The following is a 212,358-nucleotide window of genomic DNA, read 5'->3' on the forward strand; positions in this document are numbered from 1 at the left end:
AAGTTAGGTCTTAGTGGAAGGAAAGATACAGTCAATGAGCAGTGTTATCCATCTTTTCAATAGCAGTTCTCTTAGTCTTGTCAGTAAGAGGGCTAGGATGTGCTTAGTTGGTGTAGTGTTTGCTTAGGATACATGAAGTACTGGGTTCAGTCCCTCTCTATAGGAGATGGTTGTACACCTATAGAGAGTTTGAGGCCAGTTTGGGTCACATGAGATTCTACCTTCAAAAAGAAAGAAATGTATATAGTTCTTTTGTAAAATCTTGCTCCCATATAAGCATTGATCTATTGCACTAACAATAACCATATTTTAAGCTTTGAAATAATTCATTATGAGTTATCATTAATCAAAAACATAAATTTTAAAATACCTTCTTTACTCTCCAAATTTAATTTTCATTTGTTCAGATCTCTTAGTACACAAATGTTGTAACAGTTGGGAAATGTTGTGCCTGAACATCCACAGTCCATATCCTAAAGAAATCTAGCTAATTTCCATTTGCTCGAGTTAATAACATAATTCGGCCCCACAGTGAGAGGGACATGTGTAGTATCTTTTCTGCTAAGGTGGAATCACATGAGTACCACATGTCTTCGGTTTTCTGTTCATTAAACCATGTAAGAATAATTGGACCTTTGTTGTTTTAGATTAATATTTTTAATTGGGGGAGGGTGACTTGGGAAAGATGTGTGCAAGAGCCAGTGGAGGCCAGAAGAAAGCATCAGGTCCCCCGCGGATGGAGTTAGAGCTGCCCTGTGTGGAACTTGGGTTCTCTGCAAGAGTAGCCAGCTTTCCTCTTCAGCCCCAAGTATCTGGACTCATATTGTGAAGAGGTTTTTTTTTTTTTTTTTTAACCTTTAGATAGCAATCAACCTGATTCAGCTTTGTATTTAACAGTGAAACATATGTGATATCCCAGAAAATGGGATCCTGAGACTGGAAAAAATATAAGTTGGAAGCTATCCTGGGCTATACAATGCAACCTTGTTTCAAAAAACAAAACAAGCGTATGCCAAACAAAGTAGAATGGGAAGCCAGGCTGTTATCTAGCATACTCAAGACTACATTCAGTCCCTAGTACGGGTGAATGAATGAATGAATGAATACATAAATGCATAAATAAAGTGGGATATCTCAATCTATAAAAATTATTTTATTATGTTCTGTTTTCCTTTTTATAAATTAAGGGGTTTTCTATCCAATAAAATTGACTTTGTTAATTACAGTGCTGTCAGAATTAAAAGCGATCCAACCCTTTTTTTTTTTTTTTTTTTTTTTTTGGTTTTTGAGACAGTGTCTTTCTCCATAGCACTGTGTGTCCTGAAACCCTGGAACTCACTATTGTAAACCAGGCCGTCCTTGAACTCACAGAAATCTGCCTGCCTCCGCCTCCTGGGTGCTGGGATTAAAAGTATGCACCATTGTGCCTGGCGCGTTTTTTTTTTCTTTCTTTCTTTATTTTTTTTGGTCAACCCAATTTTATTATGTTTATTTAGAAAGAGGTTTCAGAACTTACTCTTTTAATCTGATTTGAATATCCTGTGATCCTTTTCCCCATTTTCTCTTTTGGTAGGAGGAAGGCTACTCTCAACACATCTCACATAATTTTTTACTTTTGTAATATTTAAGTGATTGATGTATGCTTTTCATTGAATATTTGTCCAACTTTGACACAATAATGTTCTAAGTTTTTTAATACTGTACAGCTCTGAGAAACCTAGAAAACATGAAATAATTTGCTCAGAACTAACTCACTTGCTGATAACACAACTAGCTTCTTCCCTTCCTGTCACTTAGAATTATCAGTCCTATGTTTAGTGTCCTGTTTATAAAACGAAAGAACCCAAACGTTCCAAACATCTTTCCTTTTAAGTCATTAGTTATGCTGTGGAAAGTATACTGGTTACTTTAAAACATCTTTTCAAGCCAGGTGTAGTGGTGCACACCTTTACTCCCCACACTTGGGAGGCAGAAGCAGGCAAATCTCTGTGAGTTCTGGGCCAGCCTGGTCTCCAGAGTGAGTTTCAGGACAGCGAGAATTACACAAAGAAACCTGTCTTCAAAAAAAAACAGGAAAAAGACAACTTTTCATCAGTCTGATTTATGTTACCATTTTGAGTAAAAAAAAAAAAAACAGAACCCTAAATTCTCTATTTAATGTTATAAAATATGAATATAGGTAGATTCTTCCAGTTACACTAAAGTAATAGAACAGGGACCTTGGTTTGAGAAATGAGAGCCCTGAACCTAATTATGGCTTGTATATGAAGTTTGAAAAAGGGGGGGGTGTCTGTAAATGCTTATGACTTATATGTGTATATAAATTTAAATATGTATATGTGTATATTTCTCACTCCGTGTGTATATATATATATATATAGTATATATACACATACTTAAAACTAGACATAGCAATATTTGCTTTTTGTGTCTCTTCAGTATTTTTCTGTTATAATTTTAGTAATGTACTGCAAGGTTAAGTCTGAATGTAGTATGTAAAAGAAAATAGAAATTGAAAAAGTAAATGGCAATTAAGACAAGTAAACCCATTGTAAAGAGTAGAGTGAGTATTGGAGCACAAAGGAGCCTAATTAACAAATATTTAGGCCAAGAGACATACTCAGAGAATATCTTATTAAATGTTATAGTCAACAAATACTACGTCATTATTACACATTTATCTGATAAAAGACTAGGCCAAAACTAATTTCTAATTGACTTTTGATGGGTATTAACTAAGCATATAATCTGTATGTTATTTGGAGGGAAAGCATTTCTTTTTATAATTATTAAGAAGTTATTACTAAGTCTGACATGTGAATTTAGGATGTTAAACTTTGGTTTGATGAGATGAGAAAGAAAATTATGATGGCTAAAAATGATCACCAGCTTCCCAACAAGTATCTGTATCATACATTATATAGTTTACAAACCATTGTCTTAATATCCTTCTGAATTATAATTGTACCACCACAAAATGTCCGAATGAAGACAAAAGCGAACTTTTAAAACCATTCAAAGTACGCCTTTATGTATCTGAGGCTTTACCACAGGCTCACAGGCAGATGTTTAGGTCCGAAGATGAAATTGTAGGTGTCCATTGTCTCAAATATCTCACCTATAGGGCTATTAAAACCTGAATTGTATCTACTTGGAACTTAATTAAATATTGTGAGAACAAACTAGTGAGTAAAAGACAACCTTAATACATGCTGAGGACATGAGCACAGGGATGTCTGCTCAGACTGAACTGACAGTGGTGAGCTCAGCAGCTGTGTTGTCAAAGCAGTGGCGAGAAACCTACTTTTGTTCTTGTACTGTGTCTTCTGTCTGTAGTCTGTTCTATTAGAGACAGGCATCTTAATGTTGTCTGCCCTCCTCATCAGTCTAGGTTGTTTATATCCACTACAAAATTTCCAGCGTTTTGATATTAAATAACTCTTCCTTTCCTCTTACGCTGCACTCGAGCATTTCCTGTTGGCATACCAGTGTCATGAGTCAAAATCTGGAAATAGCTTATTCCTAGGTCGGCCAACAACACTGAAGCTGGCTTTTGGTTTTTGTGCTGGGAATTGAGCTTAGGGCCTCATGCACTCCAGGGCAAGTGCTCTACCATTGAACTCCATGCCAGCAAATCAAGACATCTTGAATACAAACATGTTTGAAACTATGTTCTCGTTAATAAAATTAAACACTTTCCTGTTTAATGAGATTGTCTTACCCTTTGAGGGGTTGTCTCTTAAAACAAAAACCTGTAGATTGCTCCTAGTTTTTCCCACCATTGCAAATACCCAAAAAGAAGAGAAGGGGGTGCTCTCTCTGGCACTCACACGCTCTCTCTCTCTCCCCCTCCCTCCCTCTCCAGAAACTGAGAAGTCAGAGGCATCTAAAAGACAGTGGGGAAAGGTGATTTTTAGAAAAGGGAGGCTCTAGAGATGCTGGATGCTGCAGTAATATTAATTGTACTGTGAGTTTTTTTTTTTTTAATCTTGACTTTTTTTTTTTTTCTTAAATTTGCCTTGTAAAGGTTTCTTCTTGTGCTGGTGAGTTTACACCCGGAACTCTCCCATCTGCAACATGAATTTAGTAATCATGTTGGAGACCAAAAGTGCTGAGGCTTGTTGACTGCTAACCCTGATTACTGCCAGAGAATCGACTCATAAAAGCGTGTGCTGTTTTTGGTTTTGCCTTGTTTCAAAGGATATACATGTTTTAATAGTGTAAAAAGTTTGTGCATTTGGGGCCAGAGAACCTAGCTCCAGTAGCAGAACAGGTGACTAAATTACAAAAGACCCTGCCTGGCTTAAGTTCAGGGTGAGTCAGTCTGTGTCTCTCGCTGTCTGTCTCTCTCTTTAACACACACACACATGCGCACAAGTTTCTACTGATGACATTTGCTTGCTTACGTCAATCAGAAGAAAGCAACACTGAAATAGAGAAGCCTGCATTCAACTGTAAGGAAATAGGTACCTTTTTTTTTCTTTCCTGAGTAAAAAAATCAGAAAGCCAGGATAGTATCACACACCCATAATCCCAACACCAGGCTGAGACAGCAGGACTACAAGTTTTACATCAGATGAGGCAACATAGAAAATTCAAAGCCTGTCTGTCTCAAAAAAAAAAAATTCATGAGTACAAAAAATATACAGTGTTTTAAATATGTTCTATGTAAGTGTTTAATGAGTGAATTTCTAAGTGTCCTAACATCTCCTAGCTTCTTGTAATGTGCATAAAGTAGATTGTAGACCAAGTCAGTACCACCTGCCGTGTGTGGCAGTTTTAACTTGAAGGTAACTCACACCTGTAATTCTAGCACGGGGAAGGCTGGGCTAAGAGGACTTAGCGCAAGGATCAGACCATCCGTGGCTACACGGGGAGATTCTGTCGGGTGTTTCAGCGCTGCAGTACTCACACACGGCGATGCACAGCACAGGTGTAGAAAATGAAGAAAACCGCCAGAAAACAGGCAGTCAGCTTACAAGTCAACTAAGTCAGCTAAGGAGCAGCGGCTAAAGGGTTTAACAGGTGAAAAGTTTTGTGTCATCATTTTTGGCCTTGGAAAAATCAAAACTCCATATTGTGAGCTTTTGATATACTCTTCCCAACGCAAATGGTCAGTGCTTTGTCAACTGGTTAACTAAATCATTTTATAAATCATTTAATATCTTCAGGCATTTCTCCCTTTTATACTTTTTAAATTGATTATCATCAAACAGAAACTGATAATAAATGCCTAACTTATTCTCAAACAAAATTAGTAAACATCATAGCCTTATATTATTTAAATCTACTTATATCTCAGTATCTCATGAAGGTCACCTTTTGTTTCTGCCTTGTAGCTTTAAAGTCATGTTTGACTGTCTTTCACTTCAAAGATAGAGTTAGGACCAAAGAATTTGGTTTTCTTCATGGTTCCCTGCTCTTAATTTGCTTGGAAGATGAATGTGACCAATTTTTTCTTTCTGAAGCAAACATTTGCTTTTCCAGACTGTGACTAGGCGATGGAAACGCTGGGAGTATGTACTGCTTCTCCTGCACTGTACTAAAGTACTTATCTAACTTAAAGGATTATGCCGATTTATCGGAAATTTTCTAATCAAACTAAAGGACTTCTTTTAAATGTATGTGTCTGTGTTGGTTTGTTGTTACCATTTTTGATTTCTGGAGTTAGCGATAATGGAGATCCAACCTAAGACCTTGCAGATGAGATTTGAGACAGGTTCTCCCTTTTTTGCCTTGGCTGGCCTGGAACTCACGGAGATCCACCTGCCTCGCCTCCTGAGTTGCTGGGATTAAAGGTGTGTGCTCCACAACCCCTGACATCAGTTGCAATTCTTCTGAGTCAGACTCACACTTAGTGACACCTTTCCTGCTAAAAGGTCACAGTGCTCACCTCGTGTTTTAAAACTTTGATAACCAGGCAACAGAATCACAACAGTATTGCCAATTTCTAAACAACTTATGAAATTATTACTGTGATCCAAGTACAGATGAGCACGTGATGTGTGTGTGTGTTTGTTTTGTTGAGTTCTACAAAGACTCATGGGTTACGGATAATTTTTCAGTATGCTCTAAGTAACGGTTTAGTGCAAATATAGGAAATGACTGCACCCGGATGCTGAGCAGTGGTCTGGCACCTCATTTTCATTACTTTTTAAAATAGCTTTAGTTACTCACAATTCAAATCCACTAAAATACTGTCATCCCTAATGACATCCCTACTGTCATTTATAGATTCTGTAATTCGTACTATTTTGTACTCTGAAAAATAATTTCGAGATTTGTTGGAGTTCTCTTTGAGAGCTGCCTACCATTTTTTACTATTTTATTTTGTCATGGGTAGCAAAATTCAAACATGCTTAATAATTTGCCTTATTTAGACTAAGAAATTGAAAATACCAAAAATATAAAGATAGAAAGATATTTGTTTCCCTATGGGTTTTTTTTTTCTTTTTCGGATGAGCTGGAAAACACCTAAGTATATTGAAGCTGGAGTTGTGCCGACCATGGCCCCATGTCTAAGGCCTTGTTCTCAAGTCTCAAGTATTGCTGACTGCTCCTTACATTGTTGCCAGCTTCATGTTTGACACAGTGGGTATTTCCCACCTTGCATCCTAACCATTCTAAAGGTATTATAAGTTATCTTCCCACTCTGGAAGACTATTGAATTTGTGGTAGTTTTATTCTTTGAAACATAATCCAAAAATGATGTCCACTTTAAGCTCTGCATTTCTCACTTCAAGTCATTTCTAACAACATTTTATTACGGTCTTCAAGCATTTTTCCTCCTGTTTACCCAGTTTGCCAGTTTCGTACTTTGTCTTACAACTGGCACGTTTCCCCATTGTTGTAAATGACTTTTTAGAGCTGTCTCCTCCAGTTAGAAATTCTAATTAAAGTCACAACAACAAAGTTCTGAGAAACCATGAGAAGGGTTTTTAATCTTACATTTCCTTTTGGTTCGTTTTGATTTTAATGACTGCCAACTTGTTATATATGAGTGTTTATATATGCATATAGTATATGTATATGAAAAAGTTAAGATTTGGTCAAACTATATTTTCCCATTCAAGTACAAAAAATGTTTTCAAGGCTGCAAAAAGTGTACAGTTGTTAAACAAGTTGTAAATAAAGACTTGTATAAAAATCCAGCTCAGATCTTGTTTTTTATGCTCTGTTACAGGCATTTAACAGCTGTCTGATTTTTACACTTGATTGTGCACTTGGTAGTGTTAAGGGGCAGCCGGACATTAAAGTCTTGGAAGCCATGGAGGGTGAGTCCTTCCTCAAATCAGTCTTAGCCCACATTCCAGGCAGCACTGAAGCAAAGGGAAGCACCACAATTAACACCTTTCCTAAGATTTTACATGAAAGAGGAAAATAGGAGGTATCAGGACTTAAGGGAAAACTATCTCCTCCTACTCAGAAGAATGGGAGCTGCCTTCTGCCCCGCCCCTAAAATTGCGATACACCCCCCCCCCCCCCCACACACACACACATTTAAGGGTTAATCCAAGCCAGGCATGGTGGCACATAACTAATCTCAGCACTCTGATGCAGAAACAGGCAGATCTCTGTGAGATTCCAGGACAACCAGATCTACATAGTAAGTCCCTGTCTCGAAAAAAAAAAAAAAAAAAAAAGCAAACAAAAAGAGTTAATCCAAGTGGGCTCATCAATCATTTGGCCATGAGACCACCCAATATACACCTGAAAACATGTTAAAGCAATTGAAATTGCCTGGCGCAAGTGAGAAGGAAACGGAACACGCAACAAACCCACTTAGGAGTTTATTAGAGGGGGTATATACAGACCTGGAAAGTCAGTGTGCAGGGAGAGAGACGAAGATGGTACATCCAGCTTTTAAAAGCTGCCTAGGTTTGTGGGTTAAAGTCAGGGTCTTTTATTCGATTCCATTGGTCGACTTCTCTGTTTTTATGCCAATACCAAGCTGTTTTCAATACTGTAGCTCTGTAATAGAGTTTGAAGTCAGGGATGGTAATGCCTCCAGACAATCCTTTATTGTATAAGATTGTTTTGGCTATCCTGGGTTTTTTGTTTTTCCATATAAAGTTGATTATTGTCTTCTCCAGATCTGTGAAGAATTTTGATGGGATTTTGATGGGCCTAGGTCTGAAAAAGCATGGGATAAATCCGGACTAGCTGAACATAGCGGACAATGAGGAATACTGAGAACTCAAGAACAATCGCAGTGGGTTTTTGATCCTACTGCACGTACTGGCTTTGGGGGAGCCTAGGCAGTTTGGATGCTCACCTTACTAGACCTGGATAGAGGTGGGCGGTCCTTGGGCTTCCCACAGGGCAGGGAACCCTGATTGCTCTTCGAGCAGATGAGGGAGGGGGACTTGATGGGGGGAAGGGGAGGGAAATGGGAAGCGGTTGCGGGGAGGAGGCAGAAATCCTTAATAAATAAATAAATAAATATATAAATAAATAAAATACAAGTTATAATAAAGTTATCTCATTAAACTTAGAAAACAAACATAAAAAATAAAATAAAAGCTGCCTAGCGCATGCGCGGAGGGGGTTGACGTGACTATATCATACACAGATGACAGGGCTCACGTATGTGCTCAAGGGCTTATCTGAGTCATACGTGGATGATATAATCCTCACCGCACGTAAGACATGCAGGGGCCTTCAACATCCCCCAGGGGCCATTAGACACTTCTGCCTGAGGGCTTGTCTACACCTGCATGACCCCTAGACCCCGGAAGTATCAGCCTTATGTGGCTGCAATCTTTACAGCAATGGAAAGACAAATGTTTCCTTAATGAAAGGATATACTTAAATTTCACCCCAGAAGGCTGTCCCTCGAACATTTTTTTTATTATTTTTATTTATTTATTATCATGTATACAATGTTCTGCCTGCATGCAGAAGAGGGCACTAGATCTCATTACAGATGGTTGTTAGCCATCCTGTGGTTGCTGGGAATTGAACTCAGGACTTCTGGAAGAACAGCCAGTGCTTTTAACCTCTGAGCCATCTCTCCAGCCCCCCCCCCCCCCGCGAACATTTTCTTCCAGATCTTCACGCTAGGCCTGCTACCTATTCTGTTCTAACTCAGAAGTTTTCCTTTTCCTCTTTTTCCAGATACTGGCCAAGGTCCCCAGTGCACTTTCCCTGACAGTAAACACTGTCACCTTCTCAGAAGACTCCTTTCAGTCCCACCCCTGTGTCTGATTGCAGATGTCCACTGCTGAGAGCCTGCTTGCCTTGGACCCAGCCCAGGAGGCATGACCTCCTTCCTCTCAACCATCCCCTTTCTCCCAGCAGCTGCTCACATTTATAGCTTGCCTGCCCTGTTGTTTTTCTCTCACACTTGCAAAATGCTCTCCAGCTTTCTGAATCTTAAAATTCTTTTATCAACAAAACTAAGAACTCACAAAAGGGAACATGTGTTTCCTAGTAAAACTTAGCTTGGGCTGTGTCAAAAGGATGGGGAGTAAGTACTGGAGAGATGCCTTAGTGGTTAAGAGTTTAATTCCCAGCTACCACATGATGGCTCATAACCATCCGTAATGGAATCTGATGAACTCTTCTGACATGCAGATGTACATGCAAACAGAGCACTCATACATTAAAAATTAACTTTAAAAAGTGCAGATGAGGGAGCTGGAGAAGTGGTCCAGGAGTGAAGAGCATGGAGTCCTCTTGCAGAGGACGTGAGTTTGGTTCCCATCACCCATGTCAGATAGGTAATAGCAACCACTTACAACTCCAGTAGCCAGGCAGGAAGTATAGGTGGGACAACCAGACAAGAAGTAGAGGCGGGAAAGGAGAACAGGAGAATTCTGGGAAGGAGGAAGCCCATTTCTCCCTAGTCCTGTCCAGACATCGAAGAAGGAAGATGTGACCTGCCCCGCTGAAAGAGGTACCGAGCCATGTGGCTAACATATACTTGAATAACGGGCTAATATAAGTTATAAGAGTTTCTGTAGTGCCTCCTAGTTTTCAGTGTATAAAGGAATACAAGATGAAAATATTGGCAATCCATTGCTGCATCATAAGTTACCACCAAACTCGCCCACACACAACACAAACACATTTCTTAGCTCACAGTTCTCTGGTGTGTGGTGTTTCTCAAGGCTGCCTTTCAGAGCTGGACTGGAGATCTATTTCCAGGTCTGCTCACATGGCTTCGGGCCCTTAGTGTTACTGGATTCATCAAGTCCTTGCTGTGTAGCCTTTCCACAGTGCAACTCACAAAATGAGTTTATTTCCCTCATAATGAGGCTGTAAGAGATATGCTTGGTAGGGCACAAGGGAAAACATGATGAAACACAGGCTTGTCGACTTGGATGTGACATCCCATGCCTTGTGCTCTATCTGACTGGTCACAGGATCCAGCCCATACTCCAGTCACAGTGAGTACATGAGGATCTGAAGACCAAGAGGCAGGACTCTCAGGAGCACTCTTTAAGGCTGCCTGTTGCAGCTTCGAGAGCAAGCTTGCTGACGTCTTTATGTCTGCCCTGTGCCAGAGGTGCCATTCTGTTCTCACTGATGGATAGAGTTTCTCTTTATCACTGGTTTGTAGCTATTGATTTCCATTTAACATTTTTTATTATAGTTAAGTTCATTCAGATTCAAAGTGTATAGTTTTCCTCTAATTTGGAACAATGTAGTCATTTGTCGTAAGCCACATGTTGGGGTGACATCCAGATGTCCAGCCTTAATGAAATTCATACATTCCAGGGTAGGAGCATGAGGATCAGAAGTATTAAGTGAGATATGAGAGAAATAAAAGACAGAAACCCAGAACAGCACCAGGAGGGAAATTCAGTGAATACTGATCTCCCTGAATTTATTTTTCACATGCTTCTATACTTCACTCCAAAATGGGAAAGGGGAGGCAACAACTTCATCCTGCACATAGCTACTTCCTAGAACCTCCTGCCAATCTCCTTTGAAGGAGCAGGAATAGCAAGGTGGAGCAGATCCACCTCTATACTCAATGCCTACAGTGAAGGCCTAATAGTCCAAAAACCTCAGTTGGGCTGAGAAACTCAGGACAGGAAAGTTGATTTGACTAGTAATACCCATGGCTTCGATCACATACCAACTTCTATTGGGACCTACCACTTTTAGACCCACAGGGTGTGTGTGTATGTGTGTGTGTCTGTGTACAGACCCGCAGATGGAATCTTCCATTCCTAAAGTTCCCTTTTCTGTTCTATAAAACCTCCAAGGCCCCACTGCAACCCTTCATTTTTCTAGTTAAAGGACAATCTGCTTCTAAAGACGTTGTTTTCTTTCTTTTCTTTCTGCTTTGCCTCGACCAATCCTGATTTAAGAACCCTCCCTGGACTAGACTGTGGTCAGGCACTGGATTTTTGCATTGCTGCCAGTGAACCTTGTACCTAATTGGTAGTAAATATTTGTTACTGAATGTAACTATTCTCTATGGCATTTACAAAGGTGCTTCTCTTGCCCCGCACACGCTAACATACATGAGTATTACTCGCACTGAACCCAAACTTAATTTCTAAAGACAAAACCCCTGGGTTAGTACAATTCCGCTTTCCCTCCTGAGCACGAAGCTGGCTTTAGGGATTGTTTCTCTGCAGCTGCCTCTGGCCATCGATGATCGTTCTTCTCTCCCTTCTGGCGAGTGAGAGGGAAGGAACGCAGTCTGAGTGGAGAAATACAATAAAAATCTGATTTATATAAACTCCTAGCATAGGAAAAGGTTTAATGCGTGAAAGAATATAAAGGTCCTTTCAAGGTTAAAGTGGAAGCCTGAAGGGAGGGGACGGGGCTGTCTGTGGACCGTTTGCAGGGTCTAAAGAAGGGAGCGGCGGGGACTGGAGAAGTAGCTCGGTGGTAGAGCACATGCCTGGCATGTGCAAGTCTTTGGGTTCCATCCCGTGTGTTGCAAAGAAACAAAAGAGAAGAATTAAAGAAAAGTTATCCGAAGAAGGAAAAAAAAAAGCAGCTAATTCTTAAAAGCCACCTAAAGGTCTCAGTGAAGACTTGCAGTCGGGAAGGGACCCTGGAACCCGGGCAGCGAGTACAGTAGATAGACTGGCCAGGCCAGGCCTCCCGGCCGGGCCCTCTACCCCACGCCTCTATGGTAAGCCCCTAGGAACCGGAAGTAGGCCACGCCGGGGACGGGGCGGGCACGGAGTGGGCGGGGCCTCCACCACCTCTGCTGCTGCGGACGGAGGCGAGATGGCGGCCACCGAGGGGGTCGGAGAATCCGGGCCGGGCGGCGAGACCGGGCAGTCAGAGCAGCCGCCGCCCCCGCCTCCTCCGCCGCCAGCGCAACAGCCGCAGGAAGAGGAGATGGCGGCCGAGGCCGAGGAGGCGGCGGCGTCTCCTATGGACGACGGGTTTCTGAGCCTGGACTCGCCCACCTATGTCTTGTACAGGTAACGCCCTCCCGCGGGCCGCGGCGCTGGGGGCCCGGGCTCAGCTGCATCGCCGGGGCTGAGATGCGCGCGATGCTGCAGCCGGGCGGACGGGGGCGCCCTCCGGGTGCGGGCAGGCTGCGGCGTCGCTCCCCTGAAGCTCGGGTGCGGTGACCCTTCCGTGATCCCGCAGTGCCGTCCGGATGCCATAGGCGTCCCTCATCGGAAAGGTGCACTTCTGATCGCCGCTGCGGAATAATTTGAATGGAAAGGCTAGGTTGGCTCTTGGGAAACGCTGTCAGGGCTTCCCATGGCTTCTGCTGGCAGGAGAGAACTTTCTTGCCTTTCCCTCGTCTTTGCCACTGCCTGTGTCGATGTCTCCCGTTCTTTCCTGACTCTGTGCCCTAGATCCTTGTGAAAAAGTACTTACTGTCTTCTGTAGTTCTACCTCAGCCCTTTCGATGACTCATTGGCCACGCTTTTATGAATGAGTGAAAGGCATGATGCAGAGGTTTGTGCAGCTGAGCGACTTCAAACTGGTTGTGGGGTTCCATGGCTCTCGGAACTTTTCTCTGATTTGGGAATTATGTTCTTCAGGTGACTGTCTGGTATCTGAAGCACTAAACGGTGGTGTTTTCCATGCCCCTTTCCAGGCTATAGGTTTCATATAGCCGGTCACTCATTTTCCTGTATTCTTACATAAGAAATACGATTTCAAGGTTAACCGTGTGCCCCAAATCTCTTCTGTCAGTAGCTGTTTAGTACAGGGAAGCAGAAAAGAGTGTAAGAGTAAAAAAAAAAGGGGGGGGGGTGAAAGTAAAGGGTGGTCACACTGGGCAGTTCATGGACATCTCCGTGAGTGTCTGTTGTTGAATGCTCACAGCATGCTTTAGTCAGCTTCAAAATAACCTTCAGATATTGACTGGTACTTTCATTTTATATATTAAGAAACGGACATCCGGAGAGATGAAATAAGTCCTTAATGTCACACAGGAAGTTGTAAAGCTAATACTGAAACTTAGGCAGTTTTCAGATTCCAGAGCCTTCGCAGACCTCGCGTGCTAGGCAGCCACCTTCCCGTTACTCCGGGTCCTCTCTCTGCCAGTGTCCACTGGAGCCCCCCCTCTGGGATACAGATAACTAGTGGTACTTAGTTTGATGTGTGTGTGTTGGGACATCACACCTAGGACTTTGCACATGAATTCTACCTCCTGAGATATATCCACAGCCCTACTTTGAGTTTAAAATGTCCTAGTCAAATTCGAATTTTTAAAAATACTAACTCCAGAATCTTACTAAATGAATGCGTGAGACTGGTTGTTAAGTTAAAACTTGGGGTACTTTTTAGAAGACACCATTTTGCCACACCATACATTTGAAATTATTGATTCGTTAATTCTTGTAAAAAGTACATATTTTGTTTTATCTGTATGCCTGGGTGTATGTCTGTGCTCCTGTGCCTGCAAGAGCCCTTGAAGGTCAAAGAAGGGCATCAGATTTCCTGGAACTAGAATTATAATTTCAAGTCTTCATGTGGGTGCTTCGAACCGAACTCAGGCTCTCTGCAAAAGCAACAGGTGATTTTATTTGCTGAGCCATCTCTCCTACCTCTTACCCCCCTTTTCCCCCTTAATTCAAAGATCGCTTCCATTTTGTATTTAAAAGTTTAAAATTTTGTAAAACAAAGTGGCAGAGGTGGGCCTGGAAGAATCCAGTCATTATAGTAAGTTACTAGCTTGAATGAGTGATTGCTGCCATTAAAAATACAACAAGACTAGAATTGCTTTTCTTCTAACACGTTTGAGTATAATTATGGGGAACATGTCTGTTTTCAGGGACAGGGCAGAATGGGCTGATATAGACCCAGTACCACAGAATGACGGCCCTAATCCAGTGGTCCAGATCATCTACAGTGAGAAATGTAAGTTTGTGTTTATTAGGAAAATCTCTGTAAATTAAACTTCTAACAAAGTTGAAATTTACAACCATATAGCAAGAAAAGAGAGAGATTTTTATTTAATGAGAATCTGAATTACTTTTGGTGAGTTAATGTTATTTTCTGTCATTTGTATTAATACTTTGTTGAAGGAATAGAAATATTCTAAGTAATGAATGTTACATTATAATACATAATAGCTATTGTATGGTTGTGCTTTTAATTTGCATTTAGAGCTTAACAAATAAGTTACTGTTTTATTTAAAATAAGCTGTAGTTGTTCAAGTACCAGCATTTTACGATGTATTTTAGCTGTGTGGTGTTGGCCTCAGTTGACATGCATGTGCTGACCTTTTCTTTGACAAAGTAGCCTTTTCTTACCACGAATATGACCTGTTTTGTAAGTGGGAGGTCATGCAAATGTTAATTGTTCTTCTAGGAAAGCGTAAATAGATGAAATGAAATGCTGTTTTTAGAATTTTATGTGTTTTTATGTTCAGATGTGTATGCATTTTTTCCTTCAGTTAATACTTTGTTTTCTAAGATCATTAATTTTTGCAAAAAGCATGTATTTATTTACTTACTGATTATCAAGTTATGGTAAGAAATGTTTGAAAAGGAAGAACAATGTATGGGGGTTGCCGAATATCAAGTATGAAAATGTAGTACCAAACAGTTAACATGCCGTACTGGTATAGAAATCAGAAGTAAGTCATCAGTATATAGGAGGCCTTACTGTGTGATTGAGAAGCGTGTTTCATGCTTTCATCAACGGCTTGATCCTGTTGGCTATGCATTAAGATAGAAGCATAATTATATCACTTCTCATATCTTAATGAACATGTAAATAAAGATGAATTAATGTTCTGAGACAAAAATAAGCTCTATGCAAGTGTAAGAGAGTCAGCTTGGGTGAGAGTGTAGCTCTGTAGAACATTGCCTGGTATATGCAGGGTCCTGGATTTGATCCCCAGAAGACAGCAGGAGACATTGTCAACCCTCTGTAAACAGGATAAGCAAAGAAAATGCTACATACATCTTATTGTGATGTAAGCATTATGAGATTAGATATAAAATACTCGACATTAAGGAAAATTTCAGAGTATATAATTATATGCAAATGTTTTCTGAAATATCTCCCATATTTTTAGAAGAAATAGAAATACACAAAAATGTCTCCCTCACTAGTGATGAGAAATGTAAACCTCCAACATTTTCAGCTTTGTAAGGTTTCTTGGGGACAGGAGGGAGACCGAGTCTCACGTTAGCACTGACTGGCCTAGAACTCACTGTGAAGATCAGGCCTTGAATTCACAGAGATCCACCTTCCTCTGCCTCCTGAGTACTGGGCAGAGGTATTTTCTCAGTTGAAGTTCCTGCTTCCTAGGTGTTTCAAGTTGACAATAAATTAAACCTATCAAAAATTGGAGGGTAAATATACCAAAGTGTAAAACTTCCAGAGTTGCAGAACCAGAGTTAAAAAGCAAGTAACATTATGGGAAAAGATACGTTATAGAAAGCAGGACTGCTAATCAGAATTGGATAAGGAACTCTTAGACAAGAATGAAGAGACAACATTAAAAAATATGAACTGAACAGTTACAGAAAATGAAAATCCATTAGCCATTAAATAAAATCTATTATTATTAAGGACCAAAGATATGAAAAATAAATAATTGCCTATTAGACCTAGGAATAAAGTGGTGTCTAAAGTTGAAGCTGTCTTAGCTCCATCCATTTTAAAGGCACATAGTAGTTCTCAGATGGCTGACATGTTTGGAAAGCAGTGTGATAGAGCTGTAAAAATTAGAAAGTAGTCAAGTCTTATAACTGATACTAAAGCTGTTTTTCTTTTAAGATTTACTTTTATACAGATGACTATTTTGTCTGCATGTGTGTCTGTGCACCATATGCATGCAAGTGTTCATGGAGGCCAGAAGATGGCATAGAAATCCCTAGAACTGGAATTGCAGGTTGTGAGCTATCATGTGGGTGCTGGGAGCCAAACCCAAGTCCTCTGTGGGAGCAGCAGGAACTCTTAACTGCTGAGCTGAGGCTTCAGCCTCCTGAGTGCCACTTTTAATATGTGTTCTGGCCTCGGTCTAGCATATGACGTAAGGGAGGTGCTAAGGAGATGCCATGCAGACAAGAGCAAAGGAAGGACCTGAATTCTTCCTCAGCGCTCATAACCACCTGTAGCTCCAGTTCCAGGGACTCTGGCACCCATGGATACCTGAGTACACAATCATACTAAATGAAAATAAAAATAAGTCTTTTTTAAAAAAAGTTATGTGCCAAGGATTAACAGCAGAGACTTTGGAGCTCAACTACCTGGCTTAAATTCTGGCATGTTCATTTTACTGGATCTCTGTCCATGAACACCATTTAACCTCTCTGTCGTCGACACCCATAGAGAAATGTAAATGAGGACAGTGAAAGCAAGTGATCCAGAGAGTGAATTTCTTACAGACACACGACAGTGTTTGGCTCATAGTCAGCACCAAGAATATCAGTTGTTAAAATATGCACCCATTTTGAATCATCAAGATCAAGGAAACCACCTGTGTATCCCAGAGATAAATAGATTAAAAATAAAGCTTGAACCATATAACCATTAAGAAGACTTAGATCGGTTATAACATGAATTTTACATAAGGTATTTGAGAGATTTAGTTTGGCATTAGCCTATAATACATGTGGTAAGCATGATTAGTCTTCTGGAGCGCATGTATTGTGTCTGTGACATTGAGTATTGTCCGAGTGGCACTCACGGTCATTTGCCTCTGCTGACATGGTACACAGCTGTAACCCTAGCTCCTGGGAAGCAGGAAGATTAGGAGTCAAAGCCGGCCTTAGTTATATAGCAAGTTTAATCTAGCCTGGTATACATGAGACACTATCTCAAAAAATTAATAATATAATATTAAAACAGCCCAGCCTCCCAACTGTTTGACTGTGTTTGCTTCCTGGAATAAATGATGCACATGCAGATAATCCATGTGTGTAAGTACAGTGGTTTAAACCGTGGTCCTTGTGTGTCCTGTCTCCAGTTAGAGATGTTTACGATTACTTCCGAGCTGTTCTGCAGCGCGATGAGAGAAGCGAACGAGCCTTTAAGCTCACCCGGGATGCTATTGAGTTAAACGCAGCCAACTATACAGTGTGGTAAGTAATAGACGTCATTAATATTTATTGCTAGCAGGACTCAGGTTTGAGTCCATGACTCCATTTTTAACTGAATTTTAATTTTCATCAAAATAATAATTCACATATTTGTCTTAAAGTCTGTTGAATGAAAAATAGCAATCTGCCCCATTCTTTTGTGCCACCAGAGTCCCTTTCCATTTTCTTGAATTAACTTCTGTGTACAATATAACACTGTGCTACTGTTTGGTTTTGCATTGTCAACATAATTCTTCCTCTAAAAGTTGCAGAGTTAGCTGTACTTCTTTCTACAACAAATGAGTTATACTTCGTGCTCTCCATGTTTTGTAGTACAATTGCATGTCCTTTAATACATTGCTGAAAGGGGTATTTTTAATTTTTTAACTTACATTTGTGTCTGTGTGTACAGTGCACAGACACATCACAGTGCCCTTTGGGAGTCAGTTCTTTCCACTGTGTGGGTCTCAGGGATTGATCTCAGGTCATCAGGCTTGGTGACACCAGCTGTTTTTGTTTTTTAAGACAAGGATCTAGTATAGTGCAGGTTGGCCATGAGCTCAGTAGGTAGCTGGGGATGATTTGTGATCTACTGTATCTACTCTCAGGTGCTGAAATTCCAGCTACATGCATCCATGCCCAGTTTCATGCATGGTAGGCAAATACACTATATATTGAGCTGTAGAGCCAGAGGAGTAACCAGAGTGAATGCTTGCTGTTTTGCTATAGGCATTTTCGGAGAGTTCTCTTGAGGTCACTTCAGAAGGATTTGCAAGAGGAAATGAACTACATCACTGCAATAATTGAGGAACAGCCCAAAAACTATCAAGTTTGGTAAGAGGAAAGCAGGAAGGATGTATGTCACTCTGCTAATGGCATTTGACACTGGGAGCTGAGATTTCTTTATCATCTTATTTACATTCATACTGTAACCTGCCTCGTAGGATTATAAGTTTCAACCTTAGGAGCAGCACTGCTAGAGTGGGAAAATTATGAAAATTGTTTTCTAGTCAGTATAAAATAACTTTTATATTTGATGCTTTATTCTTTTATCTAAAAATGTTTATTAGTTTTGTGGATACAGAGAAACTAGAAACAGTCTAAAAGTGGGAGCGAATAACAAAACCAGTTATTTTCAGGAGCATCGTGAAAAACACGATGGTCGGGGTTTTCATGGGTGCGTTCTGTAGCAGTATATCCCATGTGAATTCTTGTGGGAGAGCAGAGAACAGCAGCAGAGAGGAGAGAGGAGCTGCTGTGCAGACACCCCTGCAAGGGCACACTCCCAGAGACCTGACTTTCATCGGGGAGTAGGGGTTGTGGGGGTTGAGATAGGTCCTTGTTGTATAACCATGGCTGACCTGAAACTGGGTAAGTGGACCAGGCCGGCCTTGAACTTGTGATGCTCATGAGATTATAGATAGGTATGTACCACTACACCTGGTGATGCATTTTAATTAAGGAAATGATGTGATCAAGTTTGTGCCTTGTAAGCTGTGTTAGTCAGCTTTCTATGCCTGTAACACTTAGGTAATCAGTTTGTAAGGAAAAAAAGCTTTCGCTTGGCCCATGATTTCCAAACTGTGGTTGGCTGGCCTGTTGCTGTTGGGCTGATCTTAAGGCCTGCCTACATTATGGTGGGGGTGGGCATCTGTGGAGAAGGAAGCTGCTTGCTATCGCACCTGAAGCAGAGAGACAAAGGAGCCTGTGTTCAGACATGCCCTGCAAGGACACACTCCCAGTGACCTCACTTCCTTTCACCAAGTCTTGCCTCCTAAAGGTGCCACCATCTCCCAGGAGCTCAACAGGCCGAGGCAAAGCCTTCCTCACACAGGCATTTGGGGAATATTCAAGATCCAAACTACCACAGGTTTATGGTGACAGCAGGGTGGAGGGTGGCCTGTACCAAGTTTACAGTCTTGGAGGCTCAGGCCAGGCCATCAGATGTGGTCCAGCTGTAGGGAGAAAGGATGATAAACTTGGGGAGAAAGTTAGAAAAGTAGCCTGTTTTGACGTTTACGGGAGTGTGGTGGTTTGAATAAGAATGTCCCCTGTAGGCTTATGTGTTTGAACAGAGCTCTTGTTCCCCATTTGGTGGCACTGTTTGGGAAGGTTTAGGAGATGTGGTGTTGGAGGAAGGATGTCTCTGGGTGGACTCTGAGAGGTAAAGATTCACAGCATTTCCAGCGTGCTCTGCTTTGTGCTCAAGCTCTTGGCTTACTGCTCTCGCCGCCAGGCCTGTTGCTGTGCTTCCCCACCGTGATGGTGGTGGGCTCTCATTTCTCTGCTGCCATAGGACCACATAAACCGGTTTTCCCTTCTATAAGCTGCCTTGGTCATGGGTGTTCTGTCACAGCAACAGGAAAAACTAACGTAGCAAGTCACAGAAAGACTGTCTGTGTCTGCTGCTTGACTGCTGCGTGGTGAAGAGTGGCGCTGTCACGGGAGGTGAAGAAGGGCGGGGTCAGTGTTGCACAAGCCGGGTTTGGTCAGCTTAAGGAAAACTAAAAGGAGGTAAAGGGTTTTGGGGTGGGGCCAGTATGAGTGACTGATAGATATGGGGCACTGTCTGCTTCCTGGAAGTGAAACCATGGCTGTGGATGAGGGCGTTCAGGGAGAATGAAAGGAGCAGATGGGCAGAGCACCGATGAATCAAGATCAAGAGACGGGTAGAAGCTGATGGTGGAAGCCAGAGGTAGAGCATGTGCTTCGCATCCTAGCGCCCTGGGTTCAGGCTCCAGTACGTGTTTATGGAGAGGGAAGGATTAGTACCAAGAAAGAAGCTGAGAGCTTGGATAAAAGTTGGGATAAAGATTGGAATGGGGAGCAGTCTTGGGCACAGGTTAGCTGTAGGAGAAACTCTTCATTGCAAATGTAGGAGGTAGCAAGCATGAGCTGCTATCTGGCTCAGCTGGGTAATTTTTTTTGTAATTCAATTTTATCATGAACTAATATGTAACTGACATAAATGTAAAATTTTCAAAGAATTGAAACATAAACGATCTAACAGTAAATAATGCAACAAGATTTTCCAAATCATGCAACTGGGAGTTGCTATAGACATTTCCTTTTGTAGAAAAGCTGAGACAAGCGACTTTACCACTGTACCCTGTGAAACCAGACAGTTGCATGCCTTAGAAATCTGTGTTATAAAATAATTGTTAAGCCAGGCATGGTGATACATGATTGTAACCCCAGTGTTCTGGGGTCAAGCCAGAAGAGGTAGCTACAGGCCAGTGGGTACAGTGAGACTGTCTGAAAAAGCAAAACAAGAACAATCAGAAGGAGGAAGGAACAATTCAAAAGATTCTTTTAAGCCAGAAAAGAGATTAGCTAGAAATTTTAGACCCAGTGTCCACCCTTTCGACATTCCAGCATGGTGTGGTCGTTACAGATGTGTTGGGCTCCATTCGTAGCTATCATGGGAGGTTGGAGATTTCTGCTTTAGACCTTGTTGTAAAGATACTCTGTTAAGATGCTTTTATATAAAAATCAAAAGTAATACAATACAAGTATTTCAGGTATTGTGTTAAGTACATTTAGTTTTCACTAAAGAGAAGTAGGTTCTTGTCTGGATACTGCAGACGCTGTAACATCCGTCACCCAGTGTTAGCAGAACCAGAGCACAGATCCAGCCAGCCGCTGCTGAGCGCCCAGCAGTGTTGGGATACATTTGAAATTGTCCACATTGCTGGCTTTCATACTACATAAGATGAGAATGCAAGTCCTGTACCCTAACTAATTGGTGCTGTAGTTGGGGAATTTTTACTCTGACCCCACGTTGGAATGCCAAAATGTTGTTGGTTGTTTTACTCTTTTGGGGGTCTGCCACGCAGTTCCCAGATAAACACACGCAGAGGCTTTTTTCTTACTTGTGAATGCCTGCCTTAGCTTGGCTTGTTTCTAGCCAGCTTTGCTTAAGTTATCCTGTTTACCTTTTGCCTCTGGGCTCTTTCCTCTTCTTACCTCTGTAACCTTACTTTCATTCTTACTCCGTGGCTGGCTGTGTGACTGGGTGGCTGTGTGACTGGGTGGCTGGCCCCTTCTTTTTTCACTCCTTGATCTCTCTTCTCTCTTCTTCTTCTAGTCATACTCTGCCTGCCAGCCCTCACTATTGGCCATTCAGCTCTCTTTCAGACCATCAGGTGTTTCAGACAGGCAGAGTAACACAGCTTTACAGAGTTAAAACAAGTGCAACATGAAAGAATGCAACAACACATCTTTGCATCCTTAAAACAAATGTTCCACAGCATAGACAAATGTAACACATCTTAAAATCATATTCTATAGCAGGTCCTGTTTTGTATTGTTTTTCTGTGTTTTTCTTTTGTTTTTTGGTTTTTCAAAGCAGGGTTTCTCTGTGTAACAGCTCTGGCTGTCCTGGAACTCACTTTGTAGACTAGGCTGGCCTTGAACGCAAAGGTCCACGTGCTTCTGCTTCCTGAGTGCTGAGATTAAAGGCCACCCTACTCAGTTTCTTCTTTTATTAAGTTCTTATTGCGAAACTCTGATGTAAACTATTCCTCTTTAGATCACAGAATATTAAGGAAATACTGTATTGTTTTGTTCTGAGAAGTCAGTTTTGTAAAACTTACAGAACCCTGGGATAAGAAACTGTTATTAATAGTCAGTGACTGGGAGAGTTTTTTTTTAATATTTTATTTATTTATTTATCTATCTATCTATCTATCTATCTATTTATTTATTATGTATACAGTGTTCTGTCTGCAGGCCAGAAGAGGGCTCCAGACCCCACTACGAATGGTTGTGAGCCACCATATGGTTGCTGGGAATTGAACTCAGGACCTTTGGAAGAGCAGGCAATGCTCTTAACCACTGAGCCATCTCTCCAGCCCCCTGGGAGAGTTTTAATAATAAATCTAGAAGTCTTTCTACCCAGGATGTTCTTTTTCTTTCCCTTTTTTTTTTTTAAATATTGATTTTATCAGCTCTACATTTTTCTCTGGTTCCCTCCCTGCCTCTCCCCTCCCCTACAACGCTCTCCTAAGGTCCCCATGCTCCCAATTTACTCAGGAGATCTTGTCTTTTTCTACATCCCATGTAGATTAGATCTATGTATGTCTCTCTTAGGGTTCTCTTTATTGTCTAGGATTGTGATTTCTAGGCTGGTTTTTTTTTTTTGCTTTATGTTTAAAAACCATTTATGAGTGAGTACATATGATAATATGCCTTTCTGGGTCTGGGTTACCTCGCTCAGTTTGATGTTTTCTAGCTCCATTTGTCTGCAAATTTCAAGATGTAATTCTTTTTCTCTGTTGTATAGTACTCCATTGTATAAATGTACCACATTTTCCTATCCGTTCTTTAGTTGAGGGCATTTAGGTTGTTCCCACTATCTAGGATTTTTTTTATTGATCGTATCTTCCCATTTTCATATATGTGAGATGAATTTTTTAGGTTTTTTTACCCATGTAGTGTAGGTTATTAATTGGGCATTGAACTTTCCTTTTTCATGGCACTCCTCATTAGTATAATAAATACTATAATGTTTTTTTAAAGATTGGTATTATTCCAGTACATGTCACACACATGCAATTTGTAGTGTATAAACCAGAGATCTTTCTAGACTATTCACAGGTATGTGTTTCCACTGTGATTCTGTTTTTTTCCTAGTCATGTGAGGATGAAACCCAGAGCCACACATAGGCAGATGCTCTAGTGTTGAGCCAGCTACCAAGCCTCCCAGTGCATCTTAGAGTCTTAGGTGTGTGTAACTTTAGAGCAAGCAAAACTGAAAATGGAACCCGGTATAAAACACAAGTATTTTTCTAACACAGAAACTGTCTTGTGACAAAGTTGTAACTTGTTCTAGTTATGTATTTTCTGGGGCAGAGGTAAGTAAGTTCTGCCAGACTGGTAGAGGGAAGTCTCCTGTAGGTGACATTTGAACATAGTGATAGCTGACTAGTTTGCAATAGAGTCATTAAACTGGGTGGGCTAGTTTCACATCTCTCGTTATCTATGTGCAGTGCTTCAGAATCCTGCACAAAAGTCCTAGGCTTTGAAAGCTTACTGTCCTTGCAGGTCTGGTTGGAGAGAAGTCATACCTGCTTGTGCACATCTGTCACTGTGCCTCTTGGCTCCCAGTGTGCTGGCATTCTCTGTCACTTAATCTCTTTCTGGCAGTGTTGAGAATTTGTGCTTCTTGAACGCCCAGTGCACCACCTCATGCAGCCTGTAGCTGACGTGCCATTGGGGCTAATCTAAGCTTTCCCCCTTCTTTCTTAGGCACCATCGGAGAGTCTTAGTGGAGTGGCTAAAAGACCCCTCTCAAGAGCTGGAGTTCATTGCCGATATTCTTAATCAGGATGCGAAGAATTACCATGCATGGCAGCATCGACAGTGGGTCATTCAGGTACTGCCTTCCTTAGGGTCTAAGTATGCGTCTGAATGGTGATCTTGACTTTTTGACCTTCCTACCTTTGCTTCCCAAGTGCTGGGATTCTACTACATTCAATTTTATGTGCTAGTGGAATTGAACCCAGTGCTTCATGCATGCCAGGCAGTCTATGAGCTTGGTATACCCCAAGCCCTAGTATTTTTTATTTTTATTGAAAACTGTAATCAGCTAAGTATGATGGTTTCATATTTATAATCCTAGCACTTAAGGAGGCAGAGGCAGGCAGATCTCTGAGTTTTAGGCCACCCTGGTCTACATAGCAAATTTTGTGCCACACTGGGAGACATAGTGTGACCCTGTGTCAAAAACAAAAGCAAATAGAAAAGAAAATTGTAATTACATAAAACTGTGTGTTACACACAAATACACACACACCCATGTCCCCTACCTACCACAACAACTTAAATACAGTATTACGAGTGTCTTTGAAAAGCTACCTTATGCTCTATGTTTTTTACTGATTTCTCAGAGGTTCCGAATGACAGGAGTACAAGAGACCCTTGAGTTACATTGTCGCTTTTAAGTTCCTATAACTATTATAAAGTTTCTTCTCTTTTTACATTCAATATGTGTGGTTTCATGTTTCTTCTATTTTTACATTCAATATGTGTGGTTTCATGTTTTCAACCCAATTTTTAGAAGGCAAGATTAGTTTCAACTATAATAAGAGACAAGTGAAGTCTGAGAACTGGAGAAAATCTGTACATTTTTTATGCTAAATAAAATGGAAAGAGGTATATCCTGTCAGGTGTGATGTCACATGCCTATACTCCCAGCGCATAGGAAATGGGAGCAGGAGGATCAAGAACTCAAGGTCAGCCTGGGCTATGTAAGATCCTATCTCAAAAAGAAAAAGAAGACCATGTCTTCAGTTTGAAAGTGAGACATACACACCCGTGGAAGTCTGTGAGACGGTGGCTGCAGAGAAGGCTCAGTGGTTTGGCGCTCTTGCTGCCCTTGCAAACACCTAAATTTGATTGCCAGCTTCAGTCCACAACTGGTCTGTAACTCCACTCCAGTCCCAGGAGATCTAATGCCCTTTTCTGGCCTTCATACATAATGATACGCAGACATGGATGCAATAAAAACACTCATACACATAAGATTAAAAGTAAAGGAAAACCTATAAGCCAGTGTTTCTCAAGCAATGGTGCTTGGGGACAGTCGGCAGGACTTAGGCGTGCTCACTGTTTATGGCCCACACAAATAGTGCTCACTTCCATCGTTCATCAGCACAGAATTCGTCACCAAATGTTCCCTTAGTTTCTTATTTTCAATGTGACTTTTAAAATCAGGAACAAGCTTACTGAAGTTTTTACTCTTGCTATTGTCCAATAAGAAATAAAAATGCCCTAATCATAAAGTGAAACTTCCATACCATTCTGTGTATTTCTCTACATGTATTTTAAGGTAATTTTATCATGCATTTGCTTTTAAAAATTTGCTTACATATTTTGTTTTTGAGACAAGGATTCAATCTGTAGCCCAAGGTAGCCCCAAATTCTTTTTTTTTTTAAATATTTATTTATTATGTATACAATAGTCTGTCTGTGTGTATGCCTGCAGGCCGGAAGAGGGCACCAGACCTCATTACAGATGGTTGTAAGCCACCATGTGGTTGCTGGGAATTGAACTCAGAACCCTTGGAAGAGCAGACAATGCTCTTAACCTCTGAGCCATCTCTCCAGCCCAAATACCTTAGCCTGCTCTTTTTTTTTTTTTTTTGGTTTTTCGAGACAGGGTTTCTCTGTAGCTTTGGTGCCCGTCCCGGAACTAGCTCTTGTAGACCAGGCTGGCCTCAAACTCCCAGAGATCTGCCTGCCTCTGCCTCCCGAGTGCTGGGATTAAAGGCGTGCGCCACCACCGCCCTAGCCCCAAATTCTTGATCCTCCTGCCTGAGCCTCCTGAATACTGGGATAACAGGTCTGTGCCCCCACCCCTGCTTACGTATGCATTTTATAATGCTGCTTTCTATTCAGTGTTGTGTATTAATACCAAATTGCATTCATTTGTGTGCTTGTAAAGTTACTCAGTCTTTTACTAGTTTGGTTATTATTATTTTTTGCTTGTTTTCCCATCTAAATTTTGATGACTTCTGTTTATTTAGATTGTGACTTTGTGGGATCTGTGCTCAGTTTTTTTTCTTTTGTTTTCAAGACAGTGTCTTACACGTGGCCCGGGTGGCCTTGAACTTACATAGCTGAGAATGAGCTTGAATTTCTAATCCTCCTGCCTCCACTCTCTGAATCCTGGGGTCCCCTTGTCTCCAGGCTTAGCTATTTAACTTTGCTGACGTGTTGCTTGTTTTTGTTTGTTCATGTGGTTATAAATGATAGGACATTTATGAGTGGATTTTTTTTTAACTTTTAGGAATTTCGACTTTGGGATAATGAGCTACAGTATGTAGACCAGCTTCTCAAAGAGGATGTGAGAAATAACTCTGTCTGGAACCAAAGACATTTCGTCATTTCTAATACCACTGGCTACAGTGATCGTGCTGTGTTGGAAAGAGAAGTCCAGTTAGTATCTGCCTTCACTTATTCCTTCATTATTAAAAATGTGTGTGCCGGTCACGTCTCAGGCACTCAGATGCTGCAGAGTCAAGACTTGCCCAGTCCTGCCCTCATGGAGCTCAAATGGGGCAGATTTGGGAAGCAGCACTCAGGGATAAATTTGCATGTAATGCGGTACATCTCTGTGTTGCAGCCCCTTCAATTTCTTGACTCGTTGGTTCTAGAGATTATGAAGTCCAGTTTCATAATGCCAGGAAATTTCATTTGGATCTATTTTCACTAAATTCTTTTTTTTTTAATATTTATTTATTATGTATACAAAATTCTGTCTGTGTGTATGTCTGCAGTCCAGAAGAGGGCACCAGACCCCATTGCAGATGGTTGTGAGCCACCATGTGGTTGCTGGGAATTGAACTCAAGACCTTTGGAAGAGCAGGCAATGCTCTTAACCTCTGAGCCATCTCTCCAGCCCCCTTCACTAAATTCTTGAATTTTAGTTAGTCGTTACTAACCAAATGCCATGTTACTCCATGTTGTGTTTTTGGCTGGCCAAGTGTGGAGTAGCTCTGTCCATTGACTATAGGTGTTGAATGACGCTCCTAGCTTTTGTGGTAAAATCACACAGGCAGGCAAGCAGGCAAGCATATACAAGAGCTGCTGTATGCAAAGCTGTAAGAAGTAGGCACGTGCAGCTGGAGAGAGTTTTATGTCGGTAAACAGTAGTAGTCTCTGCCCTCACACCCTTACTTGTTCATTTTGTTTCAGTGTCTGTTTCACGCTCTGAGCATGCATAGTTGGTGTTTGTTTTAGTTTTGGTTTTTAACATTTTTTTTAGATTTATTTATTTTATTGTATGTGTGTGAGTGTTTTGTCCAAATGTATGTCTCTGTATGATGGATACCTGGTGCCCATGGAGGTCAGAAGAAGGCAGCAGATCCCCTGGAACCTGAGTCCTGGGAGGTTGTGAGGCACTGATCCTCTGCAAGAGTAGCAAGTACTCTTCACCTCTGAGGCAATGCTCCCCAACTGCTTCTTAGAATGGGCCTTGCTTTGTAGCCCAGGCTGGTCTTGAACTTGAGAGTTTCCTGCCTCAGCTTCTTGAGTGCTGGGATTCCGGGTGAGCACCACCACACTCAAGAATCTGATCTTGGCCCAAATAAGTAGTGGGCTCAAGAGAAGATGTCAGGTCCACCCCGTGTTTCTAAAACCGTGTCTGCTTGGTTTTAAAATATTCTTTTAAGCCGGGCGGTGGTGGCGCACGCCTTTAATCCCAGCACTCGGGAGGCAGAGGCAGGCGGATCTCTGTGAGTTCGAGACCAGCCTGGTCTACAAGAGCTAGTTCCAGGACAGGCTCCAAAACCACAGAGAAACCCTGTCTCGAAAAACCAAAAAAAAAAAAAAAAATATTCCTTTAAATATTTAAAATAATATTTTTTTCCTTACAGGTATACTCTGGAAATGATCAAATTAGTACCACACAATGAAAGTGCGTGGAACTACTTGAAAGGGTAAGAGGCTGTTTTTGCTGGTTTTTCGTAAGAGAACCACCAGGCTGCTTATGAGCAACATCATGGAATGTCCTCCATAAGAATGCCAAGGAATTTCCTGGGTTGGTACATCTACTAGTAGGAGCAAAGCATGCTCACGGTCCCTTGGCATTGTGCCCTCTGCTTTCCCCTTTTCATCTCTGGGCACACATCAACAGTTTTTAGAGCAGTACCCAGCAATGCTGATGTGTTGTAATAGTATTTATAACTCTGCTAGTGTTTTGCTGAAGCCTCTAGAGTTTATGTCACAGGATGGAATACACACTCTTGTATATTCCTGCAGGGCAGAATAAACTTGACAAGTTACTTACATGTGTGGCCAGTCTTTCTACTACCAGTGTCCAGTGACAAGTCTTACTCTTAAAATAAGAAGGTTTCCCAGGCCTGGCCCTTCACATGGCCAGAGAGCATGGCACGGCGCCCAGGTACACTTGGAGATGCGCCAGGACTTGTGACCCCTAAATAGCCAAAGGTTTGAAGAACCATCTCAAAAAGAAGTAGGGACATCTCTCCTGCTCTTTCCTTTCTTTTTAACTTTACGAAAGAGTTCTTTTCTACTTTAATTGTGTGTGTCAAGTAGTTTAAGTTATAAATGATTGCTTTAAATCTTTTAAAAATGATCTCATGTCTACCAGGCTGTTCTCAGACTGAGACTATAAAGTGAAGGCGACCTTGAACTTCATGTTCTCTCCCTCCACTTTCCAAATGCTGAGATTGCAGGCATGCATCACCATGCCTCGATTATTTATTGCTGGGATTGAGCTCAGGGCCGTGCATGCTAGGCAAGCCTCTGCCAACTGAACTCCCTCCCCAGTCCCACTTCATTGGATTTGAAATTAATTTTACTCAACTTTAAATCACCATTGACAAGGCCCACATAGCTCACAATTCTTTCTTTTTCCAGCCTCATTTGTTCCTGACAAGTCGTCTTCTTTTGTCTCAGGGCTTTCTTTCTTTTTTCCTATTTGTGTGTGCTCTCTCATCATGGAGTTTTGTTTTGTTTTAGGATTTTGCAGGATCGTGGTCTTTCCAGATACCCTAATCTTTTAAATCAATTGCTTGATTTACAACCAAGTCACAGTTCCCCCTACCTGATCGCCTTTCTTGTGGACATCTATGAAGACATGCTGGAAAACCAGTGTGACAACAAGGAGGACATTCTTAATAAAGCCTTAGAGGTGAGTGTACGCAACAGTGTCCTAGAATGGGCTTTGCCCATTGCCACTGCTCTTGGTGCCACTTTTTATATAGTTTCTTGGGTTGTTCTGTTTGGGGCAGTACCGCGTTGGTAATGTAACCCTTGTGCGGTTTTTGCATGTGACCTGAATACGTTAAATTGCCATATGCCCTTGAGGTTGAGCTAAACATTTACTTGAATCATTTTTATTTTTCATTTTCAGTTATGTGAGATCCTAGCTAAAGAAAAGGACACTATAAGAAAGGAATATTGGAGATATATTGGAAGATCCCTTCAGAGTAAACACAGCCGAGAAAGTGACATGCCAACGAGTGTATAGCAGCGAGAGCGTGTGGACGGAGTGGACGCTGCTTTCTCTCTAAAGGCCTCTAGCGCAGGAGTGTAAACCTAGAGCGGCCATCCCTTGCCTGTGCGCTAAAGTTGTTGCCCAGGTGCTGTTTTTAACAAGAACTAAGTATGATACTCCTGTGTGCTGATGCTGTTCAGACTAGCTCTAAGAAATCAGTTCTTCTAAAGCAAGGTCACTGGAGGGGAGGGTCAAGTCTTCCCATAAAGGAACTGCTGCTTTTGTAGTCTGCCAACATTTAACCCAGCCCCGCAGAATCCGCTCCTCGGGACAGGTGTGTGCGAGGCTGTGCGTGGTGGTGGAGGTGAGCAGGGACTGCGGCTGCCGGGCAGAGCTGCGGGGCCACACTCACTGTAACCAACTAATGCCAAAAGAAAGGGTTTGTAATAAAATCACATGTATCCATAAACAATGCTACAGTCTTTGGTTTGGTTTTTTTTGTTTTTTGGTTTTTTTTTTTGATTTTCGAGACAGGGTTTCATATCAGCTTAGAACCAACAAGGATCCTAGTGCTTTGGAGGCTGAGACAGGAGGATTGCTCTAAGTTTGAGGCCAGCCTGGGCTACATAGAGAGGTTCAGGCCAAATCAAAACATAGAGTGGCCCTCCCCCTTTTTCTGTTTTGTTTTCTTTTTTTTTCTTTTTCAAGATGGTTTCTCTGTGAAACAGTTCTGACTGTCCTGGAACTCACTTTGTAGACCAGGTTGGCCTCGAACTCACTGAGATCCGCCTGCCTCTGCCTCCCCAGTGCTGGAATTAAAGGCATGTGCTACCATGCCTGGTATGGCCCTCAAAAAAGGAAGAAAAATAACAAAAAGAAAGAAACTGAGGAAGAAAATACTGCTATAAAATTTGTGATTGTGAGGAGGGAAATGTGACCTTGTTAAAATGGAACTTGGTCCATTTTGCACTGTAAGCAATCTACTCAAGATAATTTAAACCATGGATTTATTCAGCATAGCCCGCAGTCCCGGCCTCATCTAGAAGTCTATCCCAAACCCGTGCTATACAATAGCCTCAGTTGCTGCTACCGGAACCGGAACTGGGAAACGGCTGTGGGAGGAATGAGAAACCGCAGAGCTGCGTGCCATCCCCAGGACTGTGCCACCTTGTACGATGCACACCTGCTGTGTGACAGCAAACCAAAGGCTCAGTTAACACTTGAGTGGGAAGAACTTGCGTTCTAGGTAGAAATGAACTTTGAAGGCTCTGAAAACACGCTTCTTCGATTGTGTCTCTGCCCTTGGCTGCACCTGCTGCAACGGCATTGGAGCGGCTTGACTACAGGTTGTAGCCATACAGCGTGTTTAGGGCTAGAACACCAACCAAACCACAGCTCAGTTCAGTGCTGCGAAGAGCTTTCTCCACATAAACTGGGAAATAATGTTCCATACAGAAAATACATTGAATTGGTATTATCGTTGTATTTTTCTTACATTTTATACAGTATTTGTGATGTGTAGATCTTCCAAATCTCAAAATACGTTCTTTGCATTTTTCAGTAGCATCATTGTAAAAACAACAAAACACAGCCTAGATGTCAGTTGTGGTGGCTCGTGCCTTTACTGCCAGTATTTAGGAGGCAGAGGCAGGCAGATCTCTATGAGTTCAAGGCCAGCCTGGTCTCCATATTGAGTGCCAAGCCAACCAGGCCACATAGCAAGACTTTGTCCTCGCTCCCCCCACCAAAAAAAAAAAAAAGCCAGCCTAGAGAAATTCTAGACTGTATAAGAGTTCTTATACAGTATAAGAAACTAGAACATAGCCGGGCGGTGGTGGCGCACGCCTTTAATCCCAGCACTCGGGAGGCAGAGGCAGGCGGATCTCTGTGAGTTCGAGACCCGAGACCAGCCTGGTCTACAAGAGCTAGTTCCAGGACAGGGTCCAAAACCACAGAGAAACCCTGTCTCGAAAAACCCCCCAAAAAAGAAACTAGAATATATAAGAGCATTTATTCTCAGAAATTGCCATCAGTGGCCAACATTGTTTTGGGGCTGCTGGTCAGCAAAGCTATTTGGAACTGTGTAAGAGTCAGAATGGGCCAGGCAGCGGTCGGCGGTGGGGCTGAGAATTTCGGACATTTGCTCAGGCTGCTGTTCTGGGGCCCACCCTTTGGCAACTACCGCTTTGCAAAGAGTGTAGATCACGAAGCAACCCTCTGAGATTCCCAGGCCCAGGCTCAACCTTTTTGCTGCGTCCTGGCTCTCACCAGCCTAACCAGGGGCTGGGTGAGAGCGCCTGCGCTGCCGCGGGCGTCCATGGTGCGGCGAGAGGCGGCCACCAGGGGGCCGCCTCGCGCTCGTCTCGGGCCGCTTCCGGCCGCGCAGGCATTGTGGGCCGCGAGCTGGATTTGGTGGATATCAGGTAGGCTCCGGGGAATGGTGGAGCAGGCTGGGGCTCTGCGGGGCCTTTCCGAGCCTGGACCACCTCCCCAACCCAGCCCCAGGGTGGGATGACGCTGCTCTCCCGGGGCTCAGCTGGGCCTTTCCTTGGAGCAGGTGATGCCCTCCAGATGCTTACCGTGCACCCTCCGTCCCTCCGGGTGCTCATCGCGCACCCCACCCCCGGTGATCACCGTGCACCGCCCCACTCTGGGTGATCACCGTGCACCCCTCCGGTTTTTCACCGTACAGCCCCTACGTGTGCTCTCCGCGCACCCCCCTCTGGGTCTCTCTGTGCTCTGGGCGCTGCCACTCAACTGTGTGAACGGAGACTGTCCTCGGTGCTCTCTCTTTCTTACCCCCTCCCTACCCACTTCTCTCCCCACTTCCCTCCTTCTCTATTAAAAAGCAATATATAGACGTTTAGGAATTTTGACGTCCCCACTCTGCCTGTACTAACGAAATAATATCCAGATTATTTAAAATAGTTATTGGAAAGTGAGGTGACACCAACATCTCGAATCATGTAAAATAGTCTTCATATTGGCAGTTCATTTAGTTGCCTTATTTATTTTGTCTAAGCAGCCCCTTCCAGTGACCACACTGGGTTCAAGTCTGCCTAATCCCTGAGCTTTGCAAGACCCTGAGGAAGAACGTGGATTTGAGGCAGCCCTTCCAAGCACATGGTGTCGATCTTGGATGAGCGCATTCACCTTTGAGTCCGTTCCCTTCTCTGGGAAATTACATACCTCAGAATTGTTTTGAGTTTGATATTGTGTGATACTGTGTGAACAGTTGAGTTTAAGGATGGTTACTGTTTTCCTAGGGAGAGTCAGAATGCGAGGATTATAGCTAAAAGGCACAAAATACAGTCCATAAATGCCGCAAGGGCTTGCCAACTAATGAGGGCCGTATTTTCATTTGAAAATATGAATTCTAAGGCCTGGAGAGATTGCTCAGTGGTTAAGAGCACTTGTTTTTGCAGAGGACCCAGGTTCAATTCCCTAATAGCTCACTGCTGCCCTGCCACAAGTCTCTTGTAAAACCCAGGAAAGGGGCTGACAATTTTATGCTCCAAAATCTGTGCACTGGAAAGGGTGTGTGCCTATGTGTGTGTTTCACACGTGACATGGCACGCATGCGGAGGAAAGGGTACAACACGGATGCTGGTCTTGGCCCTCTCCCTTTGTGAGCCAGAATCACTCTGGTGTGCCGTGGGTCAGACTGACTGGCCCAGCGGCTTCCACGGATTCTGTTCACCCATATCACCATAGGACCAATGGGATCACAGGTGTGTCTGGCTTCTCTTGGGTTCTGGGGATTTTAGCTTGGACCCTGGGGATTTCAGCTTGGGTCTGCACACCTTACCCACTGAGCCATCTGCCCAGTCTGTGTGTGTTCTTTTCTTAGGGAGCGCCCTTTCCTTCCTAAAACTATAAGCTCTAGGTGCCATGAAACTTGCATTCACCCAATAGAAACGTCGGATGAGGGGGAGGTTGGGGTGAAAAAGATTTAACACTTGGAAGATGTAATGGTGGTGCTGGTGAAAATGGATGAGAGAAGAAATGGCGGATGGGAGGCGCTAGAGGGCAGGACCCACAGAAAACTGAAGAACAGATTCCTGGGCTTGTGGAAACACAGGAAGACAGCAATGCCTGCCAGATGCCCATGAACACAGAGAAGTGCAGTGTGACTGTCCATTCAGTGTGCCTTGGTCCCTACTCTGTGCCAGGCACTGCAGATGTTAGGGAACCAAACAGAACAGGTCACAAACATCTCGGAGCACAATCTAAGGGCTCACAGATCTCCTAAAGGGTTTCTTTGGGCACCAAGGAATGTTCGGGGGCTGGAGTATAGAACACTGGGGGACTCTGTAGTTTACTTTCCTGGGGTTTACCTTCCCCTTGGTGCAGAAGTCAGACCCAGGGCATTGTCTTGGCATGTGCTAAGCATTGACTCTCCCACCATCTACATCCCAGCCACTCAAGGCATTGTGGGACTATTGAATGTTTGTATTATAGGCAGGATTTGATCTGTCATTTGGAAGGATCACCCTCTATGTCAAGCAGGAATTCTTCCACATACACATAGGGAAATACGTATAAATTTTGTTTCACACCAGGCTGGTTGTAAATGCCCATGGAAGACTTAGACAAGAAGATGGTCTGGTTGGTTTGTCTACACAATGAAACTGTCTGGAGTGGGGGGAATTATTTCACTGATGATGCTCTCGTCAACTGAGAGTAGCAAAGCGGAGTGGATGAATCTCTAAAGCATACTGTGATGGGCTGGCGAGCTGGCTTCGTTGCGATGGGGGCTTGCTGAGTTCAACACTCAGGATCCATAGTGGAAGGAGAGACCTGATTCCTGTACATTGTGCTCTGACCTCCTTCATGCATGCCTTGGCAGGTGTCCTCCCCTCATGGTCAAAGAGATAAAATGTAAGAAATTAAAACAAGAAGATCAATCTGAACTTCAAAGCCGTTAGCTACAGAGTGGCTCTCCAGTATACCAGAAGTGACACAGTGCCTGAGAAGCTGCTTATGGGCAGGGACTTGTGACCACGGAGGACACGGTTTAACTGTGTCCACCAGAGGGCCTCGGATTTTAGCATTCATCCAGACCACCTGGAGAACTTTAAAAGTGGATTTTGTTTCTGATCAGTAGGTCTGAAGTGAGCGCCTAAGAAATGACTTTTCTTCCCAAGTCCCCAGGTTCCCAGCTGGAGAATCCCAGAGAATAACCGTGAGCCTAGTGGCGGCTGGGGACAGAGAGGGCATCGAAGGTACTCCAGTTCTATATGTAATATTTCATTTCTTTCACAAAGGTCAGGCTTGGTGGAGGATCACATGCTGTGCAAGAGCCTGGGCGGGATCCCCAATATACCACCACTCCCCCCAAAAAATGTTATTTTTTTTAAAAAAATGGAATATATTAGGACAACTGTAAATTGACAAAACACTGAATAGATGGTCCTAATCTTACTTATGTTTTCTTTTGGAACATTTCGTTAAAGAAGGAAGATCCTATCTGCTGTGTGGAGAATGGATGGGAAGAGAGAAAGATCATGCAGGAATCAGCTGTAGGAGCGCAGGTAAGAGGCGCTGGCGGCTTGTGCCAGGGCGGAGTCAGGAAAGGACGGTTCATAGGGCTTGGCTGATTCTGAGGTCAGGGGAGGGAGGAACTGAGTCACCCTGGTTTGTGATATGAGTGATAATAGGTTGTGTCTCCACGATAGAGTGGGAGCCCCGAAGAGGAGATGTGCTGGGGAAAAAGGGGTGGGGGGACAACAAGGTCAGCGGTGGACACAGCCCACAGAGCGTTGGGAGACGGATCTAGGCTGCAGTGTAGATGTAGGGATCGCAAGCAGCTTGAGAGCTACCAGAGACACTGCATGAGGGGAGATTAGCTCGGCCTGCAACACCCTCAAAGGAATGGTATCATCTGCTGCCAGTCTTGGCCAGCTACAATCCACTGCCTGAGTCCTGAGCTAATTAAGCACTTTACCAGTGAGCTGTAGTCCCGGCCATTTTTATCTTGGTAAAATATGTTGGGTAAGAGATATTTGTTGAGAAAGCACAGGTTTGTTTTTATACGCCTTAGGGGCTGCTCTATGTACTCTGGCAACTGGGCTGAGTGGCACAGGCAGAGACGATGCACGACATCATTCCACCCCTTTGCACCTCACATCGGTGATGCGGTTATCACTCGATTTTGACATTAACTCCTAGAGAAAAAGCAGTTGCAACCCTCTGTCCTAAGGTCTAAGTTGAGACACAGCTGGTCCCTCTAAAGATTATGAAGAAAGATGAGCTGGAGAGATGGCTCCGTGGGTAGAGGTGCTGGTCATGCAAGCCTGTTGCATCCCCAGGACCCACTTAAAGAGGGAAGAGAGAATCAGCTCCACTGAGTTGTCCCCTGACCTCCGCACACGGGCTGTGGCATGTGCTCGCCCATGCCCACACATCGTACACACAATGATAATTAACGTAAAGTTTCTTTTTAAAGTAAGATGAAAGAGATAATATAACAGGTGCAACAGCCTGGGTAGAAACAGCCGCAGCAGCTCTGTTCAGTCTCTGAAGATGAGCCGAGGGAGAGGCCTGAGGTCGAGATGAGGAAAGACGAACAAATGAATCTGAACACTGCTGGAACTGGCCGGGGAGACCCCAGAGTGTGGGGGGATGGCCTCCAGATGGCCTGTGAATGAAACCAGAGTGATTGCAGTCGGGGTTTCTTGAACACAACCCGGTGATAGCAGGAATGAATACCAGTGCTGAATTCTGTTGTCTAAGCGAAGCTACTGAACTGTCAGTCCTTACGTTTCGGGGTTAGAAGTAGTTGCGTTGCTGTGACAGCCCTTCACCCATGTCCTCATTGGCTTAGAAACAGGAAGGAGAAGTTCCTTATTTGCTGATAGGAACTGTGCAAAAGGAATAGATTTGGGGGACAAGACAAGTTTATTCTTTGAAGTCGAGATATATTTTTTATTTTGTCTGTGTGTGACTGCAGTATTCACATAGGCCAGAAGACACCGTCTGATCTCTTGGGATGGAGTTACAGAGGCTGTGAGCTGCCATGTGGTACCAAGCACAACTCTGAGCGACCCAGGCATGTGGATGGAGACTCAGCTGAGAGAAGGAAGAGACTCCTGAAGGTAGCCCTGTCAAGATTGACTCTGGCTCCCCATGTCTCCAGTCTAATGGCCACTTTGGAACACTTCTGTCCAGCACTTTGAGGGACAAGCATCCTTTGCTCAAGGGTCCATCCCAGGTCTGTCCCCTGCCAGGTCCCTCCGCCATGGCCTTGCAGTGGTCTCTGTTCTGGATTTTTTGGGTCCCTGCTACCTGTGTCTCCTAAGTCATCTCCTCGGAAAATCTTATAGACAGTTAGAATTAAAGGATTATTCTCCAAGTTTGTCAACTCTTATCCCGGATTATCATCAGGGCCTAATTTCTGCACCTCCATCTCCCCACCCCAAAGCTACCTGTGCACCCACTGAAAAGTTAGCTTTGCTTCTTCACTGGGGTATCACTCAGGGATAGGGTGCTCAGCTGGCTTAACCGAGGCCCTGTGTTCAATCCCCCGGGCCACAGAAAAAGCCTAAATATTTTGTTGTTGCTGTGTTAGGGTTCAAGCCCGGGGTCTTGCACATGCTGGAAGCTCCCTGAGCTGTATCACCAGAACACCCTAACCTCGTCTGATTCCTACGCTAAGCCTCTTTGTCTGCCTTCTGTCCCAGTCCCACAATGCACACCTACACTCAGGCCATCCACCTAGTGCAAGCTCCTGTGGGAGAAAAAGACCAGATGTGGTCTGGATGAACCCCCATTTTAGCTTGTAATGAAGACTAGTGTTTATCAGAGCAGCTCACGGTTCGTTTACGCCTTCAAGTGATGCTGATCCTGACCGAACCCCCGAGTGACGGCGACCACCTTCAGCCCACTAGTGGCATCCGAACACTCCCATGAAAATCAGCATAGACTGTGACGCTACTTCCTGTCTCATGTTCTGTTGTAGGAACTGACATGGGACAGCAACATGGAAGCAGGAAAGGTCTCACCCACAGGGAAGTCCCCCGGGGCGTTGGGCTGTTGCTCTCCTTGGCCCTTATGAATGCCGTCCTTTACCTCTGTCTCGACTGGTTTTTCATTTCCCCTCGACCTCCGGAGGACCCGAGTCGCTGTCCTCATGGTTACTTTAGGATGGGACGGATGAAAAACTGTTCGCGCTGGTTGTCCTGCGAGGAGCTGAGGACAGAAGTGAGGCAGCTGAGGCGCGTTGGGGAAGGAGCCGTGAAGAGAGTAAGTGTTCATGTCCCTCTGTCCTCACTGTCAACTCTGGGAGAGCAATTGTTTGGCACCAGGTGCCATGATGCGTGCTGTACCTGGGAGTCCAAGGCAAAAAGATTGCCTGGGGCTGGGCCGTGGTGGCGCACGCCTCTGATCTCAGCACTCGGGAGGCAGAGGCAGGCGGATCTCTGAGTTTGCGGCCAGCCTGATCTACAAGAGCTAGTTCCGGGACAGCCAGAGCTACACAGAGAAACCCTGTCTCGAAAAACCCAACCAAAAAAAAAAAAAGATTGCTTGGGGTGGGGACTTTGAGGCCAACCTGGGCAACATCGTGGAATACTGTCTTATAAACAAACAAAGAAAAAAGTCCCTTGACTGCCTTGTGTCTCGGATCGGGAACTCGGGCGGGCGTAGTGAAATCATCTGGAGAGAGGGAGGCAGGTGTGAAAGAGTGCTATAGGATGGGAGACAGGAACACGTTCAGGAGTCGGGCTGGAGCTTAGCTCAGCTGGAGGAATGCTTGTTTCAAGGCCGAATTCAAGGCCAACCTGTGCTACCGGACACCCTGAGACGAGGTGTCAGGTAGCACAAGTTGGCCTTGAATTCCCTCGAGAGACAGCTGTCTGGACTAACGTAGCAATGCTGAAGCTGAGGAAGTGTCTCTCTGTGTCTCTAGATGTCATCTATATCTAGCCCTAGTCTAATGCTGTTGCCTTTGCATATTTAATAAACTCCCAGATGGTTCTCTCGAGGCCTGTCTCTCCCCGACTCCCAGAACCGTGCAGCCAACTGTGTATTTGTCAGCTCCGCTTGGAGTTCTCTGAGCACGTCAGGACGTCCTGGGTGGGACTCTTGTTTGTTTCTTCCTTCCGAATGGAGTCTTACTGTATAGCCTTCAAATTCATGATCCTCCTGCCTCAGCTTCTTGAGTTTAGGGATTACCAGTATGTGTCACTACAGCTGGCTTGGTGTGGAATGGTTGATCATCTCTTCTGTGGGGCCTGCTGTTCCCCCCTCTGTAGATGGCACCACTTTCCACCCAGGTCCTTGAGCCATACACCTGGGAATCATCTTGGGCCCTCCTACCCCTTCTGTCCGCCAGGAGCAGGCTGTGCTCTTCCACACTGCGGTCCATGGCGACTCTCAGGTTCTGGGTAGCCTTTGGAAGAGTCCGTGGTCTCTGCCTTGGCCCTGCTCTTCCTTCTTCCTTCCTTACCCACCCCAGTTACATGCTCACCCTGCTGAGTGCCGTGTGTCTGTCTTCACAGCTCTGGGATGGCAGAGACGGGACCGTATCTGGTTTGTTTCCGCGTCCTCCGCACCACGCCTGCCTCCTAGGAGGTGTGTGTTCTTCGGCGTGCTTTGGTGGAAGCCTGGGTCTGACGTTCTCCTTGGCCCCGTTTCAGGTCTTTCTGTCCGAGTGGAATGAGCACAAAGTTGCTCTCTCACGGCTCACCAGGCTGGAGATGAAGGACGACTTCCTCCACGGACTGCAGATGCTGAAGTCTCTGCAGAGCCATCACGTGGTCACGCTGCTTGGCTACTGCGAGGAGGACGGCACTATTCTCACCGAGTATCACCCCTTGGGTTCCCTGAGCAACCTGGAAGAAACACTAAACCTTTCGAAGTACCAAGATGTGAACACCTGGCAGCACCGGCTGCAGCTGGCCGTGGAGTATGTCGCCATCATCAACTACCTGCACCAGAGTCCCCTGGGCGTGAGGGTCATGTGTGACTCTAACGACCTGCCCAAAACGCTGTCTCAGTACCTGCTGACAAGCAACTTCAGCATTGTGGCCAATGACCTGGATGCACTGCCCCTGGTGGACCACGCCTCCGGGATCCAGGTGAAGTGTGGCCACAGGGAACTCCACGGGGATTTTGTGGCTCCGGAGCAGCTGTGGCCTTATGGGGGAGACACACCCTTCCGAGATGACTTCATGCCCTCCTATGATGAGAAGATTGACATCTGGAAGATTCCGGATGTCTCCAGTTTCCTTCTGGGGCACGTGGAAGGCAGCGATATGGTTCGATTCCACTTGTTTGATATCCATAAGGCATGTAAGAGCCAGATCCCCGCAGAAAGACCCACGGCTCAGGATGTTCTGGACACTTATCAGAAGGTTTTACATTCGCTTAGAGACTCTGTGATGTCTCAGACAAAGGAGATGCTGTAAGGTCAGGCCGTTAAGTGATGGACTTGACAGCTGAATGGCATCCAAGCTGTTCTACTCTTGGTGATGGAAGTGCTTTCGTGAACCTCGTGATTTGTGGATGCAGGGTCTCCTCCACATCTGCCTGCACATCTGAGTGTGCCCTGCTTTCCCGACAATCCAGATGGAAGTAGCCAAGAGGGAAAACCTTGCTTTACTGTGCTTCCTGGTGAAGATGCAGAGAATTCATGGATCCACACGGTGTTTGAAGGAAGTGGTAAAACGGTAATCATGAAGACACATCGCCTACTCCGGTAACCATGTTTATAGATTGGTAGGAAATGGGAAGAAACATACACTAATTCTTCAGAGAACATTGCTCCTAATTTGAGCAGTCCTGTTGGAAACTGGGGATATAGAGCCCAGTGGTCGGGTGCTTACCTGGTTCTTTGCAAAGCCTCGGATATGATCCGTAGCATACACACACACACACACACACTCACTCACTCAAAGACCGTTTTGGGTGTCCAAAGTGCAGCCCTCGTCAGTGAGGTCCTTGTCAGTGTTGGAGATGACCGTCTGTGAAGGTTCCATGCAGTTTCCTCTCACTGAGCCAAGTACGCTGTGGCAGCATGCACTAGAGAGAGACGGTGAATGGCTAGGACTGACTGCTGGGAACGGCAGGCTGCGGGGACTTCCTTACCTGCCTGGGATGGTGCTGACCTGCGGTTTCTGGGTGAACGTTTCATATCCAGTGTTCCTCTTTCCTAGACAGTGTCGAGCCTCCCCGGGCTTGCACAACTGAACACCTTAAACAAAAACTGTGGCGCCAGGAATGGTGGCGCACACCTGTAATCCTAACGCCTGGGAAACAGATTGGAGAAACTAAGAGTCCAGGCCTGTCATGGGCTATATACCACGATCCCATCTGTCCACGCCCCCACCCCAATAAAAAAGTCTCTCCTGTGGTGCTGGCATCCTTATTTTGGGAGACATGAGAGAGTCGGTGTGTCTTTGTGGCCACTCACGAGGTGTCCCCTGAACCTGAGCAGGCAACAGAGCCACCTGGAGTCACATCTCGGGGCCCACCTTGGAGTCTCTAGCTTCACGGGGCTAGAGGGAAGTCCAAGGGTTTTCATTGTAACTGGTTCACCATGATGCTGCCCCTGGTGTTTCCCTCCTCCTACAGGGACCACCATTCAAAACTCATATCCCCCTTGAGTACCACAGGCCAAAGAAGTAGGCGGCATCGGATCTGATTGTTTTCTGTAGCCTGTGGCTGACAAGGGGGTGAGCTTGCCTAGGGTATCTGAACCGTCTCTGTGAAGCACACAGGTGCTCCATTCACTTTGGGTTTGTTTTACAAAATCTCCACCAAGCCAGATGGTAGTGGTGCATGCCTTTAATCCCAGGACTCGGGAGGCAGAGGCAGGCGGATCTCTGTGAGTTCCAGGACAGACTCCAAAGCTGCAGAGAAACCCTGTCTCAAAAAACATAAAAAACAAACAAACAAACAAAAAACTCCACCAAAACCAACTGGCTTAAAGATATTAACAAGTACTGGCCAGGATGTGGAGTGATTGGACCCCTTACTATCTTGCTAGTGGGAACGTAACGGTGCAAAAGCGCATTGGGGAAACAGGCAGTTCCCACTTTACTGTGCTCAGGGGCAGCTTATAGAGGGCTCTGGCCACGCCCCAGCTCGCGGGATCCTTCAGCTGCAGACTCATCAGAACCCACTCCCCTGCCATCAGGGTCTCGTGCTCAGAACAGCTGCAGGCTGCTCAGAGCAGAGGAAAACAAGTTGTTTACAGGCAATTCAGGATCTGGCGATCTGCAGTCCCCAACAACAGTCCTGGTGAAAAAGTACTACTACAGATGTGGGTGTTGTATGAGGTGGGACTTTCCTTTGGACCGCCTAGCACAAATAATGACATACAAACAAACACTTTTTTTTTTTTTTTTTTTGGTTTTTCGAGACAGCGTTTCTCTGTAGCTTTGGAGCCTGTCCTGGAACTAGCTCTTGTAGACCAGGCTGGCCTCGAACTCACAAAGATCCACCTGCCTCTGCCTCCCGAGTGCTGGGATTAAAGGTGTGAGCCACCACCGCCCGGCTCATGCTGTATATATTTTTTTTTTTTTTTTGGTTTTTCGAGACAGGGTTTCTCTGTGGCTTTGGAGCCTGTCCTGGAACTAGCTCTTGTAGACCAGGCTGGTCTCGAACTCACAGAGATCCGCCTGCCTCTGCCTCCCGAGTGCTGAGATTAAAGGCGTGCGCCACCATCGCCCGGCTGTATATTTTTAAAAGGTTCTAAAACTCTGGGGTAGTGGATTAAGTAGCACAAATAATAAAAAAACCCAGAGGCAGATATTGGGCTTCAACCTGAAGATCAGAAGAACAAAGCAGCCAAGCCATTAGAGAGTTCTTACCGCTATGAAATCTTCATACCGAAAGAGAGTGAGTTCCTGTCTCATCCTGCCTTATATTCCTCTCTGTGCTGGGATTAGAGGTGTGCTCCACCACCACCCAACCTCTATGGCTAACTAGTGTGGCTGCTGGGATTAAAGGTGTGTGCCACCACTGGCCTGTATGACTGACTAGTGTGGCTGCTTTGCATTCTGATCTTCAGGCAATTTATTAAAATACAATGAAATATCAAAATGAGTATATATATATATATATACATACATACATACAGCATGATTTTGTTTTTAAAGATGCAGATGACAAGAATAGGAGAGACCTTACAAAGAAGGAAGCCTGGAGTCATTCTTTACTTCTATATAACAAGGCAAAAGTGTCAGCTTTGTGTGCACATACTTGAATGCAATTATGTTTTCTAAGGTAAGTTTTTATTTTCCTCTGTTACCTAATTTTTCCACGTAAGTTTTATTAAAGACATCTAGCCATTCCACTCTATTGAGATAGTAATTATTAATTCAATGGATTTGTCAAGATTCTTTAGTGATTTGTTTGGGTTTTTTCTTTTCAATATTTTAATTTTTTGGATTTAAAAGTGCTTACCTGCAATTAAGTGTGTGCATGCACACAGTAACCAGGCGTGTGCTTGCACGCAGTGACCAGAAAGATCAGAAAAGGGAATCTGATCCCTGGACTGGAGTTCCAGCCGCTATGAATGGCCATGTGAAGGCTTCCTACAGTCCCTAACTGGGGAACCACCTACTGAGCTCTGTTTAACTCACCTCCCTTCCACACTAGAGGTTGAGGGTTCTGCTCTATCTGGGTAGAGCTTGAGGGTACACAGGGGGAGCTCTGCCAGGGCTGCTATCACCTCACCTTTAATTTCCCCCAGCATTTGGCAGCGTCAAGGAGCGGCAGGGGGCAACCATAAGCAGTAATGCCGTCCTGTATTACAGCCTTGGGGTAACAGCACCCTTAACCCTACAACCAGTCCAGTCTTCTCCAGTAGCATGGGTTAGAGCTCTCAGCTTGGGGTCTGGAGCTCCTGGCCCTGCAAACATGAATGCTCTCTATTTTTCCGGAGCTTCTCTGGCTCCTAAAAACTTTTTTTATGTTTTGTTTTTTGTTGTTGTCGTCGTTTGTTTGTATAACGGCCCTGACCATCCTGGAACTCACGCTGTAGACCAGGCTGGCCTCGAACTCACAAAGATCCTCCCACCTCTGCCTCCCAAACGCTGAGATTAAAGGTGTGCGCCAACACGCCTGGCTAGAATGTGATTCTTTTAATGCAATTGCACGTTTAATGCAACTTTGCATAGCTGGATTTTTAAATGAGTCCATCTGAGAAATTAAATAAATGTAATTGCAAAGCTAAGCGCAGCCTGTTTCCCCTCATCTTATTTAAGACTTTCGCATGTGGCTGTGTGAAGAAGGGCTGAGCATTTCCTCTAGCTGCACAGTGTGATGGCCATTTGGATTGCTCATGCGATTTTGCTATTAGAAGCAATTGTGTTACAAATTGTGCCCTTCCTTTTTCACCTGTGACGGTTTCCCTGGGAATACAGACAGCGGTGTGGATCTGCAGGGTCCTCATCCCTGCGCACCTTTAACGTCCACAGAAGACTGGCAGCAGCCTCTTCACCGTGCCAGAAACAGAAGACCGTTTAGGGGATGTATCCTTCCCTCTATGTAGTGAACGCCTAGAGTTTGTGCGTGTGAGAGGGAAGCTCTTCAGTCTTGTTCATTACGCAGGAATCTTCTACAAGGACAGGGGCACGTTAAAAGGCTAGGGTGTAAGAATTTAGAATGTCGGTCAGGAAAGTGGTGAGGGTGAATAACTGGGGAAGCAAAGACCACTCTTCTGGATGTTTCTCTCCACTGGAAAACACTGCGCAAAGGGTAGAAAACAATCAGGATGCACTCTGCTGTGCTAGGGATAGGCACACACTTTCCCACGGGGCGGGGCGGGGCTTAGGGAGGCAGGAGGCGGGGTCTGTGGCGGCGCAGCCCCGCCTTCCCGAGCAGGACAGCGGCGGTGACGCCATGGAGCGGGCGCAGACGGGCCGGTCGAGCTCGCGCAGGCGCCGGGCGAAGGAGCGCGGCTCAGCAGCGGTGACAGAGGAGCGCAGCTCCCCGAGGGAGGCGGCAGGCGGCATGGGCGCGGGCCCGGCGCTGGTCGCGCTGCTGCTGGCCGGCTCGGTGCTGAGCGCCACGCTACTCGCCCCCGGCCGCCGGGCGGAGCAAGGTGAGCGGCCGCACGGGCTGGGGGCAGCGGGGACCGTGCGTGGGCCTGCCCGGGACGACCTCCGGGGCACAGGACCTGAGCGAGGCGCTGGCTCCTCTCTGGGGTGGGATGCAGTGGGAGCTGCAACCCGGGAGCCCGGCCCGGCCTGGCTTCCCAGGTTCAGTTCGCGGGCGCCCGGGTTGAGTGCTCAGTCTGGCTCCGAGTTCACTATGGGAAGGGGTGGGGGAAAAAAGGAATTCTGGGAGTTCCCTCGACCCCAAGGTTCCAGGGTCCTGCAACACCGTTCCACAAACTCCTTTCGAAGCTAGCTTGGCTCAGGGACTGAGGCAGGTGGACAAACTCCCTTTGCGCATTGTATAAGGTAGGGCCTATCATCCTGCACGGTGTGTCGCCTGCCTCTTCCCCACCGTCCACCCCCTTTTCCGGCTCAGAACTTGGATGTGGCTTCTGTGAGAAACACCCCCCCACACACACCTTCCAAACTTTAAAAATACATTGAAGTAATGCAAAGAAGTACAAAGAAAGATGTAAGAATTCAGGGTTTTAGGCTTGTCGTTGGGAGGAGCGATTTTTAAAAATCATGCTGAGTTTGGAGTCTGGTCAGGGTGTTTGAACTTGTTGTTGCTGTTCTTTTTGAAGCTTCCCAGGCAGTTCTGATGTTCAGCTAGGCCTGAGGGATTCTGTATAGTCCTGACTACCATAGTAACATTGGCAAGAGCTTTGCGAGTCTAGAATCCACAAGGGAAATCGAAGCACCACTCAGGACGAAGAAAAAGAAGTATAGTCGTTCCAACCACCAAGGGATGCTGAAATGATAGAGAAAAGATGAACAGGTGCACAGGGGATTAAACTCGAAAAGGAAGATAGTCAAATATGGTGTGGAGAGATTTGTCTCCAGGTGAACTAACTGGCAGTTCTTCTAAACGACCCAGGTTCGATTCCCAGTATCCATATGACAGCTCACAGCCATATATGACTCAAAGTTTTCAGGGTTCTGATGCTATTTTCTGGCTTTTTGGGGGCACCAGGTACTCGTGTGGTATATATACATGCATGTAGGCAAGGCATCCAAACGCACTTAAAGAAGTTATCAGGAAAAAAAAATGAAAAAAAATACGACAAAGATAAAACAACCAAGCAAACCCAAGGCTACCTGTGTTTAAGAGAGGGATTAAATAAGTATTACAGCCAATCATAGGCTAGGAAAAGTCATGCAGCCAATCACAGGATAGGAAAACAGTCATGCAGCCAATCACAGGATAGGAACACAGTCATGGCATGCATTTGGAGGACCTGTTCAAAGCTCTGTTTTCTATTTATCAGCTGGAAAGTGAGAGAGAAATCCAAAGGCCGATGAAAAACAGAGATCCCCAAGCAGATACACTTCCTTCCTGGAGTGTGATAATCTAGGCTGTAGCTGACTGACCTCCACTTAGACCTGCCAGCTAGCAAGCAGCTTGTGACCTTCAGCCAGCTGGTTGATTTCCCTAGGTCTCACAGTGGTGCCTCCCTGGAGCCCCAGCTCTTTGGGAGACTGAAGCAGAAGGATCCCTGAAGCCCACAGTTCAAGGCCAATCACAGCAATGCAGAGAAACCCCAACTGGGAGGGGGAAGGAGGACACTTAATATATAAGTCTTTTGGGATGTGGCACGTAGTGAGAAAGTCACTGCCAGCCCCACTAAATAGGACTGGAATTTCACAGTACTTTTGAGATTGTATTAAAATCTTTGAAAGACTATTTTGGAGGGGAAACGTCACTCATGAAAGTTCATTCTCTGGGTACTTTGTTTAAAGAATAACATACAAGGCTCAGAATGTCTCAGCACTGAAGTGTGTTGTCAAACCCGACTGCTTGAGTGGGGTCCCTGAAGCCTACATGATGAGGGGAGGAGCCACCCCAGTCCCTAAATGATTATCATCTTTGTGCAACCCTAATGATGTCATCTAGCAAGCCGTGACCTGGACCCCTTATTGAATGTGAAAACGGAGTTTCCGCCCTTCAATCGTCTCCCACACTTGTGACTCCTTCAGATCTGGAGATTCAGAGTCCCCCACCAGAATGAGGAGGTAGAAGAGGTCTAGAATATTAAGAGGCAAAACCTCCTAGGAGCCTTGCCCACCTGCTTATGAGAGCTGGGAGGGAGGGCTGCGACTGCATTTACCTTTTTCTTTTACTGCTCCTGTCAGTGTAAGTGGGACTTGGTTCCATTATTAGGGTCCCAAGAACCTAGGCCTGGCAGCTGCCCTTGGCTTTGCTTGGCCTTGGGTTGGAGGCTGAAGGAGTGGCAACAGCACACAGCTGGTAAGTGCACGTAGGTGTAGCACTTGGGGCCGGTCTTCAGTTTTGCTTCTGGGAGAGCTGGATGATGCCTCTATGTAAGTGCAGCAGTCGGTGCAGGCTGGACTGTTTCTAGACTGCGTAGGCCAAGAGCGTGAGGTCACACTCCGGCTGCCGTTGCTGTGTATCAAGACCTGGTGGTCAGGTTGGGCCCCATGGCTGGATCTTGGCCGTGATATTCTCAATGAAGTCATTGGGCTGGATATGGAGGGTGATGATCTTGTCTGCCATTGCTTTCATACACATCTGTCTGTATCTTGGTGTCTCCTCATATAATGTTTATATGTATGGGTGTCTTGTCGGCATGGATGTCTCTGTACCATGTGCATGCCTGGTACTTGCAGAGGCCAGAAGAGGGTGTCAGATCTCCTGAAACTGCAATTACGGATGGTTGTGTATTGCCATACGGGTGCTGGAAGTCCAACTTGTGTCCTCTGGAAGAGCAGTTAGTGCTCTTAATGGCTGAGCCACCTCTCCAGCCTTTGATGTCTCTTGTTGCCTCCTTGGAGAGGTAGAGCTGCAGTCTGCATTTGTAACAAGTTGCGGAGGCTGAGCTCATAACTAATGTGGTAAAGTCTAGACATGGGAATAATAGACTCTTGGTTCAGATCATTGATTTCATTGGAGAGCTGTGGCCCTGGGCAGGGGCAAAAGCCGTGGGATTTGTTCTTCTGCAAAACAGAAAAGAGCCTAGCTCATGACCTCCGTATTATTCAGTGAGTGTTACCTCCTCAGACAGTCCTCACACCCTGGATGGGAATGGTGCTGACGGGACCTCAGTTGTAGCTGAACCATCTGTGCAAAGGGCCTCTGCGTGTGGCACTGCACACAGGTCACGGGGCATTGGGCTGAAGACTGCACATGTTCCGGCCTGTAGTATTTGTGAAGTACTAATACTGTGTTTGTCTGTCTCCCTCTGGTGCTCTGGGTTTTTGGTTCTTTTGTTTTGTAACTTTTCTTTTCGATCCTTATCAGATGTAGATGAGAAGAGGCCTGTGGAGCTGAAGATGGATCAGGCTCTGCTTCTCATCCACAATGAACTATCGGGAACAAGCCTAACCGTCTACTGGAAATCTGAGTCCTGTTACCAAGTGCGTATCGTCTGCATCCTCTCCATTTGCTTCGGGTCTTGTTTGGTACTCCTTCCAGACACAGTTCTGATGTCTAAGCCCTATTCTTGTTCCCTTCAGATTTACAGGCAAGGAAACAAAAATAGTTTATAGTAAAGAACTAGATGGAATATGATCAAGGGAGAATGTTTGGCAGTGATTGGTGTGCTCTGCTGCCGACACCACCACTGGCTAAGACGATTCTTATCCAGTAATTTCACTTTTGGAAATTTACATTAAGGAAAGAATTTAAAGGAGTAAGAACCTCATGGGTAGATATTTTAAAATAATAAATTTATATGACAAAAATGTAAAGCTACAGTAGAAAATCCTGGAAGACATAAATACCCACGGTGCTTATAGTTGGTGACATATGTGTAGTAAATAGAAATATGTAAAATAGGATCCTGTAAATTGGTTAAATAATATTGAAACAATAGAATGCAAGATTTAAAGTAGGCTGTATTTATTAACTTGTGAAAAGTTTACCTATACATAAAGATGGTTCAATTCCATCATGGCAGTCATTATTTTAATATAAAATGGGCAAATTTTATCTGCATTACTGCAGTTTAAGTTTTTTAAAATACAGGAAGAGTTAGGATTTTTTTTCTCTTGGATATCGTGTCCCCCAACCACTGACAGACTTTGAAGACCCCGAACAGGACGAGAGGTGCAGTTTATGGGAAGGCTCCTACCTAACAGCTCAGGGCCCTGCCAGATGACAGTGGCTCCTAGTCTGAGAATGAGAACACCCTGCATGTGCCTGCTGACTTTGTCTCCACAGTGCACCTTCCAGCCTCTGGCGAACGTCTCTCACAGTGGCAAACCTGCGAAGCCACGCGTTACGGCCGTCTCAGTGAGCACCCAGCACGGGTCCATCCTACAAGTCAATTACACCCAGGGAGAGACTGCAGCTTGCAGGTCCGTACCTGCTCGTTGTGGTCTGATTTGAGTCTGCTTTTCCTTTTTTATTTTTTTCTGCATGGTTTTGCTTTTCTTCTCCTTAAAATATTTTTTTTAATCTTCCTGAATTTATATCGTTCCTTGCTGATGGCATTAGCACAGCCTAGCTCCAGTGGTTCTCAACCTTCCTAACACGGTTCCTCATGTTGTGGTGACCCCCAACCATAAAACTATTTTGTTTCTACTTCATCACTGTAATTTTTCTGCTGTTGTGAGTTGTTTATCAATGTCTGATATGCGGGATACTGATAGTCAACCCCACAGGGTCTGGACGCATGGGCTGAGAACCACTGGTCTAGCTCCTTGTTTCCACGTGTAGCCGTTGGCCTTCATTTTGCCTGCTCTTTTTAGGCTGGAATACAAATTTGGAGAATTTGGAAACTATTCCCTTCTGATCCAGCATGCTTCCCCTGGAGCCAGTGAAGTCGCCTGTGACCTAGTTGTCAACGAGAATCCAGTTGACAGTAACCTTCGTACGTATATGCTTCATTGTTTTCTTAAGTTTGTATTTTCAAAGTTTTCGGTCTCCTTGCATCTGACACTTCATGACGTGGTCATTCATTTAAAACATGGATTATGTATTACCACTACCGTTCATTTGTGGCACAGTTGGAGTTGATTTTTGGTGCTGGGGATTAGAATCAGGACCTCACCCATGCTAAAGCATGTATTCTATACCTCCAATCCCATTTGGTGGCTTTGCTATGTCATAGATACATATGAAGAAAATTATGTGATATAGCTCCGTATTTTGATATCGCTGGGTTTAAGCACATGTGGGAAGAAACTAGAAATAGGGCAGTTAACTTTCTGTTTGGGGGGTTAGGGCATGCATAGTGTTTCCTGGGAGCCTTGACACTGACGGCTCCTGAGGTCCCCTCACAGTAAGGGACATCCTTCATTGTCTCATAGCTCCACGGCAGAGCATCTGTCCCCTGAGCCCTCTCTAGTATTATTGTGTGTGATACTCTTTAAAGAACAACCGGGGACCTTCGTGTCATTAGTAAGTTCTTTTCACAGAGAGCTAAGAGTGACGTTATCTCAAAAGAATGTAGATCCCTTACCAAGGGAGCATTGTGGGCAGCCCACGGAGTTAAAAGAGTAATGAGGCCCAGCGAGATGGCACAGCAGTTAAAGCCCTTGCTACCAAGCCTGAGGATCCAAGTTCAGTCCCCTGGAGCTCACATGGTAGGAGAGACCAGACTCCTGCAAGCTGGCCTCCGACCTCCGCACACGCACAGTGCAGCACACGTATGTACACACTAAAATTAAATGTAAACACAGTTAAAATGTAATAAGTGTTACTGATGAAAAACTAATGTGTAAAAAGTATAAAAACTGCAGGGTTATTATGAAACAAAGAAGAGGAAAATAAGAATAATGCTTAAGTTGCCTTTGGAGTAAGTCACAGGAGCCCTTAATATGGACGGTAACTTAAAGTTGTCTGTTGAGGGTCATTGAGATGGCTCAGCAGGCAATGGTGCTTGTTGCTGAGCCTGGACCTGGAAGCCACTGTGTGCTGTGACACCAGATAGACAGGCTCTTGCCAGCTTAGCGTGTCTCTGTCACACGGTCAGCTGCAGGTGCCTCCTCAGTGTGTATGTATGTCGCGTGGTCAGTTATAGGCGGTGCCTCCTCAGTATGAAAGAGTTGTTGGTAGCTTTGCATGAGACTGTTTGTGAAGAAGTTTTAGGTTTACAGATATGTTACAGAAAGTTTCTGGACACCCTTTATCTAGCTGTGTGTATGTCCTTAAACTGTATAATCATACTATAATTACCCTGTATATAATCATTGGGGCCAGGGACTTAGCATTTACACAGCCCCGATCTATACACGTTTAAACGTCTCAAGTTGTCTTTTTTAACATACATTTGTTTATTTATTCTGTGGTTGGTTCCACAGTCCACGTGTTGTGGAGTCAAAGACAACTTTGGGGCTTTTGTTCTCTTCTTCTTGTTCCTGGGGTTGGAACTCAGGTTGCAGGCGTGGTGGCAAGGGCATTTATTGCTGAGCCATTTCCCCTGGTATCGCTGCTCTCACTCAGGAGCTGGTCTAGGATCCCACGTTGCATTTAATTGTCAAAACTGCCTTGTCAGTGTCCTCTTGGCCTTGCTTTGTCTTTCATGGCCTTGATGGTTTTGAGAACTGGTTGTTTAGTAGACTGACCCTGTTGTGTGGTATGACAGGAGACACACGAGGTCACCAGACCTTCTGCAGGACCCTTGTCTCAAGAACACAGTGAAGTACATAGGGATGAAATGAACAAGGAGAAGGGACTCAATAGATGAAACCTTGCAATACTGTTTTTGTTTTCCTGAAGATAGAACCCAAGTGCTTGAAAATGCAAGGTCAGTGCTCCACCACTGAGCTGCGTCCCCAGCTCCGAGGGAGACGGTCTTTTGATGATAGTAATCAATCATCCAGGAACTGAGTGATGGATGCGCTGTGAGCGTGTCATGTAATGCTCCTGCATGCTTTGTTCTTAATTGTTTGTACAGCGTTTAGCATAGGAGTGTGAGCTTTGCTCATATTTGCTTCCAGCTGTCACTGACAGGGTAATGTGACGCCCCAGCAGCTTTGATACTTATGATGACGTTTTAAGGATAATGTTTTCTTCTTTTATAGCTGTGAGCATTGCATTCCTTGTTGGTCTAGCCCTCATCATCGCGATATCTTTCCTGAGGTTCTTACTGAGGTAAGTTGTTGAGGAGAACATGACCGGGAAACAAAGCCCAGAAATAATATACCCAGAAAGGGTGATTTGGCCCTCCATTGGCTGCTCTTCCACCTCAGGACAGTCACCAAAAGGAGGCACACAATGACTGTTAGTATTTGTTCAGCAAGTGTTTGTGCATCTGCCATGTCTGTTCCAGTCCTGGCATCCGAGCAGACTGTAATGTTGTCTCTGACTGTAGGGCATGCTCACAGGGTGCAAACGGGTCTTTGCCTTTATTCTCCCAACATGGCTGAAGATGGAGATGTTTGAGAAATGTTTAGTTCCTAAAGAATCTCCTGGATTGAGTTTTAGAAGGTTGCCACACTGGTTTCTTCTCCACCCCTCAGCTACATCTTCCTCTACTTCCCATTAGCTCAGGAGTCTGGGGGCCAAAGTCTGCACAAGGGCACCATGTCACGTAGGACCTCAGTGTGGATTCCTTTTCCTATGGGCAGAAGCATCTGCTTGGAGGAGAGGGCATTTGGCCTTCTCTGCCTGGTTAACAGTGATCCTGGCGAGTGAACCAGTAGACCAGACAAAAAAAATAGAGCAAACTCAATAAACCAAACAGGCTGGTTTAATCAAGTTGAAGATTTAATTTACTTTTAAAAAGTAATCTGTATGTGTTTGTATGTGTCTGTCTCTGTGTATCTGTCTATTTTTGTCTCTCTCTCTCTGTGTCTGTGTGTGTGAGAGAGAGAGAGAGACAGAAAGACAGACAGAGAGAGAGAGAGAGAGAGAGAGAGAGAGAGAGACAGACACCACAGAGGCCAGAGGGGTGTGTGCGTGTCCGTCCGTCCATCTGTCCGTGTCCACAGAGACCAGAGGCATTGGATCCCCTGGAGCTGGAGTCAAAGTAGTTGTGAGCCACCCTCTGTAGGTGCTGGGACCCAAACTCAGGTCTTCTTTAAGAACAATATGCATTCTTTATTGCCAAGCCATCTCTCTGCCCTTTAATCAGCTGTAAAGGAAAGTTCTTTCATGTTTTAAGGGAAGAAGAAGAATGATGGTCATGTGACACACACACATGTAACCCCAGCAGTCAGAAGGTAGAGGGGGATTTGGAGTTTGGGTTCAGAGCCAGCCTTGACTCCATAGTGGAACTGGTCTAGGAAGGAAGGACAGACAGCAGGAAGAGAGAGACTGTATTCTCAGATGTTCATCCCTTAGGGTCTTGGGTCTCCTGAAGGACCACAGACTTCATTAGGAAGCTGTGTTCTGTAACGAGTCTTTCTCTGTCCTGCTAGCCAGCTCCCAAATAATGACACGGAGACTTCCGACTTCTTTTTTTTTTTTTTTATTTTTCGAGACAGGGTTTCTCCGTAGCTCTTGTAGACCAGGCTGGCCTCGAACTCACAGAGATCTTCCTGCCTCTGCCTCCTGAGTGCTGGGATTAAAGGTGTGCGCCACCACCGCCCGTCCGACTTCTTACTAATTATGAAAGCTTGGCCTGTAGCATGGGCTTGTTCCTAACTAGCTCTTATAACTTAAATTAGGCCATTTGTATTCATCTATGTTCTATCTCCTGGTATTGTCTCTTTTTCATCTTGTACTTCCTGTTTCCCCTCTGTGTCTTCTGGTGTCTCCTGCCCCTGAATTCTTCCTCCTCTTCCTTTCTCTCCCTGAAACTCCCACCTATACCTCCTGCCTAGCTATTGGCTGAACGCAGCTCAATTGGTCTGTAGACCAGGCTGGTCTCGAACTCACAGAGATCCTCCTGCCTCTGCCTCCTGAGTGCTGGGATTAAAGGCGTGCACCACCATCGCCCGGCTCGCAGCTCAATTGGAAGTATTAAAATATAACCTTAGTTTGGCTGCCTTGAGGGAGCTTATATATTCTGACCTAACTTTGTGAGCTTTTGAAATTGTTTCATCCCATGTCTCGGAAACCTGACCTTATATTGGTAAGAGTCAGTTGCTGCTTAGGCATGACGATTTGATGCAGCAGCTTCCCGGGAGAAAACAGAAGCCTTGCAGTTTCATTTCTTTGGAGCCAGGTGTTGGCTTGTCAGTCTCTGCTGAGATGGACATGCTGTTCGACTGTTGCGGTGTGCTCTCTCTTGGTGCTCTGCGTGTGCCTGGCTCTGTCCCTTTGCTCCATCGTAACAGAGCTGGAATGAGGTTTTTGCAGGGAGGAGCCATTCATCTTGCCATCTTGGCCCTGTGTAATTGGACTAATCTTTACCTCTCCTGCAGAGGGGTGAGCTCAATGCTCTGGCGGAGGGGAGCTAAAGGCCACCCCTTGCTCTGTGGTTTCCCAGCACACCTGTGTAAGTTAAGGACGTTTTACAGGCCAAGAATGATGTCCCCCTTCTCTTGGAGAAGAAACAAAGACAAGTGTCTATTTACTTTTAAGTGTTTCAGCCTCTCTGCTTTGGTGCTTCCTCGAATGTGTCTGTGTTAATGTTTCACACCACAGTAATGCAGGCAGGGCCATGTGGACCGGAAATGGTCCTGGTTTGTAAGAGGTGTTACAAGCGGAAGCACGGGCTATGTGAATAGCACGGGCTATGTGAATTTTATGTGGACCTGGTTTGAACATTTGAAGTGTGAAGAACATCTACCAGCCACCAGACTGAGCAGGCTGTGAAGATAGCAAGGAGCATTGCTGTCATTTGAATTGCAGTGATGGGAAACCTGCATGATGGCACTTGTCACTACCTGACGACCTGACCCAACCCGGTTCCACGTGAATGGAGAGAACCAACTCCGGCAAGCTGACCTCTGACCTCCACACATGGCCCATGCGCATCTCCCCCACATAATAAATAAAGAAAGCAGATTAGACTATGATAATATTGTGGTTGTGTTTAGAGACAGAACAGTGTTTCCCTTTTACAGAGACCTCAGTGTTTCTGGATCAGGCGGTTTCGTGCCCGGGCTTTCTTTACAGTACGGAAAGGCAATGAGTCAGGAGGGGAAGTTAGGGGAAGTAAGATTGCCCACGTGTGGATATTTGAAGCTCAGTGACTCATTGTATTTATCAAAGCATATGGATGGCTTTGTTTGAAAGCAAGCTGAGATATAACTTTTGGGTTCTTTTGGTTTTTTTGGTTTTTCAAGACAGAGTTTCTCAGTGTATCCCTGGCTGTCCAGGACCTCTCTGTGTAGTTTGCCCTGGCCTTGAACTCAGAGATCCATCCTCCTCTACCTCCCAAGTGCTGATATTAAAGGTGTGCAACACCATGCCTGGCAAGATAGTCTGGTTTTTTTTGTTTGTTTGTTTTTTATGTGTGTTTATGTGTGTGTGGCGGGGCATACACATGTGTGGCGGTCAGAGGACATCTCTTGGGAATCAGTTCTTTCCTACCTTATGGGTTCCTGAGATCAAGCTCAGGTTGTCAGCCTTGGTGGCAAACATCTTTACTTAGTGAACTGTCTTGTGAGCTGGAGATCTTTGCAAAGATTTATACCCAAGTAGAGATCTCATCTTAAAGAAAATCAATGAATGTACTTACTCTTTTGTCAACCATGTAGATGGGTTTAATTTGTAAATTAGGTCAACCATACAAATAAAAGAATTGCCAATGGATGCTCTCTCCAGCTTACTCAGTGTGTGTGTGTGTGTGTGTGTGTGTGTGTGTGTGTAGTTACAATCACATGAAGGGTGCTTTTTGCTTTTTATATGTGCTCGCTATTTCTTATGTGTTCTTTTAAGTCATTCCTAATTGAGTGGTCATGGTTGTTGCCATGTGCCTTCTGATTTTCATGGCAGTAAGAAGCCTGGTGTCATGAGATTTTCAGGGCCCTTTGAGTTGTCACCACTTGTTCTTACTGACGAGGCGACCACAGACTCTACTCTGTTTTGCCATTTCTAAAAGAACTTTGATGATGCTTATGGAACTTAAATTTTATTCCAGTAGCTAGTCATTTTGAAAATATTACCATTCAAGAAAGAAAACTAATGGGGGCTTTTTTTTTTTAATACAGTTTGGAAGACTTCAATAATTGCATTTCTAAGGCAATAACTTCTCGAGAAACTGACCGCCTCATCAATTCTGTGAGTTATTCGAGTCTGCATGTGTTGTCTGGGAGGTATTCTGGATTTGAATTTATAATTTCCCTTTCAGTGAGCATCATTGTTCCACCTAATGCATTTCAATTATATTGTGGAAAGTCAGACTGTATGTTCTGAATGTTTTCTCTGTGTGTATGCTACACAGACTCTACCTGCTGCAACATTCCTGGCCAGGACCTGGATTCTTCCTGTCTGTTGGGATTATCAGTGCAGGCCGCATTCCCTGCATGCTTGCTTACATGCTTCCTTTTCTTTCCTTTCTCTCTCTCTCTCCTTCCTCTCTCTCTTTCTTGGAGACAGGCTCACATATAGCTTAAGCTGACCTCTAACTTACTGTGTAGGATATAGCTAAGGATAGCCTTGAACTCCTAATCCCCACTCTTGGCCACCTCCTGAGGGCTGAGATTGCAGGCAGACGTCTTGGTGATGGGGCAGATGTGCTAGAGAAGCGTCTTTCCGGCTGGGACAGTCCTCTCACATCTGTTTTTGTATTTTATTTTATTGCTTATTTGTTAACATATGTGTATGAGAGAGACACACGCGTGTGAGTGTGCGCATGCATTGCTGTGGCCTGCGTGTAGAGCTCAGAAGACAACCTGTGCGAGTAGATTGTCTTCTTCCGCTGTGGGCTCTGTTATGAGGCCTGTGCAGCAGGCACTTCAAGCACAGCCTTCTTGCTAGCCCCCAACTTGTCCTTAATAAAGAGCAGCCTTGTCCTTGTCTTCTGTGGAGGGCCCATACCCTCTCCCCTCTCTTTCTCAGTAAGGGTAGAAATCTGGGCTGCCTTAAGATGTACAATTTTTCATTCAGCAGCCAGCCCTGTTTGAAAATAAATGAGCCAAAACATCAGAATTAAATGTGTAAATGTTGATGGCCATTGTAATGACCAAATATGCTATTATATTTGGACTAATGAATTTTCAGGAACACCTTTGTTTTCATGTCGGTTCTGGACTAACTAAGAACCAGTTCACACCTTATTTTTTTTTTGGTGCTGAGGGCCTGAACACATGGCTCTCCTGACACTGAGTTAACCCTCAGCCCCAGACCCATTTCTTTGTGTCACTGTCAACACGACTACCAGCAAACTCCACAAAGTGGAGAATAAAACCTCGGAATGCCGTCTTTACAAAACCAAATTATTGTCCCAAAGTTATCCTTACGTTTCCACTCTGATTTCTGTGCTGGGATACCACATAATGAAATCTATTCCTGAGCCTTGTTAAGTACCATGTCTTTCTCTCTTTGTTTGGAAGGAGCTAGGATCCCCAAGCAGAGCAGACTCCCTCAGTGATGACTGTCAACCAGAAACACGACGTGTGCCTGCCTCGCCTTACCGTCTCCGATGCGTGGACACGTTTAGGGGGTAAGTGGGACTCATAACGTGGTGGATACGGATGGGTCTATTTCAGATTTTGTAGTTACACACAAGCCCATTTTTAGCTTAAGGTATTTTATGTGTTTACTGGTATGGTGTTGCATTCAGCACCCAGGAGGCTGAGGCAAAAGGACTGCTGAAAATTCAAAGCCAGCCTGGGATAGCTAATAAGACCTTTTATCAAAAAGACAAAAAAATAATATAATGTCTGCATCCTCTCTGTCATGACAAGGGCCAGAGTGTGGGCAAACCACTGGCGTAGCTTGTGCTTGGCTCAGAGGTCATTCCCAGTACCACAAAAATCAAACAAGAAAAGTGAAACAAAAGTCAGGGTCACCGTGAGGTGGAGAGAGAAAAGAGGAGGAACACAGCCAGAACCAGTTTCCACCAGTTTCTGCTAGTATGTTCAGTGGTCTGGGCAAGGGGCTCTGTTTAGGCCACACTGCCAGCTCGGAAGGCACGCCAGCCCATGGCTGCATCTCACCCTTCGCGACTACTCTGCCAGCAGACAGAGTGAGAGGCCATTTACAGGAGTTAATCCTCCCCTTCTACCATGGGGGCTGTGGTCTTTAGGCCTGTAGTGTCTTTACCAGCTGGGCCATATGGTCAGCCCAAGTGTAAATTTTTCTTGAGATACTGTGTTGAAATGTTGGTGGCCGAGCATCCTTGTGTGGCCCCTCATAGTGAGCACCAGATAATTGTATCTTAACCTGTCTACTTGTGCCATCAGCTGCTCTGTAGAGTCGCACTATCATGTGATACCCCTTGTGTGAAAGCGTCTGTCCTTCAGGGGTTGTGTCAACACCGCCCCCCTTTGTTTACCTTATAGGCTAGCCCTCATCCTCATGGTCTTTGTCAACTACGGCGGAGGAAAGTATTGGTACTTCAAGCATTCCAGCTGGAATGGTAAGTTACTGGTCCCCCAGCCTGACCCCCAGAGAGACTGGGGGATGACACAGCATTACCTGTGGGCCTCCCACCCTAGCTTACTCAGGGGCCCTTGAGTTTTGTTCTCCCATGGAGCTAGAGTGATTCTCTGTAAGGAAGCGGAGACTGGATTTTTCTGCTATGAGACAACAGGTCTCCACAGGAAGTAAAAAAGACTTGGTTTTACACGATCATTTTAAGGCTACTGTGTTCTTGGGGACTCTGCCTTCTAAGACTTACATCTTTCTTGGGGTGCAACTTACGAAGACCAGTCTGAGTGGCCCTTGATAATAGCTATAAACCTGGGTGTATAGTTGCTGGAACCAGGAGAATGATGGACTACCTCATCGTTACAGACATGGTTCTTTTTTTTTTTGGTTTTTCGAGACAGGGTTTCTCTGTGGTTTTGGAGCCTGTCCTGGAACTAGCTCTTGTAGACCAGGCTGGTCTCAAACTCACAGAGATCCGCCTGCCTCTGCCTCCCGAGTGCTGGGATTAAAGGCGTGCGCCACCACCGCCCGGCTACAGACATGGTTCTTGAGAACTTTTAGTTGCCTTTATTTTGGCCAGACAGAATATTTTTATTTTGTAAAAATAAATATTTTTTACAATATAATTCTAAAATATAATTGCAAGAATATTTTTTATTCTTTAAAAGTCTGGGGAAGCCTCTAGAAGAGAGTTCATTGTGTTTGACCCAGGTTCCATGTATGGATGGTAGAGTCTGCAGCTGATGCAGCTCGATACTTGGTCCTGCAGTGGCCTCTGGACTTTGCTCAAGTATAAGACAAGATTCATGTGTTTGCAAAGCAGCTCAGCAGGTAAAGGTGCTGGCTGCTAACCTGCGCTCAATCCACAGTGTGGAAAGAGACTCCTGTACATTGTCTCTGACCTCTACACTTGACTCCCCATACATACATAATAAAGTTAACAGAACAATGTAGAACAAGAGTCCCCTCTCCTGTTCATACCTAAGAGCAGCTTCTCTCTTGTGTGACTGAATGGTTTCACTATGTTCCCTGTTGGACATTCTGCTGGGAGACAGGGAGTGGACACTGTCTCCCAGTGGAGGCAGAGAATAGGTTTCGACCAGTACTACTGCACAGACTCGTCCACAGACTCCTAGTGTGAGTGGTTTACAGGGAACCCTCCCAGCCCCGGGTCCAGTGCCTTATGTGGCTCCTGGCTGTCTGTTGTACTTTCTGTGTAAAAATGCAGTGCATACAAGTTTTGGAACTGGGAGGTGTTTTATCCTAGTGTCCTCCTTCTTACGTTTGTTCTCACGTCATTTTGCAGGACTGACTGTGGCCGACCTCGTCTTCCCCTGGTGAGCTGACAGTCTGTTGTGAGGGTTACGTACATTAGTGATTGACTCCAGTCACCCATGATGCCTTACTGATAATGACAGAAAGAGAGAACAGCACCTCCCCTTGGAGTCATTAACCACAACCTCTACCTCCCATTCCATCGTCTCCCAGCTCCTTGTCTGTCTGTTGCTAGGCTGTGTCTGTCCCTGTGCCTGTCTGTGGGTGCTGTGTGTGTCTCCCTAACATAGGGCTCCACTCTGCATTTGTCCAACAGCACAGAGAGCACCAATGGGGAGGGGAGGGGACACTTTACAGAACTCTTTAGTAGAGTTCTACAAGGGATGATGTCACTGGCTCCAGCTGATCCCAGCTGACCCAGACAGTAAGCACCATTGTTTGTCAACCACTGTCCATAACTGGTTGCTTTCAACCTTTATGGCAGATTTTAGGAAGTTGCTCTCAACCTCTGTATTCGCTGCTTTTGGCTATGATATACATACTTTCTCTGGGCCAGAGGCGTGGAAGAGTTGACCATTTAAGATTACAGCTATGCATTGCCTTGGCTGTAAGGTTGAAATCATGGGAGATCCAGAGCAAGTAAGGTTGGCTGTCACACTGTTCTCCTAAAGGTAGAGTAAGTGGACAGGCTGAGTACACAGTAGGACAGCCGTCATAAGTGACTTCAGGCTGTATAATAACCTGGCTGTGAGGGCCAGTGAAAGTTCCAGTCTCTTAGGATGTAAGAAATATTTTATAATATTGCATCACCACTGCCTGTCATCAACTCTTCCACAGATGGTCTCCTGCCCTTTGTCTTTGAAAGGCTGGAGCCCTGTCTGTGACCAGTTCTGGGTCATGAGCCTGCGCTTGTTGTGAAGCCCTAGCTAGCATAAGTTATGTTACTGTGCAGTTCGCATACCTGACATCATGTTTCTGCGTGTGTACTTGAAAGGTGTTGACATTGTGTGTTCGCATGGGGCTGGAGATTTAAACTGAGACCTTGTGTGCGCTCGGTATACCACCGCACCGTAGTCTCAGCCCCAGAGATGAGTGCTTTCATACGAAACACCTTGTTAGAACAGACATTTTCTACTTGATGCTGGACTCCTACCGTAAGTTCTGAATTTATAGGCAGGTTCTATATGTGTAAATCATATTTCTTAAAAATAGGTGTGGTAAACCGGTGTCTGTGAATATGGATGAATAGATAGCAGGAAATGATAGTTGTGACTTAAAACCTAATTTGATAGTAGAGTAGAAACTACTCTACTATCCCCAGTGGATTCTGGTCTTGTCAAGGCGTATTTCCTGTATGATGTGTTTACCCCAGTGCTCTGAGGAACTCTAGTGCTCCGTCACTGGAGACAGTTCCGGGAGAACGGTTCACATGTTGGGACTCTGGCATTTTATGACTATCATAGACTCAAGGTTTGGGGAGAAATGTTCAGTGTTTTGAGAGGATTTGGATAGATCGAGTGTTGTTTGCCCGAGATGTGGTGATGACCTCAGCATACTGTCTGCGCTGCTCCATTACTGCTCTGTGAGACAGCTACATCCTGGAAGGAAAGCCAGGGGCTCTGGGAGGCAGCCAGAGCAAGCCGCCTTTCCCTAGCCCTGAGCCAATAACTAGGAAGAGTATCCCGTTGTTTTGTATTGGCTGCTTTTCTCCTCCATGGGACAGAATACCTCACGGGAGCAGCTTAGAGGAAGAAGTTACCTTATCTCACGGATGTGTGGCAATGGGAGCATGAGGCAGCTTGCTCACACTTGGCAGCAAAACAGGAAGCAGAGTCTGGTGGCAGAAACAGGGGCTGCTCTAGTCCTCCAGCTCCACCCTGCAGCCCTGTGCTGGCCAAGTAGGCCTGGTGTCCAGAGGTCCCGTGATCTCTAAAACACCACCAGATGGCGACCAGCTGAACACATGAGCCTGTGGACATCTCAAATTCAATGTTTTTGGTTTTTTTTTTTTAAAGGAGACTTTACGTGTGTAAAGAAAGGAACAGGAAATCTGTGTGACTCCTACCAAATGGATACAGAGAGAGAGAGAGAGAGAGAGAGAGAGAGAGAGAGAGAGAGAGAGAAGAGAGAGAGAGAGAGAGAATTCTTTCAGGAGAAGGAATGAGTCTCTAAAAGACTCGAATGTTTTGTTTCTGAAGGACTTGGACCGTGTGTTAACGCAAGCCCCTTGGGTCAGTGTTGATAGCTCTCCTCTCTAATAAATGCTTGCAGTGGAAATAGTAAGTGGAAATCCCACTTACTATTAGCCAGCTTTCCTCGTGCAGCAGGACCGGAGATGTTCTGTCAGAAGTCCCTCCAGCAGGGCTGTGCTCGCCCCTACCGTATGATGAGGCTGTTTCAGTCCCTGGCTGCTGCAGACGGTAGCATGTCACCTCTCCTATAAGAAATGAAGGATGCATGTATAAAAAGTGGAAATACCACCTACCTAAAGCCTTTTTTTCTTTGTAGGTTTGTATTTATTATGGGATCTTCAATTTTCTTGTCAATGACTTCTGTCCTACAACGAGGATGTTCCAAATTCAGACTGCTGGGGAAAATCGCATGGAGAAGCTTCCTGCTAATCTGTATAGGAATTATAGTTGTCAACCCCAACTATTGCCTTGGTCCATGTAAGTATCTCTGCCCCTTTGTTTATATAGACTCGAGTTGCACTACGGAAAAGATTTTCTCCCCCCCTCCCCCCTCTCTCTCCAGCATTTGGGATCAAACCCAGGCCCTTTGCACAATGCTAGGCAAGCTTTTTGCCTCTGAGTCCCACGTGTTGTAATCTAATGTAATCCTTCCACCCGGATCCCTCCCGAAGGACTAATTTTTAGAAGAGTGTGTACCACTTGTATATGGCTGAGCACTGTTCCACTTAGCTTGGAAATTTAGTCATGGGCAGCAGCACTGTGACTCTCCGGTTCCTGTGATATAAAGGAAAAGTCAGGCTGAGTGGGACTGAAGTGTTGTTCTGGGTCAAGTATTCAGGGACAGAGGAGCAAACGGCCAGTCACTTTGTTCCTTGAACAGGGAGAATCTGTTCTTCCCTGTGTGCCAGCTGTGCTACTGGGAAAGGGAGTCTTGTCATTGCTTCTGTGACACCAGATGGTGAAGACAGGATGTCAGCCCCTTGCTTTGTACCAGAAGCACACGGGGAAGGCAGCAGTTACTGTCCCAGGGGTTCACCTTGCCTCTGGCAAAGGGGAACAGATACTCACACATCAGCCAAATCCAGCCCCCAGGCAGTAAGGGCCTTTACTGGAAGCCTGGGAACTTAGAGCAGTGATTCTCAATCTTTCCAATGCTGCGACCTCTTAATACAGTTCCTCAGGTTGTGGGGACCCCCAGCCATAGAATTATCTCATTGCTACTTCATAACTGTCATTTTGCTGCTGTTGTGAATCATAATGTAAACATCTGTGCTTTCTGATGGTCTTAGTGACCCCTGTGAAAGGGTTGAGAACCGCTGGCTTAGAGAGAACTCATTTTGGTGGACTCCATGTGAGGGTCTTCCCAACTTCAGGGGACCCTGAGGGTTTGCTCTCGGTTCTTTCCCCGGAATGTAGCCTGTAACCTATAGGTTGTACCGGGGGAACAGTGGTTTGGGTTTGGTCTGTGTGTTTTTAGTGACATAAGTGTTATATCCATATTCCTGATGGGTAAGGGCTGGGAGCTGGATTCAGTGCCACAGGGAGTCCCTGCTTTATCCCCCTACTGAGTGAAGATGGCTGGCTGTTTGTTTACAGAGGGCACCGTGTCCTCAGTCCATGTGTATTTCCGAGCTATGATAATTCACTTACAAGTAATAGAGATATGTCTTCCCTGCTATCTTGGGGTAAGACGTGTTGGGCTAGCTTAGCCTTCGGTGGCTTGTGTCTTTGGCAGTGTCTTGGGATATGGTGCGGATCCCCGGTGTCCTGCAGCGGTTGGGAGTGACGTACTTTGTGGTCGCTGTGTTGGAGATCATCTTCTCGAAGCCTGTCCCTGACAGTTGTACCTTGGTGAGAACCTTGTATGTGTGTGTCGGGGGGAGCCTTGGGGATTATTTATCAGGTGCTGTTCACCTTTTTTGAGTCAGGGTCTCTTATTGGCCTGGAACTCCCTGGGTAGGCTTGGCTTCTTGGCCAGTGAGCCCTAGGCATCCCTCCTTTAAATGGGTTCCTGGGTTAGAACCACGGTCCCCTACTGACTTACCCGCCTTCTCACCCACCAAAATCATTCTTTACACAAAGGGAGAATTCATGGAATGGTTTCCTGGATTTTCTTTTTTTTTTTTTTTATTCTTTTCTGTATCTTTTTAAAATTGATTCTTTGGAAATTACATATCATGTACCCCAATCCCGCTCATTTGGTTTTTCTGGATTTTTATAGTACATATAGTGTACCATTGTACTTTTGCTAATGAAATGCTTTTTTTCTGTTTCCATTAATTGTTTCTTTTTGTTTTTGTTTGTTTGTTTTGAGGCAATGAGACAGGATCTCACTACTATGTAGACCAGGTTGGTTTAGAACTCACAGAGACCCACTGGCCTCTGCCTCCTGAGTGCCGGGATTGAAGATGTGTGCCACTGCTCCGTACACTCTGTTTTTTCTTATTTTCCTGCTGTAGTGCTAGGGATTCAACCTGGGGTCTCACGTGTGCTGGACAAGTGTTCCACCTGAGCTAACCCTCCAGCCCACGGATGTCTAACGTCTTACTGCGATGCTTCAGAGTGCTAGAGCATCTGGCATCATCCAACACAGTAGATAATTTTGGGTTTGGTTTGGTTTTAGATAGGGCCTCATGTAGCCTAGACTGGCCTCAGACTTGCTGTGCTGCTGAAGATAGACTTCATCTCCAGATCTGTCTGCCTCCGCCTCAGGAGCCGCTGTACCCTACGTTACTAGATCAGTTTGTGTGTGCACGCATTCATACGTGTGCTTGTGTGTGCAGACCAGAGAACAACCCTGGGTGCTCGCATGTTCTCTTTTTGACATTGGGACTCTCGCTGGCCTGGGCCTAACCCAGTAGGCGAGGCTTGCTAAACCAGTGAGCTCAGGGCTCTGCGTTAGGATTGCAGGGCCACGCCACACACCAGCCCTTGCTGGACCAGTGAGCTCAGGGCTCTGCGTTAGGATTACAGGACCACGCCACACACCAGCCCTTGCTGGACCAGTGAGCTCAGGGCTCTGCGTTAGGATTACAGGACCACGCCACACACCAGCCCTTGCTGGACCAGTGAGCTCAGGGCTCTGCGTTAGGATTGCAGGACCACGCCACACACCAGCCCTTGCTGGACCAGTGAGCTCAGGGCTCTGCGTTAGGATTACAGGACCACGCCACACACCAGCCCTTGCTGGACCAGTGAGCTCAGGGCTCTGCGTTAGGATTGCAGGGCCATGCCACACACCTTCCCTTTTGCATTTCTTCTGGGCTTGGATTGAGGTCCTCACACTCCAGCTCAACCATCTCCTCAGTCAGATCAGTTTTTAAATTCTACTATAAAGGTCGAAACCCAGTCACTAGCATTTCCCAGGTTCACTCTGGCCTCACGTGGGCTGTTCTTGCCTCACTCAGGAGAGAAGCTGCCTTTCTCTTCAGGACATCACTTCCAGCTGGCCCCAGTGGCTCGTCATTCTGATACTTGAAAGCATTTGGCTGGCTTTGACGTTCTTTTTACCTGTCCCTGGGTGCCCTACGTAAGTGACCCCTTGCCAGGTAATCCCTTTGTGTCTGTGTTCTTGTTTGTGTGTGTACGTGTGTGTGCATGCACATCTGAAGGTTGGAGAACAGGTGTTATTCCACAGTCATCGATCCCCCCCCTTTCTTTTTGAGACATAAAGTTTGCCAAGCAGACTGGCCGATGATCCCCAAGGATCCACCTGTCTCCGCCTCTCCCCGGCTGGTATTACAAGTGTGTGCCATCATGCATGGCTTTCTTTTTTAATAAATTATTTTATGTGTATGAGTGTGTTGCCTGCATGTGTCTCTGCATGTCATGTGTGCACAGTGCCTGAGGAGGCCAGAAGGAAGCATTAGATCCCTGGAATTAGAACCTCCATGTGGATTCTGGGCATCGAACCTGCGTCCTCTGGAAGAGCAACTTGTGCTCTTAACCACTGAGCCATCTCTCCAGCTCCAATGCATGGCTTGGCTGGCTGGCAAGCTTATGTTCTCTCTTCTTTTCTTTTCTTTTCCTTTCCTTTTCTTTCCTCTCCCTTCCTCTCCTCTCCTCTCCTCCCCTCCTCTCCCCTCCACTTCCTTTCCCTCCCCTCCCCATTTGCTTTTTTCTTTTTTTTCTTTCCATGGGTTCTGGGAATCAAACTCAGGCCCTCATGCTTGCAAGGCAAGCACTTTACTGACTGAGCCATGGTAGTTCCTTTCTGTTGAATCAGAGGTAAGGCTCTATAGCATTAAAATTTCTCTGGTCAGAGAAATTCTCTCTCATACTTTCTCCTCTTTCTTTCCATGGAGAGGAGGGTTGAGTTGTCTCAACATCGCCCTGAGTAGAAAGTGCCTTCCAATGATAGGAACCCCTGCTGTCTGTTCACAGGGGTTCAGGGTCAGGGCTGTTGTGGGCCTGTTTGAGCCTGTCCTGCATGGCTAGCTACTGCTCAGTACTATCTCTTCTGTGCTCCTGTCAACTAAGTGTGCTTTTCACTTCCTTAGTGGCTACCTTGGCCCTGGCGGTATTGGGGACTTGGGGAAGTACCCTCGCTGTACTGGAGGAGCAGCTGGCTACATTGACCGCCTACTTCTGGGAGACAATCATCTGTACCAGCACCCCTCCTCCACTGTGCGTGAGCCTTTCCTTTCCTTGGAACCAGAAATTAGGGAAGTAGGAAGAGCGAGCCAGTTGGACACAGACCATCTAAGGACAATGTGGTTATTGTTATTTGGAAAACTGGCTGGCTTCCTGTGGCAGATGTTCTCTGTCTGTTGGTAGGGAAAGGCACTTTGATTGTGGAGAGAGAAGGGGCCACATGAAACAAGTGACATTTTATTCAGCTCTCTAGGTTTCCAGCCCCGGACTCCGAAGGCAGGGACAGGATGTGCGTGGGGCGTGCCCCCTGCTTAGTCCCTGCAAGGAATGCAGCTGAGGGAGCTGCACTGCACTGGGTCTCCTCAGGGTCTGGTTAATCTTCGTGCGGGCACTGAAGTGACAATTGAGAGCTCTTCTGCGCGGGTGAGGGGTGGGCCCCCCATGTTCCTGGTTGGATGTGGATGTGGACCGTCCCCAGCAAAGGAGCGGTTTGGAAAAGCAGACAAGTTCCCACGCTTTCTCTTCTCTTGTTTAACGTTGCTGGAATCAAGCTCAGGACCCAGTACCTTCACCCTGAGGCTCTGATTAGTCAAGGACGAGGTTCTTTACTGAGACCTTTTGGCAATTACTATTTCTAGTAGCTGGGAATGAATCCTCCAGGTCTTACGGTGGTGGAGGATACACTGTACAATTCCAAATTCTAGAATCTCATTTTATATTAAAAATACTAATGTTTTGTTTTAATGGACTTTAATTTTTTTGGAGTGCTAGACATTAAAACACGGGCCTTCTAAATGTTAAGAATACACTCACCCTGGTCCACTCCCCCTTTCCAAATGTGTTATTAAATGTTATTTGCCTGCAAAGAAGGTTGGGAGCTGTTGAAGCGACAGTGGGGTTGGCTGAGACAGAATGAGCATGTGATTCCTGTCCTGTTAGGCATTTGCATTTCGTTAAATGTGGTCCAGCATTCTGCCAGGCTTGCTAATGTGGCCGAGCAGGATTATGGCTTACTTTGCCTATACCTATAAATTGCCCATGAATTTCTGCTGTTAAAGCAAAAAGCAGAGCAACAAGGAAGGAAGGGCTGAAGGGAGGGAGGGAGGAAGGGAGGGAGGGAGGGAGGGAGAGAGGGAGGGAGGGAGCTCAAAGCTTCGGCGACTGAGATGTATTCAGGTTTGTGTTCTGTCTGAGAGTTCTGTTCATTGTTGTGTTCAGAGAGTAACTGCCACCCTCTTGATCTGTTTTGTTAAGGTCCTTTATCACACTGAGGTGGCCTATGACCCGGAAGGAATCTTAGGGACTATCAACTCCATTGTGATGGCATTTTTAGGAGTTCAGGTATTGTTTCTCTCCTCGGGCTTCCCTTTGCTGACTGTGAGGACTGCTGGCAGCGTGACCAGAACCACTTCACTCTAGTGAGGCAGTGGAAGGAGGTCCCCTGCTGCCCTGGTAAATTCTGTTTAGGATCAAGACTGTGTAAACTAGGGTGGGGTAACAGCAATTCAGACAGCTGGCTGAATCCTTACGTTCTGGGAACTAAATTCTTACTGGTTGTGGTTTTATTTTAGCCCAGGAGTTTGTGGATAATGAGTTCCATTGACGGCCACATTCATTCATTCATTCAGTCATTCGTTCGTTCGTTTGTTTGGTTTCTCTGTGTAGCCCCGGCTGCCCTGGCAAGCCTCTAACCTAACTCCTCAGGGATTAGTCTCCCAAGTGCTGGGATTAAAATTGTGTGCCACCAATGCCCAACGATGGCCACATTTCTAATCCCTGCCCTTGGAAGGCTGAGGCAGGAGGACTCAAGTTTGAGAACAGACTGGGTTACCTAGTAAGACCCTGTCACAGATGAAAGCAGACACGTGAATGATTTCCTCCTGGAGTTCTGAGTGTTATGTATGGTCACGTGGGGAGGTCTCCGTGTCACTTGTCCCGTTTGTCCTCACGTGTTTATGTTGTTGTAGCAAAACGCCCGAGGCTGCTAACTCACAGACAGCAGACATTCGTTTCTCAGGCCCAGGTTCAGAGGGCTCACAGGTTTCCTCCTTTCCCGACAATGGCCTGTCTCTCCCAGAGTGCATCCTCTGGAGGGGATGGGCACAGTGTCCACACGTGGTACGCAGAAGGGTGCAGATGCTGGACTTGCCGTCTCAAGCCCTCTGTAATATCCTAACATACATTCCCAAGTGTAGAGCTCCATACTGGTCCAGAGGGACCACCTGCTGGTCCCTTCACCTGGGGATGAGAAGTCCTGTATTCACATTGGAAAGACACGGGCTTCCATCCACAGCCAGCTGTGTGAGAGGCTTCAGAGCATGTGTGTCTGTGCCCAAGTCAAATCTAGTTCCTCTTGGCTTATCTCCTGTGCACCTCTGTGATCATTCAGAGCAGTCTAGTGTCTCTACCCGAAGTTCTTTCTCCCGGCATTGGAGCCTTCTCTGAGGGGAGCAGCCTGGAGGGTGGAAAGGCTGGTGCAGGAGGCCCAGGAGAATGCCGAGTGACGGTAGCTCCAGGTGCCGCACAGCAGAGCTGATGGGTGAGAAAGAAACATGGCCGTACTGTTTTCTCCTCCAGGCAGGAAAAATACTCCTGTATTACAAGGACCAGACGAAAGCCATCCTGATGAGATTTGCTGCCTGGTGCTGCGTCCTTGTAAGTAACCAGCCCTCCTCACCCGGTTGTGTTCTTAAGACTGACATTTATGAAGAGGAAATAAAATGTCGGGCAGCTGCTGGCTCAGCGTGATGGAGAGCATTTCACTTGAAGGGCAGGATTCACAGAATAACATCTTTAAAAAAAAATCAATCTAATTTTCTCCCTGAGTGTGGAACCCAGGGCCTGGTACATGGTCTACCACTAAGGTAAATAAATAAGAGCATTTGCTGTCACTCAAGTGAAGACTGCTGGAGGAAGCATGTAAGGGATGCTCTCCGTGTAGGGATGCTCTACATGGGAAACCTTGCCAGAAAGAAGACTAGGCACAGGGTGAGTTGTAGCTCAGTAGAAGGTAGCATGCATGATGCCCCGAGTCCCATCCTCTATACCCCCTTAGACTGGGTGTGGTGGCATGTGTCTGTAATCCATCATGAGGAGGGAGAGGCTCCAAGACCACCTTGGCTACATAGTGAGTTTGAGGCCAGTCTGGGATGTGTGAGACCCTGTCTCAGAAACAAAAGAGAAAATTTAAAAAGGGACTGGAGAGATGTCTCAGTGGTTAAGAATATTGGCTGCTTTTACAGAGGATGTAGGTTCCATTCCTGGCACCCACATGGCAGCTCATTACTGTCTATAATTCCAGTTCTAGAGGGTCCAACCCCTTACACAGACATATATGCAGGCAAAACACCAATGCACATAGAATGAAAAAAGAAAGAAATGGATATTTAGCTGGGCGGCAGAGGTGCACACCTCTAATCCGAGCACTTGGAAGGCAGAGACAGGAGGATATCTAAGTTTGAAGCCAGTCTGGTCTACAGAACAAGTTCCAGGACAACCAGGACTGCACAGAGAAACCTTCTCTCAGAAAATTAAGAGAGAGAGAAAAAGAGAAAGAGAATAAAAGTGGAAACACCAGGCAAGCGATCGTTTTAAACACAGGAGCCTCCAGTTAAGACCATGATAAGCACCCGGCTGGACATTCTCGCCCTGCTGCCTGTGGAGTCACATTGTCTTAGGAGTCGCTGTGGTTCCTCACTTACTTTCTCAGACTCTGAGAACACTGGAAGGTGGGTTTTGGATAATGTGTTAGTCATTTGGATAATGTGTCAGATGTTCCTTACACATCTTACAGTAGGTTTCCAGTTCAAAGGGCAGAGTAAAAGCTGTGACACCTAGGTCCTTACTGGCGGTTAAGTAGCTAGTGTTTGTCTCCAGTGCACTGTGACTTGAGACTGTAGTACAGATCTCTGACATCTTCTCTTCACAGGGGCTTATTTCTATTGCTTTGACAAAATTGTCTGCAAACGAAGGCTTTATTCCGATAAACAAAAACCTCTGGTAAGCACGGTGGAGGGTGTCTCATTACTGTAAGTCCTCATGTTGACACCGGTGTTCCGGGGTGCGGGCGGCAGCCTTCCTTCACTCATCTCCCTGTAGGTCCATTTCGTACGTCACCACCCTGAGCTGCTTTGCCTTCTTCATCCTGCTCGTCCTGTACCCCGTCGTGGATGTGAAGAGGCTGTGGACAGGAGCCCCGTTCTTTTATCCAGGTGAGTCAGCTGTCTTCCCTCAGCAGACTGGCTCACAGGGGCACTGGGCTTGCTCAGAGCTGAAGCCTTTGTCCTGGGGACACATTTCCAGGAAGCAGGCTGTGCTGCCTCAGCTCACAGGAGACCACTGGTGTGTTCTAGAGCTCCCCGCCTTGTTTTTACATGCATGGGTTTCGAGAGTCAGTGCATAAACTTTGGTTGTTTTCAGGCAGTATGAAATGGTGCAGCACTGGATATGACCCAAGACTTACTGTTTTTAGTAGGAAATAGGATTGTACTTCAAGCACGGGCGCGGGTGCACAGGTGCCAGGTACAACTTGCAGGAGTTAGTCCTTCCCACCATGAGGTTCCTAGGATAGAACTAAGGTCAATCAGGCTTGGTGGCAGATGCCACCTGCTGAGCCAGCTCGATGCTCCTAATTCCTGAGAGTTTAGAAATACCCTTACTTCCCACTTCAGTATCTAAGCTATGCATCGCTTATCCGGGCTAGGGTGATAATGTGAGTCTGTGCTTTATGTTTTCTATTGAATTCATTTCAAGAATTCTATGACTAATCTGGACATGTTCTGATCTCTCTAAGGGATGAATTCTATTCTGGTGTATGTTGGTCACGAGGTGTTTGAGAACTACTTTCCCTTCCGGTGGAAGCTGGAGGATGACCAGTCACACAAAGAGCATCTAATTCAGAACATGGCTGCCACCGCTGTCTGGGTGCTCATTGCCTACGTTCTCTATAAAAAGAAGATCTTCTGGAAAATCTGACAGCACTCCCTGATAGGCTTTGCTGGAGGAGCCCAGAGGCCCTGGGAGAAGGATGGAACTGTCTTTATTAAAGGACTCCTCCCCACAAAAGGGACATACTTACGGAAGCTGTGTCCTGTGTCGAGCTGACTTGCTTAGCCATCAGAAAGCTGCCTGTATGTTTTTACTTATATATTTACATATTTAAAATGTTATGTTCGCCCTTTCCTTCATTTTCTATGAAATTGATATTTTTGGAACGTGCGTGGAGGGGTTTACAATGGACATTTTGCTTCTGTAATGTGCTGGGTTTGACTCAGAGGTAGAATGTTTTCCTAACTTGGACAGTTTGATCTCTGCACCACAGACAAGCAAACCACAACAAGAACACAAGAAAACCCAAAGGACCACTTCTTATTTCCTGAAAACTGCCTTCCCCTGTGTATATGCATGCCAACAAAAATACCACGGTTTCTGTTGTGAGACTTATATAAAGCTTTTTGAATGGACTGTCTCATAATTTTGTCTAATTTTTTTTATAGCATGCACTTTAATGTTTCTAGGAAGCCAAAGTAATTTTCAAGGCTTTGATGAGCCAACAAAATGCATTATCCAAAGTGACCGGCTTCTCCCCCCTCCCCTGCCCGGAAAACACTGAAGCATAGGTAGGTTTATTATTGTTGGTTACTCTTGTTGCACTGTGCCCATCCATCCAGCCTACTATTTACTGCTGTCTATCTGTCTGCCTGTCTGCACTGGCATGTCTCTGGATGGTACTAGGCGTCTCTAGGCGCCAGAGATGTATCCGATGAAGGAAGAGCATCTGCTCTCGCTGTGATCCTCTGAGCTGCCCCTGTGTAAGGTGCAGGGCAGCCGTCTGGCCTGTCAGAGCTTTGGTTCCTCATTCATGGAAGGAAAGGGATGGGCATGCTCCATCAGGTCTCCCCAGTGTTTAGATGTGATAAGCTGGGGTCTCTTGGCAGCTTCTCTGAAATCCTCACTGTAATCTTATAGGAAACCCTGGAAAAGGAATAATAGGGAAACCTATAACTCCATCGGAGTGAATGTTATCAAATGTCCATCCACAGTTTCCGGAGCAGAGGTGATATATGTGGAAGGACAGCCCTTGTGTGCTGTGCATGTCATTCCCTCGTGGGGATTTTTCATGGGTATTGTATAGTAAAGGAGAATCGTGACGGGGTTGTACTTCAGGTCACTCTTCCGTGGTGGCCTGGGGACACGTTTGTGTGGCTTTTAAGTCCCCCCCCCCATTTACTTATGTTCCCAATTAAGAAATACACATTAATCATTGCTAAGTCTCAGTTCTTTCTCAATCTTCCACGTCTGCCTGCTTCATTCTCCCTGTTGCGGCTGCTGTTCGAGTCTAGACGCTTGCCTCCTTATGGGACTCCTTATCCACTGCCATCAGATTCAACTTGAGAACGAAGGAGTTGGATCAGACCACCATCTTGTCCAATCAGTGGGGCCGGAGGCATCATCTCTGGCAGGTACAGTGGTCTTCATTTGATCCCACTCCTCCCATGTCTCCCCACCTCCTTCTCAGCCTTACTTGGCCCTCCCTCCCTCCTGACTGCCATCTTCGGTTCTCCCCACCTGGATTTGATCTGTCATTTCAAATGCCCCATTGTGGAAGCACCACCTCTCACCTCGTTCCCATCCAGAGCTGACACCTTTGGGGTTCTCAAATATTGACATTCATCTCGTGGCATTAGTAGCTTCTGCCTCATGTGATGGTTACTTTCTGGTTACTGTGATATCAGTGGCAAGAATTACATATTCTTCTACATCTGTGTGGTGCCGGATGTACTGCCTTGTGCTTAGCAAGTGCTGAATAAACAGTTATTAATGCTAAACAATGTGATTTGGGTGTTTTTAAAGACTTTACTTTTTAATTGTATGTGTATGGGGTTGCGCACATGAGTGCTGTGCACAGGTGCTGTCTCTGCAGAGGCTACAAGAGGGTATGTGGTACCTATCCAGAAAATTGTCCATTCCTTTTAGATTTTCCAATTTTTTGAGTACAGGTTTTTGAAGTATGAACTAATGATTCTTTAGATTTCCTCAGTGTTTGTGATGTCCCCCTTTTCTTTTCAGACTTTGTTCATTCAGATGTTCTCTCTCTGCTTTTTGATTAGTTTAGATAAGGGTTTGTCTATCTTGTTGATTTCTCAAAGAACCAGCTCTTGGTTTCATTGATTCTTTGTATTGTTTTCTTTGTTTCTATTTTATTGATTTCTGCCTTCAATTTGATTATTTCCTATCATCTACTCCTCCTGGGTGAATCTACTTTAAGGTGTGCTGCTAAGTTGCGAGTGTAAACTTTCTCCACTTTCTTTATGTAGGCCCTTAGTGTTATGAATGTTCCTCTTAGCACTGTTTCATAGTATCCCATAGATTTGGGTACGTTATGGATTCATTTTCATTGAATTCTAGGAAGTCTTTAATTTCTTTATTTCTTCCTTGACCCAGGGGTTATTCAAATGAGCATTGTTCAATTTCCAAGTTTGTAGTCTTCCTGCAATTAGTGTTGTTGTTGAATTCTAACTTTAAGATCCAACAGGATACATTGGGTTATTCCAATTTTTTTTGTAGGTGTTGAGGTTTGCTTTGTTACTGAGTATGTGATCAATTTTAGAAAAGGTTCCATTAGGTGCCGAGAAAAAGGTATATTCTTTTGTCTGGGTGAAATGTTCTGTAGGTATCTGTTAAGTGCCTTTGAGTCATGACATCTGTTAGTTCTCTTATTTCTCTGTCCATTTTTTGTCTGACTGATCTCCCACTATTAGTGTGTGAGGTTTGATGTACGATTTAAGCTTCAGTAATGTTTCTTTTACATATGTGGGTGCTCTTGTATTTGGGGCATGGATGTTCAGGATTAAGACTTCATCTTGAAAGATTTTTTTCTGTGATGAGTATAAAGTGTTCTTCTCCATCTCTTTTGATTGACTTTACTCTGAAGTCTATTTTATTAGATATTAGGATAGCTACACCTGCTTGTTTCTTAGGAACCTTTTCCCAACCCTATACTCTGAGGTAATGTTTGTCTTTTTTGAGGTTGAGGTGTGTTTGTTGTAGGCAGAAGAAGGATCGATCCTGTTTTCATGTCCATTTTCTTAATTTGTGTCTTTTCTATAGGTTAATTGAGTCCACTAAGAGATATTAGTTGCCACTGATTGTTAATTCCTGTTATTTTTCAGTGGTAGTGTTTGTGTTTCCCTTCTTTGGTGTTTGCTGATACGAGATTATCTGTTGTCTGTGTTTTTGTGGGTACAGCTAACTTCCTTGAATTGGGGTTTTCCTTCTAGTGCTTTCTATAAGGCTAGGTTTGTGGATAGGTATTGTTTAAATCTGGTTTTGTCAGGCCATAGTATCTCTTGACAGCAATAGAAACCCTGATTAAGGTGCTGGAGAGATGGCTCAGTGACTTTAAGTACTGCCTGCTCTTCCAGAGGACCTGAATTCAATTCCCAGCACCCACATGGCAGCTCACAACTGTCTGTAACTCTAGCTCCAGAGGATCTGGCATCCTCACACAGACTTATATGCAGGCAAAACACCAAAGCCATAATTTTTTTAAAAAAAAAAAAAGAAATGCTAATTAAAACACCTACCCTAGAGCTCCCCTAAAGGGAAGGCAGGGAAGGCCAGACCAGGTTGAAGAGCTAGCTGTGGGACTCGGCTGAATCTGGTAGATTTTAGAAGATAGTTGGATGAAGAAATCAGGGGTGCTCCAGTGCTAACCCCAGGAGGAGGATGTAGGATTTCTAGTGGGTATGGGCTGGGGTGGGGATGACACAAAGAGTCCTGTGGGTGGATGCAGGTTTATCCTGGTGGAAGCCTAGATGTTGGGTACCTTGCAAGTGGAGGTGATGGAGCTAGGCTGGAGGACCAGATGTGGGACTCTGTGGAAGGCTAGAGGTCCCCTGATAGAAAGTGCTGGTGACCAGACTGTGCCAGGGCCCTGTCTGTGGGACCTGGGTTAGATCCTGCAGGCTGTAGAGAAACAAATGTTGGGGGTGGCGGTAGTCACTAGGCTAGACCTTAGACAAGGATATGGAAAGTCTGGGCATAGAGTGGGGTGGCAGCGATGGAATGAAGGGTCCTGTAAGTCGGGGAACTTAAAGCTGTGTGATCTTGATCTGATTTAGGGGTTGAAACATTGCCTACTTGAAGCTACTGAGCTTCACCCAGGAACATCGTGTCCTAGTTAGTGGTTGTGTTTTGTCAGTTTGATAAGAGCTAGAATGATCCGGAAGATCATTCTCAATTGAGAATATGCTTCCATTATACTGGCCTGCAGGTAAGTCTATGAGGCATTTTCTTGACCAATTATTGGTGTGAGAAGGCAGAACTTAGAGGCACCAGTCACAGAGAGGAAAAAAGCACAAAAGCTATGTCATTAGAACAGGAAAACAGCTTCCATCAAGGGGGCTGGAGGGCTGGAGGTGAGAGTACACCTGGGCTCTGGAGAGGACTTTATTATTTAATTTTTTCATACAATATATTTTGATCATCAACTCCTCCTAGGTACTTCCTACCTCCTTACCCACCCATATTTATTTTCTTTATTTCTCTCTTTCAATAAAACGAAACACAAAAATGAAAATGAAAACAACCAACCCCTCCCCCCCCAAAAAATCCAGTAAGTCAGAAAATGCCAAAACAAAACGAGTGTCTTCCGGACACAACAGGACTGCTTGTCATGGGCTCACAGAGACTGTGGCAGCGCATAGAAGGCCTGCACAGATTTATGTTAGATGGGGTCCCAGGGCTAAGAGAGGGACATGGACATGGGCTCCCAACCCTAACAAAGAAGCTATCTGTAACTGATACCCACTGGCCAAGGGAAAAATCAATGAGACCCCAGTGGAGTCTCACTGGGTATAAGCACACTTCAGGGCAGGCCATACGCCCAGGAGTAGGTGGCCATCACGAAATGGACGGGACTTTGTATAGTCTCCCAGTTTGAAAAGGTTACAATGTCCAGGAACCAGGAGTAGTCTTTCTGAAAGTAACCCATCCCTTCTACCCAGATCAACACAAATTCTGCTGATTCTCTGCTTCAGCGTGATCCCAAAATATTCATAATACTCATTTTAATGAACATCTGCCTTGTCCCAGATCTTATTCATAGGCAAATTGGTTCCGGTTCCTATCAGCATCTATCCATGTGGAGGACTTCTTAATTCAGCTCCAGTGAACCCGTTTATTGCTGGAGGGAAGGAGCGCAATGGACTTTGCTTTGATACCGTTTACCACGTGCATCTTTATTTATCTACCGTCTTATCCGGTGGGATAAGAGGGTCTGTTCCACAGCGGCGTGAGCTTGCTGACTTGGGAACTACTAACAATGGGAACAAAAATAGCACACATCTGTTCTTTTCATTGATCCAAAAAACTGGAAGTGAATAGGTCCAAAGGATAGACTTTGGTGTAGGAATGCTGAGATGATTTCTCTGCCTCTGGGCCGACTTTGGAAACATGCTGTATGCCCAGATGCTTTTCTGGGACCAGTGACATTACGTTTGTAATGTTCTCAAGAATCTGATTTGAAGAAACATTTTTTGTTTTGTAACAGGCAGTGCTAAACGGGATGGCACAAAACACGAGATCTGAGGGCAGCAGGCCGCAGTCATTAGCTGGCCTGGTAATTACAAACCTGTAAGGAGAGCCAAAGACAAATTCTGAGATCGCCATTTGAACAGTGATGCTACAAGCAATGCCCCAAGCAAAGGTGACAGTTCCCCCCCTTTCGTCCTTGGCAGGCAGTAGCAGGAGGGTTCCTAGAGGTCTGTGTCCATCTCTCTACAACTCTCTGGGAACAGCTGCGCTCGTCATTTTAATGAGAGAGACAAGACCATATCTGGGAGAGCTCACCTCTATTGGCTTATCTGACTTCAGGTTTATTTGCTTTCTCTACACACAGACTAACACATTCAGCTAGCACAATTCTGAGCACTGAAGCAAAACTGGGACATGAGATGGGCAAGACAGGACAATGTGCAAGAGCTCCCTCACAGGTGCAAGGCCCTGGGTTCCACCCCTAGAACAGCAAACACACAAGCAAAAGCAGGGCAGTGCTTGACTGGGGAAAAGTTCCTTTGGCCAGAGAGACCACACAGTTTGCTTGCTACAACATACAGAATTTTTTCCCATATAGATTTTTGTCTATCTTAATGTGTATGTCATCTTTTTTTTTTGTTTTGTTTTTTTTTTTTTGGTTTTTCGAGTGGTTTCTCTGTGGTTTTGGAGCCTGTCCTGGAACTAGCTCTTGTAGTAGACTGGGCTGGTCTTGAACTCACAGAGATCTGCCTGCCTCTGCCTCCCAAGTGCTGGGATTAAAGGTGTCATCAAATTTTATACAGAATGCAGCCTGACCAAAGAATACATGCATTTAAAACCTAAATTTCTATTCAGAATAATCTGAAAGAACACTCACAGCCTGGGCCTCCATGCGAAGACTTTTAGGGAAGCAAGACACTTCACCAGATGTCAAGTTCAGAGCAAAGCTCAACAAGTGTGCGTTAATACCTCAGGATTCATGACCAAAATGTAGGCAAGCTGACCTTGTGTGCCTTTCATCTGCCCTCTTCACGACTGTCCCCAAAGGTCTCCCCTTCTTAAATATTCAGGCTTGACCTCCCTTCAGTGGATAATCTACCCATCATCGTTTCCCATGAGTCCTCTGGCCCCGATTGGTTCTAACTAACATTTAGCACGATCCCACATTCCTTTTAAAGGAAAAATACCGTTTCCTTCCTTGAGGATCTCTCAAATATAAGCTGTACAATCTTCCAAAAACCAGATTCTACAGATTTTCCAGACCTGTGGAGGCAGGATTTAGAGCTGGGGGAGACTGGAGCAGGGGACAGATTTTTACAGAGGAACCATTTCTACTTTCTGAAGCTGAACTCAGAGCATCGCTCCTCCCACTGTCCTACAGGTGGGTGTTTTAAAGCCACTTAGCCCTCCCTAGTAAGCTATCAGACCTCCATGTTTATCTAGGTCTTTGGCATGTGGGCAGCGTTTCCTCCTAACTCTAGCTCCATCAGCACTGTCTGTGGCTACAGTGTCTGTGTGGTCTACAGCTGTGTCACCCTGGCCCATTCTCTGATGCCTGCTACCCAAAGATTCCCCATCTCCAAACCGCTTTCCAGGCACATCCTGGATGCTACCACTTACTGTGTCCCATGTTAGAAATCTTAAGTTTGGGAAATCAGTCTCCACCCACCATCCTTTCTCTCCTCTCCCTTCCTCTGACTACATCTCCTCTCTATCAGGATTTCCAGTCCTCCATCGTTCCCTGTATCCATGACAACCCTGCTTTAACACCACCCAGCCGTCAATCTGAATTTTACCTCTTCCCAACTCTGTATCACCCTCCCATCTCCTCTGTCTGCACTAGCTATGGATGCACTAAGAAATTTTCATGCTAAGAGAACACACACACACAACTACTCCTACCTTAGATCATTCATTTATCCCTTCTCTTGTTAATATACTGTTCTTCCTTCTCTCACTTCTTCTGCCCCTTCCTCTCTTTCTCCTTCTCACTCGAGCCCACTATTTTGAGTAATTTTATTTGTCCTCTGCCTGGAATGGGTTTGACCAACCTATTTCTATGCTTCCATGTTTTCACTTCTCCCTGATTACTGTTTTCGTGCCCATGGTGACAGTGCTGGCTTGGAACTGCATGGTTGTGCTGTTAGAGATTTCCCTCCTTTCTTTCCCCTTTCCCCATTGATCCAGATAGATTTTCTCTCTTTCCCACAGCTAGCAGAATGACCTTCTTTTAATAAAATTGGAGTCTGGACACAGTACACTGATGATTTAGGAATACAAACCACAACCAGCTGGGCATCGGTGGCACACGCCTTTAATCCCAGCACTCTGGAGGCAGAGGCAGGTGGATCTCTGAGTTCAAGGTCAGCCTGGTCTACAAGAGCTAGCACCAAAACAACACAGAGAAACCCTGTCACGAAAAACTAAAAAAAAAAAATAAAAAGCCCACAAACCCCCGTGACTAGAAGGAAGCATTCATTAAACATTCCCCAGAGAATCCAGCAGGAAATCAGGGCATCTCTCTGACGTAGCAGCAGCTTCATGGATGGAGGTGGGCCATGAGAGAATTCTTATTTAAAGTCTATGTTTTACTTTTCAGTAGGGACAGAATCTGTAGTCTCCTTACAAGGTCAATGTTCATGGGATTCTGAACACAGTTTCCTGTTGTTTAGACCCAGTCTTCCATATTCTTACGCCATTATCTAGCCCCTACATCCTGCTCCTGGTTTGGAGCTCTGGACTTGGCCTTCATGAGACAAAGTGGCCTTGGTTCTCATACTTAAAAGGTATCTAGTACTTTTCAAATCAGCATACTCCCCTTTTGTGTTCCAGGTTCTGTTTCTTTTCATCCATCACACGGTATAAGCCGACACATAGGATCCCATAATTATCTAAGGAGCCACAGAACAGTTGTCCAAAGGTTTTCCTTGGCTGGGAAGAGAACAGAACAACAGGGATTGCTAAGCACTTTAATCAAAGAGTTGTAAGAACTTGAGTTTTATCTGCCCGCTCTTTGCTGCAGGTGTCTAGAGGCCCTAACCGTCATCCACCTGTGACAGCAGTGAAAGTGGGCAGTATGCGTTGAGGCACACTCAGAGCTGTGATCTTAAGAGCATACTCCTTTGAAGGGGCCATGCTCATATCCACTGGCTTTACAAAAGATGTCTCCTTGTTCACGTGTGTCTTCACCATAACACTGAACAGGTAACTGGATACAGTACCAATCAAAACGAAACATAACGCAAACCCTGAGAAGTAGCTCACTTGTGATCAGGCTGCACGCTACTCTGGTTTCCAAAAGAAGAGATGCCCCTCTGGAAGCTGCCCATGGTGTTATCTTGTGATAGTCTGCCTTTTGTTTGCTCTCTGGTCAAGAAAGTGTCGGCATATTCCACGAACCGGCAACATCCTTAGACCCAGGCCCAGAGTTCTGCTTGACTGCAGCTAGCCTGACCAGAATTCTTTAGCCATTGCAGGTTTTGAGACAATAGTAAGAACCTGGACCATACTCCTTAGCTGGACCCCTGCTGTGACATGGTTGAAATTGCAGTGACCTCAGCTAAGCCTCAGTTTCTTGCTCTGCTAAATGGATTTAGTTACTTAACTCATGTCATCCCTGTATGACTAAACACAAAAGACTGGAAGAGACACAGAGTAGACCCTGGGCTTCAGGGAAAGCTGAGGTCAAGGGGACTGCAAATGACAACAGCCTTACTGCTGCATCATCTCACGATAAGGTGAGGTGCAAGAGAGGCCACGTGTAAGAGAGAAGGGAGGAGGCCAAGCCCATCCTTCTACTGATACCCAACCCCTGCTAGTGACATCTAGTCCATCATACCCCGTCAATCTTTTAATGGCTCCTCCTTCAATACCATTGCATTAGGGACTGAGTTTCCAATACAGGATCCACAGGGGACACCTTCAGACATAATGTTGGGCCTCTCTGATGTTGCTTGCACATTGAGCTGGAGGATGGAGAAAACCACTTTCTTCTCTACCTCTTGAGATTGTTGCAAAGAATAAACACAACAGTGTGCAGACACGTTAGCTGTAACACTGGATCTACTAGTTATTATTCCTGTGCTAAGTCATACATGAACTCAAGCAGCCTAGACCATTGAAACTCAGCGAGTTAATGAAGTAGGAAATACACTATGGTAACAGCAGTATACTCACCTCAATGTCTGATAGAATGGTGTTTTCTAAAGAAAGAAGCCCCAGCTTACACCGTGACCTTCTAGACATGATTGTGGCACTGTCTTCATGTATCCCATAGTACTTGTCCTGAACCAAACACTGTTCCATCTGAGCGCTGATGCCTCCTGTCACTAGCATCTGAAGTAATTCCAGGACATGATGGTTATAGAAGGCCTGGAAAACATAGGCAAGCTATGTGTGAAATCAGAAGGGCCAGCACATGTATGGCAGAGGTGTTGGGACATGGAGATTTAGTAGGTGTCACCATTTGAAATGGGCCTCGTGGCGCAGAACGCGTCTTTTCATTGTTGCTATCAACATGGAGTGCATGTTGGCAGTTTGGGTAGAAAGCTGGTTTAGTCAAAGCAAGGAGAAAACAAGGCAAGTCTAGTTCCTAGGGAGCAGACACTGAAATGTGAGTCATGGGGCTGATATCCCAGAGTCCTCTCCCTCCATAAGTGACCAGAGTAGTGTGTCAAGCCACAATATCCAAAGGATCACCAATGTACCCAACCCCTACCCCAGGCATCTGGAATCTCTGCACCAGCACTGCAAGATCATAACCTTGAAACTGTGAAAAACTGAGAAGGTGAAATAATGCCTGTGAAGTTGCCTTTTTAGAAAATTTAAAAGAGGTCAGAAAGGTGAGCAGTGGCCTCCCACAGGGGGCCTTTTCCTTTTCCTGGGGACTTTGACTCATCTGTACCTACCGTGGCCAGAAGAGAATCCAAGAAGTTGTCTGAAAAGACAGTACCCCTGGCGAAGGAAGTGCTGAGATGCAGCTTAGCTCCTTTGAGTGTCCCGTTCATTCCACCCATTTGCTCAATCAAGTGGATGTTGGAGGGATTCTCTGTAAGACAAGATGAAAAGGCAGGGGGCTGGAGAGATGGCTCAGCGGTTAAGAGCATTGCCTGCTCTTCCAAAGGTCCTGAGTTCAATTCCCAGCAACCACATGGTGGCTCACAACCATCTGTAACGAGATCTGGTGCCCTCTAATGGCCTGCAGGCATACACACAGACAGAATATTGTATACATAATAAATTAATAAATAAATATATATTTTTTTAAAAAAAGATGAAAAGGCAAGGCCAGCATACACAGAAAAATGAGAGCTTGCTGCCTGTATTCCCAAGCTCAGTCCTCTCGGGCACAGCAAGCTCTACCCTTGGGCTTTTCTTCATGTCCCTCCCATGGTTGTTCAATCAGTAAAGTGCTTGCCACACACGCAGGGATTTATGTAAACAAACAAATAAAACAACAGGATGAAAAGATGACTCAGCAGGTCAGAGCACTGGCTGCTCTTCCAGAGGACCTGGGTTCGTTTCCCAGCACCCACATGGTGGCTCACAGTTGTCTGGAATTCCAGTTCCAGGGGATCCCATACCTTCTTTTGGTCTCTGTGAGTACCAGGCATGCATGTGATACGCAGACATGCAGGCAAAGAACACCCATAAACATAAATAAAAATAATAAATAAAACAATGAGAAGCTAGGCATGGACATTCATGCTTATGTCCCAGTACTGAAGGTATAGAGACAGATGGGCCCCTGGAGCTCTCTGGCTAGTCGCATTGGCTCATTTGGTGAGCTACAGGCCAATGAGAGACCCTGTCTCAAAAAACCAAAGTGTGATCCGAAGAGATGGCCCAGTGGGTAGAAGCACTTGTTGTCAACTTAATGACCCAATTTTGATTCCTGGGACCCATGTGGTGAAAGGTGAAAAACACCAATCTGATGGTATCCTCTAGTCTATACACAGATCATCTGTCTGATGGTGTCCTCTGGCCTATACATACACACAGGCTTAAGACTTTGTCTTAATTCTGCTGGGTCATTTAAACCAGAGACCTCAAAATTCCTCCCCACTCTCTCTTAGGTTGTATATGCTCTACCAAAGCCAGACCCAAGGCTCCCATTTTAGCCTGACCCTTTCCAACAAAGAAGAGCAAAGACTGAAGGTCTGGCAGGTGACTAGTTAATGTGACAGTCATTGTCTGTTTCCAGGTCTTTGGATGAACAAACCCCGTGGTCCCTGCCAAGTGACAGAACATACCTCATCTCCTCCCACCACTTTAATTTACCATTTCTTCTAATTATAGACTTAAAATTTTGAGAGTCAGAGATAGTTAAAAGGGAGAAAACAATTAAGCTATACATTCAACTGGCAGCCATCTAGACATCAAGGTTGTTACCAGTGACTGACAGGTGCTGGTTCAGTTTCTTCACACAGGCTTCGATGGATGATGTCACCAATGGATACCCAAATAGCATTGAAAGGTTTCTGGGGCCTATTCTGGTTTCTTAGTCCTCTGACTGTGAATTCTAGAACGACCGTGAGACATCGCCTATGCACCTTAAAAATCTCTCCCTTGAATATTCCACTTATAAGCAACTTACTCAGTTCAGTGAGAATGGGGATCTGCTGGTATCTTCTTTCCTGGTATTTACTGAAGCTGGATGCAGAATTGGCTCCTACAGACAATAAGAGATGATGACAAGAACAATAAAAAGCCAAGTAAAACTTGGCTGTGACCCGATGCTTTAGCTCAGCAATCTTACTTTCTAGTCCATAGCTCAAATTCATTTCTGTATTTTGTAAAAAAGGCTACCATAATCGTCCCCTGGTATCTTCAGGAAGTGGAGTCCCTTAAGAACCAATCCTTGGAAGCTCAAGCCCTTTCTCAGAAAATGCCAGTTATTTGTGTATCACTGATGTACATTCTCACAAACACCTTACCTTACCTCAGATGCCTGATAATACCTAATACCATGAAATGGCTATAATAATGTTTACAGAGCAATGATGATGTCTGTATGTTTTTAGATGTTTTATATAGATGCATTTTCCCTAGAATATCTTCTGTCTGTGGTTGGGGATGAAATGCAGAACCCACAGTAAAGAGGGTTGACTGTATTCAGTTGCTACTCCTTTGAAAGGATGGTACATGGTGTCTGTGTATGCACGTGTGTGTGTGTGTATGTGTGTATGCATGTGACAAAAGTGTCCAAGTAGTAAGGTGTTAGTGTGTAAGTAGCAATACAGCCACATTAATATACTTTTAGAACTTGGAGGAAACCAACTTCTAATGATTGGTGCCGCTGCTTCATGGGTGCTTCTGAAGACCCTGCAGTGGACTTCATGGGTGCTTCTGAAGACCCTGCAGTGGACTTCATGGGTGCTTCTGAAGACCCTGCAGTGGACTTCATGGGTGCTTCTGAAGACCCTGCAGTGGACTTCATGGGTGCTTCTGAAGACCCTGCAGTGGACTTCTGGGTGCTTCTGAAGACCCTGCAGTGGACTTCTGGCCCCTAATATGATCTGCCACCTCAAGATCCTCTAGAGGATATTGCTTGTATCTTTTTCCTGCTCCTCAGAATCGAGTGGTACCCCACTCTGAGAACCCTGCCTCCACCTGGGATACCTTGGGATTCTGTACACAAGAGTTTGATGTGGAGGGAGTGACATTCAGAATCCCGCACTGTCTAGGTTTGCCAACCTGTTCCCCTTGCAGTGTGGCAGAGAAGTAATCAGAGCAAGACTGGAAACCCTCCAGGCTTCCCAAAGACATGTCCAGTAGGCCTGGTGCTCTTATGGATCCTCTGGAAAGTCCACACTTGTGTCCCCACCCCTCAGCCTCCCTGGATGAATGTCTAGGGAATGGGCTGGCTTGGCTTCCTATGTAAGTTCATCAGAATGTCAGGAAGATCTCCCGACCTTATAAAAGGCTCACCAGATATGAGGGGGTAAACTTCCTCAATCTCGGTACTGCTGGCCTTTGTGTGGGGCTGCCCCATGCACTGAAAGCTGTTTGCCAAACAGCATGTGTGACCTTACCAAGAGATGGCAGCATCTCTCCAGTTAAGACAACCAAAACAGTCACCACTGACCTAGGGAAATACAAAGAAGACTGACTGTTCACCATCAATTAGTGCATCACGGGCCAACCTCCAGCCCCAATATAGAACCTAATAACATCAGAGAAAATCAGCATCTTTTTGCTTAATTAATAAAAGATGGAAAAAATATTTGGCTCAGTGTTATGGGCACACTATTGACCTCAGTACTTGGGAGACAGTGGCAGGTGGATTGCTGCGAGTTCAAGGCCATCCTGATCTACATAGTGCATTCTAGGACACATGAGACCCTGTCTCGAAAAAATAGAATTAATTTTTTAAATCTTTCTATCCTATAAAGAAAGTTAAGTTTTAAACAATAACTGAAAAACACCCGTAAGAGTAAAAAAGAATTGATTAATACAACTTGTTATCATAACATAGTAGTTGCTACACTTTCCAATATTAGATTAACAGCAAAAATAATGCCTCTTACATTTCAGTGCCTTTTTCCTTAAAATTGGAAACCAGTGTACATGAATTCAACCTTGAAGATGGATATGGGTTTTCACATGACTTTGAACTCCAGAGGAAATAACTTGGTTATTCCTATCATAATATTGTCACAGTCAGAAAATCTGTGACATCTGTCCCAATCCGTCTTGCTCCTCACAACTCAAATATTTGGGGAGGATTTAATTCTCTCTCCTTATCCCATCCTCCCTAGGCCCTTCCCCTCAGGGGTTGTTCTGACCTGGCACTGAAGGTATCGGGGTAGGGCAGCTGATCCGCAGGGACTGGATGTTGAGGGTGGCCGTGATAGTCTCAGTGTCCACCAGAATCTGGCTGCTCAGTGGCTTGTACGGGGATGCTAAGATTGCACACATGGAACAGTGCTCTATGCTGACCGCATGCAGATCTCCAGTGTAGAGTGCAGATCCCTAGGGGGAGAGTTCCACGTTGTGAAGGGGTCGTCAGATGGACAGGTCTGAGATTGTGGCTCATGGAGCCGGGTCTTTGTGGCTGATGCAGGTTTTGAGCTAAAGACTCTACTGGCTTGACTAACAATTATCAGTTGTCTGATACATTGTCCTGGAAATTGTTAGTGTCTTATTGTGGATTGATGTGACAGATCCCTCTCAGAGAACAAGTTTGGATGAGACAAAGGAGAATGATGGGGAGCAAAAATCCATTTTGACAACTCAAGTAAGAGAAAAGAAAGCAAAAGGTGACCATGTCGATGAAAAAGTCAAAGAAAGGAGGCATCACGGAGCTATAGGTTAATTCTATATCTCTCAGCCTTGCTACTAGGCCATCCCTCCTGTATTCTCATATAGCTAGTAATGTAGCCCCATCTTTAGGATGCTTGGAGTTTGTCCTGGTCAACATTTCTACTGCCATGATGAAGCACCATGATCAAAAGCAACTTGGGGAGGAAAGGGTTTAATTCAGCTTATACTTACACCCTACAGTTCATCACAGAAGGAAGTCAACGTAGTAACTCAAACAGGTAGGAACCTAGAGACAGGAACTGATACAGAGGCCACAGAGGAATGCTTTTTCTGGTAGCCCTGCACCACCCACAGTGACCTAGGCCCTCCCACATAAATTACCAATCAAGAAAATGTACCACAGGTGGGAGCATTTTCTCAATTGAGGTTCCCTCTTCCCAAATGACTCTAGATTGTGTCAGTTGACATCAAACTAGTCAGCACAAATGCTCTCTTGTCAGTTTGATACACAGACACATCATTTTAATCCATAACTTTTTCTTTCTTGTTTATCCCCACAATATCATATTAATGTTAATATCAGAACATAAATAATTTTTGAAGTTCCACAGCATTTAAAAATTCAGTCTTTTAAAAACATCTATAGTTTCTATTAATGTTCAAAGCCTCTTCAAATTATACAAATATCCAAAGTCTCTTAACCATAGGATCCTATAAAATAAAAATAATTTATCCGGGGCTGGAGAGATGGCTCAGTGGTTAAGAGCATTGCCTGCTCTTCCAAAGGTCCTGAGTTCAATTCCCAGCAACCAACATGGTGGCTCTCAACCATCTGTAAAGAGGTCTGGCGCCCTCTTCTGGCCTTCAGGCATACATACAGAATACTGCATACATAATAAATAAATAAATATTTAAAAAAAATAATTTATCCAAGAAGAATCAGGACATAGAATCAAAGCAAAGTAAAACAAATTCAATAGCATATAATTCAGTCTCAGACTTTTGGGATTCAAACACAATTTTCTAGGCTCCAAAGGGCTTGCAATAGTACACATAGCTCATCTCATAAGCTCAGGCCACTCCACTCCATAGCTGCTGCTGTCCTTGGTGGTTGTCCCAGGTAATGGAATTTCCACTCTGAGTCCTGCTGCAACTGGGCTGTATTTTCACCAAAAGACTCTCATAGACTTTCTTCAGGGACTCTACCGCGGCTACATGGAACAAAGCCTCAACTTTATCCCTGACTAATTCAGTCCTGAGTCTTCTGTTTCAACTGAGGCTTCACCTTCACTATTGGCCTCTACTGGCCTCTCATAAAGCCAAGTCTCAGCTACTCTCCATGACTCCTTGATGCCTCCAAACCAGTGTCACAAGGGAGACTCTTACACTTTACAGAGTTCAGGTACTACCATAAGGTACAGACAGCCTTGGCTTCCTGTGCTGAGTCTGAGGAAATCCTCCCAGATTAATGATCCTGGATGATGCTGGTCTCTTCTCAATCACCACTTAATCTCACCTCCATCAAATCAGCATCAATTGTCCTAATAAAGCAAAGGTTTCACCTTAGTGGTTCTAGTCTCTTCTTACTCATAGCCAGTTCTTCAGTACTAATTGACCAGAACCACAGATTCTCAAAGCTCCAAATATTGAACAGCACCGACAGACTCTTTAACAAACTGTTAAATTCCTTCTGAAATTCCACAAGCCTCCATTATCTGAGCTGCTTTGAGCATTATTTTCAAAGTTCAAACAAAAGTTCATTCAGCTGAACACTCAATGGCTTCTCCAGCCCAAAGTTCCAAGGTCCTTCTACAATCTTATCTAAAACATGGCCAGGTCTGTCACAGAAATACCCCCATGAAAGGGTCTAATATTGATCATTCGTGACACTGGCTGGCTGGAGAGTTCTAGGTATCTTCTCTCTTGTTGAGTAGAGTGAAGCAGTGAGGATGAGGGACAGGAACTTCATGGTAGCTTTTTAAAAAACAGCAAATCCAATTTGCTTTTTAGAAAATCAGTGTTTCTCACACACTGCCAGTGTTATTTTATTAGACATTCAAATGCTCTGGTGCATTTCCACAGTGCTTATAATGGAATTTTCATCCACGAATGTGGTGGCACAGCTAGGGGTACAAGCCTATCAAAGTTCAATGTAAATAAAATGTCACCTAGAGTGGCACACAATCACACTGTAGTCTGTCTTAGCCCGTTCTTCTGCCTCTGTAACTGGGAAATTTATGAAGAAAAGAAATTCATTTCCCATAATTCCACAGTCTAGGAAATCCAAGAGAGAAGGGCCACATCTTATGAAGGCCTTCCTACTGCATCTGAGTGGGGTTGGGGGGTGGGGACCCAGCAAGCGTGCACACAGGACAGAGCATGAGGCCACCTTCCCCTTTCATCAGGTCCCACTCCAGAGTGGCCAGCCCTTCTCACAGCTGCAGCATTAACACACGGGAGCAGAGTCCTCATGCCTGGTCACTTCCTCTAGGTCCCACCTCTCAGCACAGTCACAGTGAGAAAGTGCCATTCCAACCACAGGTCCATTGCAATAGGGGAGACAGAGCCTCTCCTCTCCATCTCCTCCCTGTGATGGCCCTGTGTGGCTGTGCGTTCCATTACAATGTGACCAGAAAAGATGAGTAAGGCAGAACCCAAAGGCCCAGCCAGAACCAGCTTAGGTTTAAGTAAGGAAGAAGCAGACTGTAAAACACAGAGAAATTCTCATTATACACAGTCTATAAAATATGCTAGTCTGAACACAAACTCAGGAGCCTTTGTAGGAGGAGGGCCCCCTTGTTTGTCCTGGCTGCCCAGAACTGAAATAACCACACAGAAACTCTATTAATTAAATCACTGCTTGGCCCATAAGCTCTAACTTCTTATTGGATAACTCTTACATCTTAATTTAACCCATTTCTGTATATCACCATGAGGTCATGGCCTACCAGCAAAGTTTCAGCACGACTATCTCTGGCAGCAGATCCATGGCATCTTTCTGACTCTTTCCTTCTCCCAGCATTCAGTTCTGTCTTCCCCACCTACCTAAGTTTTGCCCTATCAACAGGCCAAGACAGTTTCTTTATTCATTAGCCAAGAAAAGCAACACACAGACAGAAGGACCTCCCACACAATTTCCCCTTTTCTGTTTAAACAAAAAGGAAAGCTTTAACTTTAACATAGTAAAATTACATATAACAAACAGTTATTATCAAGCAAGAATTACAGTTACAACATTTATGTCTACTTTATCTTTTATCATAACTATAATAAGATAAGGAATATATAAAGAAAACTATAATGATAAATTCTTCAACTTCATCAAAGACTCCAGAAGGATATAATATTACCTAAGTAAACAGGAAGTGCATTGAAAGCAACTTCCAAAACTCTAGAGTTGACAGAGACATCTCGCTGCCTCGACAGTTACCCAAAGTTCTTCTGTACTGTTGGGGCATCCATCTTCAGCCTACAGGCCCATAATATCCAGCAGATACTATGAAGTAGGAAATTTAAAAGACAGGTCTGCCTATGTTGGCAGTTTGCCTGTCACTTTCTTCTGTATTCTGCAGAATGTCTTGAAGACTCTTTCATGAAGCAGGAACCCCGAAGGATCATCTCACCTTTAAGCAAGTTCAGCAGTCATTTCTCTGTGGATCCTGCATGTCCAGTTCATCTAACAAACTCCATAAGGAGCCTCTTTGATGCCCATCTTCCTCTTGAAGTAGATTGTTACTGTCAGGAGCAGATGTGTTTTATTGTCATGAAAAGTCCTAAATTTTTAAAACATTTAAATGCCATATTCTGAAGGTCTCTGAAAGATTTGAAGAATACTTTTCCATCTGAAATACATCTCTGTACATCTAGAAAATCTAACATGACTATAAGCTTGACTATTATAGATGAGTATCTATTAACTTATATTTCTTAATTATACACTACATTTTAAATAAGCAACTCAAACACAATACCTTAATCAAGATCAGAAATACATATACATATAACATATTTGACCTTAAAATTGTATTAATAAACCAAGATCCATACCAATGCAAATCTCTATAGCATATCTATATCATATCCCCCCTTAAATGTAAACAAACAATTATGAACAATATTTGGGAATACGGGCATAGTTATTCTCTCCAAACTGCTTCCTGCTGCTTATTGGGCAAAGTAATTTTCTTTGTAGGGTGTTTACAGCAACCTTTCAGGCGGTCTTGTTCCATGAAACTACTATATTGGTCTGGAAGCAATCCAAAGGTTCTCATCTTCTGTGGAAACAAAAGAAGGACCTCTTTTCCAAAGCAACTTATCATTAGACTCAAATTTGGAAGTCAAGATACCTTTATGTTGGTTTAACTTAGCAGTTGATACAATGAAATGTCTCTTTATACTTAGTTCATTCACAGTCAAAATATTCAAAGAAAACACAATAATATACATAATCCAGACTCTCTGTGAATTTTCCATCTTTACATGGCTTATTTTTACTCTATTGTTTTTAATATTTATTTTATTATCTTCACTCCTTTAATCTATGACTGTTTGTCTTTGTCAACGCTCTATATTCTTTTTCTTCTCTTTCCCAAGCCTACGTACATTTATCTAACACTGTGAGTCATCTGGATTTGTCTGTAATTATTTTCTGACCAGAAGTGCTTCTTAAAATGCTAAGTGCTTCTTAAAACTTAAGCCATACAATTATTATGGTATATACATACTTGTTGCTTGCTTGTTGGCCCAGTCTAAAACTTAAGCTGCGCAATTACTATGATATATACGGTACTGCCTGCTAGCTCCACACAGTTCACCATGGCCTCCCATACCAAGCCTTAATGTCTGGATTTAAATCCTCCTCTTTCTACTCACCTGTTCTGTGATCTTGGAAAAGCTACCTACTTGGAAACTTACTGTTTCCATACCTAAGGTTTGGCATTTTTATGTTCTACCCCATATTATTATTTAGAGGATTAAATGAAGTAATATAGGCAAACTGTGGCTGGTTTCTGGCACACAGTAGGTACCATGTAACTGCAAACTACAAATATCGTTACTATCACCATAAATACTAGTACTACATCATTATCCTCATGTATTGCTTACAGGAAAAATGTATATCTGGGGAAAGTTCCGGAGAAATCGCCATTCTCTCTGGAAGTATTCCAGAGCCCCGATAAACACAATGTCCTTCAGCTCTTGCCGGGTGTAGTTGCTGGCCCTCAGGGGTATCACAAAGTTCCGAAGCCCGATGAGGGCTGATTGGGCATCTCCAAACACACATGCTATAATGTGGTTCCGAAACACAGGTTTTGACTCGTCAGACCGTTTCTAAGGAGACACATGCCAGACTCAGGTCAGTTTCACAGACAGGTAAGAGTTCTGCAATGAGCCCCACCTCCTTCCCCTCCTGACTTTGTCTCCAGAGCAGTACTTTTATAGGCTAATAAAATCAACTGCTTACACAAAAATGGATCTTACAGGTGCAGCTACAGCATATATATAATGTATATATTTACACATGCACATATATAATACATATGAAGGAAGTTCACACATACACACACGTGGGGTATGCATCTGTGCACTCTTTGCTTTCTAAAGCTTTCTTTCAGTATGAACTGAATCAATTAAAAGTCAGATCAGTATCATTATTCTGATGTGTCAAGTACGGTTGAATATGGCAGGTTCATATGATTACATCTAATAAGTGAACAGATTTGATAAATTCTTTATTAAGTTGAGGAAATTCATTGTGAAGTTAAAACCATGTGCTGCTCCTCTGAGGATCAAGGCTCGGCTCCCAGCTCCCACCTTGAGTGGCTCACAGCTGCCTCCAACTCCATATCTGGGGGAGATCTGATGCCCTCTCCTGGCCCCCAGGAGTACCCATACATATGTGGTAGACACAAGAACACATGTACACAATCTTATTTTAAAACTCCTTTGATACAAACAGAGAACTTGGAGAGGAGGCACCAGAAGACCAATTTTGAATTTTGTCTCTATCTTAGCTGTGTAAATAAACAAGCTGTTTAACTTTCAATTTTTCTGTTTAAATGTTTGAAATAGTAAATCTTTTGTGTGGAAATTGAGTAACACTGAAAGCGTGCTCTCCAACAGGTGTCAATCAACTTCGATTTTTGTTGAGCTCCTAAACTGGGTTTTTGTTTCTTTGTTCAGGGGTGATTTTTGTTGAGCTCCTAAGCTGGCTTTTTGTTTGTTTCTTTGTTCAGGGGTGATTTTTGTTGAGCTCCTAAGCTGGGTTTTTGTTTGTTTCTTTGTTCAGGGGTGATTTTTGTTGAGCTCCTAAACTGGGTTTTTGTTTGTTTCCTTGTTCAGGGGTGATTTCTTGTTTTGTTTTTTGCTTATTTTTAAAAATTATAAAATAATTTTATTATTTTGTGTGCATGGAGTGTATTGCCTCCATGCATGACTGTGCACTACATGTGTACGTTATGCACATAGAGGTCAGGAAAGGGGACTGGATCCCCTGAACTACAGCTACAGACAGTTGTGAGACACTATGTGGGTGTTAGGAATCAAACTTGGGTCCTTTGAGGAGCAGCCAGTGTTCTTAACTACTGAGCCATCTTTTCAGCCCTCAAGTGTGTGCATGTGTGTATGTGTGTGCATATAGGTGTGTGTGTGCATGTGTGTGTGAATTTCTGTGTGTGTTTTGAAATAGGATATCATGGTGTAGCCTTGGCTGACTTAGAACTCATTATATAGACCAAGCTGGCCTCCAATTCACAAAGACCCACCTGTCTTTGTCTCCTATGTGCTGGGGGCTAAAGGTGTGCACCACCACTACACCCCACCCAAAGTCTAAAGTTAGAGGTGTGCACCACTACACCCCACCCAAAGTCTAAAGTTAGAGGTGTGCACCACTACACCCCACCCAAAGTCTAAGGTTAGAGGTGTGCACCACTACACCCCACCCAAAGTCTAAAGTTAGAGGTGTGCACCACTACACCCCACCCAAAGTCTAAAGTTAGAGGTGTGCACCACTACACCCCACCCAAAGTCTAAGGTTAGAGGTGTGCACCACTACACCCCACCCAAAGTCTAAAGTTAGAGGTGTGCACCACTACACCCCACCCAAAGTCTAAAGTTAGAGGTGTGCACCACTACACCCCACCCAAAGTCTAAGGTTAGAGGTGTGCACCACTACACCCCACCCAAAGTCTAAAGTTAGAGGTGTGCACCACTACACCCCACCCAAAGTCTAAAGTTAGAGGTGTGCACCACTACACCCCACCCAAAGTCTAAAGTTAGAGGTGTGCACCACTACACCCCACCCAAAGTTTTGAAAAGTTTAAAGGAAAACACTTGAATGTTGGTAAAGACTGTTACATGTATTTAAATTTCACATGAGTGAGTTCTATAGCCTATGTACATACAAATTAGAATATTTCAAATGGATATATATACTAATAAGAATTAACACCTGATGTGGGAGTGATTTCTTATTAATAAAGAAACTGCCTAGACCCATTTGATAGGCCAACCCTTAGGTAGGCGGAGTAAACAGAACGGAATGCTGGGAGAAAGAAGCTGAGTCAGGGAGTCGCCATGATTCTCCCACTCCAGACAGACGCAGGTTAAGATCATTCCTGGTAAGCAAGCTCGTGGGCTACACAGATTAATAGAAATGGGTTAGATCAATATGTAAAAGCTAGCCAATAAGAAACTGAAACTAATGGGTCAGGCAGTGTTTAAAAGAATACAGTTTCCGTGTAATTATTTCGGGTAAAGCTAGCTGGGTGGCGGGACACAGCCCGCCGCTCCGTATTTCAACAAACACCTGACACATCCACTTATTTGATGAAATCACTACGTACTGGGGAAGACTCTTTCTGCAGGGATTGCCTTCTGCAGGGATATAAAACTACTTTTCTCCAGAGCTGCCTAGAGACTGATATGAATACTAACTAAATTAAATGGTTGTCTGTTTAATCTGATCAGTTTTAACTTGAATAATGAAGCCACTAAGTAAATGTCATGCAACATGCCTAAAGTCTAACAGTTGCTCTGCTGAGATGACCTGAGAAATTAGAAAAATATCCATGGCCGACCACATCTATAAACACAGCTATGGAAACCATTTCCTCCAACCAACTATGGCAAAACCTGTCTCACACTTAAGAGAAATGGTGGTTTGACAGATGCCATTGTTCAAAGTAACGCAAAATGAGTAATCAACTTGTCCCTTCTGCAAGCAGAACCAAGTTCAAAGGCTCTGAATTTTTGAAATCTGGACTTTCCATTCCTGTGGACAAAAATTCAAAACCCGAGCATTATAAAAACCAGAGCACTTTCTAAACTCCATAAAGGACTGAGCACTCAGTCTGAGCCACACACAATCTACAACCCGTATTTTAGGGGAAGTACAAAGACATGTTTGCATGCTTTACAAAACCTTCTCACCCACTGCCCTCCCTGCCTCTCTTCAGTGTGTCCATCTGGGTCCAGCTTTTAAGACCTGCTTCCACTGAAAAAGCTGAAAACACGCTTGACTTCCTACTCAGCAGACATTTACCTAGCATGGGTAGAATTGCCAAAATAGTTGTTTGACAGCTAAGACATCTTCCAGCTGATATGACAGCTCTGAGAAATGAATGATTCTGATCAAGTGAGTGGTCGTGTTTTATAAATATTTGAACATATTCTGTCAGGATACTAGCATTAAACCACAAAGGCAGGGAATAGGAGGAGTGGCATGTATACTAAAATGCTTTTGAAAAAGCAAGAAAATGTTTATAACTATTAAATAGTCACAGATGGGGAAATTACCTGCTCGAGAGCAGGAGGAGGGACAGAACTATCATGTCTACAAGGCTTGCTTAACAGGTGCAGTTTTTAATTAAATATAAATATAGGGAAGTCAAATTTTGACCAATAAATTAGGGGCATTTTTTATTTTAAAACAAAAGAATGCAGAGTCCTTGTACGTATGTTTATCTAGGACCTTTAGATTTGTTACATTTCAGGGAAAGCATTGTTGAAAACAATTATTTCAGAGAAGCTGCTCAGAGAAGGGCCTCATAGGTGAAGTCACCTGCATTTTACACCGCAGCATGCCTTTGTCACATGCCCACGGCTCGTGGCCTGCAATGTGTGTGGCTAATGTAGCTTTCCTTCCAGACTCACGGTTTACTGACAAGCTGCTGCTTCTTGTGACTAGTAGGTCATTCTTCGCCCTTTAAACTGCGTGTTACAGTGTGGTCACCTACCAGAATCACCTTGTCCAAGGGTGTCGATTGGCACCAGTGAAACATTCCACTGCTGTCCAGCAGCTCAGTAGTGTCCTCCACGTTGTCATATGCCCCATTCCTGAGCAGAGAGGGTGGAGAGGCAGTCTGAGAAAGTCCAGGGAACTAGCATAGCAGCACTAGGGCCAAAGCCATAGCTTATTGGCCAGGCTCAGTCATGTGGCTCCTACTAACACTTAGGGAGCTGGGGAATACAGATGTATTTTCAATGAGATATAAGTTAACAACCAAAAATTAGAACTCTTAAAGTACAAAAGTCAATCTTTCCAACTCTGCAAGAGATCTTGGAGACCTTTTCCTTGTGTTTTATGGACGAAAGGCAATAGCTAACAAGTTATAAGGCCTGCACTTAAGGCTTAGTTTGAGGGTCCTCTTGCTCAGAATACCCAAAGCTCCTCTCCTCCATGTCTGGACCAGTGGGATACAGCAAATGAGGAGCAAGGTTGAGGTAGAAGAGAGGCCCCTGCGGAACCTCTGGGCTGTGGACCCTATGCACCGCTGGACCGCCAATCAAGGCTGAATTCAGTGCCCAGAGAGGAGAGGAGAGCTTGATAAGCCATGATTGCAGCACCAGGTGCAGGGGCGGTGGGCATGGGAAGTTGGAAACTGACAGGGGAGTAAAGCTCACCACTCCCATACCCCACCACAACTCTGATGGCCAGGAGGATCATGGGAAGACCAAAGGCAAGTTGGGGAGAAAAGGGTTTACTTGGTTTATACTTTAACATTGGTGTTCATCACTGAAGGAAGTCAGGACAGGAACTCGAACAGGGCAGGATCCCAGAGGCAGGTGCTGCTACAGAGGCCATGTGGGGAGCTGCTTACTGGTTTGCTTCCCATGGTTTGCTCAGTCCACCTTTTTACAGAACCCAGGACCAGAAGCCCAGGGTTAGAACCACCCACCATGGGCTTAGACCTCTGCCATTGATCACTAAATGAGAAAATGCCTTACACCTGGATCTCAAGGAGGCATTTCCTTAGTTGAGGCTCCTTCCTCTGATAACTCTAGTTTTTGTGAAATTGATACACAACACCACCAAGCACACAACACTAAGGAATATGTAGTGAGAATTATACTCGTGTGTTGTTTTCTTGTTATTGTTATACAATTGACTAACACTCCTTTATTCTGCCATAGCCAATGACTGGCAAGTACCGTCTGGTTTTCTATGAGATCCTCTGTAGACTTGATATATATGTGAGTATTCATTGCTCTGCTCTTGACTTCCTTTATGAGCACTCCTTGAGGTTCATCCATTTTCCCCCAAAGGACAGGAATGCCTTCTTTATAAAATGGGAATCTCCAAAGTAAAGGCACACACCTTTATTTTCAGCACTTGGGGGAAGAGGCAGGTGGATCTCTGTGAGTTCAGGGCCTACTTGGTCTATATACTGAGTACCAGGAAAGTCAAAGCTACATAGTGAGACCCTGTCTCAAAAAAACAAAAATCAAAACCAACCAACCAAATAAACAAACAACAACAGCAGCAAAAAAAAAGTGTGCATGTGTTGCAGTGTGGATCTAGAGACACAGGTCCGTTTTCTTCCTCCTTTTACTGTCACCACAGGCCACAGAGCTCGCCTGTTGTGATGAAAGCTGCAGCTGGAAGGAGCATTTTGGAATCATTTGATAGACGAATTTCATTCCCTTTAGCTAGATATTCAGAAATTAGATCACTGGATCACCTGTTGTGGTGGCTTGAAAAAACTGCCCCCAAAGTGTGACTGTAGGGTGGGCTTTAGGTCTCTTTTCTCAAGCTTCACTCAGTGTGACAGGCAGTCAACATCCTGGTAGGGATGTAGCCAGCACTACCTCTGCCTGCATTCCAACATGCTCCCGTCATGATAATGGAGGGAACCTCTGAAACTGTAAGCTGCCACCTCAAGGAAATGTTTCCTTTGTAAGAGTTACCATGGTCATGGTGACTCTTCACAGCAATAAAAAAACCCTAACTAAGACAGATGTATATTTTAATTTTTTTAAAGAAACTCTCATACTGTTTTATATAAAAGTTATACTAGCAAAATACTTGTATAGTTAATACTATTCAATCATTTAAAAATCTGCCACTTTGGTCATATTATATAATCTCTTCATAATAGTTTATGTTCCATTGATAATATATTTACTTTTAGGTGATTACAATTCTCAATCCTTAATGATCTTCCTATATTATTATTCTTACTAAACTGAAATATTGCCTACATATTACAGAGCTGTTTTTATTAAAATTAGGGATGATAAATATTTTAGATTGGTCTGATTTTTTTTAGAATAAACTAAACAAATAATTCTCCACCTTGTTTTCTGGTTAGTAAATTTTTTTCTTTATTCTTGCGACAGAGTCTCATGTAGTCAGGTTAGCCTCACACTCACTGTGTAGACAACAATGACCTTGAATTCCCAACCTTCCCAAGTACTGGGATTACAAGAGAATGACAACGCGTCTAATTTTACGTCCCTAGCCCAGGTTTGTTTGTTTGTTTTGTTTGTTTGTTGTTGGCTTGTTTTCCAGACAGGGTTTCTCTGTGTAACAGTCCTATTGGTCACAAAACTAGCTCTTGTAGACCAGGCTGGCCTCGAACTCACAGAAATCCACCTGTCTCTGCCTTCCGAGTGCTGGGATTAAAGGTGTGTACCACCACTGCCCAGCATGCCAAGTCCAGGTTTTTGCACATGCTAGAGCACTCTACCAACTCAGCCGCATCTTCATCTCCAGGTAGAAATCTTAATACACTGAAGAACTGGAGAGAAAAGAGAGTTGGGGAGGGAGAACTCTTTGGTCCCATTTTGCAGATTAAAAAACTTAGGCAATCTTAGCTAGGCATAGTGGTTTATGCCTTTAACCACAGCACTCAAGAGGCAGAGGCAGGTGGATTTCTAGAGTTTAAGGCCAGCCTGGTCTCCATAAGGAGACCCTGTATCAAAAAACAAAAACAACAATAAGCAAACAAATAAACAAACAAAACCCTTAGGCAATCTCATTAGCAATTTGTTACAAGTATAGGGTTAATAACAAAAAGGCTATTTGGGGCTAGCTAAGAATTAGCTCTTTCATTTATAGAGTACTTCAAAGGTGACCTGAAAGAAATTGGGTGCACAAGGTTATTAGTGCCCCAAAGATCTGAGCAATGGTAGAAAAAAGTATGTGATATGGGGCCAAAGTAGGGATGAATATATTTTGTAAACAGCAATTCCACTGGTCTACAGAGGTTCTGATAAAGCGAATGTTTTAATCTAAGTCAAATTTTTAATGCTGAGTGATGTAAGATGTTGTCGTTCTGTGGTTCTTACCTATTCTCAAGGATGGCAAGAAAGCTCTCCTGTTCTCTTGAAACAGAATCCTGACTTTCTAGATTGCAAGTGGGTTTCTTATTGTTGTCTTTCATCATCACGATGTCTGGCCCTGCAAGTGCACAGCAACCTCAATGAATCACGCATCATCTGTCACCTCCTTCCTAGGGACTTCCCAACCATTTCCACTGACCGAATCATTTCCAGGCTCCTGCCTAGGAAGAATCTGTGAATCCTTAGCAACTGCTAGGTTGAAAAGATGGATTATAGTCTTTGGTTTCCATCTATACCAGTGGTTCTCAAACTTCCTGATGTTGCAACTTTTAACACAGTTCCTCATGTTGTAGTGACCCCCAACTATAAAACCATTTTTTGTTGCTACTTCATAACTAATTTTGCTGCTGTTACAAATCATAAAAATCTGATAAGCAGGATATCTGATATGCAACCCCCAACCCAAAGGTTGAGGACCACTGCCCTAAAGAATCAGACTGACTGCACAGGCTGCAAATGCACCTGGCATGTAAGAGTATCTCTTAGAGTTACTTCTGTGCTTTCTTCTGTGTCTTCCAAGGGGCAGAGACTGGAGTTACACGGGACTGGGAAGCCTAACTACAAACCCTTCAAACCCCATCCTTCCTGTACATTTGGTCAGGTTCCAATTCACCGTTGTCAGGCGTAGTGAGTTTCTATTTGATCTTCCCTTTCAGGGTATTTTTACTAACAATTCAGACTTTTAAAGAATCTGATCTTCCGAGGGTATGTCTCAAATTGCTCGGGAATTTCCACATATAGAAATAACATAAAAACTAATAATTTCCTCTTCTGCAAAAATAAAAAGAAACACACTATTACTTTTAAGAATGTTCATGAGGATAAATGCAAGAATATTTGAAATAAATAGATTAAATAAGCAATATTGAAATGTAAGATGGAGAAAAGTCACACACGAGACATGACCCCTTGCACACATATACTCAGTCACGTCAATCTCCTCCTAAAACACAGTTCAACTTTATTAATTTATGGTACTTATCTTTCTGTCCATTGATCTGTCTATCTGCCTTTCTGGGTTGATAGTGTACAAGTAATAATTTTCTCATATTTTAGGACAGAAATGGTAGAAAGGCTTCATGCTCTCAAGGTAAATTGTTAATATCATGACACAGTTTACTAGGGTTTTCCAGTGGGTACCTTAAGGAAGATTGCTATAAAACAACTGTGGTGTTTTGAATAAGAATGCCCCCCAAATTCATAGATTTGAACGCTTGGTCCCCAGGGAATGACATTATTAGGAGATGTGGCCTTGTTGGATTGGGTGTGATTTTGTTGGAGGAAGTGTGTCATTGGGGGTGGGCTTTGAGGTTTTAGAAGCTCAAGCTATGCCCAGTGTCACTCTTTCTTCCCACTGCCTGACAATCCAGGTGTAGAACTCTTAGGTACTTCTCCAGCACCATGTCTGCCTGCATGCCACCATGCTTCCCACCATGATGATAATAGACTAAGTCTCTGAACTGTAAGCCAGCCCCAGTTAAATGTTTTCTTTTATAAGAATAGAATGATGTTAAAGATGAGCATTTTGTCAAGGAAAAGAGCTCCAGAAAGTTTAAAGTTGAGCAGGGAATCTGCCAGAAAGGCTGTAATGGTTAGCAGCGAGAGACCTCCTGCTCTGCACTGAGACAATAGGAAAGCCTCAAAGATAAGACCCAGCCAACAAAGGCTCTAGCGTATAAGAATGCTAATTCATTTGAAAGGCCAGAGGGTCTAAACCGAGAATGCACCAAGGGATGCCCTGATCTTGGGAAACAACTAGGAACATGTTTCCTCTGGATCAGCATGTAGAAGCTGATGCAACTGTGGTCCTGCATACGGTACTGGTTTTGTAGGCAGGAAAGATGCCAAACTGAGGGAGTCATGAAACCCTGTACTGTGGTTGCAGAGAGTCACTGGGGCCAGGCAATATATCGTGGTCTCAGAGTCCCTGCAAGCATGCCCTGAAAGCCACTATGTGTTTGGGGGCTGCCCAAAATACCCACTTCTATAAGGACTGCTTGGGAATCTCACATGGAGACTTCCTTGAACCCTGTTACATGTTCTCTGAGGTTGTGGTTGTTGTTGTTAAGTGCTTATAAATTATTTTTAGTGTAAGTATTTATAAGTTCTTTCAACTACTGACCAACTGATAAATAATTGCTTTATGTGTTATTTTATGACCTAAGACAGATCTAAATAACAAAACTCATGACCCTTTCATTTATACATCTTCTAAGTTATTGATCACCATTGTTAACATATGCCTAATTTTAAGATATATATATGTGTATGTGTAGACATGTATGTAGATATAAACATTTTAAGATAAATTCTGACCACTAAAAACAAGTTTTGATTGCTAAATATGAGGGTTTTTAAAAGTCTTTATCTTTGCCAAGTTGAGAAAAGATACAATGCAAAAGGTGGGGAACAGGATGAGCATTGGAGAAAAAAAGAGATCAGGATGCTGGAGAGACAGATAGCTCAGTGGTTAAGAGCGCACTCTGCTTTCTCTTCAGGGGATCTGAGTTTGGTTCCCAGCACCCACATTAGGTATCTCACAATTACCTCTAATGCCAGCTCCCAGAGGATCTGACACTCTCTTCTGGCCTCCACAGGCCCCTGCACACACATGGCATATACTCATATAGACACAGACCCGCACACATAAATAAAAGTTAAAATACATCTAAAAATATTAACTTGTTTAAAGATATACAAAGACATCTTAAGATTTACAGATTTGTTTCATTACATTTATAAATACAATTTCTCTTGCATAATGTTTTTGGGACAATACCTTATTTTTATGTTTTCATGTTTAGCATGTTTAACTCATGACCGGGCACCACCTCCTGTGAGCTGGGTCCTCCCACACCAATCAGTAACTGAGACAATGCCCCACAGACCTGCCTATAGGCCGATCTCATGGAGGTATTTCTCAGCAGCCATTCACTCCACTCAGATGATTCTAGTTTGGGTCAAGTTGACATAAATCAGTTAGCACATGGTGTTTCACTTCATATTTAGTTGTTTTGTTGGGAAAAAGGTGTCTCAAGAACTGTGTGAGTAAATATAGGGAAAGATCAGATTGAAAAGGAGATAAAAAGTTTAATCTATGAAATGTATTCCACCAGGAGAGTCACATTTTGAGGTGATAAAGTTTTTGTTTTAAGATACTGGAATTTATTCAAGATTATGAAAGCTCCTGGAAAAGACTAACTTTTTTAGTAGAAGGGACAAACTTATCTGCACATTTAGGGTTAGTCTTCCCTTTCTTGCATTAAAGTGGAAAGAGTTGCTAGTGAGCTATTGAGTTCAACTAGACAAAAGACAGAATTACATTCTCACACCCGCATCAGAATAAACTCGCCACAGTCTACCAGGGAAAAAGTGTTCAACAACTAGTCTGAAGGCAGTAATTTCATGGACAGTCTAGCCGGCAATGACGGGCTGGGTTTTCAGGCTGAAGTTGAGAAAATCGCTGTGTTGTAGGGGAAGAGCAGCGGCGGGCAGTCGGCATAGCTGAGGTGCATTTTGATGATGCTGTTTGCTGGCTGTGGGGCCAATGCTAAATCTCTCTGGAGTTCACTCTCCTGACCTGTAAGGGAGTTGAACTGGGCAACCACAAAGGTGTATTGTTGTCATCCTTGTTTTACAGCTTTAGAAGACCAGTAGTCAGGTCTTGGGTCCCCAGTGGGAAGCACAGGCCTTATCTTGGCCAAGTTCAAATGCTCCTTATCTTCTCAGTGATGGAAGCCTTTTTCCCCTCCTTCGCCAGACCCCCAGGAAATAGGCTAAGGACAGAGAAAATAAGAAATCACCTCGGGCTTGTTGCTGGTTGTTTTTGCAATCACATTGTTCAATTAGCTCGGGAGTATACACATCCTTGTGACAGGTGGAACAGTAAAAGAAGGCCCTGGACAAAGAGAGGAAATCGAGAATGACCTCAGTGACAGCTAACACCAAGGAAACATGCTGCTGCTGCCATCTGTTTCCCATTAGCTTCTATTTGGCCTAGTGTGTCCTCTCCAGAAACGACTTGCAAAGTGCAGTACCTTTTGACAGCTTGAGGGGACTCAGCAATAAAGAACCCCAGGGTGTCCTTACTCAGCTTCACTTGTGCAGAGGGATTTAGTATGAGACTACTGGAAACAGAAGGAGAAAGACAGTAAGTTTCCGCTAATCTCTGTAGCAATATTTGATGTTTCATGCTGACATTAACAAGGGATTCTCTAAGTTGACATATTAATCAAATTAAGTCTATTTTATTTACTGCCTATGCTTAATCTGTTGTGTGATTGCTACTACACAACGCTAAGAGAGGCGGAGAAGTGCTTAACTATTGAGCAGAGGGGAAGTTCCTCCTTTTGGACAGTCATTAACCTGAGATGGATTGACCAATCCACGTGCTTGATGCCTTATTGCCTTAGGCAACCACGACAAAGAGGGCATGACCATACAGTGGACAGCCTTATGGGAAGGCGATGGTGCCCATCCTGGACCACCTGTCTCTACAATGAGCTACATATAATTAGGTCCAGGAGGTAGATCAGTGGGGCAGCACTGGCCCTGCACACACTAGACCCAGGGTTGGGTCTTCAAAAGATAAAGATATTCTAGATAAACATTCTCTGATGGGAATGTAGCTCAGTGCCAGTCTGTCGGAGCAGCTGGGTCTCTGAAACCACAATAAAACAAAAAAGATGAAATTGTCACAGAGGTATAACTAGTTATCAAGGTGAATTCCAATGTTCTTTTTCAATGGCTGATGTGCTCGAAAACTGTCCTAAATTTTTCTCATGGTTTTCCTTGATGCAGCACTGTGCCGGTTACTCTGTCCCTCAGTTTCCCTCCTTGCTCCTGTTATCAGGACGGTGAAGCCCTTGCCTTTCTAATGCCCCTCAGTTCTTTCATTCCAGATAATGTGTTTCTTTCCTTCTTTACAGGCATGGTGGTGCTCACCTTTAATCCCAGTGCTTGGGAGGCAGAGGCAGGTGGATCTCTCTGAGCTCAAGGCCCGCCAGGCCAGGCAAGAAATAGTCTGTCTTACACAATGAAAACAAATAAATAAACAAACAAATTTACGTTTCTTCTGTTCAGTTTGGAATGAAGGTGAATCCTGATTCTGACACATTCTGTTGTCAGTGTAGGTTAGAGTCCACTGGGAGTGTGAGAGAAGCTTTAGGAACAGCTTTTCATGTCTGCCAAGAGGAGCAGAGCGCTGTTTTGGTAGATCTTTACCTAAGACAATGTAGTGCATTTGGTGAATATTTAACTGAAAATATTAATGAGGGGTGTAATTGGTTTTGACTCTCAAAAGGAATAATATGGGTTTGTGGCCCTTAAATATCACCATTAGCAAGCATATGTCTCACATGTCTAGGGACTGTTGAACAGCTCCTTTTGGGGGGAAGAAAGGCTCTCTGAGTTCATGTTAAACATCTACATATCTCTTCTTGACTTTTGTCAAAGGTCAAGTGTAAATATTTAATTATAAAGATACTGTCACAAAACATGTAGGTACTTGGTCTGAACCAAAAATTGAGAAGTAGCACAATAATAACAATAATATACCTGATCATATTTGTAAGAACTTAAAAACTTATTTTGTCTTTTATCTTTTGTTTTTTGTTTTGTTTTGATAGTTTTCTTTCTCTTTCCTTTCTTTCTTTCTTTCTTTCTTTCTTTCTTTCTTTCTTTCTTTCTGAGTTGGGATCTTACTATGCAGCTCAGCCTGGCCTCAAACTATCAGTGATCCTCCTGCCTCAACCTCTCAACCTCTCAGGTGCTTAAGTTACAACATCCAGTGATAGATAGATAAATATAGATAGATAGATAGATAGATAGATAGATAGATAGATATCAATGTTATAATATCTAGTTACAAATTCATGACTTACAAGTGTTTGAGAAATACCAATGGTCTGATAATATCCCCTCTCTCCTTCATCTATCAACAACAGTCAAACTCCCCTCAACAACAAAAAACAAAAAAACCCTTGAACAAATGAACAGCTTCATCAGTACCAACAATTGTGAAATTGGGACTTGTGCTGGATGGCTATCAGCATGAGATGCATCTTCACAAAGCAAAGCCTACGAAGGAAAACAAAGGAGTATTGAGGAGGGAGACAAGTAGGAGGCTGGTCTGCATGAACATAACCAACCCTTTCTGCTCCGCGCTGGGAAGAAAACCAACTACTCAACAGAGAAAGCAGCCCCTAAACATAGATTACACTTGAAATTGAATCCACCCAACATAAAATTTAGCAAGAATGCCAGCTGGGCTAGAGGTGAACTGTAAAGTGCCAGAGCGGTGGTGCTCACCCTGTGGGTTGGGACCCCTTGGGGGGTTGAACATCAAATACCCCACATATCAGCTATTTACATTATAATTCACAACAATAGCAAGTTACAGTTATGAAGTAGCAGCAGAAACAATTTTATGGTTTTGGCTCACCACAACGGGAACTGGACTAAAGAGTCACGGTGTTGGGAAGGTTGAGAACCACTGATCTAGAGGCTCTGAACTAACTGGCTTGTACATCTCAAGAGTTAGTGCCAGAGCCTGCCTACAGCGAGCCCTCCATCAGCAGTGTACGATGAGCGCACTGCGTGGAAGAATGGGGAGGAGGCTTCACTTAACGTACCGGGAAACCGCAGGAAATGTCATCCCAACAAAGTCGTTAGAGAGGCGTTGTGTTAGAATTTTGTTCTTCAAGCTGTTCAAGAAATATTTTTGCCAGGGATATTTAGGGAAAACCTAGAAAATACAATCATACCATATACAGAGTTACATATAGATACATGCATATACATACATTAACATGTACAGTACGTTAATAAGGAAAACTGACCCTATAACATGGTTGCATGGACTGCTAAGTGCCAAATCAGTTTCCACTGCCTGTATCCCAAAGAGAGGAGATACAGCCTAGCGTCCATGTGGAGCAATGTTAAAGGAGGAGCCGAACTCATGTTTTCAGTGGAGTCCAAGATGATGTGCGCCCCTCACCACCCAGCTTCTTCCCAGAAGGCATTGTGAAAGAGCGTTCCTGGAAAGAGCTGTGTCTGTCTGCAAAGGCTGGCTGACTAATTAAACTTCAGCGCCTGTGCAGAGTTTGTGAGACTGCAGCTCCAAAGCCCAATTACAAATTTTCACAGTCCTCCTAAGGAGCCTTGCCTTACCTACCTCTCTCTGATCTAACTTCCTGATAAATAAAGAAGAACCTTTGGACTACATTAACTTAACAAAGTCCTATTCTCCACCAATCAAAGGACTCAGAATGCAATCAGATAGTAGCAGAGGCCTGTAGCTGAGATTTCTCTGCCTGGCTGTAACTGCCGTTCAGATGTATCTACTGATGTAGTTTTTTTGTTGTTGTTGTTTTTTTGGTTTTGGTTTTTGATTTGGTTTTTTGTTTTGTTTTTATGGGTTCTCTTTTTAAAATTTTATTTGTTTATTTCTTTATTTTTTAGGTATGAGTACTGTCTGCATATATCCTGCAGGCCAGAAGAGTGCATCAGATCCCATTATAGATGGCTGTGAGTCACCATGTAGTTGCTGGGAATTGAACTCAAGACCTCTGGAAGAGCAGTCAGTGCTCTTAACCACTGAGCCATCTCTCCAGCCCTCAATGTGTGTGTGTGTGTTTTTAAATGTCATGATTTATGGCTTTCCTTGTTCGATTACTATGAAAACTCCATAAAATCACTTCCATATAGAAACATGGGACTCAGGGTGACTTAAATGTGTGTTCCCAGGCCCTGGTCACTCAAATTTGGCTTCAGAATAAACTATTTTATTCCCTTTGAAGTAAGAGCTACATTTTTACGTTAACAGCACCCAAGTTTCCTTGTCAGAATTAAGAATTATTTTCTCTGGCCTACCGCTAACTTTGGCACAGCAACCTTACTGTTGTTTGAGACACTAACAGTGATACGGGAGGGGACTATGTGGAATCTAAGTTGTCATTCTCTGGATACGAAGGCTTAGGATTGACTTTATCTTACTTCTGGTTGAAAAATCACATCCACAATGAAAAGAATATTGGTGGCTTCTCCTAAGGATGAGAACCCTTTACAGGGTCATGGAAATCCAAGTTGATGTTGATCGGGATTGATAATAATGCAAAACCCAAGACTAGCAGTAGGTCTCTAGAGAAATGAGGAGCGAAAAATGGCCTTTCTCTGGTGCTGCAATGGAACCCAGGACCTTGCACATGCACCACCACCCTGCTCCTAAGCTACACTCCCAGCTCTAGAACGAGCATGCTTAACAAGGCTGAATGCCACCTAGGGGAGGTCGCTGGAAGCTTCTCTTGGGATTTTGTATAAAGCAGCTTCTCATCTCCTCACCTGCTGCCCTGTGAACCCTACAGTACCACCTCCACAGGGTAGGACATAAGCCAGAACCATAGATGAAGATGGAAATTTATAGATTCTCTAGAGCAACTCTTGATATGGAGATAAACTGTGACCTCAGACATTCTCCTCAAACAATTTCATGGTTTGAAAATTGCCCTGCTAAAATGGCCACCTATTTCTAATCATTTGGCACTCTTTCCTACTCCTTTCTTTCATACTGAGACCAAATGAATCTCTTGTCATTCTCAATCTCTCAGATAGCACCCGTCACAAGGAGGGCATGCAGTCATGGATGACTCAAATATAATGGTCTGTCCTGTCCCTTTAAGAGACAAGCTCCGCCCACTCCCACCCCAGCCCAAGGTAAGTGGCTCTTTCTTCTGCTTCCAGCCTGGGCTCTCTCTGCCCTATCTCTGCTGCCTCCTCTCCTCCCCTTCTCTCCCTTCCTTTCTCCCCCTTCCCTTTCCTTCCATAACCCACTGAGCAAACTATACCCACTTTCTCTGCATGGCATCTATCCGTCTTTCACCCACCGTGGCTCCTCATGGGACCAGCTGCCCCATGAAGTCTCTCATCTGCCGCCTCCCACCAACCTAGGACCCACAGAGGCCTCGGGTAGTGGGTTCAGGCTGCCCATTGTGGCCCGCTGCCGCCCCTCAGGGAGGGACCTGCCCTGTTTTATCTAAACCATTACATCAACTACTAAAGAAACTGACCAAGTGTTTCTAGCCTGAATTACTCAGGTTTTGAAAGGATACACATGTGATGGAGATGAGCTCCTTAAAGCTCAGAAAAGACAGCAAGAGGACAAAATGCATTTAGAGGAAAAATCTGAGGATTCACACCATACAGGAATTCTGCTAGAATTTCAGATTTCATTTTTTAATTTTATTTATTTATTTATTTTTTGTTTTTTTCGAGACAGGGTTTCTCTGTGGTTTTGGAGCCGGTCCTGGAACTAGGCTGGTCTTGAACTCACAGAGATTCGCCTGCCTCTGCCTCCCAAGTGCTGGGATTAAAGGCGTGCGCCACCACCGCCCGGCTAGACAACAGTCAAAGAAGGCACAAAATCTGTCACTTTCTCTGCAAAGTCTGAAGTCACAAGTCAACAAGGCCACACACAGTCACCACAACTGACTGTAAGATCCTGGTCAGATTCAGGCTCGTTCCCTACTGCCTTATGCTCACTTCTGTTTATCTCTATATTGCACCATCTTTTCCTCAGAAAGACTTAGCGAAGAGTCGTGTTTCTGCGGGAGTTAGCGCTGTCAACCTGAGCACCTTCCTCTACTCTTGCCTTTCCTTACTAAGACCCTGGAAGAAAGGATGTAAATGAAGCAAATGGGGTCCAAAGAGAGGCCAAGAGGAAAACCAGCATATGCAGTAGAAATGTAGAATGAGAACGAAATCTGTCCCCCATGAAAGACCTGCGGTCTAAGCTGAGAAGTGGTGGGTAGACACCCAATATCAGAGACATGAAGACTGTGACCAGAGGGCTCTGGCTCCTGGTTCCTTAGCTTTTCCACCCCTGCTGGGTACTTCCTGGAAACACCACCAAGAGGCAGCATGGTACCACTATTCGATTGATGACCACTATTTCTGTTACTGAGTGGATCTGCCCTCAAGTAATCAACAAATTAATTAGATTTTAGTTATTATTCATAACATTTCTATTTGGTTAATATAATAATTGCTATACTAATTATTTTATATTTTATTTACATTTAAATATTACTTCTCTGTTAAAACTAAAGGTGTCTATATTTCTACTCTCAATGACTCAAAGTACTTCTGAATTTATGAAAACATTTACATTTACAGCATCCTGGGATGTAGGTAGGAAGCAGAGTTACTTCCTGTTTTGTAGATCAATGTTGCAAATGCTTTAAAAATGACTTCTTCAAGACCAGGGAAACGAAACTCTTCCATACTTCCCTGCCCAAGAGGCACATCCCATTTCTTGGAGACTTCTTGCATTTATTGATTTCCCCCCCTACTTCAGATCCCGCTGTGTGGGACATGGAGTAAGAGCACCACTTTATAGAGTTACCTTTTGGTTCTGCTCAATAAACAGAGTGGTCAGAAAGGTGCACAGGCCTGGCACCAAGCAGCCTTGGGCTATAAATCCAAGCTTTAGCTCTGCAAAGCAGATGATATTGTCACCAGTACTCCAGTTCCAGGCGGGGATTTTTGACAGTAAACCCTATTTCATGGGAAATGAACAATGAAGGCATTAAGAATACTGATAGCACCAGAACCCTTTTCTGGGAGCATGTTCTCCTTATATAGTTGCCTCTTCACTCTTGAAAACAGAGGTGGTTTCAAGGTCAATGACAGAACACAGTCTGCCTTTGAAAGGGTTGGCTAGGGTCGGCTACCTCCATTGTTGCTACTTTCCAAACAAACAAACAAACAAACAAAAAAGCTGAAGTTGTAAAAATGGTTCAGGTCAAATGGCTGAACTCACTAATTCTGCCCTTAGCTTGTGTCCCTAAGTGAGCCACCACTTTAAAAAGACTCCAAATTTCAACCAAATGCACTCAACTGCCACGATACCTTGTTGTGGGACTGAAGGAGCTCAATGATGACTCTGGTATGGGAAGAGTAGTTCTTAATAGAAAGCACCCTGGAAAAAAATCACAATGTGCTCAGTCATGTTGGCTTTGCAATATAATCCAGTTCAGAGTTAAATTTATTTGTGAATAAGTATGGGGGTGGACTCAGCACATTACAAAATTCATTGTTAGCTTGTTTCTTCATTCTATGTTAATAGAGTTATTTTTGAGGTTTATTTATTTTTATTTTATGTATACAAGTGTTCCACTCAAACATATGTGTGTCTACCACAAAGCCAGAAGAAGGTGTGAGAGACCCTGGAACAGGAGTCCCGTGCAAGAGTGATAAGTGAGTGCTCCTAGCTGCTGAGCTACCTCTAGTGCCACTACATTGTTTTCTGAAAAGTACATGACCAATGAAGACACACTGCTCAAGTAACCAAGTAACCAAATCTACTGGAAGGTCAGGTTTTAGTACTCGGAAACAAATTCATTGACAAGGAAGAAAGAAATAGTTTCACATACCTTAGGCTTGCGCCTGGTAGCCTGAAGTAGTTAACAGAATTGTCTCATTTTATAGGTTAAGAGCCTAAAATACATCTTCTGTTCAGTGTAACATACATGATGTAATTTCTTAACTATTCCTTGCTTTGTGTAGTCATCTTCAACCACACATATTCATATTTATTTTGCTCTAGGAAGAGAGCCACCAAAATCATACTTTGAGCTTCAATCAGCACAAGGAAACTTTCTGCTCACAGATACTGCATAGCTAAAGTTGGAGACACTAACTCTTTTCATGCTGAGAATATTTGCCAGAGTGCAAAGACACATCACACTCAGCCATGAGTACTCCTTTCCTAGAACTACCAAAGAGAAATTCCAATAAAAAATATAAATAGGATTTGTAAAATATTCTTTTATACTGTGTGAATATATGTCACTGTGATTGTGTTTATAAAGAAGTTGACTGGCCAACAGCTGGACAGATAGAGGTTAGGTGGGACTTGCAGACAAAAAGAGCATGAAATGGAAGAGGAGGAGTCTCAGAATCACAAGGAGACTCAGAAAGGAGATGAACTTGCCATACTGAGAAAAGGTACCAAGACACATGGTAAAGCATAGATAAGAAATATGAGTTAATTCAAAATGTAAGAGTTAGCTAGTTACAAGCCTGAGCTATCAGCCAAGCATTTATAATTAAGTTTCTGTGTGCTTATTTGGGAACTGGTTGTCAAGAAAGAAAAGTCCAACTACAAGAATTTACAATTGGCATCTTTGTCTTTGAACTGAAAAGGATCTTAGTCATAAGGGCACTATCTAAAGGCCAACCTGGAGTTACAGCTGGGAATGTAGCTCAGCTGGTAGAGTTAACACATCACGTCCTGGGTTTGGTCCTTACCACCATAAAAAGGGGGAGAGGGTGTTCATATGCTTTCTTTTAAAATGTATGTAGCTCTTATCTAGAGGAAACATCAGGGGAAAATATGGAGAAAGTCTTACACAATTAGGATGTCCTATTTTCACTTCCCTTTGCATTAATTATTGTGGAGTGCATGTGGGGAAAGAGCAAGCAGAACCCTGGCATGTGACGAACCTAGTGAATTTAAGATGATGTCTCCCCTCGTTTAGTCCTATATGATAAGCTTTGTTTCTGTGGATAAGAAGATTACCATCATTGAGGCATGCAAGAACAAAAGAGCAACACCAGCTTCTTACCTCATGATGTTTGAATTGTCTTCAGCCTGCAAGTCACTGCACAAGGGGTTGGCTAGAATCAGGCAAGCTTCTGCATACTCCATCTATTCATCAGATTAAACAGCAGCCATCAGGTTAATGACAAGGGAAATACTCTAGCATTCCCTATTTGAAGGTTTTTATAGTTTCATCAAACTATCACCAACAAGAACAGCACACATAGGAAGGAGCCATGAACCAGACATCTTCATATCAAGACCACAGTCCTGAAAATTCTGCCAGGGAACTGAGGGCCTCTTACAGAAATTGAAAGTTGCTTTACATATGGGTACGGTTTCTACTGACGAGCAATAAGACCTTTTTCAGCAACTGCCAATACATTTATCCACCTTAAGGATATCAAACAATGGGAGAGTTGAGGATATAGTTGTCTACAATGAAGAGTCACTCAACATTTGGGTTCCAAATTTTAAAGAGCCAAAAAAATTATTGAAATTACTCCTACAGTAACAAATTATAAGACAGAAAAAGGTTATGCTGAGCCTGTCATTTTCTGCTTAGGAGTCTTTTCTTTAGCTTCATAGACTAGTGGCTCCCAACCTTCCTAATGCTGTGACCCCTTAATACAGTTCCTCATGTTGTGGTGACCCTAATCATAAAATTATCTTCATTACTATTTCATAACTGTAATTTTACTACTATTATGAATAGTAATGTAAATATCTGTTTTCTGATGATCGTAGGCAACCATTGTGTCATTGGACACCCCCGCCAAATGGGTCACAACTCACAAGTTGAGAACCATTGCTGTAAACTTTTTCTTTAAACTTAAATATTCAGGTTTGTTACTTAGATACCAAGAAGTCAGTTTTGATCTAACACCATACTTTACTATTCACTTGGCCATTATTCATTATTTTTATCCTTCATCTTACTGGGGTTTCTACTATTTTTCTTAATGTCTACCTCATCAAAGACATACCAATATTTAACAAGGGAAGTTGATGAGACCCAAGGAACCCATGGTTAAGACCATATTTGGCTATGTAGCCTGCTGGGGGAGAAAAGTCATCAGCAGAAGTCTTACCTAGCTGTGAATACTGCAAGCTACAATAATAACTGGCCTAGCAAACTAGGCCTGTGGGTGTAATAGAGTCATGAATGCTGCAGGAGTGACCAATCTCTGATTAGATTTGGGGCCTGGGAGTAGAAAGAAACTCGGGCCTGGTACTGCTCAGAGGCACTAGGGAAGAATCTACTAATATTACTTTGATAAATGGACATACTATCAAACCACTTTCTAAATATATTATCTCTATACCCATAGATAAGTGTAGTTTCTCATTAGAGAATCTTCTTTATGTAGTGGACAGCAGTCAAAACAGAGACTAACAACAGATCAGAGTGCAGAGACTAAGTGTCTGTTAAATGATTGGCTACAAAGTGGGCATCTGTATCACATCCCTTCCCTCCAAGGTTCAGAGAACATAGCCAAATTGGAAAGATTTTTTGAGCCAAAGGTTGAGAAGTTTGTAGACAAAACAGTATATTCTGGACATGACAGGACTGTTTCACCTACAAACTCACAATAGCTTTGCTTGTCTGCACAAGATCAAGCCAGTCAACATTCCTGCACGGACTCGGAGGGGCACACAAGTCAATAGTTGAAGAGCTATTGACAGTTAACGGCTACTAGTGGAGGGAGTCAGTGTTTCTTATGAGTGCAGTTCCTGGTAGGTTGACCATGCTCCCATAAAGAGTCTCACACCCATATGTATATGGGCAGCACTAACTGGGCTTGGTGGGTTATAAAAAATAAAACAAGAGCAAGAGAAGGACAGAGAAAGAGAGAGACAAAAGAGAGAGTCAGTGAGAGAGAGATATCAAGTTGGGTGGGGGTTATGGGGGGATCCAGAAGGTGCTGGATGGGGAGAGGAGTGAATATAGATAAAACAAGAGGTATGTATACAAAATTCTCAAGGAATAAATAGGGGCTGGAGAGATGGCTCAGCAGTTAAGAGCATTGTGTGCTCTTCTAAAGGACCTGAGTTTGATTCCCAGCAACCACATGGTGGCTCACAAACATCTCTAATGAGGTCTGGTGTTCTCTTCTAGCCTGCAGGCATATATGTAAACAGAATATTGTATCCATAATAAATAAATATTAAAAAAAGGAATAAATAAAATAAAGGGCTGGGGAAGACTGCAACATACACTATGCAAATAAATGTTTTGAACTAAATATTTTTAAAAATAAGACATAAAAGAACACACTTTTATTATCTATCACTTACCAGACCTCTTAAGTAATATAATAAAATCTCATAGAGAATTTGATAGAAGAAAAATTTTAAAGTAGGATAGATGGACATCGAGGTGGATTTGCTATGACTCGAGGAGGATTTAGGAGTCAGTGTTTAAAACTGTGGAAGCTGTATATTCCTCCAGTCGAAGGACTTGGACTACTAGCTTCTGGTACAGCAACACAGCCCATCGTTTTCACTCCCACCTTAGGAAAGGGACAGAAAAAGTTAGATCTTACTGAAACTCGCTTCAGGTCCTCGAACGTCAGAGCGGAGCCACATACAAACGTCGTGTAGGACAAGGAGCACTTCAGTAAGGTCTCCAATTCCAAGGACGGAGGAGCCCTAGACAAAAGAGTTCAGTGGCAAGGACAGAAACCCAGAGCTTGGCTCTGCTTGGTGGCTGTTAGCTGACTTAGTACATTTACTAAATCCCTAATGGCCAGAAGCCATCTGTATTGTTACACATCCACACAGCTAGAGGATGTCGGCACAACTAACCTAATCCACAAATGGGTTTGTAAGTCAGGCCTGAGCAATCCTAGTGACACAGAACCAAAACAATACAGACACCATGAATCAAATAATGCCCTGTAAAAATGAATCACAATGTGATGAGACAATTCCATCACTCCGGGAGATCCAGCACTTCAGGGCTGGAAAGACAGCACAATGGTTAGGAGCACTGACTGCGCTGTGGAGGGCCAGATTTCACTTCCCAGGACCTATGTGAGGTAGCTCACAACCATCTGCAAATTCTAGCACCAGGGGAGTTAATGCCATCCTCTGGCCTCCACAGGCACTTACACTCAAGTGCACATATCCACAAACATGCACATAATTTAAAATAAAATCTTAAACAGAAAAAATAAAGCATTTGCAGACATGATTTAACAAAATGGCTTCGAGATATATGAAGTGAATACAGCCAGAAAGTGAAACTTGACCCTGTCACTGGCATGAGTAATTTCAAGCACACCTGTAAATGCTAACCAGCAAGTATTTTAGTACTTATTAATTTTTTAGCCAACATTAAGAAAACCTCATTTCTTTGAAGATAGCAAAAATATTTAGTAAAAATAAATTTACCCCCCAAAAAACTCATATGGCAAAAAACAATTACAGTGTTGGGATTAAAAGTGTGTGCCACCATGCCTGGCTCAAGGCATTAATTTTAAGTCTTTTAGTAGAAAAAAAGAGGGGGGGCAAGATTAATCTGATTTGGCCGCAAAACTCAACTACACTCTGAAAGAAGAACTAACTGTAATCCTTCAAGAATTATTCAGAAAATACAAAATTGTTTTCCAAATTTAATTTGTGAAGCTAGTATTACACTGATAGCAAAATCACATAAAGACACAACAAAATTATCTCCCTGGTGAAAAGAGAAACAATAATTCTCAATAAAACACCTGCAAACCTAATTCAAGAAGACATTTAAAAAAAAACTTACTCACCATGATCAAGTTGACTTCATTGCAGGGATATAGGAATCATTCAACATATGTAAATCAATTTGCTTACTTCAGTATACCAATAGCTTCAATTGCAGAAATCATATACTTTGACAAAACCCAATATCTTGCATGATAGAAATCCCAGGGAGATTAGGGATTGGGTCAACATATCTCAACATAATAAAAGCTAGACACAACAAGCCTATAGCCAACATCATGCTAATACAAGAGACCTACAGCCAACATCATGATAATTACAGATATGCCCAGAGAAATCAGACAGTGATGCTCACTCTTTCCAGTCCTATCTAAAGACCAAGAAGACAGAAGAGGAACTAAAAGGGATACAATCAGGAAAAGAAGTCAAAGAATCCCAATTGCTGAAGATATTACGGTGTATGTAAGAAATCCTAAAGACCCCACCAGAAAATCCCCAGAAGTGATAAACTCTTTTAGCAACATGGCAGGGCACAAAATTCACACACACACACACACACACACACACACACACACACCACACACCCCATACCACCACCACCACCAACAACAACAACTGAAACAGTAGCCTTTCTATATGTCAATGACAAATATATTAATCAAGGAATCAGAGAAATAACCCCATTTCACAATATCCTCCAAAACAAACAAACAAAGCTGAAATACACCTGACCAAGACCAGGAAAGATTTCTACAAGGACAATTTTAAACCACTGAAGAAGATAATTGAGGAAGAAACTAAAACACAGAAAGAGCTCTCATGGTCATGGATTTGAAGAATGAAGATTTCAACCCTATTGCTGAAGATACCACATACCTGAGTCATGAGACATGGAGAAATCAAGCTGGTCTGACCTGCTAGCTTTCATTGTACTTAAGTGTCCAACTGAGTCACTTAAATATATAAGTAGATATCCAGAAAATATCTGGAAAGATAGACTCCAAACTTTTTGCACCAGTTAGGTCTGGACATGAAGCTACTTTTCTTTTTCTACATTTGACCTTAAAAGAAAGACTGAGAAGTAATTAGTTTTTTCTATCTTGTTTTCTATTGTTTCCTAAAATTTCTATAAATGTTACAAGTGTAATTAATTTCCTTCCATTAAAAACTTACACAACTTGGTGGTGGTGGCACATGCCTTTAATCCCAGTGCTCGGGAGGCAGAGGAAGGAAGATTTCTGTGAGTTTGAGGCCAACCTTGATGTGGGATTCCCCTCAGTATGCTATGTATGTTTAGTTAATGAATAAAGAAGCTGCTTGGGCTTGTTCTGCTGCTGCTGCTTGTTCTGCAGGGCAGACAGAGTAAGGAGAGAATTCCAAGCAAAGATAGAGGAGAAAGTAGGCAGAGTCAGAGAGATGCCATGTAGCTGCCAGAGGAAACTGACGCCCAGAACTTTACTGGGTAAGCTACAACATTGTGGCAATGCACAGATTAATAGAAATGGGTCAATTTAAGATGTTAGGGTTAGCTAGAAATATGTATAAACTATTGGCCAAGCAGTGATTTAATTAATATAGTTTCCGTGTAATTATTTCAGGTCTGGGTGGCTGAGAACAAATGAGCAGTCTCTTCCAACACAACCTGGTCTACAGAGCAAGTTCCAGGACAGGCTCCAAAATTATACAGAAAAATCCTGTCTCAAAACACAAAAAACAAACAACAAAAACAACAAAAAGTACTTACACATACTTCAACTATTAATTTAGAACACACTGTGCCAAATTGATTCACTTACTCTCCAAGGAACACAATATCCCTGTTGATTTCTCCTGACTTATGGCGGAGAAAATTCCTAAGAAAGGCAGTCACACTGTCAACTGTGATGTTTCCACAGACCACGATGAACCTAGGCAGCAAAAAAGGGAAGAGAATCACCTGAGGAACAAAAGGATGGCTCTCCCATGGTATCTGAGGGAATGGACTCCAAGAACCGCACCCCCCCCCGTCAAAATCTATAGATGTTCAATGTCCTCATTTAAAATGTCATAACCGATGCAACCTACACACATACATCCCCTGACCTATTTTAAGTCATCTCTAGGTTACTTGTAAAATATAATGCGATGTAAATGTTATGTGAATAGTTGTCATGGTATGTTGTTCATGGAACAATGGCAAGGAAAACAGTCTATGTAAGCTCAGTAGCGATGTCAAGTTTTTCCATATATTTTCTATCTGAGGCTTCTTGGACCCCCAGAATCCAGGAGATCTGACTGTATCTTCCCGTCAAGCTTATAGAACAGCAATTAGCTTAAGCTTGTTCTCAATAAGTTTTGTCTATGGATCCTTTAGATTTTAGCAATACAAACATGAATGAATCCAAAGCACAAGGGAAACATCCAGTTCTATAGTCCTTTGCCTCATCTCAAAACGTGCATGTCTCCAAAAAAGCTGCATCAATCTAAGATTTCTGGTAAAGCTACCCTTATAGTTACAATTGTCACAGCTATGTATCTCATAGTAGACTTACTATGCTTGCAAAACTCTGCTCTTCACAAGTGTCATTGTTTTGGGCAACTCTCTTCTATTTAGGTTAATATAAATTGATTAAATACTCTTATGAATAGCTCTTATGGGAGTTTGCATCAAGCAGTGAACATCCTGTTTGTATAGCACTCATTCTATCACTATTCTCTTCAGTGAACGAACAACTTTGGCCATGTGTGTCCTCAGGTCTGTAACTAGGGCAGGCAGTGTGTGTCTACAACAAGACATGTGACCAACAGAATGAGTTTATTTTAAGTTTATTTGCACTGGTGTTTCGCCTGTGTTGAGTGTGTAGATCTTGGGGTTATAGACAGGTTTGAGCTGCAATGTGGGTGCTAGGAATTGGACCCGGGTCCTCTGGAAGAGCAGCCAGTGCTCTTAACTACAGAGCCATCTCTCCAGCACCCTGAAATGTCTGAAATTGTAGGAATTATAATGAAGAGCTAATTACTTCTTTCCTTTGACCGCTTCATAGGGCTTGGTGTACTTCTTCCTGCTGGTAAAAAGCTCCACCATTTCTGGGACGCAGTTTGCAAACAGTATCTAAAATAGTAAGAAAAAAGGAAATTCCTCAGGGCTCATTTTTTGACAGGTATTTTCAAATTAGAAGGCTATCAAAGATGTTACGACCCACAGGTTGAGAACCACTGACCTAGCACAAGGCTCGATCAGTGAGCTGCATTTTAAAAGAGAGACTATATTTTCCTGAGGTTTTTAACAGTTAGGATTTTGACTAAAATTAACAAATTGATGCCCAGCTTTCAAAATGATAAGCACAAATATTAGACAACTACTCTACAAATTTGTCCCTTGATAGCCTTTAACTTCGTTCTTATTATGACTTCGCACTGTTTAGATTATTAAAAAACAAAACAAGGGCTGGAGGAATGCCTCTGTGGTTAAGAGCACTGTCTGCTCTTCCAGAGGTCCTGAGTTCAATTCCTAGCAACCACATGGTGGCTCACAACCATCTGTAATGAGATCTGGTGCCCTCTTCTGGCATGTAAGTACACATGCAGGCAGACACTGTATACATAATAAACAAATCAATAAACAAAAACATTTCACATATGACATTGGAGAGCCTAGAGATGATGACTAAATGTGAGAAGGTGGCACTGGTCATGTCAATATAAGAATGGTGGAGTGGAGCACATGGTTGTGGATTGTAAGAGATTAATAAAAGAAATGAGGGTTCCTTTGCCCTTGACACTTTCAAGTCAAATAGTAAAATTCTTTCTCTTTCTCTCTCTCTCTCTCTCTCTCTCTCTCTCTCTCTCTGTTTTTTGAGACAGGGTTTCTGTGTGTATCTTTAAAACCTGTCCTGGAACTCGCTCTGTAGATCAGGCTGGCCTCGAACTCACAGAGCTCCATCTGTCTCTGCCTCCTGAGTGCTGGGATTAAAGGTGTGCACCACCACTGCCAGGCACATAAATACTCTTATCTGGAGTTTACCTGGAACTAATTACTAGTAAAGTAAGTGATTGTCATTTGAGAGAGATGGCACAGAACAAAATCTCAAATGTTCTTCCTCTTCAGGAGAAGATTTTAGTCTGATGGGAAAAAATGGAGGAAGTCGGACTTGTTTAATTCCATGTGGAATCTTCCTCCTTTCACCCTTGGAAACCAAGCAGTTGCATTCCAGGCACCAGGGTAAATAGTTTGGAAAATGTGGGATCTGGGCATTTTCTCATTGCCACATACACTAACTAAAGCAACATTCACTTTCAAGTCTATATTGTTCTCTAACCATTAACTGGATGCTTTATTTTTATACTCAAGAGATACTAAAAGTATTCCTCACCAAACTTCCAAGGGTGAAGAAAACAATGAAAATCCGTCCTAGGGCTGTCTTGGCCACAATATCCCCAAAGCCAACAGTTGACATTGTTGCTGTTACCAGATAAATGGCCTCGAAATATGACATAGACTGTGAGTTCCTGCCATTGAGCCAGGGATCACCAGAATTTTCCACCTGTCCAAAGAGAGATGGCAAAGGAAAGGTCTGTGAATAGAAGAGAAGGAGGAGAAGGCAAACACTGCATCAGTTTCCCCGATTCCATCCAAAGACAAGAGCAAACGATTGTAGCTGCTGAGAGGGCCCTGCCAATTGCAAGTGCTGATCAGCAAGCCTTGTTTCCACAACTAGGATTATCATTAACACCTGATGGGGGCATGTGGCAGGAGCTCAGATTTGAAACGCCCTATGAGGGTTGCTGCCTGCTTCCCTTGAGGCCCAGAACTACATTCTGGAGCCAGGGGTCTCCAGCAATCAACATTCATTTTCATTTTCTAAGAAGATGGGGAAAATCAAGGAAGCTGAGCACAGGTTTTAGTGAGTTTAAGCACATGACCTTACCATTTAAGGAAAAGCAAACTTTTCCAAATAGATCCGAATGAGGTGGCACCAATTTGCTTTTAGTCATGGTGTTTCATCACAGCAATAGAAACCCTAAGACAAGGTGGTACCAGGATAGTTGGGTGTTGCTGTGACAGACCTGACCATGTTGTTTTGGGGACGACTGTGGAAAGGCTTTGGAACTTTGGGTTGGAAAAACCATTGAGTGTTGAGAGCTCAGTGGGATATTCTTTGGGAGTCTGGGAGATAAGAAGGTTGAGAGCAGTGCAGACAATGGAGGCCTGGCTTGTGAAGTTTCGGAGGGAAGCAGAGACTCTACCTGGCCTTTTGTGTGCTGAATCTGTGGTGTCTTGTCAGCTGGGACTGAAGAATTAGTAGTGGTTAACAAGAGTCCAGAGCCACTAAAGTAAACCCTAGGATGGTGGATGCTGGCTAGCTGGAGCTGAGAAATTAGAAGTGATTAAGAGTCCAACATCATTAAGGTGAAATCTTCTGGGAAGTGTATTTCGAGAGTAAGCACACAGAAACTGTGTTCCAGAGGTGGCCAAGGCTGTACCTCGGACTGGCAACCGAACTTGGCAGTGTAAGAGTCACCTAGGTAGTACTGATTTTGAAAGCCTGAAGGGGTCACAGAGAACAGCTTGGGTGTGGCCTGATGAAGACAGCATAGGAGAGCTATTGGCGAAAGAGCAGCCCAATTGCAGCAGAAGACCTAGCATTTTCGAGATGCCAGTCCCATGGGATGACCACCAAGAACAGCAACAGTGGAGTGGAGTCAGAGCTTAGAAGACAACTGTGTGCTGCAGAGGCAAAGCTGGAGCAGTGACCCAAGCCCTTTGGAAGAGTTCAGAAGATCATGAGTGAATCCCAGATAATTGGATGCTAGCTATTTATACTGTTGGAGTTTGGTTTTGCTTTGTTCAGATTGTGGTTGGGCCCTGGTTCTTCTCTGTCAAAGGAGAGAAGTATTTAACTTAATTTTGCTTTTTATAGGATCCCACAGCTGAAAGACTCTGAACTTTTAAAATAGATTTGGGATTTTGAGAGAGTGGATATTTTAAGGAGATTTAAGTTTTAATGTAGTTGAATTTGTGAGGACTATGGCACTTCTAAAGTTATTTACATTTATGTTATATTAACGTCATCTTGGAGATACATGAGAAAGGAAAGGTTCTAATTGAAAAGTGGTGTGTTTGTGTGTCAAGTTAACAATGGATCAGTTGTACTGGCTACTTTTATATCAACTTGACATAAACTAGAGTTATTTGAGAGGAGGGAACCTCAATTGAGAAAATGCCTCTGTATTACTGGGCTGTAGACAAGACTGTAGGGCATTTTTCTCAACTTGTGATCAATGTGGGAGGGCACACCATTATGCGTGGTGCCATTCCCTGGTCTGGTGGTCCTGGATTCTATAAGAAAGCAGACTGGCCAGGCAGTGGTGGTACACGCCTTCAATCCCAGCACTCGAGAGGCAGAGGCAGGCAGATCTCTCTGAGTTTGAGGCCAGCCTGGACTATAAGAGCTAGTTCTAAAATAAATAAATAAATAAACAAATAAATAAATAAATAAATAAGTAAAAAGAGCTAGTTCTAGGATAGGCTCCAAAGCTACAGAGAAATCCAGTCTGAAAAAAAAAAAAAAAAAACAACGAGAGAGAGAGAGAGAGAGAGAGAGAGAGAAAGAAAGAAAGACCGAGCAACTGATTGCAAGCCAGTAAGCAGTACCTCTCCATGGCCTCTGCATCAGCTCCTGCTCCAGGTTCCTGTCCTGCCTTCCTTCAGTGGTGGACAGCAATGTGTAAGCTAAGCTGAACAAACCCTGTCCTCCCCAGCTTGCTTTGGTCCTGCTGTTTTGTCACAGCCATAGAACCCTAAGACAGTAGGTGCACATACCAGCACGCAGCCATCATTTCTCTGGTTGTGACATTTGTTTTTCTTAATCACTCCATTTTCACCATGACTCTCCACTCCCAGCTGCTTAGTTTTCCCACTCCCTCTGTGGTTTGGTTTTTTTTAATCGGCACACATTTCTGACAGGGCTGCTGTTTTCCCTTGCAGGTTTATGATGGGAAGAGAAGTTATGTTCACTTTCACACAAGCCTCGCATCATCATCTGATATTGGGCAATGCTACCAAGCAATTTGATACTCCTTTCTTTTGCTTTCTTCTACCAGCCTTCCTTTCTTCAGTTTGTACTCTCTTCTTAGCCTTGAAGACCAGTGAGGGCTCCACACAGAGCAGGGAAGGTAGATCCATCCCATCACTGACAGAGCTAGACCGAGAATCATGTGCCTACCAGGGAAGAAGCAAACATTACTGCCCCATAATGCTACAGGACACATCATTAGGAACCTTTCCTGTAATTCCAGTGAGAAGTTCTCAGGCTCAATGCAACACACAGGCATGCTTTATTTGACCTAACAACTTTATTGACTGGGAGACATTTTCCCTCGTGCACAGTATTGCTTTCCATCTATAAATGCCAGACTTCATTTCAAGCATCTCTTTAGGAACACTTGTTATGTATCTAGTGCATGAAGTCTCTTTGATGCCTGTTCTTCACTGATTATATTTTTCTCCTCAGGTGTGTCTGTCCATTCTCGAGCCAGTGTTTTCCCCACAGTGCTGTCCTCCATGCTTCTGGTTTGTTCTGTCACATTTTTCTTTTGCATCTGGTTCTCTTTTTTTGCAATGGCTTCTCCTCCATAGGACAGCTTAATCTTTTGATATCTTTGAACCTACTCTTCAATTCTATTGTTTAATAATCTTGTCAGTCACATTTTTTTCATTCAAGATTTTTAGAAATTGTTTTATTTTTTTGACAATGCCATACATGTATTTAATGTATTTTGGTCATTTTCACCTTTGCCCCCTTATGCTTTCTCCCACTGAATCCCTTCTTTGTCCCGACAAGATCTGTTCCTACTTTTATGCCCTTCGTTGTTGCTGTCGTCGTTGTGTCTGATTTGCTGAGGTCATTAGGGCTGCTTTTATGAAGATGAGTGAGGAGTGTCTTCTGCCATGGCCAAGTTACCAGTGGCTATCCCACCGATAGTCAAAATATTTTATGACTTTGTATAAGGGATTATGTTAGATTTTTATGGTCTCAATTGTACTTGTTTAAACAAGGAGGTCACTTGGCAAATTACATTTAGTAGTTTATCACTATTGTATTCTGTAACTACTTTTTATTATTTTATGGAATTTAAACTTAGGAAACATAAAGATTTCTATTTAGTTAATACTCAAATTTGAATGGTATCAGATGGTGGTACATACTTTTAATTCCAGTCCTTAGGAGGCAGAGTTAGGTGAACCTCTGAGTTTGAGGCCAGCCTGGTATAGTCTTGAACCCTAAAAATTTGAATGGTATCAATGCTTAGCCGAAGGACAGTGTGAGTACAGAATGGTGAGGCAGTGGGACAACCAGAACTTGGATTTGGGGCTGTAGCTTCAACATCCTCTCAACAAAATCTATGATTATCTGCGCTCTTTTGTTGATGTTTACATTTTCAAAATCAGTCATGATTCAAAATGGAACCCTCTTGCTCCTCAATTCTCCTTATTTTTTCTGAATGAATCCCTGCTGGAGACGTCCTGCATTGAGGACCTGCATATCCAGCATGCTCCCATGCTTAGAGGACTGAAGCAGAGAGACTTCAAAGGTTCAGAGTCCAGCAGCACCCACGCTACCTAGGCAGCAGCTATCCTGCTATGACCTCTTGTGACCTTGAGAGAACTCTGGTATTCTCCAAAGAACCCAGAAAGCCACATGTACATGAACGTTCCGTAAGAGTTAGCAACTAACAGAAAAAGAAAAAAAAAACGAAGGAAGGAAGGAAGAAAAAAGAAGAAAAGCAAGGGCAAGACAGAAATTAATGAAATAATTAGCCGAATAAAACCTGCCTTTAAGTCACACTGAGCCCAAGAATGTCTCACTGGGAGTAAAGGTAAAGGATGTCTTAGTGGTGTCTCCTCTAGAACTCTGGGATAGCAATGGTTGGGTTGCTTCTGCCCTGGAAAGAACGAGACTCTTGTCCATTGTTATCAACATGAAGATCATTCTACCCTTTCTGCTGGGACATTGCAAGAAAACCTCCATCCCAGCTGAACTGTGCAGTGGTGTGGCTGATTTCAAATTTCTTTAAGGTTCTATCAAAGACTGTGGTGATGTTTGACTATTTTCTTAATAAGCCATGCTGTAGATCTTTTTATAGTCATTGTTTAATTTCAAGAGAGAACCTCAAGTCACAAAGACTTTTACTACTTTAGTTTTGTTTTTCGGAGAACCATCTGAAGGCTTCTAAGCACTGCACTTCAGCTCTCCCATTTTCTGATAATTCAGCTGTCCTGGAGCACTGAAGCCAGGAACCCAAACCAACAAAGGCTCATTCTGTGGGGGTAGAAACAAGCCTTTCCCTGTGAATATTTCCAGAAGAATGGGAATACCCTAAAGGGTAGCCCCAAAGCCCTCTTTTCAATAGCAATTCACCCCTCCCAGCAACTATCTAGTTTTTTGTTTTGTTTTGTTTTTTTTTTTCGAGACAGGATTTCTCTGTAGCTTTGGTTCCTATCCTGGAACTAGCTCTTCTAGACCAGGCTGGCCTCGAACTCCCAGAGATCCACCTGCCTCTGCCTCCCGAGTGCTGGGATTAAAAGCGTGCGCCACCACCGCCCTGCTCAACTATCTAGTTTTAATAAGACTGGAATTCTTTCATTGGCTTTTTTTTTTTCTTCCAGTGCTGAAGATAAAAACCTAAGGCCTTGTACAGGCAAGTGCTCTACCACTGAACTACACCCTGGCCCTAGCTTCATTCTTTCACTTTTATATATTTACTTAAAAATTAAGAATCCCCAAACTTCCATGAAGATTTATCAATAAACCTTATGTAAAAGCCAGAGGCAACCTGTAAGCCCCACCTGCAAAAAGCCCAGGCAGCTTCCTGGAACGTTGGGGATTGTAGTTCTTGGCAAATAACAAAGCCACATGGGAAATAAGGTGGCTGTGTGATTTTTGTCTTTAAAAAGGTCCTACAACACACATCTTGCATCTCATTGACACTCACTGGGAACCCAGGGGTGGTCCTGATCAGAGTCCATTTCTCTGGTCAGTACTTAATTAAAGCTTGCTTCAAATTTGGCTCAAAATTGTGGAACTGGTTTTTCTTTCATGACTCTCAGGATTAACACTTACCTATGTGTTAAAACTTTAGATCTAATGAAATTTTTCACTAGAGCCAGATTCTGAAGTATCGAAAGATGAAACAAAGCTATCTTGATGGTGTGAGATGCAAAGATTATGATAAATATGATGGTGGGGAATGAAAGTAAAACCGAAAAGGTGAAAGTAAAGAAATAAACATCTGGTCTGATTCCTCTCCAGTTTCAAAGAAAGGATGCTCATAGAATACCATTTGGGACTGCAAGGATGCTCGCACTAGTGAATGCCATTGGGGACTGCAAGGATGCTCACACTGGTGGATGCCATTGGAGACTGCCATGATCTGCTTACCAGGTGAAGGAATCCTGCAGCTGTGAACCAGGTACTGATAACGATTGACAAGAGTTTAGAAAGCTTCACTGAATTACTGAAAGGAGAAGGAGAAGTGTTAGGTTTCTGCAGGCAGGCTCCCAATAAATACAAACACATTGTCCACCAAGAGCCCAGCTTCTGCTCACAGTGTGGCCCACAGACTGGAAGGTACAGCATCACCTGGAGCTCTGCCCTCACCTATCAGTCTGCATGGTTACAGGGCCTCTTCTGTATCATTCGTGTATGCATTAAGAGACTGAGAAACTGCTGGAGACTCACCCAGTGTCATGTGTTTCTTCCAGATTTGACTGCATCATCTACTAGCCTGGTGTGTTAAAGGCATACATGTGAACCTTGTCTAAAGTAGTAGAACAAAGGGCAGGAGTGACTAGATGTGACTAGATTATAGGGACGTAGTATCACACTACATACCGGGATCAGAGAGGCTTATGTCCATCCATCAAGGAAAGCCTAGAGTTTAGCTGAAACAGCTGTGGCTTCTGAGCTGGCCATTTGTCAAGTAAAAACAGTGTTTCCAGCCTTGACTTCTTCACAATGCATACTTAACGTTGAGATGCACTGAGACTGTAATATTGACACTTCTAATAAGAATGTAGCCGTGTGTTGAAAGAGACAGTTTGGACTTTTATTATTATCTTTTGGAGATATTTAAGTTGCACTATTTTTATTTACCTGTAATGCTGGAATTTGAACCCAGGACCTTGTATATGCTAGGTAAACACTCTCCTATTAAGCCACACCCTAAGCTCATGGCTCTATTTCTCTAAGCAATAGTTCACTGCTGCTGATGGATAGCACTCATGTTCAGGGGAACTGTTACGTCTCTCACATGAAGAAACGTTTATTTTACTAGCCAACAAGAGGTGATTCTTTTTCAATTGATTACTTTTGTTATTTCATAATTGTACACATGTCTAAAATGCATTCTGAGTACTCTCTCTGGCAACCCTCACTTGTCATCCTGTTGATCCCCACCCTACCAGTCCCTTTCGCAGATTCATGACTCTTGCCCCTCACTCCATCCGTGCCTGACTGGCAGTGGGCGCATTCTTGTGCAGACCCAGGGCAAACATCCACGGCTACTGTGAGATCACAGTTGCAGTGGCTGTGTCTTGCGGAGATGGCATTTTACAGCCTTTCTCTCTATCTTCTGGCTCTTACATTCATTCTTTCTGCCTCCTCTTCAGCAACATTCCCTGAACCTGAGAGGGGATGGAATGTGGGTCTTGTTTAGAGCTGAATGCTCGTATCGTATATCACTTCCTATCAGCACTTTGTCCAGCCGTGATCTCTACACTCACCACTGGTCACTAGAAAAAAATGGTGTCTCTGATTAAGGCTGAGAGTAGCATTTGTCTGTGGGTCTAAATGTAGAAAGTAGTTTTACATTATGAAATATAGCTTTACCACCCCCCTTTAGTGCCTGTATCCCCTGGCATGGGTTTTTAACCAGGTTCACAGTGCAAGGCATGGATTCCCTTCCATGGAGCAGGTCTCAAATCCAAGCAATATCCCATGATAGTACCAGTGCCGCACCAGTGGGCACATCTTGTCTGGCAAGTTGGTCTTACAGCTGTAGGATCCACAACTAGGTAAGGCCATTGATGCCTTTTCTAGCAGCTTGCACAGCCCCTTCAGGGAAGGACTCTGAGAGCCAGCCGGCAGAGGGGAGGCTTTCAGCTTGGTTCCAGGCTGATTTCTGCCTTACACAACTGAGGGGTGTGTTGTCTTCAGCAACTGAATCTTATCATCTGCTCCTTGTGGAATACCAGGAGAAATGACAAGAGGCTGTATTGTCTGGGCCTGTGACTATTTTTGTTTTGGGAAAAGAGATCTGGAATTAAAATCAAAGCAGGCTTACATACTATAATTTTTCAAAACAAGGGATAAGCATAATCCTTGTAAAAGGATAATCCTCTTTACAGGGATTGGCAAGGCTTCAGCCAGGGTGCTAAATGTTACCTGGTGGGAGCGACTGAGTGAGAGCATAGATGCTGAGGGATTTCCCAATTTTCACACTGGGATTCTGGTGGGACAAGGGGAACTTGAGGACCGGTTAATGTTTTCATTTCCCAATCTAAACTTCTGAGCTAGCACGCCAGGCAGTGCTGCAGTTACCTGGTCCTGATGATCTTGAGGATCTGTAGGATTTTAGGGAGTTCGAGCAACCGCAGAGCTCTCAGAAACCTTAAACCTACAAAGCAACCAGGAGAAAGCAGCCTGAAATAGAACGTGATTGGGAAGCACGCATTTTACTTTCCAGAAACCCTTAAGTCTAATGATGTGATCAATGGTACAGGTTTAAGGACATGACCTTTGAATCCTGGCTCTGAAAGCTAACTACTGTTACCTAGGGTGCCCACTTCTCTAGTGCCTCACCCATAAAATGAGAATTATTATAGGACCCACCTTACAGCATTGTAGACCTGATTTCAAGCGTGTAAACGCCGGCCTTGCACAGCAAGCACTATTCATTTCACTCTAACCCTACTGTGGAATTTATAGGAAACTTTACACGGGCCCCTTAAGCTTTTGATTATTCAGCTTTTCAGTACTCCTAGTTTTACTTTATACAGTTTGTTAACAATATAAAAAAAATAGGCTCTCTGCTCCTCCCTGTTCTAGAGACAGCCGCTTCTTTTCGTGCAGTGCCAGCCTCGTTCCAGAGACACGATGGTGAAGGTCGGAGTGAACGGATTTGGCCGTATTGGACGCCTGGTTACCAGGGCTGCCTTCACTTCTGGCAAAGTGGACGTTGTTGCCATCAATGACCCTTTCATCGACCTCAACTACATGGTCTACATGTTCCAGTATGACTCCACCCATGGCAAGTTCAAAGGCACAGTTAAGGCTGAGAATGGGAAGCTTGTCATCAACGGGAAGGCCATCACCATCTTCCAAGAGCGAGATCCCGCCAACATCAAATGGGGGGATGCCGGTGCCGAGTATGTTGTGGAGTCTACTGGTGTCTTCACCACCATGGAGAAGGCTGGGGCCCACTTGAAGGGTGGGGCCAAGAGGGTCATCATCTCCGCCCCTTCTGCCGATGCCCCCATGTTTGTGATGGGTGTGAACCATGACAAGTATGACAATTCCCTCAAGATTGTCAGCAACGCTTCCTGCACCACCAACTGCTTAGCCCCCTTGGCCAAGGTCATCCATGACAACTTTGGCATCGTGGAAGGACTCATGACAACAGTCCATGCCATCACGGCCACCCAGAAGACTGTGGATGGCCCCTCTGGGAAGCTGTGGCGAGATGGCCGTGGTGCTGCCCAGAACATCATCCCTGCGTCCACTGGCGCTGCCAAGGCTGTGGGCAAAGTCATCCCAGAGCTGAACGGGAAGCTCACGGGCATGGCCTTCCGCGTTCCTACCCCCAATGTGTCCGTCGTGGATCTGACATGCCGCCTGGAGAAAGCTGCCAAGTATGATGACATCAAGAAGGTGGTGAAGCAGGCATCCGAGGGCCCACTAAAGGGCATCCTGGGCTACACTGAGGACCAGGTCGTCTCCTGTGACTTTAACAGTGACTCCCACTCTTCCACCTTCGATGCTGGGGCTGGCATTGCTCTCAATGACAACTTTGTAAAGCTCATTTCCTGGTACGACAATGAATTCGGCTACAGCAACAGAGTGGTGGACCTCATGGCCTACATGGCCTCCAAGGAGTAAGAAGCCCGCCCTGGACCACCCATCCCAGCAAGGACACAGTAAGAGAGAGGTCCTCGGCTGCTGAGCAGTCCCTGGCCTAACTAACCCTTAACACTGAGCATCTCCCTCACAGTTTCCATCCCAGACCCCCAGAATAGCAGGAGGGGGCTTAGGGAGCCCTACTCTCTTGAATACCATCAATAAAGTTCATTGCACCCCTCTAAAAAAAAACAATATAAAAAAATAGAATTGGTATGTATTTTATAAACAATAAAACAAAATTATATAAATGCCAATTTTTAAAAGCCCATGCATTGTCAATATACATGCTGGGATCGAGAAATGACTTCTGACCATTCTGGTGGTGACACATCCCAGCATTGGTGAGGCAGAGACAGGCGGGGCTCTGTGAGTCCGAGGCTAGCCAGAGCTACATAGTGACAGCCTATCTCAAAATAAAACAACAAAACAAAATATGTTTCTGCAAATATAGCACAAAGCTCTAGAGTCAAGAGCGGGTTCTTTGAAATGGCAGTGAGGGTATTTAAAAAGAAAAATAAATATTCTAAATGAATGTTGAGTGGTTTGGGGCTAAAACATCATGGATACTGATTACTGACTGCCACAGCACACTTACCTAGCCAATTAGTCTTCAAATAATAAGAAATAAAGGTTGGTGGGATAGTAAAAATGTCTACAATTGAATTCATCTCCAGCCAGAACTTGACCTTGTCTTCAGCTGCCCAAAACTGAAATAGAAACAAAAAACCCAAATTATATTACCCTTGAGATTTTTAAAAAAAGATTTTAAGATTATTTTACATACATAAATGTGTTTGTCTGTATATAGGCCTGTGTGTTTGTATGTGCACCATGCGCAAGGCTGGTGCCACAGAGGCCAGAAGAGGGCGTCGTAGCCTTTGGAACTGAAATTACAGACAGCTGGGAACTGCCATGGAGGAACAGGGAACTGAATGCAGGTCCTTCTCAAAGTGTCACAGGCTCTTCGGAGCTATTTTTCCAAGCTCTACCTACCACTGAGAATTTTAAAGCGACTGTGGAGGACAACTATTTCCCAGATATATTTCACTCATTAACTGAAGTTTTATTAATCTCACGCTATTTAACACATATACAGATGCATACATTTACGTAAATACACAAATGCATACATGTTGCATAAAGAGATTGGACCTTGGTCTGAGCATGGTGATACACAACTTTAGTCCCAGCACTCAGGAGGCAGAGGTAGGTGGGTCTCCATGAGTTTGAGGCCAGCCTGGTCTATAATGAGTGTTCCTGGCCAGCTAGAGCTATACAGTGTGACCTGTCTCAAAAACAACCAACCAAAACAAAACAACAGTGAGAGGGAGAGAGGAATCATACTTCTAATGAGTGTTTTATTAATGAACATATATATAATTATTTTACTTAGCAGGCCCTAACTCTCACTCTTAAACACTTTGAGCTTTCAACTGCCCCTAGAGCTTTCTGATATGTCTATATATACAATATATGTGTGTGTGTGTGTGTTAGTATAAGATAAAATTCTCTATATATGCATATCTCATTTTACATATCTCTGTGTGTATGTCATATACATAGAGCTTATTTGTGATCAGTAATGATATATGGTTTAGGTCAGTTGCCAATGAAAAAGCTTGCCTGGTCATTGTGTTTTCTGACCTTCTGAATTTAGATTTAGAACATTAAATTGTGATCTGGAGATATGGCTCAGTGTTTCAAAGCACTTGTTGCTCTTGCAGAGGACCCAGATTCAGTTCCTGACACCCACATGGTGACTCAGAACCACCTGTAACCAGTTCCATAGAATCGCATGTCCTCTTCTGGCCTCTGTGGGCACCATGGGCAAGTGGCGCACAGACATACATGCAGACATAACATGCACACACATAAGATAAGTAGAACTTAAAAAAGAAAAACACTTGAAAAACAAATCAAAAATATACATATAAGAAGGTGCACATGCCACTAGTATAACAAAGACATTCACGGTCTACTTGCTTCTGACTGTTAGAAAAGCTGCCCTCATGGGAGGCAAGAAGCCAGTAAGGACTGCAGACATGCTGTTTAACAGCGGGGTCACTCTCAGTTGTGCTGGAACTCTGGACCTGGCTTGCATGTTCAAGCCCAGAAGATGTAGGTTTTTGGTCTCATTAAGTATTTAGCAACTTAGGGTCTACCTTTAAAGCCTGAGAACTGAGATAGATTTAATAACTGAGGAACAAGCTGGTCTCTTTACATTGCTTCTATTTGTGTATGTGTCGGTGGGGGTGGGGGAGATAACTTATCATTTTATCTAGATACTTACCCTCAACCCAAAATGAAAAGTAAAGAAAACATTGAAACTCAAATCAACAGGGATGGTTTTGTCTCGATGTGAAGAACACTCTCGAACGGGGCTGGAAAGAAACGGGAACATTTTGCAAAGATGAACATTTTAAAACCTATGTCTACAGAGCAGAGATAAAGGCAGGGTAGGCAATGTACATATCCAGCGTGAGCTATCCATTCAAGATGCATGTTCACATGTGAATGGAACTATTTCCCCTTTGAGAGTGGAACTATGGAATAAGTGAATCCACTAGACGATGCACAGTAGGAGCGTGGCCTATTACAGAGCTTATTGGTTCTGTTTCAATTTTGTAAGCAGGGATTCAGAGCCTGGGAAATTATGCGGTCCTTTGTGGTTGAAAAACCATCTCGTCAAAAGTTTTCAGCTTCTTTAGCTACCCCTTTGAGATAAGGCTACTCTAGATAAAATGAATGGATCTGAAACAAATTTAAAGATATATCCTAAAAGATGTGAGAGAAATTTACAAAGCAAAGACTACCATTTCCCTGAATTTTCTAAAGTAGGTTGGCTTTTGTAGCCTGTGATCCTTATTTTTATCCCAGCTGGATATTTGATATAAATCTCAGAGGCTTGGCATGAAGTTTAAATTAGACTTGGTTTAGTTCTTTAAAAATATCATTCTAGCCTTGAGAGATATAAGAAGAGAGTGACTTCAAAGAATGGCTTCAGGGTTGAAGTCTCTGAAGCATGAGGGACTCTGAAATACCCCAGGACTTCTTTCTCAACTCCTGAGGAATTCAAAGTGACAGTTGCAAGTTCAGAGTCCCCAGAGCACAACTGTCCATCCCACCCCAACACTAGCAATGGAGGTGGCAAAACTCAGGGCAAATTGCAAGCTCTTATCACAGATATGGAGTTAGTGCTCACTGGGGGGCAGCTACATGGCTGCCATTTTGATTAGCTTCTGTGGAGGGTGGGGGTGGGGAGGAGTTGTGGAGATGCGCCTGTGCACATGTAAGCAAAACTGACATCCCTGGAGAGAAATTTTAAGGCAATTAAGTTACTGATAAAGCGGACAAGAATGACTGTGGTTTCTACTCACTCTCTTGAATTGATGAAATAGATTATGAGAGAGCCGATGCTTAGTACAAAGACAAGGATTGCCTAAAAACAGAAAAGGACAGGGACAAAATACTATTTTATTGACATGGAAAAAATAAGCCCACACAATTGTGTTTTCTATTTATTTTTTAAAGGGATTTATTTATTTATTATGTATACAACATTCTGCCTCCATGTATGCCCGCACGCCAGAGGAGGGCACCAGATCTCATTACAGATGGTTGTGAGCCACCATGTGGTTGCTGGGAATTGAACTCAGGACCTCTGGAAGAGCAGCCAGTGCTCTTAAGCAATGAGCCATCTCTCCAGCCCCTGTGTTTTCTATTTTACGCGAAGTAAATATTGTGTATTTTTATTACTGTGTACAGGGAAGGGGAGGAGGAAATGGGTTTTCCCTTAGCTCACCCATGGATGTGTAGCACTACATTCAGCATCCATTTGTGCCACAGTTCACTCATTCAGTCATTCATTCACTGAAAAAAAGTGGATGGAGCTTTACACTAAGTCAGTGTACACCCATTTACATCACTTTAACTCTCACACGCTTCAGAATAAGCAAGGTAAGCTTCCTGCTTCTCCTAGAGTTTAGCAAATGCTTACTGAGTATTAAGCATGGATCGCGTGCTCCATTTCATGATAGAAATGAGGGCTAATAAATAACAGTCTTGGACTTGACTGGCCTATGATGTGTCCGTAGGGACATTTCCTTACCCGGGAAACTGTTCTGTGAGAAGACAGTGTTTTTACTATGCCAGTCTGTCTGGTACATGAAGAACACCCATCCAGTGGCACACAGCCGGGAAGCTGCCTACTCAAAGCCTCTGTGGTCTTCCTCAGTTCAGCCTTAGATAATTACGAATCCGTCTGATAATTTCTAATTTCCGAACCACCAGGTTTGTGTCTGGTATGGTGGTTTACACGTTTAATCCCAGGACTCAAAAGACAGTGGGAGGTGGATCTCTGTGAGTTTGAGGCCAGCCTGGTCTACTGAGAGGCTAGTCAGGAGTACTTGGTGAGACCCTGTCTTGAAAAACATATTTTCAATGTTTAGTCAATGTAATTTTAATGATCAAATTCAGAATTTTATTTACAATGAAATTTTCACTCCCTTCCAGCTCAGATATTGCTTGGGTAGGCCTCCTATGTTCTTTTCTCCTAACCGTTTGTGACTGTATTAATGGGTAGTTTTACTTTATTGCTAGCTAGGCTCATTGTGGCTGCTCAGTAGTAGGCAGAGAGGTCTTTGGGCTCCTAGAGAAGCACCAGGGAACCTGGAATATTGAGACACTGCCCAGCTACAAAGAGTTGTCACATAGCCACTTCTGATCTGCATTTGACTGACATTGTGCCTCAAGGAAATTGATATCTTTTTTTTTTATTGCGTACATGGGATTCAGTTCATCATCACCAGAACAGTTTTCTCCAAACTGTGCTGTGCTTAAGTATGCCTAAAATAAACAACAATGGGTGTTGACATGTGTAAGTGAATACCTGAGAACCCAAGATAAAGGGGGTATCAAATATTTATTGGGGAACACTCACGAACAACAAGGTAGAGAACTGCTGTGGTCCTCTGCTCTGTGAGCCCTGGAAGCTACAATCAGATTTCCAGCCATGACACAAGAGAACGAGTGAGCTCCTCCTCTCTCTTAAAAGCCTTTATGTTCACAGGCAAAAGATCACACCCCTAAGTCTAGTACACCCAAAAGCTATTGGCTGATCTACACAGGACAGTCGACTCTGTCTCAATTGTTCAAAGACAGACTGGTCTACATAGGGAGCTCCAGGACATACAATCCTGTCTTGTTTTGTTCTTGACTCTGAGACAGGGTGCCACTACATAGCCCTGGCTGTCCAGGAACTCACCATTCAGTTTAGAGAGATGGCTTGGCAGTTAAGAGTACTTGTTACTTTTTCACAGGACTCAAGTTGGATTTCCAGCACCATTCAGGCAGCTTACAGCCACTTGTAACTCCAGCTCCAGAGGCTCCAACCACCTCTTCTGGTATCTGTGGCCACCTCACATTTGTGACATATACACAGACACATAAATAAAAATTGAAGAAGGGCTTGGTGGCACACATTTTTAATCACTTGGGAGGTAGAGGGGGGTAGATTGCTAAGAGTTCAAGTCTAGCTAAATCTATATACAGAGATCTAGGATAGCCAGGGGCACACTGTAAAGATCTTGCCTCAACAATCTACAGATTCCACTCAATGCCCATCAAAATCACAGCAAAATTCTTGAAAGACCTCAAAAGAACGGTACTCAACTTCATATGGAAAAGCAAAAAACCCAGGATAGCCAAAACAATCCTGTACAATAAAAGAACTTCTGGAGGCATCACAATCCCTGACTTCAAACTCTACTACAGAGCCACAGTACTTAAAACAGCCTGGTATTGGAATAAGAACACACAGGAGAACCAATGGAACCGAATAGAAGACCCAGATATCAATCCACGCATCTTCAACACCTGATTTTTGAAAAAGAGGCAAAAAATATCTATGTACACGGCTCTGTACTAATAAAGCTTTCCTTCTAGTGGAGAAGCCAATAATAAACATAAAATCTAAGTAAGTTTGCTCACTTAGAGAAAAACGAAGCAGAACGATGGCTAGAGAGCCCTACACACATTGCCTGAATGTAGTGAAGATCACCATGGAAGATCACACCTACCTGTGTGATCAAAGCACAGTGGGGACTATGATCGTGTTCACCACAATTCACTAGTATGAGAAGAATGGAAGTGAACTCACCAACACTTGCCCCACGACGGTCTGTGCGGAAAGCAACACTTCTATACGATTACGAAATACTCTTTGAAAGTAAAGTCTTCTTAAGGGATTATGCTCAATCCTCCTGAGTGAGAATAATTCCTGTGAGCAAGAAAAAGGAATGGCCAATGAGCTGCAGTTCAAGAGGAAGGAGTCCTCTTTAGGTTGAGGTGGCTCTTCATGGTATTAGTCAGAAATCATTTTACCTTACCCAACCCAGGAAATGAACACAATGAAGACTAAACATTTCCTGGAACAGTCAACTAGAAGGTTGGTTAATGCTACAAACACACACACACACACACACACACACACACACACACAGAGAGAGAGAGAGAGAGAAAGAGAGAGAGAGAGAGAGAGCATATTAACAATACCCATTAATCTACAGAATATCAGAATTCTTTCCCTGATAATTTTATAGCATTTTTTAAAGTCTTGTCTTCAAAGTTTCGTTTATTTTTATTTATGTATATGGGTGGTTTGTCTGAATGTAATATCTGTGCACCATCTATGTTCCGGTGCCCAGAATAACCAGGTGGAGGCATCAGATTCCTTGGAACTGGAAATACAGACAGCTGTGAGTGATCTTGTGGGTGCTGGAAATTGAACCCAGGTCCTTTGGAAGAGTACCCAGTGCTCTTAACCCCTGAGCCAGCCCTCCAGCCCTGTTTAAAGACTATAAAGTAGAAACAATTGCAGAGTAAAATGGCTTATCAATAAAATCTTTAAACTTCAATACTAGATATTATCAAATACAAAAATATAAAATCCATATTACTAATAACTTTAACACTTTACACTCATTTCAAACTATGTTACTTTATGCCACCTTAACATCAAGAGATATATTTAAGCAAAATTTGCATTTTAGTTATGATGCACACATAAAATGCATTGTATTACAAAAAGCTACTTTAATCTATTCTAGGAAGAAACAAAGTTTAAGAATTAAAAATGAAAACAAACGCCGGGCGATGGTGGCGCACGCCTTTAATCCCAGCACTCGGGAGGCAGAGGTAGGCGGATCTCTGTGAGTTCGAGACCAGCCTGGTCTATAGAGCTAGTTCCAGGACAGGCTCCAAAGCCACAGAGAAACCCTATCTCGAAAAACCAAGAAAAAAAAAAAAAAAAAAAAAAAGAAAAAAAAAAATGAAAACAAACAACAGAGGGTTTGATAAAAGTCTTCCATTGAGCTGATTGTGATGGCACATGCCTTTAATCTCAGCATAAAGGAGGCAAAGGCAGATGAGTTAAAAGCCAGCCTGGCTTACATAGCAAGTTCTAGGCCACCCAGGGCTACAATGTGAGACTGTGTCTCAAAACAAACAAACAAAAAACCACAACAGTCATGTGGAATTGAAGAGAGGTATTTCAAACTATTAATATGTCATCTTCATAAAGCATCACTTGTTCCTACTATCATTTGCCAGCAATTAATCCCAACATCGACATTTCCAAGCAAGTTAAGATACAAAAATATCTAGGTGTTTGTGGCTGGCACACATAAAGCACATTAAGTGTACACATACAGACACATATGACTCATGCATGAAGGATATTGAAAAATAAGGTTGAGTTGATGTCTTGTGCCTCTGTAGCTCCCGTATAGTAGTTAACAAAAGTCTTTGAAACAGGGTCTCATGTAGCCTAGGCTGACCCCAAACTCACAGCAATGCTTCTGTCCAAGTGAGGGGATTAACCCATAAAGTACCACATTTGGCCTCAACTGTTAATGTTTACGCAAGTTATTTCAGAACAGAGACTCTAGCACATTCATCATCTTCCAGGCTCACCAAGCTTTCTATTGGTGGTCTTGGGCCCTGCTTCTGGCCCTTTATGTAACATCGGGCTCATTAGTCTGAAAAAAATCAAGGAAGGCCTGAACTGCTTGCTAAACAGAGACATATGCCAAACTTAGCTTCAATCTTTACACACAGATGTCCCAGCAAGGAAACTGACCAAGATTATTCCTGTACCCCTAAAGGTTTGACATTTTTTTGAGAAGTTCAAGATTAATCTGAAAGCGAGTAAGATGATAAGTCCCCCGACGAAAGTCATGAAGGAGGAGAGAATAAATGCTGCTTGGATTTCGGTTGTGCAGGCCATTTCCTCCAATCCTTTCTCATCTAAATCGCTTATGTTTGAAACATCTCGAGACCACAATGTTGAGCTATTCTATGATGTCACGGTCACCTGGCAACAGTTCCAGGAGGTACACTTCCTTGTATTGCATCATCTTAGGACTGGCTGGGAAGGTCAAAGAGAAGTTTGAGGGACCAGAAACCTATGTGAAGGATGTGTGTGGCCAAACTAAGGATGATGGGAAGGAGGAGGGTGGAGTTGAGAGTTGTCAAAAGAAAGAGTCCTCCAACCACTTTGGTGAAACCACGACTGCACTTAACTGCTAAAACATGGTAGGGCTGCCAAGGGTAGTCAGTAGATGGGGGTTCTAGACTCCATTATTTTATCTGTGCGTCGAATAGGAATTATATTCTCTAGAATTGTGAGTTGCTGTCTACCCATTTCAATTGACTTGTTTAGTCAAAGAACTTCAAATTTTGTTTTTGATGAGATTCATCCAATGATCTCAATACTAGTCCTGTATCTTTCTGAGACCACAGCACATTCTCAAGAACTTCAGAAAAAAAAAGAAATTCTTAAAGATTTGAATTTTATTTATGCTTTTAAAAAGTTGTAGGTAAATAGTAAATATCTATATCTAAGCCACAGCATGAAGATTGTTATTAATGTTGAAATTTGTAAATGCTTGCTGAGAGAGTAGAAGAGTAGATTCTGGGTGTTCTGGACACACATCGACACACGCACACACATCCGCACATGGTAACTATAAAATGGTAGGTGTGTGTGATAATGAATCATTTAAATATGTATAAGTTGTTCTGTGATATTTTGATTGTGTTCTGACAAATAAATCTTGCTTGGAGTCAGGGGGTGGAGCTAGCCACTAGCCGACCAAAATTAACCACAGAGGTTTGGAGGACATAGACAGGAGACAGGAAGTAGTGAGGTGGGGCTGAGACAATGAGTTCAATACCCAAGGACCCAAGTTAAGAGTCTCTGACCTCTACATTTTACCATTGCCCCTCTCTCTCCCTCTCTCTCTCTCTCTCTCTCTCTCTCTCTCTCTCTCACACACACACACACACACACACACATACAGACACAATCACATAGTTAATCATTTAAAATTTAATTTAATTTAAAAAAGAAAAGATGTCAGTACCATGGCAGTCCTTTTCTGAATGGAGAAGGAAAAGAGAGGAGAGAGGTGGTGAACTGTTTGCAGAGCTAGAGGGATTGCTCAGTGGTTAAGGACACTTGCTGCTCTTTTAGAGGACCTGAGGTTGGTTCCCAGCAGTTACACTGGGTGATTCACTACCACCTGTAATTCCAGCGTCAGAGCACGCAACACCTACGGCCTCTGATTTATTTATTATAAACATATATGCTTCCACGATCAAGTATGTGTCCACATGTGAATGAATATATATATATATAATAAAGTAAATAAATAAATATTTATTTATTTTCTAAATAAGCCTCGTGTGTGTGTGTGTGAGAAAAATTTATTTGGAAAATAAAGTCACATATTTAGCCACATTATTTCGTCAGTCTGCTTCCGCTTAAGTTGTTGTAATTATATTATTTTTATTTCCTTAACTTTCACCATTTAATATTTTCAACAATATGTTGTCAGGCAACTAAACCATCTTTCTCCTTAGTATTCTGCCACCAGTACATACTGTATCACAGGGCTGGTTAGGAGGCTCAGTGAGTGGGTCTAAGATACTGGCCACCAAGCCTAATGACTTGTTGACCCCGCACCCACGTGATGGAAGGAGAGAACTGATTCCCAAAATATGTCCTCTGACTTCCAAGTGTGCCCTGTGGCACACTAAATAAGTGTAACTTTAAAATGTGCAAGAGGAACTAGCAGTATGACTCCATTGGTAGAGTGCTGGCCTAGCACGTACAATGCCCTGGCTTTGAACCCCAGCACCACACCAACCCGGCACGGTAGAATATGCTTGTAACTTGGGAGGTCATCTGAAGTGTTATCAAGGTCATCCCTGGCGAAGACCTTGTATCAAGAAAGAAAGGAAGGAAGGAAGGAAGGAAGGAAGAAGGAAGAAAGAAGGAAGGAAGGTAAAAAAGCAAGCCTGACATAGTGGTGCATACTTTTTATCCCAGTCCCTGAAAGACAGAAGGCTAGCCTGGTCTACATGATGAGATCTAGACCAACCAGAGCTAAACAGTGAGACCTGTCTAAACAAATTAAAAAGGAAAGAAGAAAGGGATGGAGGAAGAAAGGAAGGAAAACAAACAATACAAGAACAGGCTAAGGAGACAGAACAGAGAGTTCTCAAAAGAAGATCCGTGATTGGATAATATGTTTAAGGAGGGCAACATCATTAGCCATGAAAGAGATGTAATTTAAATATTTATTTATTTATTTATTATACAATATTATGTCAGTGTATATGCCTGCAGGCCAGAAGAGGGCACCAGCTCCCATTACAGATGGTTGTGAGCCACCATGTGGTTGCTGGGAATTGAACTCAGGCCTTTGGAAGAGCAGACAATGCTCTTAACCTCTGAGCCATCTCTCCAGCCCAAGAGATGTAATTTAAAACTGCTATAATTGAACCTGCTGTGAGAGTCCATCTCCAGTGCAAACGGCTATCCTTAAGAAAACAACAACACATTCTGAATAGGGCATGGGCAAGGAGAAACATTAATTCATGGCTGGTATGAGTGTAACTGGTGCAGCCATTATGGAGATCAGTGTGGAGGATTATCAAAACCTAAATTACCATCTGTCTCAGCTATACTGTTTCTGGGCACAGACCTAAAAGCACTCAATCCTGCAGCAGAATACCTGTGCGTTCATGTGCACTGCGGCTCTATTCATAAGAGCGGGGAAACAGAATCACCATAGATGCCCATCAGCGGTTGAATGAGAATAAAAATGTGGTGCATATACACAATGGAATTTTAATCACCCCTAAAGAAAGAATATGCAGTTAGCAGGAGAACATACGGGACTGTAGGTAGTCTATTAAGTAATGCAGTCTCAGAAAGACAAACACCATATACTGTCACACAAATGTGGATCTTGGCTTCTAGGGGTTTTTGTTTTACATTATTTTGTGTGCATGTGTATGTGTGTGGATACAAAGCAACCACCCTGCGCTTTAGTCCCTGCCCAACTGCTTATGTGTGACCTTGCTACATCCGTGAGAAACCCTCCATTGCTCAACAATGGGGGGTGGGGTGGGGCTGTTTCCACCAAGGGTCTCCAGGAGTCCTGGTTTTTTTGAACTGAGATGTTTGGCTGAGTTGGCTAGCATCATTACGAGCGAAGAAAAGTCAATGTCCCATCTCTTTGCTCAGAATCCCACAGCACTAAGGGGGAACATATTACTGTTATTTTGCTAAGTTAACATGTGCTCAAACTGCCTTCCTATCTGTTTAGAGCAGTAGACTCCGTCACTCTCAGCCTTTGTCAGAGAAGCTTGCTTTCTGCAGGGCTTCATGTGGAAGCTCCAAGGACCAGTGCTAAGAAAAGGTAACTGCTAAGTACTCAGCCCGAATCCTAGAACCCCCGACACCCACAGTCTTCTGCTCATGGAACGACCACTGCGCTCATAAAATCCCAGTAGCTTCACAAGGTAGGGCCCTGTCACGATTTCACTACGGGTAGGGAACGGCGCATGAGGCCCTACCCTTCCTTGAGGAAGGCGAATTGGCAATTAACGGTTGCAGTGCTAAGGGCTGCAATTTTTTTTTTTTCAGTGATGTAGTCACTGTTAAGTTGTCCATGCTCTGAACCCAGTCCTTTTTGTTGATTGGGTTCCCTCAATCCGGGTCCTATTTGCACTTTGAGGGCTATTGGTGATTTACCCCCACGGCTTCTGCACCCCACACTACATTCCATCTTTTAGAGAAAGTTTACTCCCCAAGAAGTATGACCTAGGATGGTTTGAACGAGACTTGTCCCCCATCATCTGGGGGGATCTGAACACTTGGTTTCCAGTTGGTGTGGTATTTGGGAAGGCTTAGGGGGGGTAAGCTTTGCTGGAGGAAGTACGTCACTGGGGGCGGGCTTTATGAGTAAAAAGTAAAGCAGCTTTCTAGGCATTCCCTCTCTCTGTGCTTGGCGATTCTGGTAAGGAATGTGAGCTCTCTGTCCTGTGTTCTAGTCGCTAGCCTGCTGCTTGCTGCCATTTCTCTTCTCTGCCATCATGAACTCTTAACCCTGTGAAGCCCTCAGGCCAAAACAGGAGACTCGCCTTCTTCCTTAAAAGTAACTCATCAATGATCTAATCCCAAATTTTTTTAAAGATCTATGTTCTATTGCAAATCATTTTTTTTTTTTTTAAAGCAAATGTAGGGTCAGTGAAATGGCTCAGTGGGTAAAGACACTTGTTGCTAAGCCTGAGTTGGATGTATCCCTACAACCACACAACGGAAGGAAAGAATCTTTCCCACAAGTTGTCTTGTCATCTCTCCAGTGCGCCATGGAACAAACATGCCCACGTAGACGCACGCGCACACACACACAGCGAGCGAGCGAGGAGGAGGGAGACTCTGTTACAGTCTATATCCTAGAGTTTGGAGACCCTACGCTTCCTTCCACTTACTCCAGGGTTTCATCTACCAGCTCCTATCCCTCGTTCTCCACTTTTTAGTGTCTGCTCTTCAACCTGTCTAAACTCAGTTCTCGGGTACCGACTCTGCCCGGGGGCTTCATTTTCCTCCTGGAAGAAGCCCCGCAGCTCCAGCAGCGCACGGTCCTCCTAGTCTCCTACCCGGGCTCTGGAATCTCCTAAAGCCACCAGGGAGCGGAGTCGGAGTGGCGAACCACCAGAAGTGCAGCAGCATACAGCAGGCCTGAGCTAGCGAGGTGCTGTTTTTTTCTGGAAGTTTCTTAGATCTTATGCACGTTCGCTCTGCACCCAACGGCTCAAAGGCAACGCTCTCAAATCCCCATATGCGCGGTGGTTTCCACTCTTAGCCACGAAAATGAGCAGGTTTTCTGTTTGTTTGTTTTTGTTTTTAAGAAATAACGTAAATCTTTGAGGAAAGCAAATGACAGACCTAGTGCACGGCTTCCCTCAAACACTGGCTCTCGGCGTCGCGGTCTGCTTTCCTGGCCTTAAAGCGGGCGGGCTCCAAGGGCCTGATTCACAAGCAAGAGGTGGGCCCCAACAAAAGGCCTTTACCACTTTAAGACTGCAGGGCCCGGCGGCATCTCCCTGAACCGATGCTATTCTCGCGAGAGCCGCCGAAGGGGTAGCAATGGCGGCCACTGGGGCAGGTCCTGGCCCTGGAGTGGGCTCCGGTCCTGGTCCTGGAACGGCTGCAAGCGCCACCACGGCAGAGGAGGGAGAGACGGAGCCGGTGGCTGCCGCGGCTGGAGAGGGGCCGCCTGCTGCTCCGGGAGCGGAGCCCAGCTCCGGAGAGGCTGAGAGTGGGTAAGGCATCTGCAGCCCGCGAGAGCGCGAGACGAAGGGCCTGCCCCTCGTGCCATCCCGGGGCTCGCGCCGCTCCTGTGCGGCCCTCCCGACCCAGGCCCTGCGGCCAACGGCTCGGCCTGCGCTGTGCCCTCTGCAGCCCCGCAGGCTGCTTGGCTCGGAACTGCGCCTCAGACCTCGTTTCCTTTAGCGCCCGTGTGAGCCAAGCAAGTTTCCCTCGCTCCCGCCCTTGCCATCCTCCTGCCTCTCCTAATCCTAGTTCCTGAAATAGCGCAGGAAGGGCATCTCCCGTCGGTGCCGGTGTGGAAGGAGTCACAATCCTTCTGAAAGCCCCAAGAAACGCAGATCCCTGTGACTCTTCCCCCTCCAGGACCATCTCTAAGCCGTGTAGATGGCTGTAACGACCCATTAGGCTTCACTGTGTTTGTCTTGACTATATCCTTTCTAATGTTCGGATTGTTTTCCCTGGGCATCCAGTCCAGGACAGGCTTAGACTGGGAAGTCCATCCGTATTTGCTTCCACGGTTTTTGTTTGTTGTTTGGTTTCGGAGTAGGTATTTTGAAGTTTGTTTATCTTGAAAACTCTTACTTTCTTGACAGGGATGCAAACTTGGTTGATGTAAGTGGTCTGGAGACAGAATCTTCTAATGGGAAAGATACTCTAGTAAGTATCATCTTACGCCTTTGAAAGGCAAACTAGATTTTGTTTTAAGATTTTTAATCTAATTTTTAAAAATGTAGTCAGCTTTGATTGTCTTCTTGCCCCGTGCCTCCAGGAAGGTGCTGGCGATACTTCAGAAGCGATGGATACCCAGGTGGGCTCTGTGGATGAAGAGAATGGCCGACAACTGGGAGAGGTGGAGTTGCAGTGTGGACTATGTACAAAATGGTTTACCGCTGACACCTTCGGAATAGACACATCGTGAGTACATTTCATGGTTTTTTTGGTTGTTTTTTTTTTTTTTAAGATTTATTTATGTATACACTGTTCTGCCTGCATGTATGGCAACAAGCCAGAAGAGGGCACCAGATCTCATTTTAGATGGTCGTGAGCCACCATCTGATTACTGGGAATTGAACTCAGGACCTCTGGAAGGGCACTGGCTCCTCTTCCAGAGAATGGGGTTTGATTTCCAGCATCCATGTGGCAGCTCACAGTGGTCAGGGAACTCCAGCTATGGGGGATCCGCTACCCTCTCCTGACTTGTTTGGTTTTGTTTTGTTTGTTTTTTCGAGACAGGGTTTCTCTGTATTGCTTTGGAACCTGTCCTGGAACTCACTCTGTAGACCAGGCAAAATAATTGGAAGGGTTGGCATGGGAGTCTAGGAGGGAGGGAAGAAAGGGAAATTATGTAATCATATTATAATCTCAAAAAATCGAAAGACATTTTTAAAAAGACCAAAGGAAAAGAACTTTCTTTGGCATATTCAACAGTTGCTTCAGTTTGTTTTTGTTTTTTTTTTTTTTTTTTTGTTTTTGTTTTTGTTTTTGTTTTTCGAGACAGGGTTTCTCTGTGGTTTTGGAGCCTGTCTTGGAACTCACTCTGTAGACCAGGCTGGCCTCGAACTCACAGAGATCCGCCTGACTCTGCCTCCCGAGTGCTGGGATTATAGGCGTGCGCCACCACCGCCCGGCTAGTTGCTTCAGTTTGTAGATCGGTGGGTAGTCTATTGTGCTCATCCTAACCCCTGTTCAGTGACCTGATGCTGACTGAAGAGTTACTGCCATTTAGTGTGTGTTTAAGTACTGAGAACAGCGCCCTATTAGGCATGCCCTTGCTTTTAAACTTAAAGTGATTGGGAAATAAGACTATATAACTAGAAGAGATTATATAATTAGATCTGAGACAAATTTTTAATTTATATTTAAGTTTATATTTTGGGTTTGATATTTACAGTGGTAAAGCCCGTTGTCACAAAAATCTGAAGGTGTAGCATATAGTCCAGTAGTAGTATACTCGGCCACTGTGTGCAGAACCCTGGATGGATCACCATCATCAGAAAGACTTTTTTTTTAATTTCTCAAGAACACTGAGCTAATCTTTGTGTTATTTTCATGCCTAAAGTATACTTTGTTTCCTTTCTAATTGCTTATAATCTATCCCTATATAAGTATCTTATGCTCTGTCAGTAAAAAAAAACAACTTGTGCCTAAACACGTATTTAGTCAAAGCATCTATTCTGGAGAAATAGAATCACATTATGACTCAGATTGAGTCTCCTCTTCTATGGACTAGCTCAGTAGCTAGAAGGTGAGCGTTTTTGATTCAGTGTGAGTAGCTCTTATGATGGCTCTCTAAGTGGGTAGCCCTGGCTGGTCTGGAACACCCATTGTAGAAATCTGGGGCTGGAGAGATAGATAGCTCGATGGTTAAGCATTGTCTGCTCTTCCAGAAGACCTGGATTCAGTTCTCAGCACCCACGTGGCAGTTCACAACTGTCTGTAACTCCTGTAAAATCTCACCATCACACATACATGCAGCAAAACACCAGTGTATACAAAATAAAATAAACGGTTAAAAAATTGCAGAAATTATCCTGCCTTTCAATCAGTCTTTATGGTTAAATTTTGAGGCCAGGCTGGCTGGATATTGAACATCAGGCTAGGCAGGGCAGTACCACAAGACCTTGAAAGGAAAAAAACATGTATATTGAGTTTAGCTAGTGGTGCATACCTGTAATTCAGGTACTTAGGAAGCTAAGGTAGGAGGATCACAAGTTCAGTCAGTACAGGCTAAAGCTAATTGTAAATCAGGACCCTGTCGCAGAAAAAGCCAGAGTGGGTTAGTGAGATAGCTCAGTGGGCAAGCCTGGCCACCTGAGTTTGATCCCTGCAACCTTTATGAAGTTGGAAGGAGAGAACTGAGCTACAGGTTGGCCTCCCACTTCCATGTGTGTATCTTGGCAAGTGTGCCATACATGTATCATGTATACACACAACAACAATAATAATAAATAAACTTTTTAAAGGAAGAAAACATGCTTAGGAATATGTTCAGGAGTTCACTAATTTTGTGTAATTTGGTTTATCCACAGATCATGTCTACCTTTTATGACCAACTACAGTTTCCATTGCAATGTGTGCCATCACAGTGGGAATACCTACTTTCTCCGGAAGCAAGCAAGTAAGAATAACTCTGGAATATTTTTAAAAGATTGTCCCTTGGAAAACAAAAGGGATCTGGGTTAGCACACTTAGATTACCTTTGTTAAGAACTGACTAGAATTAGCTTGGTATTTCGCTCTGAATAATTGCAGTTGCCCATTTCAAGCCAAATTATTACTTTTGACTGTTCCTGTTATTATTTTGTAGACCACTATCTTGGTTTCTCTACCTGGTAAGGGAAAAGGTTTCGGGGGTGTGGGGGTGGGGAGCGTCACAGTCCATGACTGAAGACACAGCAGCAGACATTTGAGGGAGCTGACCAGGTTGACCCCATAATTAGAAACACAGAACAGCGTGTTTCAGCTCTGCTTGCTTTTTCTAGTATACAGTTCAGGATCCCCTGCCCAGGACATAGTACTGCCCATAGTGGGCAAGCCTTCTGAAGTCTCCAGAGTCAAGATAACCCCACAGGCAGCCTGATGTAGCTCATCCCTCAAGAGTCAAGTTGTGTCAAGTTGAAACTAACCATCACACCTACTGTGTTGAATATGCTCTTATTGATAGAAATAGAGTTTTACAGATACATCTCCCCCCTCTTTTTTTTTTGATAGATTTAAAAGAAATGTGCCTTAGTGCTTTGGCGAACCTAACATGGCAGTCTCGAACCCAGGATGAGCATCCAAAAACCATGTTCTCCAAAGATAAGGTAGAGTTAGAATTAATGTAATTGCAGTATGCTACAGAATCAAGTGAAACGTCTAGATTTCTTCTTTAACAAGTATAATAGTCTCCTCGGTTTTTATGAGTAAATCATCTAGTAGCTACCTTGTTTATTCCATATATGGAAATAATAATTTACCAGTTTCCTAGTTGGTGTCATTTGGCTTAGCTGTTAGTATTATAAATTCTTAAGTAAACTTGGTTGGCTTTTTGAAAGCAAGTAAGTCATCTATCCCATAATCAAGTCTGCTGTGAACTAGTCTCTATATAGCCTTGGCTGGCCTGGAACTCGGTGTCTTCAAACTCAGTCTTACTGTTTCTGCCTCCCTGCCTCTTTCCCTAGCAGGAGCACAGAACTGGCTGCCTAGTTTCTGACCTGCAGGGAAAAATTGCTAACTGGGTAGGTGAGGGCCATTATGGGCAGCAGGCCAAAAACTGCAGGCAAAGATGAGATGAGAGCCACCAAGATACACTGCTGTGCTATGATTTTATCATTGTTGTAGCGTGGGTCTCGCGAGTGAAAAGTGCACTGTAAAACACATTGTATTATAGGGCAGTGGTTCACAGCTTGTGCTTACCTTGTCTTTATTATTCTGTCTTGTGTTTGACTTAATCTCACATTTCTTTCATTTACCCTAGAAGCAATAATACAAACTATTATGGTTCACCAGATTTCTGACATTTGATTGTCAAACTTCTGACCAGGATAATTTTGTCACCTTGATAGCCCAAACCTTTGGCATGTCCCCATGAGCTTCTGAACTCCTTGTTTTCGGAATGACAGAGTAGTCTAAGCTTTCCCTACACTGTCCCCGATTTCCTTTTCTGTTTGGTGAATACTTAATTTTCATGAGATTGGCTGTATAGTAGAGGGTTCTGTGAGATGGTCTAAAACGGTGATGCCAGAGAATCAAGGTCAGACATCGATTTTGTCCTGTGAGCAGCAGCTGGCAAGCCGGTCACCGCCCGAGTAGATGGAGAGGAGTGACAGGCGAGGTTTCTGACTTTCAAATTCCTGTAATGACTGGTTATAAAGTAACAGACGCGTTAAGGGTATCTATAGTTTATGATTCTGAGTGGTCAGTAATTGTAAATAAGAGAAAAAATAGACCTCTGCAAAGCAAGCTTAGAAGGTGCAGAACCCACGCGCTGCCTTTGAGCCCCCAGCGCTCCTCCTCATGGCGTCGGGGGGTTAAGCTGCAGCGCCATAGCAGTTGCTAGCACATAACTGGGGCCGCCTGCCCATCGCGGATGGTCCTTTTAACTGCTAACTACAGGCCTGGATGTGGGGGAAGAAGGTACAGAACTCTATCTTAATTATAAAAAAGACACGGTTTGCACAGTGTCAGGAAGTCTCAGGACAGAAGTCACCTACCGTTCAGTTGACAACCAAGGGATGGGAGTATAACTTATCCTTAAGTGGACTGTCAGCCCTGAGTAGCTAAAAATCTGTATAGACTTACTTGAAATGCTCCAAATCTATATATTTGGTTGGTGGTTTGTTGTTTGACCTGAGACTCACAGCCACCTCCTGCCTAAGCCAAGTGCTGAGACTGAGCCATGAACTTAAAAGCTACAAGTGGGTTTTTGTTTTGATTGTAATGATGGCTTTAAAAGGGGCTGTGTGTATAACTTTGAAAACAATTATAATTCTTAATGTATTTTACTTCTTACAAATAGGATATTATACCATTTATTGATAAATACTGGGAGTGTATGACAACTAGACAGCGGCCTGGGAAAATGACTTGGCCTAATAACATTGTCAAAACAATGGTAAGTACATTAAAAACTACTAGAGGATCAGTATTATTTTTAACAGTTAAATTCTATTTATTTTGAAATAATGTGATAGCTGAGAAAAATGCAAACTATTTGATATTAATCATTGAATGAGATACAGGTCATTAAATTTTGATTTTTTTCTGTACAAATTCAGTTAATAACATAATGCCTTATGTGAATAGTAGTCCCCAAAACTGCTTTGATGTGCTGAAACCCTTAACTGCTGTTGCTGGTTTGGGGGTTTTAGGTTTTGTTTTGTTTTTGCTTGCTTGTTATTGGTTTTTGTTGTTGTTTTGTATGTACTTTATATGTATGTGTGTGTGTACCATGTGTATCCAGTGCCGATGAAGGCTAGTAAAGGGCCATTGGGATCCCCAGGAATTAAGTTACAGGTGATTTTGAGCCACCTAATACTGATGGTGGAAAGTAACCTGGGTCCTTTGGAAAAGCAGCAAGTGCTTTTAAGTGCTGAGCCGAGCCCTCTTGCAATTTGATTTTATACTAAACTTGAAGACCAATTTTTTTTTCAAATTTTCATTTTTGATTATATAAAGTCTTGCTCTGGACATAGAAGTAATGAGATCACTTCGTGAGAGGACAGCAGAGGGTTCTGAAGCACGGCTCTTGTTTTTCTGTTTGTTTTTCTTATACTAGGCCTCGAACTGAGCATGTAGACAAAGGGGACTGAACTTCTGGCTTCCCCTCCGTCCAGAGTGCCAGTTACAGTTGTCTGCCTCCTCACCTCTGGCACTTTACCTCGTGTTCGTGCTAGGGATCTGCCAGGTCTTCATGCATTCTAGGCAAGAACTCTCAACAGAACTACTTCCAGGAGCCTAATGTGGGCACTTGAAAAGTACCTCTTCATCTGGGCGGTGGTGGCACACGCCTTTACTCGGGAGGCAGAGGCAGGCAGGTGGATATCTGTGAGTTCAAGGCCAGCCTGGTCAGCCAGGGCTGTTACACAGAGAAACCTGTCTTACAAACAAAAAACAGACAACAAAAATGTACCTCTTCCATTTGAGTTTTTATGGTCTTATAGTAATTTTTTTTTCTTTTTTTGGTTGGTTGTTTTTTTGTTTTTGAGAGAGGATTTCTCTTTGTAGTCTTGGGTGTCCTGAAACTCACTTTGTAGACCAAGGTGGCCTCAATTCACAGAGATCCTCCTGCCCTTGCCTCCTGAGGGCTGGGATTAGAGGTGTGGGCTGCCACCGCCTGGCACAGTTTTATAATAAGAGGAACCGCAGGGTTTTGGAGAGCACAATTAGGAACTGACATTTGGAGTTGATGACTGAACATCCTCTGTACTTCTGAGGGGGAAAAATGTTCATTATTACTAAGATACTGTGTTGTTTTAGAGTAAGGAGAGAGATGTGTTCTTGGTAAAGGAGCACCCGGACCCAGGGAGCAAAGACCCAGAAGAAGATTATCCCAAATTTGGACTTTTGGATCAGGTACATTAATCATCCTTCCTACATATTCTCTCTCTGTCTCTGTCTCTCTCTCTCATTCTCTCTTTGTGTTCATGAGGTATGTGCACTATGTGTAGTACCTGCAGAGGCCAGAAGAGGGAGTTGGAGCAGCACCCCTGAAACTTGAGTTACAGACAGCTGTAAGCTGCCACGTGGGTATTGAGAACTGAACCTGGTCCGCTGGGAGAGTAGCAAATGCCCTTAACCACTAAGCCATCTATCTCTTCGGCCTTGTGTTCTTTTTCTGTCAGAAGCCATGTAGGGTAGTGAAGCAGGTTTGTTCACAATGGGCTGGAGATGTGGCTGAGTTGATAGTGTTTGCCTAGCAGCACTGTATGACCTGGGATCGTGATGTACTCATGACCGTGCAGTAAAGAGGAACAAACAGAGAATCATGAGTTTGAGGCCGTGTCCAAAAAAAAACCAAAAAAAACAACAAAAAACAAAGGAGGAGTGTTGTATGAGGAGAGCGGGTCCTTTGTTGTCCCAGCCACCCGGCTAGCTTACAGCCGAAATAATCACACAGAAATTGTATTATTTAAATCACTGTCTGGCCCATAAGCTCTATCCTCTTATTGGCTAACTCTCACATCTTGATTTAACCCATTTCTATTAATCTGTATGTCACCACGAGGTCGTGGATTACCAGGAAAGATTCAGCATGTCTGACCTGGCAGCTCCATGGCGGGCTCTGTCTTACTCTGCTTTCTTCCTTCCAGAATTTAGTTCTGTCTTCTCCGCCTACCTAAGTTCTGCCCTATCAGGCCAAGCAGGTTCTTTATTGATTAACCAATGAAAGCAACACATAAACAGAAGAGCCTCCGACACCAGAGGAGAGGCTGGGGAGATGACTCCATGCATACATTTTTGTTGTGCAAGCCTGAGAGCCTGAGCTCATATCCCCAGTTCCCTAGCACCACATAGAAGCCAGGAGCCCAGCACTGTGGGGCAGGGACAGGCAGACCTGGAGCTTCCTGACCAGTCAGCCTAAATGGCAGGCTCCAGGTTCAGTGAGAGATAGTCTCAAAAAATAGTTAGAGCCAGTGAGATGAGTAGGCTGGTAAAAATTGCTTGCTTATGCATGCCTGATGACCTGAATTTGATCTCTGAGGCCTAGTGGAAGGAGAGAGCCAGTTTGCAACGTTGTCCCGTTTTTCTTTTTGTTTTTAAAGACAGAGGTTATCCCTGTCTGTTCTAGAACTCAATGGGCTGGCCTCAAATTCACCAATCCTCCTGCCTCTGCCTCCCGGTTGCTGGAATTAAGGGTGTGTATCACCACAGCCTGGCCCTGCAGAGTTGACCTTTAACCTCTACATCTTCACTTGTTCTCACCCACATACAAAAAAGGCCGACTGATAGAGGAAGACACTATTTCTGAAGAGACTATTTCTGGTCTCTACAGAAGTGTGCTTGGTTATGTGCAAGCCCCTCCCTCCCAACACATACATGTACACACACATGCACACAAGATTGTTTGCATCTGTCAGACACACTGCTATTCTGTAACAAGATCTCACTGTAGCCCAGATTAGCTTATACCCACGACAGCTGTTACTGCCTCAGCCTCCCACTTGCTAGGGCCACATTGATTCTAGTTGTTCCTTAGTGTTAGGGCTTAGTTTTTATAAGTTTTTTCTTTTCTTTTTTTTTTTAATTAAACATTTTTAAATACAATCTTATTTTACATAGTTATCCCCATTCCACTCCCTCCCCTCCTCATGTTCCACTCTTCCCTCCACCTCACCCACTGTCCACTCCTCAGAAAGAGTAAAATTTCCATGGGAATCAACAAAGTCTGACCAAGGCCCTCCCCCTGTATTCTGTTATCTGAAATTTTGCTCCTATAAAAACATTCTTTGGGGATGGAGAGATGGCTCAGAGGTTAAGAGCATTGCCTGCCCTTCCCAAAGGTCCTGAGTTCAATTCCCAGCAACCACATGGTGGCTCACAACCATCTGTAATGAGGTCTGGTGCCCTCTTCTGGCTTGCAGAATACACACAGAATATTGTATACATAATAAATAAATAAATATTTTTTAAAAAAACATTCTTTGTGGTGGAGGAAATTTTGAAGAATATGTGTTGATAGAACCTTTTGGGAAAAAGAAATTTCCTTTTTTTTTTGTTGTTGTTGTTGCATGTCAGAGGACTCATTGGCAACTAAAAAGGCTTTCAGATTTGTCTTAAAATGCTTGATTTGCTAACTTTTTCCGAGATGAGATCTGTCAGTGTGGCATAGACTCAAATTCTGTCCTCAGCCTCCTCCTCCCAGCCACTAAGGCTGAAGCTGATTGCTGACTGTGAAGATCTGAAGAGCTGGCCATCTCGGTGGCCACTGGAAATGAGATTTCTGTCTCATAAATGGAAAGATACAGCTTTGTGGGCCAGAATTCTTGGAGAGCAGAGTGAGGGTACCTAAGCACGCTGGCCTGCTGGGTGGCTCTCCCTCCTCCACCTGCTTGCTTGGCTGATTGCATCCTGGAGTCATCCTGACCCTAGTTCTTGACCTGCGGCACTCATGCTCCTTCATGAGTTCATGAAGTGTCCACCCGGGGACCTTTTCATTTTCTATGCTCTACTTTTGTCTGTTTTTTGTTTGCTTGTTTTTGAGCAATTATCAGATTAATTTGTTCCTGTGGCCTTTTTTTTACTAGGATGTTTCTTCTTCTAGGATCTCAGTAACATTGGCCCTGCTTATGACAACCAAAAACAAAGCAGCGCTGTGTCTGCTAGTGGGAACCTAAATGGTATGTGCTTAAATATCCTGTCCAAAGATTTGTGAATTCTGACATCCTTGCCTAGAATTGGTGTTCTGTAGGATGGCCCAGCCCTGAGTGATTGCTAAGATGCTTTTACGTTGAGATTCCAGCAGCTAGCAGACACTGGGATGACAGTGGGCGAGCGCTCTTGTCACTTCGCAGCAGTTTGGTGTCATTGGCAGTGCTGTCTGCTCATCAGTTAGACACATCAGTGGGATGTATTGGGACTCTTAAGTCTGTGAGCCGTAGTGATGTCCATCCACCCAGCTACACTTTCTGTGATGTTAGAGCCCACATCTGTATCATAATAAACACTTGTGGGGAATTGATTTGCTCTCAACCCTTTTCCATAGCTCAGCTGTCACTTGGTAAGCTGCTTTTCTCCGTGAATTTCAGCTTAATTCTTATGATGAATTTCTGTCTGGATTACCTACTATGGCATCCCCCCATAATCCCTCTAATTAATAGAGGAAATTCTCTTTGCTGCTAATCTAATGAGAACTGGCAGGCTGGGGGAGGGGGTGAGCGAGGAGGCAGTTTAGTGGCTATCCATCCCACACATGGCATCATTCATTAACTTGTCTGTTAGAATGGGAGCATTTTAAATACATAAATCTTGTCCAGTTAACATTCTAAGGTGTGTTGGAAATACAAGTGTATTATCTTACACCTTGCTTTCCCGTTGTAACTGTTGATGTTTGACAAAACATAGTGCCACTTCTGTTCTTACAGGTGGAGCCACTTTGGGAGGTGAATTCCTCTCTGTCTTCTTTCAGCCTCAGACTTAAGTATCTTGTGGTTTGAAGTGCTTTTTGCTGAGCTTTCGTAGAAGCTAAATAATTTTAAAGCATTGTGAAAGTGGTGTGACGGCACTTACTATGGAGCTATAGTTCCAGTTTAATGGTGGGAATAAAAGCTTGATGTTGTCATATTCTGCCTGACATAGCAGCCAGCAGTCCTCTTCAGTGTTGCTTACTCTGTTGAAGCAGCCCCTAAATGGTAGTAGAGGATTTGGCAGGTTTTTAATTGATAGTTATGTCATCACAACTGTTTAGCATTAAACCTTTTATGAGCTGAGTGGATAACAGCCAGGTTCATAAAAGGACATTCTGCATTAATCTGGTACTGTGTGTGCAGAATATGACCTGCCCTTCGTGTCTTTATTCTTTTTATTGCAGCAGAAATGCTGATAATTTTCAAGCTTGTCCCAAATTTACATATAGTACTCTATGCAGTTGTTTACATAAAGGTGTTTTCCTGCAGTTGAGGAACATTTTCTGGAAAGAGAAAAACAAACTTGAGAAATGGACAAAAATTATAACAAAACACATAAGGTAATATAATATTGCTTGTGACCTGACTATATAGTAAGTTCTAATATAAAATATATAAATTGTTGTATTTGCCCTTAATTCTACAAACCAGGTTCATGTAACATACTGAATTCATTGGCACAGTCTTAAGTGTATTGATGTGGAACCAAAAACTGCTTACTAAATTTAAAGCCTCCGTTCTTGAATCATATAACTATGAAGAATTTTCAAACACTGGAGAGAAACACCTTTTTAGTATTTCTGTTTTAGTTTTTTGTTTGGTGTACTTTTGTCTTGTATATTCAAGCGCTTTAAGTAGATAATGCCTTTATATGTTTATGAAATATATTACGCAGTGCAAGCAAGTGGACATTGACCTATGATAAGGACATTTACATCAATGTTTGTATTAAGTGGTGAACACAATCCATGCAATTGTTTTCATTCTTTTTTAGCTGTGGGTGCTTGGAATCTGAATACAAATGCATTTGTGTTACAACCCCATGAAGTGCTGTTGTTTACAGTCCATTAAGAAAGGGCTGGAGAGATGACTTGGTCAATAAAGGTACTTGCTGCATAAGCCTGGTGACTTTGGTTCAGTCCCTGGAGCCCATGTAAAGTTCAGATGCAACTCTACAAAGTTATCATCTGACCTCCACATACATACATTAATTAATTGACTGGTTATTTAATTTTTTTTTTTAAGGAAAGGAAGGTTGAAGATGTAACACAGATAGATACTAGGTATTATAGATTCGTGTGACCTTTATTGTCAGAACTGGCCCAGGACATTGGCTGTGAGATACAGCTGATACTTTTAGAACCAGGCTAAAAATCCAGTATACAGCAAGGAAAAAAAACCCTCTGTGATGTTACACAAATGCACTTTGGGGGATGGTAGTCGCCATGGACTTTGAGTGCCTTTGTGCCTGCAATGTGGCTCTGTGAAAATGATCTGTCTTCTCTTCAAAGGGGGAATCGCGGCAGGAAGCAGTGGGAAAGGAAGGGGAGCCAAGCGTAAACAGCAAGACGGAGGGACAACAGGGACGACCAAGAAGGCCCGAAGGTGAGATCACCCCCACCCCACTTACCCTTGCCCTGTTTATGTGCTGTAGGCAAAATCCACTGAAAGGGAAAGAGCTGTGTTCTTAAGGCTTAAGAATGTGGGGGTTTGTTCATTTGTGGTGAGTTCTGAACCCCTGGTAAGACAATAACTTTAAATGATGTCTTGTCTTTTTTTTTTAATTTATTTATTTTATGCACATTGGTGTTTTTGCCGTCATATATGTCTGTGTGAGGGTATTGGATCCTGTGGAATTGGAGTCACAGACAGTTGTAAGCTGCCATGTGGGTGCTGGGAATCGAACCCTGGTCCTCTGGAAGAGCAGTCAGTGCTCTTATCCTCTGGACCATCTCCCCAGCCCCCAAGGTCTTGTCTTTTATGAACCCATTACTATAAAATAGGTGCTTGCATTGCACTGGGAATACAGGTCAGTATTAGAGGACCTGCATGACATGTGGGAGGCCCCAGGTTGAATTCCCAGCATTGAAACAACAAAAGGCCCAATAATAGTGTCTTCTGTTCTGGGGAATAAAGTCACTTAAGAGATCCTGGGATAGCTAGATAGGTTAGAGAATAAAGCTTGCTCACTGTTAGTGCCTCAGCTTCCTTCCTCTCCTTTCCATGTCTCTTCTTTTTCCTGTCCAAAGCTGAGGCGATGAAATCCAGGTCACTTCTGATTTATACTGGCAAATCCTCTGTCTCCGGGTTTCTGTCTCTTGATTTATGTACCAAATGAACTATGGGGGCTGGAGATGCATATAGCTCAGTTGGTAGAGTTCTTCCTGACACATACAAAGGCCTGGGTTTGACCCCAGAATTGGATAAAGCAGGTTGTAAAACGACAGTACATGTGTAGAGTTAGGTGTCAGTCCCCTACAAACTACAAGTAATTTAATCTTTACCGGGTGTTTGGTGATTTGATTGAGTTAAATAAAGCATTTGTTGTAAAGTTGAATGCTTTCCGCCAGAAGCAACAAATCAGAGGCCTTTGTCTTCATTTGAGACAGTGTTTCTCTGTTTTGCCACAGCTGTCATGGAACTGGCTCTGTTGACCAGGCTGGCCTTGAATTTAGAGATGACCTGCCTCTGCCTCCCAAGTGCTGCGATTAAAGGTGTGCACCACACCACCTGGTTTAGAGGCCTCTTACAGGCTAGAGCACAGGTGAACTAGAGAGAACTTAGTTTCTTCAATGAGTTTTTCTTTTTCTTTTCAGTGACCCTTTGTTTTCTGCTCAGCGTCTCCCCCCTCATGGCTACCCCTTGGAACACCCGTTTAACAAAGATGGCTATCGGTATATTCTAGCTGAGCCTGATCCTCATGCCCCTGACCCAGAGAAGCTAGAACTTGACTGCTGGGCAGGAAAACCTATTCCTGGAGACCTCTACAGAGCTTGCTTATATGAACGGGTTTTGTTAGCACTACATGATCGAGGTATGTATGGAAAACTGTGCTGGCTAGGTTTTTTTTTTTTTTGTTATTTGGGAATAGAGAACCCTAATTGAGAAAATGCCTCCATCAGGTTGGTCTGTGGGCAATCAGTAGGGCACCTTCTTGATTGATAATTGGTATGGGAGGGCTCAGCCCACCCTAGTGACGCTACCCCTGGCAGGAGGTTCTTGGCTGCATAAAAGAAAATCTGGCGGGCGGTGGTGGCGCACAACTTTACTCCCAGCACTTGGGAGGCAGATCAGGTGGATCTCTGAATTTGAGGATAGCCAGGGCTACAGAGAGAAAACCCTGTCTTGGGGGAAAAAGGAAAGAAAAAAAAAAAAAAGGAAAGAAAGAAACCTACCTGAACAAGCTGTGGGAAGCATGCCAGTAAAACACCGTTCCTCTGTTTCTGGTTCCGTTTGTGCGTTGACTCCCTCAGTGAGGGCAGTGTTGGATGGAATAAACTGTCCTCTCCCAAGTTGTTTTGGTTATGATGTTATCCCAGCAATAGAGATCTAACTAAGACGGAAGCCAGTGCAGGGCTTTGAGGCGTTGCTCTGATAGGTTTGACTGTTTGCTCTGGGGAAGAGTGTGGAGATATTTAGAACCTGGACTGGAAAAGCCGCTAGATGCAAAGCTGAATGGGCTGTTCTGTGGTAGCGTGCTGAACGCAGTGCAGACGGTGGAGGCTGGCGTGGGAAGCTGCATGAGCTCAGAGAGTCCCTCAGAAACTGGATGTTTGATATTTGTATTAAGAATCTGTGCTTTCTAGTCAGCTGAGGCAGAAGAATCAACTGTGACTAAGAAGACACCAGCCGCACTTAGGTAAAGTCTTCTAGGAAGTGTTTCCTCAGGGCCAGCACACAGAACTTTGTTCCAGAGTGGGCCAAAACTGCATCTCAAGCTTGTAGTGGGCTGAGGGCAGGCCTGTTTTGCGTCCTGCCCGGCTCCCGCATGGTTAGCTTTACACCTGAAATAACAACACACAAATTGTATTCATATAAACATTGCCTGGCCCATTATATCTAGCCTCTTCTTGACTAACTCGTATCTTGCTTAACCCATTTTTAATAATCTGTATAGCACCACGAGGTGGTGTCTTACCTGGAAAGATTCAGCATGTCTGACATGGTGGCTGGCTCCATCGCGTCTGAATAAATCTGCTTCTTTCTCCCAGCATTCTGTTCTGTTTACTCCACCTGTCTAATTTTCTGTCCTGTCAAAGGGCTGAGGCAGTTTCTTTATTAACCAGTGAAAGTAACACATCACAGAAGACTCTCCCACATCACAAGCTGGCAGCCTAACCTAGTAATGTGGAAGCCTCTTCCGCACCTTACATGGAGACAGGCCCGGAGAGGCCATTGATGAAGGTTCCATTCAGTTACAGTGGAAACCTTGAGATGGGATTGAAGGGCTCCTAGAAGTGCCGTGTGGTAAGGTTGGAGTTCCTACAGAGAGGCCAGAAGAGGCTACTGGTGAAGGTGCGGCTCAATTGTAGTAGTGACTACAACTTCAGGTTTGGAGGTGCCAGGACCATGGGGTGACTGCCAAGGATAGCATAGGTGTGGAGTGAAGCCTGTCTGATCCTAAGAGACATGGGACATACTGCAGGTGGCAGAACCGGAGAAGAGCAACTGCCAAACCCTTGGTATTTATCACAGCAATAGAAATTTAACTAGGTCAGCCAAAATTCCTTTATAATAACCTGTTCTCAAGAGCTCATCTCCTCCCACAAGACCGGCATTAAACTTCTTTCAGAGTAGTGCCCCACGACTAATCCAGTCACAGCATGTATGCCCACATTAGTGGATGTCAGCGCCTCCAGAGTGCCTCATGGGGTAGAGGTGGACATTTGTAAGCCAACCTGCACATAAACCTGTGGCCACAATGAATTCATATCAACAGCTGGAATTCCAGCCGAACACCATAGGATGTTTCCTTGTTGCCTTCCCGTTTTACCTAGTTCTGATTTATTTTTCCAACAGCAGAATACTTAAAAATTAAGCAAAAAGTCCTCACTGACTAGATAGTTACCTGTAGTATATTTACTTGCCCATTAATAATACCCATGTAGGATAATTTCAGAAATTACAGTATCAATAGCCAGGAACTTTTTGTAATGCAAAAATGTAAGAAAGTATTTTGAGTCGGGCAGTTGTGCAAGCTATTAATTCCAGCCCTGGGGAGGCAGAGGCAGGTGGATCTGTAAGTTCGAGGCCAGCCTGGTCTACAAGAGGTAGTGCCAGGACAGGCTTCAAAGCTACAGAGAAATCCTGTCTCATAAACCAAACTAAAACAAACAAACAAAAAAAAACCCTTCAAGAAATTTTGGTGTGGTGGTGGCACACGCCTTTAATTCCAGCACTTGGTAAGCAGAGGCAGGTGGATCTCTGTGAGTTTGAGGCCAGCCATGAGCTGGTGCCACGACAGGCTCCAAAGCTACAGAGAAACTTTGTCTTGGCGGGAAAAGTACTGTTTTGTTTTAAAGGGGTGAGGGTAGCTTGATGTGGGAAGGTCATTTGTCTATGTGTTAATTTCATTGGTTAATAAAGAAACTGCCTTGGCTTTTGATAGAGCAGAAAATTAGGTGAGTGGAGTAGACAGAACAGAATGCTGGGAAGAAGGGAAGTGAGCTCAGACGCAATGGAGCCAGCCGCCAGGTCAGACATGCTGAATCCTTCCCAGTAAGCCACCACTTCATGGTGCTACACAGATTATTAGAAATGGGTTAGTCAAGATGTGAGAGTTAGCCAAGAAGAGGATAGATATAATGGGCTAGACAGTATTTAAATGAATACAGTTTGTGTGTTGTTATTTCGGGGCATAAGCTAGCCAGGCGGCCAGGAGCTAGGCGGCAGGAACGCAGCCCGCTGCTCCTCACTACAGTAGCTCAGTAGTGTAGCACTTACATAATGTACATGAGGCTTTGAGTTTGTTCCCCTCCACCACACACACAACACACACAGAATGAGACTTGTCAAAGAAGGATTCAGCCACTGCGAGAATCACTAGATTGTAGTATTTGAGTGCAGCTGTTTGACTTTAGTGTCTATTCAGGACACTGTTAGCTTTGATGGTTGGTTTTTTTCCCCTAGTTTTCTCAGTGTGATGTTCAGCTAGGTTGGTTTGCTGGTGTGGCTTACCATTTTGCGTCTTCCTGTATCTAATGGGGGTGTGTATGTGTAGCTGTGTGTGCCATGGGCTACATGTGTAAGTCAGGGAAAGCTCTGGAGTCAGTTCTCCTATATTTAGGTCGATTCAGCAGGTTTGTGCAGCAAATACCTTTACCCATTGGCCTAATTACAATGATATTGGGTAAGACTTTGTACTTAGCTGGGTGTTGGTGGCATATGCCTTTAATCCCAGTACTTGGGAGGTAGAAGCAGGCAGATCTCTGTGAGTTCGAGGCCAACCTGGTCTACAAGAGGAGGACAGGGGCGGTGATGGCACACCTTTAATCCCAGCACTTGGGAGGCAGAGGCAGGTGGATCTCTGTGAGTTTGAAGCCAGCTTGGTCTACAAGAGCTAGTTCCAGGACAGGTTCCAAAGCTACAGAGAAACCCTGTCTTGATAAACAACAACAACAACAAAATTTGTACTTAATGTCTTCATGGCTATACCCTATTCTTATTCCCTTCGTTTTCTTACCCATCCCCTTGTTTCTAGTTTCTCTATTTCTTTTCCCGTTTGGTTGTCTTTTGGGAGGCGGGCAGAGCCTCACTGCATAAGTACTTCCCTACTTAGCTTCCCGAGTGCTGAGACTACAGACATGATTCGTCATGCCTGGCTGCTGGTATTTCTTCTTCACAGATAAATGTATTCTCCTATCCCTTTCATGCACAAAGTACAGAGCCCTATAAGCTTTTGCATTTTGTTATGTGCACTGGTGCAGTCAGTCACTCCTTACCAGTTCAAAAACTAGTTCTCTCTCTCTCTCTCTCTCTCTCTCCCTCCCTCTCCCTCTCCCTCTCCCTCTCCCTCGCTCTTGCTTTGGGAAACAGGGCTTTTCTGTATAGCTTTGGCTGACCTAGAACTCACTATGTAGACCAGGCTTGCCTTGAATTCAGAGATTCGCCTGCCTCTGCTTCCCAAGTGCTGGGATTAAAGGCATGGGCCAACACCTCCTGGCTATAATTTTTATTTTAATTTGGGTATACACTGTCACATAAGTGTGCAGGTGCTCACAGAGGCTAGAAGATGGCATTGCATCCCCTAGAACTGGAGTTATAGGCAGTTGTGAGCTGCCTGACATGGGTGTAGGAATCAAACTCAGTTCCTTTAGAAGATGCTCTTGATTACTGAGTCATTTTCTGCTCCTTGTTTTCTGGAGTGGTACTGCAGAATAATACCTAAAGCAAGTGTTTTGAGAGGGAAGAGAGTTTACTGTGATCTTGTCCTGCCCTAGTCTCTGAAGTTGGTTGGTCACTTTAGCTTTGATTGGTTGCTAGGGACATGTTCAACATACAGCTGACCATGAGCCTTCAACATTGTCAAAATGTGTTACTTCGGTTGGGCATGGTGGCACATACACATAATTCCAGCCCTCTGGAGGCGGAGTCAGGAATATTGCCACAAATCTGAGGCCACATAATGCATACCAGGCCCTCCCAGAGTTGTGTTGCAAGATCCTGTCTAAAACAAAGTGAAGTGTCACTAGGTCCCTTCCATAACTCAAGTGGAGCAGAATGATCTCTGTCTCATGAAAGAATTTGTAATACCTTTCAGGAAACACACATGATAAACAAATAAGTAAATCTTTAAAAGGTGTGTGTGCTAAGGTCTCTGAGTACCTCAAATAACACCTTGCCTTTGGTTCTTTCACTGTAGCTCCCCAGTTAAAGATCTCTGATGACCGGCTGACTGTGGTTGGAGAGAAGGGCTACTCCATGGTACGGGCTTCTCATGGGGTACGAAAAGGTGCCTGGTACTTTGAAATCACTGTGGATGAGATGCCACCAGATACTGCTGCCAGGCTGGGCTGGTCCCAGCCCTTGGGTAAGCAGAGGGCACTGTGTGGGCCTTACAGCAGGGGTAATCTGGCTCATCGTTTGCCAGATTGTGGTCTTAAAGTTAAATTCCTGAGGGAGTAGCCAGTTTGGTATTCCCATAATTCTGTAGAGAGTTTGTGAGCACTTTACAGAGTTGACCAGAAAGATACACGGTGGGAAGTAGAATGAGCCTTAACTGCGGCCCTCTGATCTCCACATGTCTTTTCATTGGGACAGGTAACCTTCAAGCTCCCTTAGGGTATGATAAATTTAGCTATTCTTGGAGGAGCAAAAAGGGAACCAAGTTCCACCAGTCTATTGGCAAACACTACTCGTCTGGCTATGGACAAGGAGATGTCCTAGGGTTTTATATCAATCTTCCCGAAGATACAGAGACAGCCAAGTCACTGCCGGATACTTACAAAGATAAGGTGAGATTGTCCTCCTTCCTCAGCTTCCTGGCTCTGATGACCTGTGGCAGTCAGCCCCTGTAGCTGTTGCTTAGGTTCTTTTGTGATGGTGCTCCATGGTGTGTGTGTTTCCCATATCTTTTCAGACACAGCAATAAAATGGAAAGAATCAAGGCTTTAGTCCCTGAGTAGTCCACCTAAATTCTACCATTAACATGTTATCAATTTGTTCTTTTCTATTATGTACTACTGGGAAATTGGTGGACATCATTGCAATTCCCCCAATAGGTACTTCGGGAAATGTATCATTAGTCATTGTTCAACTTTGGATTTACATATACATATACATACACACACATACATATATAATATTCAAATTTTAAGTCTTTTTTTTTCCAGGTACAGAATTTTTATTTATTTATTTTTTTTTTATTTTTTTAAGTATTTTAGTGTTTAAAAGTCAAGCCCAGGAACGGGAGAGATGGCTCAGGTTAAGAGCGCCGTCTGCTTTTCTGGAAGACTTGAGTTCAGTTCCCAGCAACTACATGGTGGCTCACAACCATCTATAAGTGGATCTGATGCCCTCTTCTGGTGTAAAGGTGTACATGCAGATTGTGTGTGTGTGTGTGTGTGTGTGTGTGTGTAATTTAAAATTTAAAAGTTTTAAAAATAAATAAGTTTGCCACCAAGCCACATCTTTTTTTGTTTGTTTTGTTTTTTGCTTTTGTTTGTTTGGTTTTAATTTTTCAAAACAAGATTTCTCTAGAGTGTAATAGTCATAGCTATCCTGGAACTCACTCTTGTAGACTCTTGTCTTGTTGGCCTGTATGGTATGCGCACTATGTGGATCCCCTAGGCTAGACTTGCACTTTATTAGGAGCTACCGTGTAGGTACTGGGTCCTCTGAAAAAGCAGCCAGTGCTCTTAACTGCTGAGCCGTCTCTCCAACCCCTCTAGTCCGTATTGGGTTTTGTTTGTTAAGATTTATTTATTTTTATTGTTATGATTTAAAGATTTACTTATATGTGTATATGGGTGTTTTGTCTGCATGTACATCTTCACACCAAAAGAGGGCATCAGATCCCATGTAGTTGCTGGGAATAGAATTCAGGAGCTCTAAAGAGCAACCATCCAGTGCTTTTAACCACTAAGCCATCTCTCCAGCCCTAGCCCTCTGTTCAGTTTTAATGGTATCTTTTGTGTACCTCACACAACGGTCAGGTTTGTCAGTTTGGTTTAACTAGAGTTGGAGTCACAGGTGGGAACCAAACTCAGGTCTTCTGCCAGAACAGTGTCTGCTCCTGACCACAGAGCCATCTCTCCAGCCCTAATGGATCTTTTCATGAACCAAAGTGTTAGTGTTTATGAAGCCTGTTTTTTTTTATTTTTTATTTTTCTTCTGTGTTTGCTTCTGTGACTTAAATGTTGGTGTACCCACAAGTCATGAGAATATCCTTCCATGTTTAACTTTGACCTTGCATTAGGTCACTGATGACTTTCTTTGAATTAATCTTTGTATACAGCAGGGAGGGTGAACATGTATTTCTTCCTTAGGAATATCAGAGTATTCCAACATGATCTGTCTAACTTCTTGCATCTCCCCTGGAATTGTTTGGTGTGTTTAGTGAAAAATCAACCATACAACTACTCCAGTGATCCCAAAAATGTTGTCATGAAACATTTCCCCATGAGTTTTCAATTGATTCACTTTCTTTTATAGGTACTTAGTGTTTCTTTTATAGGTACTTTGTGTTTTTTTAAGTGTGTATATATAATTCACTTACTGAGGTCTTTTTTGGGAAATGCATAACAAACATGGCCCACTAGTCTCTTTTAAAAACCTTGTCTCAGAAAACCAGAACATAAATAAGTACTTAAGAGCCGAGTGCTGGCGCACAGGCCTTTAATCCAGCACTGGGGAGGGGAGGCAGAGGCATGCCAGCCTGGTCTACAAGAGCGAGTTCTGGTTCCAGCACAGCCAGGGCTACATAGTGAGACCCTGTCTTAACAAAACTTAGTGCTTAGGAACTGAAAAATTCACAAAACTCAGTGAAAAAGACTGACATGGCATTGTCTGTGTGAATGTTTCTTTGTTTTCTCTGTGATGATGCAGCTGACTCTTGAATATGACGTTTTCTTTTTTTCTTACTGGATTTTCAAGGCTTTGATAAAGTTCAAGAGTTATTTGTATTTTGAAGAAAAAGACTTTGTGGACAAAGCAGAAAAGAGCCTGAAACAGACTCCCCATAGCGAGGTGAGTCACAGTCATAAATATGTCAGAGTAATAATGCTTTGAAGATCTGGACTCCTTGAGGATAAAAGGCAGAGGTGGTGGCGCATACCTTCAATCCCAGCACTTGGGAGGCAGAGGCATGCCAGCCTGGTCTACAAGAGCGAGTTCCAGGATTGTCTTGAGTGAAGCAGCTGAGGCCCCCGGGTACTGAGGGATGGTAGTCAACATGGCTGCCTGCAGCTGAGAACTTCCTCTACCTGTCGCTTGTGCTCCCTGTGTCCCTGTATTGCATTACAGTGTTCTTTCTGGGATGATAAAGGGCTACAAGGACAGTGACCTGATAAGGAGTCATGCAGGGGATTAAAGAAGCCTGAGCTAGACATTCTCCTAGGAGATGCCAAGTACAGAGGGAGACCAGAACTAGGGGAGACTGGCTGGTGTCACTCAGATACCAGGGCCTGATAGCTCACTTGTGCTCTAGAACTCTGCCTGCCTTCCCTCCCAGGCATATCCCCAAGGCCAAATAAGAAAAGAGGAGTGAGAGAGTTCTAAATGTTTTGGGAGGAGAGATTATATCAGTTTAAAGCTGAAATAAGCAAGAAAAAGTTCTTGCCATAAAATAAGTCTTTCTGATACTTGTTACAAACACGGTGCGGTGAAAGCCGAGTGTGTTGGCACATGCCTGTAAGCAAGGTGCTTATGAGGCATAAAGCAAGAGTGTAGGGCACCCTCAGCTGCAGAGTGAGCTGGAGGCCAGCCTAGACTACATGGGACTGTCTCAGTCCCTCCTCCAAGTATAATGTACATGGAATAACTATTGAACTGTTCGGTATCTGAAGCATGGAAATTTAAAAAGAAATGGGCTTAAAGTCAACGGAAACATTATTATTAATTTTACTTGAAAAGCCTAGCATATAAATTTAAGGTGCTATATAAAATGTATGTTATTAAAAGGAGTAACATTATTGTCATTTGATCTGGTAACGGTATTCAGTGTTCCATAACTGAGGGTTTTTTTCATATTTTGTTCTTTTTTAAAAAAATCTGAAGTAAAACCTTGATCTTTGTTTCAGATAATATTTTATAAAAATGGTGTCAATCAGGGTGTGGCTTACAGAGATATTTTTGAGGGAGTTTACTTTCCGGCCATTTCACTGTACAAGAGCTGCACGGTATGTACCCTGTGTTTGGTGTGTGGAGGGGTTGTGATGAAAGAGCCATTGATTGGAGAGGAGAGTGACTTGTAGAAAGAAATCTGAAAGCCTCTGGGAGGCTGGAAATGCACACATTCTGGATGGCTCAAGTATTTGCAGATGTCATTGTTTAACGCTAAACATACAAAGCACATGCATTCGGGAGTCATTGGCGTCATGGTTGATTATGTAATGTGTTTACTGCCATCAATAACTATAGAAAATATATATAGTCAGGCATGGTGGTGCACACCTTTAATCCCAGCATTTGGGGGGTAGAGACAGGCTGAATTCTCTGAGTTCAAGGCCAACCTGGTCTACACAATGAATTCCAGGACAGCCAGAGCTTTGCAGTGAGACCTTGTCTCAAAAAAAGTCTTGCATGAAGGGATTATCGTTGCTGCTTGTTTTAAAAGGAAAAATTGGTACATGGAGATTTCCATGTATTAGTGTTGCTACCTCCCATAAACAGGGAATCTTTTGACTCCAAACAGAAATGAGTGAGAAATCTATTTCTACCTAGTGCTTAATAGCCATAAGGGTGTTGATCACTTTTAGCAATGTTAATATATATCTTTGTTTGTTCCAATCTTAGTGACATTGTTTTTACTTTGAAACAGGGCCTGCTGTGTAGTTCAGCGTAGACTCTAACCCAGGATCCTCCTGTTTCAGCCTCTAGTGCTGGCATTACAGGCATGCACCACAGTTCCTACTTCTTGTAGTTTTCCTTTAAATATCCCCTGCCAAATAAACTGTTTTCTTTTTCCATTTTTTTTCCTTGTCTGCATGAATTGAACTTACCCAGGTTTCCATTAACTTTGGGCCATCCTTCAAATATCCTCCAAAAGATCTCACTTATCACCCTGTGAGTACCATTAGAATGTCTGCATGCATCCTCGATGATTTATTTCTTGCTGCGGCTTTTGTAATCACTCATTTTCCTATTTGTTTTCTATTCCTCCTGCAGATGAGCGACATGGGCTGGGGCGCTGTGGTGGAACACACGCTGGCTGATGTTTTGTATCATGTGGAAACAGAAGTGGATGGAAGGCGCAGTCCACCCTGGGAGCCCTAACCAATCCTTGCTTCAGACAGCTTTCTGTGGAATAATATCCGTTTTTGCTTTTGTTTATGAAGTGTCAAATGTTGTCCCAAAGATGATGCCACACACTTTGCTGAGGTAAAAGAGGCTGGCTGAGTGGGACTGCAACAGATTCCCCTTCCTCAGCCTTCCCTCTCCACTTCCGCTCTTACTCTGTGAGTGCCATACATAAGTCAACAACCGCTGATTCGGAAGCACCCACAGACTGCCTGTGAAGCTGGTGCTGTGCCGCACGCCTGCCAGCAGAACTTGTTACCTTCTGTATTCTCTAAAAGTGAGCAATCATGCCCGTGCACTAGTGTGTTTATAGATCTTCTGAGAGTGGCAGTACATTCAAAGCCGTCTAAAAGCTATCTTTTCTAGTGTGGAGCTTGGGGGCTGTGAAGCCTAGTGGGCCTCTATGAACTGTAATTGTGAAAGGAGTTTGCGTGCAGGTTTAACAGATTTTTCCTCCAATAAAACTTGTTTGCAAGCTTGCGTGGCACTTGGCTTCGCTTGAGGTTGAGTTCCTCTTATGACAGTGTGAGAACGGGGTAGCACTGGAAGAATGGGACAGACTTCTGGCTTAGGCTTCAACCCCTCTCTTCCTCTGTGAGCAACCAGGTGTTTCCGCTGTCCTGTGGAAACTGGAATCTCAGAGCAAGAGTGTAAATGGCCTAGCTCTTCTGTTTGAACCTGGTATTGGTGTGTGCAGGGGTTCTCTTGCCAGCCTTCCTTTAGGAGGACCCCCCCCCCAATGGTCTCCCTTTTTAACTTATGTATCTATTTAAAAAGCAAACCCCTAGAATGACCTAAAGACTGCCCTGTGTAGTTTTTTGTTTTGTTCATTTGGTTTTTTTTACCTAAGTACTAGGTAAAGTGATTTGATTCCACTGGAGCCAGGTGGTATGGACCGCTCCTACTGTTCTAATTATTTTATTTTGCTATTTAAGAAATTCCCCAAGGTTCAAGTGATTAGTAACACAAATGGCATTACTATTACACTTGTCTCCTACTGAATCACCCAGACTCCTCAGTTCATCCATTCAATATCTTTGTTGTTTGTTTTTGTATTTTGAAGCAGGGACTATGTAACCTGGCTGTCTATGGGAGACTAGGCTGGCCTCAAACTGACAGAGATCTGCCTTCCTCTACCCTTTGGGGGCTGGGATTAGGAGTGGACCACCACATTTGGCTTGTCCATTTACTACTGTCTTAACAAGAAACTCACTACAGAGTCGGTACTATTGTAAGCAGTGTCCCAGCCTATCACTATCACAAGGACTGGTCTGAGAAGGACAAGCCACTTACAAAGTGAGATTGTTGCAGTTTGAAGGACTCCCAAGAAAAGAATAATGTTATTAGTAGAAACTAGAGGTAAAGTGTTGGCATATAAATGTATAAATCATATGCCCTACTAAAACTAGATGGCTTTCATATGTTGGAGGTTACCAAAGTGGTGCTTTACTTGACAATACTTAGTGTCTGGAAGAAAAAGGGCAGGTGGTAGTGAGTCACCATTAATCACGCCAGTCAAAGGCTGAGGCAGGAGGGTTGAAATGAGTTCCATGCCAGCCTGGACTACAGAGTGAGTGAAACCCGTTTCTAAAGAACACATTTGAAAGGCAAAACCACAAAAAGTGTGTGTACAGCTGTGAACTTGAAATGTGTTAACAAGTTTCATTTGAAAGATTCAAAAATAACTACCCATCTAGAGGTGCCTATTGGTTGCCATTAACAACTAGTTTTATTCGAATGTAAAATTAAACAACGGGGTAAAGCATCTCAGACAGCACAGAGGCACAGTTACAGCATGGGAAGGGGCAAATGAGAGCTGAGTGTTAGTTACAGGCCCTTTTCTTCCTCATCAGCCTTTTTCTTCTTGAAGCCAGCATGCTTGGTGCTGGGCTGAATCTTCCCTTAGCTAATGATGGTGACAGTTGTAGCAGAAAAGCCCTACAACTGCCCTTGCTCGCGCTGAAGCTCCTGGATGAGCAACAACCATCTGTGTCAAAAGTAGACTGGAAAGCAACGAGAATTAATATAATAAATATCAGTTGTTAAATCTTAAGACTTAATAAATACCAGTGTTCCTACAGCTTCTGCTTTACTCATAAATAAGCTAGAATTCTTTACAAAAGATGGAAATTACCAATGCTACTACGGCTATAAAGGACAGAAAAATGGGCTGGCAAGATAGCACTGCAGATAAAAGTGCTGCCTACCCTGACAGTGAAAAGCTTTAGTCATAATAGTTGAGGTTTTTTTTTGTTTTTTGTTTTTTTTTTTATCCTTAACACATTTCACAAAGGAATTCCAGTATATTCGTAGTTATGTGTAAAGTTTTCAGTGTGGATGTGAGTGCAAATGAGTGGAGACCAGGAAGTTTGTGGGGTCAGTTTTTCAGCTCCCTCCTTCCACTTTCTGTGGTTCCAGGAGTCCAGCATGAGTTGTCAGACTTGGCAAGCACTTCTATACACTGAGTCATTTTGCCAGCCCCCAACTTAAATCTTTAAAGCATAATTTCTCCAAATCCTGGAACATAAATTTGCTATCACTACATTGCCTTTTACCCATTTTCCCTTCAAAAATGGTAATATTTCAAGCTTTTCAAACAAGGAAGTTGCTAGCTCTGAGCCAAACTGACTAGCTTATCATCACCAACTAACCTCATAAACAACAGACATAGTCTCTTTATCTTAGCATTATTGGTCAGTATTTCTTATTTGGTATTTTCCTTTTAACTAGGTAATTGAAAATCCTGTTAAAATCTTCCTCATTTAGGGCTATTCACCTTAACTCTAAAGGGTTTGCTATTGTTTGTTGTGATGATCTCATGCTGGTTCAAGCTTGCCGGGAACTGACGGCAGTTCCCCTGTATCATCATTTGGAGTGTTGCGATTTCAGCTGTTGAGCCATAACGACTGACTAGAGGGTTTTGTGTGTGTGTTTGTGTGTGTGTGTGTTTTGTTTTTAATGATTCTGGGTGTTCAGCCTGTATATTTGGATGTCTGTGCACCATGTGCATTCCTGGTGTCCACATGAGAAAGCATCAGATTTCCTGGGAGAGCAATTAATAGCTGTGAGCTGCAATGTGGGGTGCTAGGAATTGAACCTGGATCCCCCTAGAAGAGCAACCAGTGCTCCTATCTGTTGTCATCTCTCCAATCCGTTTTTGTATTTTTGCGACAGGGTCTCACTGTGTAGCTCTGGCTATCCTATGTAGACCAGGCTGGCCTTGACCTTCACAATTGCTGGGGTTAAAGGCATGCATCACCACTAGGTGGCTAGAGTTTGGAGTCTAAACAATCGAATGATAAATCTCCAGGAGTTTTGTTCCCTCTAATTACTAGAAACTCCAAACTCTGATGAAGCTGTGACCCCCAGCACAGATGCTGTGGAGCAGGACTTGACAAGGGCAGGCTGAGATTTGCATGGATGGTGCTTTATTGTGACCGAGTAAGTAGGGAAGCCAGCAGAATAACTAGTTTGTTTCTTTTTAGACAAAACTTGGAATATGCTGGGGAAGGGTCCATTTGTGGGTAGTTTGTTGTTCTGGGCCTTTTATGGAGGAGCAGGTCACTGGAGTTTCCCTGCATAAAACTGCTCTGTGCACACTGCTTGAGGCCGTGGCTTTGAGCACCCCACCTTGTCACGTCAGCTACTGGAATGGTTTACTTAGCCTCCACTTCACAGCTAATCGGTGGGAGAGGCTAGAGGTCTTTTCTCAGCCTCATTTCTATTTTCCTGATGGCCAATTTTTACTAGCCAGTCCTAGATTCTGATGGCTACTCCTCCCGTTAAACCAGCTGAAGATTTTAACGGACTTGAAGGCTTCCTGCGGGAGTCTGCTGATGGTGTACAGGTTGATGTAGTGGGCACAGTTAACACCGGGCTTCAGAGGCAGGGCTGGACTCCAGGCGCTTGCGCAGATGGTTGGCAAAGTCCATCTGGGTTTGCGATAAGACCTGGTTGATGATGGTCTTCGGCAGCCACCCCTGTAGCAGAGACAGGAACATTGGTATCTTTGTTGGTTGGTTGCTTGCTTGTTGGTTTGGGGATGGGGAGGTTTAGAGACAGGATTTCTCTGTGTAACAGCACTGGCTGTCCTGGAACTCACTTTGAAGACCAGGCTGGCCTTAAACTCAATGGAGATCTGCCTACCTCTGCCCCAAGTACTGGGATTAAAGGCGTGTACCACCATGCCCAGCAAGCATTGGTATCTTGTGGATGCTCTTCTCCTGTACCCTGACACAGGCAGGAAAACCAAACAGAGCTTGGCCTTCCTGTTTAGAGCTGCAACCTTTGTTGCCCTATTGTTAGAGACAGGATTCCCAGCTGTGTGACCTCTAGAAATCCTTTCCTGTTACCTCCCTCTGGGCCCAAGATCAGTTCTTTCTAAATAGACATATTTATACATAAAACTGATTTTCTTTTTAATCATTTCACTAGGTCCTGGAGTCTCTAACATGTGATCTTCCTACTTCTGCCTCTCAGTACTGAAATTGTAGATACTGTACTCAGCTTTTTAGATGAGGAGAGAGGAAGCCTTGGCAAGTCTTCTACAGTGGTAAAATGGCAGGCCATATTTAAGTCCATCACCTACCCAGCAGCCTGTGATTCTATCAAAATGAAAGAGGAAGGCTGGCAAGGTGGCTAGGTGGGTCAAAGCGCTTGTCTCCCAGACCTGACGTCTGAGTTAAATTGCTGGAACCCACATAAAGGAGGCGGGACCCCAAGTCAACAGTGTCCTCTGACCTCCAGGTTGCTGTGACATTTGAGCGCCTGCATTCACACATACACATCATGCACTCACAACAATAAGCACGCCAAGAAAAAATGCAAGAGGATTCACTCTCCTCTCCATTGGAGGACAAGACCATATTTCTGTCACTACTCCCTATTCCCAGGCCATCTCCCATGCCCCTTACCTTGAGGTCAATACTGAGGAGCCAAGTGAATTTAGTCTTTGAGGGACTTCCAGCCACTGGGTGAAGCACCATGCAGGTGGGACCGTGTTCAGCTCTGGGAAATGAAGAGCAGCCAAGGTAGGAAGACAAGTGAGAGCTCCGCTGAGTGACACCAGCACATTGTTAGAGTCCCTTGTAGTCTAAATTTCATCAGGAAGATCTTCACCAAAAGTACTGTTTAACAACTGGCCTGGCTACCCGCTCATCAGAACCACTGGTTCTAGAGGCCTCCTGTTATGCCCCCTGGTGGTTAGAACACAGAGAAGCCTGCTCCTTGCTTTAGGAAATGATTAAGATTGTTAGAAGCTCCTTCGAGGGTCAGAACAAACTAATTGGCCACTGAAGTAGGGCCACACTGGGCCTTACTTCCTTGTTAAAGCAGAGAGTGGGGCTAAGGATTGGTTTCTTGGACACTGCAGTCTTGAGGCTGCTGCCAGTTTTACCTGATGACACCACTTTGTTCGGGCATCTCCCCAAAATGTGTGGCCACGCCTGCCAACACACAGGTGGAGCCCCTGCGCTTGGCACAGCGCACGCTCACAAAGTCACGGGGCCCCACCAGGTTTCCTGCTGCTGCTGCAGCCAGCTCATGGGTGATGATTGTGTTTTTCCCGATCTTTTGCAGGACCTAATACAAGGGAATCAGTCAGGACTCAGCCAGTAGTAGGCTAAGGTCCCATAGTCTGGGATGCCTTTGGCCTGTTAGACTGCATTCTTTTGGGTCCCTGCCACCCACAGCTGCGCTTTTCCTCACCTTGATCTCCTTGACGTTTGGGTTCCACTCTCCCATAGCCTCCATGCGGTCCACAAGTTCTTCATAGAGTCTGTCCATAGGCTGGTCTACCACTACCTCCAACCGAAACACCTTGCCCACATCCGGGACTACTTTACTTAGCACTTCATCACCATTTTCCTGTTAGGGACAAGAGCCACAGGGTTAAAGGTAGAGAACGTCACTCCTAGCCTAGGCCTTAGACAGTACTGGGAAAGGGAGCAGCAAGTCTCATGTGAGCATCAGGGACCTGGATCTCTACCTGACAAGGATCCCGTCAGGAAGCACTGCTACCCACTTGTATAGCCACTCAAGACTGCCTTGTCTTGGTGATGAGTGTTGGCAGCATGGGCAGCCAACTGAAATGACCCAGAATCCAAAGCTCAGAGTCCAAAAGACAGACCTAGAGTGTAAAATGCTCGGTCTGCAACTAGCCTATTATATAGAGGGAGCAATTGGGCTTTTGTTTGCTTGTTTTGATCATTCAGTATATGTCATTTCACTTCATAAGAATGTGGAGCCAGGGGCTGGAGAGATGGCTCAGAGGTTAGGAGCACTGGCTGCTCTTCCAGAGGTCCTGAGTTCAATTCCCAGCAACCACATGGTGACATACAACTATATAATGAGATCTGGTACCCACTTCTGGTGTGCAGGTATACATGCAGGCAGAACACTGTATAGGTAATAAATAAATCTTTTATTTATTTATTTTTTTAAAAAAAAAGATTGTGGAGCCAGAAAGTTTCAGTGATTTGCCCAGGGACCCTTAGCAAAGAGCAGTGCTGAACCTGGATCTCAGATTTTTTTACTCCTAAACTATTAGTCTATTATTTCCATTACTGTAAGAACTTGAGCAATAAGATGTTTCATCCAAACTTTAGGTGATGGATAGTGTGTAATCTTTTGCTGGAGATAAGGTAGATCTAATAGTAGAGCTACTGGTTTTAACCCAAGTCTTGTTACTGGCTGGGCAGGGCTTCAGACGATACTGGATACTTCAGATATACTCCAGCCTTACAGCAGGGTGAGCCCACATTCCTCACTGCAAGTCCATCCACAGGCTGGGCTGAACAGTACGAACATACTCTAGCATGGAAGGGTTTTCATGCTGGGTAATCTGTGCCCCAGTGCACATGGAGTCTCCACAGTGGGCGGTTTCTATTGGATGAGTGTACGGCATTTGGAAGGTAGTTAAACAATAGGGACAGTGTTTCTCAACCAGGTCTTATGGCAGGAGGGTTATCTGAGAACATACTGTGTGTTGGTTTGTTTTGAGACAGGGTCTCACTATTCCCCTGGCTGGTCTCAAACTCCCAGAGATCCCCTTTCCTCTACCTCCTGAGTGCTGAGATTAAAGATGTGTGCCCTCACTCCAACTTGAGAATATATTCTTAGGAGAGTCCTCAAAGTTACTTGGCTGCTTATAAACCATGAATGAGGTAGGAATCCCAGCTGAGCACAGGCAGTGGGACAATCAGTAGCTCCAGGTTTCTCTCAGCCACCCTTCCTTACCTGCTGGGTCTCCTTCTTCCAGCCTTCCTGGTTGCTGAGGATGCCCAAGGCCTTCTGCATAGCCACCTCTCCCTGCTGGATGTAGGACAGCTCCTGCTCACTATAGAGTGCCGCTTCCAGCTGAGAACCTGTATGCATAGCCATGGAAAGAAAGATCCTCAGCTCTCATCCCTTTGCCTTCTGAATGTGCTCAGTCCTCAGAAGAGACAAGATCAAAGGCATCGGGTCCTGTCTGAAGGTCAAGGTAGATAACAGGAGTTAGGTAGCCATGGGCAGGGGAACAGGTCTCATGAGCAACATTTACACCCTATAAGCCCCATCACTCCCTGAAGCCCAGAAGCCCCAATACTTACCAAGCAGTGAGCTCCGACGCCGAACCTGACTGATCCACCCAGGACTGGCATCTCCCAGTGTTCTCCGGTTCAGCTCCTGGCCGATGGCCAGCACAGCTTGGTGCCTCAGTCCTGCAGAGAGGAAAGTAAAACTTTTGCCAAGGACTAGAAAGTCCCTTAGTGAGGAGCCGTCCAGTCCACTCATCACAGAGGAGCAAACTGGCTCAGAAACAGGTGTCAGCAGGGACCTGAGAGAGCCACGTCTTTAAATCCAAGTTCAGTGTTAAACTTCCTCCAGCACTTCGGGCCCAGGAATCTCTTTTTTTTCATCTTGGGAAATAAGGGTAGGCTAGTCAAACCTACCTGGGCACAGAAGTTTACCTGAGCCTATTGTAAGCTAGAAAAGGGCTGTCCAGTGAGCTACTGGATATGGAATAGGATACATCTATCTCCCGAGGGTTACCCCACTCCCAAGATCTGCCTTGACTATACCATGATAAGAGCCCCCACTCCCCCACCCCTTTGCCTTGTACTTCTGCTGCCCAACTCTCCTTTTTCTTATGCTCTTCCCAGGCACTGCTTAAAAGCCAAGGCTGGCTTCCACATTTCTCTACCACAAAGATTTGCCCGGGACCCTTGGTATAGCCTGGTCCAATCCTGAAAGAAGGCAACATCAATACTAGAAAAACCAGAAAAACTAGGGTCCTAGAGCAGAGGCCAGAAATGATAGGGTTTGGGTGAGATGTGGCATCTTACTATCCATCCTCATTTTTTCAAGTGAAAAAACAGATCCAGAGGGGCAAAGATTTACCCAGGCTCACCCAGGAAGAGGCACAACTGGGACCAACCGAAGCTTAGGTGGCCTGTTCCCCCTCCAGGATCTTTCCATAGTCTTGGCAAGCACTCACGTTCCTCCACCCCCCAGACTCACCTTTCATGTTCCGCATGTGTCTGTAGGAGCTCCCAGCACACAGCTTAAATGTGGCTAGCAACATAGTTTGCTGGCAGATGTGGCAATGTGGCTGCACTCAAGGGTTTGCTCTCCCTGAACCGTTCAAGGTCTTGAGTCCTGCAGCTGTGGTTTGAACCAAGCGCTCTGCCTTAAATGCTTCCAGCGGAAGGCTGTGCATCATCGCTCGGAGATAAAAAAGCCATCAGTCACTGTGCAGAGGGTCAAGGATGGAATGATTGCCTCACACCGCAGTGATGGCCAAGGTGGGAGGGGGCAGAGTGCGTAGAAGGGAGCAAGGGCCGGGCTCAGTAGATGGAGGAAACAGGCCACTGGGATGGGGCAGTTGGACAGAGGGCATACAGCTTCTCAAGTTTTAAATGCAAACTTTCAGCCCCATCCTCAAGCTCTAGATTCAGCATCCACTGACCAAGGTGGGTCACCTCTATATAAGAACGCTGGCGGAGAGAGTGAGCCAGGGTAAAAGAACCAAAGGAGTAAATTAACAGTACAAGACCAGAGACAGGTATGGTGGCACATAGCTTTAATCACAGCATTCTGAGCCAGAGGCAAGTAAATTTCTGTCAGTTCAAGGCCTATCTCAAAAAAAAGCAAGACCATGAATCAGGCCTGGAGGGTAACAGTGACCAGTTAAAAAACAAACAGGGTGTTAGGGGCATGGGAAGAGCAATAGCCTAAGTCCTTGGGTTGGCCTTGGTTCCTTCTACCAGTGTCCTCCCGTACACCCTTTGTTTTCAACGGATCATTTATTTGCTCACTCATCGATACAAATCGTCTTTCCCGAAGCCCCATTCTAAGTCCTCATTTCAGGAGACTGTGGATAGGTTAGTCCCTTCTGTAAGCTCCTTAGCCGAGAGTAATGCGGCCCAGGCTACATGCTGCTGCTTCCTCGCCCTTTCCTCATGCAGCTGAGGCTGGGTCAGCCCTGCTCCAGGACTTGGCCTGTGCGGAAAGGTGGGAATGACAATTTACTTGGATTATCTACTATCGGTTTTTGCCAACAGGGGATCCTATGGTACTGGACACAGGCCCATGGAGCCTTTGAAGTGCCTCTGTTATTCCCAGGCATGCCCGGCAGGGACAAAGCTCTAGGTCCCAGCACTGCTCTGCCAAGAGCTCTTCCTTTTGAAGGTGACTTGAGGCTGCTTCTAAGTCAAACTCCTGTGGCAAGAATGTTGCCAACGGTCTCATTAGATTTGCCCGTCCCCCAATCCTGCAGCTGGCATTTGACTTCTGTATCCATTCACTACTGTGCCAAGTCCGGACAAGATCCACCCCCACCCCTGTCAAGGATAAAAGGATATACATGGAACCATACAGGATAGCTGAGTCCTACAGCCTGCCTACATTTCCGTCCTGGTCCCACGATCTGGTCCCCGAGACCCACCCGCTGTAACTCCTCTTCTGCCAGTGTTCATCTTCATCCATCCTGGCTTTCTAGTAGCTCGTCCCTGATCACACCCTCCCAATCAGTGCCATGGAAAAGGTGTAGCCCGGTGCTTGATCTATGTGTGTGTGCCTGTCTCTTCTGTGGGGTTGTTTTAAGACAGTGTCTAACCTACCTGGGCTGTCCTCAAACCTGCTAGTAGCTGAGGGGAGCCTTGAAATCCCAATTCTCCTGCCTCTGTCTCCCAAGTGCTGGAATTCCAGGCACGCGCCACCATCATCGTCTTCTATGGGATTACATCCCAGACACAGGTATTGCTTCCCTCTCCAACCCTGCTGCTGGCTCCAGCAGTCAGTTCTTATGGGGACAGAGTGGACTCTTACTCCTCCATGGAGGAATGGCTTAGGGAAGCAGCAAAGGGAACAGGCACATCTTTGGCTCAGGAAGCCTGCCTGTATGTAAGTGCTGCTTCTGGCCCTCAGTGAGTCCCAGGGAAGACAGGCCTGCTGTTCCTCTGCAGCCTGTGCCTAGGCAGTGTGTTGGCTGCCCTAGCTTCTCCGCACCCATTGCTTGGTACACGTGCAGCCTCAGACACACGTGGATCTGCCTTCCACTAAGGTGCTAGGGAGTTGGGAGGGGGTTACGTGGGACAAGCCGCGCACGCAGATAATGTTCAAGGTCCTGCTATTGCTATTCTGTGGAGAATTATGGCATTCAGAGGAAGGAGGGGGGAGTGTGGGCAGACTGGAACACTGAGGCATACAGCTGTTGCTGATGTCAGAGGCAGCCACTGACTCAGGGAGGGGATGTCGAATGACCTCCCCCAGGGCCAAGGCTTGCCTCTGTTCCTTTCTTGGCTGCATGACTATTTAACTCTTGCTGGTCCTCTGAGTGAAAAGGTCAAGAAAGGTCTGGGAATGTCCTCAGATCCTGGACATCTAAATCTGGTTTTCCCTTTTGATTAGAGCACAGCCTACATGGAAGGAGACCAGATGGACAGAGCAGGTAGGGAGAGGGGGCAAGGATTTGGAGGAGAAATGTGAACCCGATTAAATACTCAACCAGCCGATACTGAATGTCCCCTATGACTCTACAGTTATGATCCTATGAGTATGACCATACGATTCACAGGGACTCAAAGGGGAGGTATTTTAGCAGTACAGGAGGGACAAAGGAACGCCACACAGAAATGCCTCCCTAAATGCTGAGATTAATGGGTTCATCACTCCAGCCCAGTCTCCCTCCCTGCCTGCCCCTTGAGTTCTGGGATTAAAGGCCAGTGCTACCATGCCTGACTTTCTTAGGGGGTGGGAGCATGCTATTTCTTTTAAATTTTACTTTGTATTTGCCTTCAATGTATTTCTATGTACCATCTGTGTGCCAGGTGCTCATGGAATCCCAAAGAGTGCACCAGGTCCACTGGAATTGGAGTTAACAGTTGTGAACTGTTAACCATGTGGGTGCTAGGAACCAAACTGGAAAAAAGTAGCCACAGCTCTTAACCACTGAACCTGCGCCATCTCTCTAGGCCTTCTTTAAGACGCCTGGGGAGTTCGCTATGTTGTGGAGGCTGGTACTGCCTCCACTTCCCTGGTAATTAGAAGCTCCAGGTATACACCCACTTAGCTCAAAATATGCGTTGGATTCTAGGCCACTTGGTAAATGTTAAGACCTCCTGGACAGGAGTCTCTGGAGTGACGCCATGCAAGGTGAAGGGTGGACACTGCAGCTGTGAGCACAGGGCCCCATCTCCCTGGCTGACCCTTGCTTCTCCAGATGTGTCCTCAGATACTTTGACACAAATTCTTTACACCTGAGGCCTGTGGCCTACAGCTAAGGCAGTCCTAGGGAACATCTGTGTAATTCACCTGAGGCCTGTGGCCTACAGCTAAGGCAGTCCTGGGGAACATCTTCTGTGTAATTCTCTAACCTCCTGACTGACCTCACCTTTTGGCTCACTACCGGTCTCTGAAATGTCTGAGTCAACTTGAAATGACAACTGTATTTTCACCCATTTACCTGTCTTTCGTTTTTCAAGACAGGGTTTCCGTTTAATAGCCCTGGCTGTCCTGGAACTTGCTCTGTCAACCAGACTTGGCCTTGAACTCAGAGATCCTCCTGCGCCCTGGTGTGCACTGCCATCATCAGTCTGGCTTCAACAGCTTCCCAGTGAGACCTACTGTTCCAGGTGTCATGCAGATGCTGGGGCTACAAGACAGAGCAGACAGAAAACTCCACTCTGCTACATGATTTGGCTGAGACAGGGTCTATGTAGTCCTGGGACTCACTGTGTAACCAGGCTGGCCTCACACTCAGAGGTGCTCTTGTCTCCCACGTGCTGAGATTACAGGCATGTACCATCACCACCTGGCATCCACCCTGCACATTCTAAGCACTCTTACTGAGCTATATCCTCAGTCCAAGGACAACAATTTCTTCAAATGGTATCTACTGTAAAACCAACCAAAAAGGAAGAATTAACATCCAAATGGCCTACAGGTATCTGGGGCAGAATTTTTAAATACCTAAAACCATAAACTAAGTATATTTCATATTACAGTATAAAATAGTCCACAGCGATCTTATGGAAGACTCCCATTGTCAAAAGATTATAGAAAGGAAGTATCTCAGATAATTAAATTACTGAGAAGCATTTCAATGTGCCAACAAACCAGTTTTTATGCTGTTGCTTCATTCCTCATTCTGCCTGCTGTCTACTAATGACACTGCTTTTCAAGTGTCATCAGTTATACTTACTACACAATCATTTTCCAACAAAAAGTCCACACGGTGGTGTCAGTACTAAACAGCATTTGTGGTGTCATGATCTAAGCAAAAGATGACCAAAACTTAAGTGTAAAGGATTTGGAAACCTAGCTAAATTAACCAGACTGAGAACAGAGCACATTATGAAAACATTCTTTCTTATGAGAAATAGTTTAGGATAGTTGTGGGTAAAGCATGATTTAAGCTTTTTAAACAAGAGGTTTTTGTTGTAACTAGTTCCTTGAAAAATCGCTTCTTGAAACTTGATCAGATATAAACATGAAAATGTGAACGGGAAACCAACAAGACAGTATGAAAATATGTCTTCCAGCTGGGTGATGGTAGCACACACTTTTAATCCCAGCAATTGGGAGGTAGAGGCAGGCGGATCTCTGTGAGTTCCAGGCCAGCCTAGTCTACACGACCTAATTCCAGGACAGATAAGACTGTTACAGAGAGAAACCCTGTCTTCAAAAACCAAAAAGAAAGAAAGAAAGAAAGGAAAGAAAGAAAGAAGAAAAAGAAAAGATGTCTTCCCGAGCAGACAGCTTGGAACAGTGATGGCAGGGGACCTCATACTTGGACCTTCTGCAGCAGGGAACTGTCTTTTCACCAAAGGTAACTCTATTTTGTGAAATAATATGACACTAAGAGATTCATTCTTTATTTACAAGTAAAAGGGAAATATCTTTTGAAAAAAAATGTAAACTCTGAGATAAGAAAAGCAATACCGAGACGTGATTCTCAGCTCCACAAGCCACTGTTTCTCTAAACCACAAAGCAGGGCAATGGTGAAGCACACCTGTGATCCCACAAGCTGAGGTCAGCCTGGTCTACGTAGTGAGTTCAAGGTCAGCCAGGGCTACAGAATGAACTGTTTGAAACAGAAAAGCAAAATGAAACATACAATTATTTTGTTAAAAAAACAAAATCACATGATTTCTTCATGTTGGCATATGTGAAAGAATAAGATAGATCAGTTTTCACGTTGACAGTCTCTGTCTGGTCAAATGTGAACGGTGACTAGGTGAGAGCCCTTGCTCTCTAGAGCACAGGACTCAGTACTCATCCAGAGTATCTGCTCGAGGGATGGAGAGGCCCCGATCTTTAAGGGCCTGAACCTTCAGCTTCTCTGCCTCCAGTCTGGTCTGCTGTTCTACCCTCTGTTCTTCTAGGATCTCTTCAATAGACACTTGCTGGAGGGGTGTGTCACTCTCCTTTTCCAAGTCCTGCAAAATAGGCAGGTTTGAATTACTTCCCATGAAGACCAGAATACAAAACTTTACAGAGTCTAGTATGTAGCTTGGACTGCTTTTTGTAACTGTGATAAGGCTGAAATAGCCTCCTGCAGACAGACAGGCAGTAACACTGCTGCACAACATATACCACTTAGAATGCACACACAGAGGTAGGCATCAGCATGCACAGCAAGTCCCTTGTTAGTCAGGTTAACACTCTTGGGTGATAACTCAATGGACAGAGTGTTTGCTGTGCATGAAGACTTCCCATGAAGACCAGGACCCACATAAAGCTGGACACAGTAGTACACTCCTATGATCCCAGTGCTCCTACAGGGAGCTGGGAAGATAGATGCACGGGAGAATCTCTGGAAACTGGAGGGCCAGTCAGCCTGGGGTACACAGTGGAAAGAGACCCTCTCTCAAATAAGGTGCAAAATGAGCACTGATACCCAAGGTCATCTCCTCTGACCTACACGCACACCTCGTAAGTGTGCACACACACTCACACACCTCTATGGCTGTTTACAGAAGGTACCTTCTTATTATACGGGACCCAAAGAAAGTATTCAGGCTACAAGAGCTACAGAGAAATCTTGTATTTTACAGTTTTTTTCTTTCAAGATAAGGTTTCTCTGCTTAGCCCTGGCTGTCCTTGAACTCACAGAGTTAGAGTTCCCGGCCTCTGCCTCCCAAGTACTGGGATTAAAGGCATGTGCCACCATGCCCAGATAAATTCTTTTGTTTAATAAAAATATTACTTCATTTTCCGTACTTCAAAAAAAGCATACACACTGTAGGAAATTTATAATATTAGCAGGCAATCTGAAACATTAAAAATTATTCATAATTCTAGTATGGAACACCAATATTTGGTAAATGTCATCAATTTTCAAGTGTAGGCCAGTTAATTTATTATCCGAGGCACTGAGTCTATGTTTATTTTGGAGGACTGTGTTTTTAAACTTGATGTCTCAGTGCACATGTGATGGTCTAAGGACAGCTCTGTGGTGTTGGTCCTCTCCTTCCACACTCACTTGGATTCTAGGAATTGAACCGATTGTCAAGCTTGCACAGGTGCTTTAAACCAGTAAGTCAACTCACTGGCCTAGGAACTGTTTTGATCCATGGTGCTGGAGACCACCTAGAGCCCTGTGCTAGGCAAGCCCTCTCCTGTTAAGCTGCATCATCAGACTAGGTGTATCCAAGACTTAAAATAAAACAAACCCTTAATGCAAATACAAAATTTTATTTTCATTTAACACAGCATAATATACTTAATATTTGTCATAAACATTTAGCAACCAATTTTGTAAAGCAGAACTATAAATGAGCCTCACTTATCCACAGATTTTATCATTCTTACAATGTTTAAGTATTATTTGTGTTTTTGTACCATGGAAAACCTACATGGAAAAAGTAGCAATATATTTCTGGGCTCTCTCACCCCTCCTAAACCGGATTTGGTTACACAGCAAAAGCTGTCTGTTCTGGAACTCGTACCTCAGGCTGGGCTCTACTCACTATAGTGAATGCTGGGAATACAGACATGCCACTTGTCCTCTGTGTGACTTTTTTTTTTTTTACGTCTAGCTGGGTGTGTGTGCAGAAGTTTTGGAGCTGAAGTTATAGTCAGTTATGAGTTACTCTGTGGATGCAGGGAACTGAACTCAGGTTCTCAAGAGCTAGAAGAGCAGTAAGCACTCAATTATTGAGCCATCTTTCTAGTCCATTTTTATGACTTTTGCTGAGGTTTTGAAGTATGCTGATCAAAAACACTGAGGATGTTTCAGTCTGGACAACTGACACAAGTCCCCAAGGTCTCAGAGCTCATCAGCTGTGGTATCGGGAGGACTCTCACTAAGAGGTTATAAACCACACAAGTTGCATAAGTTACCTGGGTCAAAGGTTATCTGCTAAAAACTACATATAATCACCTAATCCTTCCCTCATAACCCTGGAATGAAAAAAGACAATGTTCTTAGCACTCTGTTTCCCGGCGTTTCGGATATCACTCACTGAATACTTGGGATGATCATGATGTGACAGTCCTTCTAAAGTTAAATTTTCTTAATCAAGCAGAATCCAGGCACCCGTGTTTTGTTTTTTTCTTTTTTTTTTGGGGGGGGGGAGAATAACGTCTTGCCCAAGGTAGCCATAAACTTGTGATGTTCCTGCCTATTTCCACACTTCTGAGGTTACAGGTAGGTGCCACCATGGGATACCATTAGAGACTTCTTTATTCAGTAATGCAATGTTTATAGATGGCTGTGAGCCATTATGTGGGTAGTGGGAACTGAACCCAGTTCTCTGCAAGAGCAACAAGTGTTCTTAACTGCTGAGCCATCTTCCTAGCCCCGCCACAAAAACATTTTAAAACAATGAGGTACTAATGCATTTCACGGCAGTGTTCAGGAAACAGACGCATGTTTATGTGTGTATGTACATGTGGAGGCCATAGGCTAACACAGAGTGCTTTATCACATCCTTATTTTTTGAGACATAGTCTCTCAGAGAACCTCTTGGTTTCAAGTTAGACTGGCTAGCCTCTGAGCTCCCATAATCTACCTGTCTCTACCTCCCAGTGCTGGAGCTGTAGCCTTGTACCACCATGCCTGGCTTTTATGTAGGTGCCAGGCATCCAAACTCAGACTCAATGCCTGGGTGGCAAACATTTCGCCAGTGAAGCCAAGCCCAGTATGTTGGAGACAGTCTCATGCTGACCTCAAACTCACTACATGGCTGAGTTAAGCTGTTTCCTACATGAGGCCTATCCACCAAACTATCCCTGACCGAATTTTCTCATTTTCTTGAAATAGTAAGAGAAAAATAACTACATACTAAACTGTTCTACGCAAAAGACATCTGAACACTAAATTAAGACATTGCTAACTACGGAGAAACTCTAAAAACCAAGTAAGAAAATATCAAATGTGGGATTTTTTTAAAAAACTGGTTTTCAGTCTTTAATTTCTCCCTCTCTTTCCCCCTCTTCTTTTGTGGTGTTATACATGCTACCAAAGCACCTGCTTCTGAGCAACATTTCCCGCCCTATTCTGAATTTCAAAGTTTCACAGGGACTTTGATTTTGCTAGCAAACACGATAGGATTTGAAGTTTAAGTACTAAAAAACAAAACTAAATGCTTCAAACATACATGTATATATAAACACATACAATTATAATCATCTAAGGTGTATACACACAAACATTGCAAGCAATAATACTTCAGATGCAATTTAACATTCCACTCACTATCTGGTCTTCCTGGCACAAATATTCAGGTCCCTCCTCCCTGGTCATGAGTTTCACTCTGAAACCTCAGAGTAAATGACTTTTCCTATACCTATTGTTTTCTTTTCCCCCTTTAAAAATCTATACAATACTTTCCTCAAATGTTGTCAATTAGCTTCGTGCCACAAAAAACTACTTGTAACCAATTATTTAATTTGTTTTTTATAATTATGTATGTGTTGGGGATGATATGTGCATATGAACAGAGGTATCCTGGGATCTCCTGGAGCTTGAGTTATATGCAGTTGTGATCTGGGAACCAAACTCAGGCCCTCAGTGAGAACAGTATGTGCTCTTAATCACTGAGCCATCTCTCCAACTCCTAACCAATTATTTAAATAATTAAAATATTCCAACATGTAAATCTTCTTGTTTTCAGAGGTAGACAAGGATTTTACCATTGTGATATACTCCCAGTTCTAAATTATACCTTTATAAATAGAACATATAACTTAAAGTCTGTAACTTCTTGTTATTAGATTATTTAAAAATTACATGAATGATCAATGTATTTGTTATTTTACTTTTCTTTTTTTGATTTTTTTGAGACACTTTTTCTTTGTGTAGACCTGGCTGTCCTAGAACTCGCTCTGTAGACCAGGCTGAACTCGAACTCACAGAGACCCGCCTGCCTCTGCCTCCCAAATTCTAGGATTGAAGGTGTACACCACTGTCCAGCTGTTTTGTTCTTTTGAAAGAGGGTATTTATTATATTGGTGCCCAGGCTGGCCTGGAACTCACTATGGAGCACAGCTTAGCTTCAGACTAGAGGAGTTCCACCTCCCCGAGCTTCCCAGCTGCTGGTATTATAGACACAACCACCACAACCAGCAACACTGTTTCTTCCTTTCCAGATGAAAAACCAGGGACCACTTCACAGATGTGTGTGTCATGGGTGCACAGGGGCCACACTAATCTCTATTATCCCAATCTTAGTATATGTGCTACCAAAGTGAGAACCAACAACATTGTTTTCTATCAGATAAAGTCAACAATATTCTGCTAGTGAGATTAAATCTTTAAAATGCCAAAAGGCAATGGAATGATGTTAGTTACCTTTTGCAGTGTTGCTCTGGCAACTACAGCTTCCCTATCTGGTAGGTTCTTGTGTGAAGTTTGCTGAACTCAGGAAGAAGCCAGCTAGCATCAGTGCCCAGACCCACAGCAGCTCAACAGTTTTCACTTACTATTTCTCCAAGTAGGACCACATTTTCTCCTCTGACCACAAAAATCCCTCGAGGAATATCACCGTACTTTTTGCCCACATGAATGCGCTCTACGGTCTGATGCAGCACTAAGTTGGCTACAAGAACATAGAGAAGAAACAGATTCAATTATTTAGCTATTTTTAAATTTCACTGATTACAACAAACCATTTAGGAGAATTTTTTGGGGGGCAGGGGAGGTAGGGTCTCATTCTAGTCTCACCTGACCTAGAAATCACAATGTAATCCAGGCTGTTCCAGAATTTGAGATGATTCTCCTGCCTCAACCTCTTATACATGCTGTGATTATAGACAGGAGCCACCATATGTTCAAACAAGTAGAGAGTATTTCCCATTATGTTGGGCTAATGAATGAATGATGGTAGAAATAAGTTACTTCTGTATTATTTAACTGCTAGTATCAACATGGTCCCTAGAGAAATAGAAAGGAATGGAACTCTGGAAAACCTAAGCTTAGACAATTGCCACGATTAAAGTTCTGCTTTTTTGGAAAGAGAATTTTTCTTTGTTGTGTGAATATATGTATGTGGTGACTTCACTGAGGTTTAATTTTTGTTCAGTAATAATGATTCATGTAATCCAATGTTTCTTTTATAGATTATGACACAGCAAGATTCTTTCTTCGCCGCTGTCAGATAATCGGACCTGGTAATCTCAATATTCATTATTTATCCGTTCGAAGCACTGATGATTTAACTTAAGATTTAGAACACCAACCTGTAGGGATATTTTTCTTCTTTCAATTAGTACTATTTGGCTTACTTGAAGTAAAACAGAAATTGATGTGTGTATCTTATTGTTTTGGCTTGAGATGGTTCTTGATCTGTTTCCAAGGTAATTGTTTTGCCTCAGCCTAACAAGTATGAGACTATAGGTGCATGGCTGGCTGTTTTAACTGCATTTTCCCTCACATTCAAATCCAGTGATCTAGCAGATCATGACCTACAAATGTGTGAACTGAGAAACATAGATCTCTTACTTCAGAAAATGCAGATTGCAAATTGAAGACTGGCTCCTAAATCTGGCATACTAATATGTAAACTATTGAGTTACTCTCCTAAATCTGGTATCCTAATATGTAAACTATTGAGTTACTCTCCTAAATCTGGTACCCTAATATGTAAACTATTGAGTTACTCTTCCCCTTCTCTCAGCAAGTTTCAGGAAATGGCTTCTACTCTATTTTCTCTGGACAGGGAGGGATTACCCAGGAAATAATTTGAAGACTAACTTTATTTCTGTCATTTGGCTCCCTCTAATGGGGAAAATAAAAACACTAGTGAAAATCAATTTTAGAATACAAACTCATAAATATACAAGCTTCTGAAACACCTAATCATAATTTGAAAACAATTTACTCACCCCAAACAGTTCCATTTTTCTGACCCATGAGAAAAGTTAGAGATAAGTAAATCTGAATATAAAGTGATACCAAAAAAAATTCAATAGAATTAAAGAGTAAGATTGTAAGAATACATACCAAACTGATCAATGCTTCTTAAAAAACCTATCAGTGTCCTTCCATCACGAAGTAGGACCAAGTGTTTTTCTGGGGAAAGGAGAAAAGATCTTTAAAACGAAAACTGTCAGTTTCAGAGAGCTCATATAGTAACAATAAAAATTCAGTTAATAGCATTTAAACTGTACCAGATGCTCTTCTAATGTATTTAGGGTGGAGTTCATTGTAAGACATGGGAGGAAAGACTAGGCAGCCTGGGGTTTAAATGAGATCAGTCCTGGAAGACTCAGTAGTACTGTAGTTAGAAGAGGAAACTAAGCAGTCTGGAAGGCCTCAAACAAGAACTAAAGAAATGCAGGCATATTAGGATTTGATAATGGCTTAGAACAGAAATTCAATTAAAAGCTTTAAAGCAAAATATATGTATTGTGCTTTTGTCTGTATACATGTATGTACAAACCAGAAGACAGCATGAGATTCATTAGCACTGGAGTTACAGGCAGTTCCCAGTGAACCACTTTTGTGGCTGCTGGCATCACTCTGGCCCCCGCTCTGAGAGAGGCGTATGCACACTTAATCACTGAGTCATCTATCTAAACCAGGGGTTCTCTACCTATGGGTCTCAACCTCTGGAGTTGAAAGGCCTTTTCATGGGAGTCACATATCAGATACTTACATTACAATTCATAATAGTAGCAAAATTGCAGTTATGAAGTAGCAACAAAAATAATAATTTTATGGTTGTGAGTCACCACAACATGAGGAATTGTATTAAAAGGTCGCAGCATTAGGAAGGTTGAGAACCACCGGTCTAAACTATTCTGAAGTCTGAAAGTCATCAATCTTATGAATCTGTATTTATTGTAGCAGGAAAACAAGAAAACTACCTCATGTGATAATACAGCAGAATAATATACAAGACAACATGATAGCAGGATGAAGGACACAACAAAGTGGCTATAGAAAATGGACGGGGGGGGGCGCTCTCTGAAGAGATAGATAACTTTAAGGATTCAAATAAGTCAGCTATTACAAAAGCATGCAAGATTTTAACCATTCGTTTCTTTAATTGTATGCAAAAAGCACTTTAGGATTTTTTGTTCTTTTTGTTTGTTTGTTTTTGAGATAGGGTTTCTATGTGTAGTTTTGGTATCTTGGAACTTATTCTGTAGACCGGTCCGGTCTTGAATTCACAGAGGTCCACCTGTGTCTGCCTCCCAAATGCTGGGATTAAAGGCATGTTTCACTATGTCTACCTCAAAATTAAAGTCCGTAGACCAGGTCAGATGTAGCAGTGAATGCCTCCCCACACCTACCGGGTTTCTCTGTGAAGCCCTGACTGTCCTGGAATGTGCTCTGTAGACTAGGCTGGCCTCAAACTTAGAGATTGGCTGCCTTTGCTGAGTGTTAGGATTAGAAGTGTGCATCACTACTGCCCAGCATAAAGTACTTTCTATATGAAGAGAAATGATTCTTCTCTAAAGGAATTTACAGTCATATTAGGCTACAATTAAGTATTATAAGAAGCAAATCACCGGGCAGTGGTGGTGTACGCCTTTAATCCCAGCACTAGGGAGGCAGAGGCAGGCGATCTCTGTGAGTTCGAGGCCAGCGTGGGTTACAAGAGCTAGTTCCAGGACAGGCTCCAAAGCTACAGAAAGACCCTGTCTCAAAAAACAAAACAAAAACAAACAAAAGGCAAGCAAATCTTAAATAAGACTTAAGAAAGAAACTACACGTATCCCAGTTGGACCTTGAAGGATAAATTTTGGATATAAGAAAGGGAAAGTGGAAATAAAAAGATTAGAGAAATCTAATAAATAAATTAAGCATAAAGGGGAAAAGTAGTATATTAACATTTGGGTCAAATATAAAAGAAAGAACAGGAGTTAAAGTTAGAAGAAAAGTATTGGAGGCAAGCTTTAACTTCAAAAGGAATAAGAAAACACTGAAGACTGGTATATGGAAAATAGGAGTTAGGATGCTCAAGTATGTCTAGAATGTCTACAGATTTAGAGAAAACGGACCAAACAACTCAAACCACCTGTTTGAGAGAACAGTAATGTCCAGAGATAAGAAGATTGGCAAGAACTAGTGTTAGAGAAACCAAGAAAACAATATAGGGCTGGTGAGATGGCTCAGTAGTCAAGAGCACTTACTGATCTTCTAGAGGACCCAGGTGCAGTTCCCAGCACACACATCAGGTAGCTCACAATTTCTAAAACCTCAGTTACTGCATGAACATGATGCACATAAACTCGTACATAAAAACAAACACAAATTGGGTATAAAAAAGAACCCAATACAGAATACAATGAACAATGCTGCAGAGAGAACTTGGAAAGAATCAGTTGAGGACACTGCTACTCTTGCAGAAAACGAGGTTTGGCTCTCTAGTAACTCTAGTTCCAGGGCATCTTTTGGTATCCTGCACACATGCACTGCATAAAAATTCATCACTCGGGCTGGAGAGATGGCTCAGTGGTTAAGAGCACTAACTCTTCTTCTAGAGGTCCTGAGTTCAATTCCCAGCAACCACATGGTGGCTCACAACCATCTGTAATGAGATCTTGTGCCCTCTTCTGGGGTGCAGGTACACATGCAGGCAGAATACTGTATATGTAATAAATAAATAATCTTTAAAAAAAAAAGTTCATCACTCATGTAGGCACAAATATATATGCTGAAACAGTAAGTAAATAAATCTTTAAAAAACTCAGAAAAAAATACACATAAGGATAAATAAACAAATCTTTTAAAAATAATACAACTTCAAGCCAGGCATGGTGGCCCATGTCTTATAATCTCAGAATTTTAGAGACACTGAGATAGAAGGAATGCAGTGACTACAGAGGCCAGCCTGGCCCACAGAGTGAGACACTGTCTCGAAAAAGAAACCAAACCAAATAAAAGTCAAATGAACGAAAAATTCAAGTTTTGGCAGCAAATATCAGACTACAGAGATGGTCAGAAGAGTCGAAACTGAAGTGAGTCAAGATACGCACAAAGGGACACAAGCCTGATGGTGACACATTAACAGCATCAGGGCAGACATAAACACAGTTGAGCCAGGCATGGGCTCACATCTTAAATCAGAGTACTCAAGAGGCTGAGGCAGGCGAGTTCCAGGGCAGCCTGTCTCAAAACAAAAAACCCAGAAGGATTTGGAGGGAACAGTGCATGCTGTGATAGGGACTGAAGAGTAGCAAATGTTTAAAAATTTTCAGTAATGGAGAGAGGCTGGGTCCACAAACAAGTATGAGAAGGCTTGAGAAGTAAACAATTTTAGTAATCTGGCAGGATTGGTTGTTAAAGGCTTTAGGTAATTCAGATATGTAAGCAAAGGTGAAGGTAAAAGGCTTCACTAAAAGAATACCATTACACTTCAGGTAAGATAGCGTGGCGTGTGTGTATGTGTGTGTGCAGTTATATTTTGTTTGTGTTCTAACAAAGCTTGCCTGAATGAAGATCAGAGTAGCTAAGCCACTAGAGGCCAGGCAGTGTGGCATACACCTTTAGTCCTAGGACTTGGGAGAAAGAGACAAGATAGATCTCTTGTTAGTTCAAGACCACCTTGGGCCACCTGAAACTGATCCAGTCTCAAAGAGAAACAGCCAGGTGATGTTGGCCCACAGCTTTAATCCCAACATGAAGGAGATGGAGATAGGAAGGGACATGGCTGGGGGGGGGGGGGAATACAAGAGCTCAGTGCAGTCTGAGCACTGGGAGAGGTAAAAGAACTCTGTAGTGGCTGGCCTCTCTGCTTCTCTGATCTTCAGTATTAATCCCTATATCTGACTCTGGGGAATTAATGTTTTTGCTTTTACTTGTGTGAAGCAGTATAAATTACCTTGCTTTTGAAAAGTCACAGGATTAAAATGATTTTAAAACGCCGCTTACAGACTAGAGCGATGGCTCAGCACTTAATGAGACTTGGCTCCTCTTTCAGAGGACCCAGATTCGAATCCCTGCACCCACAAGGTGGCTCACAACCACCTCTAACTCTAGTACTAGTCAGAGGATGCTATGTTCTCTTCTGGTTTCCTCAGCACCAGACAAACACACAGGACACAGACATACACATCTTTTTTTTTTAAATGCTGCTTAAAAATACTATTTGAAAAGCCAGACAGTGGTGGTGCACGCCTTTAATCCCAGCACTCAGGAGGCATAGGCAGGCGGATTCTGTGAGTTGGAGGCCAGCCTGGTCTACAAAGGGAGTTCCAGGACGGCCAGGGTTGTCACACAGAGAAATCCTGTCACAAACCACCACCATAATAGCAAAACACAACTTAAAAAAAAAAAAAAAGGCGGTTTAAGGAATCATACAAAGGTAAGAATTCAGGATGGGAGGAGAATTCAGGGGGAAAATTTAAAGTGGAGGCTCAGAAGGGCATTTGTTGCTATTGTAGATGATGAGTTTGGTTCCCAGCACCCACACTGTGGCTCACAACAGTCCATAACTCCAATTCCAGAGGATTTAGTGAAGATGAAATTGTGGTCAGGTGGTGGCAGCACACACTTTTAATCCCAGCACTCAGGAGGTAGAGGCACGCGGATCTCTGTGAGTTCGAGGCCAGCCTGGTTTACAAGGGCTAGTTCCAGGACAGGCTTCAAAGCTACGGAGAAACCCTGTCTAGAAAACAAAACAAAACAAAAAAAGATGAGGTTGCATCCTCTTGGTTTGTACAGTACTGACCTATTTTCAGTAAAAGCAAAACTGTCCAACAGAAAAAAATGTAAGTTTGAAGGGCTTTAGCCTTTCTAGAAAAGTCAGCTATTACGTCCGACACCTGTCTCTACTACTCTTTAATCTGAAAGAACTAACGACCCTCATAGAAAGAGCAGACCGCAAGTGGCTCCACAACAGAAAGCCTGTGCTGAGCGCCAATTAAATTCAACTGCTGCTGTCTTCACATTTTCGGGTCTTGGTGGGCCCTCCCAGGAGCAACTCTCGTCCATTCACCGTCAAAGAGAACTTGGAAACACTGCAGCGAAAGACAGGGCACGCGGGGGAAGTCGCCTGGGCCACTTCACAGTTGGCATGTCGGATGCTGCGCCCCTCGGAAGGAGTTCCACAGCTTGGGGGTCACCAGCCCAGGGCCAGAGGAGGCAGGTTAGGGATGGGCTCCGAGGCCGGGAAGGTAGACCACCCCGCCGGGGCCCGGGACTCACGGGGAGCCCACTCAAGAGAGGGTCCCACGCCAGGCTTCTCCCGGGGAGAGCTACTCACTGTCGATGTCCTCGATGAGGCTAGCGGTCCCGGGCATATAGTTCATTTTGAACTCAGGCAAAGCTGGGCGAGGGCGTCCAGTCGCCCGTCGGCGGGCCGCGGACGGGAACCCGCCGCTCACCAACAACTCAATTGCCGCTAGTCGCCGGAAGCGTTTTCAGGTTACCCCACCCACTTCCGGTAACGCGTGTCCGTTCACAGAAAGAGGCGTTCCGGGCGTGCGATCGCGGGCAGCGTTTCTTCCTCCCTGAGCAGTGATGTGGAGTCCAGGTCCGGCGGACGGAGGGCGGAGGACAGGCGTTTCCTCCCGCGTGACGAACGCGGCGCCTCTCTTCGCTTCCCTCCTCCGAGGCCCGGAGTGCGGGCTCCGCTCCATCTCCGACCGGCGCTCGGCGGGCAGGGGGCGGGACTGGCTCGGGATTGGCTGCCGCCGTCCGACCCCTTTCGCCGCCCGCCAGTCGCTGTCGCCCGCAGGCGCCTGCGCAATGGGCCGGCCGTGGGGGGCGGGAAGCGCTTCGCGGCAGCGGAGCCCATGTCGGCCCTGAGGCGCTCGGGCTACGGCCCCAGTGACGGCCCTTCGTACGGCCGCTACTATGGGCCCGGCGGAGGCGATGTCCCGGTGCACGTCCCTCCGCCTCTGTACCCTCCGCTTCGGCCCGAGCCACCCCAGCCTCCAGTTTCCTGGCGAGGGCGCGGGGGCGCCCCGGCCGAGACCACCTGGCCCGGAGAAGGCGCAGGTGGCGATGCCTACTACCCCTCGGGAGGCGCCTGGGCAGAGCCGAGTAGAGCCGGTGGTGGACACCAGGTAAGCTTCGCAGTGTTTCCCGGGGATCCGGTAGGGAAGTCTTGGGCGGAGGTGAGGACCATTGGGGGTTCTCTACTTAGGGTTTGCTACAACTCAGGTTTCTGATTTGTTCTTCTTCTGGGGAGACAGAGATCGGAGACGTTAAGTGAGGGGATACATGCTTGTGTTCCATTTGTCCCTTCGTTTTCACTTCGGCCATCGTTAAGTGTGCCTGTTACCACCAAAGAAACCAGAAAATTATTCGGCGATGACTTCCTAAGCTTGGTAGCAGGCTGCAGGATCTCTCTCCCGAGAGCGTAGGGTAGAGTGATCGGGCTGTAACAATTTATCCTGCGTGGCTAGGGAAGCTGCAGCTCCGGTCGTTACTCAGCAGCCCCTCCCGCGGGAAGGGATCTGAACGGGGCGGGGTGGGGTGGGGAGGGGGAGGCTGATCATTTAGTCCCTTATCACCAAATCTTTGCCTGGAATGGAAGCACGAATATTCAATGTTGCAAAGTACCTTTATGTTCTGTCTAATCACAGGACTGAAGGACAGATGCCTCCCTATTTTTGAATGAAGGCTCTGAGAAATTAACTTGCTTCATCTAGTTGGACCTGTAACATTTAATTATCTGTATACATGCCAAAAATGTATTCCTGTTTTCACCATGTACGGAGCTATCATTGGATGGTGGCACACATCTTTTGGCCTTCATAGCATCTTTAGTTGCTGAAAATGAATTATAAAATTCTCACACGTTAACGATGGGATTGCAGAATACTACAGTGCTTTGGGTAATAACTGGGTCGTTCCTAAAATTTGTGGCAGAGAATTAGCTTATGATCCAGCAGATCCACTTGTTAAGCATTCTCAAGAAATGGAAAACAATTGGCTCACGCCTTTATTCCTAGCACTCAGGAGGCAAAAGCAGGCTAGCCTGGTCTACATAGTTCCAGGACAGTCAGAGGTACATGGTGAGACTCTGTCTCAAACAAAGAACAATAACGACGACAAAAAAGAAATGGAAAACTTGTCCACATAAAAAATTTTTAGTATATCTTCATAAACATCATTAGTCATAATGGCTAAAAATTGGAAGTAATTTATATAGTTATCAGCTGATGGCTGGATTAACAAACGTGGCATATGTTTTAGAACATAATATCCAGAAAGTTTTGTTTCAACATGGATGAACCTTGACTAGATCATGGATGGTGAGTAAAGCGAGTCACAAGGGCTGGGTTTCATATTGTGTGACTCCATTTATGTGTCATGCCACAGCAACTGGTGGACTGCGGGGGCTGGGGACTGGAAGGAGGTGGTGCCGAAGTGATACAGTCTTCTGAAGTTAGTGATAATGGCTTCACAGTTCTGAGCACCCTAACAACCACCGAATTGTATATTTTAAAAGGCTGGGCTAATTATTTCTCTAAAAGTGAATTAAAAACACGAAGCATTAAGACGTTAACGTAAAGAAGAATCCCTACTTTCTGTACTGATTCAGTCAGTAGGCTGTTTGTTGGACTTTACTCCCATGGTCTAGTAAAGTACCCAGCCTTTTAAGTACCCAAACTAAAGATCAGTTGATGAGGCAAGGGAGTTGATCTTTAAACTGTCGACTGGCTTCTATTGAGTTTGCTGTATTATCAAACTAAAAGTCTGTTTTCTGGGGTTGAGATAGAAAGTTAGGGAAAGACTTGAAAAAGTAAAGTTTGATGTCATATAAGGAATTGTGAGGTTTGGTTGGTGTTAAGCTGTGCATGTGCTAGAGTATTCTGAGATAAGACTGGAAATGTGTAATGGGCATTTGTGAGTCATTTAAACTTTACTTCTCAGGGTAATGATCCTGAAACTTGAGAAGTTAAGGGTAGTAATTTCATTTCTTTTTCTCCTTCCTTCTTCCTTTCTTTCTTTCTTTGATAGGGTTTCTCTTTGTAGCTCTGGGTGCCTTATAACTCACTCTGTAGACCAGGTTGGCCTCGATCTCCAGAGATCCACCTGCCTCTGCCTCCAGAGTGCTGGGATTAAAGATGTGTGTCACCATGCCCAGCCCAAGGGTAGAATTTCTTATATAGCTATAAAAAAACAAATCAAAGATATGCATTTTTTTTCCAAATCCATTTTAACATTTACTAAATTTCACAATGTATCTGTGAAATTAAAAACAAGTACTGGGCTAGAGAGGTAACTCTGTGGCTAAGGTGCTTGTCTTGCAGTGTAAGGACAGGACTTTGGATCCCGAGGGCCCATGTCAGTGCTGAGTGGGTTATCTATAATTCCAGCTTTAGAAGGTTGAGTTGGGATCCCCAGACTAGCTAGCTGGCAAGACTAGCTAGCAATGTGGGAGAACTCTGTCTTTGATTGAGAGGCCATGCCTCATTGAGTGAGGTGGAAGAGCTATTGAGGGAATCAGTCTTGGGCCTCTATATGCATGTGCACCCTGCACATGAATGTCCTCACTTATGCAAATAGGCGTACGCACACACATGAAAGAAAGGAGAGGATATAGGAATTTTTTTTTCTCCCCCAACCCCAGTGCTGGAACTTGAGCCCAGGGCCTTGTGTATTATAGACATAATTCTACCTGTGACCTATCTATACCAGCAACTCTTCAGGAAACTACAAATCTACTCAGAAAGTATGATCTGTGGGCAGCAATTTTAATCTCTGCAAGACTGTTGAAATGCAGAATCTCTCCTCTTCCAGATCTTCAACTTCCTAAGATCCCTAGCTGGTTCACATGCACAGCAATAGGACTAAGTGCATTAAGGGCTACTCTGAACTCAAAAAAGACTTGACCTATTCATTTTCCCAAGAGAGGGTCTCTTGTATCTTAGGCTGGCCCCAAACTTACTGTCTGGCCAAGGATGATCTTGAATTTCTGAGCTTTCTGCCTCTACCTCTCAAATGCTGATATTTTAGGTGAGTTCCACCCTGCATGGTTTCTTTGTTTGTTTGTTTGTTTTCTTTTGTTTTTTATTTAACGAATTTAAATACAGCAGAGGGGAAATTGGAAATTACCACTTTCACCAGGTTTGTTTGTTTGGTTTTGGTTTTTTGAGACAGGGTTTCTCTATCTCTTGCTGTCTAGGAACTAGATTTGTAGACCAGGTTGGCCTTGAACTCAAAGATCTGCCTCCAGCTCTTGAGTGCTGGGATTGAAGACGTGCACCACCACTGTCAGGTTTCCACCAGTTTGTTTTTTTTTTAATTATTTATTTATTAAGGATTTCTGCCTTGTCCCCGCAACCGCTTCCCATTTCCCTCCCCCTCCCCCGATCAAGTCCCCCTCCCTCATCTGCTCTAAGAGCAATCAGGGTTCCCTGACCTGTGGGAAGCCCAAGGACTGCCCACCTCTATCCAGGTCTTGTAAGGTGAGCATCCAAACTGCCTAGGCTCCCACAAAGCCAGTACGTTCAGTAGGATCAAAAACCCTCTGCCTCCCAAGTGCTGGGATTAAAGGTGTGCGCCACCACTGGTAGGGGTGAGGTTTATGTGTATGTGTTGTAGTGGGTGGTGAAGAGTGCTGAGATTTATAACTGATTGATGTGCTGAGAAAACGTGACTGTGGAGTGCTCACCCTAAATGGGTCGTGCATTTTACCCCTTCCATGGCTCCGAGTACATTGTGGAAGTGGGCATGGAAAGACGGTGAGAGCAGAGGCAGAGAGGACTGTTAGGAAGTCTGATTTAGGTGTGACGTGACCATTGAACTAAGACCTGCATAAGATGGGGCTTCGCAGCACTCCATCCTAGATGGAAGAGAGACTCCTGAGGATTTACAGGCCATAAACAGGTGCTAGTAAGAGCCCTGACGAAGCACCACCCCTTCCAAAGCTGCTATTGACAGTCAACAGTTGCTTGGGGTAGGGATGGGGGTGGTCTTCAGTGGTGTGGCCACTGCTAAGTTATCCATGCTCATGTGAGCAACCCCAATGTATTTAGAGAGAGAGGAAGTCATCCTGGAGAGTGAGAGAGTGAGCCTACTGAAGAGTCTTTAATTGTTAGCAGTGCTGAGTGCCTACAGTTTCCTATAACATGAAAACAAGCAGATTGCTTGGCACGGGCCTGCAATCCCGTCTTTCCAGGTAGCTTAAGATGAAAGGATAGAAATTTTCAGACTAGCCTGACAACTCCATAGAACCCTGTCTCAGATTAAAAATAACAAATGGGGGAGCTGGAGAGATGGCTCAGTGGTTAAGAGCACTGCCTGCTCTTCCAAAGGTCCTGAGTTCAATTCCCAGCAACCACATGGTGGCTCACAACCATCTGTAATGAGGTCTGTTGCCCTCTTCTGGCCTGCAGGCATACACACAGAATACTGTATACATAATAAATAAATAAATAAATAAATAAATGTTTTTTTAAAAAAAAATAACAAATGGGGGGCTGGAGAGATGGCTCAGAGGTTAAGAGCATTGCCTGCTCTTCCAAAGGTCCTGAGTTCAATTCCCAGCAACCACATGGTGGTTCACAACCATCTGTAATGAGGTCTAGTGCCCTCTTCTGGTTTGCAGACATACACACAGACAGAATATTGTATACATAGTAAATAAATAAATATTAAAAAAGAAAGAAGAATCAGCTAGAAGGACAGACCTTAAGTGGAGCTCAGGAGTTCAGGCTTGGCATCACCATCTCTAGGGCAGTCAGTTTCAATCCTGTCCTCTTGTGTCTTTACTCATGATTTAAATTCATAGAAGAGAGTGTAGACCTACAATAACTCCAGGTTTAATCCAGCATAACCAACAAAGCACAAAAACTAACAGATTAAAAACCCTCCTCTTTAAAGGAAATAAAAATGGTTTGTTATAAGCAGAGTACACTATCTGTAAGTTCAAAGCAAAGAGACTTACTTGGTGAGTGATGTGCACGTCCTGGGCTAAAGTAGACAGTTAGTGTGTTGGAAGGTTTGAGCATTGGTCTGGAGGGTTCTTAGAAAAGTTTAGTGGCTTATTGTAACTTATTTGAAGACAGAGCCTGAAAAGATGATGACATCACAGATAGATGTACTCCTTCCAATGGTGATAGTTCTACATGAGTTGATGGCACTGAAGTTATAGGTCATAAGCAGAAATCTTGGCCATAGGAAAAAGTACTAGAATACAAAAAAAAAAAACCCAAAAACCCAAATCTATGTACTTGTAGTAAACTTGAGAAATAATAGTTTCGTGTTCCAATGTTGTTAAGTAAGTAAATAGGGACTCATAGCTTTATGTTGTACTGGTTAACCAGGCTAAGTATCTCAGATCTGAAATGTTTGGATTTCAGGTTTCAGATTTTTGAAAGATAATATGTATAAACATAATGAGTTATTTTGAAGGCAAGACCTAAATCTAAACACAAAATTCATTTATGTACAACTTTTTTTTTTTTACCACTATACTAACGAGGATATGTACAACTTTTAAACCTGGCTTTGAAGGTAACTACACAGCATTTTAATGCCCCTGCATTTTGTTGTTTGTTTTGCTGTGCCTTGAATGAGCTCGGTAAGTGCTCTGCCACTCAGCCAGTTCCCCTACCCATTACATGCATTTTGACTGCATCAGGACATGAGGTCAAAATATCCAAAATTCGAGCAGTTTGGGTTTCAGATTTTCAGATTGGGGATACTCAACATGTACTGGCAAGAGGTAGTAAAGGCAAACTACTGTATATAGTTTTCCTGGTCATCTTGACATAGATTCCTTTATTATCATTTCAGTGTGTGGTATATAATGCTTAAGACCAGTCTTTTACAGCTGTTCAATGGTTGTTCTGTTCTGGGGCATGTGATTTACTTTGTACTTTATCTTTTTAAGTTTAATAATGATTGTAGTGCCTTTATATCTCCTTTTTTTGTCTGTTTTTCTTTTTGGTTCCTATTATCTTGCCTCTTGGTAGAGGTATCTATTTTTGCTATCTAACCATTATTAAGAGTGAATTGGGCCAGGTGGTGGTGGTGCATGCTTCTAATCCCAGCATTCAGGAGGCAGAGGCAGGAGGATCTCTGTAAGTTCAAGGCCAACCTGGTCTACAGAATGAGTTCCAGGACAGCCAGAGCTGTTACACAGAGATACTGTCTCGAAAAACAAAAACAAACAAAACAACAAAAAAAGTGAATCGGACATGGTAATGCACACCTGTAATTCTAGCTGGGAAGGCAGAGGCAGGAGGATTGCAAGTTTGAGGCCAGCTGGAGAAGGCATCAATAACAGAAAGAATGCTTTTAAAATTAACTTGTTTTCCCTTTTTCCTTAGGAACAGTCACCATATCCTGGCTATAATTCTAACTACTGGAATTCTGTGCGACCGAGGGCCTCGTATCCAAGTGCATATCCAGTAAGACCAGAGTTACAAGGCCAGGTATGGTTGAAAATTGAGATTTTTCTGTCTTTTCTTCTTTTAAGACAGATTTATGTATCACAGGATGGCCTGAAATGGTATGTAGTTGAGGATAACCTTAGACTTCTTGATCCGAGTGGCTCCATCTCCTAAGAGCTAGGATAGGCCCTGCTACCACACCCAGTTTTATTCAGTGTTAGGGATCAAACTCAGGGCTTCATGAACACTAGGTAAGTACTCTGGCAAACTTCAATTTAAAAATTAGCGTGTATTAAGTATATATGATAATGGGTTTAATTATGACATTTTCCTTTTTTTTAATTTTACTAAATTTTTTTCATCGAATATATTTTGATCATATTCCTTTCTGTTGCCCAAATCTTCTCAGATCTCCCTACCTCCCTATGCATCCAACTTCTTATTCTTTCTCTCAAAAACAAAAAATAAGCAAACAGAAAACCAAAAGGAAAATAAAAACATACCAATAAGACAAAAACAAAACAAAATCCCAAAATGAAAGTACACACACCAAAAACCAGGACTGTGTTGGCCAGTACTCCTGGACATGGGACCTGCCCTGGAGTGTGGTTGATGAACCGGTGTCACTCCATTGAAGAAGACTGATTTTCCCCTTTCCCAGCAGGTACCAACTGCAGATAGCTTCCTGGTAAAGGATGGGAGTTTGTGTCCACCCACCCTTGTCTCTGTTAGGGTTTTGTCTGGTGTGAACTGCTCTGATTTTACCATACCTTGGTGATAGCTGAATATGCAGGTGACTCTTTAGCATCTCTGCAGCCAAGGATCCTGGAGGTAGAGGCTCTCACTTAGTAATTGGAACCACGTGTGGTAAAGTGGTGTAAGATCTCTGTAAAGTAGCTGGTATGGCAAAGCTCTGGTGGCTTAGCATCATGTATCCAAAGGCCTCCTTCCAGAGGAACGAACACCATTGATTTCAGAAACTCAGAAGAAGTTCAGTTACACAACATCTATGCTGAAGTGTCTGCATCTGCCTTATGAAATAACCTTTTGCCCAGGATAGCACCCAAACTTGACATCCCCCAATTTCTGACATTGAGATCAAGTCACACGACACATTTATGAGCACTATCTATGCAGGAAATACTTTATAAACAGTGAAGTATAATGACAAAATGAAGATGTTTTCTTTTCAGGAAGCTTTTTTTTTTTTAAGCTTTCTTATTGTGTTGGTTTTGTTTTGTTTTGTTTTGAGACAGGGTTTTTCTGTGTAGCCCTGGTTCTTTCCTAAAACTCACTCTGTAGACCAGGCTGGCCTTGAACTCAGAAATCTGCCTGTGTTGGGATTAAAGGCATGCACCACCACCATCTGACTTTCAGGAAACAATTTTTGAGGCTGCAGCAACAGGTGGAGGTATTGCCGGTTCAGAAAAGGCACCAACTTCTTTGCCAGCCTGAATATGAGAGTGTCTAGACTAGAAATTGAGAAGTGATAAACTAGAACTAACTGGTGCCAAAGTGGTGGCATCTGGGGTCAGAGTTTTAAGTTGTTAGATGATTGGCAAAGCAGCTGCATGGTGCGTTTGGTATGTCCCATGCTGCTGTTGATGCATGCAGGTTGGTCAGACAGGAATGGTAGCAGCAGAACTGTATCCTGCTGTCAGGATGGCTGGAGCCATCTAGTGTTATTTAGCTGGGATAAAGAACAACAGGTAACAAAGACCCAGAAGCCCCAATTTTCCAAATGGCAGATATGGAAAACTCACAAATTTATTTAAAATGGTTCCTGAGATGACGGAGATACTAAAGAAAAAATTAATCATGATCGTGCCTTAAGAAAACTGTACAGGTAGTGGTGGCTCATGCCTTTAATCCTAACACTCTGGATGCAGAGACAGGCAGATCTCTGTGAGTTAGTTCTAGGTCAACCTCCTGGTCTACAGAGCAAGTTCCAGGACAGCCAGGGCTGCACAGAGAAACCCTGTCTCAAAATAGGGGGGGATGCAGGACCAGAGATAAGGAGAGCCACAAGTTCAGCACCAACAGAGGCTTCACAGTGAATTCCAGGGTAAGACCCTTCTCGGACAGACAGACATAATAAGCAAAACTGAAAAATAAGGAAAGACGGCTTGTGCTGCCCTAATATAGGTATATTAAGAGAATCTATCTTCAACCTTTCCCTTGTCATCTATATACACCTGAAGCAGATATATATTACACTTACTTCATTTGGCTCTTTGCTCTTTGGCTTTTTGGGGGGCCTGCCACCCAGCTCCCAAATGAATCACACACAGAGACTTATTCGTAGTTATAAATACCCAGCCTTAGCTTGACTTTTTCTTCCTGGCTTTTATTATCTTAAATTATCCTGACTACCTTTCGCCTCTGGTCTTTTTTCTTTCCCTGCATCTGTGTATCTACTTTCACTCTCACTCCATGGCTGGGTGACCTCTCCTCCTCCTCCCTTTCCCAGAGTTCTCCTCCTGTTTATTCTCTCTGCCTGCCAGCCCCACCTATCTTTTCTCCCGACTCACTATTGGCCATTGAACTCTTTATTTAGATTATCAGGTGTTTAGACGGGCAAAGAATCACAGCTCCACAAAGTTAAGCAAATGCAGCAAGAATAAAAGCAGCATACCTTTACACAGCTGAACAGATGTTCCAGAGCATAGACATATGTGACACCTTAAAATAGTATTCTACAACATTTAAATGTTTTATTCCAGTTTTCAGTATTCTGTGTGGGTGGAGTGTGCCATAGTGCACTTGTGGAAGTCAGAAGACTCAGGAACTCTTTTCACTGGGATCTAGGGATTAAACTCACATCATCAGGCTTGCGAAACAGGCACTTTACCCATTGCGCCATCTCTGCTGCCCTGTGGCACACTCTGTGCCTGCCTGTCGTGTGCAGCTTACACACTCAGTGACAGGAACTTCCTTTTTTTCTGACTCTTGAGTGCAGAAATTATTTATGGGCCTATGACCACCAGTCCCAGCTTCTTCTTCCTACTCTTTCATAGTAAGGAAAATTTCAAACAAAAGTAGAAGTAAGTGTTCTCTCAGCATCCACAAGTCTCAACACTTGACCTTATCGCCTTTATCTTTGGAGTATTTTCTTACAGTATTTTGAAGCAAATACCAAATAGCATATTTTATTGTTCATAAATAAACCTAAGTATGTGCATTTAAAAACAACAAAAATAGAAACAAAAACCTGCCATATTGTGGTGATTTAAATGAGACTCTCCCCCATAGCTCTGACCCTTGAACACTTGGTCCCCAGTTGGTGGCACTGTTTGGAGATTTATTAAGAGGTGTGCCTTGAACATTTGGTTCCCAGTTGGTGGACTGTTTGGAGATTTATTAAGAGGTATGCCTTGAACTCTTGGTCCCCAGTTGGTGGGACTGTTTGGAGATTTATTAAGAGGTGTGCCTTGCTTAAGGAAGTATGCCACTGGGGAGGACTTTGAGGGTTTAAAGGTTTGAGCCACTCTGAGCTCACTCTTTCTGTTTGTGTTATAGCTCTCAGCTTACCGCTCCAGCTTCTGTGCCTCTGCTCCACCACAGTGTGGACTGTGGACTCACACACTGTGTGGACTCACACAGTGGAGTCACCCTCTGGAACCAAAAACCCACATAAGCTCTCCTCTTCAGTGTCTTGGTAATAGTGTTTTATCACGGCAATAGAAAGGTGACTAATACACACATTGGGATTAAAACTTTACAAAGAGTGCCAGCAAGATAACTCAGTGGGTAACCTTGTTACCCAGGTTCAGTTCCTGGATTCCACATGGTGGAGGAGACAACTCTCACCAGGTGTCCTCTGGGCTCAGTGTGTGTGCCATAGTATATGTACACATAGCCCCTCCCCCGTTCCCCCCCTGCACTGTCATGTAAGGCCGGGCAGTGGTGGCACACGCCTTTAATCTCGGGAGACAGGGGCAGATAGATCTCTGTAAGTTTGAGGTCAGCCTGGTCCACAGAGCATATTCCAGGACAGCCGGAGCTACACACAAAGAAACCTTATTTCAAAAAAAGGAAAATAATAAGACCAGGCATGGTGGCACACAGCTTTTTTCTTCTTCTTTAAATTCTAGTAATACATTCCCTACATCCTAGCTAATAAAGGCCCATGTGCATTTTCAGTGTTAAATAATGACATATATCAAGTTTGGAAGATTTATTCATTAGTGTAATAAATTCTAAAAAAACCAACATGATTTTCTGCATGCAGAGGAGTGTTTCCTGGATAAGTGGGAAATTGTGCAGATGGCTCCTGAAAGACCTTGATTATAAGCAGCTCTGTGGTGAACTCCATGGTTCTTTAGTTTCACTGAGTAGGATTTATACTGTTTATTAGGACCGAGTTTGTCCTGAGGTTCTGGGTAATTTTTCCTGCCCCAGCTGACATCTGGACTGTACAGTGCATACAGTGCTGCCCTACTTCCTCCTGCTTCAATGAATGTGAAGAGAGGAATCAAGCTGAGGTGCTTCTGGCTTGTCTGATGTACTGGTGGAGTGTGTCTGCCACGGAGGCCTGCCTCCACTGAGACAGGAGAACAAGACTAGGACACAGACCCTGAGCAGCTGCTGCAACCTGGCTGAGGGATGGCACACACCATTAATCCCAGTAGCCAGGAGGCAGAGGCAGAAGGATCTCTGAGTTCAAAGCCAGCCGTGACTACATAGCAAGTTCCAGGCCAGTCAAACTACATGAGACCTATCTCAAAAAAGGAGTGAATAAGTTTTAAAAAAAAAAAAATTCTTACAGGAAACAGTTCTAAAATTAAATCTACTTGTTTCTAACAATAAATTGAATAAAATTCCTTCAAATAATAATCCTTGGGGCTGGAGAAATGGCTCAGTGGCTCAGAGGACTGGGTGGGTGCTCTTGTACTTGATTCAGTTCCAACACCAACATGGCAGCTCACAGCTGTCAGTAACTTAGTTCCAGGGGATCCAACACCCTCAGTACTGACATACATACAGGCAAAACATCAATGTGCATGAAATAAATATAAAAATTTTTTAACAACTTTGTAAAAAAAATTTTTTTTATCTGTTTAGTTATTATCATATGGGATACATACACATGCGCACACACACATTAAAGTAATGGTTTAAGCTTTCTGCTTAGCTTTTCATTTTATTTGGATTATTAAGCAGGATTCTATATATCAGCAATGTAATTGTCTTGCTAGGTGATGTAAAACTACAGGAAAGGGACTGACCATGTACCTTAGGGTAGCACACTTGTCTGGCCTGGGCAAGGAGTTAGTCCACAATCATACTAGTAAACAGTATACTGAGGAGTTTCTGATTTCTGTTGTTGGTGTTATCTGGGAAGCAGGGTAGTTTCATTGTTCAATATGGACTGTAGAATCAGACCTGGGTTGGTTTCTTAAACTCATCATAACACTTACAGCAATGTACTCACTGTTATTGAGCATATTGTGTGCCTGCTGAGTCCTTTGTTTTTATTATCTCACTTAGTTTTCTCCGTAATCCTGCAAGGTAAGTCTAGGCTCTTCATTTTCCTGTTAGAGAAACTAAAACTAAGTAATTAGAGAGTCTCTTTCTATCCTTTCTATTATATAGTGATATTTCCTTTTCCTCTAGCTAGTCCCCCAGTCTTCTTTGAGTTGCCTTCTGTGGATACAGGTTCTCTGCTGGCAGATGTAACTGTGAATTAGAATTAAGGAAATGTTTGAGAAGGCCACTGCTTTGCCACTCCATCTGTCCTCAATATATTCTTCCACTGATGCAGCCTGAGAGTCACAGCCTGAGTTCAGTACATGGCTTGTGGTTACAACAGAGAGGAGAAGGAGTGCTTCATAGACTGCTGTGGTAGCTTAGATTCCCTCAGTTGCTGATAGCTTTACTTCCTAAAGTTTCAAGCCTGGACATTAAGTGCATTTCAGCCTTTAACTCATTCATCTCTCTTCCTCTCCGGTTCTCCTGTTTTTCAGAGTTTGAATTCTTATACGAATGGAGCATATGGTTCACCATACCCTCCTGGTCCTGGACCAAATACTGCCTCATACTCTGGGGCTTATTATGTTCCTGGCTATACTCAAAGCAGTTACTCTACAGAAGTTCCAAGCACTTACCGATCCCCTGGTAACAGCCCAACCCCAGTCTCTCGTTGGATATATTCCCAGCAGGACTGTCAGACAGAAGCACCTCCACTCAGGGGTCAGGTTCCAGGATATCCTGCTTCACAGGTAAACAGTTTTCTGACAGGAAAAAATACCTGCTTCTGAATTGTAAACAGTGGAAAATTATTTATCTACATGAGTACCAGTTTAAGAAAACAGCTAGAGCCAGGCATGGTGTGTATACCTTGAACTCCACTTCTCCGGAGGCAGAGTTCGAGACCATCCAAGGCCATGCGGCCTTGTCTCAAAAACAAAACAAAAAAGAAAACACCGAAAAAAAGAAAACACCGTAGATGTTCAGAAAATTTTCTATTTTTGACTAAAGATGCCTTAAAAATGTTATAATTCTTTTAAATTCTAAGTTATTTATTATGTGTGTGCATGGTGGGGGTTGGGGGATGAGACACGCACCACAGCCATGTGTGGAAGTCAGAGGACAGCTTGTGGGGTATTCTTTCTTTTTTCCTTCCTCCCTTCCTTCCTCCCTTCCTTCTTTTCTTCCTTTCTATTTGAGTCCAGGTCTCAGTATGTAGCCCTGGATGTCTGGAACTCCCTATATAGACCAAGCTGGCCTCAAACTCATAGCAGTCTGTGTGCGTCTACTTCCTGAGTACCAGGACTAAAGACATATGCCACCATACCTGGCTCCTCTTTTCTCCCACTCCATTTTCATTATTTTTAGTAACGTGTGTGTTTGTATATTTACATGTGAATGCAGGTACTCACAAAGGCCAGAGGTGTGAGAACCCTGGAACTGGACAGTTTTGGGAGTCATCTGACATGGTATCTAGGACTTGAACTCAGAGTCCTCTAGAAGAGCAGTATATGCTCTTAACCACTGATACATTTATGTAGTTCCTATATAACTTTTGTAATAAAATAAATCTTTAGTTATTGTTCTAAACTTTCCCTAACTTAATCTTTTCCAGTGCTGTTAGGTTTATATTATATGCTAATATGCCATGTTGGGCTGGATGGTGGTAGTGCACACCTTTAATCCCAGCACTCAGGAAACAGAAGCAGGTGAATCTTTGTGAGTTCAAGACCAGCCTGGTCTACAGAGCTAGTTCTAGGACATCCAGGACTACATAGATAAACCCTGTCTTAAAAACTTTTAAAAATTAAATAAATAAAAATAAAATACCACGTTTATTTCTGGTTTGTTTGTTTGTTTGTTTGTTTTGGATTTTCGAGACAGGGTTTCTCCGTAGCTTTTTTTTTTCCAAAATATTTATTTATTTATTATGTATACAATATTCTGTCTGTGTGTATGTCTGCAGGCCAGAAGAGGGCACCAGACCTCATTACAAATGGTTGTGAGCCACCATGTGGTTGCTGGGAATTGAACTCAGGACCTTTGGAAGAGCAGGCAATGCTCTTAACCACTGAACCATCTCTCCAGCCCCTCTCCGTAGCTTTTGGTTCCTGTCCTGGAACTAGCTCTTGTAGACCAGGCTGGCCTCGAACTCACAGAGATCCTCCTGCCTCTGCCTCCCGAGTGCTGGGATTAAAGGCGTGCGCCACCACCGCCCGGCCTATTTCTGTTGTTTTGAGAAGTCAGCTGTCTTTGTGTTTATAACGTATTACCGTATGGATTTGTTTGTCTGTAGTGTTTTTGGAAAATACATGCTTCATCCAGTGAATTTTAAATCCTATTCTCGAGTCTTTACCAGCTCTTTCCTTTGGGGCTTTAGAGTTAGGGTTCTCAGGAGTGAAGAATGTTTGGTAACTGATTTATGAGTTGCTATCAGCTCAAGATCTGTCGATGCTATTTTTATTACTTTAAGTTTTGCATTGGTTTTCTAAGCAGTGACCAACCAGCATACCAGCATATTTGTTTTTCCCACTCTAGAACCCTGCAATGACCTTGCCCCATTATCCCTATGGGGATGGTAACCGCACTGTGCCACCGTCAGGAGCAACTGTAAGACCACAAGATGACGCATGGGCTTCTGGTGCTTATGGGATGGGGGCCCGTTATCCCTGGCCTTCAGCTGCACCCTCTGCCCCACCTGGGAATCTGTACATGACGGAAAGTGCTTCACCCTGGCCTGGCAACAGTTCTCCTCAGCCACCTCCTTCACCACCACCCCAACAACCTAAGGTAGGGTTCCTTCCAAATGCTGGTCCTTTGCTGTCTGGGTATTAAGAGAATACAAGATGACACATCTGTATTTGCCCATGGTAAATGGAAACTAAGTCAAAAAAAAAGCTGATTACTACCCTACAGCATTATTTCAGCTTAATTTATGTTTTGGGTATTTTTTCTCATAAGCATTATTGCTTGGGGATTTTTTTTAAGGTTCTTTTTTATACTTTTCTATTTTTTTTATATGTCTAGATGTACTGGCTGCATATATGTCTATGCACTATGAGTGTGCCAGGAGCCCTTGGAGGCCAGATTCCTTGGAAATGAAGTTACAGTTATGAGCTACTGTGTGGCAACTGATAATCAAATTTGGGTCCTCTGGAAGAACAGCCAGTACTTAACTGTAGTGATAGTTTGTTTGTGGTTTAACAAATAAAGCTTGCCTGAAGATGAGAGTGTAGAGCTATCCAGTAGAGACCAAAGAATGGTGATACACACCTTTAATCCCAGGACTCAGGAGACAGAAGCAGATGGATCTCTGTTAGTTCAGTGCCTCCCTGGGCTGCCAAGATTGTATCTGTCTAAAAGAGAAACAGAGCTCACACAAAGGTGATCCCAACACTTGGGATCCCCTGCCTTTAATCCCAGCACTAAGGAGGTGGAGACAGGAGTGATATGGCTGGGCGGAGAGAGGAATATAAGGTGGGAGGAGACAGGAGCTCAGTGCAGTCTGAGGATCACCCTTGCAGTCACAGAAGACAGTCTTGAGGACAGGATCGCCTCTTAAGAACAATTAGTGTTCATGCTATACTTCACTGCTTGCCATCTCTCCAACACCATATCTTTTTTAAAAGACAAAAAATTGCTTATTTTGTACTGTGATACTATCTGAATATTAGATAGAATCAAAGGATGTATTTTTACAACCTTTCATGATATGTGGAGAGAAGATGAGAAGCAGTGTAAAGTACTACAGCACTCAGTGTTTACATAAGCCACAGGCAGAACACTGCTTTTGATTGTGTTCTGAGGCTTTTACTATTTGAGGAAGAATACTAACTATGAAGTCACTGGATGAATTGTGAGTTAGTAAGATTAATTGTGCAGTGTTCACAAAAGTGGCTTGCATCAAGGGAGATTCCAATCATCATATTTGGGAATTCTGTGCCTTTTACTTGAAAGGGTTTCCCCTTTTTATCTTAACAGTGTTTTTCTCCAGTGATTAAGGTGGGAGTCAGTTTTATTGGTGGAAATCTTTTCAAGTACATTCTTGTTTGGGGAAGATGTGTACTAACATTTAATACTGATGGCCTCCCATTGAAACAGCTTTTGTTTCTCCTTTCTGTCTTCCCATTCCAAGGATTCCTCCTACTCCTATAACCAGTCGGGTCCAGGCATGAACCGGCACAGCTTTCCTTGCAGTGTCCATCAGTATGAATCTTCGGGAGTCATGAACAGTGATAATTCAGACCTTTTGGATTCTCAAGTCCAGTATAGTGCTGAACCTCAGTTGTATGGTAATGCCGCCAGTGACCATCCCAGCAATCCTGTTCAGAGTAATAATCTCCCTGAAGAGTGTTTCTCTTCAGATGAAGGCACGCCTCCAAGTATTAAAAAAATCATACATGTGCTGGAGAAGGTCCAGTATCTTGAGCAAGAAGTAGAAGAGTTTGTGGGGAAAAAAACAGACAAAGCTTACTGGCTTCTGGAAGAAATGCTGACAAAGGAGCTTTTAGAACTGGATTCTGTCGAGACTGGGGGCCAGGACTCTGTCCGTCAGGCCAGAAAAGAGGCTGTCTGTAAGATCCAGGCCATACTGGAGAAATTAGAGAAAAAGGGATTATGAAATAATTTGGAATGAAGGGTTAACCTGTTACTAATTTGGCCAAAGAACTCTTGAATTTGGTTAGTTACCATCTTTTAAATGCCTGTTGTGACAAGAAACAACACAGTCCAGCTTCTGACTTCAAACTGAAGGAAAAGAAATTGAAAAGCTGACAGAAGAATGGAAGAACACATTATGGGATTCTTTTTGGTTTTCAGATGACTGAACATAATACGAAACTGGAATTGTCAATGTTGCCAAGTAGACCTGCTCCTTAAGAAATCCATGGGCATCTCTAGGCTGCTTCTTATCAACAGGAGGGAAATAGACTTTATGTAACAGGTTATCAGTGCATAGTCTGAGACAAGCAGGCTGTTTTGTAAGCATCCAGACTGTCACATTTTTGTGCATTGTGACTGCATATACTTCATGTGTAAATTATAGCTTAGACTCTTGGACCTCTGTTATCTGCAGTTCGCAAATGTAATATTATTCTACTTGGTACATTTTGTAGTAATATGTTTAATAATCAAATACTGGCAGCCAGATAAATGGGCAGCTCTGATCGAATTCATATCCTTTCAGCCTTGAATATATTGCAGTGTGTAGTGGGCTCCTGAAGTCAATCACATATCTCCTTGTGTAGCATGTTATGTTAGTGTTCTTCCACTTCTGCTTTTCACAGTAGTCAGGAAGGTGATTTTGGAAATTACATTAACATAGAATCACTATGTTTGTGAATATTTTACTTCTTTGCTTTTTTGTTGTATTTGGATAAAGATCCAGTTTTGAAATTGTTTTTTTAAGAAAAATATCTTTGGCTATTGCTGCTTCAATAGAGAGCCTTATGATAGAAACATGAAACCTAAATGCTACAATTAGTATAAATAGCGACTGCAAAAAGCAACACATATGATTATTTAATAATACTGTTCTCCATTTAATAGTTTCTGTTAAACAGATTTGAGCTCAGTTTATAGCTGATAGAAGGAAAAGGAGATTCATGCTCAGGGAATGAGTTAGCCATAGCTAAAGTAGAAAACTCACTGTTTTCTTTAAATCTGGTCTTTATTTCATAGAATAAATTACATAGAATTACCTGTTTCATAAGAAAGATGTTATTATTAATAACAGTCCATTTGGAACCAAGTTTAAGAAAGGGGGCCTTTCTTGTTTTTCCATATATGTTGTTACACAGAGACAGGTAAATAATTTACCTTTTAAATCTAAAGTGAGTCTAGCATTCAGTATCTGCTTTTGCAACAAAAGCAGTTTCTTGGTAAAATATCAAAGTGATACTTGTTTTCTAGACTAGCAAGCCTTTATGTTAGTGATGCCTTCCCTTCTACTCACAGGGAACCAAATCAATGCCAGTGTGTCATGAGTAGAAATGTAGTTGGAAATGTTGTGTGGAGGCCGGGGACGTGGTTAAATTCGTAGAGTGTTTGCCTAACGTACATGAAGTTCAGCGTTAAATTCCCAGTATTGCATAAACCAGGCATAGTGGCACATACCTGTCTCAGCACTGGGAGGTGGAGGCAGGAAGATTACTAGCTTAAGATTATCCTCAGCTACATCATCAATTCAAGGCCACCCTGAGCCACACGAGATCATGTCTCAAAACTAAAAGGACAAGTGATTCAAGATTTAATGATTTTATCCAAGAGTCTGTTTTTAAAACATTTTATTAGTGTATAAATTTTATTTGGTGGTATACATTTTTAATCAAGACAGAGGCAGGTAGATCTCTTGAGTTCAAGGTCAACCTGGTCTACAGAGAGTTCCTGACCAGTCAGGGCTCCATAGTGAGAGACATGTGCTACCTACCTATCTACCTATCTACCTATCCTACCTATCTACCTATCCTACTTATCTATCTATCCTACCTACCTATACCTATCCTACCTACCTACCTACCCACCTATCCTACCTATCTATCCTATCTACCTATCCTACTTACCTATCTATCCTACCTATACCTATCCTACCTACCTATCTATCCTACCAACCTATACCTATCCTACCAACCTATCTATCCTACCTACCTATACCTATCCTACCTACCTACCTACCTACCTATCCTACCTATCTATCCTATCTACCTATCCTACTTACCTATCTATCCTACCTACCTATACCTATGCTACCTACCTACCTATCCTACCTATCCTACCTACCTATCTATCCTACCAACCTATCTATCCTACCTACCTATACCTATCCTACCTACCTACCTATCCTACCTATCTATCCTATCTACCTATCCTACTTACCTATCTATCCTACCTACCTATACCTATGCTACCTACCTACCTATCCTACCTATCCTACCTACCTATACCTATCCTACCTACCTATCTATCCTACCAACCTATCTATCCTACCTACCTATACCTATCCTACCTACCTATCTATCCTACTTACCTGTCTATCCTACCTACCTATCTACCTATCCTACCTACCTATCTATCCATCCTACCTATCCTACCTACCTATACCTATCCTACCTACCTATCTACCTATCCTACCTATCTATCCTACCTACCTATACCTATCCTACCTATCTATCCTATCTACCTATCCTACCTACCTATACCTATCCTACCTATCTATCCTATCTACCTATCCTACCTACCTATCTATCCTACCTACCTATACCTATGCTACCTATCTATTTATCTACCTATCTATCTCTCTACCTATCTATCCTACCTACCTATCTATCCTACCTATCTACCTATCCTATCTATCTATCCTACCTACTTATCTACCTATCCTACCTACCTACTTATCTTACCTATCTATCCTACCTACCTATCCTGTCTACCTAACTATCCTACATACCCACCTAACTATCTATGGGATGTGTGTGCTCACATGTGTGTTTTATATCTACAAGTTTTGTTTTTGAACAATGTCATGCCGGTTGACCTTAAACTTTGTATGTAGCCTAGGACAACCTAGAAGTCCTGATGCTCCTGCCTCACCTTCCATTGCAGGTGTGTGCCTGGTTTCTGTGGTGCTGAGGATCAAAGTCAGGGCTATATGTATGCTAGGCAAGCACTGTACTGATCTTGAGCTATAGCCCTGATTCTCTTCCTTTTGGCCTAATATAGAAATGTTTTTAAAGGATTTCTAAGCTGGACATGGTGGTAACGTGCCTGTAACCCTCACATTCTGAGGCAAGTCTGTGGATCTCTGATTCTGAGACCATCTTGGTCTACACAGTGAGTGCCAGGCTAGCCAGTAGTGAGGCCTAGCCACCCCTCAAACGTTTTCTATAAAAATATGACAATTACATTTAAAAGTTTAAGAGGAGAAACCTTAAAGCTGTGTTGCCAACAAGACAGTGACTGATTCAGAACACATTACACTGCCCAACATGCCAATTTCTGCACATCCTTCACTTTTACATATTGTACACGTTATACACAAATGTACATATATGTGTATATATCTTAAGTTATTTTTTGAACTAGTAACATGATTTTAAACTTACAGAAGAGTTGTAAACATAGCAGTGCTCCCGTGTGCCCTCCATCTGCCTTTCCCTTGTTTTGACATCTTACCTAACAAAAGCATTTGTCGAAATTAAGAGTTCATCTTTTATAGTGCTATTAATATTAGCTACAATGGCAAGCTAAAAGTAGATATTTTATTAATCTTTTTATTAGCATCCTTTTAACCATTCTGGATCCCATCTCGCATCTAGTTGTCTGAGTTGTCTCCACTCCGTGGCGCTGTACCATAGGATAGCTGGTGTCATCGTGTGTTTCCAGTGTGCTCCCCTTTGAGCACTCTGCTGAGGTGGTGTCTCTAGGATGCTCCACTGTAAGCTTACCCTGCTTCCCTTTGTGATTACTGAGTATTTGCTAGAGATACTTTGAGACTATGCAAATGTCCTGTTTTGCTTAGAGTTTGCCTCTCCTACT

At 43.7% G+C, this 212,358-nt stretch overlaps 8 protein-coding genes, 1 non-coding gene and 1 pseudogene across 13 annotated transcripts; 7 read left to right on the top strand and 3 right to left on the bottom strand.

The window, feature by feature from the left end:
• Nucleotides 1-11,479: 11,479 nt before the first annotated feature.
• On the top strand, nucleotides 11,480-11,668 carry LOC121462466 (annotated as a pseudogene).
• Nucleotides 11,669-12,164: 496 nt separating this feature from the next.
• Nucleotides 12,165-29,905, top strand: Fnta (farnesyltransferase, CAAX box, alpha). Its single transcript, XM_041673762.1, has 9 exons — nucleotides 12,165-12,398; nucleotides 14,213-14,298; nucleotides 17,364-17,478; nucleotides 18,205-18,309; nucleotides 23,725-23,851; nucleotides 26,267-26,415; nucleotides 27,855-27,917; nucleotides 28,963-29,134; nucleotides 29,357-29,905. The coding sequence occupies exons 1-9, from the start codon at nucleotides 12,199-12,201 to the stop codon at nucleotides 29,471-29,473; spliced, it is 1,134 nt and encodes a 377-aa protein (XP_041529696.1). The 5' UTR covers nucleotides 12,165-12,198; the 3' UTR covers nucleotides 29,474-29,905.
• Nucleotides 29,906-31,789: 1,884 nt separating this feature from the next.
• Nucleotides 31,790-40,828, top strand: Pomk (protein O-mannose kinase). 4 transcript variants are annotated; one of them, XM_041673502.1, is made up of 6 exons: nucleotides 31,800-31,863; nucleotides 34,588-34,665; nucleotides 34,897-34,974; nucleotides 36,393-36,653; nucleotides 37,401-37,684; nucleotides 39,079-40,828. In XM_041673502.1, exons 5-6 carry the CDS (start codon nucleotides 37,409-37,411, stop codon nucleotides 39,847-39,849), a joined length of 1,047 nt encoding a protein of 348 aa, XP_041529436.1. In that variant the 5' UTR covers nucleotides 31,800-31,863; nucleotides 34,588-34,665; nucleotides 34,897-34,974; nucleotides 36,393-36,653; nucleotides 37,401-37,408; the 3' UTR covers nucleotides 39,850-40,828. The 4 variants fall into 4 exon arrangements, with proteins under 4 accessions (XP_041529435.1, XP_041529436.1, XP_041529434.1 ...); XM_041673500.1 differs by having other exon boundaries at nucleotides 36,393-36,537; XM_041673504.1 differs by having other exon boundaries at nucleotides 36,404-36,537.
• A 3,460-nt stretch (nucleotides 40,829-44,288) lies between these two features.
• On the top strand, nucleotides 44,289-72,817 carry Hgsnat (heparan-alpha-glucosaminide N-acetyltransferase). Its single transcript, XM_041673954.1, has 18 exons — nucleotides 44,289-44,492; nucleotides 47,807-47,922; nucleotides 48,728-48,864; nucleotides 49,258-49,379; nucleotides 51,535-51,604; nucleotides 55,555-55,624; nucleotides 56,899-57,008; nucleotides 57,850-57,926; nucleotides 59,244-59,274; nucleotides 61,721-61,881; nucleotides 63,140-63,255; nucleotides 64,812-64,933; nucleotides 65,904-66,030; nucleotides 67,252-67,338; nucleotides 68,575-68,652; nucleotides 69,926-69,996; nucleotides 70,096-70,208; nucleotides 70,790-72,817. The coding sequence occupies exons 1-18, from the start codon at nucleotides 44,291-44,293 to the stop codon at nucleotides 70,969-70,971; spliced, it is 1,992 nt and encodes a 663-aa protein (XP_041529888.1). The 5' UTR covers nucleotides 44,289-44,290; the 3' UTR covers nucleotides 70,972-72,817.
• Nucleotides 72,818-76,353: 3,536 nt separating this feature from the next.
• Kcnu1 (potassium calcium-activated channel subfamily U member 1) lies at nucleotides 76,354-137,294 on the bottom strand. The gene is given in 28 exon segments (XM_041673554.1): nucleotides 76,354-76,630; nucleotides 79,331-79,464; nucleotides 80,710-80,904; nucleotides 81,441-81,580; nucleotides 83,129-83,203; nucleotides 85,320-85,506; nucleotides 90,904-91,128; nucleotides 95,034-95,133; nucleotides 98,368-98,479; nucleotides 102,225-102,319; nucleotides 102,459-102,548; nucleotides 104,431-104,499; nucleotides 105,054-105,166; nucleotides 108,821-108,973; nucleotides 109,327-109,396; nucleotides 111,045-111,127; nucleotides 113,566-113,671; nucleotides 116,518-116,628; nucleotides 117,721-117,812; nucleotides 119,074-119,244; nucleotides 125,143-125,218; nucleotides 127,303-127,378; nucleotides 129,476-129,587; nucleotides 131,171-131,261; nucleotides 132,258-132,319; nucleotides 135,038-135,157; nucleotides 137,018-137,184; nucleotides 137,252-137,294. Coding segments are annotated over 28 exon segments (3,345 nt in total).
• A 5,050-nt stretch (nucleotides 137,295-142,344) lies between these two features.
• Nucleotides 142,345-166,607, top strand: Ash2l (ASH2 like, histone lysine methyltransferase complex subunit). 2 transcript variants are annotated; one of them, XM_041673905.1, is made up of 17 exons: nucleotides 142,345-142,557; nucleotides 143,158-143,221; nucleotides 143,334-143,479; nucleotides 145,594-145,682; nucleotides 146,275-146,369; nucleotides 148,064-148,159; nucleotides 149,524-149,619; nucleotides 152,309-152,384; nucleotides 153,129-153,146; nucleotides 154,682-154,775; nucleotides 155,987-156,204; nucleotides 161,032-161,199; nucleotides 161,430-161,623; nucleotides 163,764-163,856; nucleotides 164,909-165,007; nucleotides 165,834-165,893; nucleotides 165,996-166,607. In XM_041673905.1, the coding sequence occupies exons 1-17, from the start codon at nucleotides 142,382-142,384 to the stop codon at nucleotides 166,101-166,103; spliced, it is 1,890 nt and encodes a 629-aa protein (XP_041529839.1). In that variant the 5' UTR covers nucleotides 142,345-142,381; the 3' UTR covers nucleotides 166,104-166,607. The 2 variants fall into 2 exon arrangements, with proteins under 2 accessions (XP_041529839.1, XP_041529840.1); XM_041673906.1 differs by lacking the exon at nucleotides 153,129-153,146.
• LOC121462460 lies at nucleotides 147,530-147,662 on the top strand. Its single transcript, XR_005976321.1, has one exon. It is a non-coding gene; the product is annotated as a small nucleolar RNA SNORA76 (small nucleolar RNA).
• Nucleotides 166,608-169,797: 3,190 nt separating the features above from the next.
• Star (steroidogenic acute regulatory protein) lies at nucleotides 169,798-174,690 on the bottom strand. Its single transcript, XM_041674006.1, has 7 exons — nucleotides 174,627-174,690; nucleotides 173,717-173,827; nucleotides 173,364-173,491; nucleotides 171,834-171,992; nucleotides 171,523-171,707; nucleotides 171,041-171,134; nucleotides 169,798-170,107 (listed from the first exon to the last, which is right to left on the bottom strand). The coding sequence occupies exons 1-7, from the start codon at nucleotides 174,688-174,690 to the stop codon at nucleotides 169,994-169,996; spliced, it is 855 nt and encodes a 284-aa protein (XP_041529940.1). The 3' UTR covers nucleotides 169,798-169,993.
• Nucleotides 174,691-179,450: 4,760 nt separating this feature from the next.
• Nucleotides 179,451-191,619, bottom strand: Lsm1 (LSM1 homolog, mRNA degradation associated). The gene is made up of 4 exons (XM_041673840.1): nucleotides 191,268-191,619; nucleotides 186,056-186,124; nucleotides 184,537-184,652; nucleotides 179,451-180,047 (listed from the first exon to the last, which is right to left on the bottom strand). The coding sequence occupies exons 1-4, from the start codon at nucleotides 191,311-191,313 to the stop codon at nucleotides 179,877-179,879; spliced, it is 402 nt and encodes a 133-aa protein (XP_041529774.1). The 5' UTR covers nucleotides 191,314-191,619; the 3' UTR covers nucleotides 179,451-179,876.
• A 107-nt stretch (nucleotides 191,620-191,726) lies between these two features.
• On the top strand, nucleotides 191,727-210,279 carry Bag4 (BAG cochaperone 4). Its single transcript, XM_041673839.1, has 5 exons — nucleotides 191,727-192,072; nucleotides 198,295-198,399; nucleotides 204,324-204,578; nucleotides 206,365-206,616; nucleotides 207,962-210,279. The coding sequence occupies exons 1-5, from the start codon at nucleotides 191,800-191,802 to the stop codon at nucleotides 208,445-208,447; spliced, it is 1,371 nt and encodes a 456-aa protein (XP_041529773.1). The 5' UTR covers nucleotides 191,727-191,799; the 3' UTR covers nucleotides 208,448-210,279.
• Nucleotides 210,280-212,358: the final 2,079 nt, after the last annotated feature.

The sequence above is a fragment of the Microtus oregoni genome, unplaced genomic scaffold, assembly GCF_018167655.1.
Source record: "Microtus oregoni isolate MIOR12 unplaced genomic scaffold, Mior012 000024F_ref0000369, whole genome shotgun sequence".
Lineage (NCBI taxonomy): Eukaryota > Metazoa > Chordata > Mammalia > Rodentia > Cricetidae > Microtus > Microtus oregoni.

Bases quoted from the DNA above. Each gene is read 5' to 3' on its own strand.
- Ash2l (XM_041673905.1), top strand. From the start codon at position 142,382: ATGGCGGCCACTGGGGCAGGTCCTGGCCCTGGAGTGGGCTCCGGTCCT. The intron at 148,160-149,523 runs GTAAGTACATTA...GTGTTGTTTTAG, and splicing joins ATAACATTGTCAAAACAATG to AGTAAGGAGAGAGATGTGTT. The intron at 163,857-164,908 runs GTGAGTCACAGT...TCTTTGTTTCAG, and splicing joins AACAGACTCCCCATAGCGAG to ATAATATTTTATAAAAATGG.
- Hgsnat (XM_041673954.1), top strand. From the start codon at position 44,291: ATGGAGCGGGCGCAGACGGGCCGGTCGAGCTCGCGCAGGCGCCGGGCG. The intron at 44,493-47,806 runs GTGAGCGGCCGC...GATCCTTATCAG, and splicing joins CGGCCGCCGGGCGGAGCAAG to ATGTAGATGAGAAGAGGCCT. The intron at 59,275-61,720 runs GTGAGCTGACAG...TTTTCTTTGTAG, and splicing joins GCCGACCTCGTCTTCCCCTG to GTTTGTATTTATTATGGGAT.
- Lsm1 (XM_041673840.1), bottom strand. From the start codon at position 191,313: ATGAACTATATGCCCGGGACCGCTAGCCTCATCGAGGACATCGACA. The intron at 186,125-191,267 runs GTGAGTAGCTCT...TCCTTTCCCCAG, and splicing joins CCTCATCGAGGACATCGACA to AAAAACACTTGGTCCTACTT. The intron at 184,653-186,055 runs GTATGTATTCTT...ATGTTCTTGTAG, and splicing joins AAGAAGCATTGATCAGTTTG to CCAACTTAGTGCTGCATCAG.
- Star (XM_041674006.1), bottom strand. From the start codon at position 174,690: ATGTTGCTAGCCACATTTAAGCTGTGTGCTGGGAGCTCCTACAGACAC. The intron at 173,828-174,626 runs GTGAGTCTGGGG...TCCTCTCTGCAG, and splicing joins ACACATGCGGAACATGAAAG to GACTGAGGCACCAAGCTGTG. The intron at 173,492-173,716 runs GTAAGTATTGGG...CTATGCATACAG, and splicing joins GCGTCGGAGCTCACTGCTTG to GTTCTCAGCTGGAAGCGGCA.
- Fnta (XM_041673762.1), top strand. From the start codon at position 12,199: ATGGCGGCCACCGAGGGGGTCGGAGAATCCGGGCCGGGCGGCGAGACC. The intron at 17,479-18,204 runs GTAAGTAATAGA...GTTTTGCTATAG, and splicing joins GCAGCCAACTATACAGTGTG to GCATTTTCGGAGAGTTCTCT. The intron at 23,852-26,266 runs GTACTGCCTTCC...TTTAACTTTTAG, and splicing joins ATCGACAGTGGGTCATTCAG to GAATTTCGACTTTGGGATAA.
- Bag4 (XM_041673839.1), top strand. From the start codon at position 191,800: ATGTCGGCCCTGAGGCGCTCGGGCTACGGCCCCAGTGACGGCCCTTCG. The intron at 192,073-198,294 runs GTAAGCTTCGCA...CTTTTTCCTTAG, and splicing joins GAGCCGGTGGTGGACACCAG to GAACAGTCACCATATCCTGG. The intron at 204,579-206,364 runs GTAAACAGTTTT...TTCCCACTCTAG, and splicing joins CAGGATATCCTGCTTCACAG to AACCCTGCAATGACCTTGCC.
- Pomk (XM_041673501.1), top strand. From the start codon at position 37,409: ATGGGACAGCAACATGGAAGCAGGAAAGGTCTCACCCACAGGGAAGTC. The intron at 37,685-39,078 runs GTAAGTGTTCAT...GCCCCGTTTCAG, and splicing joins GGGAAGGAGCCGTGAAGAGA to GTCTTTCTGTCCGAGTGGAA.